We start from the raw sequence: 288,358 nt of genomic DNA, 5'->3' as shown, positions 1-288,358 counted from the left end.
AGCCACATTTTTTCACCCCAAATTATAAACTATATATGTTTTCCTTGTGAGTCAAATCTACATCCTTTAGAAAATATCTCTTGCTCTTTTGTCTGTCCTAAATAGTGTGAATGCTTATGTACAATTGAAGAATGTTTGGAGTATAGCCTCCAAATTTAGAAATAAGGGATTTTGTTGATTTTCATTGTAAATATTTGTCACACTCTAGAATTAATAGGAATTGTCTGGCACAAAGAAGAAGGAATGTTGAAAGATATAAAGCAGAGTATAACTTTGGAATATTAAAAGAAATTGTTACTAGGGGAGAATCTCAATTGATAGTAGGCACTAATAATGAAATATAATCCTGGAAATAAATCTAACATAAAAAAGCCTGCAAGAAGAAAAGGATTGAAGAAACTTGTTCTACGTCACCACCAGCTAGTGGGTAGCAATGGAAGAAGCAGAAAAACAGAGAGCTGAAATCTGAAAACTCACTTGGCACATGTCCAATAGAAATCAGAGGATGGCTTTCTCCAACAACCCTGAAACTAAGGTATATAAAATTGAGGTCACCTGTGCAACTAGAGAATTGACTGAACTCAACAAGAAGCTGCAGAATCCTAAATGTGAGCAATGCCCAGACCAGTCATTTGGAAAGGACTCTCCCCATCCCACAGTTAAGAGGATAAGAAGAAGTGATGAGATTTTATTTCAAAGATTGATTTTTCCCTTATATTTCTTTAGAGCAGTGGTGGGCAAACTGCAGCCCACGGGGCTGCATGCGGCCCATCAGGGTAATCCACTGGCGGCCCACGAGACTGTTTGTTTACATTGTCTATCCCAGCCAATGGGAGCTGTGGAAAGTGGCAGCCAGCACGTCCCTACCACTTCCTGTAGCTCCCATTGGCCAAGAACGGTGAACCGCGCCCACTGGGAGTTGCGGATGGCCATGCCTGCGGACGGTCAATGTAAACAAATGGTCTTGTGGCCTGCCAGCGGATTACCCTAATGGGCTGCATGCAGCCCATGGTCTGCAGGTTGCCCATCACTGCTATAGATTATTTTACAAAGTCTACACCTTCTAATGAGACCTTAAGTAACTATACTTTAGATTTTAACACCTTTGTAAGTCCAAGCACATTTGTTTAAGAGATTGAAAACAATAACTTTAAGCAATTGCTTTTGGTATGTTAAACTTGTCCCATTGGTACCAGTCCATTCAAACCATAGCAACAGCTATTAAAAGCACCATAAAGAGGAATGCATCATTGGAAGTGCGATTAATGTGTTAAGTACAAAAGAATTGACAATTAAAGATATGTAAATGGAATAAGAACTCTTGGTAATTTGCTTTGTTCCTTGACATAACTGCTGAGCCCAACTCTAGTATGTGATAATTGCTTGCAAAAGCATATAATGTGTGCAATACAGAACTAGAATGCTGGTTGTATCTACACTTGAATTGTGAACTGTGGATTGTACACTAATGTGGTTCTTGGTGAATTAATGAAATTTTGGTTGGTTAAGAATAATTAATTAAGTGTTCTGATTTGAGAAATGCTGTTCAAGTTAAAAGCTGACCTGAAAGAACCTAGCATTATCAGGCTAATACTCCCTGAACTCAATAAAAAGATTATCCTGTTAGAGTGCATTCTGTATTGTCTATAATACTTTTCCTATAGGCAAATCTAGTTTCTTAGATTTTAAGATGAACTCTAACTGGGACCTTAGCAAATTCATGAAATTGACCTCCTTTTACGTTTGCATTACAAGCCCTGAGACTTCTGTCGTCTGCAGTAGGCGTTGGGGCCAGAATTGGGAATCTGCAAAGGAAAGGAAGAATGCACAATCTGAATCATTAATGATCTGGATGTTGGGATGGATTGCACCCTCAGCAAGTTCATAGGTGACACTAACCTGGGGGGAGAGGTAGATACGCTGGAGGGTAGGGATAGGGTCCAGAGTGACCTAGACAAATTGGAGGATTGGGTCAAAAGAAATCTGATGAGGTTCAACAAGGACAAGGGCAGAGTCCTGCACTTAGGATGGGAGAATCCCATGCACTGCTACAGTCTGGGGACCGACTGGTTAAATGGCAGTTCTGCAGAAAAGGACCTAGGGATTACAGTGGACGAGAAGCTGGATATGAGACAATAGTGTGCCCTGGTTGCCAAGAAGGCTAACGGCATATTGGGCTGCATTAGTAGGAGCATTGCTAGCAGAATGAGGGAAGTGATTATTTCCCTCTATTTGGCACTGGTGAAGTCACATCTGGAGTATTACATCCAGTGTTGGGCCCCCCACTACAGAAAGGATGTGGACAAATTGGAGAGAGTCCAACGGAGGGCAATGGAAATGATTAGGAGGCTGGGGCACATGACTTATGAGGAGAGGCTGAGAGAAATGGGCTTATTTAGTCTGCAGAAGAGAAGAATGAGGGGGGATTTCATAGTAGCCTTAAACTACCTGAAGGGGGTTCCAAAGAGGATGGATCTAGGCTGTTCTAAGTGGTGGCAGATGACAGAATAAGGAGAAATGGTCTCAAGTTGCAGTGTGGGAGGTCTAGGTTGGATATTAGGAAAAACTATTTCATTAGGAGGGTGGTGAAGCACTGGAATGGGTTACCTAGGGAGGTGGTGGAATCTCCATCCTTAGCGTTTTTTAACGCCCGGATTGATAAAGCCCTGGCTGGGATGATTTAGTTGCAGTTGGTCCTGCTTTGAGCAGGGGGTTGGACTAGGTGACCTCCTGAGGTCTCTTCCAACCCTAATCTTCTATGATTCTATGAGTCTATGATCCCATATATCCCATGCCTCCTGCCCATATACATACACTCCTATACATATGGAAGTTATCTTGGGATAAAACTTTATTAGTACCAGTTAGTAACAATTAACCCTTTTAGTCCTTTTCTTTTTTGTATATTTGATTCATTTATATATAAAATATTTTTTAGAATCTTTATGATGTTAACAAGGAATATGTTTGAATACTAAGGCCTAGAATTCTTAACCCTATTCAGGAATTCTGTGCATTAGGATATAATCTTTGGCACCTCCATTCTATGGAACTCCAGATATTCATGGTAACCATCCCCTTAACACATATATATTGAGACAAAGTACTGTCCTTGACTCCGTGGGTCCTGCGTTTCCTGGAAGATTTTGCTAGCCTCAGAGGCTCACTGTGACCCTCCACGTAGCCCTTCTCTCTCCAGAGGCAAGTGTCACAGCTTACTGAGCCATTTTCATCATAAGCCAACAAGGGAGGTGAGGAGAAGCAACCCTCCCTCGCACAGTCTCTGTTGTCTCCCAGTCTCAGTGATTAATCAGGGAGGGGAGGGGGGGAGCCCGGGCCCACCCTCTACTCCAGGCTCCAGCCCTGGGACCCTAAAGATAGCAGCTATGGAAGCTGACTTTGGAAATAGGACGTGTACAATTTCCTGGTCCACTTCCCCACAGCAGCCCCCACTCAATATCTCCTTCACCGTTACCTCAGGGCCTCCTTCCTTGCACCTGATATAGATTTGTACTGCTTCGTTCCTCCAGCAGCACAGCTCCCTCCTATAGCTCCTGGCACCTGCCCCTCCACTGACTAACTGGAAGGCTTTTAACTAGTTCAAGCCAGCCCTTGATTGGCTTCATGTGTCCCAATCAATCTAGCTGTCTCCACTGCCTTCTAGAAGGATCTTAATTGGCCCCAGGTGTCTTGATTAACCTGGAGCAACTGCCATTTGGTTACCATGGTACCAGGGATTTGTTTAGCCTGGGGCTAACATACCTGTTCCTCACTACTTTACTGTAGCCATCTGGCCTTGCCCCATCATAATATATAATTATTACATTCAGAGGAACCAGCTTCCAATTTTCACAGGGGGTGCTCAACATCTGTTCAGCACCAGACCCCACCTCCATTCCATCCCTTCCCTCAAGCCTCCACTCCCGCCCTGCCTCCTGCCCCAAGCACACCCTGTCCCCGCTCTTCCCCCTCCCTCCCCACGAGGAGGGACTGGGAGGCACTGGGAGGGAGGAGGAGGAGTTGATGGGTGGGGCTTCTGGCAGGAAGGAGGTGCCAGGGGGGCGGTAGCTTGTTGCCAGTGGGTGCTAAGTACCCACTAATATTTTTTCTGGGTGCTCCAGCCCTAGAACAACCATGGAGACAGCGCCTATACTTACATGAACACATAAAAAACTGAGAGATTGATGAGAGATGATTATTATGGCAGATGTTTCCTGTTGGGAAATCAACATGGAAGAATTATTATGGGGTAATAAGGATCCACTGAAAGATACTATCTTGAAGAACAATGGTCCTTTCAGCAGTAAACAATTGTGCCTTCACACATCAATCAGGTAAACTAAGAATGTATGTATAGTAGAAAAAAAATTACATTAGAACATATGGTTCTGGGAAAGTATTTTTGGCCAAGAGGGGTCTGTTTGTCTAAAAACCCTATATAATGACAGAAATTTTGGAACTTAGTTGGGAAATGAAACTGCTGCATCCCACCAGTTACAGTGAAGATGAGCAACAGCAACAGTTCTTTACTTTACCTCAAGGTTGATAATGTCTCTATTCTTTCTGTATAGTTCTGAACTAATCTCTGATTGATAATCTTTGATTAAATAATTCCAATTAAGACTGTTATTCAGTAATCTCAAATTGTCATTAACTTCAGACATGCAACAGCTTGCACACCTCATTTATTTATATATATAAAATTAATAAAAAAAATTATGCTACAGAGTATCCAGAAGACCTCAGGATCCTTTTAATTTCCCCTTGGAACCACATAGGCCCACACTAATTTCAACATGGTCCTTATCTAGCTAGCAGCTAGTTGTCCACGAGAATTTCTGGGGATGGAGATACTACAATTCCCATTTGCTGTTGGGGCAGACATCAACCACGACTGATCTGAAGAGTAGATTCTCACAGGAGTTGTTCAGGGCTATAGCTCTGATTCAGTAAGTCACCTAATCAGTCTCTGCAGCTTCATATAGCAGTATATAAACAATATTTATTTGAGAGCCGGGAGGGAAAAGGGGGAACAGAAGGAACAATTTCAGACATTGCAGTAATTTCCAGTTCAGTTTCTTCTCTTTACACTGTTTACTAAAACAGGTACTCTTTGAAGTCAGTCCAGACCTGTGTCTTTTCTCTGCTGGTGTACCAATGATAGATTTGTCTCTATGCCCTCACACAAGCTGCATCCAGCTGGATCTCTTTCCAAATGACCTCTTAGCTGTGCCTATTTGCCATGTAGTACTGGTCCCTTGATGTTCCATTTATTCAGTCCTGTCATCTTCTCACAATGTAAGGCTTGAACTCTCTTGGCAGGGGATGTCAATATCAAGAATCTCTTTCTCTGAACTACAAGCATGCAAATTTGGATTACTAGTGCCCTTGCAGGTATGATAAACCCTCTCCTTTCATTATTTTTAATATTTTTATTCAGTTTTGAAGGTGTTAATTGAAAACACTTTCAGATTATTGATGACCAGATTTCTATTGTAGTCTATATAAATCTGACCACACAGAATGAAGGGGCTATCCCTGTTAGCTTTTGATAGAAATCCATGTAATTAATGATGACAACTGAGAGTCTGCACTGAAGCCCTTATTTTGCAAATCAAAGGAAAGGACGACCTTTCAGACAGCGCATCTGGTCTCAGTTTTGTGTGAACGTCTCAGTTCTTAAAGATTAGTCTTCGTAGGAGTGGGAAAAAGGGGCATTCCCTTAAATGTTTCTAAGTTCTCGTTAAAATATGTAACACTGTAGGTGAACTGCACTCTACAGATCTGATAGAAAATCATGCAATATAAGAGTTAACCATAAAGTCAGGTGAAATCAAGTTGATTGGGAAAAAAGAATGATGAAAATATGAAGAAACTCAGTATAGCATAGGCAAATAGGGCCTGATTCAAAGCTAACAGAAGTATTTCCATTACCTTTAGTGGGCTTTGGTTGAATGGAGGAGTTAAGTGTAATCTCTGAAGAAATAAAACAATAACAAGAGTTGAATGATACTATAGATATAGGGGAAGCAAGAGGAAGTGGTATATGCAGTGAATGCATGAAGCTAAGGAAAATACTGACTGAAAAATCATGCTAATAAAAAACGAGTAGACAAATTCAACAGCAATTGAATTAACATAGCAAAAATGTTATGCAGACAGAGTTTATCTCACTATTTAGAATAAAAATACAGAAATATGTATACATACAATTTAGTTTATTTCTACAGGTAATATGGCACAACCAAAAGTATTTTTAAAAATTGACCTTTGTTCTTTGTTTTTCAAAAAGCAAAGGAGATGACAGAAATACCGGGAGAAGTAAATTTTGCCTATCATTGAAAGGATTTATTATAACAATTATCATAATAGTTATAATATAATAACAAAGTTATACCCTCATTAAAAATGTATAAATGGCAGCAGAATTAGGCTGTTTTAATTTAATTTCTTTTTTAAGGAAGAACTAAAATTCTGTTAAAGAAAAATAAAACTGTTTTTGGATTCTAAAACCCATAACTGGATATGGCACCAGTCCTGTAGTTCTCTTTGAACTCAAAGGCAGTTTTGCCTAAGGGTTGGATTGGAACCTTGCAACATACCTTGCAGCACATAGTGAGCTTCTACAGAAACAGGACAGGAATCAGAGTGTGACTTTAAGAGTCAGCCTTATCTGTGGTACCTCCTCCTGCTTGCCTTCCAGACACATCTAATCATATTGATTTCAATCCTATCCACATGAGTAAGATGATCATATTATGGGCTATAAATAATATGGTCCATGTTAAATGTGTGTATTTTCCATGTAAAAGTTGCTTCCTTTGGCTTAGTTTCTAGTGAAAATAAACTGCAATGCTGACTGTCTCAGTAGTAAAGGGAAAAAATTCTGTCTTATGTAGGCAGCAACAGATTGTTCTTTTTTAATCAACTGAATCACTTTGCAGCAGATGAATTTCCCTCACCCTTTAGTATTTTCATTTATGTTTTGGAAGTGAATAGGTTTTGCCTCCCTAGTCAATTATCTTTGTGGACAGAAACCGCAGAGGCAAAAATGCCTACTCTTCATGGGGGTCAGCGAATGGAAGAAATTGCATTGTTTTGTTTGATGCTATCTTTACTCTGTTGCTTGTGCCACTTTCAAGATTGCATTGGGCTTAAATATTGAAACATGGGATGCAGCATCATTCAAAGAATCAGCTTTTATCATTGCTGCCCTCTTTTCCTCCTCATATAGTTATGTTAATAATTTGGTTTGAAGCACTTTAAAGTATGATTTTTCATATTTAATTTCCCATCCAATTTTGTCCTAAACCACTTATAATTCATCAAATAGTTTATCACTATTTTCCCATCACATCACATTAATGTTGTGCCAATTTCAGGTGCAGAAAATAACCAGCTTCTTCTGATAATCTGTGATCTTTTCTTTAGTACATAACAGAAAAAATAATGATGTCTGAGTCTCATAGGTTACTGTTGCATTGATTTTCCCCGGGGTAGGCATTGTGTTTCTCCTGTGCAAAGATTTACACTGCAGTTGTTTCCTATTTCTCTGAAATATTTGTTAAAACAGGTTGAGCATGAGTTTAATTCTGTTATGTATCTGCTATTGTTTTTTCCCTTAAATAATGTTCTGCTTGCTATGTAAAAACTGGTTTAATATATTAATTATGGTAAATCTTTTCCCTGTAGTTTTGGTACCCAGAGGAAAGTACACCGCTACCTCGATATAACGCGACCCGATATAACACGAATTTGGATATAACACGGTAAAGCAGTGCTCCGTGGGGGCGGGGCTACGCACTCCGGTGGATCAAAGCAAGTTCAATATAACACCAAGTTCAATATAGGTGGATCACCTATAACGCGGTAAGATTTTTTGGCTCCCGAGGACAGCGTTATATCGAGGTAGAGGTGTATGGTAAAAGTAGTTCAAATTGTTGGGCAAATTCTGCTGTCAGATTGACCCAGCAGCTCTTTACTCCATTGTTCAGCATTCTTCCTGTGCGTGTCTGGAGAGAGGGATCCTGCTATGCAAATCTAATTAACATTGGTGACTCACATACTATGACAATGTGTGAAAATGCAAGACCCTAAGAAAGATAAATCAGTCGGTAGAAGGATGGGTGATGAAATCTTTTGTAGGGATCTGAAGGTACTCTTTTGCCATAGTGTTTGGTCTGCACTACTTTCATGAATTTTCCACTTTCATCGATTCATGGATTTTAAGGCAAGAAGGTATTGAGGATTGCTAAAATAGCCATGTTTGATGCATATGTTTGGATAGCAAAGGACACTTTGGTCTGGTTTGCTTGACAATAAAATACTGGATTAAGGGAACTTGTTATTAAATAAATTTGTTTATAACATCTGTGTAGGACAGGGTGTGGGGAAATGTTTTAAAACAGGATGTACTTAAATTGAAGAATAATATACCTAAATGTTCTGCAAAAAACAATTAGTGAAAAAGGACTGGAAAGTCCCCACCAAAAAGACAAACACAAAAACCAAACCAAACCAAACTAACCCTATGCAGAGAAACAGGTCAAAGTGACCTGGCGAGAATATGCACAATAACATGCAATCAGTGGTAATAAACCAAACAGAAAAGAGAAGAACAACATGAAGTTAGCAAAGACAGCAGAATGTTATTCCAAATTAAAAAGTTCACACATGTGTATTGTATAAGTTATATAAGATACTTAATATTCATAATATTTAATGGTGATTGGAAGAGAACTAATGAATATGCAATTTGGAGGCATATCCTAGATCAGAGATTTTAAGGGCTAGGTGGACTTTGTAGGAGAAATTCATCATGACTCACCTATGCGCCAATAGAAGGTAATTGATAACTATCTTTTTCTTTCTGTCATGTCTTACTTTAATAGTAAATGTAACCACAAGGTATGCATTTGGTTCAAATAAAGGTTTGAATTAATAAACTTAAATATCTTGGATCTTTAGTGTGTCACGTTCACACCCAACAATTGGTATTCCTGGGTGGGTACACTCTGCCAAAAGCACCTTGTAAACAGCCAGAACAGAGTTGTGATTGTTGTAAATGCTAGAGTCTTTGATTGTGGGTTAATAGGATCTCTATTAAGGACAGATTTAAAAGGTCACAGTAATGGATATGTATGCAGTGAAATACATGTCAGCCCATGCTAGTGGTCTTTTGGACCCTGCTACTATCATGAGCAAAGTTCACCCTTGGGGAAGAATCCACTAAGATTTTGAATCATTAGAAATGCATAATAAGAAACTCAAGGTTTCTTGTAAGAAAGGATCTTGTATGCAGGGCTTATATTTAACTGTAATTGCTCTTTAAGAGAGAATAACTAAACTCAATGGAGAGTGTATACAGTGGAAAATTAAGCAAAAAGAAATCAGACACACAATGTTGAGTGTCAAGAAAAGTTCAAAAGTGCCATGGTAAATGTCCAGGTGGAAGTCACAGTGTTATATAAATTTAAAAAGCGGGCAGTGAAAGTTAGCAAATAGTTAACCTCTTCTGTAAGTGAAGATCAGGAACTGTGCCAGAAAAATCAAAAAGTCAAAAAGTCATGGTTAGACAGATCATACAGTTTGTGGAAAGACAGACAGTGTGAAATGGAGCCGAATAATCAGGAATGTAAGCACATTATAGCCAGTCTAAGAAATCAATTCAGGGGGTGTTGAGACGCCATTGCCATACTGTCATCACCTGTCTTTTTTGAAGATGATGATGACGAACCTGATTTATATCTCCTGTATTATGATTATGAAGATGATATATGGAAAAAAGTGTCTGCTAAAATAGCCCCAATCATTCATAAAATTGTAGTTTAAAGAGGACAAGAAGACCAAGAAAGCAAAAGAGAGACTATTATAACTAATCTCACCTCTGAAGTTTTACATAAAACTCAGAATGGCAGGTGTTGTTTGTTTGTTTGTTTTTAAATTGGCAGACATCCAATTCAGCATTTCTTGTTAGAGGAATGGGCTGGAGATTTTGGGCTAACTAGCAGGGATCTTAAAGTGCTACAAGTTACCCTGCCGTTCTCATTAAAAGGAAAGTTCTCTGAGGACATAGAAGCCCATAACAACTCCTATCCATTATCCCAGGAGGCATTTTAGAAAGCAGCTCTGAAAGAGGATTACGATATGCATACTATGCTGGCTAATGCCTAACAACAGGATGGTGAGCATCCTAAATCTTATGCCTCATGGTTATATGCCATTTATTCTGCACAATCCAAATCAGAATGACGTACCTTTTAAGGATTTGCTGCTAACTAATATGTCTCCCTCCCTTAAAATGATTGTGCAAGTGCTAATAATCAAGTGCTCACAATTTGATGAAATCACAGAAAAGATTGAGGCAGCATGGAATGCCTGTGGGAATTATAAAAAAGTAGCCTATAAATGTTGTGACCTCAAACCCCAGGACTGGGGAAAGTCACCTTTAAAAATGAAGGAGGAATACGGTGATAGGAAAACAGTCACCCACCTCTTTATAATTTCCAAGCTAGAGGACAGGGTTGTGGCAGGGAAAAAGTGCAGCAGCAGGGCCTGCCATACAAGGAATTCCTCAGACAATTGGAAGAGGGTAAAGTTAAAGAAAAGAAAAAAAAAGAAAAGTAGACAGACACACCTATTGGGTCCACTAGTCACAATCAGGAATCATGACCTTCCCTCCCATCTAGCTGTGTAGCTACTCTGCAGTATGATAAGTGGGGCTATGCCCTGGTGAAAGCCAGAATGGGAGATATTCATTGTTTAGTATTAATAGATACTTGGGTGTTTGATTCTCTTTTACACCATGAAAATCCAGCAACGTCACCCTTGAAAAGTAATGCTGCCATAGACTTAGAGGGATTTAATGGAAAAACATGAAAGCTTGTTTGTCTAAACCTTTGTACAAATTGGGAGCTAGAGTGCTTTAAAGTCCATAGCTATCATGTCCCTCCCAAGTCAGCTAACAATAATTGCTCCCAATATTTTAAGGGAGGAGGGAATGGTAGTGGATGTAGCTAATCAATAGTTGTGACGTTTTGGCGTGGGCAATATTTCAATAGTAATACCTGATAGACATTCTATTTATCACAGTAAACCAGGAGGCACCCTGTGACTTCCAAAGGTACCTTCAGAGAACCCGCAGGTGTTGATATTACAGGATAAAATGGTGTTTGCAACCCACAAGCATGATTGTGGAAAGATGGATGCACTCACTGTTATTGAAGGGTCTAATCCTCCTCCATCAAAAGAATATCATTATCCCTGTGAAGCAATACAATATACATGTGAAACAATTAAGTTGTTATGAGACTAGGGAATTCTTCAGCCATGCTCTTCTATTAATAATTAACCTATCGGGCCAGTCAGAGAACCACATGGGTCATGGCATTTGACTACTGATTATCAAGCACTGACTCTGTCCATCTGTCCCAGTGATTGCATCCCTACAGTGGTGAAATTGCAAAAAAAATCACAGAAATCTTATTTTACAGTCTTGCACCTCCATAATCAAAACAAATTCACATTCACTTCTGAGGGTAGCAATACACCTGGAGATGTTTGCCCCAGGGATTCCATTACTACCCCACAATCCGTCACCTGCATGAGCAATTCTTTTATGGGAATCTCCCTTTTGGAATGTTTGGTGAAGAATGTGGTTGACCTTATGTTATTCACTGAAACTGGAGATCTCCATTTGAAAGTATTGTCATTGTTGTTTGAAATCCTAAAGTGGGGAGGTTTAAAGGTTAATCCTAGAAAGGACCAGATAGGTAATGATTTGGTTGGCTTTTTACGTTTCACACTTGTGTGTGTGGCAGGATAGAACTTCAGATCCCAACAAGTTGCTTTACCCTCTCCCTACTAGTGAGGCTGCATTGCATTCTCTTCTGGATCTAATAGGGTTTTGCCATGATTTTATACCTGATTATGTCTCTATTGTAGCAGGACCTTTATGTTCTCTTGAGAGAAGGAATAGCTTGACAGTGGACCCTAGACCACACCCACACTCTGTAAACTTTAAAAGATGCTTTAGCTTCTTCTCCAGTATTAGCACAGTCAAATTATTCTATTCCCTTTGGTTTAGAGGTAGCAGCTACAGACACTGCTACAGACATTGGCAGCTGTCTTAATTCAAAAACAGCAGGAAAAATGGTGGCCTATAGCATATGACTTGTTCCTGCTTATCCATGTTAAAAGAAAATACAGCCCTTGTGATGCCCACATATTAGCTATTATTGCGGCAGTAAAACATTTTCATATATCACTGGACTTTATGAACTTGGTATTTATACACCTCATACCCCAGTGCAATGTTTAGCTGGGTTGTCTAGCACTTGTGCATCAAAGGATTCTGGGACCTTGGAAAAAGGTTGCAGATTGACTTTGTGGGACCACTGCCCAAAACTGCTACAAGGAATGGCCATTTGCTAATGATGTAAGCAATACCATTGAATAAATAAACACACACCTGACTACAGCCAAGGCAAGATTGCCGGAAGCTCCCTAGAAAGGGGGGGGTGCACACTGGAGCCCGAATTGTTGCCCCTCCCCACTTTTCCCCTTCCCCAAGGCCCTACCCATGCTCTGCCCCTTCCCTGAGGCTCTGCTCCACTCCATCTCAAGGCCCCGAGGCCCTTCCCCCATTCTGTCTCTTCCCCAAGGCCCCACCCACTGCTCACTTCACTCTGCCCCTTCAACACTGACAGTAGCCGTTAAGGCAGGCAAAAAGTGGGAGAGGATAGGCCTTCTACTTTTAAAAGTGACTGGGCCATGGTCCTCCCGGTTCCAGCACCCTTGAACCAAAGTGCTGGTGGAATAGATTTTTAGTAGATAAAGAATTCCAGAATACTTACATTCAGATAAAGGAACCCACTTTACTGGGAAAATGATGAAAAATATGTTACAGCTGTATGGGATACAACAGAAGTTTCATGTCTATTATCATCCACAGGCTTCTGGCAGGTAGAAAGGAGTAGTTGAACAATAAAACTAATGCTGAGGAAATTGGTGAAGGAATCTGGTAATGATTGGGATAAAATAATTCTTATGCTTCTGATGGCCATATGGACCTCAGAAGCTAAAAGTACTGGAGTTTAAGGCTATTACAGGAAGAACAATGAGAATGACAGTGTACGTATTATATTCAGTGCCCTCTGAACTAATGCAAGAAGTTAAAATGGAGAAAGAGATGCAGGATCTACTTGATAGGGTAATCAAGGTAAATCAAATAATAACAACTATCTTAGTGGAAAGTTAGTGCACAGACCAGGAGATATTTGAACAAAAGGGTAAAAGAATAAAAATGGAAAGGAGACAAAATAATGGTGAAAAGATTGGGAATCAGAAACCACCATCTCCATTCACATTGGGAATGGCCCTACTACACTGAGAACAAAGCCAGTCGTAATGTAGTCCTAATTGATTGAAGCAAGAAGCAGATTCAGAAATAGTATAATACAAAACAGCTGAAATAATACAAAGGAATCAAATTATATATTTATGGGATCTGTTTTGTTCATGAATATTATCTTGAGGGACACATTCTCTCAATTCCCGAGTAGAGTAGAGAAACAGGTGGCGACAGAAGGTGACAGTGTGCAGCGCAGCGGCTGGTGGAGAGGCCAGCAGCGTGGAACGGTGGCTGGAGGAATGGCCAGCCGAGCAGCAAGCAGCTGGGGGAAATTGAGGGCTGGGGGAAAGCCTACAGGTGTGGAGAAGCAGACAGCTAAATGTTGACAAATGATAATAAGTACTTGTATACAAATGCAAGAAGTCTAAATACTAAGATTGGTGAACTTGAGTGCCTGGTATTAAATGAAAATATTGATATAATAGGCATCATAGAAACTTGGTGGAATGATGATAATCTGTGAGACAAGGTACAAAATATATAGGAATAAAAAAGTAGGTCACACTGGTGGGGGAGTGACACTATATGTGAAAAAGCATATAGTCAAATATAGTAAATCTTACATGAATCAAACAGTATCATAGACTCTATGGATAAAAATTCCATGCTTGAATAATGAGTGTACCAGTAGGACTATACTACCGACTACCTGACCAACATGATGACAATGATTGTGAAATGCTCCGGGAGATTCGAGGGACTACAAAACAGAAAACCCAGTAATAATAGGGGATTTCAACTATCCCCATATTGACTGGGAATACATCATCTCAGGATAGGATGCAGAGATAAAATATCTAGACACCATTAATGATAGCTTCTTGAGTAGCTAGTCCTGGAACCCACAAGGGGAGAGGCAATTCTTGATTAAGTCCTAAGTGGTGCACAGGATCTGATCCAAGAGGTGAATATAGCTGAACTGCTTCATAATGGTGACCATAATTGTAATTACATTTAACATCCTTGTGGTGGTCAGGGTGGGAAGGGAAGGGAATATCAAAGAAACTCACCACAGTAGCATTCAACTTCAAAAAGAGGAACTACAAAAAATGAGGAAGCTATTTAAAGGAAATTCAAAGGAATAGGCATAAGGGCGAAGTGCCAACAAGCAGCACAGAATGTTTTTAAAAACACCATAATAGAGGCTCAAATTATATGTGTACCCCAAATAATAATAAAAAAAAACAAAAAATGCCACCATGGGTAAACAACAGAGTAAATGAGGCAGTTAGGGACAAAAAGAAATATTTTAAAAATTGGAAGTCAAATCCTACTGGGAAAAATAGAAAGGAACATAAACTCTGGCAAGCCAAGTGTAAAAATATAATTAGGCAGGCCAAAAAGAATTTGAAGAGAAAATACCAAAAATCACAAAAATTAAAAACACATTTTTTTAAATACATCACAAGCAGGAAGTCTACCACGCAATCAGTGAGGACACTGAACAATTGGGATGCTAAAGGAGTACTCAAGGAACATAAGGCTGTTGCAGAGAACCTAATTGAATTATTTGACTCCATCTTTGCTGCAGAGGATCTGAGGGAGATTCCCACCTCTGAGCCATACTTTTTAGGTGACAAATCTGAGAATTATGCCAGACTGAGATATCAATAGAGTAGGTTTTGGAACAGATTGATAAATTAAACAGTAATAAGTCACCAGGACTGAATGGTATTCACCCCAAAGTTCTGAAGGAACTCAAGTATGAAATTGCAGAACTGCTAACTGTGGTATGTAACCTATATCTTAAATCAGCCTCTCTACCAAATGACTGAAGGATAACTAATGTAACGCCAATTTACAAAAAAAAAAAAAAAAAGGCTTCAGAAGCAATCCTGACAGTTATAAGCCAGTAAACCTAAATTCAGTACCAGGCAAATTGGTTGAAACTATAGTAAAGAACAGAATTATCAGACATATGGATGAACACAATATGTTTTGTAAAGGTAAATCATGCCTCACCAATCTATTAGAATTCTTGAGGCGGTCAAAAAACATTTGGATAAGGGTGATCCAGTTCACATAGTGTCTTTGATCTTTCAGAAATCCTTCAACAAGGTTTCTCACCAAAGGCTTTTAAACAAAGTAAGCAGTCATGGGATAAGAGCAAATTTCTTTTCATGGATCAGTAAATTGATAAAGATAGGAAACAATGGGTAGGAATAAATGCTCCGTTTTCACAGTGGAGAAGGTAAATATAGAGGTTCCCCAAGGATCTGTACTGAGACCAGTGTTGTTCAGCATGATGGATAGGTCCACCAATGGCTTTTAGCCAAAATGGTCAGGGATGCAACCTCATGTTCTGAGTGTCCCTAAACCTCTGACAGACAGAAACTGGGACCTGGTGACAGTGGATGGATTATTTGATAATTGCTCTGTTTTGTTCTTTCCCCCTAAAGTGTCTGGCCCCAGCTACTGTTGGAAGACAGGATACTAGTCTAGATGAACCATTGGACTGTCCCAGTATGGCCATTCTTATGTTCTTAATACATTTATTAATCTTTTCCTGTGTCTTCAGCAATTCTAAAGCAATGTCATGCATGTTTACTACCGTTAGCAATTCTTCCTTGAGCAATCCATCCTGAGCTTCAACAGCCGGATGCAGTATTCTATTTTTTTATCCCTGACACTATAATTTGTTCAATTACTTCTGTAAGTCATGCATATCACCCTGATTTATCAAGGCCATCTCTGATCCACACAGTGCACCAGCTACTCTTACTATCCTGCTAGCACCTCCCTTCTTCCTCTGAGGGCCATTCCAAAGCTGTCTCATACCATAGCTACTGTTACTAGATATAATGCTGCATCTCCTGGTTTCAAACTTGTGATAAGTAAAGAGCAATATATAATTGCTCAATCTTGGTAGTGTCCACACCCCCCCCCCCACACACACACATTTTTTTCCCTTCTCAATTGTTTTATGTTGCCAATTTATATACATAACATCCTTCCCATTTTCATATGTAACTGGTAACAGGACACTGCAACTGACACCTCCCTCCATCTATTCTCGGTGGACATGAAGTTGCAAGATCTCAGCTTCCTGTTCAGGCCATGTATCAACAGGCTCTATTGGCATGTCCTTTATTCATATATTGCCTCATTTCTAATTAATTGTAATATTACCTTTCACATTTTTTACATGCTTAGGATAATCTTACAACATTTAGGAATGATACCTCCTTCATGAAATCCTATAAGATAAAACTCTATTTATGCCACTGCCACATCAGGATTGTGATATTCTTAATTCCAGCTTTCTGGTATCCCTTTCATATTAATGGTGAATCACCACCATACAGCCAGAGGTGAAAGAAAGCCAGTACAGTCCAGTATGGCGTACCGGGAAGAGCCAGTACACCGTGCCGGCCTGCACCGGCTTCCAAGCGGGGATTTAAAGGGCTCTGCCGGGAGCCCAGAGCCCTTTAAATCCCGCCCATGGCTCCGGTGGCCGGGCTGGGGCCAGGATTTAAAGGGCTCAGAGCTCCCCGCCACTGCGGGCAGCCCAGAGCCTTTTAAATCCCGCCCACAGCTCCAGAGGCCAGGTTGGGGCCGGGATTTGAAGGGCTCGGGGCTCCCCGCAGCGGCAGGAGCTCTGGGCCCTTTAAATCCCGCCACCAGCCCGGCAAGGCTCGGGGTTCCCTGCAGCCGCGGGAGCTCCGGGCCCTTTAAATCTCGCCTGCAGCTCCGCGACGGACGGAGCCCCGGGCCCTTTAATTTGCTCTTGAGCCCCGGGGGCTCCCAGCCACCTCTGCAGCTGGGAGCCCCAGGTTGATTTAAAGGCCCTAGGGCTCCCAGCCACATCCGGTGCCCCAGGGCCTTTAAATCTTGAGAGGCCACGCCTCTTCCGGATGAGGCCATGCCCCCCTCAGGATTCCGGCAGTACCGGTAAGTCCTGTAAGTTACTTTCACCCCTGCATACAGCCCTTTATCCATATCCAGTCTCTGATTACCTAATCCAAATGTCATAGTCGATGAATCCTTTGGATCACTCTCTTGAGGTTTCACCCAGCTCTCAGGCCTTGTCTACACTGGCGCTTTACAGTGCTGAAACTTTCTCGCTCAGGGGTGTGAAAAAAACCACACCCCTGAGTGATGCAAGTTTCAGTGCTCTAAAGTGGCAGTGTAGACAGTGCACCAGCACTGGGAGCCGTGCTCCCAGCACTGGTAGCTCCTCCTCGTGTGGGTGGTTTTTTTACAGCGCTGGGAGAGCTTTAACTTTGGTAGTGAAGACATATCCTTAGTGATTGCCAGTTCTTAGTGGGGAAACTTCATTGCTGAATCAGGCTGGGCAGAAATGCTGTCCCTCAACAAGTGATTTCAGCTCTAGTGATCACTTAACAAAAATAGGCTCCTAATAGAGCCTTTATTAGCTCTATCTTTGAACAGTGGGGATCAGGGCCGGCTCTAGGCACCAGCCAACCAAGCACGTGCTTGGGGCGGCACCTTAGACGGGGCGGCCAATATTGGAGTTGTGGGGGGCGCTCGCAGTGTCTTTGTTGGCTTTTTTTGTTCGGCGGGGCAGCGCTCGAGGGGTTTTTTTGTTTTTGTTTTTGTTTCGGCCAGGCAGCGTGGGGAGTGTTTCGGTGGCCTGGCCCGGTGCTCTGGGGGTTTGGGTGGTGCGGCCCGGCGCAGCACTCAAGGGGGTGGGGGGTTGGGGCGGCCCAGCCTGGTGCTTGGGGCGGGGGTTTGGGCGGCGCAGCGCTTCAGGGGGGCGGGGGTTTTGGCGGCCCGGCATGGTGCTGGGGGTGGGGAGTCAGCAGTGCTGGATGGGGGGGGGGGGGGTTTACGTTGGCGCGGCACTCTTCTTTTTTGCCTGGAGCGGCAAAAAAGTTAGAGCCGGCCCTGGTGGGGATGGGCAGGTTAAAACACGCCTAGGACTCCCAGGTAGCACCCACACCTCCCTGCAGGGACACCTGTCCCCATCCCGTCTTCCCTTCAGAGGTGTTTGGCACCTGAGCCCACAACTTAGGGAATTTATTTCCATTGAGAGTGATCCCCTTGATCAGGACAGGCTAAGTACAGTTCCTCTGCCTTTTACTTGTACAATAAGGATAACAACATTTCATTATCCCTGCATTCAGTACTAAGGTGATTTGTAACCCAACACCAGCCAAAGTTGATCACTTTGGTAACGCAGCTCTGTCTGCTGGATACCTATGCAAAGTGGGTGTGTTCATGTAAATACAGTCTAGTCCTGCAGCCTTTTCCCCTCCCTAGCTGTCAGGGGAGAGCTCATTCAGACCCTGCTTACACTAATTAAGTTGTTCCAATGATTAATTATCCTCAGTGTTAAAAATTTGCACCTTAGTTCTAGTCTGAATGTCTAGCTTCAGCTTCTAACTATTGGATCTCATTATGGCTTTTGCTATTAGACTGAGGATCCATTCTACTTTGCCCTTCCTGCTCCCGCTGAAGTCAGGAGTTTTACCATTGTCTTCATTCCAGCATTATGCATTCATCCATATTTTACTGAATGAAATAAAAGCTCCTGTAAATAATTGCATGCGTGAATAACTTTGCTTGTGCGAATAGTTCCATTGAGTCAGCATTTAAAAATGTGTGCAGGACTGGGCCCTGAATAATAAATGTGTGAGCTGCATCATTTTTAGTGCATTTCCAAATATATACATTATCTTGACCATGGACCATGACATACATATGTGCAGCAGGTATAAAAGAAGAGTTCAAAAAGTTCCCTGCACATAAACACAGCATGTACATACTAGAAACAGTCCATAATTGCAGTTCTTGTTTTCCTTCAAATGACAGGCCTCTGTTCTTGGCCAGCAATTATAGCCATTGTAAAAGGGCAGAGTCAGAAAAGGGGAAGGGCTCTGGCTTGCTCCCTTGCACTTACCCAAACACAAGCCTGTGCCTTAATTAACCTTTGTCTAGTGAACTTCTGAAGTATCTCTCCGTTTCCTCTCAGCTGGGGAGATTCTAGTTCAGGGTACACCAGCTTCTGATTGTAATGGAGCTGCCTGAAGTTCTAAAACCAAAGTTTAATAAAACCAATTTTTACTTCAGGCAGATAAATACCTATAACGTGTTAACCTGAGGCACACTGTGTTTGCTAACTTCTTGATGTGCTTTCTTAAAAATTTGGAAAGGTAGAGCATCAAAGACACACACACACTGCTTTTCTTTAAGTGAATGAGACTTTTATAGGTTTTACTCCAAGCTGAAATTAGAGTATCAGTAGAAAATTATTTTTTTAAGGCCTGGATCCACAAAGGGACTTAGGTATTGCAGCACCTAACTTTGAGGTGCCTTGAATATCAGAGGAATTCACAAACCCTGAGCTAAGTGCCTAGGCTCCGTATACCATGAATAGTATTGGGGGGCGAGTGGGAGATAGGTGCCTAATAATGAGATCCAGAATAGCCAGCACTCTAGATGGGAGCTGCCTAAGCTACTCAATGGGAGATGCTGATGAGACGGGTATGTCCTAAACTCCTATCCTCTCTGGAGTTAACCACCTAGCTCTGTGCTGCAAGGTGGCAACTGGGAACCACGCTCATAGAGTCAGGCAGTGTAGGCACCTAAGCACTTCGTGCAAGAAATGGTGGAAGAGGTGGTGTGGTAGTGACAATCTCCCCACCCCCCTTATAACTTTAAATTCACTGATTAGAGCATTCACCTGGGAAGTGGAGATCAAGGTTCAATTCCCCTTCTGTCTAATGGAAAGAAAGCATATGAACAGAGGTCTCCTGCCTCTCAGAATAGTGACCTATGCATGGGGCTATGGAATATTCTGATGTGGGGCTCATTCTCATTGAGTCTCTCCTTTTACAGCTGTTTCACTTGAGAGAGAAAGAGAGAGAGAGAGAGAGAATGGCTTTGTAATCTGATGATTAGGGCACTCACCTGGGAGATGAGAGACCCAGGGTCCAATATTCCTGTTCTAATTTTTATCTATTTATCCGAAGTGGAACAGCTTCAACAGGAGAATTCCATAATGTAAGTGTATGTATGTTAGATCCATGTGTCTGAGTTCTTTCAACAAATCTCCTAGGCAGCTTCGGAAACCTCAGTCATAGGATATATGCCAAAAAGTAAAATAACATGCCAGAGGTATGTTCATCTTGCCAAATTCCCTTTCCTAAATGACTCAAACTCCTTTATACATGTCTCAATAAACAGTATAAGAAGATCACATTTCCTCAGCATAATTCATCTTCTCCTAAAGCTAGGCTCTGATGGTCAGTGAACTGTCCCAGTTTACACAGAGAAAGAGAAATTAAAACTCCCTTAAACATTTTTTGTATGAACACAGTTGCAGAAGGCTGTGCATTCAGGTGCCTTCCTGCTCCAATCTTCAAAACATTTTAATCTTTCCCAATTCTTTTCTATAATTGGTTTCTTAATAGTTGCATTTTAAACTGCCCTTTCTACCCCCTTTCCAATTTCTGAAGTTCTGCTTATATTGTTGTTACTTCAGTGTGAGTTAAAAAACAGAGTTATCTGCCTACCCCCTATTGACACATCTAGATTTGATAGCTCTGCTATCTTTGAGGGTTGTTTTTTTCCTGGGCTGAATTCAGTGACCTCTGCTGAAACTTCTGTTTTTCTTTGTGGACACCTGTCCACTGAGAAGTGGATTTAGAAATCAATTTATGTCATGGTACTGCGCACCACTTAATAGTCCATCATATGGTGACAACTTTTGATTGCTACCAGCCAAAACCAGAGTTGAAACAATGACTTAGAGATCAGAGGGAATATATCCTATTGCTAGTCACTTCTAGCTTCTCGCCAGTAAATTTATAAAATCATAACTTGTATCAGCTCTGTAAAGCATATTAAAACCGGGCTTTGTCTTAATTTAAATACATTTAATTTAATACCGATCCACAAGAGAAAATATAAATTAAACTGATCTACTGAAAAAGATAACAAAATGCTTCAATACGCTACAATTCAACTATTGGCATTTGTCAGTGCTAAAGTTCTGCCAACAAATGACAGCCTCCAAGACATTGTGTGTCTACCCCACTAGTAGCTACATAAAAGAGTAGAAGATAAAGGTTTGATTCAAGTTTCTTTGTTAGCAGAAAGGTTTGTTTTTTTAAAAAAAATCAGTTTAAATTATCCATTTCTTCTTGGCTGACATATTTTGCTGTACAACCTAGCTTTCTGTCAAACATAGTGCATCATGGGTAAAAAAATCTTCCTGAAAAATACAAATCTGTCAGTCTCTAGAAAATTTCACATTGCTTTCTTTTTTGGGGATCATTACTAATGTATTTTAATTCCTTGCTTCTGTTTTCTAGAAGATGTAGAAGAAAGAAGTTGTTGCTTTTCCTATTTAAAAAAAATCCTGAGAGATGTGAATATTTAAAGAACTTAGAATATATCTTTGTTTTATATATGAAGAATTGACTTTTGGCAAATAGTGCAATCAATGGAATAGGCCCGTAAGTTCATTCATCTTTTTTATACAGAATATCACTTATTCTTCAAAGAACTTGCATTTTCATTCATATTTTTGGTTCATGGAAAGCAGGTTGGTGTTTCCTAATGAAAATATTTATACTAAACAAAAAGTTTTTGATTTATCATTTTCATCCTTTCAGAGTAGCAGCCGTGTTAGTCTGTGTCCGCAAAAAGAAGAACAGGAGTACTTGTGGCACCTTAGAGACTAACAAATTTATTAGAGCATAAGCTTTCGTGGACTACAGCCCACTTCTTCGGATGCATATAGAGTGGAATAAATATTGAGGAGATATATATACACACATACAGAGAGCATAAACAGGTGGGAGTTGTCTTACCAATTCTGAGAGGCCAATTAAATAAGAGAAAAAAAACTTTTGAAGTGATAATCAAGATAGCCCAGTACGGACAGTTTGATAAGAAGTGTGCGCATACTTACAAGGGGAGATAGATTCAATGTTTGTAATGGCTCAGCCATTCCCAGTCCTTATTCAAACCGGAGTTGATTGTGTCTAGTTTGCATATCAATTCTAGCTCAGCAGTCTCTCGTTGGAGTCTGTTTTTGAAGTTTTTCTGTTGTAATATAGCCACCCGCAGGTCTGTCACTGAATGACCAGACAGGTTAAAGTGTTCTCCCACTGGTTTTTGAGTATTTTGATTCCTGATGTCAGATTTGTGTCCATTAATTCTTTTGCGTAGAGACTGTCCGGTTTGGCCAATGTACATGGCAGAGGGGCATTGCTGGCACATGATGGCATATATCACATTGGTAGATGTGCAGGTGAACGAGCCCCTGATGGTATGGCTGATGTGATTAGGTCCTATGATGATGTCACTTGAATAGATATGTGGACAGAGTTGGCATCGGGGTTTGTTACAAGGATAGGTTCCTGGGTTAGTGGTTTTGTTCAGTGATGTGTGGTTGCTGGTGAGTATTTGCTTTAGGTTGGGGGGTTGTCTGTAAGCGAGGACAGGTCTGTCTCCCAAGATCTGTGAGAGTAAAGGATCATCTTTCAGGATAGGTTGTAGATCTCTGATGATGCGCTGGAGAGGTTTTAGTTGGGGGCTGAAGGTGACAGCTAGTGGTGTTCTGTTATTTTCTTTGTTGGGCCTGTCTTGTAGGAGGTGACTTCTGGGTACTCATCTGGCTCTGTCAATCTGTTTTTTCACTTCAGCAGGTGGGTATTGTAGTTTTAAAAATGCTTGATAGAGATCTTGTAGGTGCTTGTCTCTATCCGAGGGATTGGAGCAAATGCGGTTATATCTTAGAGCTTGGCTGTAGACAATGGATCGTGTGGTGTGTCCTGGATGGAAGCTGGAGGCATGTAGGTAAGTGTAGCAGTCAGTAGGTTTCCGGTATAGGGTGGTATTTATGTGACCATCGCTTATTAGCACAGTAGTGTCCAGGAAATGGACCGCTTGTGTGGATTGATCTAGGCTGAGGTTGATGGTGGGATGGAAATTATTGAAATCATGGTGAAATTCCTCAAGGGCTTCTTTTCCATGGGTCCAGATGATGAAGATGTCATCAATGTAGCGCAAGTAGAGTAGGGGCGTTAGGGGACGAGAGCTAAGGAAGCGTTGTTCTAAGTCAGCCATAAAAATGTTGGCATATTGTGGGGCCATGCGGGTACCCATAGCAGTGCCGCTGACTTGAAGGTATATATTGTCCCCAAATGTGAAATAGTTGTGGGTGAGGACAAAATCACAAAGTTCAGCCACCAGGTTAGCTGTGACATTATCAGGGATACTGTTCCTGATAGCTTGTAGTCCATCTTTGTGTGGAATATTGGTGTAGAGGGCTTCTACGTCCATAGTGGCCAGGATGGTGTTTTCTGGAAGATCACCGATGGATTGTAGTTTCCTCAGGAAGTCAGTGGTGTCTCGAAGATAGCTGGGAGTGCTGGTAGCGTAGGGTCTGAGGAGAGAGTCTACATAACCAGACAAGCCTGATGTTAGGGTGCCAATGCCTGAGATGATGGGGCGTCCAGGATATCCAGGTTTATGGATCTTGGGTAGCAAATAGAATACCCCTGGTCGGGGTTCTAGGCATGTGTCTGTACAGATTTGTTCCTGTGCTTTGTCAGGGAGTTTTTTTTAGCAGATGGTGTAGTTTCTTTAGGTAATCCTCAGTGGGATCAGAGGATAATGGCCTGTAGAATGTGGTGTTAGAGAGCTGTCTAGCAGCCTCTTGGTCATATTCCAATTTATTCATGATGACGACAGCACCTCCTTTGTCAGCCTTTTTGATTATGATGTCAGGGTTGTTTCTGAGGCTGTAGATGGCGTTGTGTTCAGCATTGCTGAGGTTATGTGGCAAGTGATGTTGCTTTTCCACAATTTCAGCCTTTGCACGGTGACGGAAGCAATCTATGTAGAAATCTAGTCTGTTGTTTCGACCGTCCGGAGGAGTCCACGCAGAATCCTTTTTTTTGTAGTGCTGGTAGGGAGGATTCTGTGGGTTAGTATGCTGTTCAGAGGTATGTTGGAAATATTCTTTGAGTCGGAGACGTCGAAAGTAGGATTCTAGGTCACCGCAGAACTGTATCATATTCATGGGTCTGGAGGGACAAAAGGAGAGGCCCTGAGATAGGACAGACTCTTCTGCTGGGCTAAGAGTATAGCTGGAAAGATTAACAATATTGCTGGGTGGGTTAAGGGAACTACTGTTGTGGCTGCTTGTGGCATGTAGCAGTTTAGATAGTTTAGTGTCCTTTTTCCTTTGTAGAGAGGCAAAGTTTGTCTTGTAAATGGCTTGTCTAGTTTTTGTAAAGTCTATCCATGAGGAAGTTTGTGTGGAAGGTTGGTTTCTTATGAGAGTATCCAGTTCTGAGAGCTCATTCTTAATCTTTCCCTGTTTGCTGTATAGGATGCTGATCAGGTGGTTTCGCAGTTTCTTTGAGAGTGTGTGACGCAGTCTCTCAGCATAGTCTGTGTGATATGTAGATTGTAATGGATTTTTTACCTTTAGTCCTTTTGGTATGATGTCCATCTGCTTGCATTTGGAAAGGAAGATGATGTCTGTCTGTATCTGTACGAGTTTTTTCATGAGGTTGATGGATTTCCACTCCATACGGCTAAATGCAGTGGCTTGCATAATGACAGGTTTCAGAGTAGCAGCCGTGTTAGTCTGTATCCGCAAAAAGAAGAACAGGAGTACTTAGTATTTTCATCCTATTTCACTGCAATACTAAAAAGTTACTCACAAAACATGTGTTTTGAAATTAACTGTGTAGTACAGCAGTCCCACAAGCTCTGGGGCAGCCTCATGTGGTGGGGGTCTAGCGTCAGGGCAGCTAGCCATCCCCGGGGGGTCCAGAGCTCCCAGCCAGGCCCGTGAGCTCCTGGGCTCCTGGCTGGCCCTGTGAGTTCTGGGGCTCCTGGCTGGCTCCACGAGTGCCGGGGTTCAGGGCAGGCAGCCAGCCACATGCAGTGGGGGTCCAGGGTTGGGTCTGGACTGCTGCCTTGCCACCTAGCCCCCATGGCCTACGTAACACATTGTGGGCTGCATATGTGTAGTAGAATGGTCATTCTTACAAACTTGCCAACATTGGCTTAGATTGGTAGGTAGATTTAATATTTGCAAGATGAGATATTAGTAAACTTTCTATGGTTACTTCCTCATCCAGCAGAATTCTCAGGGTTGGGGTTGGGGTTGGGGTAGCAGTACTGCTAGAAACTCTGGAGGCAACTTCACAGATTTTTGGAGCAGTGCTGAGGCAGATAGAGGAGAGCAGCTAGTCCCAGACCTACCTCCAGAGTTCTCAGATAGCTCCCAGCCCAGCGTTAGCCACAATCTGCAATTCCATACCCAACATCCCGCCTGGCATAGGCACCTACTTTGACATTTTCTGGGGGGGGGTGCTTGACCCCCGCTCCGGTCCAGGCCCCACCCCAACTCCATCCCTTCCCCCGAGGCCCCACTCCAGCCCTGGAGCACCCATGGAGTTGGTGCCTATGCCTCCTGGAATGCTCTTTGGGGTGCCCAGAACTGAGAGTGAGAGTTACCCCCCTGCATCCAGCAAGGGGGAGATTTGCTTGTGTTTAACTGGGTATCAGCTACCCAAACAATTTCTTTTAGGCATTGATTTAAATCAGTGTCTACACTGTGCAATGTTGACAGGAGATAGCCTCCGCCTCTCATTGAGGTGAAGTACTGAAGTTCACAGGAGAGTGTCAACTTAGCGTATCTTCACCAGACCCACTAAATCGTTGCCACTTAATTGGTGGCAGTGGCACTGATTTAGTGCAGTAGTGAAGACGAGTGCTTAGTTACATCAGCAACAATTATTTTCTGAACATTGTGGAGCAATCCAGAACTAAGGGTTTCTTTTTTTCCCCTAAAGCATTTTTGGTTCCCAAAACTTAGACCAATAGTTCTCAGACTTTTGTATTGGTGACCCCTTTCACATACCAAGCCTCTGAATGCGACCCACTTATAGATTAAAACACTTTTTTATATATTTAACACCATTATAAATGCTGGATGCAAAGCAGGGTTTGGGGTGGCGGCTGACAGCTCGCAACTCCCAATGTAATAACCTCACGACCCCCTGAGGGGTCCCGACCCCCAGTTTTAGAACCCCTGACTTAGACCATGTGTACTCACTACTGTTATTTCACTTACTATACGAAGAAACAACCCTTATGGTGATGTCAGTAGGAGTTTTGCTTCCTTTTGTCAGTGGTATAAGATATTTCTGGCATGGAATAGTTTAAAATTACCAGTTTTAGAAATCATAAATTATGAACTTACTAATGTGGAAAAAGTTTGATTCCATATCACATTTAAGTAAACTAGAATTAATGGATTTGTTGAAAATGTGTTTGGTATGAGCAATATCATCATTAAAAGAATTGCAGCAGTGCTTTTCTATTAAATGTGGTTGTCCTGAATTCTGTGAACCATGTTTCTAAGATGACTTTCTCCCTTTGGCTCTGAGATCTGATATTGGGTGTGAGCAGAGCTGAGCAAATCAGTGATTTTTTTGGTTGTGTGTCCAAACTGAAAAATCAGAATAAAACAAATAGTTTCAAGTCAGCCTGAAATGGAATCTTTTCTCTTTTGTTTAATTTTTGAGTGCTTTTTGCCCCTCTCCCCTTTTTAAATAGAGCCAGCTAAAATGTGTAGTAAAACATTATTTCCAAACAAAAAGTCAAAACTAGAGTTGGTTTAAAATTTTTCATTGGAATGACGTTCTCGTGAAAAATGCCCTTTATTCAAAATTGAAATTTTCCACAAGAAAACTCTTGTAACTCTTCTGCCAGGGGGAATCGGCAGCAACAAGGGCTGAGTTCAATAGCTAGGGATTCCTCTTAACAATACAAAACAGAACGGGCTTAAAACCCACCCTGTAATCTGGGGAAACTTAACACCATCCCTGAGTAGCTCGAAGAGGCAATACTTCCCCACTCGCAAGCACTGAGGCTGTGCATAACAAGAGAACTTTTAATACAAGGGAAAGAGAACCCAGCATTACATTTGGGGAAATACCACAACCACATTCAAAAAGCAGGTGACCAAAAACCCAACCCCACAATGTGTTGGACAGTCTCTTTTGCCTTAGTTTCCCTTCTTGCTATAGGAAAGTCTGACAAATGAATATCCCTTTAACATATCACTCCCCTCTCCCTCCACTGCACATCACTCATAGTTGGCACCCTTGGTTAGTAAAGACCCAGAGTTCAGGGGTGCGTTCACAGGGGTTCAGCTCCCGCTCTTGAGGGGGAGAACATCAAGCAATGCCTCTTCTGCTGCTGCACTTTGCTGTCACTGGCCACTGTCTCTATATCTCTGCTGTCAGTCTCTGCTATCGCTGGCCACCCTGCCACTACTCTCTGCTTTGCTGTCACTGCTTGGTGTTCCCACTACACCACATTCTGAGGTTCCACTCCTTAACCCAGCTCTCAGTGATTTTAATGAGTAGTGGGAAACCTCACTGCAAGTTCAGTCTCTGGATTCACTGTCCCCACACAAGTCCAAGGCTTAGTTCCCAGACCAGCTCAGCAGTGATGTCAGCCTTAGGAATCATCAACCAGAAACAAGGACCCTAATTGAGTCTAATCAGTTCTGGCACTAAACACTGGAGAGAGACAGGTGAAATAGTATCTAGGACTCTTTCAGCACCAGCACATAGAAATAATTTTCTGTTCACTGGGGTTTGGCATCCCTACCACCTGCAAGTGAGGCTCAGGTTAGGGTGACCCCCTCAATCAGGCATCATGCTGCCCTTTACTCATACAATAAAGATCACAAAATTTCTTTACCTCTGCATTCAAATACTGGAGTGATTTGTAACCCAGAACCAGCCAACATTGATAATTTTGGCAAAGCAGGTCCATCTACTCCATCCAGAAGTTATCAGTGGTTCACAGTCAAGCTGTAAGGGCATATTGAGTGGGTTCCCACAGGGATCAGTTCAGGTTCTATTCTGTTCAATATCTTCATCAATGATTTAGATAATGGCATAGAGAGTACACTTATAAAATTTGTGGAGGATACCAAGCTGGGAGGGATTGGAAGTGCTTTGGAGGATAGGACTAAAATTCAAAATGATGTAGACAAACTGGAGAAATGGTCTGACGTAAATAGGATTTAATTCAGTAAGGACAAATGCAAAGTACTCCACTTAGGAAGGAACAATCAGTTGCACATATACAAAATGGGCAATGACTGCCTAGGAAGGAATACTGCAGAAAGGGATCTGTGGGTCATAGTGGATCACAAGCTAAATATGAGTCAACAGTGTAACACTGTTCCAAAAAGCAAACATCATTTTGGGATGTATTAGCAGGAGTGTTCTAAGCAAGACATGAGAAGTAATTCTTCCACTCTACTCCATGCTGATTAGGCCTCAACTGGAATATTGTGTCCAATTCTGGGCACCACATTTCAGGAAAGATGTGGGAAAATTGGAATAAGTCCAGAGAAGAGCAACAAAAATGATTAAAGGTCTAGAAAACATGACGTATGAGGGAAGGTTGAAAAAATTGGGTTTGTTTAGTTGGGAGACAGAGAGGGGACATGATAACAGTTTTCAAGTACATAAAAGGTTGTTACAATGAGGAGGGAGAAAAATTGTTTTCCTTAACCTCTGACAATAGGACAGGAAACAATGGGCTTAAATTGCAGCAAAGGCAGTTTAGATTTGACATTAGGAAAAACTTCCTGTCAGGGTGGTTAAGCCCTGGAATAAATTGTCTATGGAGGTTGTGGAATCTCCATCATTACAGATTTTTAAGAGCAGGTTGGACAAACACCTGTCAAGGATGGTCTAGATAATACTTAGTCCTGCTATGGGTGCAGGGGACAGGACTAGATGACCTCTCGAGGTCCCTTCCAGTTCTACGATTGTATGATCTGTTGCGCTCCTAGGCAGAATAGGTATGTTTATGCAAACATGGCCTGCTCATGAATTAATTTCCCCCAGTGTGTCACTAGATGTCAGGGGAGAACATATTCAGACCCTGCTTCCACATATTATTCCTCCTGGCTTGTAGGAAGGGTATGTCTTTTTCCATTCTATTTGACAGGAACACTATTGTTTCAGAGAAATTCACTCAGGAGGGCAGGTGCAATTTTAAGGCTCCTGTTTAATATAAACTACACAAAAAGCTTGTTTCTAAGCTAGTCAGGATGCCAGTTTTCAACAGTGTAGTGGTCACATCCTATTTGTGATCTGACCACAGTACACTCTCCCTCCCACCCACACATACCCACAACAAATTCAATTTGGCACAATTCAGCATAATTTGCAGCTGAGAGACCTATGAAAGGAACAGGAAGGCTGCTGTAGATCAATATTAAGGTGCATCGGCAGAGCTTGGTGGAAGGGCTCATACAATGCTTGCATGGCCTGTGCTAACACTGACTCACTTTCATGAACACTAACCTTACTCAGTGATTTTTTCCCCCCTGTCTTTGGAGAAATGAAAAAAAATGGTGCTGCAAATAACTGTCAGTAGTACATCGCTACCTATCAAAGTGTTAGACTGCATCATTAATCATTAGGTATAGCTGGAATAAAGTTAGTGGAACAGAATATTGTCAAAGGATGAACGTATCCCATTTTGAAAATAAATGTCTTGGCTATCTATGGTACTTACTATTATCCCCATTGCCATAGTATCTGATGCCTCATAGTGTAATATATTTGTCTTCACAATGCCCCATGAGATAGGGAAATACTATTATCCCATTTTATAGATGGGGAACTAAAGCACAGACAGCTGGAAGTTCAAAGTATTTATGCAGCTGAAGACGGATTTTTAAAAATCCCATTAGGTGCCTAAGCAGGTTAAGCAACTAACTCTCATTGATGTCAATACATGATTTCAATGGGAGTTAGGTGCCTAATCTGCTTAGGCACTTTTAAAACTCCCACTAGACATCGAGCTACTTCTTTAGTCACCCAAATACCTTTAAAAAAAATCTCACCCAGAAAGACCAAGGGACAGATGTTTAAGTATTTAGGTGCCTAAAGAGGCAGATAAGCCTCTAACGTGGATTTTAAGCACCTAATTCCCATTCATTTCAATTGGAATTAGGCTTTTAGGCACTTTTGGAAATTGCTGTAGGTGTCTATAGATATCATTAGGCATCTAAATACCTTTGAAAATCTGGCCTCAAGCAACTTGCCCAAGGTATTTTTAGTAATAGACTTGGCTATTACAGCCAGCCTTTTTCAGAAGCGACAATAATGCTACCTGAGACATAATATACCAACTAATAAAATGCAATCTGATGTAATTGTTGGGCTTTCAATGACCTCACTATACCAAACCATAATTGGCCAGAAGATTACATTTCAGTCACAGCATCTGCTATTACAGTCTGTAAACCATTGCTATTGTATAACTGATAGCAGTGGATACTGAATTTTAATTACTTTTCTTGTACCTTACGCTTGCAAAATCACAATAATATATTAAAAGCACATAAGGGCTTTTTGCCATTTTGAGATTTGTATATCTACTTCATAGATTTTATATTGTTTGTGTCAAAATGTCAATTATTTTGAGAGTCAGTTGCAAACTTTCTTCTTACAAAGAGCATTCAGAACATTAGAAACATAGCAGTTAAGAATGTGCTGATATGGGCTCTATGAACTTTAAGCTTGTAAGTGACTGGAATATATTATTTTGTTAACCATCCACTTAGTTGTAAACTACTCAATTTACTTCAAAAGTAAGGTCCAGCTTTTACTTACAAATATGCAATAGTTCTGTTTTGCATTGGCTTCACAGTTCTAATTGACACTAATGCAAATGAAGAAAGTGCAGTTTTCCTCATGCTCTTGCTATGACCCTTTTGAGACATCAATAATACTTTCTTTTCATGATACCAAACAGTATTGATGAGAAGTTAAACATACACCCGTGTTATGTATTTACCAGTACTTCATTTGAAGATCAGTAACTCGCAAGTAAACCTTATTCAGTGTCTTGTCATCTCTGAGCTATGTATATCCTTGTAGCAAAGAAACCTTTGCTGATAGTGTGACACCCTTTATGACAGCCATATAAAAAGACTTTTCTTTTATTACAAACCTTGTTAGAAGCATAAGTCTTCACTGATTGTTTTTAAGGTACTGATAAATACAACAATTTGCTACTCAAAATAAATACAAAATATGGAAAATCTATTTCTCTGACTCAAATTCTTACTAATTACGTCATGTCTATGCAGAGATCATCATTAAAAAGTCAGCGTTTCCTCAGGAGCCACTACAAAAGCAGTTCCTGAATTACAGTAACACCTTTATTTCCTTTTACCTAGAATATGAACTTAGAGATGTATCTGAAGAGCTCCATATGGTGATTCGTGGGAAATGTTGGTTTTTTTCATTATTATTATTAAAGACATTCCCCACTACTGTACCCATTAATTATAACTGTTGAAAGACATAGGCAAGAAGGTTTGGATATGTGATTCAGTCAAAAAAAGAATTCACCATCTCCAATACTTCACAAAACTACTTGCACCACTTGGGTCTACAAAACTGGGATGGAAATCTCACACACAGAAGCTTATGTAATGAGAACTGTCTAGTGATTTTTGGGTGTCTCACCTGAGAAACCTCAAAAAGGGCTTGATTTTCAGAGATCTTTTACAGTGGAATCAGTGGAAAAGGTGGGGCTGGAGTATCAAGTGAAACAATGGAGTAGGTGTCAGATAGTTTTTTTTCTCTTCCATCCCTGTCTGATGTTGCTTTGATTTATCCATTCTTCCCCCACCCAAATCCCTAAAGGCACAATTGAGATGGGGAAAAAGAAGGGAGGAAGACTGGGAAGAATTGCAGAAAATACAGTGTAAGAATATAAAGAGGAATGAGAAAAAGAGTGAGTAAGTTAAAGCAGCTTATCATCACTGTGATGGGGCATAGAGGGGTTAATAGAGCCCTAGGGATGCTGCGCAGAAGGCAGCCAATTAGACAGGGGGTGCAAGGAGCAGCCAATCATAGCCCAGCTGACTCATATAAGAAGGGCTGCAGGCCAGAGCAGAGGGCAGCAGCTGACTGGAGCTTGAGGGGAGAAGACCAGCACCTGGGACAATTCAGTGCTTCAAGCAGGGACCAAGGGGGCTAGAAAGAGCTCCTGGTGGGCTGCTAGAGCCTGCAGGCTGAGGCCCTGAGGTAAGGGCAGAAAAGAGTGCTGGATCCATATGGGAAGTGGCCCAGGACAAAGAACTGTAATTGCCACTGAAGTAGTGGCTGGACTGAGATTGCAGGTCTCCCAGAGGGGGAGAACACAGAGTGTGGGACAGCTGGAAGGCAGTGTCACTGACAAGGACGCCGCAGTCTTGGGAGTGGTGTGGGTCTTGGAATGAAAGTGATGGCGGTTAGGCACCACCAGAGGAGGGTGCCCAGGCGAGCAGAGATAATTCCCATGACAGCCAGTAGGAGGTGCATAAAAAGATGTTTTATTTTGTTTTCATACTAAGGAGCATGGAATTTTCTACTATAGTCCTCCTGCTGCTGATTCCCCAACAGAAGCTGAGGCAACAGCTATAAAGTTTCAAAACTATCCAGTTGATGTAAGCCAACTGAAGGGAACAGTCAAACTAAGAGGGAAAGGGGTCTGCAAAATGTTGGTGGCAGTATCACCAATAAGACCACATATTCAATTGTTTACTAAAAGATTCAGAAACCCTACAGTACAGAGCCCGTTTTAGGGATGGGCAAGCAGGGAAGCCATCCTGGGCATCAGCTTCCAGGAGGCACCACATTCCTGTGCTGCTCAGCTGTTCTGTTTTGCTCCTCTGATCTGATTGGCTGACTTTGTATTTTATTATTATTTTTATTATTATTTTATTGTGCTTGGCAGCTCCAAGGGTGAGGGCACAGAAAACTGTTTCCTCCACAGCCGACAAAAGGCTTAGGGCGAGCCCTGCATGGTACTGTATGAGTTTATTTTCTGAGAAGCCAGACTATTGTGCAGGACCCAGTTGTGGGAAGGGTTGGAAATTATAAGTAGGCTGGGGGAATTGAACTGGAGAATATATCTTTATGGTGAAGCTATCATGGACAAATTATCATGAGAGAGGATTATAGTTCTTCAGTCCCAAGGAATCTGGTTTAAAATGTCTTGCAGAAAAGGAGTGACTCAATGTAAGATCAAAGAATTCAGCACAACAATAGATTCCCTTTTGTCCAGTGAATGTCTTGCTATAAGCTTTAGACAGTCTTAGTGGTATTGGCGCCACACTAAAAAAAAGAAAAAAAAGGACACAGCAAGTGATGTTTAAGTTTGCACAGCACTCTCTACAGTAGTTGTGAGTCAACTCAAAGAACAAAAATGAGTGAGCTGTATAACTTGTTAATGCCATCCCAGTATTGTGTGTTTATATTTACAATCAATACTTTCTTTTCCATCATACTGTAGGTGACATTTTCTTGGCAGTTAAATCTGTCACTTTGGTAGATGCCCTTGTAAATGAACACTGAACATGTTATTCTTTGGGAAGCTTTTGGTTCACTAAAAATGCAGGCATATCCTTTCTGACTATATAAGGTAGGCTTACATCTCCCAAACAAGGACATCCTGGTTTGTGTTCTATTATAATAAATTGCAGAATAAAAGGAAAGTCAGCCATATTTGCTTTTATCCTTCTCAGAATAAACACATTAAAAAAGAATACTAGAGAATTTTAGATTTGCAAACACCAGTTTCACTCTCTTCAAGTGACATCTCTGATGGTTGTCGACCACTATCTTCAATCTTTCACAGTCACAATGGAGTAGTAAAACTTCTACTCTCCTTTGGATACCAGTTTATCTGTTGATGTTTCTGACATAACTGGCTCCCTTTCTTCCTCTTTGCGGTTTGGTGGTGATCTGGCCTGGTAGTATGAGTGCTGGAATCAAGTTGTTCTGCCATTGACTAGCCATGTGGCCACCAAAAAATATGATATTCTTTTACCTAGGGTCTCAAATAGGTGTGCTCTTTTAAAATTCATCCTTTCCATTGCCTCATTATTTGTAGTTTTAATTGTCAGCTAATTCTAACATTGTTCTACAGCACCAAAACTTGAACACTCTCAGGCCTGGTCTACACCGGCAGTGTGTGGGGGGAATCGATCTAAGATACGCAACTTCAGCTACGAGAATAGCATAGCTGAAGTCGACGTATCTTAGATCGACTTAGAATCACATACTTCGAGTCCTCGCGGCACCGGATCGATTTATTATGTCTACACTACACGCGATAAATTGATCCCCGATAGATTGATCGCTACCCGCCGATCCGGCGGGTAGTGTAGACGTACCCTCAGTCATTTCCCAGTGTCTCATATCTGTACAGGAGGGTTGACCATAGGTAGCACTTCAGCAACCTATGCAAAACATTCCACATATACATATCAACCCCCTATCTACACAACTGCTACCAGTGCTGCATGGCTGCTTACCCCAAGAGAGCTGCTTACCCGAAGAGAATTACCCTTGCTTTGAGCAAGCACAGCTTCCATCCCACTCTGCACCATGGCAGAACAGTGACAGCAAGCATAGCTGAAGCTGCAACCTCAGTGAAATTAGTTCTCCTGTGCAATCCCACAATGATCCTGTCCTGCTTTCCATGTCAGCTATAAAAGCTCAAACCACTAGCTCTATCATCTGTCAAGCTAGCCCCTTCATGACAGCAGTAACCAGGATATGGGCCTTAAATAGAATATATGAATTGTGCTTCCAGTTCACTAAATGTCATCATGTCAACATTTTCTTCAGTTTCAATGTATATATTTACTCCTGGGGGAATTCTGCACCACTGTGTATGTGCAGAATTTATATCCCCCACATATTTTTCCCCCCGCAGAAAAAAATGACTTTCTGATGGGGAAGTAAAAGAAAGTCACAAAAGCAGTCATGTAACCCTCCCCAACAGTATGTTTAAGGTGCCCAGGGCTGCTGGCAGAGAGGTAAATCACTGTGGGATAGGGGTGGGACTGGGGAAGAATGGCTGGTGGATCTTACCCTGCTCCAGTCTCAGCTGCTAGTCTTGGCTGGGCTGGGGAGGACAGGACTTCCTCTTCCCCTGCACAGCATCTGGCTGGGTCAGACCCAACCCCAGATTTCTTCTCCAGCTGCAGGAAGTTCTGAAAACTCCCCCACCCCATGCCACTTCCTGCACCCATCGCCCCTTAACTGCAGGGAGAAGGATCACTGCACAGGGAGATTCTTTCCCATCCATCCAACCCCTGGCATCTAGATGCCCTCATACCCAGACCCTCCCACTGAGCCTCAACCCTGACCCCGCACCCAGAACCCCCTCAATAAGCCCCACTCCCCCTGTACCTGAACCACCCTGACGAACCTCCCACACTCATATCCCATCCTACTGAGCCCCAACCAGCTTGGATCCCAAATTAATTGACCCCCACTTGCCCAGCATCTGGACCCCCCACTGAGCCCCCCAAACCCAGACCCCCTGCTGAGCTCTATCACCTCCACACACTCAGACCCCCCTGCTAACCCCCAAACACCTTCTCCTGGACCCCTCTGCAGAGTCCCATTAGCGTTGCACCCAGAACCCCCCAACAAGCCCCGGTGCATCCAGATCCCTCCAACACCTGGATCCCCCAGTGAGCCACACGCACCCACACCTCTCAACCCACACCTGAATTCCACCCACACTAAGCCCCTCCACACTTGGATCCTGCCTTGCTGAATCTGCCTGCCCACACCTGGTGCACCTGTCATGGATTGCCAGGACTCTGGGGTGTTTCTGGGGCAGGCCTGTTACTTGCACTGTGTCAGGGTTGGGTGCAGCCTCACCACTGAGTCTGTGGCCCAGGAGGGGGGGCAGATGCAGTGATCTCCACCTTAGTGCAGCCAGTGGCCTGTGCCATGCTGGAGCCTCCACATTTATTTGACAAGTAAAAGTTTCAGAATTTTGCAGAATTTTAAAATATTGTAAACATTTTTAAATTTGGGGCAGATATTTTTTAATTTTTTTGGCACAGAATGCCCTCAGGAGTAATATATTGTAGATTCTCATTTGCTGGGAATGTACTTTAGGGCAGAACATGGCCTTTTTTTTATTTGGGTTTTAGATTTAAAGAACAAAACCAAATTTCAAGCAGAACTCAGTGGAAATTGTCAAATTTCATCTGTTTTCTCAGTGAAATTGCATGTCTTTGATATAAAATAGACTCAGACGAGATAGGATCCATATGTTTGGACGCTATTCAACAAACATGGGCACAGTTGATAGATGCCCAACATTTTGGTATATACTTATATACAGCATTGCACAATATTTTCTATTGCTAATTATTTGTTTAAATATACATAGTGCTATAGGTATGTGTGGTGCTTTACCAATTACATAATTTGTTTAATTATCTTGCAATTATTTCAAATTAAGTTCATAGGATCGATTTATGCTTAGGTCAGCGGTGGCTGAAAATTTTCAAATGATGCATTTTAATTTGAGTTAAGACATTTTCTCTTACAAATGTGTGCAAGCTACATGACAAAGACAAGACTGTATGCAGTAATAGGCTAACTTAGTATCTTTCCTGAGGGGTTGGGAGTCACACACTTCTGGTAAGGTAAGTAATGCCTTAACACTGAATATGTGCATCATCAATATTGGTTTAATGAAGCAAACATACATAGATGCATGATAATGAGTATTTTGAAGGGTTGTTGGTCATTTAATTAATTTCAGTTCAGTCAGTGCTGACCTTCTCCTATCACCTCATGCCTTAGTGACTTCCTCTGAGACTTGAATGAAATACCTGAGGCCAAGTCTATCAAGTAGGGCTAAGTCTCTTTGAAAGAACAACATGCTATTAGTGGACTCAAAGAGGTGACAGAAAAATCAATTTTTGCTGAGGTTGTCCAGTCAGTTGTACACAGCTGCATTAGCATTGCTCCATTGTGTTCTTGTCATTACAGTCACTCTGGTCACACAAGTGTTTTTGCAGTGATTATGAATGTGGGAAAGAACCTGTCCCAGCTGCAAGAGGCAATCAGGAATAGTACGGTAGTTCATATGGAAGGAAAAGAGGCAGCGGCAGATGTTTATTCTGATGCAGAGACATGTAGTTCATATTGATTAAGCAAGGCAAGCTAAGACAAGGATGTGTGACCTTCTAAAACTGAGCATCAGACATCTTACCCAGAGCAAATACCAGTGGGTATATTGCAAACATATTCTTTCTGTTCTGAATTAAATGACAAAAAAGTTCAACTTAAAATGAGAAATTGGAAAAGAAAAAACATGTTTTACATAAGCATAAAGGGTGCAATCCATAAAGGGTGCAATCCATAAAGGTACTTAGACACCTAAATCATATTTTTAGGCACCATTATAATTCCCAAAACTCACACTCAGCTGCTGTCTAGCCCAGTAGAAGCCCAAGCACAGAGCAGCCTCACTCTAGGCACCCGGGTATCTATCTCCCACCTAAGCCCCAGAGTGATTCACAGGCTGGGAAAGATAGGTGTTTGGCCACCTAAAGGTGTGTCTACACTTATGGTGGCGATTAGAGTAGGCACCAGCTAGCACGGGTATAAAAAGCAGCATAGAGGGTGATGCACAGCTTAGACCAGCAGAGTACATACACACCAGAACCTTATGGTATACAGCCAGCTTGACCAAGTTTTTAGCAGTGTAGTGTCCCACTGCTAGAGCCTTTCCTTGCCACAGTGAAAGGCTCCAGGAGCCTTTCCCCACTGCCTCCTCTTTCCAGAGCCTCTCACTGTCAGGTGTTGCTATACAGTGCAGTGTGTATGCAGCCTGCTTTTCATTGCAGCTTGTAGGCACCCATACTGTACACACCACCACCAGTATAGACAAGGCCTAAGTCATGTGTGGGAGCTGATCCTATGCTGCCTACGGATCAGGCCCCACAGAGAGTTCACACTTAACAGCCCTGCAGCTGGCGGTCACCTCCCTTATAACCTCTATCCTGGAAGTTGGGGTATGAACTCAGCCTGTAGAAGACTGTTAGTTCAAGCCTCCCCTCCTCCTAAAGGGGAAGAAGGGATTTGAAGAGGAATCAGCCACCTTTCACTAAGTGTCCTAACCACTATGCCATGGAACATTCTGATATGGCTTGCCCCAACCTCTCCCATAACTTAATGAAATAACCGAATTAGCCCAGTCAAAGAGTTAGCATGATTATATCTTTGTACTAAAGTCACTCACCTGAGAGATGGCAGATCCCTGTTCAAATCCTTTCTCATCAGGCAGAGAGGGGGACTTGAACCAAGATGTCCCACATCCTGGGTGAGTACCCTAACCACTAGTCTAAAGGTTATGAGAGAGGTCCGCCTCCATCTGCCCCAGCCATTTGGTTTCAGGCTCTGCACGCAATTTAGGTGACCAAATGCCTATCTTAGAATCTCAGAATATCAGGGTTGGAAGGGACCTCAGGAGGTCATCTAGTCCAACCCCCCTAGTCAAAGCAGGACCAATTCCCAACTAAATCATCCCAGATAGGGCTTTGTCAAGCTTGACCTTAAAAACCTCTAACGAAGGAGATTCCACCACCTCCCTAGGTAACCCATTCCAGTGTTTCACCACTCTCCTACTGAAATAGTGTTTCCTAATATCCAACCTAAACCTCCCCCATTGCAACTTGAGACCATTGCTCCCTGTTCTGTCATCTGCTACCACTGAGAACAGTCTAGATCCATTCTCTTTGGAACCCCCTTTCAGTTGAAAGCAGTTATCAAATACCCCCCCTCATTCTTCTCTTCTGCAGACTAAATAATCCCAGTTCCCTCAACCTCTCCTCATAAGTCATGTGCTCCAGCCCCTTAATCATTTTTGTTTCCCTCCACTGGACTCTTTCCAATTTTTCCACATCCTTCTTGTAGTGTGAGACCCAAAACTGGACACAGTACTCCAGATGAGGCCTCACCAATGCCGAATAGAGGAGAATGATCACGTCCCTCGATCTGCTGGCAATGCTCCTACTTATACAGCCCAAAATGCCATTAGCCTTCTTGGCAACAAAGGCACACTGTTGACTCGTATCCAACTTCTCGTCCACTGTAACCCCTAAGTCCGTTTCGGCAGAACTGCTGCCTAGCCACTCAGTCCCTGGTCTGTAGCAGTGCATGGGATTCTTTCGTCCTAAGTGCAGGACTCTGCACTTGTCCTTGTTGAACCTCATCAGATTTCTTTTGGCCCAATCCTCTAATTTGTCTAGGTCCCTCTGTATTCTATCCCTACCCTCCAGTGTATCTACCACTCCTCCCAGTTTAGTGTCATCTGCAAACTTGCTGAGGGTGCAATCCACGCCATCCTCCAGATCATTAATGAAGATATTGAGCAAAACTGGCCCCAGGATAGACCCCTGGAGCACTCCGCTTGATACTGGCTGCCAACTAGACATGGAGCCATTGATCACTACCCATTGAGTCTGATGATCTAGCCAGCTTTCTATCCACCTTATAGTCCATTCATCCAATCCATACTTCTTTAACTTGCTGGCAAGAGTACTGTGGGAGACTGTATCAAAAGCTTTGCTAAAGTCTTCCCCTGGTGTGTTGATCACAAGCAGTGTTAGGCACTTAAGTCTAGGGTGACCAGATAGCAAGTGTGAAAAATCGGGACAGTAGGTGGGGGGCAATAGGTGCCTATATAAGAAAAAGCCCCAAATATCAGGACTGTCCCTATAAAATTGGGACATCTGGTTACCCTACTTAAGTCCGGGCTACACGGAAGCACCTATCTCTGTGAGAGGAGCAGGGCATAGCACACTCCCCTCTGGTTGGCATCTCCTATTGGCTAATTTAGGCGGTTTGCGGCGTAGCATGCTGGCTTTGTGGATTGCAATCTAATGTGCCTATTTCTCCCCATTTAGTATTCAGGGAGTCTAGGGGCTTAACTCAGACTTTGTAGATCCCATTGTTGTTCCTGTGATTTTCTAGGCACCTAAAAGCTAGGCACTGCAATGCTCAGCGTACCAATGCCTGGGACCCTTCATGAATCTGGGCTAAAGTGTCAGAACAATTGAAGACTATTTAGCTAATGGGCAGTATTTTCTCAAACCTCCATATTTAGTGATGAAAGCAAAAACATATATTGTTATGTTTCAGCTTTTCATTCACATCTTATATCATGCAACTCCCAACAGTTCAAACTGAACTCACACCAGGATAATTGTCTCCTATCAAAACTTAGAAACTTTGGGCCAAATTCTCACCTGGTGTAAGAGGGTGCTTGAAATCAATGGAGTTGTTCCTGCTTACACCAAGTGGCAATCTGGCCCCTGCTGTGTATATATATTTTAAGGAATGAAAACAGGAGAAGTTGGCATGAGGACACAAAACAAGCTGGGCACATTTTGGAAGCAGAAAAAGGAATACCATACTATAGGAAAATAACAAATCAAAGAGGATTTTTTGGGGTCTTCTATATATTTTTCCTTTTAGCAGTTATTCAGTCTCAACTGGAATGATGTAAGTCATATGATTTGAAGAAGTTCTCTAAGCAGTCTCCATGGTGACACAGAGAGGGAAAAGGAAAACTGCAAAATATTGTTCATCTACAAAGTGTTACATTAAAATCCACAGTGTCTTTCTAGGACATTATTAAGGCTATACAAGCTCTTTGCAAGTTCTTATTGTTTTGACTCAAATAGAAAGCTGCAATTATTTTGCAAGTCTAAAGTCACTACTGTACTAACCTTGAGTTTTCTTCTTTGTTAACACTGCAGGTTATTAATTGCAGTTTGACTGCCAAAATAAATGATCAGGTTAGCAACTGCCTTTTTAAAGGGTACTTGGAGAACAGCCTTTCTTGGAGTAAAAAAAGACTCAAATGTTTCTCAGTAGCAGGCTCCCAGCTGCTGTGGTAAATGTTTTATAAAATTGTATAAATTCCAACCATGTAGTATGAGTATTTAAAATTAAAGTGGTGCTCAACTGAGAAGCCATCATTTAAATGGGAACTACTGTAGGATATGAGAGAGTTGATTCTTGTTTTCTTGGAAATGATTAAACACTGAATCGGAAGTAATAAGGAAGTAAAATGTGTGAAAATTAAAGGGTTGCTCATCTGATTTTACAGTACACAATAGCCTCAGTTACTGTTCTTTTTTTAAGAAGCTGGTTCTGTTAAAACACATCAGACTAAAATTTACAGACATACAACACCTATCTATATAGTACCTAGATAATGAGGATTGCCAATTTAAAAATGTCTGGGATAGATAGATACATTCCTTTTAAAAAGAGGAAGGATGATAGAATTTAAAGTATTTTATTCGTTGCAGATATGTCTTTATTTAATAGTTACACTTTAAGTAAGATTTATTGGTAGATACTAACCAGGTTCTCCCCTTTTGAAAAATAAGATCTCATATCATGCTCTCAAGTCCCTCAGCTGTGCCACTTCCATTGGAGGGTTGTGTGAACAGATCAAGTCCATAAAATGGCCTTATCATAATGACACCATAAATTTGGATTGGTGTTTGCTCTCTATAAAATCTGCGGAATTTATATCTTAAGGGTGTTTACTTAATTATGATAATTCAGTACATACATACAATGTACCTGGCAGCATCAATCTACATATATTTTTGCAGATGTGCATGTTCAGATGAGGCTCTGGATATGTTTTTTCTGATCCTTAGTGCCTGCTTCTTTCTTTTAAGTCAACAGAACTCCTCTTCAATTCATGTTGGTTTTGGCCTGATTTTCAAAGGTGGTGAGGACTCTTTGACACTTCAGAAAATAAGGCCAATTATCTAGATATAGTTACGTAATTTAGATACTCACTTTTGAAAATGTGGGTGTGGTGGGTTGCCCCCCTTAGGATGTCACCTGATGTGCTGAGATACCACTGAGCCTGCCTGTTATGCCAGCCTGGGCACCCTTTTTATCAGTCTTGCGGAGCCAAGCTATTAAGCCTCCTCCAGCACACACATAGGCAGGGCCACACCCAAGTGCAGAACTAAAGAGGACTGAGATCAGTTCTGGGAAGGCTCAGATTAAGGGACTTGCCCCCAGCACTCAGATGTCCACCTCCCTTGGAGTGCAGACCCAGAGGTATATTATGAAATCCGCCTCCTCCCTCAATGTGGAGGAAAGTATACACAGCCTCTTCCCCTTGCCCCCAATTATTAATTTTATACATGGGGTTATGTTCCAAACAAGAAATAAGTTTATTAACTAAAAAATGTGAATTTTAAGTGAATATAAGAGATAACAGACAGAACAAAGCAGATTACTGAGCAAATAAAAGAAAAAAATACGCAAGCTAAGCTCAATATACTTAAGAAACAGGTTATAAAATGTAATTTCTTCCCCCTAAATTATTAGGGTTATTTTAGGCAGGTTGCAAAGTTTCTGTGGTTTAGGTTTCCAGTTACATTTCTTTTCAGACTGGACTCCTGTCTCAGAATGGACTCCCCCCTTGCATTCCCTTCAGGTATCTTTTGCAGTCTTTCTTCTTGGGCAGATTGGCCATGGAGAGAAGGAGTCTCGTTTGCCTTCCTTCCCACCATTAGATAGGATTTACATAAGGCGGGAATCCTTTGTTTCCCAAACTTGACCCCCCCCCCCCTTCCCTTTTAGTGGAAAGTTACAAGAAGTCCCAGATAATGTTTAGTATCAGGTGACAAGACCACCTGACCTAGTAGTGGCCCGCACTGTGGAGGGCTGTGCCTGCTGACGGTCAATATAAACAAACTGTCTTGCAGCCTGCCAGTGGATTACCCTGGCCCGTGGGATGCAGATTGCCCACCACTGGTCTAGATGGTAGTACTGCTGAAAAGGATCTGGGGGTTATAGTGGACCACAAACTGAATATTAGTCATCAATGTGCTGCAGCTGCAAAAAAAGGCTAATAAGATTCTGGGGTGTATTAACAGGAGTGTTGTATGTAAAACACAGATGGTCCTGCTCTACGTGAGCGGGAGACCCCAGCTGGAGCACTGTGTCCAATTCTGGGTACCACAATTTAGGAAAGATGTGGACAAATTGGAAAAAGAGTCCAGAGGAGAGCAACAAAACTGATAAAAGGTTTAGGCCTATGAGGAAAGGCTAAAAATCTGGACATGTTTAGTCTTGAGAAAATAAGATTGAAAGAGTACCTGAAAACAGTCTTCCAATATGTTAAGGACGGTTATAAAGAGGACAGTGATGAATTGTTCTCCATGTCCAATGAATGTAGGACAAGAAGTAATGGGCTTAATATGCAGCCAGGGACATTTAGGTTAGATATTAAGAAACAGGCTTCAAAGGGAGGGTATGGACTCCCCAGTATTTAAAACTTTTAAAAACAAGTTGGACAAACACCTGTCAGGGATGGTCTAGGTTTACTTGGTCCTGCCACAGAGAAGGAGGCTAGCTTGATGACTTCTCAAGGTCAACTTCCAGCCCTACATTTCTATGATTCAATGAACTCCATGGTTGCTTCTTCTAGTGGGGAAGAATCACGAAGTGCTGAGGCAGAAGAGAGAGCTAAAAATGGCCGTCAGCAGCCATGCTGCTTCTACATGGATCCTCAGGCTTATCTGAACTCCAAAGATGTCAAAGGGGACAAATAAGTAGTCATCTCCCAATATAGCTGGCCACAATTAACTAGTTCACATGCATATATCATGCCTGAAAGCAGCTGCAGACCAGAGCTTCAGTGAGTGTAAATCAGTGTATCTCCATTGGTTTGGATGGAGCTTTGTCAATTTACACCAGCTGAGGAGCTGTCTCTATGCATCTAAGGAATCCAATAAATAGTTAATTTCAGTCCACTTACCTGTTTGCTGGGTATCAAAGTATACATCAGTTTAACACATGATGATGTAGATACTATGTATCTAATATAAGTACATGTCACCAGTGAATGAAGTAGTGTGTGTGTGTACACAATTAATAAACAAAAATGCACAGTCCAGGATTTGTCCATGACTTGTAATATATACCCCTAAATCTTGGGTGCTCAAGCAAGGGGGGTGGGGGTGGCCCAGGGGTGCCGCAAATGTTCTGGTGGGAGGTAGCCTATGACCCCCAGTGGTGCTGGGGGTGGGGAGATGGCGGGGATGGCAGGTTCCCTACCTGGCTCTGTGTGGCTCCCTAGAAGTGGCAACATGTCCCCTCCCTCAGCTCCTAGGCAGAGGTGCAGCCTCCACCCCAAGCACTGGCTCCACAGATCCCATTGTCCCCCAAACCATGGTCTAGGTCACCCTGAGCCCTTCTGGTTCTAGAATCCTGCAAAGGTCCCTCAAAGCAGGGCCAAGGTTGCCCCAAGCCCTTTGTCTCACAGTATCTTTAGATGTTAATTGGGGAACTAACTTAACTAATTTACTTTGCTTAGCATTTATACCTTGTTGTTCTCAAAGGAGTTACATGTACCAGAAATATGCCCTGAGGGTATTTATTACTGGTTTTCTTTAATATTTTAGAAGGGACTGCAAAGCAGACACAGACCAAAGCTTAATTAATGTTTACCCTTTCATCAATTATTCACTTAAGCTTTTAGCGTGATGCCATCAAGAGTGGCCATTTTGACCAATGTCAGCCTGTTCCAAGCCCACTGATTTCATGATTTTATGTCTTCTTTACCTTGCGAGCTGGTCCCCCGCCTGATATTCCAAAGTTCAATGTTGAAACATACATGTAAATCGAGCTGTTATTAACCATTGCAGTGCAATTTCAGCACCTGGAGTAATTTATCTAATGCTAAGAGAATCCTGCTCCCAGAATCCTCTAGCAAATTCAGACATGCCAAGTTACCAAATTCATGCTCAGGGCCAATCAGGGGGAGGTGGGGCACGAGGGCCATTTGGCCTGGGCCTCAAGCTCAAAGGGGGCCTCAAATGTAGACACTTGTTAATTTTTTGGCATTGATAAGTTTCACAACTTGTTTTTATGCGCATCCATATCAGACCAAATTGTGACACACTCTCTCAGCTTATACCTGCAAATTTAAGCAGATAAGAGTAAAAGACATTTTTTTGTTAATTGTTATAGATTTTGTCATATTAAAGAGTTTTAAATGTTCATAAATATTAATAAAAATATATCAGTTCTGAAGCACAAGATTAGACCATGATGAATGTGTCCGCTCAGATCAGCCGATTATATAAACAAATCACTACTAGTGACTGGTGCTGGATCAAATGCGTGTTGAAAGGTAGAGAATTGTTACATTTTAGTGTCTTTATAGTTTTACGTCTAGTTGACTAAGGAATTATTTATGTGTGAGAATTCCTCATTATTATCTTCATATGGTACCTAAAAGAGGTGATTGGTTGGTTGAGCCCTAGCTTGGTAGCTTGGCCATCATCATAGGCTTTCATAGTCTTTAGGCCCAGATTCAAGGTGAAAATTTGTGAGGACAATCTTGTACAGTGAGTTTTGTGAGGAGACACATTCAAAATTTTTGGACATTCTGTCTGTATCAGTGTCTGTATTTACTATATATATGTCATCCCTTTTTCTTCAGCTCAGCCTGTTATATTATACCTTGCGTGCTTGAGTTTTGATTCAGTGATAAGGATAATAACCTGTTTCATTTTATGTTCTTAATTAGCATTCCTTCATTTTAAGTCTTTTCAGCATTTGTGTGCCATTCAGAATTTGTGTACATGTTTACAGTGGCAGATTTCAAGTGTAGATAAGCTACTTATTTGCAGCAGAATATTTCAAGTGTGGATAGGCGACATATTTACTTTAGAACATTTCAAGTGTAAATAGGCTACTTATTTACAGTAGAGCACGGGTCAGCAATCTTTGGCACTCGGCCTGCACCGCTTCCCGTAGCTTCCATTGTCTGCGAACGGCGAACTGCGGCTAGTGGGAGTGTGGGGCTCCGTGTCTGTGGACACTCCAGATAAACAAGCTGGCCTGGCCCGCCAGCAGCTTTACCCTGATGGGCCATGTCCCAAAGATTTCAGACCCCTGCAGTAGAACATTTCAAGTGTGGATAAGCTCCTTAATTACAGCAGAACATTTCAAATATGGTTGGCTGGATGTTGCATATTTTTGTCATTTTGCCTGCATCAGTGGCTTCAGGTGAACGCACCTTCAACATGTTGAAACAGGTAAAGAACTATCACCGTTCAACCATGGGACAAGAGCGTTTGAATAGGCTCGCCATGCTTAATATCAACTGTGACATTGCACAAAACCTAGATTTTCCCTCAATAATTAGTGCATTTGCACAGAAAAAGGCTAGAAAAGCATTTGTTAAATAAAAACTATTCAAATTATGTCTCACTCTTTTTTTGGTGCCTTATTTTGTTTTCACATGTAGTCATTTTTTATTTTTATCATGGCTAGGGGCCTCAAAAGCTGGAAGTGGCCCAGGCCTCTCTGGACCTCTGAGATGGCCTGCTTATGCTTGCCACATTTATTCATATCAGTCATAGCAATTCATAATAATTTGGCATGGTCTCAACAGCCCAGGCTCTAGGACCATGCAAGGTGGAAGGGTCCCAGAGCTCAGGCTGCAGCCCAAGCCTGAACATCCAAAATGCAATTAAACATCCCCTTAACCTAAGCCCCACGAGCATGAGGCAGCTGGCATGCGCCATCCACAGGTGTCTAATTGCAGTGTAGACATACCCTAAGAGGTGAACCACCCTGTTACAACACAAACTAGTGATACTTGTTCATGAAAAGCATAGGTAAATGCCAGGGCTCAATTATTCTATCTACAGTGTACACACAGCTGTCATTGACTTTGATCGGAGCTACACATTTGCAACTGATGGTGGGTTAATCAGGTCCTTGACATTTTAATGAAACATCAAGGAACTGGTTACTGATCATGCTAAAGTCTAGAGATGAGCTGTGTGTATATATTCAAGCTGAACCCTGGAAGAGCAGCACTTTATGTAATTTGACTGCTATATTTTGCAAACAAACACAACTTCACTGTACAAAAAAAGAGTAGCAGGAAATGTTACTTAAAACATCATCCACCCTAGTGTATTAAAACAAGAAAATGGGAGCTGATGCTACATCTGGTGGTGCTGATTTCATATCACATTATTGCTTGGAAGTTGCTCTCTATTCATGTGTCTACGTTCCCCTTAAAGGATATGGCACACTACACTTTATAAATTACAACTTCTTTTAGAAATCTATTTTTTTCCAGAAAAATAAATAAATAAAGCAAACTACCATTTAGGACCAAGGATCTTATTTATTAATCATATCAGCACTGTACTTTTATTTAGGTTACAGCTTGTTCTATATATGGATATTTTGGCACTAATTATAGAACAGATTGCGTGGGGATTTCTACAGGACTGCACTATGGCAATACAGATTAAGCAATTAACCTTGATGTCACTGTAATTATTAAGATACTTTAGCAAAATGAACTAATTTTCCCACAGGATGGTCACTGAAATCAGTTCCCACTCTCTTTAAGAAGCCAAAATAAGGAATGTTAATGGAAAATTAATTTTGCAATTTTTAATAAATCCACTGAGTATATGGATCTTTTTCAATATTGTGTTCTTTGGCTGTTTTACACACTATTGCAACTGACAACGGACCAAAATATGTTTCTTGGATTTACTAAAATGCTTTCATTGCATACAACAATCAAGAAAACATGTATTGATATTGTACGGAAGTGAATAAAGATTGAAACAAGCAATGTAAACTTAAACAAATGTCATTCTAACATATGTATCCTAAAGGAATAAGATCATATTGCATTATTTATGTAATAAATGTTATACTAATAATGTAATAATGTTAAGTCCATTAATGGCTATTAGTCAGGATGGGTAAGGAATGGTGTCCCTAGCCTCTGTTTGTCAGAGGGTGGATATGGATGGCAGTAGAGACATTACTTAATCATTACCTGTTAGGTTCACTCCTTCTGGGGCACCTGCCATTGGCCACTGTCGCTAGACAGGATACTGGGCTGGATGGACCCATTCTTATGTTCTTATTTATAACAGACATTTAAAATATCCTAGGTTACAAAGCTATTCTATCTATCTACAATAATACATACTTATATTGCTCAACACTGGGTAGCATTCTATTTCTAACTTTTTTTTATTGTGCAAATCTTACATTTACTAATTGAGCCACAATATGTCTCATATACATACACAGAATGTTGTATATAAAAAATGATAAATGAGACATATTGTGGATATATATATACACCATTTAAAAAGTTGTAAATGCAATTCATTCATTTATCTAGTTAGAAATAAATAATATGATGAACTTTAGAAATTTCTCTAAGAAGGACAAGTCATCCCCTTAATAAAGTTTAAGTTTAAAGATAATTTCATTTGACAACGTGGAGAATTATTTGAAAAAGAGAATATAATATGTACAAGATTAAAAAAGCTGATTAAACCAAAAGCAATGATTATATAATATTCTTCATTATAGTAAACAAACTTTACTGTAGCATTTTTATTTGCTTTATATGAAATTAAGTATCAGGGGCTAGCCGTGTTAGTGTGTATCTACAAAAACAACAAGGAGTCTGGTGGCACCTTAAAGACTAACAGATGCATCTGAAGAAGTGAGGTTTTTACCCATGAAAGCTTATGCCCAGATAAATCTCTTAGTCTTTAAGGTGCCACCAGACTCCTTGTTGTATATGAAATGAAGTTTGTGATCATGAGTTTATTTCTGTTACTATTTAAAATATAGAACGGTAATTTGAATAAACTGATGAACTTGTGCATGCAAAATAATTAATACTTTATATTTAAATCTAGCAATTAAAATAAGTATTATTTGATTAAAAGGTATAGCAATTTATTAGCTAGACTGCTATTGGCAAAGGTTTTGTTTAATTTTCTGTAGATAAATTGTTTTATGTTGAAATACTAAATTCCAGACCAGAAGGAAAATGGCAAGGAAACCAAGGAGAAAACCATCTTCTTTCTTTTAGATGTAGCAATGTTGGCAAGATTTTGCTTTTTCTTCATTAGTAATTTCTGTCTCTCTCTCTCTCTCTCTTTCTCTCTCTCTCTCTAGCAATGCAGCAGTTTGCATAGCAAATTATAGTGTGGCAGTGGTGCTCCATGCATTCATAAGTAGAGTTGAAGCCATTATAAGTCTGATTGTCAACAACCAAAAATGAATCCCCCCTTATTCCATTTTATTTCCAAAAGAAACAGCTTTTCCTGAAATTTTGCATGGTGCATCTCAACCAATATTTTGGGAAATTTGGTAAAAATCAGAAAAAGGGTTTTAAAGTTTTTCTGGGAAATATTTCTACCTTGTTTTGCCTTGACATAGAAGCTCTCTATTTGTATTTTTCCGTTTGATCTTTCTGAGGAGATGAGGGTTTTTTAGAAAAGGTGTGGTAATTACAAGATGTAATGGGAACTGTTTGCGATTACCCACACTAAGGTAGACAGCGAAGTGGCTAACTCAGGGATCATTAAAGTGGGGAGGTATAAAGTAGCCAATGGAGTGCACAGGGAAGGGTCCCGAGGGGAAAAGGAAAAGGAAGAACTTGCCCTGCCTGGCCCAGAGAGGAAATTTAAGGCCTTTATACTGGTTTAGAAAGATTTTGAAATGTAAGCAAACTGGGTTGAGTGTTCAGCTGTGCTAAGTGTATCCACCTTTCTGTCTCCTCTGATCGTAAGGCTGACTGGGGCCCATAGGGCTGCTCTAACTTAACCTGGCTTGAGAAGTCAGCTGACCCACATACACTGAACACAGTGCACTCTAGCCTCACCTTCTCATGTTCCATCCAGCAGTGAGAGTGGGGAGCATAGAGATGCGGATGCCAGTTTTATACCACCAGGCAATTCCTATGCAACAGGGGTGTGATGCTGCACTCCATAATGTTTTATGGAAATATGCTTATGATTGTGAATATAACGTCACTGGAATATGCTTTATGCAAAAGGTCTCTTGTAAGGTATCATTACAAAGCTTATAATCTACTGAGTGTGTTCATCCTATTTGTATGTATGTATCATACTTGTATCTGAAGCTAGAAATATGAAGTATAACTCTGAGGTCCTATTGTAATATGCATAATGTGGACCATTGGTGGTGGTTTAGAATCTTGATGGCTCCCATTGACTAAGACAATTGGTTGTAAATGGTCTGTTTACTTGCAAACCTTCTTGGGTGCCTGCTGGCCAGCCCTGGAAGAATGAAGGCTGGGGTCTCATAGGACATGTGACCATGTCACCTGATACTGGAATCCATCTTCAGCCTGGTGCTTTTCCATTTAGAAGGAGGGATGGGGACCCAGAGAGGCAAAAGATTTCCACTTTGTGCCAAAGCTATAAAAAGGGGTGGAACAGAACAAAGGGGGCTGTCAGTCATGAGAAAACCCCTAGTTACCACTTGAGCTGGAACTAACAAGAACTGTACCAGAGGAAAGGATTGGGTCCAGACTAGGAAGGAGTCTAGTCTGTGAAGTATCAGAGGGGTAGCTGTGTTAGTCTGGATCTGTAAAAAGCAACAAAGAGTCCTGTGGCACCCCATAAACTAACTGACGTATTGGAGCATAAGCTTTCGTGGGTGAATGCCCACTTCATCAGATGCATGTAATGGAAATTTCCAGAGGCAGGTATAAATATGCAGGTAAGAATCAGTCTGGAGATAAAAAGTTTAGTTCAATCAGGGAGGGTGAGGCCCTCTTCTAGCAATTGAGGTGTGAACACCAAAGGAGGAGAAACTGCTTTTGTAGTTGGCTAGCCATTCACAGTCTTTGTTTAATCCTGAGCTGATGGTGTCAAATTTGCAAATGAACGGAAGTTCAGCAGTTTCTCTTTGGAGTCTGGTCCTGAAGTTTTTTGCTGCAGGATGGCTACCTTTAAATCTGCTATTGTGTGTCCAGGAAGGTTGAAGTGTTCTCCTACAGGTTTTTGTATATTGCCATTCCTAATATCTGACTTATGTCCATTTATCCTTTTACATAGGGACTGTCCAGTTTGGCCGATGTGCATAGCAGAGGAGCATTGCTGGCACATGATGGTGTATAACATTGGTGTTCAAGGTGAATGAACCGGTGATGTTGTAGTTGATCTGGTTAGGTCCTGTGATGGTGTCGCTGGTGTAGATATGTGGGCAGAGTTGGCATCGAGGTTTGATGCCACAGGACTCTTTGTTGCTTTTTAGTCTGTGAAATAAGCTTATTGGAACATCTCTGATCACCTGTATCAGTTTCATAATGCATTAGGCTTAGATTTGCATGTTTTTGCTTTATTTTGCTTGGTAACTTACTTTGTTCTCTCTGTTATTACTTGAAACCACTTAAAACCTACTTTTTATACTTAATAAAATCACTTTTGTTTATTAATGAAGAGTAAGTGATTAATACCTGTGGGAGCAAACAGCTGTGCATCTCTCTCTATCAGTGTTATAGAGGGTGGACAATTTATGGGTTTACCCTGTATAAGCATTATACAGAGTAAAATGAATTTATTTGGGGTTGGGATTGCATTGGGAACTGTGTGTCTAGGTAACATGCTGAGCAGTTTTTGGTTAAAGTCTGCAGCTTTGGGGGCGTGGAGCAGACTTGGATCTGTGTTGCAGCAGGCTAGTGTGTCTGGCTCGACAAGACAGGGTTCTGGAGTCCCAAGCTGTCAGGGAAAGCAGGCTCAGAGGTAATTCCAGCATGTCAGGTGACAGTCCGAAGGGGGTCTGTGTGACCGAACCTGTCACAAGGGGAATATTCGCTGTCTCTTTAGGGCTGCTTAAATTAACCCTTTGCCCCACCATCTTTCCCCTGCATCTGGCACTCCAAACTCTGTTATTCTCCTCTTAGGGTATGTCTAGACTTACCTCTGGGTTTGGCAGTAAGCAATCAATCTTCTGGGATCGATTTATCGTGTCTTGTCTAGATGCGATAAATCGATCCCGGAAGTGCTCGCCGGCGACACCGGTACTCCTGCTCTGCGAGAGGAGTACGCGGAGTCGACGGGGGAGCCTGCCTGCTGCGTGTAGACCCGCGGTAAGTACTTTGTAGTTCGAACTAAGGTACTTCGACTTCAGCTACGTTATTCACGTAGCTGAAGTTGCGTATCTTAGTTCGAACTGGGGGGTTAGTGTGGACCAGCCCTTAGAAGACATTTATGCTTAAGAAAAAAAAATCAACCATTTTTACAGTGTTAAATGGTTTAATATATTTCTTTAATTTTATGTGTGTTTGCAATAATTTGAACTACATATTCTTCATAACTCCAAGTTTCATTGTAATTCATGTATTGATGTGTGGGAAAGTCATACTTGTAAATCCTTTATTGTTTAATAGGACTCTGAACTGATTAAAAATTGCATTTCTATAGAATCTGCATTCAGTGTGCCAAATTCACTGCTGTTGTAAGACAATGTAAGTGATCTTATCGCCATATTTATTTATTTTTGAGGTCACGGTTTCTTTACCGAAATATAACATTAATATGAAAGTTTCATACAGCAATATAAAGGTTGTAGAAGAACAGAATTATTCACTGGAATCCACTATTCTCTGTAAAAGGATGATGAGGAAAAAGCACCATTTGAAAGGAAAATTATTGTCATAATTGGAGTAAAGAAATGTTAAAAAGTGAGCTATCATAGACTGAATACCAATAGTTCTTTATCACCCTCTCATTTGAATGTTGTCTTTTCTTTCTTTTATTAAAAATGCAACCCAAAGATATACATTTGCACATAATGGCATATTTTTCCCATTGACTCTGCCATGCAGATGGTCTTGTAAAGGTGATAGCAAAAGAAATTGTTTCTAATGTAGATGCAGATGTTTCTAAAACCTAGATTGCAATGCCAGCTCTGTCATAAACCTCTTGGGTGACCTTGGGCAAGACAAAATTTTCAAAATGGAGTGCCTAATTTTAATAATTTAAAATTTTGGGGCACCTCATGGGCACCTGGAACTTTCACATGAGAGCTGCAGGTACTCAGCAGTCTGAAAACTGGAAAATCTTAGTTTGTAAGGGCTCAATCATGCAAACATGCCCATGAGTCATTTTGCTCATGCGAGTACTCCCACTGAAGTCAGTGGAACTACTCACCTGAGTAAAGTTACTCATGGTCATAAACATTCCCAAGATAAAGTCTTTTGGGGATGTAATTAGATTGTGGTGTGTGGATAAATTTAATAATATTTGTAAAGCTCTCAGATACTATGGCAATAGGGGATAGATAGATAGATAGATATCCCCAGAGTGGGATCAGAAGGAAAATAGCTGCAAGATCCATGTCTCTTCTGAAAACATATCATGAAATAATAAATACACAAGCAAACTGTGAATGCAAAAAGTAACACAGCATAATTCCAGCAGGCTTTTTTTGAGCACCTCTTCAGTTGACTTCAGCGGGAGATTTAGTTGATTACAGACTGAGGGGCACAAGATTTGGCCAATATATAATAAATAAATAAATAGCCTTTTAATTATGGATGATCCTGTCCCAAGGGAACCTCATGAATGCCTTCCCAAAGACAAATTAAAAACAAACCTTACAGTAAACAGGCAACATACTTGATTAATTTCAGGACTAGAAAAAATGTCTGCAAACCCTGCACCTGGTAATGTGAATATCTTCAGTCTTGTCCTGAAAGAGGGCCAACAATCTGTTTTGCTTTCTTGTATAACAAGGGGGAAAGAACTCCACCTTTGGGGCCTTGTCAAAGTATATTCTATTCCTAAGCTTGGCAAAATTCATTTTTTCATATAATTTTGGTAAATAATATCTGTTTATTTTTAAACATTTTTTTCCCATTTGTATCAATTTAAATGTTCAGAGCTGTGGAAAATTATGGAAGGGCTGTCAAACAATGTGCGGGATGGGTCAGACAATAATTACTTAATGACAGTAGACAATGAGATTCAAAAGTTAAAATTTATAACCATTACAACACAAATTGTAGCTTCACCTGTCAACATATACAAAGTTAATAACCTTAAAGCAATCTCTAATGGGTTCTCAAGAAGAACTTTTCTTACTTTGCCTACCTGTAAATTTGATTATTATTGTATATGGAAATATTTTTGTCTTGGTTTATGTAAGTCAAAATAAATATTTCCCATCATTTTCCCAATAAAAATCAAATGTTTCCAAGTCTATCTGTTCCCCATCCTCACCAATAATACATTACACTTGTTTTGTAACTTTCAGTTCATAGAACTTACTTCTCATTTCTGTCCTATCAGCAAGTTTCTCAAGGTTTTGTTTATCTCTCTATCTAAGGTCCACTATCCCATTTCTGTAGTAGCTGTACAACCTGCATATTTCTAAATACGCTAGGCCAGAACCCTAGCTGATGCAAACTGGCATGAGAGCATTGAAACCAGTGCAGCTACTCCAATTTAACAAGGATCCGTCTTTCTCTCCACTTAGTAAGATTTTTGTTTGTTTTTTCTGTGTTGTAGGAAAGCGAAGTCAAAAAAGAACATTTTATAATTTGTTCTGCAGGAGATGAGACTCACGGTCATCCCCATCTGTCGTGTAAGTGAATTCAGCGACTGTGGGCTGGGTGTCAATTAAATGATGTCCGCCATTTTCACAAGTCTCTATCTCATGGTTAACAATCCCACTGATCCTGAAATGGGTCCCAGTTGTGGATACCCAGACTCTTTTGTAGCTGGGATCATTCCATGAGGGGTTATAAACATTAGGATCTAGTCCTTGAATTTGATTTGGTGTTACAGGGAATCTAAGTTTCTGTAATGATCACCAACTATATTTTGAACAAGATGACATTTTTTTAATAGCTGGCTGTTTAATTCTTTGAAACTATCTATCTGATGTAGGCAAGCCTGGAGCTCACAAATGCTTGGGTCACTCTTGGTGGAAGTGGGTGTGATTAAGAACTACAACAATTTAGATTTTCAGATGCAGAAGGACCATGAGGCTGTGACTTATCTTGATGATAGACACCCTGTATTGGAAGTGATGTTACATTCCTGGCAAGATCTTTGAAGGGGTTCCTTCTCCCCTTTTACACCCATCTGATCTCTCCCAGGTTACAGTGTGATAGCTGGAAGATGAGGGTGTTCAGATTTAGAGGTGAGTATTGTTTAAATAATATATTGTCTAAGGCAGGACATCAGCATTCCATGTCAATAATATCAAATCATACAGTTTCATTGTCTTCCATGGGACTTAAGCATGTGTCTCAGTGCTCTGCTGAATTGGGGCAAAGGCATCTACAGTGTTTATTACAAAATATCAAAGGACTAATATCGATCAATGTGGGACTGAACTTCGTATTTTCTCACAGTTTTACACAGTTTTCCTCTCTACTTGCTCATATTCTGTGGTTTTACTCAGGAAACTCCAATTGACTACAATGGGTCAAGACTTTATGATTTGACACATATATCATTTCTTATTTTATATAAATTAATGATACATCTTTCTGCATATACTATATTTAAACACTGACACAGCTGATTTTGCATTTAGAGACTTTTCACTTAACAGATTTTGTCACTGCACCTAGAACTATATCAAATGCACAGTCTACACAGAGGGCCAGATTTTTAAAGGTATTTAAGCACCTAGTTCTCATTGATTTTAGGGGCTAAAGCAGGTGAACACAGAAATTCTGTTCATAATATTGCAAGTGAATTACCAAAGAGATATAGGGTTTCCTTTGCCTGACATCATTGTATAGACCAAGCAAACAGTTTGCAACTCAAGTGAAGCAGATTGTGGAGTTCTGTTTCTTTTCTTTTTTCTTTTCGCCATCGCATACCCATTACATGTTATAGACTCTGTCTCTATAAGATTCTTTTCTCTAGCCTTGATTTACTTCGGAGAGCTGTTATGTTTTGTTCCTTTTTGTGTTAGGATTATGATATGTCCTTTTTCAAATAACCATTTACATATTTCACAAATGTCTGCTGAATAATGGATGGATGTTTTTTCCCCCTGTGCCTGTTCAGGGTTGAAATAATTTCTCCTTGCTTTCTTTATCATCCAATTCCAATGTCTATTGAATTTCAGTAAAGTCATAATAGCCTTGTGGTTCCTTCAAAAGTACAACATGTTCAACACAATTTTTTCTTCTATAAATCTTTCCGCCAGCATTGTGGTTCTGCTATTTGGGTACTGTACATGGAAAATCTTGCCAACAGATTATAAATGGTCAATGGGCAGGAGTAAAATGTTGAATAATAGAGGCCTCACTATAGGGCCTGTAAATAACTTGGTAAAAGGAACAAAAGGATTGATTTCAGTGGGAGTTAGTTGCGTAGGCAGTTTTGAAAATCCCAATAGGTACCTATCTGAATCTTTAGGCACTTAAATAGCTTTAAAAATCTGACCTTAAGGCTCATGTTGCATAGAGCACACAATGTATCCTTCTTTCTTGGCCCAACCAAGCTGACATCAAAGGTTCCCACTCTCCCACCTCAGACAACAAGGGTAACTGATAACAATGGTGCACTCCTAGAGGCTCATGACTCCAATGAGCTTTCAGCATTCCTTAGGGGAGAAGGCATGTAGTGTTTGGACAGCTTGGTGAACCAGTACCATAATCTAACATCCTCAGCTACTGATGCTTCAGTACCAAAAAGCCCCCTCTTTTCTCATTATCACCACTGATTAACACAGTTCACAGACAAACTTTGCCAGGCATAGCATAAAGGCAGAAGACTAGTGTGCTCTGAATGAGAGCAACAGCAACAAAAGGACTTTTTACAAACCTCTAACATAGCCATGAAGGAAGCTAACTTCTTCTAATCCACTGCATCATCATCAAAATCACATCTATTTTAATTGTTCCAAAGAGCAAATTGGCTACTCTCAACCCAAACTATCTTCATAAAAACTCAGATCTAGTAATCTCTGACTGCAAAAGTTGTCATCTCATTCAGTTAACTGAAAAGACAGATCAAATAAAAACCAGCCTTTTAAAGTCCAAAGGAACCAACTTAAAGTAACTGTGATAAGCATCCGAAGAAGTGGGCTGTAGTCCATGAAAGCTTATGCTCTAATAAATTTGTTAGTCTCTAAGGTGCCACAAGTATTCCTGTTCTTTTTGTGATAAGCTTTTTACTTTACTTGCTGAATTGTGGCCTCTTCGCACAAAAAAGAAGGCATGGAAGCTTTGAGGGATGTGCAAACCACCTGCTCTTCTTTGCAGATGAAAGCAAGCCAAGAGCAGCTAGGTCCTCCTCACCATGATAATTAATGTTTGCTTTAGCAAAGGCAATCAACCAGTCTTTTGAAGTAGGCAATAATCACACTCGTTCTCAAGCATAATAAGACACCAATGACCTTGTCAACTACTAACCTATATCCAAACACCTTTCCTATAAAAGTGAGACTGGCAACCAAACTCAATAGCAGCTGTCATCTGACAACATCCTAGACCCTTCAATATCAGCCTTCAGGCTGGTAGATAGCATGAGAATAGTTTTAGTGGCTCCCAATGACTAGTGACAAAGAAACAAACTTCCATGCATATACTGTTGGATCTTTGCTGTATTAATACCATGACTTTGCATTTAGCAGCGTTGTGGAAATCAGGCCTTCTGGAGCTGAAAAAAGTAATGCACAAAAGAGTTTGGGTTTACTATACAATAGGCTGGACTCTTGACCATGTATCTCATCATCATGTCTAGTGCACTACTGTCTGTGTGGTATCTATGCACATGCAAGAATTTTTAAGTATAATAATAAAATAAGTTGACAACATTTATCTCAGAGTGTTAAATGGTCAGGATGAGACAAATGTAGAAAACTTGTTCAGTAAATATTCTCATCTTTCATCACGTCCATCTTCAGTGTATTTTCTTCCAAATGAAACACACTTAATGATTTGATCCTTTCTTCATATGACGGCCATCCCACAACATGGGTTGCCCTCATTGTTTTCCTCTGTGCTTTGACACCCAGATATATCATTCAAATCTAGATGACCAAAACTGTACACAATATTCCAAGAGCAGCCTTCCCAAAGCCTTAATGACAGAAGAGTTGTGCCATTATTCGTCTCTTTACTGAAGTCATACATCAAGGCCCTTCTTGTAAAACGTTTGCCACCATCATTATAGTCTTTCTTTCTTCTGTCTTGTCAAAGTCAAATCTGTGACATGAGAATGTCATGTTTTTGCTAAATATGGTTAAAACAGTCCTTATACATGAAGTGTTAGTAAAAGATTGGTGAAATGATGAACTTTAGTTAATCTTAGTGCATTACAACACTTCATGGCATACCTGTTTTAGGAAACCAAAGCCAAGCTATAAAATACATTATTTCAGTGGCATCAATTCTGCTTTGGGTAAACCAGTTGCTTTGGTGGCTTTGGAGTTGTCTAGACTTGTTAGGATACAGATGGGCTATCTGGATTTAGAACCTTTTAATCTTTTGTGCCATTTTCCTTATTCTGTGTAGAACTCACTAGCTTGAATTTTTGTTCCTTGGAATGTTTACAAACAAGACATTCAGACATATATATGTGATAAAACAATTGTGTTATGGCTTCATATGTAAATTAGATTTAAATGAACAGACTAATGTACGTAAAATCAAGATATAGGATTTTCCCCCTGTGAAATGGGAAGGGGAATTACATTAAAATTCCAAATCCTGAAAATATGAAACAAGTAAACTTGATTGTCTAGGAAAGATTATGCACAGGTCCTGAAGGAATGGAAAAAACTGTGAGGAGCCTGGACCTCTGTCTTGCCTGAGTTTCCAGTATTAAAATAATAATAAATAATAATAATGATATACTAATAGAGTCATATTTAGCTAGATCTTCAGACAAAACTCCACTCAGCTGCAAAGTCCAAGTACACAATTTGGCCCATAGAATTTACCTAACTGTTCTATCATTGTAAACTACTGTACAAAGTCCTTTATAAAAAATTCAATGCCTACTCAATATTAGACCTCGAGATGACAAAAACCAAGGATGATTGAAACTATTTTCTATCTAAAATATAAAATATCTGACCCAAGAACATATATGTCTTATGTAAGATTAAGAGAAAATATTTAACCGCCTGTAATTTTGCACCTGTAGTGTTATACTGTGACAGGGTGAACTGTCCCATGGGTCCGTGTGGGGGCAGGAGGAAGAAAAAGAAATTAAAAAGTAGGTAACTCTCTCCAATTAGCCAAGCTGCACAGTGGATTCTTGGAGTCAGAGGGATCTAGGGCCTATATATGCTAAACCCCATTACAGAAACGAGGAGACTTTTAGTCCTAGGGAAATTAGTTATGGATGGAAAGTTGCATGTCCAAATGTAGATTTAGATTGACTTTATAAATTTAAGAGTGAAAAAGAGACAGTGGGTATTAAAAATAAAGTGTATTAGTATATAGATGAAAAATAGAGTCGGTTTTGTCAAATATATACAGATCGGTCCAAAAAAGAAAAAAATCAGGAAGAGTAAAGACAGCATCTTGTATACCAACATTGGGAATTGGTATATCTAAAAGAACATCCAGTTATGTAGCTATCATGAGCGCTGAACTAGTAGCAATAGTGCTAGCATTAAATTGGATCTGGGATGTAAACCCAGCAGCGACTCTCATTTTTTTGGATTCAATCTCAGACTTTATGGCGATAAAAATGGGTGTCTCCGTATGTAGAAGCGATCTAATCAATGAAATTATATTTCTAACAATATAGTACAGATGGGAATACATGTCGCATTTGTTTTGATCGTAGTGCATATTGGAAAAACCTGGAATTAAATGGTGGACAAAGCAGATAAAAACAGCTATAAGAAATGGAAGGACTGAAATACTTCTGAGTAAACAGGAATTCAAAAGCCTTGTACAGAAAAATTTAAATGAGGAGTGGCAAAAAAAATTGAATTTATGAAAAAAAGAGGAAGAAGAATTTTTGAATTGTGCTTTAGATAAAGATGACTACATACTTCAGGGCCTGGATAGGACTAATAAAGTGCTTTTGTTTAGAGGACTATTGACCATTGTGTCTTAAACAAAAATCTTTTTTGAATAAGGAGACACAAGAGATGGACTATGCACACTCGGTAAGGTGGAAGAAACAATTCATCACCTTTTATGGGTGTGTAAATGCTTTGATAAAGAAAGGGGAGTTCGATCATCTGAGGAATTCAAATGTCTTAAGGTAACAAAAAGTACATGATGTTATTTAGTAAAAATATCAGGGAAACAGGGCATTATTTAAAAGGTGCTGTTATTTTTCCTGAAAGACAGAGGGGAAAGTGTGAGAATATAAACTGCTAAGTGCTGAGGAAATATAGTTGTTGGTGGCTATAGACTTTTCAGTCAAGCCTGCTTCACCATAAAAAAGAGAAAAAAGAAAGAATAGAAAGGGGGAGGAGCAGAGGCAGCATCCCAGAAGACTGGGGTGGTGACAGAGTGCCAAGGGAGAAAATAGGTCCAGAAAAGAGCAAGAGGAGAGGGAAAAAAGTACTGAGTTTTGGGCACTAAGTGGGACCTGCCTTCATAGGAAAATTTGGAATTGTGTGAGAGATAAGGGAACTTATGGGGAAATGAGACAAACAACTTTGGTGTATCAATTCTGATATATGTCTTTATAAATACTCCTACATTCTCTTTGGCTTCCTTCCCTTCCTGCCTCCACCTCCCCCTTGGTGGTCAGGTCACCCTGTCCCACCAGGCAATAACTCTGATCTACAATTTTTGAGAAGTAGTCTGCTTCAGAGATAAAATGTGCTATTTATTATGTATTTTGATGTGCTGAATTCAAATATGACAATTAAAACAACTGATTGGCTACTGTTTCTAAGATATTTAAGTTTTTACATGTTATGTCTATGTATATTGTGTAGATAGTAGAGTTTTAATCATAAATTGTAAACCTAGGTCTTTTCATGTGTTTATGGTTGCTTTACATGATAATATTTCACCTGTCCTGTTTATGTAACACTTTAAAAATCAGCAAAAGGGTTATATAAATAAAATTTATTATGAAACAAAAGGCAAAAAACTATTATGTACATAGTTTAGTCCTATTCAGTGTCTACTCGGCGCTTCTTGGCTTGTCTCTTGTATTCATTAAATGGAGCATCTCTTGTCACTCTCCAGCAATAGTCTGCAAGCATTGATGGGCTCCATTTGCCCTCAGAGCATTTCTCCATTATTGCAATGTCCTGGTGAAATCGCTTGCTGTGCTCATCGCTCACTGCTTCGCAGTTCGGTGGAAAAAAATCTAGATGAGAGTGCAAAAAATGTATCTTTAGTGACATGTTGCAACCAAGGCTTTTGTATGCCTTGAGGAGGTTTTCCACCAACAACCTGTAGTTGTCTGCCTTGTTGTTTCCGAGAAAATTTATTGCCACTAACTGGAAGGCTTTCCATGCCGTCTTTTCCTTGCCACGCAGCGCATGGTCAAATGCATCATCTTGAAGAAGTTCACGAATCTCAGGACCAACAAAGACACCTTCCTTTATCTTAGCTTCACTTAACCTTGGAAATTTTCCACGGAGATACTTGAAAGTTGCTTGTGTTTTGTCAATGGCCTTGACAAAGTTCTTCATCAGACCCAGCTGTACTCAGATGTGTAAGGGTGGTAACAAAATCTTCTTTGATTCAACAAGTGGTGGATGCTGAACACTTTTTCTCCCAGGCTCCAATGACTGTCGGAGTGGCCAATCTTTCTTGATGTAGTGGGAATCTCTTGCACGACTATCCCATTCACAGAGAAAACAGCAGTACTTTGTGCATCCAGTCTGCAGACCAAGCAAGAGAGCAACTACCTTCAAATCACCACAAAGCTGCCACTGATGTTGGTCATAGTTTATGCACCTCAAAAGTTGTTTCCTGTTGTCATAGGTTTCCTTCATATGGACTGCATGACCAACTGGAATTGATGGCAAAAGATTGCTATTATGCAGTAAAACAGCTTTAAGACTCGTCTTCGATGAATCAATGAACAGTCTCCACTCATCTGGATCGTGAACAATGTTGAGGGCTGCCATTACACCATCGATGTTGTTGCAGGCTACAAGATCACCTTCCATGAAGAAGAATGGGACAAGATCCTTTTGACGGTCACGGAACATGGAAACCCTAACATCACCTGCCAGGAGATTCCACTGCTGTAGTCTGGAGCCCAACAGCTCTGCCTTACTCTTGGGTAGTTCCAAATCCCTGACATGGTCATTCAGTTCACCTTGTGTTATCAGGTGTGGTTCAGAGGAGGAGGATGGGAGAAAATGTGGATCCTGTGACATTGATGGTTCAGGACCAGAAGTTTCATCCTCTTCCTCTTCCTTGTCTGACTCAAATGAGAATGATTCTGGTGCATCAGGAAAAGACGGTTACTCACCGTTGTAACTGTTGTTCTTCGAGATGTGTTGCTCATATCCATTCCATTAGGTGTGTGCGCGCCGCGTGCACGATCGTCGGAAGATTTTTACCCTAGCAACACCGGCGGGTCGGCTGTGGAGCCCCCTAGAGTGGCGCCTTCATGGCGCTGAATATATACCCCAGCCGACCCGGCGCCCCCTCAGTTCCTTCTTGCCGGCTACTCCGACAGTGGGGACGGAGGGCGGGTTTGGAATGGATATGAGCAACACATCTCGAAGAACAACAGTTACAACGGTGAGTAACCGTCTTTTCTTCTTCGAGTGCTTGCTCATATCCATTCCATTAGGTGACTCCCAAGCCCGACTTAGGTGGTGGGGTCGGAGTGAGACATTGCTGTGTGCAAAACCGCTGAACCAAAGGCAGCATCGTCCCTGGACTGCTGCACTAGTGCATAGTGTTCTGTGAACGTGTGGACTGACGACCAAACCGCAGCTCTACAAATGTCCTGGATCGGAACTTGCGCCAGGAAAGCCGCCGAGGAAGCGTGGGCCCTCGTGGAGTGAGCGGTGAGGTGGGGTGCTGAGACACCTGCCAGGTCGTAGCAAGTCCGGATGCAAGACGTAATCCAGGAGGATAGGCGTTGTGATGAGACCGGTGAGCCTTTCATTCGGTCGGCCACTGCAACGAAGAGTTGCGTCGTCTTTCTAAAGGGCCTTGTGCGGTCAATATAGAAGGCCAGGGCCCTGCGTACGTCCAGAGAATGCAAACGTTGATCCTGGCGAGAAGCATGTGTTTTAGGGTGAAAGACCGGGAGAAATATATCCTGGTTGATATGAAATGGAGAAACCACCTTAGGGAGAAAGGCAGGATGTGGACGAAGCTGCACTTTATCCTTATGGAAAACTGTGTAAGGGGGCTCGGATGTAAGCGCCCTGAGTTCAGAAACGCGCCTTGCTGAGGTGATGGCTACGAGGAAGGCTGTCTTCCAGGATAGGTACAGAAGTGAACAGGTGGCCAGTGGCTCGAATGGAGGACCTGTAAGCTTGGAGAGAACCAGGTTGAGGTCCCACGTCGGAACGGGCTGACGTTGTTGTGGGTACATCCGGTCTAAGCCCTTGAGGAATCTAACGACCATCGGGTTAGAGAATACCGAGGACGCGAGTTCCCCTGGATGGAAGGCCGATATAGCGGCCAGGTGAACTCTAATTGAAGATATCGCCAACCCCTGCTGTTTTAGGGAGAGGAGATATTCCAAAATAAGAGGAATAGGTGCGTGCAATGGGGACGTGGCTCGTTGTTCGCACCAACAGGAGAACCGCTTCCACTTGGCCAAGTATGTGGTCCGTGTTGAGGGCTTCCTACTGCTCAGCAGAATCTGTTGGACAGAGTGTGAACACTGTTGCTCTGCCTGGGTGAACCATGGAGCAGCCACGCCGTGAGGTGGAGTGATTGCAGGTCGGGGTGACGCAGCCGGCCGTGGTTCTGCGTGATGAGATCCGGATACAACGGAAGCGGGATCGGTGTCTGAACCGAGAGTTCCAACAGCGTGGTGTACCAATGTTGTCTCGGCCACGCTGGAGCGACCAGAATTACCTGTGCCTGGTCTCTGCGCAATTTGAGCAGTACCTTGTGGACCAGAGGAAACGGAGGGAAGGCATAAAACAGGTGGTCCTTCCAGGGAAGGAGAAACGCGTCCGAGAGGGAGCCCGGGGCTCGACCTTGCAGGGAGCAGAACACGTGGCACTTCCTGTTGTCTCGAGATGCAAACAGGTCTATCTGGGGAAACCCCCACTTCTGGAAGACGGAATGTATGATGTCCGGACGGATAGACCACTCGTGCGTTTGAAAGGACCTGCTGAGTCGGTCCGCTAAAGTGTTCTGGACTCCAGGGAGGAACGATGCCGTGAGATGGATTGAGTGGGCGATGCAGAAGTCCCACAGGCGAATGGCCTCTTGGCATAGAATTGACGAACGTGCTCCTCCTTGCTTGTTGATGTAAAACATGGCCGTGGTGTTGTCGGTGAGAACTAACACACAGCGGCCTCGTAGGAGATTGAGAAATGCCTGGCACGCCAGGCGCACCGCCATCAGTTCCCGAACATTGATGTGTAGGGCTAGCTGAGGTGCAGTCCACAGGCCCTGGGTATGGTGCTCGTTGAGATGGGCGCCCCAACCCAGAGATGAAGCGTCTGTGACCAGGTGCAGAGAGGGTTGTGGGGCGTGAAACGGCATCCCCTCGCAAACTACACTGTGATCTAGCCACCATGTGAGGGAGGTCAGGACCGAGTTCGGGATTGTGACCACCATATTCAGGCTGTCCCGATGTGGGCGGTATATTGATGACACCCAGGTCTGGAGTGGGCGAAGCCGAAGTCTGGCATGCCTGGTTACGTACGTGCAGGAAGCCATGTGACCCAGCAGGGTAAGGCACGACCTCACCGTGGTAGTTGGGAAGGCCTTGAGTCCTTGGATGAGGCTCGTGATGGTGCAAAAGCGATTGTCTGGCAGGATGGCTTGTGCGCGTCTGGAGTCTAGAACCGCACCGATGAATTCTATTCTCTGGGTAGGTTCTAGAGTGGAATTGTCCTTGTTGAGTAGGATACCCAACTTGTTGAATGTGCGCACTATTATGTGGACGTGATCGCGAACTTGTTCCTTGGTGCGACCGCGTACCAGCCAGTCGTCTAGGTACGGGAACACCTGTATCCCTTGCCGACGAAGGTACGCTGCCACGACAGCCATACATTTCGTGAACACCCGTGGGGCCGAGGATAGGCCGAAGGGAAGGACTGCAAATTGGTAGTGCACCCTGTTTACCACGAATCGGAGGAAGCGTCTGTGAGGCGGGTAAATAGCAATGTGAAAGTATGCGTCTTTCATGTCGAGGGCGGCAAACCAGTCTCCAGGATCGAGGGAAGGGATAATGGCCCCCAGAGAGACCATGCGGAACTTCAACTTTACTACGAATTTGTTGAGTCCGCGCAAGTCCAAGATGGGTCGCAGACCTCCTTTGGACTTGGGGATGAGGAAGTAACGGGAATAGAATCCCCTGCCCCTTAAATCCACCGGAACCTCCTCTATGGCCCCCATGGTGAGGAGCGTAGAAACTTCCTGTATAAGAAGTTGCTCGTGAGAAGGGTCCCTGAAGAGGGACGGGGAAGGGGGGGAGGAGGGGGGAAATGAAGAAAACTGGATAGCGTATCCCCTCTCCACCGTGCGGAGGACCCAACGGTCCGAAGTTATAAGGGACCAAGCACGGTGGAAGTGGGAGAGGCGATCCCGAAAGGAGGGGGCTGGATCCTGGGGGATGACTGGGGCGCCGTCCTCGACCGCACCTTCAAAAGTTCTGCCTGGGGCCTGAAGGTGGTCTAGGTGGCCCCTGGTTCTGGCCGGGTTGAGGGCCGGTCCACCTTCTTCTACCACCTCGCCCTCGCCTCCGGGCCGAGTCCTGTCTCTGACGAGGCGGGGGGGGGGGGGTAGAAGCGCTGAGGCTGCGGCCTAAATGGCCTGCGCTGGGGGCCCACAACATGCATCCCCAGGGAGCGCATGATTGTTCTCGAGTCCTTGAGGCTCTGCAGGCGAGAGTCCGTCTTATCTGAGAACAATCCATGACCCTCAAAAGGCAGATCTTGTAGGGTTTGCTGCAGCTCCGGAGGCAAACCCGAAACCTGAAGCCAGGAGATCCTGCGCATAGCGATACCCGAAGCCAGGGTCCTCGCCGCTGAGTCTGCAATGTCCAAGGAGGCCTGCAAGGAGGTCCGAGCCACCTTCTTGCCCTCCTCTACCATGGCTCCAAACTCTTCCCTGGACTCTTGGGGAATCAACTCCTTAAACTTCCCCATAGAGTTCCAGGAGTTGAAATTGTAGCGGCTCAGTAGCGCCTGTTGGTTCGCCGCTCTAAGTTGTAGCCCTCCGGCTGAGTAAACCTTACGGCCAAACAGATCGAGCCGCTTAGCCTCTTTTGATTTAGGCGCTGCAGCCTGCTGGCCGTGGCGCTCTCATGCATTCACTGATTCCACCACCAGTGAACACGGTTGGGGGTGGGTATACAAGTACCCATAGTCCTTAGAGGGGACAAAGTATTTTCTTTCCACCCCTCTCGCTGTGGGTGGAATAGAGGCAGGAGTTTGCCATATCGTATCCGCATTCGACTGTATCGTGCGGATCAGAGGTAACGCCACCCTCGATGGGGCATCTGCTCCAAGGATGTTCACGATCGGGTCGTGCACCTCCACTATCTCCTCCGCCTGCAGGTCCATATTACGGGCCATCCTACGCAGGAGATCCTGGTGAGCCCGAAGATCTATCGGAGGGGGACCCGTACATGAAGTGCCCGCCACTGCCTCGTCCGGAGAGGAGGAAGAGGATGCCTCCGGTGGTACCGGATCCAAGGGGGGGTCCTGATCCCCTTGCTCTTGGGCCGGGGCATCACCTGCACTTGGGTCCCTGGTGTCGGGTGGCGTGGACACCGAAGCCTCCATGCCTCCTGGCGGAGGCCGAGAGATGGTGGATTCTGGGGCCCTTCTGACCGAGTGACCCGAGCGAGAGGTCGATGGTATTGGAGCCCCTTGCTCTTGGTGGTACGCCCACGGGGTCCAAAACGACCAGTGAGATGGTCCATGAGAGTGGTCCTCTGCCATCTCTTGCCAGTGGCCGAAATTTTGTTCCTCGGCGTGCCCTTGAGGGGGGTATGCCGATCTCGACAGGTCCTCCGAGGAACGAGACACCGATCTTGACGGCCATGGCGGTGCCGAGAGAGATGAAACCATCCCGGTGGGCTGCGGTGCCGCACGGTGCCGGTCCGGAGATGATCTATCTCTGCGCGGTGCCGGCGATCGGTGCCGGGACCGCGACCGGTGCCGATGACCTCGTCGGTGCCGGGAGTCGGATCTGGACCTCGACGAGGACCTGGAGTATGCCCGGTGCCGGGAGCGACCCCTCGACGTCGAGCGTCGACCGTAGCGGTGCCGAGAGCTACGTCTCGACGTTGATCGGTGCCGACGATCATATCGGTGCCGAGACGAAGAGCGGTGCCGCGAAGAAGATCTTGGCCGCGAGTACGACCGGTGCCGAGACGGTATTCGGTGCCGGGACTGCGAGCGGCGTGGGGACCTGCTTCGGGACCTGGATCGGTGCCGAGGTTCCAGCCCTTGTGATGGCGGGCGCATCAAGGCAGGTTTCCCCCTCGACTGGACCGTGCGAGTCAACGGTGCAGTCGGTGCCGGTGGTTGAGGCGGTGCCGGCTCCGTGAGAGCTATTAAGTCTCTCGCCGCCGCGAAGGTCTCTGGAGTCGACGGGAGGCACTGTATCACCGCCGGCCTGGGGGGAGACGCTATTTGCACCGGACTCAACGGCCTCGGCGCCGGAGTCGACGGTGCCGGAGGCACCTGTTTTCGTTGCTCCACTGGCGGACGCGGCTCTACCCCCGGCACTGGGGGAGCTGGCGTCTTCGGCACGGATGTCCCCGTCTTATGGGCTTTTTTATGCCCTGGGGATAAGGACCGGCGCCGAGGCACTTGCTGTGTCTGCGGTGCCGACGAGGTCCGGTGCCGGGGAGGCTTGTCTGACGCCACTCGCGTGGTCGTCGCAGCCGGTGCCGCCGGGGCACTGCGCACCGAGGTGCTAGGTGCCGGGGCCTTGCTCGTGGAAGGAGTGTCCGGGCTAAGAGCCGCCTCCATCAGAAGTTGCCTGAGCCGAAAGTCCCGCTCCTTCTTGGTCCTCGGACGGAAGGCCTTACAGATTTTACACTTGTCTGTCTGGTGTGACTCTCCCAGGCACTTCAGACAGGAGTCGTGCGGGTCGCTCGTGGGCATAGGTTTAGCGCAGGAGGCGCACAGCTTGAAGCCGGGAGCGTTGGGCATGAGCCCGGCCCCGCGGCCGGGGGAGAAAGGAGGGAGACGACCCCCTTAATCCCCTGGACTACTTAGAACAACTTTAAACTATTTAACTAATTTACAACAAACTCTAGGACTATAACTATAACTACAACTATGATATAACAAGATAAGCTAGGGAAAGTGGAGAACAGCTAAGCAGCGCTCCACAGTTCCAACGACCGTCAGGGGCGGTAAGAAGGAACTGAGGGGGCGCCGGGTCGGCTGGGGTATATATTCAGCGCCATGAAGGCGCCACTCTAGGGGGCTCCACAGCCGACCCGCCGGTGTTGCTAGGGTAAAAATCTTCCGACGATCGTGCACGCGGCGCGCACACACCTAATGGAATGGATATGAGCAAGCACTCGAAGAAGAACTGGCAGTCCTTCTCCGTGGGGTACTGTGTGTATAGCTGATGGAATGTTTGGATAATGCACAGTCCACTTTTTCTTCTTTGACACACCTTTCCCAACTGGAGGCACCATGCAGAAGTAACAATTGCTGGTATGATCTGTTGGCTCTCTCCAAATCATTGGTACTGCAAAAGCCATAGATTTTCTTTTCCTGTTCAACCACTGGCGAAGATTTGTTGCACAAGTGTTACAACATATGTGTGGGGCCCACCTCTTGTCCTGATCTCCAATTTTGCAGCCAGAATAAAGGTGATAGGCTTTCTTTTGTGATGCAAAAGTCACTTCACCACAAACATAGCAGAAGTTATCTGCACTGTTCACACAAGTACGAGGCATCTCTGCTCACTTTGGCTAAACAGAAATGTGTCCTTTTGCAAAATCAAACACTGACAAATAAGAGAGCACGACACTGTATGATTTCTAAAGCTGATATAGGGCAATTTGTTCAGCAGAGTGATGTAAGCTTCATTATGATTGCATCATCCATGACTTCTAGGAATAACATGATGCAATTCATATCATGTATGACGCAATACCAGCTTCAGATTGCATCATTCATTGTTTTGCCTAAAAAGCAAGTACTGTCCAAACCCAGTCATAGATTTATTCATAGATCCAGTCAAAGATGTATTTTAGTCATTTCTGGTTTAAATTGAGATCCCTTCTCTTTATAACTCACTTATCCTCCGCCATTCCCAAGTCAAGGGTCGTATATACTGACCCAATAGCATATCATGAAAACTAGAGCCAATCAATGTTAAGCATCATTTTCGTTCTCAGTGACCCAGAATTAGTAATGTTTGACTACATTTATTTCAGAAGCATTTTGGCTGTAGAGCAGTGTAATTTGTGACATATGCCGATTCCAACTTGGGGACAATTGACTTTCTAAATTTAATGGTTTAAATGGTCTAATTTGGGTTGATTTCAGGAAAAAAACTAGCTCATGCACTCCTCTATAGACTCAGATGAGAACACTGAAATGTCTACCTGGCAAGACAAATCCTCTTTAAAAATTATCTAGTTTGTGGAATTGTGATTCCCATGACCATTTCTATGAATGCCATCCTTACAATTTCATCAGAATCAGTACAACCAAACTAAAATGGGAAAATTGAGAGTGTTCTTCTCCAAGAAAACATTCAATACCTAGTGCAATGTGTGTACTCATTTTATTTTATTATGTTATTGCTTTAAATAATCATTCTGTGTTCCCTGTGGATTTGGGAATGTATTAGAAAGATGCTGGCATCTTTTGCATTTTCAACAGTACAAAAGGGAGGTTTCTGGTGTTGCCTGATCCTTTTTAATGATTAATAATACTTATATTGATTGTCAACTCATCCTGATCTATGAGCTGAGGTTAATGGGGTTCTTGTCTCAGAATCAGGCTACACAGAATTAAAAGCAACAAGTTCAATATAATGTAGGGAACCTCAAGGTGTGTGGCAAGAGCACTCACACTGAGGGCAAAGCAAAGCGTTAGTGGTTTTCATTAGGATCAATAATAAAGGCTGAAAAGCTTCAAGCAACATAAACAAATAGGAATAATACAGTCTTGGGGATACCTGTGGTATCATTTTTTGAATATGCTCTGAGACTTGATATTTACACCCTTCCTCTGAGGACCTGGTGGTGAGAGACAAAGGAACAGCCTTGCTTCTGGCATGCTGCATGTGTCTGCGGTTCCTCAATGCCCAAGATGGATGGTAGATAACAATAGAGCTGAAGGGTCAAACCTCCAGATGGTGGTTTGCCCTATGATAGGGCCTGAGCACTACCATGAATATTCATTCTAATCCCCAGCCTTCCGTGTCTAAATCTAAGTATTTTATAATAATATTGGGGTGTACTTTTCCTATAGGTTAACATTTTAATACATATTAAGGCTGTTTAACTCATTATTATATATTTCACCTAATGCTCAAGCAAGTTTGTGGTTCGACATCTGCCAACTATTCTGTCGTAAAATATCCAAGCCCAGTATCACTTCAGTGTTGCTGTGGTTGCCTGATTTTGTTAGATTCCAACTCCTGCTATTGAGCAAGATATCCCTAGCTCCCCAAAATCAAAGGGTAACTGTCAGACCATTTATCAGTGCCAAGGGTCACAGGCCTACTATGCTTGACTATACTTATGTTAACTCGTTTAAGCTAATGTCTTACAGGATACAGGCCAATATGTTCCTTGCATTATTGCTGAATATAATAAAAGGCTTAGCTAGCTCTTTGAGCTACATATCTAAAACATTTATATTTATTTGTCTTTCCCACTGGAAGAGTGGGGAATTTGGCAGAGGGATAGAACTACCTTTACAAGAGACAGATGTGGGATGCTGAGTTGGGACACCTCTTCATGTCCCATCATGTGATGCTACTTTTCCACGTAGTGGTGGTCCAGGTGGGAACCCCAGAAACATCTCCTCATGCTGCACTTTTGTGGGCTGGAGGAGGGGGATCTATGGGACAACTGAGCTTTCCAAAAGCCAAAAGGGGTGCTCTCTTGCTGCTTTCAGCAGAACGCACACTTTCCCCCTCTTCACTTTAATTCCTGCCGTGGCCCTTTACTGGGTGAACTAACTCAGATTTGCTTACATCTATGAGTTCTCTGAACTGGCTGAAATAAAGGGCTGTTCCTTTAGCAGAGGGAATAGGGATCTGTGCATTTTGAACCATAGATTCTCATTTTAGTGCCACATGTATATGATTGACAGATAACAGTGATACCTATATGGACTAAGAACATTAATTGTTTCGTCTTCCTGTCCCTCTTCTCCAATCAGTCATGCTTGGCCCTCTTCCAGTGAAATGTTCATCTCATTTAGAAGGACATTCCCTTGAGGTTAGAAGTTAAAATCAGAGGCCATGTTGGAGTTATCAAGTCAGACAAAACTAGATCAGAAAAGATGGAAAGAAGAAATTCAGATACATTCATCCTTGCATCCATTTTACTTTAATACATTATAGCTTTGAAAGTTTTAAATCTTCATTCTGTATTCCTTGGGGATTTGGGAATGCATAAGAAAGATGCAGTAGGGTAATTTAAAAATTGCCTTGAATTATTATAGAATGCATTTCTTTAAAAGCATGATGAAAAGTTAAAGCTATATCTCAATCCTTTTCACACCACCTTCCAAATATGATGAACAGCTCACAATATCATTTTGGGTAACTGTTATGTATCCATGCACTGTCAATTGCATACATGGAAAAGGTTTTCATCTATGTTTGCCATTTTTAATTTTTGATCACTTACATTCATGAGGTAAAAAATGTTTGTTTACAATGTGATTTTTAAGAGGAGTGTCCTCTTAACTTCTTTCCATAGTTCTCCCTCTGGCTAGGATCAAACTAAATATCAAAATAGTCCAATACTTTTCTTTAGATATTTAAACATCTTCAGGTATATGAAAGTATGAAGCTGTTGAAAAATAAGGCATTATTCAGAATAAGATCACTTACTCCTGCTCTTATTCTGTAACTTATAGGAATAGTGTAGTATTCCTTTAAATTGTTTGAACCCTTTAATGGCCCTCATTATATTCTGTTAGAAGCAGGAAACCAATCATAGCAATAGCATATATGTAGCTACCTGGAATGTTTGGTGTATTGACTAAATATATTTATTTGGTTCTCCATTGTGTCCATGTGGTTTCTCCATATTGTTATTCTGCAAGGTGTTAATGGCTGCCATCAAGTGTGTCTTTGATCTACAGGCAATCACAGATCTTGTTAAAGCTGATGGGCATGCTAGCCACCATCTAAAAGCATTAAGGTGACCAGATGTCCCAATTTTATAGGGACAGTCCTGATTTTTGGGTCTTTTTCTTATACAGGCTCCTATTACCCCCCATTCCCCGTCCCGATTTTTCACACTTGTTGTCTAGTCAGCCTAAAAAGCATGGACCAGTATGTCAAGGCCTGAGTAGAAGCTAAACTAGTGGTGTGAAGGGTTTCCTTGGGTCTGATTGCAAAGGGGTTGGAGCTACTTCTGTGGGTCAGAGATAGAAAGCAGGTAGGAAGCCAAGAGAATACAACCAGGAAACAGCCAACCGAAAGCCAGAGAAGCAGCGGTGAGCATGGTCCTGAGGGAGCAGAGAATAGGCGACTCATGGGAGGGACACAAAGGGAGTGCCAGCTAAAGGAGAGGACACGTGACCTCCTCCCCGCCCCCAGCCTGGGGACTCTGCACTCTCCCCATCCCACATTACCTGGGGAGGGGGACTCTGTCCTCCCACTGCGCTGGATCCTTCTGGTATATTCGGCTGCTCTTCCTGGCAGACAAGTCCCAGAGCCACTCCTGGATGACGCCCGGTGCAGCACAGCACCTGCCTGGGAGAGTGCCTGGCTGCGGCGGCAGCGGGATGCCTCCCACCTGGGCTTGGCTTCCGGGATAGCAGCTGAATGAGTTGGAGCTCCCCTGCCCTCCTTGGCATGCTTAGAGTTGGCTCCTGTCCCCAGAAGCACCGCTCCCTGGCCAGGCTCAGCTTCTGGGGACAAGAGCCGATTCTGAGCATGCCAGACAGGACGGGGGGAGAGGGGGGAGAGGAGGGCTCCTGCTCGCTCTGCCGCTGTCCCCAGAAGCTGAGCCAGGGTGGGGGGCAGCCTGCTGCTTCGACAGCCAGGTACTCCCCCAGTCAAAGTCAGCTGCTGTGCTGCTGCTGGCAGCATCCCAGGCAGCGCGGTGGAAGAAGGAGAGGATCTGGCCCCGCCCCTTCCTCTCCCCACCTGGACTGGCTGCTGTGGGCACTTGACCCTGCTGGAGGGTCACTTGATCCTTTGTGTCTCTCCCATGAGTAGCTGGAAAGGCAGGGAAGGAAACGGTGAGCAAGGAAACTGTCTGCTACTGTTTGTTTCTACTGTGTTCAGGGAAACAGGACTTCGTAAAGAATTTTTGTAAATAAATACGGTTGCAGCAAAGAAATACGTCACTTGTATAATCAATTTCTACTCCTAACAGAAACAACCCAGCAAGGCCCTGAATATTGACTAGCTGCTAAAGCCAAGGGGCATTAATATTGTTTCTGTGTAAAGATCAAAAGACCCAACTCATTTATTGGGAAATATTATTATTTCCTTTGCTTATGTTTAAGATTAGCTTGAACCCCAACTGTAAGATAAGCTATGGTCAAACATTATTGGGCTCATTACAAGAGTAACTAAATGAAATTTTATGGCCTGTGTTAAACAGAAGGTCAAACTAGATGATTTAATGATTCCCTCTGGCCTTAAAATCTATTAATCTATCACTACATTAAAGGGGCAGAGTATAAAGGAGGATTAGGAAAAAGAACTGAGCACAAACACAGCACTTCTTAAGTTTCCACCCTAAGAATCTGAATTAGTCTCCTAGCATCTGAGATTGTTTGAATTTTAAAAAGTTGTCTTGAACTTGAGCTTTTGGCTGCCTCATTTTAGACAGCTAGGTCAGAGATTCTGAGCACTTACAGCTCCAACCTGAACTCACTGAGAAGCAGCACAGAAAACTCAGAGGCCACTTTGGTAAATGTGGCCCTTAATCTCACTTTCATATACATCAACGCTTCCAAGTGACTGAGGAAGGAATAAAAGGGAAGCCTACAGATTGGCAAGTACAGTGGTACTAGACGGGTAGCTGATCTGATTTTTACTGAGAAGCCCATGCTGTTTATAAAATTTTGAAAGAGAAACTAAAAATGTAATTATAGACAATAAATAACCAAATTATGACTTCAGAATACATTATATTTCTCATAGAGCATAATTATAGTCATGCTGTTTGTTCACCTAAGTTCAAGGTTGTAGCAGCACTTATATTATAAACCACATTTTAAAGAGTTTATATCTTGGCAGTAAGAAATCTGCTCTGGGTTGAAAATTGAGACACCCAAGAGCATGTTATTTTACATACTTTCTCCATTCTTAAGCCACAGGAATATGCAACTAAAAAGAGAACAGAAGTTTAATGGGGATGGAGATATTTTGGCAGTAAATGTAAAACCAGTTTACTCCTGATCCTTTGCTCATCTTCAAATGATACAAGTGTAACCCTTCTGCCCATCTAAGTTGGCAGCAACAAGGGCCGGGTTCTGTATCTAGGGGTTCCGTTTCAATAACGCAATGCAAAACCGGCTCAAGCCCCCACCCAGTGACCTGGGACAATTACATACCACCCCCTGGGCGCCTCTAAGAGGCAATACTTCCCCTCTCGCAAGCACAGAGTCTGAGTGTAACAGAAAATATTTAATAACATGAGGTAACCGACATCAGCGTTAAATTGGAAAAACACCACAAACAGGCTTCATGAGCAAAAACTCACCCCAGCAAATTGGGCTGTGTCCTTTCCCTTTGGTTCTTGAAACCAGCAACCCAAGGATCACCAAAGTCCCAAAAGTCCAACAACCCCCCAAAGTCTCTTGGGTCCAGCAACCCAAGGATCCCCAAAGTCCAACAACCCCCCAAAGTCTCTGTCCCTGGTCAGTGCAGCCCCAGAGTTCAAGCAGGGGGGGGGAAGGCACGCAGGGTGTTAAGGGGCACCTTACGTGATCCAAGGCCGACCGGCTGCCTCTCCGTGGGGTTCCGCCGCAGCCTTCTCCACGAGCCGCTCCACTCCACCAGCTGTCCCATGAGCCGCTCCCGCCGTCCACGAACTGCTCTGGCACCTGCTCCGCTCTGCTCACCGACCTGTGAGCCACTCAGCTCTGCTCCACTTTAGCCGTTCCTTGGGCCGCTCCCACAAGGCTCCGCTCTGCTCGCTGCTTCTCCAGCCGCTCCGCCCTGCTCACCGACCTGTGAGTCGCTCAGCTCCGCTCCGCTCCAACCGTCCCCATGAGGCTCCACTCTGCTATCTGCTTTGCCAGCCGCTTAGCAATATAGCTTCAGGCTCCCCCACTAGTTAACACAGCCTCAGTGATCTCAGCTTTTTTGTGATCTCAGCTCATAGTAGGGGAGCCCCAGTGCTAGTGCACCATTGGCCCAAAGTGAATTCAGCTCAGCAGTCTGTAATTAGACTTCGAATGGAATCAAAGTTAGCTCTGACATTCAACAGTGGAGAGAGGAGGTAGTGCAATTGGTGTTTCAACCCCTCGGGGAGGGGGCCATACCATCAGGTACAAATACCTGTCCCCATCCTCTCTCCATTCACTGGGTTTTGTAACCCATGCCCCTTGTCAAGCAAGTGCTACTTAGGTAATGGTGATGGACTCACTCAGTCCTTCTGTCATACAACAGGTTCACTGCCCTTGATTCACAGAATCAGGGTAACAAAACTTTATTCTTCCTGCCCCAATAACAAAGAAACTGGGGATCCCACACCAGCCAAAGTAACCACTTTGAGTTGCTGTTGTTTCATGCCAGGCGAGTGGGTGTGCCTATGCAAACAAGATCAGCCCCTGGAGTTCTTTTCCACACTCGCCATAATTCACCACCAGATGTCAGGGTAGAGCTCATCCTGACTGTGCTTACACAAGTACTGATTAGAAAGTACGTTGCAACGGTTGGGGAGGGGGGCATGCTCTGTTCCTGCTTTCTCTGCATGTGAATGTACTGATGCAAATAGACTCTCTCCCTCTCCCTTTGCCTCCTCAAAAAATCAATATAACTTTTTTTTTTTTTTAGAAATAGCAAATGTTTAAGGTTGAAAAATGACTCTGTGCATTTAGGTAAAGACTCTCATGAACTTTGATGGGCTTTGGATCAGGCCTTTACGCCTTCTTACTCCTGTTTACTCCCCAAGCTGATGGTAAAGTAAATTGAGCTCATCTTTGACATCTATACTTCCCTTTTCTCTTATTTCCCATTGAATTTTTATCAGCTCCTGTTCCAGTGCTTTGCTTTAGTTTACTTCTTAGTATTTGTCCTTGGACATCATTTGTCCCTAAGCAGCTTCCAAACCCGCTCTAGACATAGACTCCTATTTATATTTGAATAGGTGGACAAAGGCCTTCTTTTCAGTATTAATACATCACTAGTTAGAAATATACAACTCAAATATGATTTATTGATACACCCATTTAACTGAAAGACTAGAGACTTTGGGAGTCGGCCCCTATGCAGGGCTCACTTTCTTTATCTGAAGACTTCTGTCCTGTCCTGACCCATCAAAAGGATTGTTTGCCTTGATTTTCAATTCTTTATTTCTATTTCACTCTCAGCCATAATTTAAACTTCATATTGTAGGCCCCAAACCTGAAAACACTTAAGAACATGCTTAACTCTATGCGTATGAATAGTCTCATTGTGCATATAGTTAAGCACATGCCAAAGTCTTTGCAACATTAGGCTTTGTTGCTGAACACTGGGATTTTCTATATGGTCCTAATAATACTGAGGCCTTTGTCATGTATGCAATCTATTAGGTTTGTGAATGCTTCTTATGCTGGTGATCTACAGGAGGATACAACACGGATTGGCTGTGAGAGATAGAAGGGAACAGATACTGTAACTGACAACAAGGTCTGAACATCTAATGAGGTTTTATTAGGATTTCTTTTCTAAGAGACCACCATCTGTTTTGTTTTTTATATTTAAGCCATCTTTCAGCTGTCAGATTTATATTTAAATGTTTTTCCTCTTTTAAATATGAGAATTTATCTAAGAATACCAGGTGGTTTGCATAATTTCAACAATACTCAAAGGAGCTGGAAAAAAGCCCCCAAGGATCTATTTTTGTTTTTGCTCTATATGTGGTTGTAAGCAATACTCATAACCAAAGAAGAGAGAAGGAAAAAAATGAGTATTGCAGATAGTGCAAAATCAGGTTTCTCTGAGCAGCATTTTTTTTCTTTTTCTACAAATGAGGAAATCTGGACTATGCCAGGTGCACACATATTCATTTCTTCCTTCCTGCAAACTTCTGCAGAGAGCTCTACTAAAGTCAGTGGGGTGCCACGTGGGGGGAGTAGTTAGCCCATGTACAGATGTTTCCAGCAGTAGGGGCCTTAAAGCCACTCTCTAGTTAAGGCTTCAATTAACTTTCCAGTACAAACCCACTTTTGAAACACAACTCACTCCCTGCTCTCCCCAAAAGAAGCCAATCTTCTCAAAACTTCATATGCCCCAACTCCCCCAGGGAAGAATTTTTTTTTTCTAGGACATTTGGAAGAAATCTAAAAAAAGTTTCAAAATTAGCGCGTAGTGATGTTTTTTCCTTTTATCGATTCTCTGAAAATGACCTTTTTTTGTTGCCTTTGGCTCACCATTCCTCTAAAACAAGTTGGCCTAAGAACTCCAAAATGTGCTTTATTTGGTTGCCATTGCTGAGGAGAAGTGTTTTTTGGTGTTTTGTATTTTGTTGTTGGGGACAGAGTAATAATAATGATATGACAAAGATAAGCAATATAAACCTTACATTACAATAGGCAGCCAAGTGGTTAATTGGGGACTCATTAAAGCAAGGATACAAACAGAACACACAGGTAGGCTGTGGGGAAGGGGCCTTGAGGAGAAGTGCTTGTGCCTGCTAAACCCAGACCAGGAAGCAAGGAGGAAATGAGAAGCAGATCATCTTGCTGTACTTGATACGTTTATGGATTGTTTCTTTGCCAGACTGGTAGGCATTTTTCTTTCCTGGCTTCCTAAACAAAGTAAAAAAACTTCATAGCTACAGCTCTTCAAACTGCCTTTTGAGCTCTCAAGCAGTCATGTATCCACACATTTGGAATGCTTCATTTGCTTCTGGTAGGGGAGACCACATCATAATTTTCTCCTTTATAGAGCTTGCCTGCAAGGAGTTAAAAGTTTAATAAGACAACATACAAAAGAATTTAGAGATTCCCTTAGGAGACTATAAAGAGATGGGACTTGATCTTGTCCCTATAGGGTATGTCTCCACAACAAAGAAAAACTCAGACCAGCTGACTTGAGCTCTCGGGGCTCAGGCTGCGGGGCTGTTCACTGCTTGTAGACTTCTGGTCTCAGGCTGCAGTCCATGCTCTGGGACCCTCTTGCCTCAGAGTGTCCTAGAGCTCAGCTCCAGCCTGAGCCCAGATGTCAACACAGCAATGAAACAGCCCCACAGGCTGAACTCTGCAAGCCCTAGTTGGCACAGCAGCCTTTTGAAGAGGATGATACACTTAACAGATTCTAAAATAGTGGGGACACAAGAACAGAATTTGAACCCGACTTGGAAAGAACAGGCGCACCTGAGGCATTTGTGCTCACAAAAGCTGGGCAAAAAAAAATTGGATGAATAGTATATTTGCTGGGAAATGCAATTTCGAGTTGAGCAAACTGGGCAGAGGTGTTAGAGACTAAAGAGGACTTAGATGACATTCACAGAACAGGAGGAAGAGGTTGGGATCTCCCCTTCCTCCCCCTTATTATTATACCTCTTAGTGCCATGGTAGAGTACTTCACCTGGGCTAGGAGGGATTTGGATTCACATCCCCAGATTCAGAGCAGGGATTTGAATATGGATCTTCCCTAACCCTAGCCACAGGGCTATTGGGTATTCAAGTGGGGGGATCTCTCAATCTTTCCCATTGAAGCTGTTCCACTCTGCATAAATAATTAGTCAGTGGGCCAGAGAATGTGAGAATGATCCTACAGCCTGGTGTTCAGGGTATTCAGGTTCCAGACCCTATTTCAATGAATATTAACTATTTTATATGGAGTAAAACAGTTTTGAAAGGAGAGATTCCCTATAGCCAAGGCACTACCCTGCAATGTGGAAGAGTCAAATTCAAGTCCCTCCTCTGAATCAAGGAAAGCAGGGACTTGAACCTGGATATCACACAGCCAGGTGAGAGCTGTAATTATGGGGCCTTAAGGGAGCATCACATCTTCTAGAAGTTTTGTGAATGGCATTACCGAACATTCTTTGACTTTCATTAAAAAAAGTGGTTGAAATGCCCCAAACTGGAATGTAATATTTTGTTTTGGGTCAAACAGAACATTTAGTTCATCACAAAACAACATTTCTGTGCATTTTTGGTTTGCCCGAGAACATTAAAAATCATTTTGGGTCTATCCAAAATGGAATTTTGTTTGGAGTTTTTGGTTCAATCAGCAAACTGAAAAAATAATTATTCACACAGCTCTGCTTACAAACCCCTACTTTAAGTGGGGAAATTTGTTGCAGGACATAGATTGTTTAAAAAATGCGCACAGTACACCTCAGCATTCCTCTAAGAGAACTGATTTGAAGAGTCACATTTTATGAGGAGTCAAAATATGGCTTAGTTATGCTCCCACAGAGAGAAAATATAGTCTATTTTACTAACTTGTGAGAAGGTGTAACCCATGGGGCAGTTGTCCATTTAATATGGCTCCCTCTGTTGTAGCTTTGCTGGAATAAATGAACATAATATTACGGCAGACCTGGTGCTTTTAAACCTTTCTGATGTTCAGTATCCAATAACAAAAGCTATTGGTCATGCTTATATGTTTCTTTAATGGCAAAGTTACTCTAGTCAAACCTAGTTTACCCATACATAACCTATTATTTCTACTTGTAGAGCTAAAACTGTTCCAAATTATTCTTCCCACGCAACATTATCCTACCCAAAATACAATTCACTACTGAAATATTCAGAGTAAAGGTCTCGGGACCCCTTGTGCTAATTCACATACACATTTCTTACTCTCTAGGCCAGGGTTAAGTTTTCAGTATACATTGGCCATTCGTAACAAGGCTGCAGACATGCTAGTGCAAGTTATTCAGGCATTCCATAAGGAAAGGTGCCTAGGATAGGTGGAATACAGATCTAACAGAGTCCCAAAGCTGCTACTACTTCTGGTCTCCTACCAGGACTACAGAGTATGATTGCTCAGAAACTACTATAGGACAGGGATCGGCAACCTTTGGCATGTTGCCCACCAGGGTAAGCACCCTGGTGGCCCGGGCCGGTTTGTTTACCTGCCACATCCGCAGGGCCGGCCCGATCGCGGGTCCCACTGGCCACGGTTCGCTGTCCCAGACCAATGGGGGCTGCGGGAACTGTTGCGGGCCGAGGGATGGGCTGGCCGCCACTTCCCTGGCAGACCATGTGCCAAAGGTTGCTGATCCCTGCTATAGGTCATAGTGAGAGCCTAACCAGGGCAGCTAGAGGGACAGATCAACCACCGTGATATTCCACCTCCAAAGTCAACTGTGACAAAGACAGCAGGAAACTAGACAAAATTAATATGATAGATTTGCTGGTAAAGTAGCATTATGCTCACTGCAGGAAAGCTGGGTGAGAATGAAATATGTGCATACATGTCGACTCCAATTTGGTGTCAGGGAGCTATGGTCTCAGTTTGTTTGCCCTGAGTGTGCCAAGATATGGCCTTCAGAATGCCCTATGGCTGGGGTTTTCAAAAAGGTGTAAGGGAGTTAGGCAGCAAATTCCCTTAGGCTTTTTTGAAAATCACAGCCTACAGTCCTACTGGCAAAGGCAATCGTTTGTGTGAGGGTGCTTTGGTTACCTGCCAGCACCCAAATTTAAACTGTTTTCCTGTGCCTCATATATGGAAAATATTGGTCAACTCTACCAGAGGCAACTCTCAACCCCAACCAGCACTAATCCTCCCTTCTGATATTATTTATTATTACAATTTGTATTTTAGCATCTGCGACCTTCAGTCATGGGCCAAGACCCCATCGCACTGGACACTGTACAAACTCAGAACAAAAATACAGTCTCTTCCTCCCTCCCCCCCGCCCCCCGAGAGAATTCATGATCTTATATCTGACTCCAACTTTTTTCTAAAAGCAGAATAAGACACACTTCTAGTTCCCTGAATAACTGGTGTAGTATGCAGTGGCACAGTGCAGTGTTCTGAGTAAACATACCCCACTAGGTCCTAGAGGATTTTGATAACTTAAGTCTGAAGGCATCAGCAAACAAAGAAGCTTCTAAATTAAAGTCAGCATTACTAATCTTGGAGACAATCATATTGAATTAGAAAGACTCTGAGCATGGTATCTGCTCAAAAATATTTTTTTTAAAAGGAAGAACTACCTGGAAAATGGGAAGTTGCACAAAAATGTGAACTTCAGACTAACAATAATGTGCAAATACTTCGATAGAATAGTTAAAGCTGTCACAAGAAAGCTCTAATTTAAGTCATATGTAATATGCAATAATATAGTGCATATATTCAGTGCATATAAATACGAACGGTGAATTATAGAATGTCAAGAGACAAAACTTACTGGGTCATCTAGTCTATTCGCCTGCCTGTCATTGTTCATTTCACTATACTGCAGCATATAATGCTTTATCTCATCTAGCTTTATTTTTTACATCAAAGTCAAAATTCATTGTTCATCATGTATTAAATACTTATAATTTAGGAGTTGTACTGACAGTTATGGGACACATTTTCTCCTTTATCTCCAAGAGGCAGGATATGAGTATATAACACTGAATTTAATGGGAATTATTTGTAACCTGTTATGGAATACAGGGTTCAAATATTGATATTTAGAATTAAATCCAAAGTAGATTTCTTACCACATCACAAATTCCCCATATATACTTCTTAGCATAAATGTCTCACTTGACTCGGGGTAGAAAAAGAACTAGGATAACAAAGATACAGCAAGACATACATTGTCAAAACTGTATAGGAAAATTTGATCGGTGCTTGTCCCTGCTCTGTTTTATTCTAGTCAAAGCTTTTGGTCCTTTATTCTTTCTGAAAACATCATGAGGTAGATTCTCAACTGGGGTAAGCTATCACTGTTTCATTGGAGTCAATAGAGCTGCCACAGTTTCAGAGCAGCTGCATCTGTACTCCCCGGCTGAGGTCCCTCAAGGGCACCCACCCTGGGCTTTTGGCTCCGAGACATTACCTCTGTTGGGTGGGAATCTGCAACTCAATCCCTCCTGCCTGGGCAGAGCTTTAAGGCTGCCCTGCCCTACACTGTGATACTCCTAAAGACAGACTGCCTAAAAGGTGAGCATCTGTGCTTTACTCTCTGACCAGAGACTATGATCAGTGTATTGCCTGCTGTTATAAGTTATCACACAGTTCTTTATAAGCTAGCACATTTATTCTTAAGGTGAAACCTTACAGAGAAAATGTATTAAAAACAATTAAATAACCTGCATACATGCTAAAAAGCTTACCCCTGGTCACCCACTACTTTAACCTTGGGCTCTGATAGGTATCAGTCATTCAAAACTCATAACCAGATTTTCCCCCAGGGTTACAAGTTCATAACTATCTCCCCAGCGGGGCCATTCAGCCATTTCTTTACATAGCTTGAGCCTTTGCTCTCCAGTCTCTAGGAAAAGTTGATCACCAGACAATGACCCATTCTTCAGAGGGTAGCTCCAAAAGACAGGGATTTTGCTTAAACAGAGGTGGGGTGGGGGTTGCATTAACCTCTCCTTAAGTATTCCCCAGAGTGTTTTTAAGACACAGGAATGAATTGGGGGTAGAGCAACAGGGCCATTCAACCAATTGCCTGTGGAGAATTTTTGGGATTTTCCCCGAGTCTTGGCCCCGAGAAGGCTCCAGGGAATATACATTACTTCATAACTTCTCTGGGGTTGATAATGGCATAGCAGACACCTTAACTCATTTTCAGATCCACAGACTTCTGGAGCTGGCACCAGGAGCCAGCCGGGAACCCAGGAAGATGCCTGGTGCTATGGAACCCTGGCCTAGGATGGTTGTCAGTGTGGTTCAGAGATCAGTTGCTCCACACACGTGACAGAGCTATGAGAGAAGTTTTAATGATTTCATACAATTTCAGGATCAGGAAGGCTGGTCAGCAATATGGTCCATTACAGAAGAATAGGTGCTGTGGTACATGCTGTCACTGGCAACCCATCAACTGACATCTGCCACAATCTCGTATTGCCTTTCTGCCATTACATTCACCAGTAGGCTAAATGCTTATCCAGATCCTTACAGTGTTTTTTTAGTTCAAAGGTTTTTGGCAGGGTGGTCACGTACTGGTGACCCCAGGGAGGATTCCTGTCATTCCATCACAGTTTGCATGCTCAGGGATCTTGTGCAGATCTTTGGTGCCGTATGTCATAGTGAACAGGAGGTGGCCTTGTTCTGGGAGGCATTCTTGATAACATTTTTTGGTGCTTTCAGGATCAGCAAGCTAGTATCTGGGTCCATTAGGAACTCTACGGGAAGGGCTTTGGAACTGCATGATATACAATGGCATGAGCATTCAGTGATATTACACTTGCAAATGTCAAAGACGGATCAAATTGGCTGGGGTGAATTTGTTATCCTCTGGGAGGGTGGTGAGCCTGGGGTCTGCCCTGTTCAAGCTTTGAAGGCCTACATGGTGATACAGCAAAAGGAGGAAGGCCCCCTTTTTATGCCCAGTGACAGAAGTCCCCTCACAATATGGCAATTTGTTACCGTGTTGACATGAGGGCTGATGAGGTTGAGGCTCCTAGCCCATGAATTTGATTTCCACTCATTCAGAATCGGGGCAGCAATGGCAGCAGCACAGCTAGGTATGGGAACAGGGGCTATTCAGGCAATCGGACATTGGCATTTGGACACGTACCGAACGTATGTAAGACCTCAGGCGGTAAGTCAACATTAATTTGTTGTAATCTCATTACAGATGTTGGATGACCGGCCATGCAAATGCTGATGTGCATCTGCGGGCACAGTATTGTCTTTTGGGTGCGTAGGCACGTGTCCAAGTTGCTCAAGGGTTCGCAGCTGGGCTTCAGTGGTGAAGCAATACTGAGTTGGCATGTAAAGTGGGGCATGTTATGGGATCGACTGATACTGCGGCTATATGCTGTACGGGCCCATCAGCGGCCACCAGATATAACTGTGGTGCACCTTGGGGAAAATGATTTGGGAATGCTTAAATGGGTGAAGCTAATTCTCAGATCAAGGAAGGACTTGAGGCTGATCCTTGACATTTTTCCAGGAATTACCATTGTATGGTCAGAAATGCTTCAGCGCAGTCTCTGGTGGGGAGCCATGAACACCTCCCCACCCAGGTGGACAAGGCAAGGAGGTATGTGAATAGGGAGGTGGCCAAATTCCTCGGGATCATAGGAGAGGCAGTAATTTCACATTTTGGCATAGTATATGGGGTACCAGAGTTGTTTCGGGAGGATGGGGTCTCCTGTCAGATTTAAGTGCTATCACGTTTTTGACTTATATAAAAGATGTCATTAGGAGATGTCTGTGAACCTCATTGGATTTGGGGAGGAGGCAGTCAACCTAATGGCTGGCACCTCCTGATGGTGGATGTCCAGTGCAGGTATTCCATAGGAAAGATATACAGTAGGGATCGGCAACCTTTGGCACGTGGCCCATCAGGGAAATCCACTGGCGGGCTGGAACAGTTTGTTTACCTGCAGTGTCTGCAGGTTTGGCCAATCGCAGCTCCCACTGGCCGTGGTTCACTGTTCCAGGCCAATGGGAGCTGTAGGAAGCAGCATGGGCCAAGGGATGTGCTGGCTGCCACTTCTCACAGCCCCGATTGGCCTGGAACGGTGAACCGCGACCAGTGGGAGCTGTGATCGAGTGAACCTGTGGACGCTGCAAGTAAACAAACCATCCTGGCCTGCCAGTGGATTTCCCTGATGGGCCATGTGCCAAAGGTTGCTGATCCCTGGTATACAGTGACCGGTAAATGGCTTGGAAAAGGACTTAAAAAGAGGTTTTCTGTAAAGGAGTGAATGTGGGGTGGTTGGGGACTCCTATGATTGGTATGACAGGGAGCCAACCCCCATTATTATAACCCACTTTAACCCTTCTATGCCGGGGAGTTGGATGGCAAGGTCCAGGCAATGGATTTGCTTGAGGGACCTGGAATGGAAAAAGAGGGGGAGCTGGTAAAAGCCCCCCTGGTAATTATGAATAAACATGGATTTACCTGCACTGCACACTTTTATCTGCTGGGTAGTCCCAGACATCTAATAATAAAGTTGCAACCTGATTAAATGCCAAAATCTCCTGTCCTTCTTTTGGTATAGCCAGACAATGCCTGATTTTTTTGTAAACCCTTCTTATCCAGTGGTAGGTAGTTGTACTTCAGATTCCAAATTGGTGAGTGGTTTTCAGTAGAGCTATGCAGAAAACAAAATGTCCATTTCATGGGAAATTCTGAGACTTTTTTCAAATATGGTTTGTTTTGAATCAGAATGAAAATAGAGTTTTGATTTTTCCTATGAATTAAATTTTGCGACAATCAAAATGTCTTGTTTTGATTTTGCCTTTTATTTTATTTTACTTTTATAATATATTTTGAAATGAAAAGTTATTTCAAAATGAAAAATCTAAACATTCCATTACAAAAATGTTCAAACATTCCATTTTCACCTTATCAAAAAACACATTTTTTCATTTTTTTCAAAATGAAATTTCTTCAAAATTGATGTTTTCACAAAAAGTTTCTGCTTCAAGTAAAACGTATGTTCCATCAGAAAACTTTTGATTTTACGTAATGCACTAGCTCCTATCATGCAGATCTGACAGAAAATATATTTGCTATGTTTGAGAAAAGACATGAAAACCAGAATTGTAAAAGTCTGCTCTGAAAGGAATATGCTCTCTTTTTCATGAACAGTTGTAAAGCAAAGTTGTACGGCATGTTTGAAAAACAATGGCTACTGAATTCCAGGGAACACAGTAGGGTGAAATTCTGAAGTCCTTACTATGCCCATACTCAAGCACATCCCACAATAGGAGTTTTGCCTAAGTAAAGACTTTAGGATTTGTTCCATAGATTGAAAGAAGGAGATATTTAGTTGTAAGAAGAGAACATTAGCACACAACACAACCTCTGCTAAAGGCAATACAAACATTTGTTACCTGTTGTTTTATTTGCCTATTATTGAACCGTAATGTTACAATGATATGATTTCATAAACTAATTACTTTATGACTTTCACTGCGGAGCAAGTCAGTTGCATCATTTCTCAGCTGGATTCCAGGTAGGTGTACAACTATAGCAATTTGTAGCAGCAAACAAGTGTAACAAGTGTGAAGAATGTTACTTTAATGTTATCTTATGCAGAAAAGGTTATCTGTCTTAGCAGAAGCCTAGAATTCTTACTCTGAATGAGAAAAAGTACAGATTTCCCCCCCCCCCTCTAATTAGGTGGAAAGAAGACTTTATATTTTAAACATAAGCTAAATGATGTGAAACAGAATGAATAACAAACGTTAAGAAAATGCTTTATTCCTCAAAATTCAATGTCCTTATAAAATACTAGTTCTTTGAGCCTCATGCTACTTATTGTTTGTTTCTTTGTTTTAATATTAATAATTTAGTTGTGACACAGTACAAAGTATTATGATTAATACTATTCTGTTCAGAATTCTTCTAATTTTAGTTTGTTCTACTGTTGCGAGGAAAATCTTTACATTTTTATATAGGGCCTAACCTTTTCCACTGAAATCAATGATAAAACTCTGAACGTGTATTGTTTGTTTTATACTAGCTCTTTGTGTCCCTAATCAGGGCTACATTGTTCTAGCTGCTAGGCAAACATAAAATGAAATTGAAAGCACCCAAAGAGCTTACAGGCTTAAGTTTTAAAAAGTGAGTAATGATTCTGGGTACTTAAGTGTTTGGGTGCCCAACCTGAGACACTTTACAGGGACACTTGTAAAGGTGGATGCTCAGCATTTTCTGAAAAGCAAGCCCCTTTAAGATGACCTCTAAGAACTGAATTACCCAGATGCACTAGTCAGTTTTTGAAGACTTAAGCCACAATGTTTGACTTCTGCAGAAAACACATATGACTAGGTACTTCACCATTTGGCAGAGTTTTGTTTGTTTTGTTGGTTTTTTGACTGTATATTCTTTGAGAATTTTAATAAGCAATAGTATAGTTTCTACTTTCCTTTTCAATTGCTGCCATTATACTTCTGCATATTTCTAAATGCAGTTAGAATGCTCATTAAGATACACACTATTCCTTTCGTTGCAACCTTCAAAATTGCAAATAAATAAAAGAAGCATGGCCTAGTGATTGTGGCCAAAAACTTGGAGTAGGGACTAAAACGTACATCACCTATCTCTTCTGCACTCATCCAAGTCAATCATTCTGTGCCTCCATTTCTCCAGCTGTAAAATGGGCATAAGAGCCTACCTCACATACTCTTATGAGGCTTTATTCATGTTTGTAAAGAGAGTTTTTTTAAGATCCTCAGGTAGAAGGTGTTGTGGAAATGAACATATATCTTTTACTGATGTATAACTATAAAATACTCAAAAAATGTTAGTCAGAATTGTTCTTCAGCATTCTCATGTCATGTTATAACTGTAACTATCTTTTCACAAGCTCCCATTCTGTTCCATAGTTTGGATCATTCCTTCTACTTTTTAAAAAATAATTATAATTTATGTTACATTTACTATATCTAGCAAGTACAAACTTAAGAAGGAAGACTTGGGTGAAATCTTGGCCCCATTGCAGTCGATGGGAGTTTTGTTTTTGCTGCTGGTCGTGCTTGATCCTCTTAAACAAAAACAAAACTGACCTTTTTTTTTTTTTTAAGGACCAAATCTCCCATTGACCTGCAACTTTTGTAGTCACTTCCACCAATGCCAACAAAGTACAAAGTGCATGCAACCATTAGGACTTAGTGACCTGTCACACCCAGTGTATACTCACTTTGCACCAGTATAAATGACAAGACAAGGTGCAGGGCAATGGGAAATCTGGTCCCAATTCTCAGGAAGGCAAAAATGATGAATGTCAATCAGCACAATCTCTTAATGTTTATACCATTCCATGTGGAATTACCAGGATACTATTCTCTCCTTGAGCCAATAGAAAAACTTAGATAGATACTTATCAATGTATTTGATCATTTGAGTGTGAATACATTAAGGACTCTGTTTCTAAAGGCAAAATACATCCCTCAAGACAGGATTCTAGGAGAATCCTTCCAAGTCAGAGGTTTTTAGAAGTTAGAAACTTCACTTTTGGCAAGTATAATTTAGTAGGACAGCAGGGTTTTTGTATTCTTCATTAAAGTCTGTGTTTTATTCTATAGGGAAGATAGATCATTTTCTGACAGCTGGTGTCAACAGCCTGTCTGAACTCATCTAAGTGATATTTTTACCCTGAATAGTAATGCATAATTGTTAAGTCCAAAAATGTTGTTTACTTGGTGTCTTCCTGATTTGTGTGCTTTCCTATCAGCCAAATGTAGGCAAAAAAGTTATCATGCAAGTGATCTTTCTTCTTAGTGAATCAAACTACCTTCACTTCCTCCAATGGATAATAGTGTTTTCTCATTGGAAATGCTGAGAGCATCTAGCAATTTAACTCCTCTCCCTTTGTGTTTTGCATAGACACATACTGTATTGTACCATATTGTGCTAATGGTTATTTTGTGCAATATATTAATTATACTGGTAAAAATCCAACAATTTAGAAATTACTGTTTTGGCAAATAGTAGATTTGTTGTAATGAAAATCTATTTGGATTTAATGTAGGGGTTATATGAGATTCAGAGACACAGAGTTCATTAAAGTAATGTTAAGGATATAACTTAAGCTCACAAAATCAAGGAGATTTAGAGTTAATAGTGAAGCAATATCATTACTTTACGTTAACATTACAAAACTTTATTCTGTGAGTAAGCATTTCAACACATTTTTCGCAGGGGAGGTGAATATTGATAATGGAAAGCACTTTGAGTTACCCACTGTGTTAGCTACTTGATTTAGAAAACCCTTAGCAATGATTGATCTTAATAATATATTTCTAACCTTTCATAAGACAGGTATCAGGACATCACTGCTCTTTCTTAGAAGGCAGATAATTATTTTGTTCTCTGTTTTTTATTTAAGTTGAATAGCTGATACATGCAGTGAGGGCTTAGTTTTCAACCCATTAAAGTTAAAAAGGAGACTGCAAATAAAGCGTTGAATACTCTTGAAAAAAAATAACTTGAAGAAATCACAGTGTAGATAAAAGAGCTAATTCTGTTGGATTTAATTGTTGTTTGTGATTTATTCACTCAGTTATAATGTGTCAGTCTGTGTGCCAGAAGTGTTTCAAAATATCACTTATTTCAGAGCTATGAAGTTTGAGCCTGCCCATGTTGTATAGTAAAGTACTTTGACACATTCAAGTGTTACAAGGAGACAAAGAATGAGGCACAAATGGCCTAATTCACTGGGGGTGGAGATTGGAGAACTTTACCTATGAGTGGAAGAACAGGTTTGGAAATGTGCAACTTATGGGGAGGAGGAGAAGGAATCAAATAAAAGAGAGGGGCCTGTTGCAGAGGAAAAGAGATGGGATGACCATAGGGCCTCCAAGATGTGCTCCTTTGCATGTTGGAGTAAGTTTGTCAGAAATGAAAAGGTAGCAAAGAGAAGTTTACAAAAAATCCTGTACAAAGAAACTGAGAGGGTGAGAGAATACAAATTAAACACTAAAGTAAATATACAGAAAAGGGCAAAAGACTTTTTACGACAAAGCAAATGAGAAGCATGAAACACAGAGTCACAGGAGAAAAGGATAGAAAATCATGACAGATGGAGATAGAAGAAAATAAAATATTGAGGGGAAAAGTATATGGGGGGAGGGGTAAGGGATGGAGGGGAAGAATAAAAGACAATAAAGCACTCTAAATTAGCATTGCTAACTCTTATGATGCTTTTTTGTAATAAAAGCCCAAGCTCCTGCAGTCCTGTGATTATGCTAGAATCTCAGATTACTTTTTTTTAACTGCAGGTTTATAGCCTTCACAGTCAGAGAAACTATAAATCCTGACCCAAGTCCCCCCTAAAAGCTCCAAAACAAAAAGGAAAATAAAAAGAACCCAATATTTGGTTTAAATATTGTGAAACTTTTAAAAATCTCATGATTTTGAGGCCTGACTCATAATTTTTGAATATCTTAGGTTGTCAATACTGACATTATCTTACTGAAAATAGTTAGTGCTTAATTAGATTAACAAAGTTCATAAAAGAGGTGCCATTTTAGGCATCTTGAAAGCATATTGCAAATGTGTGTGTGTTTACACATTTTATTATATATTGATTTACTAAAATGTTGAGTTATATGATTTATGCTAGAAGGCAAGGTAAAATGATGTTGAGGAAGGAGGCTTAGTAAAATAGGAGGAGAGAAGTGACATAAGCAAAGGGAGAGAGAGAGAGATTATAAATTTCTTAAGTCTTGTACAAACTTCCTTGCTCACCTCCAAGTAAGCTTCCATATGATGCTTCACTCCAACCCTGTCAACCAAACTGCAGGGGCCAAACAACTGAAATTTGTATGTTTTGCACAGCCCTGCTTTCCACTCTTCTCCTCTTTCCCAGTCTATTGCAAAACAAACTATTGGAAGATAGATTGTCCCCTCTTAATTTATGAAACGAACAAATTATTCATGTTACAGCTCAAACTTCAAAGCACACAGTGATTACCATTAAGACAATTAAATATTGTGACTTTATTGTGGCTAGACAAATAATAAACAGGAAATACATCATGAAAGAACACATCAGCCTACATTGGTCAATCAACAGGAAACAAACAATTATGTGAATATTCTCTGAAAAGTTACTGATGGTTCAGTAATTTCTAACTACATTATAGAAAGGTATGTAACAAAAAATGCCTAGAGTTTTACACATAGAACTGTCTTTAACTTGCCTTTTGTATATTTTTTCCTCTGCTGTATCCTTTTCCCTCTATGTGTCTTACAGCACAGGGTCCAAGAAAGTAAAATCAGTTCTGAGAGTCACAGAGGCCAAGAAAGTAACTTCACCCTGCAGGGTTGTAGAAGTTCTTAATTTAAACTATGAATCGCATTGCCATAACCTAAAGAGAGAATCTTAAAGCTCCATCGTTTGGGGAAAATTCTGCCTTTTCTGCACTCTATATTTCAGACACTTAGAACAAGTTAAGCATTGAGTAGCTGATAGTAGCCTCCACACTTAGCTACTGTTGATCTACCAATTATTCAGTCACACTGCAGAAAGTGTACATCTTTACCCTTATGTCTTCTCCAGTTTTGATGGCTGATCCCCCAAAAGTGATGGCATTTGACCAAAACGATTTAGCACAATACATCAGTTTTAAGGAGGGGGGGGGGTTGTACTCTACTAGCTGAAAAAAGTAGATGAGGTAGTAATCTCAGCACACATTCAAACTAACTTCAGAAAAAAATAATTTACAATCTTGAACCTCTTCAGAGGAGTAGCCAATAAGGAGCTGTCTAACCAACAGGTTTTCACTGTCTTCTCGGCTATATCCGAGATAAAAATTAAGTTCTCAGGGATATGACATCTGTTCTTGATAATCCCTGGAGGATGATTTCTGTGAAGTAAAACGACTGCAGAAGTTGCTGAGGGCATGGCTTTGCCTCCTGCCCCCCTCCCTTGAGGTGACTTGTGCCCTTTTAGATACATAGAAGAACCAGCCCCTTGCTGCTCAAGTACAAAGACTGCAATTGTCCCAGGCCTTTGTGGAAGGTAAGCAAGCAGAAGGAAGGCTGTCTGCAAATAAACTCTGTGGATTCCAAATCCTTGGCATGGCTGCGGAGTACTGATTGTCAAGAAGGATTTGGCCCAGTGGAAATGCATGGTTTAATCCAAGAGACACGTATATCTGCTAGATTTGAAGTTAAAATAGAACTCAAAACAAATTCTGCCCTCCATTATGCCCATTAACGCATTCGCTTATCAAGGTTGCATATGTTATACCAGATGAGAGAATTTGAATCCAAAATCTTACTTGTTTGACTGTGATTTGCATCTGCCATCCCTAATTATACACATACATTTCAATAAAGAGGTTGTAAAATACCCCAAATCAAATCCCCCACCACTCACCCAGCCTGGAAGTAATTGAAATCTATTGGTTAGTTTAACCAGACTCAGTTTGTACATGCAAGAAAATGACATGTATGGGTTTTTATCTTCCTGATATATGGTACCTGTGATGGGGTGTATAAGCCCCACACTGGAACTGAAGAGTTAAGGAGCAACTCTGGGCCCAGGTGACCTTGCCCATCCCCACCTGTAGAGCATGCTCTAGTTGAAGGTGGAGCTTAAAAGAGAGCCAGACAGCTCAGAAGCAGCCTGAGAGGACAGGGAGAAAGACCTACTCTAAGAGCTTCTAAAGAAGGGAGAAAGAGCCTGCCTGCTGAGCCCCAAGGGGGTGAAGTTTCAGTTAATGAAGGCTTGGGAACCAATATCTTCCTTGGGACTGTTACTCTGGAGAGGGCTAGAGCTAATTGGTAAACTGACCAGAGGGTTGAGTCCACACCTACAAAAAGGCAGACCACCATGGAGTATGATGGTGGTCAGTGAGAGACACTGGAGGCAAATACTTAGTTCCTTAACCACTAGATGATGCTACCAGTGAGCACCACACATCAAAGTACCTAACGTACATATGCACCTTCTGTCACATTCTTACTCAGCTCTGACACAAACAAGTATCAGATCTCAGACCCTGATTCTGATATCCTTTAGACTCATTTTACAGTAGTGTAGCTCCATAGATGGTTCACCGAAGTCATTCTTTACATTGCAATACATGAGATCAGGCTCATTTCATAACAGTCAGGACTGGATATTGGATTCTTGTCTGAACAGAAGCCTTTTGATTTTCATCTGAATGAGGCTGTTGATGGTGTGAAGAGTTGATATCCAGTTCTGTGTTTCTAGCCTCCTTTAGATGGTGAAATTAATCATCATGAAATTAATTTTTAATTTTAATTTTGATAAATCCATAACTAAGCATAGTTCATTTTAACATTTTGTTCTGTGAATCTACACCCACATGGCAGTGTGTGCTCATCAGAACTTCAAAAACATGTAAAATCCCTTGACTGAGATCATAAACTCAATTCCTTTCTTCCCTTCAGGATAAGGATGAAAAGACAGTGGGAAAACTGAAAATCTAGACATAAGTGGAAGGACTCTGATCCTCCATGAAATCAGTTAGAGAGAGACTTTGTTAGCACTGCACAAAATGCAAACTCTCTAATATTTATTTCACATGACTTGTTTGGTTTTAATTATACATTTCCTTAATTCATAAACCTGAAGGAATTTGTTCTATTTTGAAACACATTTATTCAGCACTCACATAAAATGCACATCTTGAATTTAACAGCATGTCTGAATTTCCAGATTCAAATGTTACACCCCCTTTGAAATCCCACTGAAATCAACCCAATTTAAATCCATAGGATTACACAAGGAGGAGGCTAGAATGTGATTTAAAGTGCTCAGATTATGTTGTATAAATATACTATTCTGTTGTGTGCCTGTCCCCCCCCCCCCCCGGTTCCTTTGTGTGTTCTATGAGTATTTGTTATGTGCATCAGTCATGAATAAGAAGGTTTTTGATTTTCAGAGAAGTGCAGGAGGCTTGCCAATACATCAAAAAGAGCAGAAATATTTTAAAATGAAAGTTGTGCATCAGCAGTAACCTGAAACATAATGGGTGGGCAGAAGGGCAGAATGATGAGCCTAACTCAAGTACAAATAGCTCTCAGTTTAGATGACTGGAAGGGGAAATAAAATGTAACCTAATCAAAATATTACTGAGAAGCTATGACCAGAATATGAGTGAAGTGGGCTTATGCAAAAATGATCATTATAAAATAATAAACAATGACTGAATCTGTATTGCCTTATTTGACAGTTCAGACAAGTTAAGCACAATCAACTCTAACCTCTCTAGACACCAGAAACAAAAAGAACAATCCAGGACTGGCCTTAGCATGACGCGAACTGAGGGGGCCGCCTCAGATGCCAGACTGTGGGGGTACACCACTATTACCCAGAGTGTAGAAAATTGTGTCTGCTGCTGCTGTCTATGTATTCTCTCTGCTCTAGATGCACAGAGATGGTGGAGTGCTGTGCTGGAGGAAGGAGGGCACAAGAGACATAACAGGCAGGCAGGAGAAAAGGTGAGAGGGAATAACAGAAAGCAGCAGGAGCTGCAGGGAGAGAGGAGAGAGGAGACAGGAGGAGGAGCCTCTTATGCTAGGGAGTCCTCTAGCATCCCCAGGAGCCTGGACTGATTAACACCAGCTTCTCAGGGAGCTTTCTGTTTCCTGCTGCTTCACTGAACCCACTTGAAGAGAACAGGAAGTCAATTGAAGTAGTAGGAGCCAGTTAGGCCCTTAAGACTCTGATATCTTTCCTCACTCAGGCCCTGCTACCAGCCTGCTTATTTGTCCCCTTCAATTGAGTGTTGAGAGCCACTATAGCTGGCACAGAACAGCAGTCATGAGTGAAAGAAGAAAACACGCCTCTGGGGCAGCATTCAGAAAAAGAAAGAAAGCAGAGGAAGCTTTTCTATCTAAGCGGAAAGGAGCTCTCCTGAGATACATAGACACAAATGTTCATGGTGAACCTTCCAGCCCCAGTGAGGATGTGAGTGGTGAGGAGATGCCTGATCTTCAAGTTAGTCACAGTTCAGGTGACCTGGCAGCTACTGCAGCATCCATATCTCCATCTCAAATGGATGTAACCAAGCACATTCCTGAGGAAAAATGTAGATCAGAGAAGAGTGTGCTGGTGGCGCAAGAAACAGCTGCTGCTGAGTTTAGTTCCTTAAGTCTAGATGATCCAGGCCTGTGGCCCCACTTGAGCAGTAGACTGAGGGACTTCCTAGTACTGCATGGACCACAGCAAGTTAAAAACTTCATGTTCCCCAAAGAAAATGAAAATAGAAGTTTCCATGCAACACATTACTGGCGTGAAATCCCCAATGGTGACAAAGTGGAGAGGCCATGGCTTATGTACTCAACAACGCAGCATGCAGCATACTGTTTTTGTTGTAACCTCGTCCAGTCTAATGGTCCAGCCACATTGGGTTCTACAGGAACAAAGGACTGGAAAAATCTGGCTATAAATCTGGCATGCCATGAGAAGGCAGGAAATCACCAGAGAGCATTACATAGGTGGGAAGAGCTTGAGATGAGACTAAGGCCACCATAGATGATCAGCATCAAGAGAAGATTGCATCAGAGTCTGGCAAAATGTTTTGAAAAGGCTCATTTGAAAAGGCCATTGTGAGAATGTTTGCTACCCCAAAACCTAGCACTGCGTGGCACTTCAGATCAGCTGTATGTGCCAAACAATGGAAGCTTCCTTAAAATTGTGGAGCTGATGGCTGAGTTTGTTGCTGTACTCCAGGAGCATCTAAGAAGAGTCACCACCCAAGAAATGTACACACACTACTATAGAAGATTGTGGCAGATCTGAGGTCAGAAAGATATTGCTCCGTTATTCTGGACTGAACACCTTTTTATCAGCCATACAGAACAAATTATGTTAATGGTGTGTTTTGTAACAACAAGAGAACAAAGTGAAAATGTCCCTGCAATGGTGACTGTCAGAGAGCATTTTCTAGAATTTATTGACATTGATGATACTACAGGAGCTGGTATGACAAATGTGCTTCTTAAAAAGCCAGAAGATACAGGAATTGTGATAGCTGACATGAGAGGTCAGGACTACGATAATGGTCCCAACATGAGAGGAAAGAACAGAGGAGTGCAGACACGGATCTGAGAGTTAAACCCTCAAGATTTTTTTGTCCCATGCAGTTCTCATTTATTGAACTTGGTCATCAGTGATGCAGCATCAGCTTCTAGTGAGGCTGCTGAATTTTTTAATGTAATTCAAAGCATCTGTGTATTTTTCTGTTCATCAACTCATCAATGGCAAATTTTGAAGCAACATCTGGGAACATCCTCTCTGACACTGAAACCACTGAGTGCCACATGATGGGAAAGTCAAGTGGAGGCGATAAAGCCTATCAAACACCAACTTGGGAAGATAGATGATGCCATAGTTACCATTATGGAGGATAATGCTATGAGAGGAACCTGAAGAAGACCTACACCAGCAATGCAGGGCACTAGAGACAGTGTTGACACACGATGACATGCGCGATATTCATGCGAGTGATTTAGGTGATTAACTGAAAGCCCTTTCAAGGTACATTTCAGCAGGATCAACTCCAAAGGCTGTTCTGGAACATATGTGCACAAATAAGATGACCACCCTCTTTCCAAATGCTTTTGTTGCTCTGTGCATACTTCTAACACTTCCTGTAACAGTTGCCAGTGGAGAATGCAGCTTCTCCAAGCTGAAGTTAATAAAAACACATCTACGCTCCACAATGACACAGGAGAGGCTGGTCGGCCTTGCAACCATCTCAATAGAGCATGAGCTGTCCCAGACTGTGGATCTTCAGGAAGCAGTTCAAATCTTTGCAACCAAGAAGGCACGGATAGCACCACTTTGATTATTCCAACAGATAAAAATGCCAGTGTTTTCTATGCAGACAAGAAAAGTTATATTTACTGTTCAGGCGTTTGAAAGTTAAGTCTTACTTAAAATTTTTGAACAAGGCATTTTAAGTTGTTAGTTCTCCTGTATTGGGGTAGGTAGCAGAGCAGTACCATGAGAGGAGTAGAACAGGAATAAGGCAGAATTGAGACCTTTCAAAGTTTTGGTCCAAGCGAGGGGACATGCGGGCGTCATTTGAGCTCCCCACCTCAGGTGCCAAAACGTTGAGGGTCGGCTCTGGAACAATCTAAGGGTATGTCTACACAGCAAAGAAAAACCTGCGGCTGGCCCCAATTCAGGCTCACATGGTTCGGGCTGCGGGACTGTTTTATTGCTCAGGCTGGAGCTCTAAATGTTGCTTACCATGGAGAAGCACAGATGTGTCTTTCACTTCTCCCTCCTTGCCAAGAATCCTATTGTCTCTCCCAGTGAGACTGGTGCTATTTGATCTGGATCAGGGTTCCACTTAAAACACTCTCTCTTATTTTACGTCCTAATATCATTGGAGAACCACATCATACTTTTACTTTAAATCCCATTTCATATCCAATTAACACTGAACCAAGGAGTGGAGAAAGAAATACATTATTTTCCCCTTTGTGGAGACAATGCTTAAAGGCCTTCAATATTCTGATTCTCAATGGATCAGATCAAAGATATCTCAAGCAAGCAAAGCACCAACAAGGCCTCCTCTTGGAGGATTTAATGTACATTCTACATGGGGCTTCTAAAGTCTTTGGTTGACAAGTATAGAGCTTTGAACAATGACAGCTGTAATTCCCTCATCAGGCACTAAACTTTCCTACCTTGGCTGATGCAGCCTTTAGTCCTTCCAGTTAACCATCATTCTAAAATAAATCAGTAATTTAAATCCAAACAGAAACAGCTACAATTGTGGGGGAATACATGGGTGTGAGTAATGCCCACAACAGTGAAGACATTCCATTATGTGAAATAAAAATTACAGGTAAAGAAATTAATTCTTTCTTTTGTACAAGTCATTTATGTTACAACTGATATTGCTTAAATGGTGCATGCCAGTGACTACCATCCAAGCTGGGCCTCCATACATAGAGACCATGTTTAGAAAATATAGCCCAGTTGCCCAAGACCCTGGTTCATGTCTGACCTTAGGAATGACTCACTTGGTTAGGCATGTGCTTAAGTATCGGGTTGAACTGGTCCCCAAAATGCTGAACAGAGTGTAGTTCTGTATCTGCTGTGGGACAGCTTCTGATGTCCTTATTCAGACTTTACACAATCCATTTTCATGGAAGATTCCTACAGAGATCAACAGTTTTCTTTGAAAAAGGACTTCAGAATTTTCCCTCTTGTAATTGTTTAAACATGTATGTTGTAGGAAAGTGTTCTAAATCACAGTGAAGCCTTCTCCCTCCTTTTTCCCCTTCCTCCCCACTTCCAAAAGTATTTTACTAAAAACATTCTGTGCTTGCTAGTCTAATACAATTTAAGCAGTACATTTAGCAGGATCCTATGTCCTTTCCAGAATGCAGAAGGACATTTTGTAGAAGGCCTGTCTAAAGATATATGGTATATTTTTTCCTTTCATTGTGGGCACATTAACAGTTATCATTGTCACATTGTATATGAACTTGTCATCACATATAATACCTACTGCTCTGTCAAAGTCTTTATGATGGAATGACTTATATAAATGTTGTTATCTTCCTTACTTAAAAAAATGCTCCCAGTAAATTCACTGGAGACTTTGTAGCAGGTTTATGAGAATACATTTAATATAGTATTCCTTGTCTTAAAGATACTGTAATTTGATAAAAATGAATAACCTGTCACACTGTGCTGAATGCTTTCATCAAGATAGGGCTTCATAAAAAAGAAAATAACAAAATAGTCAAGGAAGAAATCCAGGTGATAACTAAGATTCATTTATCTGTTATGAATGTAAGACACTTTTTTGGAGAAGCCATTTCATTTATTCAAGTTTATTAAAATAGACTATCTGTTGCTAAAATTAATATGGATGTTCCAGCAAAAAGGAAGTACTTTTTATTGCACATTCTCTATACTGTAGCTTATATTTAAATAAGCATATTTCACACAGCAGTCACTTAATATTACTTTATATTACTGGTATGAACAAAGATATGTGGCATAAGATGCTAGTAGTACAGGATTCGTAGCATAATATGTCACTGCACTGTTTCACCTGGATTGTTCATCTTGTATTTCAGTAGCTTCATTTGGAGGCCCTGTTTGAGATTATGTACCCACTTTACATATCCACCTCACAATTTTCCCATTGTCTGCTTTTTTCTTGTATTGAACAGAGTCCAAATTTGGTGATAAGTGTAGCTTGATTCAAATATTTATATTTTAATAAAATAGTTCCTCTCGTTATGGGCTCTAATAATTGATGTCCAGAGTTAATTGTCCCAAATTTAATGCGAGATTGCCCTAACAGACATCAGGGTAACTTACCATGTGCTAGAATCTAATGCCAAAATGAGCTATTGCTGTTAGAAAATGATGATATAGAGCCAAACTAATGTTTTACAAGTTCCATTATCTATTTTTTCATACATGTAATGGAACAAAAAGTAATTCGAAAATAATAAATATTATTATTCGTAATGATGCAATAATGCAAGTCAATTTCTAACATTAACTGAGCGCCTATTGTGAAAAGATGTCTGTGAGATATGCAATATCACTTACATATCCTTTAAGTGAAATGGATGAGATTCAGACCCAAACCTGCTGATCCCTTTTTCTATTGATGGACTATTTCTTTCACAACTATGATGACTCTTTGAAAGATCTGCATTTTCTATTACATATTTTTATGTTTTGTTTTATATTCTATGCCTCAGATTAGTCTGATGTTTATATCAGTGAGCATGCATTGTAATAGTCCAAAACTTTCAAATGCTGCTGCCTAAGAGTCTAAACTTGTGTTTAGGCATGTAAATGAGTAGCCTGATTTCTACAGGTGCTGAAAACTAACTCCAGTTTATTTCAGTGACATTTGCAAGGGCTTGGCACTTCTAAAAACCCTGAATTGCATATTTAAAGATCTAACTATGATCTAGGTACTTGCTTTGAAGCCCTTGTGCTTGGAAAATATTTGACAAGATCTTCAAAAGTGACTAGTATCCAAATTAAGACACCTTAGTGGGACCTGATTATGAAAGATTGGGGCCCAGAACCTTACAGATATTTAGGCACTTAACTACCATAGGTTGCTCAGCACTTTCTGAAAATTAGGCCCATTATAGCTGGCTCAAATTGGGCACTCAGAAACAGCGGCACTGGAAATAGTCACTTCTGACATTCGTCACCTATGATCTTAAGTGCTATATGATTCTATAGGCAATGAACCCTCATCAATCCTCCATGGAATTCTTTGTGGGAAAGGAACTACTTATAAACAAACAAAAAATAATAAAGGACTAAAATAGTTAGCTGTCTTCACACTGAAGAGAGCTCAGATCTTAATCCGAGTATTGGATTTTGGATCCAACACCCATTAATGTCACCATCGAGGGTGGTGATAGCTTGAAACAAATATATTACCTTGTTATGGAGAGGCAATCAATACTAAATGAACAAACAGTGGCACTTGGTAAGCAGGGAGAGGTGCTAACTGTTTTAAAAAGCTTTTAAAGGATGTGGATATGCTTCTTAACAACATCATTTAGCCTAATGAAGAAGAATTATCTTCCCATATAGACGTGCAAAATGTTTTTATTTTATTTTATAATGTGTGCATCATAGATACAAGGATAGCAACAAAAATAAAACAATAGTAATAAGGCACTGTGCAGTTACCAGGAGCAGTCTAGCAGTCTCAAGACAGACTGGAAAACTACATAAAGTGGTCAGTAAAAATTTGTCTTAATATATCATCTTGTATGGAACAGGATAAAGAACCAAAACATATCTAAGATACAGGATGCAATATATTAAATTTAAAGAAATCACAAAATCCTAAAAATATATACAGAATTTAGTGCCAAATTCTCTGCAGACATAACTTTGTCACCTGCAAGTAGAGTTTTGTCAGCAGAGAATTTGGCACTAAATTCTGTATATAAATTCTAAATTCCGGTAGCACCATGAAAGCTTATGCCCAAATAAATCTGTTAGTCTTTAAGGTGCCAATGGACTCCTTGTTGTTTTTGTGGATACAGACTAACACGGCTACCCCCTGATCCCTGAGCTTAGACACAGCTGGCTGCTTGGGCATCAGACGCATCAGTTCATGGCCAGCAGCAGAAATGTAGGTGCCATGGGGACTTTATCAGCAGAAATTTAGGATCCGAGGGAATTTAGGCACCTACAGGGTTAGGAGGTGGTTTTGAGAATCCACATTTTGTGTTTAGGTGCCTAAAGTAGCAGTTAGGTACCTAGATCCACAAAGGCATTTAATCTAGAAGGTTAAATGACTTGCTCAAAGACACATAGAAAGTCTGTGTGACAGAGAAGGGGATTTGAATCCTGTGTAGAGAACCCATATCTGGAAATAGCTAAATTTGCTGGATATTAAAGTTAAGGTTTTTCCTTCTAACAATAAAAACTTTTGAATACTTTTTATTATTTTATATTCCAACTAATATAAAATGACTTCTCCTGGTCACACATTTGGATTAGAATTCCTGATTGCTTTACAATGTGATCTTTCTACAAACAAGATGATCTTCATGTTTTTCCCCTTAACATTTCCACAAAAATATCCTGGCATGTCTTTGCCCTCTGCTCAATCTGACAACCACACAGAAGACTATTGTGTTCTTTCTCTTAATTTTGCAGGAATTCCACCCTATTGTTGAAGGTTTAATTGTTCATCATGAGCACAGCTTGTTATTCAGCATCACAAAGCTTAACATCAGTTCACTATTCACTTTGTATTCTTTGATCCTGGAGTAGGTGTACACTGTTCCAGTTGATCAGTTTATCTTAACATCAAGAGAAGAGGAAGCACTTTTCAGATCTATTAGATTCTGGATGGCCTGCTGCAAAATTCTCTCTGAAGCCCATCCCTCTCTTCTTTTAGTGATTAAAAATAATTCCTTTTCACCTTTCTGTTCAAGTCTGGGGTCTAAGCACACCTCCAACCATGAGAAAATCCTTTTGGTTATGAAAGAGGCCATAACATGTGTCATCACTGACACTACCCCACAATGCCCGAGACCAGTTCATGAGAATTTGACACGATCACATCTGAACTTGCTCCAGAATCTGAAGAATTAGTCTGGCATCAAATGCAAACTCCAGCACTGTCTCACACTTCCACTAGAGCGAATGCAAATAACCTCTCTTTGCTACATCTTTAATTATTAATCTATTTGTCTTGGTGTATTCTTTCCCCTACTGTATCTGACAGCTCCTACTGTACTGGCAGTGATGGAAAGCAGTGAGACCCAGCAAAGCCTCAGTTGCTCTTTAGGAGACTTTGTAAAATACTCCAGGACCAGATTGTTTCTTCCTAAGCAGAGATATACAGGAGGGGTCCTAGAGGGGAGGGAAACTCAGTGTGTCTCATCTTGTATAGATCTCCACAGTTCGTTCTGTTTGGGGAAGAGGTTTACTCTATGTGAAAAAAGCCAGAGAATTCGTCTCCAAATGCTACAGATCTGAGTCTGTGGGAGGCCACATTGTTGACATGGAAGCCCTGTGCCTCAATGCTGTCCTCTGTAGCTCTCCCTGGATTTCCAGGGTGTGGTTTTGTGGTGGGCCTGAGAACATTCAAATACCAATAGATGTTGTCAAGGCTGTATCCCCACTTTGAACTTTAGGGTACAAATGTAGGGGCCTGCATGAAAACTTCTAAGCTTAACTACCAGCTCAGCTCTGGTCCGCTGCCACCATTCCCAATGGATTCCCTCCCTGGGAAGCCTTGAGAAACCTTTCACCAATTCCCTGGTGAATACAGATCCAAACCCCTTGGATCTTAAAACAAGGAGAAATTAATCATTCCCCTCCTTCCTCCCACCAACTCCTGGTGAATACAGATCCAACCCCCTTGGATCTAAAACAAGGAAAAATCAATCAGGTTTTTAAAAAGAAGGCTTTTAATTAAAGAAAAAGGTAAAAATCATCTTTGTAAAATCAGTATGGAAATTAACCTTACAGGGTAATCAAACTTAAAGAGCTCAGAGGACTCCCCTCTAGTCTTAGGTTCAAAGTACAGCAAACAAATATAAACACTCTAGTAAAAGGTACATTTACAAGTTGAGAAAACAAAGGAAAACTAACACGCCTTGCCTGGCTATTTACTTACAAGTTTGAAATAGGAGAGACTTGTTTAGAAAGATGTGGAGAACCTGGATTGATGTCTGGTCCCTCTCAGTCCCGAGAGCGAACGCAAAACCCAAAACAAAGAGCACAAACAAAAGCCTTCCCCCCCCCCCCCAGATTTGAAAGTATCTTGTCCCCTTATTGGTCCTTTAGGTCAGATGCCAGCCAGGTTACCTGAGCTTCTCAACCCTTTACAGGGAAAAGGATTTTGGAGTCTCTGGCCAGGAGGGATTTTATAGTACTGTACACAGGACAGCTGTTACCCTTCCCTTTATAGTTATGACAGATGTGTATATGCAAATGACTCATACATCTCTGAAAACCTGGCTCTCATCTTCATTGTATTCTATAGTTTCCAATTATTTTCACAGGGCCTAATCCAATGACCAATGAAGTCAATGGAAGTCATTCAACTGAGTCTCGTTGATTTGGGGTCAAGAGCATACCACATAAGCTACAAATAATGCTGAGTCAGACTTAATTTTCTGTGGATCTTACTTCTGGCCTATCTTTCTGTCTACTTGGCAACTAAACTGAAGACCATCTGGGAATAGATGTAAGCTTCCCCACGATGTTAGTTTCTTATACAATGCAAATGTATTATTGTTCTACCCTTGAATAAAGATGAATTCCCCAAGCCAATCTGTGGCTTTTTATGTCTTTTCCTTTGTTTGTTAAATGAAGTGTATTATAACCAAAGTCTTAGAAAAACAAACCCTATCTGATGAGGGAATGGTAGAAGAGGAGGAAAGAAATGAAATCCAGGAGACCAGAAAATAATACTCCAGTTTGATTCAAGGGTGTCATCGTACTGTACTTTCATGAGCATTAGATGAAGTAAAATACCTTTTTGTAATAAATGTCTGTTCTAACCAACTGTTGTATTTAGGTAAACTCTGGAAATGCCTATGGATAGTACAGATTTACAATTTAAAATAAATAGAAAGGGTAAGTTCACATAATTGCAAAATGAGTGTTAATTTGCATTTTACTGTATTACTGAACCAAAAAGAGACTAATTTTACATCTAATTTAGCAGAGAATAGTTGTTGTTATTTTAACAGTATAATGGGATTCTGCCTGTGGAATAACATTAACATGAAAAACAAGTACATTTAATATGAAAAATCCAATTCATTCAGACTTCAGCTGCTATCAATAAATTGATGGAATGGCCAGAAAGAAAATCTATACAGACTCTGTTCAAAATGTAAGAAAGTATTGAAAAAAATGTAATAAAGTACGGGAGGGGGAAAATCTTATACCATGAGGAGAACCTTTATTAAATTTGAGCATATATATTATACAGCATGTACTTTACACTCTTTGACAATGTGAATCACATGGATATTCTGATTTATAAAACAGAGTTTGACAATGGTTACTGTGAATCAAAAAAAGGGCATATCACTTTACATCCCAGTTTCTGTTCTTCTGAACTAACTAAGGGCATCTCTGAACCTTCGCTTCCTAATTTAGTTAGTTCACTCTGAACTTGGTGGAAGGCTGGAGGGTAAAGGAGGAAAGATATATTTTAAATATTCTCGCTACTCTTTACCTTCCTCCTATTGTCCGCCCACATGCCCCCCCTCACCCTCCCCCCCCCAAAAACAGAAGGAAGATGCAGATGCTAGGAAAGCATCTTATAATTATATTCTGGTTCTTCTGTAAATAGATGCAGTCCTATAGACATCAGATTCAGAAGAGGAGCAAAAGTCCAGCTGCTGAGAAGACTTCTCTGACTTTGGGGTTCAGACACTATGCCTGCCACAACATTTAAAAGATGGGGTGTATTGAATGCTGATTGAATAAAGCAGGAGTGAGTAAATGCATTGCTTAGCTGATGAAACTATAGGAAACTTATATGAGACAGTCAGGTGGAAAAATGTGATAAAACAAGATTACAATGGTTGTTAGTTTTGTGATTTTGTCTGGATAATGAATTCAGTTCAACCCTATTGACTGTTCATGTAATTGAGACAAAATACACCACAAATCATCTGTTTCTGAAGAAGAAATTCTATCAAAGACCTATTCAAATTTTAATATTTATCAGTGATTCCCTTCTCATTCATGAGTTTATAACTTCAGTAGACTATAAAAAGGAATTGAAGCTGTTAAAGCACATATTGATGGAATGGAAGGTTCAACGGTATCTCATAGAAGGCTGATCTGATCTGATTTTAGAAGTGTTTATGCTACATTTAAGCCACAGAAAAACAAAGCAGTATTCCTGTCATGTCTGAGTACTCCCATAGAATTCTATTCTGGTAAAACTAATTGGTACAAATGTTGTCTGCCTAGAAAAACTGGGGCAACATATATTTAATCACTAAGGATGAATTATACACCCATCATAAGATAAATTATCTTAAACTCTGATTGAAATATATTTTGTCCCTGCCATGACATACTACAAGGCATGTACTCATTCGACCATATGACCACTATCATCAATCTGTTATGTATTTTTCCACACAACACCCCTGAGAGGTAGGGAAGTACAATGAGTACCATTTTACAGATGGGAAAATGAGGCACAGAGCAACTGTGACTTGCACAAAGCTATATAAGAAACCTGTGGTGGAGTAGGGACTTGAACCCAGGTCCAAGTATAATGCTCTAGTCACTGGAACCTCTTGTTATTAGGTATGATGTGATAAGTCTTTTCCACTTCTACTATCTGAATGACTGATATTAGAGGTGAAAAAGGCATGTCACATCCATTTTGTTCCCCAAAAGTAAAAGGGCTAGGTAATCTGTTGCTCTGCCCCTTAAGAAGTCACTATCACCATGTCAGGTGGTCGGTAATATATCCCTACTGCTATATTCTTATTATTAGAGCACTGAATTTCTATCCACAGAGATTCTATGGTACAGTTTGATTCATTTACGATTTTTACTTCATTTGATTTTACTCTTTTACTCATAAGAACAGCCGTTCTTATGTTCTTATGTTCTTATGTTATGCTTTCAGTGTGTCTTTGTAGCGTTTCCTCTGATCATCACAGGATCTCTGACCATGGGTGAGCTAAGAGTAAAGGACTTGTTTTGGGAGACAAGAATCTGGCATCCACACACAATGGCCAGCCCAGGGAAGTTGGTGCAGGAGGATCATTGCTTCAGTGCTGGTGACATTGGCTTCAGCAAGGATGCTGGCATTAGTGCTGCGATCTTGCCACTTGATGCAAAGGACCTTCCGGAGGCATTGTTGGTGGTACCTCTCCAAACTCTTGAGGTGCTGTCGATAGGTCATCCAGGTTTTGCATCCATAGAAGAGTGTAGGAACAACAATTGTCTTATAGACCTGGATCTCGGTGTCATGCCGTAGGTCACGGTCCGTGAAAATGCATTGAAGCAATTTCCCAAAGGAAGCACTAGCGCACTGGATCCTGTGCTAGATCTCTCTCTTGATTTTTGGATTTTGAGAAAGTTGGCTACTGAGATAGAAAAAGTGCACAACTGTCTCCAAAGTCTGACCCTCGGTGGTGTTTTGTGTTAGGTCATGAGCAATGCCTGAAGCAGGTTGATAGAGCACTTTAGTCTTCTCAATATTGAGTGAGAGTCCTAGGATTCGGTAAGCTTGTGCAAGTAAATTCAGCATGGACTGAAGGTCATTCTCAGTGTGTGCAAGGATGACACATTCATCAAGATATTGAAGATCTGTAATGGACACCTAAGAGCGTCAATGGGCCAAGAGACATTACAGTAGAGGAGTGGATCAAGTTTGTGAAGGTGGCTATGCATGTGCTAAGAGTATCTGAAGAAGATTATGTGGACTTCATAGAGGAACACCAAGGGCCAGGCCAAGGCCACAGTAAAGTTCATGGCAATGGCATACAAAAAAGATATGGAAAAGGTATTTGAACTCCTAGAATTGTATGGAAACAAGGTACCTATTGGAACCTGACTAACGAGGTTCTTTGAGAGAAAGCAGAGCCCGGTGAAACTGTCCTGGCATATGCATATGACCTCCAGAAGAGAATGAATAAAGTGGAGTGGCGAGACCCTCAACAAGGTCCGGATCCAGATAGGGTCCTGAAGGATCAGTTAGTGCTGGGGCTCTGGGCTGATTCCCTCTGATGCGAAATGAAAAGGAAGTTTAAGGAAAAGCCTGGTAAAAAGTTCCATGAACTCATGCAGGCTGCCATTATGTGGTCAGAAGAAGAGGAAGTTCCTGTGGAAGAGACAGCCAAGTCTAACACCTGTACACGAAGTGGGGTCCTAGGAAATGCAACTGCTGGGGAAAAGGTCCTGTCCCAAACAGTTAACATTGGAAAGTTTAAGTGCAGCTGCCCAAAAAATGGCGGTCCAACAGGAGGAGATGCTGAAAGTGATGACCGAGCTGATGAAAGAAAAAATCCCCATTAGTATGCCAAAGTATCCAAGGGTACCAGGATCCCGAAGATCTCCACTGAAGGATGATCTAGGAAGGTATATTTGTTACACTTCTGAAAGGCTAGGGCATACTAGCTGAGAATGTCCATTGAAAAGGAGAACAGAGTCCCAGGCACTCAAAACCAAAGGGACACCAGGAGTGAGCGGTCCATCTATAGTTGAAGGCCAAGCAGTGGCAGAAGGATTCTTAGGCCTGTTCTTGGTGGAAAATCACCCTGCATAGAGTGTTGAAAGGAATGTGAGCTGTGCCAGCCAGGGCCGGCCCACAACATTTTGGCACCTGAGGTGGGGAGCTCAAATGATGCCCACATACCCCCTCGCTTGGGCCAAAATACTGAAAGGTCTCAATTGTGCCTTATTCCTGTTCTACACCTCTCATGGTACTGCTCTGCTACCTGTCCCAAAAAAGGAGAACTAACAACTTAAAATGTCTTGTTCAAAAATTTTAAGTAAGATTTAACTTTCAAACACCTGAACAGCAAATGTAACTTTTCTTGTCTGCATAGTAAACACTGGCATTTTTATTTGTTTGAGTAATCAAAGTGGTGCTATCCATGCCTTCTTGGTTGCAAAGATTTGAACTGCTTCCTGCTGAAGGTCCACAGTCTGGGACAGCTCATGCTCTAGTGAGATAGTTGCAAGGTCGACCAGCCTCTCCTGTGTCATTGTGGAGCGTTGATGTGTTTTTATTAATGTCAGCTTGGAGAAGCTGCGTTCTCCACTGGCAACTGTTACAGGAAGTGTTAGAAGTATGCACAGAGCAACAAAAGCATTTGGAAAGAGGATGGTCATCTTATTTGTGCACATATATTCCAGAACAGCCTTTGGAGTTGATCCTGCTGAAATGTACCTTGAAAGGGCTTTCAGTTCATCACCTAAATCACTCGCATGAATATCGTGCATGTCACCATGTGTCAACACTGTCTCTAGTGCCCTGCATTGCTGGTGTAGGTCTTCTTCAGATATTGTGAGGAGTTTTGGAATATCATACAACATCCCAAATATACTGCTGTGTTCCTTGAGCTTCATGAAAGGTTCTTCAACTGACTGTATTGCACAATCTAGCACCTGGTTAAAGAATTCAACTTTGAATTGTTGTTGGGGTCTCTTATGGGATTATCCCGTGCCTTGTAATCAAAATGTCTTCTTCAGTGACTCTTGTATTCTTGAATGGGTGGGAAAATAGATTCAGTGTGAAGTTCCTCTGCCAACTTCTGTGCACTCTTCAGAACATTTTGAAATCCTACATCTGACTGGTAAGACTGTAGGAATGACTTCGTTTTGTCCAGTTGTTCCATTGCTCCAGCTATATCAAGGTTAACACCTTGGACTCTCTTGCTTACAACATTATTTCAAACAGTATGTCATGCTACAACACTAAGCCACACAGAAATTTGAAGTTATGTGTTTCTGGTGATTTCATTTCCCTCTGCCACTGTTCTCCCACAAACAGTTCCTGTCATAGCATTATCCTCCATAATGGCAACTATGGCATCATCTATCTGCCCAATTTGGTGTTTCATAGGCTTTATCGCCTCCACTCGACTTTACCATCATGTGGCACTCAGTGGTTTCAGTGTCAGAGAGGATGTTCCCAGATGTTGCTTCAAAATTTGCCATCGATGAGTTGATGAACAGAAAAATACATAGATGCTTTGAATTACATTAAAAAATTCAGCAGCCTCACTAGATGCTGATGCTGCATCACTGACCACCAAGTTCAATGAATGAGAACTGCATGGGACAAAAACAGCTCGAGGGTTTAACTCTTGGATCCGTGTCTGCACTCCTCTGTTCTTTCCTCTCATGTTGGGACCATTATCGTAGTCCTGACCTCTCATGTCAGCTATCACAATTCCTGTATCTTCTGGCTTTTTAAGAAGCACATTTGTCATACCAGCTCCTGTAGTATAATCAATGTCAATAAATTTTAGAAAATGCTCTCTGACAGTCACCATTGCAGGGACATTTTCACTAGGTTCTCTTGTTGTTACAAAACGCACCATTAAATCATTTGTTCCGTATGGCTGATGTCAGGTGTTCAGTCCAGAATAACAGAGTAATATCTTGCTGACTTCAAATCTGCCACAATCTTCTGTTTGACTTTTATTGCCAGTAACTGTATGATTTCATTTTTAATTGTTTTTCCAAGATAGTGTGTACATTTCTTGGGTGGTGACTCTTCTTAGATGCTCCTGGGGTACAGCATCAAACTCAGCCATCAGCTCCACAATTTTAAGGAAGTTTCCATTGTTTGGCACATACAGCTGATCTGAAGTGCCATGCATACAGCTGATCTGAAGTGCCATGCAGTGCTAGGTTTTAGATAGCAATCATTCTCACAATGGCAATGAGTCTTTTCAGAACATAAATTCACTGTTTTGTCCCCAGTCTCAAAATAACTTCATGCTGTTCTTCCCTTCCTGTCAGTTTATAATCTCCAACAGACCTGCCTGGTTTAAACACCTTATTGTCACAGACCTTAAAGTATAATAATTATGAATATTCATAATTACTCATCATGGTACTACATATATTTTACAAAGACATTAACCTCTACTATGTCATTAGCTTTCATAAGACCTTACTGGATATACCTTTAAACTACAGTAATATGGTGTACAATCAGTTGATTCAATTGCTTATCATTTGAGGTTCAGATCCTGGGTCTTTATAACTCAGATAAAGTTTCTCTCTTCTGCTGGGATGTAGCTGCCATGCTGTCTTCTACCCCACTTGTTAGTGTGATAGCTTTGTTTACTTTATATGTAAATTGTCCTTCATTGCCTCTGCCTGACAAACAGGCTTGAAAGACAAACAAATATACATTCCTTTTTCTAGGACAGACTGTGCTTATTCATTGCTTGACAAATACAGTTTAAGAACATAATTCTAGCACCTATCCATGACTTTTTGTACATATGCCGTACGTACATCACACAAGAATATTAATGGTTAGTGAATTATTAGGTTTCAGAGTTGTAGCCGTGTTAGTCTGTATCAGCAAAAAGAACGAGGAGTCCTTGTGGCACCTTAGAGACTAACACATTTAGTGGGTTTTAGCCCACGAAAGCTTATGTCCAAATAAATGTGTTAGTCTCTAAGGTGCCACAAGGACTCCTCGTTCTTTTAGTGAATTATTAGTTTTCCAATGAAATTGTTTTGACACTTTTTAGATACATTAGGTACTGAAGATAAAACCTTAAGTATTTCAGATAAAAAAGGACTGTGGGACAGTGAAGGGTCACCTAATCCTAGAATAGATAAGGGCTCTGCAGAATTTCTTGTGAGACACCATTCTGCAAAATGAATACAGGTAACATCAACATAATACTGAACCTTCCTTTGTGAAACTTCTATTGACTCAGTTAAAAAAAATAAACACTTATGTTTCTCTGTAAGACTGAATGTCACTAAGATACCAGCAGTCCTGCGAGCTTGCCTAAAGGCCAGCTAATGACAAATTCTGTATGACAGCATGGTGACAACATTAACTCTTTTAAAAATTATGGAAGAAAAATATCTAGTATTGTTCTAAATAATGAAAGGTACCGTTTTCAAAATATGTAATGCCTCTAAGTATGCTTTGTTTCAAAAAAAGAAGAATTTCCAAATTTTACTAATGATTTTAATACTTTAGCATCCAATCTTTTTAAAGGGATAAATCTTCATTTGGTGTAAATTGACATAGGTCCATTTTCAACAGTTAAACAAACAACCCTTCCCTTTTCGTTTAGGGTCTGATCCAACTTCCATTAAATACAGAGATTTTTGACTTCCACTGACTTCAATAGGAGATGGATTGAGGCCCCAGTCAAGTTTCATTTTCATAGTGTTTCTGAGGTCATTCTGTTCATTCTTCATTTGTTGGTCTTTATAACTTACACAGTCTTTCGGGAAAAGAAAGTGAGATCTTGCATGAAATTTCTAATGTGCTTAAAAATAAAATTATTTGAAAACACTAAAAATAACCTTTCAAGAGTAAATATTACATTATCAAACTGGGGTACACCCTTTTTTCAATTCCAAGATACATGCTAACTGAATCTAAATAACTAGACAAGAAATGTTGAATATTTTTTCCTCAAGAGTTACACCAGCTGAAATGCCTCTGTCTTGAAGGCATCTTTCACCTTGGTATCCAAGTGCTGAAGTACAAATTATTAATGTTTTGTAAAGAATCATCAATATTCCTTGTTAACTCAGCCTTTCTGTGACAACCCATTACAGATTATGAGGAAGAATATTCCTCTTATGCTATACATGTGCAAGACATGAGGAAATTCCAGTTCATTATTTTTATTTATATCAGTCCATTATATCAAAATTAGACATTTTTAATGGCTTTTTAAAATGTAATTGCCTAGGTATGCAGTGTATTAATGGTTTTATTAGTAACAAATGCACACATTATCCATTTATACATCTCTCCTAGGTATGACTAGAAGGTGGAATCTGAGATTGGTAATAAAATATTAATAGATTTACATTATTGAAATGTGTATACTGAATTTCTAAATGGCAGAACAAAACTGTGCACTCTGATTATGAGGACAGGAAGTCTTTGCCTTAGACATCAATAAATATAGGTAAATGATAAACACCTTTGAATTCTATAAAAGCAGAATATTTAACAACTAACTTTTACATTTACAGTCCAGCTTTCTTTGGTTTCCTTACCCTCTTATTCAACAAATACAGTTTTTCTCGATGTTTAGTTAGCATTCATAATATATTTATTCACATTCATAGTTAGTACACAATATGGTATTGTACAATGTAATGCCATGATTCTAAAAAAAATTGTGTTTGTGGGAAATTAATCAACCTCATCCTATGTGAGTAATGGGAAACATTGATTTGTTGATAGAAAATGTATAGTTTCCTGTGATTATTTTATTAATTAATTTTTCTTTAAAAAATGACCATTTTTTTGTTTTATTTTATCAGAATGTTTGGAGCTTTGCAGCCAAAATATATAGTTATGAAAATGAATAGCTACAAGAAAGGCAGCATTATCTCAGCACTGAAGTATAAGCCTCTCCCATCTCCTTGACTTTAGTGATTTAAATCCAAAATGAACTCACCCTTGAAATGTCTTAGATTCCATTTTCTTTCAGAAATGAGAACAGTCATGGTGCTCTGAATACTGAAAGAGAAAAGGCATAGTTCTGTGCTAAAACTCTTCTGGATAGTATTGGACATAAATCCCTCTCTCAAAACACTGCAAATGTATTCAGAGCAGTCTTAAAGTTTCTGGTGCCTCTAATGATTCTTGCACAAAGGATGCTCCTCAGTGGGACCATAGCTCTCCAACCCCTTCTCCTTTGTAGCCAATCTGCTGAAGGGTCAGAATCTAAGTGGATTTAGATGTCTTGCTCAGTTGTTAGAAGAATGCCTGCATATAGAGGAATGTTTTGTAACATACAAGGAAGGCGATAAGACTCTGGCTCAGCCTAAAATCTGATGACAATTGGTTCTACCTTTGTGAGCCCTTCATGGAGAAAGAATGAGCCCCGTCCCATAGCTAGAAGTGCTCCTGAACAGAGATATGAACTTCACTAAAAGCGGATCACTTTCAAGTAAGAGCTAGACTAGATGCGATAAATCGACCCCCGTTGGATCGATCGCTGCCCGTCGATCCAGTGGGTAATGTAGACAAGCCCTAAGAGTCTCACAATACTACTTTTTAAAAAGTGACTCTGGAGAAAATTATTACTATTTATTATTTGTATTACACTAGTAACTAAAGGCCCCAACCAAGACAAAGATGCATAGTGTTTGCACAGGGCCAACACAGTAGGTACACTCCCAGCCCTGAAGAGCTCATGTTCCAATAGAAAAGACAAGGGTGGGAAGGGAAACAAAGGCATAGGGAGGTCAAATGACCTACTCAAGATCGCACAGCAGATCAGTTTCAGAGCCAGTAATAGAACCCCTCAGAATATGAAACAATGGAAGATAAAATTGATTGCCAGGATTTTAGGCTTTTCTTGTTTAGCAGTAGTCTAATGTAAATGGCAAAAGGATTTAATTTAAACATAATCTTAACCACCACTAATGTATTTACTGGTAGTCAGAACCAATGAGACTATTAATTAATAAGTGCTATCCTACATGAATAGATAGCAGAATTGACCCCATTTTATGATGAAACTTGTTTTCTTGTTGTTGTTTTTTAAGCCATCTAGTCTCAGAATCATCCAGCTCTCTCACCTGGGTGTTAATTGTTGTCACCATATCTTTTTGAAGGTGTAGGTGGTTCTGAGGCTCAGCAGTCCTGTGTACTCTGAGCAGTGTGACATGAATCACATTAACAATCGACTTCATTGATGACATTTGATACGGCTGTCAATAGGCCTGTCTAACTGTTCTATTAACAAAGTGCGGGGGAAAGAGATTTTTGGAAAAATAGAAAATGTGTTGATATTTTACACATACAATAGTTCATCCATCTGGAAGCTTATTACTGACTAATATTCGTATAATCACATTACATTGGTATAGATGAGCAACAGAGAATCTGGTCCAAAGTCTTCAGTTCTAGAAAAGGGGAGAATTCTTTGGGTTTGACTCTGCAATCCCTTACACTGGTCAGTCATTGCTTTTACTTCATTGGACTTATTTCTTATTTATTCTGGTAGAAGAGAGAGGAGCATCAGAACCTGTAACTTGGCTGAGTCTTCCAAGGTAGCAGAGTAATTTATAATGCACCTTAGTGAGCAGCAGATGGTTGAACAAGCTTTTTCTTGTCTAAGTGATCAATAATGAGCTGGACGGACCCTTTGGGAAGTGGAGAAAAGTACACCTACTGAGCAATGCCAGGCTATTTTTGTTGATGTGATTCAGGCCATTGGAGTCACCCGGATAGTAGCTGGGTTGTCCGGGGTTTTGATAGTCTAAAACTTGTTGGGAGAAAATGACCCACGCATTGCTAATTCACTTGCATTCACTTGCTAATTGAACAAAATCCTTTTGTTAGCAAAAGCAGTGGATGGTTCAGCTGATAAGTGAATTGGTTTTAAATGAAATATTTTAAAAATCTCCTTATCATTTACTGTATACACTTAGCAAAGCCTTAAGATGGCCAGGGATGTAGTACAGCTTACAGATCCACTGCAATGTGCCTCAGGTGGCACATGACCAGGATTCATCACCGAATTTGGTCTGCTGGTTGGATCATTAGTTTCCCCGGCCCGGGTATTGACGGAGAACACAACATGAATGTTGATCCATTCCCCCCAAATTACATTGATGAGATTTATCAGACAGCAAATATTGTTAGGCAAAATAGATTTTTTTCTGTAATAGAGACAATTGTGTTTAATTATTCCTTTAATTCTCATCATTGCAACTTTGTATAATACAAAGTAGCTCAATGTTGGGAAAACAGAGAAAAAAAAGATATTGGCTGCTTTTTAAAATTCGTAGCCCGAGAAACTCCTTATCAGCTATGCTTTAAGAACAATGGATCTTTCTGCAGAGATGTGGAGATACCATATCTAAATAATCTACCTTTGCCTTGATCTCTGTTTGACATCACAATGGGCTACTACAATACAAATAATGAATAACAAATATTATACACTGAAACAGGATGTATGCTTGAAAACCATGATTTTCAGGTGTACCTGAATGTCTTTGTCTTGTTTGTGCTAAAACAGGGAGGTTAATTCTTTAGAAATATCACCTCCGTAAGACAGTACAATTGTTTTCAGGTGTGAGAACAACAACAACAAAAACACAACAGTAACCTATTGGGAAGTGAGTGGATTTCATAATAAAAATAAAATTAACTCTACCATTCAGAAGGCAGGAACACCGATAGATGGAAATTTTATTCATTGTTGGCATATTCAACCTAGCTCTACATCCAACCAAGTGCATTCTACAGTAAATAGGGGGAAATTGCTACAAACAAGACTATTTGGAAATCCATGTAGTCTAGCTACAACAAGGCTATATAATGGGACCAGAAATACTAACTGAGGCTAAACATTAAAGGGTTCAGATTGTTAAGATCAAAAACAGGGGAAGATGAGTAATTATATATTAGAAGGCACACAGACAGAAAAAATGTGCTTTCAAAAATATTGATCATTCCTCTGGTATTTCTCACGTCTAATTCTGGCTCTACAGTCACATAGCCTATGTACTCTCTTTTGATTTTTGTCATGTTTTCTACTGCTGTTTGCTTTCTCTGTCATGCTTAACCTCAGTGTAGATGCTTTTGGTGAAGGCAAGCAAGATGAATAATGAGAAGTTCAGACTTCATTCATCCTAGTTAATTTATGTCCTTAATTAACATGCTAATCTAGGGGTTAAAGTAGGGAGAAGTATAGAGGGGGATTTACGTCAGTGGAGGTTATATGCAAATAGAAAGCAGCTTAAGCAGGGGAAAATATTCTAGCATTCTATGAAAGATTAGCTAGATATCATATACACACTGTTTCCAGTGTTGGGACTTATAATAGAATCATAAAATCGTAGGACTAGAAGGGATGTCAAGTGGTCTTCTAGTCCAGTCCCCTGCACTCAAGCCAGGACTAAGTATTATCTAGACCAGGGATTCTCAAACTTCATTGCACCGTGATCCCTTCTGACAACAAAAGTTACTATAGGATTCCAGGAGGGGGACTGAAGCCCGAGCCCGCCCAAGGCCTGCCACCCTGAGGGGTTGGGGGGGGGAGCGCAAAGCCAAAGCCCCACTTCCCCAGGCTGGGGGGCCAAAGCCGAAGGCCAAGAGCTTCAGCCACAGGCAGGGGGCCTGTAAACTGAGCCCTGCTGCCCAGGGCTGAAGCCCTCAGGCTTGGGCTCCTGCCCTGGGCCCCAGCAAGTCTAAACCAGCCCTGGCAACCCCATTAAAATGGGATCACAACCCACTTTGGAATCCTGATGCACAGTTTGAGAACTGCTGATCTAGACCATCCCTGACAGGTGTTTGTCTAACATGCTCTTAAAAATCTTCAATTAAGGAGCTTCCACAACCTCCTGGGGCAATTTATTCCAGTGCTTAACCAGCCTGACAATTAGGAAGTTTTTCCTAATGTCCAATTTAAACTGCCATTGCTGCAATTTAAGCTCATTGCTTCTTGTCCTATCCTCAGAGGTTAAAGAGAACATTTTTTCTCCCTCTTACTTGTAACAATCTTCCATGTACTTGAAAACTTATCATGTCCACCTTCAGTATTCTCTTCTCCAGACTAAACAACCCCAGTTTTTTCAATCTTCCCTCATTGGTCATATTTTCTAGACTTTTAAGCATTTTTGTTGCTCATCTCTGGACTTTCCTAATTTGTCCACATCTTTCCTGAAGTGTGGTGCCCAGTTAAGGCCTAATCAGTGTGGAGTAGAGCAGAATTACTTCTTCCATCTTGCTAACACACTCCTGCTAATACATCCAAGAATGATTGCTTTTTTGCAACAGTGTTAGACCATACCAGAGACTGGGAATGATGAAGAGGTCTAAAGAAAAGCTGATAATCAGAAATCCGAACCATTCTGTTGTTGCAAAATAATCAAAGCACTTATCAGTGTGATCCTGTAGTTTTAACTGACAAAAAAATGTACAAAGGTAATGTAGCCAGCTCTGTTTCAGCCACCTCTAGGTTATGACTTGCCAATTCCATTCATAAACAGGGGTTTCAACTGGGAACAAAGAATAGACCAGTGAACCAAAAATACCTTCTCAAGGTCAAACACTAGTTTTTGTTTGTTTGTTTGTTTCAGATTCACACTTAAAAATGTAAAGCATAATGTAACATTTGAAAATTAATTTATCATTATGTTTTCTATGCATTGTTTGTGTGTGTGAGAGAGAGATAAGCCCATAACTGTGCAACATTATTTCTCTTCTGAATTTGTACTGGCTGCAAACTGCTGTTTGTGCTATGAAAAGGTGCCCTGATAAAGGAGATACTACTGTACATCTCAGTGGATTATTTTGCATGAATATATTGAGACAGATATGAATATGCATAACATATTATAATTAAATTTCAAGGAAACAGGATTTCATTTGAAAGTCTACATAAACTGAAATTCTAGGTCAAATATTATTTTAAACATTGTAAACATTCTTAGATTGCTTTAAGTTTAATTACAAATGTAGCCTGAAACAATGTAATTAACACAATTACTTTGTATGCTTTGCATATCTTGACCCTAAGTAATAATGGAAAGTTATCACTAGAATTTAACAGTACTAATTACTATTAATTAGTTTACACTGTATAGCTTAAGGAAAAAACAACAAATCCCCAAAGACAAGGAAATCCCACATCAGAACAGTCCTCTAGGAAGGTTCAGATATAAACTTCAGTGCTTTTGGCATTTATAAATTATTTGGTTCATTATAACAAAGACAGTTTGACATTTACAAACAATGCAAGGTCTCTGCCTATATATACTAAGAACATGAGATAGTTGTTTCTACACTTGTTAGCACATTCATTTACTTTAAATATTGCAGATTCTGATCCTACGATACAATACAGTGAATTCACTGTATAGGCACAGTATTCTTCAGCAAAGCACCAAAAGTACAAGTTTGGAGTCTATCTGCCTGTTGTCATCTTGAGTCACACAAAAGCCACATCCATTTCTGGCGTGATGCATCACATCTAAGGAATTTGACAAAATCTGTTGCACGCAAACACTAGCTAAAAGGTTAAATTCAGCAAGGTACATCTGTGGGGCTAGACAAGAATACAAGACCGAAAATGCCTCTTAGGCACACTTGGACAAGGTGTAAACAAAATATATGTTTCACTCCAAATGAACTAAGCATTCATATATAATTGCTTTCTGCATTTACTTTCCTGCCATTGCTAATCATCAATCCTGATCCTGCACATGCCCCTCCTCCCCATCCATACAACTGGAAAACAACCCCTGGAGGAGGTAAGGAAAGATCAAGCTTGGCTGCTCTGGGGCCTTCCTGCTGCCCAGAATACACAAGGATACTGTGGGCTGGGAGGAGATCTGGGGATGAGGTGAGATTTCTCTGCCTCTCTCTGCTCCCATTGTCCAGGCTGGGGCGTGGGGGAGGAGAGGGATCCTTTTCTCTCATGCATCCACCCCCACTTCCTGCATATGAATCCCTCTGTCATAACTATAAAGGGAAGGGTAATAGCTGTCCTGTGTACAGTACTATAAATCCCTCCTGGCCAGAGACTCCAAAATCCTTTTCCCTGTAAAGGGTTAAGAAGCTCAGGTAACCTGGCTGGCATCTGACCTAAAGGACCAATAAGGGGACAAGATACTTTCAAATCTTGGGGGGGGGAAGGCTTTTGTTTGTGTTCTTTGTTTGGGAAAGTGTTCGTTCTCCGGGAATGAGAGGGACCAGACATCAATCCAGGTTCTCCACATCTTTCTAAGCAAGTCTCTCCTATTTCAAACTTGTAAGTAAATAGCCAGGCAAGGCGTGTTAGTTTTCCTTTGTTTTCTCAACTTGTAAATGTACCTTTTACTAGAGTGTTTCTCTTTGTTTGCTGTACTTTGAACCTGAGACTAGAGGGGAGTCCTCTGAGCTCTTTAAGTTTGATTACCCTGTAAGGTTGATTTCCATACTGATTTTACAGAGATGATTTTTACCTTTTTCTTTAATTAAAAACCTTCTTTTTAAGAACCTGATTGATTTTTTCCTTGTTTTAGATCCAAAGGGGTTTTGGATCTTGATTCACCAGGAGTTGGTGGGAGGAAGGAGGGGAATGGTTAATTTCCCCTTGTTTTAAATCCAAGGGGTTGGATTTGTTTTCACCAGGGATTTGGTGAAGGTTTTTCAAGGTTTCCCAGGGAGGGAATCCATTGAAAATGGTGGCAGCCGAACCAGAGCTAAGCTGGTAATTAAGCTTAGAAGTTTTTATGCAGGCCCCTACATTTGTACCCTAAAGTTCAAAGTGGGGATCTCAGTCCTGACATGGTGAATAGCGGTGGGATCATTTTAAACCCAAAAGCCAGTGAGATTTTTTTTTCCTTCTAGCTGCTTGGAAAGCGGAGCTGGAAGTAGATAGATGCATATCTTATCTCTCCTTGCCTGAAATCAGAGGTGTTAAGTTTTTTTTACAGGTCCTTTGTTAAGAGAAGGGTTCAATTAGCAAATGACTGGTAAAAGGTATTTACAAGCTGAATTGTTTTTTTTTTCTTTTTACATCCTCGGGAGTAGCTAGTTAGAAAGTTACTGTTAACTCTGCAGCAGCCAGAGCTGAGAGCTTCCCAGTTTGTCATCTGCAAAGGGGGTGACCCAGCATAAGAAAACAGGAAAATGACTATCAAAGAAGAAAAAGCCAAAGAGGAGGCCCACAAGAGAGAGAGATAGAGCTGAGAGACAGAGAGGAGAAAGCCAAAGAGGGGGCCCACAAGAGAGAGATGGAGCTAAAAGAAAGAGAAGAAAAAGCCAAAAAGGAGGCCCATGAAAGAGAGATGGAGCTGAAAAAAGCCAAAGAGAGGGCCCACAAGAGAGAGATGGAGCTGAAAGAAAAAGAGATGGAGGAGAGAGAAAAAGAAAGGAAACATGAACTGGAACTAGCAAAGGCTAAGCAAGCTTTCACCCCCATCCCTGTTCCTGAGCCGTCCACCAGGGCCCCGTCTGTGTTACCGGAGACCCAGACAAAGGTGGTGGAACTGGATCCCCTGCCAACGACTGCAACAGCCGTAGTGGATCCAATCCCAGAGACCCAGCCAAAGCCAGTCCCAGAACCGGAACTGGCAACGCAACCAGCACCAGAACCATTGCCAGCCCTGAGTCCAGCGCTTGCAAACCCGTCTACAACTCCAATGCCAGAGGGCACCAGCGAGCCTGAACTGGCAGAAGCAGCAGATAACCCTACCCAAGAGGCTCAGCCAGAGCCTGAGTTACCACATAGTGCACCAGCGGACAGCGGTTCACAGTCAATGGAAACAGCCCCAGCACCTGCATCACTTCCAGAGGGACTAAGCCCCAGTCCACAGTCCAAGGAGGAACTGATGTCTCCAGCATCAAGGGAACAGTTCCAGGCCGAGCAGGAAGCAGATGACAGCCTTCAAAAAGCTTGGGCGGCGGCGCGGAGCACCCCACCGCCTCTCAGCTCTTCTAACCGATCCCGGTTTGTTGTAGAACAAGGACTTTTATACAAGGAGACTCTTTCTGGTGGGCACCAGGAAGACTGGCATCCTCAAAGGCAGTTGGTAGTTCCCACTAAGTATCGGGTAAAGCTCTTGAGCTTAGCCCATGATCATCCCAGTGGCCATTCTGGGGTGAACAGAACCAAAGACCGGTTGGGGAAGTCCTTCCACTGGGAGGGAATGGGCAAGGACGTTGCTAATTATGTCCGGTCTTGTGAGGTGTGCCAACGAGTGGGAAAACCCCAAGACCAGGTTAAAGCCCCTCTCCAGCCACTACCCATAATTGAGGTCCCATTTCAGCGCGTAGCTGTGGATATTCTGGGTCCTTTCCCAAAGAAGACACCCAGAGGAAAGCAGTACGTACTGACTTTCATGGATTTTGCTACCCGATGGCCGGAAGCAGTACCCTTAAGCAACACCAGGGCTAAAAGTGTGTGCCAGGCATTAACAGACATTTTTGCCAGGGAGGTTGGCCCTCCGACATCCTTACAGATTCGGGAACTAACTTCCTGGCAGGAACCATGGAAAGCCTGTGGGAAGCTCATGGGGTGAATCACTTGGTTGCCACCCCTTACCACCATGAAACCAATGGCCTGGTGGAGAGGTTTAATGGAACTTTGGGGGCCATGATACGTAAATTTGTAAATGAACACTCCAATGATTGGGACCTCGTGTTGCAGCAGTTGCTTTTTGCCTACAGGGCTGTACCACATCCCAGTTTAGGGTTTTCACCATTTGAACTTGTGTATGGCCGTGAGGTTAAGGGGCCATTACAGTTGGTGAAGCAGCAATGGGAGGGGTTTACGCCTTCTCCAGGAACAAACATTCTAGACTTTGTAAGCAACCTACAAAACACCCTCCGACATTCTTTGGCCCTTGCTAAAGAAAACCTAAAGGATGCTCAGGAAGAGCAAAAGGCCTGGTATGATAACCATTCCAGAGAACGGTCCTTCAAAGTAGGAGACCAAGTCATGGTCTTAAAGGCAATCCAGGCCCATAAAATGGAAGCGTCGTGGGAAGGACCATTCACGGTCCAGGAGCGCCTAGGAGCTGTTAACTATCTCATAGCCTCCCCCACCTCCAACATAAAGCCTAAGGTATACCATGTTAATTCTCTTAAGCCCTTTTATTCCAGAGAATTAAACGTTTGCCAGTTTACAGCCCAGGAAACAGATGATGCGGAGTGGCCTGAAGGTGTCTACTATGAAGGAAAAAAGGATGGTGGCGTGGAAGAGGTGAACCTCTCCACGACCCTTGGACGTCTGCAGCGACAGCAGATCAAGGAGCTGTGCACAAGCTTTGCACCAATTTTCTCAGCCACTCCAGGATGGACCGAACGGGCATACCACTCCATTGACACAGGTAATGCTCACCCTATTAGAACCCCACCCTACCGGGAGTCACCTCATGCCCAAACTGCTGTACAAAGGGAGATCCAGGACATGCTACAGATGGGTATAATCCGCCCCTCTAAGAGTGCATGGGCATCTCCAGTGGTTCTAGTTCCCAAACCAGATGGGGAAATACGCTTTTGCGTGGACTACCGTAAGCTAAATGCTGTAACTCGTCCTGACAACTATCCAATGCCACGCACAGATGAGCTATTGGAGAAATTGGGACATGCCCAATTCATCTCTACTTTGGACTTAACCAAGGGGTACTGGCAAGTACCACTAGATGAACCCGCTAAGGAAAGGTCAGCCTTCGTCACCCAGGCAGGGGTGTATGAATTCAATGTACTCCCTTTCGGGTTGCGAAATGCACCCGCCACCTTCCAAAGACTTGTAGATGGTCTCCTAGCGGGATTGGGAGAATCTGCAGTTGCCTACCTCGATGATGTGGCCATTTTTTCTGATTCATGGGCAGAGCACATGGAGCACCTGGAAAAAGTTTTCGAGCGCATCCAGCAGGCAGGACTAACTGTTAAGGCTAAAAAGTGTCAAATAGGCCAAAACAGAGTGACTTACCTGGGGCACCAGGTGGGTCAAGGAACTATAAATCCCATACAGGCCAAAGTGGATGCTATCCAAAAGTGGCCGGTTCCAAAGTCTAAGAAACAGGTCCAATCCTTCTTAGGCTTGGCTGGATATTATAGGCGATTTGTACCCCACTACAGCCAAATCGCCGCCCCGCTGACAGACCTAACCAGAAAGAAACAGCCAAATGCAGTTCAGTGGACTGATAAGTGTCAAAAGGCCTTTAACCAGCTTAAGGCAACACTCATGTCTGACCCTGTGCTAAGGGCCCCAGACTTTGACAAACCGTTCCTAGTAACCACAGATGCGTCCGAGCGAGGCGTGGGAGCAGTTTTAATGCAGGAAGGACCGGATCAAGAATTCCATCCTGTCGTGTTTCTCAGTAAGAAACTGTCTGAGAGGGAAAGCCATTGGTCAATCAGCGAAAAGGAATGCTACGCCATTGTGTTCGCGCTGGAAAAGCTACGCCCATATGTTTGGGGACGGCGTTTCCAACTACAAACAGACCATGCTGCGCTACAGTGGCTTCATACCGCCAAAGGAAATAACAAAAAACTTCTTCGGTGCAGTTTAGCTCTCCAAGATTTTGATTTTGAAATACAACACATTTCGGGAGCTTCTAACAAAGTGGCTGATGCACTTTCCCGGGAAAGTTTCCCAGAGTTAACTGGTTAACAATTGTTCTTGGAATGAAACATATTGTTAGTTTTTATATAATCAGTAGTATGTCTAAAGGTACATGTGTCTTATTAACTCTGTTTTCTCCTAGAACTCCAGGAAGAAATCACAGCCAGTGTGGAACCGAACATCCAACACTATCTGTGATTTGGGGGGCGTGTCATAACTATAAAGGGAAGGGTAATAGCTGTCCTGTGTACAGTACTATAAATCCCTCCTGGCCAGAGACTCCAAAATCCTTTTCCCTGTAAAGGGTTAAGAAGCTCAGGTAACCTGGCTGGCATCTGACCTAAAGGACCAATAAGGGGACAAGATACTTTCAAATCTTGGGGGGGGGAAGGCTTTTGTTTGTGTTCTTTGTTTGGGAAAGTGTTCGTTCTCCGGGAATGAGAGGGACCAGACATCAATCCAGGTTCTCCACATCTTTCTAAGCAAGTCTCTCCTATTTCAAACTTGTAAGTAAATAGCCAGGCAAGGCGTGTTAGTTTTCCTTTGTTTTCTCAACTTGTAAATGTACCTTTTACTAGAGTGTTTCTCTTTGTTTGCTGTACTTTGAACCTGAGACTAGAGGGGAGTCCTCTGAGCTCTTTAAGTTTGATTACCCTGTAAGGTTGATTTCCATACTGATTTTACAGAGATGATTTTTACCTTTTTCTTTAATTAAAAACCTTCTTTTTAAGAACCTGATTGATTTTTTCCTTGTTTTAGATCCAAAGGGGTTTTGGATCTTGATTCACCAGGAGTTGGTGGGAGGAAGGAGGGGAATGGTTAATTTCCCCTTGTTTTAAATCCAAGGGGTTGGATTTGTTTTCACCAGGGATTTGGTGAAGGTTTTTCAAGGTTTCCCAGGGAGGGAATCCATTGAAAATGGTGGCAGCCGAACCAGAGCTAAGCTGGTAATTAAGCTTAGAAGTTTTTATGCAGGCCCCTACATTTGTACCCTAAAGTTCAAAGTGGGGATCTCAGTCCTGACACCTCCATGCATTGTGCGCTGTGGCTGCTGCGCTTCCTCTCCCCCCCACCCCTGCCCTTACCTACATGTCCCACACTGGAGGCATTGTTTGAACTGTGTCTCCAAGATGCTGTGGGTCTGACCCATCACAGATTTTGGAATCAGAAAGGATTTTTTCCCTCAGGTCAAGACTGAGGCAGTGTCTGATGTGGCTTGCTTTGTGCCAGCCTGGTAGTATCCTGGAGGTCAGGTTTTAGGTTCAGAAGGAGTAAGGACAGCATTTAAAAGTTGTAAATTTATAAATAGAATTCATAACTCTGTCACCCCTTGCAGTGGGTGTCTGGTATAGATGATTGTCTCAAACGGGCCAGCTCCCAGAGTTAAATATGGACCAGAGACTGGGAGATAACTGATGGATCCTATTAGCCTGGAGGAAGAAGGGGAAACCTTAAGTCTTCGCACACTTAGGTACCCTCATTTCCCACCACTACTCCACCTTGCAGGAGGAAGTGAGATGGGCTGAATTGGGGTGGGGTGGGGTGGGGTGGTGAAGGGGAGTTAGGCTAAAGGAGGGCAACTTTGAATACTGGTTATTTGTTATGGAGACCATTTTGCACCACGCTGGCCCCAAATAAATGCCTGGTATTTGCATGGTTAGCCATACCCCATACCCAGACATTACAGTTCATTAATTTAGGGCATGATCTTCTGCTTTAAAATATAGCCCTCAGTCTGTGTTTCATTCTCCAGCATGTTCTGATCAACTCTTATTAGTAGGTGTAGTGCTTATTACTAAAACTAGGCGGAGAAACTTTGATGGAGCCATATTCCATCAGCATATGCAGTTCTGTCAAAATCAAAATGCTTTACAAATTTGGGTCTTAATTTAGAAAAACATGAAAGCAGGAAAAAAATTCTAAAAGTGTGGAAGTGACATTTCCACACTTTCCAAAAGAAATGTTTCCATTTTTGATTTTCAAATTACTTTTCATTTTGATTTTTGATAGTTTGTGTTATGTTATATATTATAAATAAGTACAAAATAAAGTCTTTTTTTGATTTTGTAGAAGAAAAATGTGTTCATGACACAAATTGATTTTTTTTCCTTCAGGAAAAACTTCTAAATTTGGGGGTTTTGCTGTGATTTAGGGGAAAAAGCCAAATTTCATAATCCTTCACAAAACAAAGCTCTACTTACTACCCTGGGTAGTCCCATTGAAGAAGTATTAACCCAGAGGGCTGCTCTAACTCAGTGGTTTTCAAACTGTGGGTCACGACCCAGTATTGGGCCGCGGAATGTAAGGCCCTGGATTGCATCGGCTCTGGTCAGCACCGCCAACCAGGCCATTAAAAGTCCCATCAGCGGTGCTGTCCGGATAAGACAGGCTAGTTCCTACCTATTCTCACACCCTGCTGCACCCTGGAAGTGGCCAGCAGCAGGTCCGCCTTCTAGGCAGGGGGGCCACAGGGCTTGGCACGCTGCCCCCGCCCCGAGCACCGGCTCCACACTTCCATTGGCTGTGGGGGCGGTGCCTACGGGTGAGAACCATGCGGAGCTGCTTGCATGTCTCCACCTAGGCGCTGGACCCGCTGCTGGCCGCTCCCGGGGTGCAGCGTGGTCCACAGTGCCAGGACAGGCAGGAAGCCTGCCTTAGCACCCGCACTGCGCCGCTGACCGGGAGCCACCTGAGGTAAGCCTGTGCCCCAACCCTGCACCCCAATCCCCTGCCTCAACCCTGAGCCCCCCCAACCCAGAACCCTTTCCTGCACCCCAAACCAATCATCTTCAGCCCCACTCAGAGCCTGCACCCCCAGTCCAGAGTCCTGACCCCTTCCCGCACCCCAACTCCCTGCTCCAGCCCAGAGCCCCCTCCTACACCCAGAACCCCTCATTCCCAGCCCCACCCTGCAGCCCTCACTCCCACACCCCAACCCTCTCCCCAGCCCTGAGCCACTCCCACACCCCAAAACCTTCATCCCCAGTTCCGTTGGGTTGTGGGCATCAACAATTTTCTTCAACTGGGTCACCAGAAAAAAAGTTTGAAAACCACTGCTCTAACTTATGCCAAGCTGCAACAGTCACAGCTAACCAAACTCACAACCAGGAAATGACATCGCACATGGGCATCCTGACCATACCCCCCTCTCCACTGGCCACAGTCCATAAAAGTGAAATGAAGATGGTTTGTGGCATAGAGTTACATTATCTCTTGGTTATTGAAGATCACCATTACACTGGGGTGATATCCATGGGCTGTTAAAGTTTCCGATTAACTTCAATGATCTTTGGATCAGGTCCTAACCAGTTTCATGGTCAGGTGATAATAATGTAGTATAAAGCAGCCACACTGCACCAGGTAATTTGGACTAATGTGTTTCAGAAAACCATTGTCGTTACTTTATTATATAACATGCTTTAGTCAGTTTGCCAAATAGGCTAATAATTTTACATATTAAATGTACATTGATTACAATACTTTAGTAAATATAATGAATTAGATAATATTTGACAAAATATATTCTGCTTTCCTCATCCAGAATATATATGTGCTCCATATTACATTTGCAAAATACCACCCTCTTGATTACTCCATAACAAAATTCATTCTGTTTACATACATATTTATGTAGGGACTGTTTAACACATTTATAAGATTATCAATAATTTATTTTGTCAAGTTATACATTTTTCAGTTTTCTATTAAAAACAGCTGATGCATCTTTCCTATTTGGATTTATTCTCTGCAATCCTTAAACGGATGGAAATATTTTATGTAACACTGAAATATATTTCAATTGTATAAATCATACTGAATACAATATAACCCATTAAATATTACATTTTGCCAGTACATATATCTTTTTCTATAAATGTTTTATATGGTCTGAGATTTTGAATAAAACTTGAGGCTACAGTCTTAAAAAACAAGCCACTCTTAAGCAACCTTAACAATGGGAAAATACCCATAACATAAAAAAAAAAAAAAAACAACAACAACACTGATGGTGATAAAAACCCAGAACCTCAGAAAGCTGGGAGTTCAGGTTCAAAAAGCGTCTTAAAATGTGTGACGATTATTTGAACCTCAGTCCGCATCAAAACCTCTAACAGTCCACATTCTCCCAACCTATGATATTGTCTTCTTAGGGATTGGCCATTTAACCCTTTCTATCATCTCCAGCGGCAAAAAATGTTCATGTCATCTGCCTAAGAACTTCAAACCCGTTTTGAAAATTTTGGCCATATATCAATTTAGGGAATGGGAGACCAAACTCTGAAGTCAGCCCTATACATCCTAAAGAACACAGACTTTTTGAACTGTGTTCTTTAAATTTTCCTTGTAATTTAAAGTTGCACTTACTAAATCAATGTGGCCAAGCCATCACTGAAGTCAGAACCTTGATTTTTATGTACAGTGATGATGAGAGATCTAGCTTAAATTTCTTTATAGTCATTCTGGCTAAGGTCCTTAGAATACACATATTTTTTTAGATCCGTGCAATGATGACACAGATTAGTGTTACAGACAATCTGTTACCTTGTGATGGACCAAGAAATTGCAAACCACTGTAATGAATAACTATAGCTATCTAGAGTTATCACTTCTGCAAAGTATATACCACTAATTTGTATATATAACTGCAATTTGTTATGATGTTTTGGAAACTGAACACTTGGAAAATATCATGATGGATTATCAACTACTCTGATTTAGCAACATATAGACAATTGGCCCGGAATGCCTGGCTGTAATGAGATAATTGTGCAAATGATTGTGAGAAGTTTATTTAAAAATGTTTAATATACAATGAGGGAGACAAAATGGGAGAAATAATATCTTTTATTGGACAAACTTCTCTTGATGGAAGAGACAAGCTTTCAAGATTCACAGGGCTTTTGTTCAGGTCTCTCTGTGAAGCTCAAAGCTCTGTGAAACTCAAACACTTGTCTCTTTCCACCACCAGAAGTTGGTCCAATAAAAGATATTACCTTTCCCATCTTATTTCTCCCATATCCTGTGATAAACACAACTAAAACAACACTTTAATATACAATGTCAGAATGTTCTGACAACTTGTTTATTTTTTTCTTAATATAATGCCATTTTAAAATAGTGTTTCTGCATTCGGTTAATATATTCAGTACTAAATTTTTTTCTTTAATATATTATTTATTTAATATATGCACCTATATTAGAAAAATCTCTCTTTTTTATTTTAAAACATTAAGCTACCTAAAGAGGCTTACTGGAACTTCATGGAACTTCATGTATTATAAAGCAATACCTCACAGGCCGTGACAGCTTTCCATAACAACAACAAAGCAATATTCTTAAATGAACAACCTTAACATTTTTGTCTCCAATTGTTTGTGCATCACAAAAAATATATATTATAAGCAAAATTTGGGTGGTTTACTGATATTGTGAGGAAAATAATATTCATATCAGCTGGGTACAGAGCCCACAATATGAAACCCTATGTTTTCACTTTCAAATTACGTTATTGTAATGTAAAAATACAATATTTCACAAATGTTTCCCTTTAAAGTATTTTTGATAAAACTAATAACATGGTTTGTGAATAACTAAACATACATTTGCATTTTTTTCCAAGGAAAAAACCTTCAGATCATGAATTTTGCTAGCCAATTTTGATTAATGTTATTTATTATCATTAATTTTTTGTAGTTGAAAATATCACATTTGACTCTTGGATTTGGTTCACAGGAAATGGGAGTATAAAGCACATCTGATGAAAAACATTCAACATTTAATTAATTAAAGACTCCTTAGAAAAAGTCACTCTGCACATATTTATTTTCAAGCATGATGGAAAAGAAAGCTAGAAGAATATAAGACTGTTAAAGGGAAATATTTAAAATGAAGCTTTTATAGAATAAAGTGGAGAAACAGGACTATCTATTTATATGACATTTTCAGGTTTATCCTAAGGAAGGATCAGAGGAACTGTGATCCAGGATTTAGGTGCCTAAGTACCTTTGATATACCTCAGAGGTGGTAAGACAACTCCCACCTGTTTATGCTCTCTGTCTGTGTGTGTATATATATCTCCTCAATATATGTTCCATTCTATATGCATCCGAAGAAGTGGGCTGTAGTCCACGAAAGCTTATGCTCTAATAAATTTGTTAGTCTCTAAGGTGCCACAAGTCCTCCTGTTCTTCTTTTTGCGGATACAGACTAACACGGCTGCTACTCTGAAGTACCTTTGAGGATCTGGGCCTTACTTTCTCTGTGCCTCAGTGTCCTATCTGTAAATAAATGGGGATAATAGCACTTCCCTATCTCATAAGTGTATTGTGAAGCTACATTACATTAGCTCAGATGTTATAGCAATGGAGGCCATATAAGTACCTTAGCTAGATGGTGCAAACTGCAGTGAATCGGTTAGTGTATATGAATACCACTGCCTTCTGCTAGATAGACTCCTTTGCTGCTTACATTTACCTGTTCATTAGGCTTGAGCGGGAGAGACTTGTGCTTTTGGAGGAGGATGTTCTCTGTTCTGTCACCATGAAATGTTTAAGTGGCCATGACATGCAGCATACTGATCACAATCAGGTTCCTGCATCACCATGGATTGTGACTATCTAATAATATTTCTGCTTCATGTGGCAACCAGACCTTTCATATCAAAAGAGGAGAACAGTGACTAACACTGAGAAAACAGCATTTAAAGACAACCAGCTCTAGGACTGTGATTGTCAGGTAATATGGTGAAACGACATGAGTGAAGTAATATCTTTTATTGGACCAACTACTGCTGGTGAAAGAGACAAGCTTTCGAGCTACATAGAGCTCTTGTTCAGGTTGAAACAGTCATAATCCCATTCCCTGTAGGGGTTTTTTTTGTGATAAAATGATGCCCCATTAGTTATTATTTATATTTATTTATTGAAAGCATGATTACAAATGAAAAGGAACTAGACTGGAAAAACACAAAGACAAATCAAATTGCTTCTCAAACAAAACTACTGATACTTCTGGAAATGTTAGCCCCTTATGATCACAACATTCAGTATAAATCTCACATCACATTGCTTTCATCCTCTTTGCAAGATTCCTGTCACTTTTATCAACAAAATAATTACAGCACATATGTGATAGAATTACTATTAACAATTATATAATGTAGTCTGAGGCAGCCCATTTTTGATAATCACTTATCTGAGTTGTTTTCCCCTTCTGTTTTCATGTCACCATTTGGGCTGAAATGGCTCTTTCTGAATTCTAGCCCAGGCACTCTTCATTTGCCTATCTTTCATTTTTATGAAAGTTTCCTAAAAATCCATTTTTGTCTCTTCTTAATACCAAACCTGACCAGTTAAGTTTGTTCCCTCACCCTTCTGCCAAATTTGGTTAAAATGTGTTTGTGATGTTTGGATAACTCAGCACTGGTTTTGGTAACAAATCTAACTTGATAGGCACAGTAAATACCACAGTGAACAAGACCAGAATGGCAGCAACAAGTGGCCTGCACAATACATTTTGAGTGACCCTGTTCAATCACATCTCTGGTGCCTCCTGCTGGCCATCTTGGGAATTAGCTCAGCGTGTTAGTGCACCTTCTTCGGGTGGTGCCTCACGGCCATTACTCCTGCTCTAGGACCCATGTCTCTCCAAGGACCACGGTGTCCTCTGCAGCAACACAGTCCTCTGGCCATGCCACATACTGTTCTCCTTACTTCCGGGAGACATGCAGTCCACTGTTTAGCCACTTCCCTTAGTAGCTACTGCAGCAAATTGTCTGATCACTTCCTCGTGGCCCCAGCATCTTCTTTGCCCTTGCCTCCGGGCCTCAGCCTGCAAATCCCAGCAGCCAGCCAGGAGCTGTCTCCCATTCCCCTGGTTCCTGCTAGCAGCACTGCTCTGCCCAGGATGCTGGCAGTGCTCTCAGCCCTCCAGAGTCACAGTTCTTCCTCCCTGGGCTCCCAGCAGCTCCCTTTTTATATGAACCTTCTTGGCCCTAATTGGCTGCTCCCTTCAGCCCTTCTCTGATTGGATGCCTCCAGTGCAGCCTCCCTAGGGCTGCTTTTAACCCCTTTTCAGCCAGTGAGGAGTAGCCACCCCATTACAGGCCCTAATTATGAGCATTCCAAGTACAGGGGGGCATCCAGCTGAGTCTTCTGCTTCATTTACTTCTAAAAGGAAAACATATGTGCATGTTTTGCCTGATTCTGCTCTACACAAATACAGCCCTGTTGACAGTTACTGGAGCTGCATCATGGAAGTATGGTCTTGTCAGTCAGGCACATGACTTAAATTCAGATCTGGGTTGACTTTCCAGCCCTGGACATGTCATTATGGGCCTGATCCTGCACCATTGAGTTAATGGAAGCTTTGCCATTGACCTCAATTGAGGGCAGGATCTAGTACTCAGGGTCTTACTTCGGTGGGCTGTGGATCAACCCATATCTAAAGGTAGGGTTTACAATCCTTATCTGAACTCCCTTGTCAGCTGGGCATGGCAACTCAGTACAGCTAATGTTCAACCTACTCCTAGGAATATGTGCTACGGATTCTCTTAGACCTGTTTTTTTTAATCCATCAGCTTCATTTATTTATTAAAAAAAAATACTGATCTAGCCCTTTCTGATCCAGCAATGGTGTGTTTCAACAGAATAGTTCCACTATCCTGCAACAGGTGAAATAATAAAAGTCCAGTAACCAATGTCTTTTCATACTATTCCCTGACATGAAGAATTAAATATAATTTACAATCCATGACACATACATTTAACAGCTGGAAATATTTTCTTCCTGTTACATTTTTTAAAATAAAAGATTAGCATGACCAAAATATCACGAAGTGTTTTATTCTTCTAAAGTGGAACATAGTTTTGAAGCCCTTCAGCTTTTCTCTCTTAACTATTTGCTGCTGCCTTCCACTTGTAGTTTCCCCGCCCCCCCTCAAAAAAAGATGTATCCTACATTGTTATCAATTATACTGACTTGATTGCCATTCTTGGAATTTATGGGGTTCATCTTGATTTTTGCAAAGTACTATTTTCTTGAAAGAATTGCCAAGAACATATAAGAGATAGCACAGAAATCTGTGATTTCCAGTTTGAGACAATTTACATTTTACTCAGGTTCTACATTTTTGTAATAAGGTAAGAGTAAAAAAATCCAATCTGAACATATAAAGGCAGAAAGAACTTTCAAACCATGCTCACCACTCTCCCAAAAATCTAATTTTAGCCTATGTAAGCTTCACACGTTCTTAAGGTTGATCATTTCAATAACCTTACAAATGAAACCACACAGAATTCACCATGTGATACCATAATACAAAATATCTTCTGTTAAATTTTCAAAGGTGAAGGCAATATTTTCATACACAAATTGCTCAGGACTATACTCCATCCCCAATATTATCATTTGCATGCAAACAATGAATAATTGTACATAGAAGTGAAAATGTAAGTGCAATAAACTGATTGGCATGTGCACATAACTAATTTGTGAGCAAAGGTATTGCACTCAGCTATAAAAAAAAATGTCTCCTAACTGTGACTCTGTGCTAGATGTATACATGCATCTTGGATAGGGTATCTGAAACATTAAAGTAGTAGTCTTTTTCATAAAATGCATGCACTGTTGCTAAAGACTGAATAAAAATGTAGGTTAAAACTGACTTGAATTTTAACCAAGTTTAATCAGACATCAGGGAACGCTTAGCAAGAAGATTCTTTTTGACACATACATGATGAATAGCAATGTAAACAGCAGACAATGACACTTAAATCTTAGCACCTCCAAATATTACTGCAGCAGATGATGCAATTTTGATTGAATTTTGTTGATAGAGAAGAAAGACTTGTTCTTGTAGTGGACGTGGACTAGGTATTAGTAAAGAATACTATCTGTGGTCAGTTTAGGAAGTAGTTATTATATCAGTATTCTTAATAGATACACAGCCAAATATGTTAATAGAAAGAATGACTGTATGTTACTGCCTGCAGTTCTTTTGTATATAAAAATGTTTTATTCTTTGTATATAATGATGCCTCCACTTTTGTTGTCAGAGCTCCTGGCTGAGAAACTAAAATATTTTCCCAGCTTTAAACATGAACCTGATCTCATTAAAATTCCTCTTCCTATCAAATTAACAAAATGATTTTTTTGCTTTATTTACATTAAAATCAACAGCTGTTAGCAAGTTAATTCCATGTATTATATAAGATACAATGACAATACAATTAGGATTTTTTTTCAAAACTGTAATTGTAACATTGACCTTATTAAAATTCCACTTCCTCCATAATTAAAAAAAGACAAAAACTAATTACTTGTAGTAATTGGGCCAGAAATGACATTTTCAGTTCATTAATATTCAACAAATTGTTTTTGAAGATGTTCTTGAATGGTTAGTAGTCAATCTTTAGCATTTCTGTTCATTTCTTATTTAAAAGTCATCTGGAATAATAGTTTGCATTTTAATAAGACGTCTTTATGAACTGACTTTATAAATAAAGTTTTTAATTGCTAATTAATTTGTGAAAATATCTCTCTCCTGTAATATTTGTACCACATTAAATGAAAGGTGAATGTAGTAAAACAACTAGTGATTCATGCTGTGGCACCCTAAATAAGCATAGAGGATGCAATATTGCCTAGTTATGAGTTTTCATTACTCTTTTTAGAAATGTCAAAAACAGGTTTAATATGTCACAGTATCATGCACTTGAATTCTGAAGTCACCACAATTTATTTAATATCACAAAGTGGAGGCAAATCAAAATAATGAAGTGTGAAGTATTTTATTAAACAGCAGAAAGTTGTTGAGATCATGTTAAAGGAGTAGACTGTTTATATTATTGGAGGAACTCCTACTTTAAATGTTATATATAGAGATATTAGAAGTAATACAGATTGAGCTAAGCATCCATATACTTAAATCATGCCTTGCAAAACAACCTGAAGTGTTAGTTATCTTCCTCATCTTCCCCCTCACCATCATCACCATCACCAATGGTTATCATCCTGGCATCTCACAAGGGCTACATCTCTCCCTCCCAAAGTGCACAGGCTGGGATTCAATTTTTATAATGTGTTATACTGATGCCACTATACTTAATACATATTCGGTAGGGATTCAGCCCCTTTTCCTTTTTTATAATTCCTTCCCTTACTTATATTGGAGTGCCCTTACTTATATTGGGGTGCCCTTATCCTATATTCTCCTTTTACCGTAAAGTTATTAGCATATATGCAAATTAGTTACCATGGCATTCTTATTATCAAACATCAGTTGATTTCCCTAACTAAATATATCTTAAACTGGTATAAACTAGCATCTTATGATTATCTGTCAGAAATGTTTAACTTTTCTGATTATTACAAAACAACAAAGCCTTGCGCCATCTTGTGACATAAGGTCACTGTTAGTTTACTTACTTATGCTAACTTATTGAACAACTACTCCTACTCAGGCTATAAGGCATTATGCTTATGCTAAATGCTTAAGATATCATTATACATCTAGGCTTATAGGTCTCTTGCATTTCTGCTATCAGTTCCTTCCCCCTTAATCCTTTACTTACCATATAACTGTTATTACTGCATAGCGATATACTCATTGCATGAGCTACACAATAAAATTAGTGATGGATTTGGCTAATATGATGCTTTGGGGGAACGAGGAAGGAGGTTTTTTGCCAATGGCTACAGCTGTGGGATTAATTATGATAAGAAGAGTCACACCTTCATGGGTACCCTAAATAGTGGAGACCTTATCAGAGGTAGGGGGCAAGTCCAAACTGGAACTAACATCTAATCTAACCAACATCTAATCTAAACAAACACCCTAACTTCTAATCTTTAAAGAACTGCATGTTGGCAAGGTTAAAGAACGTAGTGGTACCCACTATGTACAAAGACAGAGGAAAGGAGATCTGACAGTAGTAAAACTAAGGGATGGATGATTATAAATAAGAACATAAGAACATAAGAAAGGCCATACCGGGTCAGACCAAAGGTCCATCTAGCCCAGTATCCTGTCTACCGACAGTGGCCAATGCCAGGTGCCCCAGAGGGAGTGAACCTAACAGGCAATGATCAAGTGATCTCTCTCCTGCCATCCATCTCCACCCTCTGACAGACAGAGGCTAGGGACACCATTCCTTACCCATCCTGGCTAATAGCCATTAATGGACTTAACCACCATGAATTTATCCAGTTCTCTTTTAAACTCTGTTATAGTCCTAGCCTTCACTATCTCCTCAGGTAAGGAGTTCCACAAGTTGACTGTGCGCTGCGTGAAGAAGAACTTCCTTTTATTTGTTTTAAACCAGCTGCCTATTAATTTCATTTGATGACCCCTAGTTCTTGTATTATGGGAATAAGTAAATAACTTTTCCTTATCCACTTTCTCCACATCACTCATGATTTTATATACCTCTATCATATCCCCCCTTAGTCTCCTCTTTTCCAAGCTGAAGAGTCCTAGCCTCTTTAATCTCTCCTCCTATGGGACCCGTTCCAAACCCTTAATCATATGCTCTAATAAATTTGTTAGTCTCTAAGGTGCCACAAGTACTCCTGTTCTTTAATCATTTTAGTTGCTCTTTTCTGAACCTTTTCTAGTGCCAGTATATCTTTTTTGAGATGAGGAGACCACATCTGTACGCAGTATTCGAGATGAGGGCGTACCATCGATTTATATAAGGGCAATAATATATTCTCAGTCTTATTCTCTATCCCCTTTTTAATGATTCCTAACATCCTGTTTGCTTTTTTATACGTAAATAATTTACATATAACTGTGCCAGTAAATTGACTCAGTATGCAGAATTGGCAGCAGTTATCAAGGTGCTGATGGACAAAATGGGATCTCATTCTAAATGTACCATCCTTCTATACTCAGATTTGGTGTTCAGGGGAGCTGTGTTAATGTTGGCCTGGTGGGCTCAGAACGAATACTGGGCTACTGTTGGAGGAGAGATCAAATTCAGTAACACGTGGCAAATGCTGGATGATATTGCCAAGCAGTTTGACAAAGTGGACATGGCTAAAATTTGGGTACACAGGAGAAAAGGGCCACTGTTGAAAGGGAACCAGGCAGCTGACCTAGCAGACAAGCGGTCACTGAACCACTATGGTCATGGGTAGCAGTTTTCACTCAAGGTCAGCAACAATCACAACAAGCTGAAGCAGAACAGCTGCAGAACATTGGAGCTAGGACCTCTTTGGGAGCTAGGAAGTGAAAGTAGCAAGTCAGGATTTAGTAATAGAACAGGGGCTTTTATGTGTAAAACCAGAAAAAAGGTTTGGTGTGGGTGAGTACCACAGCATATGTGAAAAGATCTGCTACTACGGGTGCATGGGTCCATTGTGGATGGCCACACCAAACAGGCAGGTGCCAAAGACAAGTTAGCAAAAATGGAGTGATGGTCCAGATAGGAAAGAGACCAGAAGGAGTATCTTGATGCTTGCCTAATCTGTGTCATATATGACCCAACTAACAGAAAATGTAGGAGAGTGCTTATGAGACAGGCACCTAGAGGGCCATGAGAAAGAATTCAAATAGACTATCCTGGGGAGTTACCCTTAATCCTAAGGGGTAATGAATATGTGCTTGTGGTTGTGGATGCTTTTTCACATTGGGTGGAGGCCTTCCCCTCCCCAAAAATATGACTGTCCTAACTACAGTAAAACAATTGGGGTACAATTAGTTCTGAAGATAGCTGCAGCCTAAGGTGATTGACTCAGACAATGGGAGTGGATTCATGGGGTCCATTTTCAAAGAAATGTGTATTCTTCTGGACAGAAGTTCTATGTTCCCTATCATCCAGCAGCAGCAGAACCGGTTGAATGAATGAACAGAACCATTAAATCCAAACTCAGAAAAGGGGTTAATGCTATAGCAGTGATTGGGATGAAGTATTACTGCTGGTACTAATGTGCGTCAGGGCTAGGGAGTGCAGACTCAGAGGTACCAAGTTCCAGCCTATCTGGCTGCAGTAGCGCTGTTAGAAACCTAGGTATAGAACTTGTAGATGTAAATGTTTCAGGTCCAAAAGAGCATGGTGGCAACTGACGAAGCAGAAGAACAGAAGACCCAAGTCCAGTTTTATGCCAAAGGAGATCTAATTGAGCACCACGAGGGATCTAAAGTCACGATCCAGGATAACGTTCACTATCACTCTATCCGAAAAGCAAAGTGGTATGGTCCATGCATGGTATTGAATTGACTTGGCCCTTCTATCTACTTGGTAGACCTGGAGAATAAAGGAAATAAATAAAGTTGGGTTCACACATGCCAGCTCAAAGCTCACAAAAGTAAGCAAAAGAGAGAAGCGAGAAATGATTTTTTCCCCTTTTATCTTGCAGATCTGCACCCACACTGTGCTGGTGGTTTCCAACATTGCGGGCACTTTTGTGGTTTGGAGCAGTACTAGACCACTGGCAAATTTTTACAGCCATTTGGGTCATTCCTATCCATTTAGAAGGCTAGAGATGTTGGCATGCTGCCAATGATTAATGTTCACCCGGTCTTGTGAAAAAAAAACCCTGGCACCATGCTTCAGGTCATAGAAGCATGAGGTGTTTTACCATGCAATGAGTGGATGTCCTCTCTGGCTACCTACAAGACCTACGAATGTGGTCTGAACTGTTCTGTGACAGACGATCAGCTGCAGCTTCAGGAGTCCAGTTACTGTGAGTCTGGAATGTCAAGGTGGCTACTGAGGTCCAGGTTGATGTGAACTTAAGGAACTATGGCATGCACTGGTATTTCAGTGCTATGGGTATGCCATATATACAATGACGGTACTGACACTGGATTCAGAAGGAGAGTTGGTATTATCATCAAATCTTATTTGCTGGTTTGGCGGAGGGTGGTTCAGCACTGTGAGCCCACATGTCCCCACTGTCCTCGCAACACAGTCAACATCTCCCCTCTATTTTGTCAAATAACCACACATAAAGCAATGGTAGAAGATGTAGTATGGATACACCTCCCACTCATTTTAAACATTACAAAATATAGGTCACCTGGAACCTGCCCGGCCCCGTATAAGAAATGTTTTACCAATAATATCAGAGAAGACATTTGATTATGGCTGGCTCCAGAAAGGACACAAAAACCACAGAGCCAAAAGGTAATGCTGTGTGGCATTGGAGTTGGGGGCTCCTTATGGAATTCTGCAGACATTGAGGGATTAAACTTTAAGATTAACTCACTAGTAGATGGATTTTGGTTTGATTTGGTCAAACCATTAAAAAAGGAGAGGTTCTACCAAACTTGTTATACATCTAATGCAAGAAATAGAAGAAATAAAGCCGGGGGAGTGGACAAGGTTATTAAACAGTGCCTTTATCTGGACCACACTAGTAGAAAATGGAATTAAGAATGTTGGGGGGTGTGATGGGATATACCTGCCACACGGTGGGCGGAAGAGGTTAATCCCATACTATGGACTGAGGAAGCCATTTCCCCTCTCCCCAGATGGGCATGCTCCAACTGGAACCACAGTATAAGAGGGAGAAGCCCAGTTCAGCTTGTGCTGACCCAGATGGAGAAAAGATGTGTGTTGCAGGCTCCTACCAGGAAGCTGCCAGAGTTCCAGATCGCAGAGACTAGGCACGCTGAGACCTATGTGAATACCCGGCTGTCCCGGAAGCTGACAAGAGAAAGGAGTTGCTGGGGACCACTCCTGCCGAGTACCCCGGAGAACGAAAGGACCTGCGGACTATGGACTAGGAAGACAGGGTAGGAAGTAGCCCAGGGGAACCAGACATTAATCTGGTTGTGATTCTGGGAACAGAAGCCTCGTCTACACTTACGGGGGGGTTCGATGCATGGTGATCGGTGGTCGATTTAGTGGGTCTAGTGAAGACTGCTAAATCAACCACAGATTGCTTTCCTGTACTCCACCTGAATGAGAAGTGCAAGGGGAGTCGACAGGAGAGCATCTCCAGTTGACATCGTGTAGTGTGGACCCCATGGTAAGTAGGTCTAAGTACGTTGACTTCAGCTATGTTATTCATGTAGCTGAAGTTGCGTAACTTAGATCGATCTCCCCCTGTAGTGTAGACAAGACCAGAGTCAGCGTGTTTCAGTGGGATCACTGCTGACCCACTGGTGGGTATGCTCACCACTGATAGGGCCTGGGGCTAGGACATGGTGAAGTAAGGAGGGCTGGGTCCCCCTAGCCCAGCTGCCAACCCATCCCTGGATGGTGGCCCATTCCCCTTTGGCCGCTAGGCCAAACTGCCTGGTATAGAAGGGCAGTAATTGACTCTGACAGCTAGGCCATACTTCCCTGTGCAAAGAGTGGTCCTATTGACCCTGGTCAGTAGGCCATACTGCCCTGAAGCTAAGGACAGCCCCACTAACTCAGGTCATTGGGCAATACTACCCTGAGTTACAGAGCCACATCATAGACATGGGCCAATAGGCCAAGTTGCCCTGAAACTAAGGAAACCCCTCTGACTGGCCATTGGACCATACTGCAGGGCCACCACAGAGACTTGGGCCACTAGTTCATTCTGCCCTGAATCTAAGGACAACCCCACTGGCTGTGACCATTAGATCATACCACCCTGGGAAGAAGGGTGGCAGCTTATACTTTGACCCATTAGCCTTATTGCCCTGAACTCCAGGACAATCAGATTGACTCTGGCTATTGGGCTAACCTGCCCTGAGAAGAACAGTTACTTGGACTTGGCCGCAGGACTTGGCCCTAAGAGGTGTCGGGGTATACCTGCCCTGTGACAGAGAGGAAAATTTGCAAGGCTAGAAGGTCCTGGACCTTGGGCACCACATGCAATTAATAATTTGACAATGCCAATTATGATTCCTGTTCCTAGATGGATAGGGAATTCTAAAGAATTGGTATATGTTAACAGTATGGGTACAATAGAGAATGGGACCTATAAGCAGCATTATCCCAGTGGGAAGTGGGAACACAAGGAGGAGATGAAATATACAAAGCCTGCTGTAAACAAATCAAGCAGAGATGATTCTGTGAGTACTCAGCACAAATTAACCTGACCACAAATGAGGGAAGATGGGTCCAATTAGTCATCAAAGAGACAGAGACAGAGATGTATGGCTTGGGGACACAGTTTGTCCTCTGGGATACCACAACTTTTCAGGGGGGACAACACTTGCCAGGGAAGCCTGGATGCATTTTGTCTGAACCTCACCTCTCAAACTCAGATTGGGACTCATGCCCTATGGGTCAAATGTGCAGATAAAGGACAATGTGCCAGAAGCCATGACAGACAACACCAAATGGGAGACACTGGTTACTAATCTCTTGTCACCATTAACACCAATGATTTGGTACAAAAGAAAATAGAGCAATTGGTTCCCATTGCCCAGCTAATAGCAGCACAACAAGCAATTGGGGCAATACTGTTCAGGCAGTGGAAACACCATTGTGGCCTCTACCAGAGACGGTGACCTTGCATCCCCTGGTTTGTACTTTAAGCCTAATATTGATGGTGGTTCAAATAATTACTATTGTGGTCTTTGGCATGTGTTGCTGGGTAAAAAAACTTAAAAAGACAGAAAGACAGGCATATGATGCAGATGAAACAAATACTAATATAAAATAGAAGGACTGAAGCAGGGGAATCTTACTGAGGCCTGGGCTGACTTGAGTGATTAACACATGGAGGGAGGCCTCTTGTTTCTTGAAAGACAGAGTTAGGGAGGTAAACGGATCATTAGGCTAAAAAGACCAAATGTTTGAACCAGCTAAGATAAGAGGGAGAATACCCAGGGAACCATTTACTACAAACAAGATAACAATGAACAAGGTAAGTTAGGAATGTTGAGATGAGGTAAAGAGTAGGTCAAGTATGGACAATGCATAGACACAGCATGCTGCACACAGATTGGTTGCTGCAAAGTAACCAAACCAATCCAAAAAGGTGTGATGCAATGTATACTAAATGTACGTATATAAAGGGACAGAATTTCTGGGTAACTGTGGAGCTGTGATGTACCCTGAATCCACCCCCAATGGCTACATTTGAGTCTGATCAGCAGAGCGTAGCATTGCTATATGCTAAATAAAGATACCTGAGTGACAAAGTATGGAGTCAAACGGAGTTCTTGGGAAACCAAGTGGAAAGAGGTCTCAGAGGGAATCCTGCCAGTATTATCCCTAAAGCTATTCCGTCTCCCTCTGTTTCACTGTAAAGCTTCTGCCAAGATATTTCCTTGCCTAGCCTAGTTTCACGCTACATATTTAAAAGAAATAGGACACACAGCCACATACCAGCCCTTTCTTACACCCTGGTAGTGGCATTTGAAGAGCCCTCCACTGATTATCAGTCCAGTTTCATTGTCCCTGCATGTTCTAGCTGCTCTGGGGCTTTATGGGCTTGCTCTTTGGACTCTGTTGTAAGCTAATGCCACCATCTTTTGCTGCTTCTCTGGCTGCAGGAGGAGGTGTGCTCAATAGCAGGTGCAGCAGGGGCCAAAGGGGGCAATTATTGCCCAGCTGCCAGGGTCCTGGGGAGCAGATTTCATTTTGGAAACACAATGTGCTGGCATTCCCAAAACATTTTTTTTAAAGAATTTCTGGTTTGGGGGAAAGTTTTTGCTTTATTTAATACTTTTTTTCTAATTCAGAACAAAACCGAATTTTGATAAAGCAAAGTTTCTCATGAACCAGAAATCCCATGTTTCAGCCAGTCCCAAGTAGAGCTTGGTCGGGATTTTTTTTTTTATTTATGTTTTTTAATCAGAAAATGTCAGTTTGTTTTCAAAAATGAAACTCTTTGCAGGATCATATACATTTCAGTAAACCTTTTGTCAGGTCCAGAATCGAATTTCTGGTCAAAACCAGAGACATCTCACTTGTTATAGTCAATAGCCTGGTGATTAGGGTACTTACTCACCAACTCAGAGAGCCAAGTCCATACAGAGCAGTCTTGAACACAGGTCTTGCATAGGTAAGTACCCTAACTGCTGGGCTATTGGTGATAGTCAAGTCTCTCTCTTATTTTCATGAAACATTTCAAATGGTCTCAGTTTTGTTCCAAGGCAGAACATTTTTGAAATCTCTAAAATTTTCACAGGTCAGGAAAACTGTTTCCAGGTCTAGTTTCATGGTTTTTTTCCTGGTTAATTGTACATATTTCCCAATTATGTATATTTAACCTTGGTGCTTTTTAATTTACTTCTTGGAAAAACAAATGTCATTATAGTCTTTCAGCCTGTTTCCTGCCTGTATGATGCAGGATAATTCCTGCACCCCCCACTTCCACCCCCCCAGTTTTCCAAATGTTGATATGATCTGTTATAACTTTGAAAATCTCCTTCCTTTTTAAACACATTAATGTAATCAGCTCACTGTCTGCTTTGCTAAGAGGAATATCCTGAGGGTATTTATTAAAATATTCATAATGATTTGTGCACAGGTGTAGTAATTCTGAAGGGGAAAAAAACAGGATAACTTTCTTAGCTCTATAGACTCCTAATGCACCACTTAAATGCAAATCCTGGCATGTAACAAGGGAATTACTTCTATTACAGTTTTGGAATAATAATGAGTCTTCTTACACAGCTCACTTCTACAACTATCAATTAGACTAATGATGCAGTAGTTTATGTATAAGATATGTGCTTAAAATGTAGAATTGGGTAATATTGGAATATCACACAAAATAAAGCAATATTTCCCCCCTATATACTATGTTTGATGGTCAGAGAATTCATATCTTTGAACCTGTATCATCATATGGCGTGATCTGGAGGGAAAGTATAAGTCAATATCCCACTGCTTATGCAAGAAATTTTGGCCTGGATTCACAAAAGGAATATAGGTTGGAATTTTGGAATACATGTGTCACAATTATTATATACTGAATTCGGAACACAAAACAAAGGAAGAAAATTGTGTGTTTTTCAAATATAGTTCTCATGTTTGTTATAAGTGTGGAAGTAAGTATGGTAAGGTGATGTGATGTTAGCCCCGATGTAGACGTGCTAAAAGAAGAAGGCTAGTCTTTTGATTAAAGCACTGAGACGGTCTTTGGAGGCCTGGGTTCCATTCCTGCCTCTGCCGCATAATTCCTGTGTAACCTTAGGCAAGTTGTTTAATCTCTCTGTGCTTCAGATCCCTGTTTGTGCTCTAAACATTAGAGGGAGATGAATACTACTTTCCTCCTTCACACAGTGAGGATGAATCTATTAATGTTTATGAGGCGCTATGGTACTGAGGGTCGTAAACATACAGAGAGACAGGCTACTCCTCTGCAATGCAGCTGGGAACTAAGATGTCACAGTGATGATACAATAACCTGAATAAATCACCATGTCTCTGAGTGTGGCTCATGTGAACACGATGTTTCCAGAAATCAGGAAACCAAAACTACCCTGTGAAAAAAACAGGCAAAGATCTGTGGACATAGCTGACTTACTGATGCTGATAGCATCCCCAGTGGTTCTACATTCTCTTGCTCAGTGTTGTTTCTTCTGGTGCCACCCTACTCTCTCCCAAACCAGGAACTGACATTTTGACCCCATTACTAAGCTTTTACTCTTCCACTCCCTTGCACCCAAAGTTATTTCATGTTCCAAATGCTGGACAATCATGAGAGGATCCCACTCTAATTAAACTAAACTTGCTCTTTATTAAATTCTACAGAACTGCTGCAGCTTAATATTCCTAGCTACCTGTACACAGCCCTGACTTTCTGCTGCCTTCACCTAAGTCTTCCACTCTGCAACCATTGATTTTCCCTCCCAGGGCCATGTAAGTAGTTACACCAGTGATAACCGACTCAGAGGCTGCTTATTTTGAACCGTAGATGCTGACCCCAGCAGCCAATGAATGGCAGATTGGAAACCCAACTCCACTCACACTTTTACTGGCCAATATCACACCTACTTTGCATAGGCCTAAACTGACCTCCATGCAGGTCTGAAAGCAGGTGGTACACATTTATCACTGTGGCTAAGCATCCTATTCTGCCAATCTTTATGCATCTCTCCTGTGCACATCCTCTCAGTAGATAACCAGTTTGGAGAGCTCACCTGGAACACCAGTGACATCCAGTCTGTCAACTTGTGTTGCAAAAATTTTTTTTTCACTTACTGGTACATGCAGAGAGTTGGTCTGCTTCTGAAGCAGAAGGCTCCACAGGGAATTTACTTAGCTAACAAAGTAGACTCCTACTTTGAGCAGTAATAGTATATACTATTTTTCACTGCTACCTAATTCCAAGATGTTTCATTACTTTATCCTGTTAGGGCCTGACTCATCCAAGTGATTTCTCATTTCTGTTATATATTACAATAAATGTATTTATTGGATTGCACAAACATACCCACTTTAATAACTTTCTCCAATAAAGAGGGATATAGGAATAGCCCACACCACTCCATAATTGAATCTGAGTGATTTGCTTAAATTGCTTAAGCTTTCAAAACAACTAGGCACCCACATTTCAACCAGGGTTTAAGTGAATATCTCCCCTAATTCGCAGATTTAGTTCTTTACATCCCAGCATACAGAATGTGTTCTTGGTAGCACCACCTGCAAGTGTGTAGCTGCATAATACTGAATGAGAAAACACTTTGTTCTAGTGATGGAAAAAGCAGGTGGAGTTCTGGGTTTTGTCAATCACTCAGATTATTTGGGGGCTGATAATACTTGCTCAAGTTTGCAATCTTTTTCTTTCTCATAATTTAAAACAGTATTTTTCCCTGTCCATAATATGTACTTGATAACAAATTAGTTAAATTCCAGATTTTGAACCTCCTTTGTTAAAGTGGGTTTGAAATTCGGAAAAACAAATCCACTTCCACTTAACTTGCAAATATCAAGTGCTTTTCTTCTAAGCATCTAAAGATGCCGTAAAACAATTTGTTAAATAAGACTCAAAATACCCATTTGAGGTTGATAAGTATTATTAAACCTATTTTACAGATGAGTACACTTAGACACAGAGAGGGAGATTAGCTTTTTCAATCTAGCAAAGCAAGCCTGGGACAGAGTCAGGATTGAAATCCTGTAGTTATACATTACATCCCTTTGTTCCAACTACTACACAATGTTCCTTCCTTTGCATTCACTAAACCCAGATTCTGCCACCCCTATAGCGAGTAGCACCTTATTCTTTGGTTAGGCCCATTCATTTCAATGGGCCTACACGTGGAGTAAGGTACTATTCACTGTGATTAACAAAGAAGGGATCTGGCTCTATCTCAGCACTCAGCCATTAGTCTGCACTAGCTCCCACCTTCAATTTTAAGGAAAGCTTTTTTATGTGATTGACCACTTTATAATTTCTTCATCTTGAAACAGAGATAAAAGGAGAGACATCATGTCATCAGGAGCAATAATAAAAGCATGTGCGACCATAAAATTGATTCCCATTATCTGTACAGCAGGGATCTTTAAGAAGCTCTAAGGAGAGTGTATCTTTATTTGTGTGATGTATGTCATGATGTAGCATAGAGGAGACATACAAATCCATTTGCTCAGACAACTTATTATTATTTTCTTAAGAGCTCCCAGTTCATATTATTCAAAAGCTCAGATGGGTTTAAGGAAAGACAAAGAAGAGTTTTTAAGTGAGAAAATAAGGGCAGAAAAATAACATGAACATAGTGGATACACTGAACGTGTAGGAGAAGACCTATGGGTCTAAACATTAATTAGAGATGTGAAGGATGAGATGGCAGAAGGGTAGGACATATCCCAAGTGTCCATTTTCTGTATTTTGTTAGCACTCACTTTCAAAGATTGAAGCAAATAATGGCTCACATGCTTGGGGAAACTAGACACTTTCTATGGAGGGAGAAACACAATTTAGGTCAGCAAACAGAAAACAAACACAAAATAGCCAAGGGAAAGATAGCAACAGAAGCATTCAAAACAATGATTCCAGCTACCTTATCCCATGATACAAATATGCAATGCTTAACCTCTTAGCTGAGGACACTGATCTTTGATAGATCCCCTCTAATAGTTATTATGTGCTCTAATTGCATGAAGAGACTGCAGTATAAACACAGAAGGAAAAATTCCCGTCTCAGTTACACAGGTACAACTCCCATGTGGATAGCTAACAGCTACAATTAGATTGGAGATAGTTTGGGAATAATTACTGGTAAATCCATTTTTCCATAATTCAGTTGTTTGGATTAGGTGACACCACTAATAGATCGTACTAATAGAGGATAGACAGGGGGAAAAGGGAGGAGGTGTTGCCTTATATATTAAAAATGTACACACTTGGACTGAGGTGGAGATGGACATAGGAGACGGAAGTGTTGAGAGTCTCTGGGTTAGGCTAAAAGGGATAAAAAACAAGGGTGATGTCATGCTAGGAGTCTACTACAGGCCACCTAACCAGGTGGAAGAGGTGAATGAGGCTTTTTTTAAACAACTAACAAAATAATCCAAAGCCCAAGATTTGGTGGTGATGGGGGACTTCAACTATCCAGATATATGTTGGGAAAATAACACAGTGGGGCACAGACTATGCTTTGCAGACAACTTTTTATTTCAGAAAGTTGAAAAAGCTACTGGGGGGAAGCTGTTCTAGATTTGATTTTAACAAACTCTTGAAAATTTGAAAGTGTAAGGCAGCTTGGATGAAAGTGATCATGAAATCACATTGTTCACAATTCTAAGGAAGGGTAGAAGGGAGTACAGAAAAATAGAGACAATGGATTTCAGGAAGGCAGATTTTGGTAAGCTCAGAGAGCTGATAGGTAAGATCCTGTGGGAATCAAGACTGAGGGGAAAAACAACTGAGGAGAGTTGGCAGTATTTCAAAGGGACACTATTAAGGGGCCAAAAGCAAGCTATTCCGCTGGATAGGAAAGATAGAAAATGTGGCAAAAGACCACCTTGGATTAACCATGAGATCTTACATGATCTAAAAGATAAAAAGGAGTCATATAAAAAATGGAAACTAGGACAAATTACAAAGGATGAATATAGGCAAACAACACAGGAATGCAAGGGCAAGATTAGAAAGGCAAAGGCACAAAATGAACTCAAACTAGCTACAGGAGTAAAGGGAAACAAGAAGACTTTTTATCAATATATTAGAAGCAAGAGGAAGACCACGGACAGGGTAGGCCCACTGCTCAGTGAGGAGGGAGAAACAGTAACAGGAAACTTGGAAATGGCAAAGATGCTTAATGACTCCTTTGTTTCGGTCTTCACTGAGAAGTCTGAAGGAACGCCTAACATAGTGAATGCTAATGGGAAGGGAGTAGGTTTAGAAGATAAAATAAAAAAAGAACAAGTTAAAATCACTTAGAAAAGTTAGATGCCTGCAAGTCACCAGGGCTTGATGAAATGCATCCTAGAATACTCAAGGAGCTAATAGAGGAGGTATCTGAGCCTCTAGCTATTATCTTCAGAAAATCATGGAAGACAGGAGAGATTCCAGAAGACTGGAACAGGGTAAATATAGTGCCCATCTATAAAAAGGGAAATAAAAACAACCCAGGGAACTACAGACCAGTTAGTTTAACTTCTGTGCCAGGGAAGATAATGGAGCAAGTAATTAAGGAAATTATCTGCAAACACTTGGAAGGTAGTAAGGTGATAGGGAATAGCCAGCATGGATTTTTAAAGAACAAATCATTTCAAACCAATCTGATAGCTTTCTTTGATAGGATAATGAGTCTTGTGGATAAGGGAGAAGCGGTGGATGTGGTATACTTTAGTAAGGCATTTGATACCATCTTGCATGATATTTTTATCAATAAACTAGGCAAATACAATTTAGATGGGGCTACTATAAGGTGGTGCATAACTGGCTGGATAACCATACTCAGAGAGTAGTTATTAATGGTTCCCAATCCTGCTGGAAAGGTATAACAAGTGGGGTTCCACAGTGGTCTGTTTTGGGACCGGCTCTGTTCAATATCTTCATCAACGACTTAGATATTGGCATAGAAAGTACGTTTGTTAAGTTTGCAGATGATACCAAACTGGGGGGATTGCAACTGCTTTGGAGGATAGGGTCATAATTCAAAATGATCTGGACAAATTGGAGAAATGGTCTGAGGTAAACAGGATGAAGTTTAATAAAGACAAATGCAAAGTGCTCCACTTAGGAAGGAACAATCAGTTTCACACATACAGAATGGGAAGAGACTGTCTAGGAAGGAGTACGGCAGAAAGGGATCTAGGGGTTGTAGTGTACCACAAGCTAAATATGAGTCAACAGTGTAATGCTGTTGCAAAAGAAGCAAACATGATTCTGGGATGCATTAACAGTGTGTTGTGAGCAAGACACGAGAAGTCATTCTTATGCTCTACTCTGTGCTGGTTAGGCCTCAACTGGAATATTGTGCCCAGTTCTGGGCACCGCATTTCAAGAAAAATGTGGTGAAATTGGAGAGGGTCTAGAGAAGAGCAACAAGAATGATTAAAGGTCTAGAGAACATGACCTATGAAGGAAGGCTGAAAGAATTGGATTTGTTTAGTTTGGAAAAGAGAATACTGAGAGGGGACATGATAGCAGTTTTCAGGTATCTAAAAGGGTGTCATACGGAGGAGGGAGAAAATTTGTTCATCTTAGCCTCTAAGGGCATAGAACAAGAAGCAATGGGCTTAAACTGCAGCAAGGGAGGTTTAGGTTGGACATTAGGAAAAAGTTCTTAACTGTCAGGGTGGTTAAACACTAGAATAAATTGCCTAGGGAGGTTGTGGAATCTCCATCTCTGGAGATATTTAAGAGTAGGTTAGATAAATGTCTATCAGTGATGGTCTAGATAGTATTTGATCCTGCCATGAGGGCAGGGTACTGGATTTGATGACCTCTTGAGGTCCCTTCCAGCCCTAGAATCTATGAATCAATAACAGTCTGTTCCAGTCCCAAAGATTTTATGATTTGTCAGTCATTATCCCTCAGGGAGGAGGCTGGCTTTTTTTTTTGTTTTGTTTTGTTTTGTTTTGTTTTTTGTTCCTATTTAAAATGGAAAATGGGAATATAGGACTGGAAGGGGGCTGCTGGATCATTGACTCCAGTTCTGTGCTATTGCAGGCAACCCCACATTTTAATCCTTTTCATAAAATTATCAAACTCCTTCTTAAAACAAGTTAACAATGTTAACAAAAAAGTCCTCTCTCACCAGCCCATGTCTAAACTAAGGGACTCAATGGAAACAGGCAGTTAACACTCAAAATACATTATTTTGATTTACAAAAATTAAGTGAAGTGATCTTCCTATCATCAATTAGTCTGAAGTGTAACATCTCCTTATTCCATATCTTCATAGAGCCTAAACTCCTGCACAAATTATGAGTGTATGGACCCAGTTATAGGGATTTGCCATGAGGTCCGAGGAAGTACCAAGTTTTTCCCAGATATTTGAGTTTCAGTGTAGTAGCAGCATCTGTGATCCTTTCTCTCCCCTCTCCTGGTAGCTGCAGACCTAGCTGCCTCTTTCAATTTTATCAGGAGTCTTGTGGTATTTGATGGTTTCCTTAAAACCCCAGCTCCTGGAGCCAGACTTTTACAACAGAAAATCAACTTTCACTTTTTAAAAAAAAGTAAGCTTCTAGACCTCATGGTTGTGGAGAAAAGATTGAAAATGTGACCCCTAGACTCCAAAACCAGAAGACAAATAAAAAGATCCCAAAGTTTATCGGGTCAGATGCTGTACCGCTAAGAGGTGCAGCATAGAGCTCACAACCTGGGGAGGGGGGGATAAAGCAACTTTAAGTCCCCTTTGCATCATTGGGATCCTGAGTTGCTCCAGGGGCAGCACTGCAGAATGCCTCATGGAAAACTTGAAAAAAAAAATCCCAATTAGAAACAGTTCTGTGTTTGGCACAGTGACTGATTTTTTCCCTCCTTCCTTCCGTGTTTTTTATCAGTCAGAACATTTGCAGAAAAGAGCATCTCCATGTTCCTTATGAATGTATCGACTCCTTATTCCCCATCTGGTTAGAATACCTCTCTTTGTAATATCAACAAACTCCCTCGGCCCGCACCGCTTCCCGCAACCCCCATTGGCCTGGAACGGCGAACTGTGGCCAGTGGGAGTGGCGGTCGGCTGAATCTGTGGACGCGGCAGATAAACAAACTGGCCCAGCCCGCCAGGGTACTTACCCTGGTGGGCCGCATGCCAAAGGTTGCCGATCCCTGATCTAAAGCTTGTTTCTTTCATAAACAGAAATTAGTCCAATAAAAGATATTACCCCACTCACCTTGTCTTTCAAAGATCCTCTTGTTATAAAAATGCCCATAGGAACAAAAAAAGAGGAAATAGGTATGTGTGTGTGTGTGTGTGGGGGGGGGGGTGATGTGCAGAAAACACATAGGTCAGCAGATGTGATGAGTTTTCCACAAGGCATCAGCATATTTTTATTAAAGAGTGTGTTTTGAATATCTTTAAATACTGCAAACTGGCCTGAGCCCTTAGAGCACAGCTCTTCAAGATCAATCCAGAGAACGTGAAAACACCTCTGGATGACTCAGCCAATAATCCTCATGGGGATGTGGGCGAGCACAGATAGTCACTTCAACACTCTATAAAGAATGTGTCTCCCTGTAGCAATAGGCCATGTTCATTTGCCAGGATGGTGTGGAGTATTTGTTGTTATTATTTATTATGTTTATTATGGGAGTTCTGAGGGGCTGGCTGAGAAAAGGGCTTCATTATGGCAGGCAGTGTACAAACATAGAATGAGAGACTGCCTCTGTCCCAGAGAGATTCTATTCTAAATCGATGACACAGACGAAAGGTAAGGGAAAGAGTTAGAACATAAAAGTGGAGTGAACAATGTGATGGTTTGAAAACTTCATGTTAGTGTCATGTGGTTTTTATTTGATTGTTTTGTTTTGTTACTGAAATCCTTTGGCTGGGGGTTAGCTGGGAGGTGATTACCTTAAAATAGGGTTACCATATTTCAACACTGAAAAAAGAGGACACTCCACGGGGGCCCTGGCCCTGGCCCTGCCCCAACCCCACCCCTTCCCCACCCTCATTCCAACCCCTTCCCCAAAGTCCCTGCCCTAACTCTGCCCCCTCCTCTGAGCACCCTGCATTCCCCCTCCTCCCTCCCACGCTGATCTTGGTTGGGGGTTGCTAAGTGCTTCCCTGCTCACCACTCGCCCTGCAGCCTCTGCACCCCCCTTGCCCTGCAGCCTCTGTGACCCCTGCTCCCCACTCGCCCTGCAGCCCCTGCAACCCCCGCCCCTGCAGCCTCTGTGACCCCTGCTCCCCACTTGCCCTGCAGCCCCTGCACCCCCCCGCCTGCTCTGCCCCTGCGCCCCCCTGCCTCTGCAGCCTCTATGCCCCTGCCTGCCCTGCTCATCCTCGCCCTGCAGCCTCTGCACCCCCCGCCTGCCCTGCTCCCCCGCTCCCCCGGCAGCCTCTGCCTGGCTGGGTCCCTGCAGCCCCGGCACACGCCGCACTCCCCGCCCCGCAGCCTCCTTCCTGCCACCCCCAAGCACGTTCCCCGCTGGAAACAGCTCCCGCGGCGCCGGGTTCCGAGGCACACAGGGCGACGGGGCCGCAGGAAGGGTCCCCCAGTGGCCGGGGAGTCCCCACCCGTGAAGGAAGCCCGAGCCGCTGGCTGGGCCCGGCCTCCCCGTGGTCCTGCAGGCTCGGCTGGGGCACGCGGTCCACCCGGCCTGCGGGGGCAGCAGCGGCCCCTCCGCCGCCTTCTGTGGCTGCGCCCCCCCTCCCCCTGCCCGAGCTTGCTACAATGTAGCCAGGGCAGCTGGGCTGCGCTGTGGACCCAGCGGGTCGTGCTGGGGCCAGGCGGACCCTGGCTTATGCCTCCCTATTTCCCCGGACTTGTCCGGCTTTTTGAAAATTCCCCTCGGATGGGGATTTGAGTACCAAAAAGCCGGACATGTCCGGGGAAATCCGGACGTATGGTAACCCTACTTAAAACAAGGAGGACAGGAGAGACAGTCAGCTGGGAGGGGATTAGTTTAAGACAAAGAGGACAGGAGAGAGAGGGTTGCTCGGAGACTGTGAGGGATGAGGGGGTAAGAGAAAAGAGCCAATCAGCATAGGAGAGGGAAAATTCAAGAGTGAAAACTGCAAAGGCAGTCTGAGAATAGCAGTGTCTGCTGGTCCCTGCTTAAACTGCTTCTGAAGCTGCTCTCTGCTGACTGCCTCCTCCTCCCTGTAGTTTCTTTCCTAATGTCTTCAGATAGGAGTTTACCTGCTCCAGTCTCAGTTCAGAGTTTCTGGCTGGGCCCATCTTTCCTGCTCCCCTCCCAGTGTAGCAATGTCTGGTCAAACTGCTTCTGCAGCTGTTTTGCCAGTTTCAGCCACCAGAGTCAGCCCAGCAGTAGGAGCAGAATCATGGTCTAGCCCTCACCCTGCCCCTCAGGGAAGGTAGTGCTAGCCCCTGTGCAGAAGTGCAAGAGGTGAAGGCTGCTTGTGTTCTCTCTCCAAACGCTCACCCACCTGGGGTCAGACCTGATCTGGGCCAGAACATAACGCAATGTGATAGGAATTTAATTTTACTAATTTTTAGTATGTTTATAGTAATTTTTTAAAATTTGTTTTGAAGGGGCAATACACCACAGCTGACACCACCATGCCCATGTGGTGCTGATAGCTAACTTTCTTATTACAGAGAAATATCACTTTACCTTCCTTTCCAGTCAAATAAGATGCGTTATATCAGATCACAGCATGACACATAGCCGTTAATTCTTATTGAAAATGATTAATTATTAGTGTATTGGTTCCACTATAGACAGAAGAATAACAAGGTTAGAGGGTGGGGGGAAGAGAAATTTGAAGTAGATTATATTTTAGGGCGCTTCTGCATCTGATCAAATACACCCATCAGGTTAGCTGTGAAGTTCATGTTAAGGTGAAGAAAGCAGCTCTTTAGACATGGAACAGAAATTTGCTCCTACATTTTAAGAGAGACATAGAAAGACTGATTGTGGAAATCCTACTCACTATAGCAAGGACTTACTCACTCAGTTAATTGTACTGATTTCAGTAGGGCTACTTGCCTGAGAAAGGACTCACTGGTTTAAATAAGGTCTCCAGAATCTGGCATAAGTGATTTCCTTGATAGTCACAGGGATTTCTATGGCTAAACTCCAGACAACTCTGAAAACTCAGAGGTTTACTACACAATGAATGAGTAAACGTAGACACCCAGCTGAAAGGGAGAGAAAGGAACCCGTGTGTAAGTAAGTCTGTTCCCCGACACTTGTGTCTTATATCTTTTCTTCTTCTAAGGCTTAATTCAAAGCCTATTCAAATCAGTGGGAAAACTCCTTTTGACACCAGTGAACATTGGATCAGGCTGCTAAAATACTCAAATAGGGGATGAGTAGAGGCCTTGAGGCTCAAAAAAAGCCTGTGTCTGCCAATCCCCAGATCTTGTGGTACTTTTAATTGTTTATGGTAGTCTTAGTTGTCATATTCTTTAAAAAAAATTCCAGTCTCTTTTATAATAAAGATAGCTTTCAAATCATCAGCCAGTAGCTCGGGGGTAAAAGCTTGTCACAGGATTTTCCATAAACTCATTTTTTGTTCATGATCCTCCACACAGCCAGCCACATCTGCCCATTGGGTCCTACAAAGCCAATGTCCAAGGGCACCCAGATTTCTGTCTGAGGTCCCATCACTGATTCATTAAGCCAGATGGGAAGGTGGGGGGAAACATTCAGGCTACCTCAGAGGGCTGGTGGACTGGGGCAAAATCTGAAACTGAGGAATCCCCATGCTTTCAAAATAATTACCATGGATATGGAAGAGTTTAAGAAGAGGGATGGGTACCCAGGCCTGTAGAGTCGCTGCCCTCCCCAGGAGATGGGGGTGTCTCTGCCTTGTGTGTGGCCAGGGGGCCACTCCCGGTTTCACCTATTCCTGAGTTCTGGCCCCACTGCTGGTGAGAGCGGTATCCCCAACTCGCAACCCCCACTCCTGTGTCTGGACTTTCAGCCTGGAAGGTTGACTGAGGCCCTGAGCAATGATGCCACAGTGGTGGTGACAGTGCGATCAGGGCCTAGTTGGGGCAGGCAAGTCAGTCCCCATACTATTGACTGTGGATGCCAAACCTGAGAGGTGCTGTGACCCTCTGCGCCTCGTCACAATGCCTCTCATTCAGGTTTGGCCCAGTTGCTCGTCCATCCTTTATGCTAGTTAATTTTATATAATTTGTTTATTCTGCTGTATTTTGTTGTGTTTCCATGGTTATCACTATCAGTGTAGAGGAGTGGGATGGAAAGCCTGTTTTGAGCATATATGTTATATTAATATTTCTGGCTACTCTGTCTGTAGTTAAATTATTGGAAAAAAGAGAACTTAAAATGCAACAGTTTGCATAAAAAAAAAAAACATTCTAGGGAACGTGGGCCTAATGGCTTATTTGGAGAACTGTCCCTTGGTGGGGGGCGGGCAATGTTTCTACGTGTCCATCACTTGCACCTAAAGCATCTTGCTTGCATTTCTGTAGCCTCAGAGGAAGCTGGTGTCAATCCACACATCTCTTTCCAATCCCTTCTTACTTAAAATGAGTTTCAGTTTGGGGACTCCAAACATTTTGAGGAGAGGCCCAATAAATCTCTTTGCCCTTCCCAAAAATCCTATATCTGGCTTTTGCACCTAAGATTTGGATTTGAAAGCTGCAATTAATTATTTTTTAGATTTTTTACATATATTCATATTTGGAAATACCATGCACCAAGTTTTCCAGTGAAATAAATGGACTTAAAATTTATCCCCGTGTTCCTGAGAGCAGAATTAGCCAATATGATTCTTAAAATAGCTTGCAATGTATGAAAATAACAAGAAAAGATCATCATGATAAGAAGTTGGAAGTGTCAATTTCCAGTGGAGAGGGTGATTTTTAGATCAGATATTTGCACTGCAGATTACAACTGGACAGTATGTTAGCACAACACTGCACCGCCTAGTCTATTAGCACAGCAGTGTCATTTAATGTTCTATATCTGGTACTTCCGTGTCCAATATCTGGTGACTCAATCTTCATTTTAATTTCTTCCCGGCCTTAGAAGCACCCTTTTACATATAAAGAATTTCTAGAACTATGGTATTTGTGCTGTTCAGTTTTTGTTCTTTTTATTTCCATATATTCCTCCCCCCGAGCATCTTTAGTGATGACACATAAATAACCTTAAAGCAAATATTTCTCTAGTCTCTATTTCATTGTCTAATCAACCCAAGTATTATAAGTATCCATCTGTTTTTTTCTATAGTATCCATCTTTCATGAAGTATTCTGCTTTCCATCTTTCTTAAGTTCTAGGAGCCTCTGCTTATGGTGTATGTGGTTATTATTTTTTAAATATAAAATACCTTACTGTTAGGATGGAAATGCTTTATCAAAAAGGTGGGTCTTTCAGCTTGTTCTAAAAATGGTCAGACATTACCATATGCTAATGTACAGCTGTGATTAAGGATTTAGAAGAAGGATATTTTTGTTCCTTACAGTGAAGTCCTGCTGCTATTGGCTGGGGCCTCCTGTGGCTGTGGAGTAGAAGTCAGAGAAAAGATCCACAGATAGTTAATACATCTCTGAGCGCTATTAATTCCTGGCCAGATTCTTGCATTAAATATAAGTCTGTTTGCAGAGGAAGGTGCTGCAAAACATAGTTCCCTGAACCACCATATTGAGGTTACAGTCCCACATGCAATCCCTAAAATTTTCTAACGAACATTTTTAAAGTATAAAGGGGCCAGAAATAAAACTCTGGCCCAGACCACTTCAGACTATAAGTGTTTGTCCACATCTGAATCCAGATCCAAATTTTGCCAACACCCTCCCTATCACTATAATAAAATTCCAGATCTAAATAATCCCAAATGTTGGTGTGTCGGGAAACCAGGCCTGAACTTTGTGGCTTAAGTCCATTTACATTTCAAAGGAAAAAAGGAGACTGACCTGGATTGTAGAGAAACTGGAATTTAAGAGACAAATTCTGTTCTCAGCTACACTGATGTAAATGCTGAGTAACTTTACCTAGGTTGATGGAGTTGCATGGCTTTACTGATGCAGTTGAGTGCAGAATTTTACCCATGGTGTAATGGGTCAACAAAATCATATTTAAAAAAAATATTTTATTGTTAAATTTATAATTGTTACCTTATTAAGTTGATAGTGTGTCTTAGTATTTCAGACTGGTTTCACCTTGTATTAAATTAATTTTGGAGGATTCTTAGTTCAGGTAGACATTCAGACTAAATTGCAAGGGTTTTTGCCTGTGATAAAAGGTCAGAGCTGTCATCTTTTCATATACCTAATGATACTTTCTATTTATATTTTCTTCTGAAGAAAAACAATATAAAAACCTTTTCAATTACCACACAAGAAACCTGTATACATATTTTTAAATGTACTTTTCAAGGCTGCTATGGCACTAGTGCAATCGTTATTTACTGAAACGACTGATTCTAAATCCTAATTTTAGATTATTTAGTGCACTACTAATTTGTATTTTTGAAAGTAATTGTAAACTCCTTTTTGTCCATATGTGCAAGTTTGATGCAGTGCCAATAAGACTGCTATGAAATCAGCCCATAATGGCACAAAGTAGACTCTTGGGCGCTTCCTGGGGCATCTAATAGTCAGAGTTACAATAATTAGTGTGGTTTATCTTAACCTAACCTATTATCATTACTAATTAGGGGGAATGATGCAGAACTTTAGAAAATCAGTAATGGTGAAATTAAAAGAAAGATGTTCAGTGTTGAATCAGCATCATAAAGAACCTCACATAAACTGACCAGATGTCCCAGCTAAGCCAAGATATTGCAATGCCCCTTTATGGCCACATGAGGCAAGTTATCTGCATGTTTTTTGTGGTGGCAATTTGATCTAATGTGTCCCATTTCTTTCATTGTGATGTGTTCTGCATTTCTCCATTGTGTCATTTGAGTTTCAACAACCTTTTAGACGTTTGGTCGCCCATGTACTGTACTTTATCCAGACATTAGTGCATTTCACACATTGCCATTAACTCTGTCTTGAAAAGCATGAGGTGATTTATTTTGGTTCTTTACAACCAGACACAGGGGAGGAGAGAGGAGGAAAATATTTTCAAAAAGTGAAAAATTAGTAAGTAATGTTGGCCACAAGTGGCATGTGCTGGCTATAATCCTGAAAGGTAGAAGCTAAAATATATTACTGTGGAAAAAAAATGAGTTCATTATCCATGATGATTGCCATATACTATCTACTGCCATTATTTAAGTCTAAGAATCTCAACAAGGCCAAGACTTTCATTTTGGGTGTCTCAGTTTTGAGGGCCCCAATGTGAGGCACCTTAAAGGAGCCAGATTTTCAGAGTGTGGCAACGTCTTCTAAAAATCAACCCCCTTTAAAGTATATCAGCTTGGGCACCCACTACATCACTGGTCACTTTTGAAAAATCTTGCTGTTGTTGAGATGGCCTCATCATGGATAAGGGGAAATCAATAGCTGAATACTTTTTTAACATCTGTCCCTAAATTTATGCACAGATATCCCAAACAAAGAATGCTATATTGCAGGGATCGGCAACCTTTGGCACTTGGCTCGCCAGGGTAAGCACCCTGGCGGGCTGGGCCAGTTTGTTTACCCAATGGGGGCTGTGGGAAGTGGCGTGGGCCGAGGGATGTGCTGGTCGCCACTTCCCACCACACCCATTGGCCTGGAATGGTGAACCGCGGCCAGCGGGAGCCGTGATCGGCTGAACCTGAGGAAGCTGCAGGTAGACAAACCGGCCCGGCCTGCCAGGGTGCTTACCCTCGCGAGCCGCGTGCCAAAGGTTGCCAATCCCTGGTATATTGTATACATGCCACACCTACTGTAGCTCACTGCTGACCAAGTAATAATTCATGATGATTTTTAATATTTAACATATGTAAAAGCTCAGCATAAGCATAAAACCTTAATTTGCTTTGATCGCATATTTGAGATACATTGTAAGACTGTCAACTGCAAAACCATAGCTGACTGCAGTAAGCTATAATTATTTCTTTTACAATGACCTCACCAAACATTTTCATTATGACTATTTTAAGGAAACGTATATCTTCAAACTAATGTGCAAAACAGATTCTGAAAGAAAGGAATGACCAATAATCTGCTTGTATCAGATTCAGGAAAGTTGGCAAATTAAAAATGGAAAGAGCTCTAATACATCATAAGTCCATCTTCACTGATCTTTTTTAAGCTACATTTTAATAAATAATAATAACAACACAGAATCTTAAAAAATCATATAATAAATATGGTGGTGATGGTGCACACTTTCCCCACTATGGGGTGAAATCCCAGTTGGTGAGAAGAGGTTGGGCAACTTTCTCTATTGTTGCTTGTAATCTATTTTACTTATGGCATGAAAGAGGTTTCAGGTCTCCAAGACTGTTAATACAGTAGCTCTCATGACCACTTAAAATGAACTGTAAAAAAAAGGTTGCTATTATTCATATTAATTACACAGGTCTGGAGGTCAAATTCTGTTGTCAATTCCATTTACGCAATCCCACTGATTTGAATGGAGTTTCACCAATAGGAATGAAGGCAGAATTTGGTCTGCTAGGATTAGAATTAGTTTTCCACCCACATAGTGTAGCTTGCCATTTACCATTAAGAATGGTATCTTTATCTATCTTCTGCTTCTGTTACTGTGCTCTCACTCTTCTGACTCGCAGACGGGTTCTAGCCAATTTGTCTCTTTCTTGGAATGAAAGGTCTTTTAAAAACAAAAATATCTACCCTATAATTTGCCTTTCTGTAGTGAAGCGGGGTAGCCTCCCTCCCAGGCAGAACTGGCAGAGGGGCTGGACAGTAAGTATAAGAGGCAGGGCCTCCAGCTCAGGTGGGTCAGAACCAGCAAAGGAGGCATATGCCTCTGCCTTGCTGCCATCTGCCAAATACCCAGAGGAGCTGCTGGGTCTTCAGTCTGCTGAATACCCTGAGAAACTGCTGAGACTGCCGTCTGCAAAGTACCCTGAGGAGATAGAGGACTGCAAACAATGGAGCCCTACAAACAGACTGCGGTAGGAAGTAGCCCTGGGAAACCAGACATTAGTTCAGTTATGGTATCAGGAGTTGAGTCAGCATATTGCAGTGGGATCCCTGCTCACCCAGTGGTGGGATCACTAGTCACTGGTAGGGTCCTGGGAAGGGACCCGGTGAAGTAGGTTTGGCCCAGATCTTCCTACCCCCTTCTGCCAACCCAGCCCTGGGGACAGCCTATCCACCTGAGGCCTGAAAGCCTGTATTTGTCTAACCCATAAGCCTCATAGAGAGATATCTCTTTAACAGACCCGTTGGGGGAGGTAGGAGTGAGTTGTGCCTGAATCATTGTTAGGCAGATGTAACACTCTACATCCAGAAGCTTCTGGAATTGGATGTGGTAGTTTTGGGTCTGCTCCAATAGGTTCCCTGTTGCTCGGGTCAGCCTCCATGAGGGCAAACAGTCAGGGTGGCTGCTTTACAAAAGGCCATGTGCCCTGTGTAAATTGGGAAAAGCTGAGCCCAGGAGCAGAAAGCAGGCTGTTTTCCCTAAATCTGAAGTATCTTGCAGTAGATTAGTGATATTGTTAACCCTCCAACAGGGAAGCATGGGAAATGTTAATTATAGAAAGGTGAAATTGAAACGGAAAAATAATTTATATTATTTTACTTGAATACTTTGAATGTCGTTTGATTTTAGCCAAACTGTTTCAGTTAAATTGTCTCAATTGGTATGATTCACCAACTTTTCTTTAAATGTGATAATGGGGAAAGAGTAATTTATATTTTGCTATTCTCAGTTTTGTATTTTCTTGTAAAAGTTTTTTTTTTAAACTCTATATGCTTGACTGAGTGTTGGTTAATCAGTTAGCTGACTGGCTAACAGTGATTTCAGCAGAGGAAGAGGACGAATCTGCATGGATTCCAGCTGAAGAGTCCTACAAACAAATGGAGGGAAGATATTGTTTTTGACTCAGCAGACTGAGTGGTGATCAAAGATTTGGTCATCCAGGACTGTAACTGAGACTCAGGTGAACTCAACCTAAGCTTTTGGGAACTCTGAGTTTCTTCCCACTGTTTCTGTGGGGACTGAACTGTTCAGATTTTAATTTATTTAGGTTTATGTATAACTGGATTATAAAATAGCCAAGTTAAGTTGTAAATATTAAATTACTGTTATTTGTTTCTTTATCATAAGATTTAATAGAGTTTCTTAATTAAATTCATTTCTTTTGTTCCTTTTGGGACGAGAGGTTGACCCTGTGCAATCCTTGTTGAAAATCCTTAGAGACTGAATTCTGGGTCTCCAGCTACTTTTCTATAGGAGGGATTTTTGTTTCTTGCACTGGAAAAGGTCAATGAAGTGAACGCTAGTCCAGCCAAAGGGTATGTTTGCTTTTGCTCTGTCCGAGCCAGGAAGCTGGGATAAAGACTACTAGCTGCTCTGCCCCGCCCAGAGGGCTAGAGTCTGATGGTGGTTGCCATCTGTCCAAGCGAGGGAGTCTGGGTGACAGAGTGCTGGTTACCTGATCCTGCCTCAAGGGGCTAGGGCCCTAGACCCTTAACTGATGCTATACCTTGCTAAGCCCCTGCCAATTGACTCTTGATAGCTAGATGGCGTAATGGCCTCCCTCTGAAGTGGACGGGGAGGAACCTCTCAAAGCCATTACACTTTCAAAACCAAGAAGTAAGCTATAATTGTAGCATTTTTGAACATCTTAGTATAGCACAACGAGATGCACAAGGAAATAATGGAATAATCTTGATAATCTGTTTGACAGCAACACTGGTTTAAAGGCTGGGATAGTTTCTCAGTGGAAAAAAGTTTAATGCCTATTGTTTATGACACTAATACCTAAACTGAAGAAACCAAGTAAATATACAATAGAGAACGTACCTATATTGGGACTAGAATAGATGACCTAAAAGCTCATCTTTAACATCTATGTAATATCTTAGTTTGACAATATCTAGATTATTTTCAGTTTGGGGCATCCAGAAGCAAAAAGATGAACACAGAGGCCCAGATAGTCAAATATATTTGGGTTCCGAATTCCATTGGAATTAGGTGCCTAAATACCTTTGAGGATCTGCACTAAATGAACCAATTGTTGGGATGCTAAGTGTAGAACTCAAGGTGGGCACAAAGATGGATGTATAACATCTTAACCCCCACCCCCTATACCCTGGAACCAGCTGGCATGCTTTAATTTGCAATAAGTGGTAATGGTCCACAAAGAGTCAATATGGCCAGAATGCAGCAGCACTCTGGCTGTGCATCATCCCCCAGTATGCTCCCTATGGTGAGAGCTCTGAGTGGGGCAGTGTAGACACTCAACCTATTCATTTTATCAAAAAAAAAAAGACTGAGGTGATTTGCGATCACTGTGTGTAGTTACTTACACATGGAAAAGAGATCTGACAGCAGGGCAGCTTTTCAACCTTGTTGGCAAAGGCATAACAAGATGCAGTGTCTGGAAGATGAAGTTAGACAAATTCATCCTTAAGATAAGATGCAGGTTCCTAGCTGTGAGAGTAATTAAACATCAGGACAGTTTATCAGGGCAGGTGATGGACTCACTACCACTTGGAGTCTTTAAAATGAAATTAGAGGTCTTTTAATCCAGTTTCTGGGAGAAATTCTAGGGCCTGTGTATGCTGGGTGTTAGGCTGAATGGTCATAGTGGTCCCTTCTGGGCTTGGAGTCTCTGAATCTGTGAATTGTCCTGTTCATAACCTCTGTTCATGGGCCCTGGAGTGAACAGTGAGCTGTGCATTGCCCTCAGAATGCTTGTAACTGTTGTAGCTCTGCATTAAGACAATGACAATAATCAGATCTCATGCTTCAGGGTTTCAGCCAGTTGGTTGCAGAGCTAAGGAAAGAAATATTTTTCATTGATGCACATTTGGCCCAGGGTATTCTGGTGGTGGTGGGGAGGAGGGCTGCCTTCCTCTGAAGCATGAGTAATTGGCCACTGCTGGAGATGGGAGATCAAACTGAGTGTCCCAAAACTCTGATGTGGTACAGATAATCCTGTCTATCTGCTTGGCTAGTGGATCTTGCTCACATGCTAGGGTTGAAATGATCACCAAATTTAGGGTCAGGAAGGAATTTCTCCCCAGGTCAGATTGCAAGGCACCTTGAGAGTTTGATACCTTCCTCTGAAGCATGGAGTAGGGGTCACCTGCTAGGATCATCTGGGCATAAACATCTGGGCACTCAACTTAAACTCAGTGAAATTACAATTAGAGTAAAAAGTTGAGAAACTGAGTCACAAATTGAGTCAGAAGTATTGTCACATACTTTCTGAATATATATTTATGCCAGACAAATAACAACACACAAGACAGAATTGGTAAATGTGCCCAAATTTACCACATTCTGGGGCCTCAGGAAGTTCTTCCACAATCTATTATAGTGATCACCTTCTCGGAGCCTTCAGTCCCATTCTTCAGTTTCTGGCCTGGAGTTTCTTCTGTTTGGGTTAATGTTCTCTTAGGTCTGTTATACATTTCTACCTTACAAATTACTTAATCTTTATCCAATCAGCTTTTAGCACATCAACCCTTTAGATTTCAGGTAACCCATACGTTATGCACGTGCAAGCTTCAATTACCCAACTTCTGTATTTTTCCTGCTGGGTTTTCAGTTTCTGGGTCATGTTGTTTTTGTGTCACCCTCCCCCCCCGGTCTTCCCAGAAAAAGGGGGCTGGTGTTACATATTTGTATATATTTTACTTACATCTGCCAACACCACATCACCTGTGTTCTGTCAGCACTACCACTTTAAGCAGATTGGAAAAATCTATGTTAAAGAAGAATGGCAAAACTGCACTTATGCCACCTAAGCCTTGACCTAAGTGTTACCTCATCTATGTATCACAATACATAATTACAAATAATGTATTACATGTATTAATGTATTACAAAGGGGAGGAGAAGTTATGGAAAACATGATGATTCTTTAATGTCAACATTTCTTATCTTTAAACATATCTTTTTTGGTGCCCTTTTAATTCAAAGTCCAGTTTTGTTTGGGACTCACTACAAAGAAATTTCATTAGAAATGTTCCTGTGAATGCATTTTGAGGGGTATCTCAGTTTTAGCGCCTTGATACTTAGATGTTTTTAACGGTACCCCAACACTTCAAAACTAGTGATAGCAATGCCAGTCAAGGATTCCTGGCAAGAGGAATGGCTTTGATCCAGCTCGAACCACAACAGAGATTTCCATTTGGAAAATCTGCAGTTGATCAGTTAAAGGTACTTTTTCCAGGCCCTTTGCACAGCTTGAAAGGAAAGGGACCAAAGAGCTGATTCAAACAGTGTAGAGGGGGATATTAATATCCAAACATTTCTAGGCTCATATTAAATGTGGCTGTCCTGTCCTCTTTTTCACAGCCCCCTTTCCCCTTTTCTGAGGCAGTTTGAGAGGTTCTTGTCCTCATCTGCCATGCTCTAGGGTGGGCATCGGTGAATACTCTAAACATTCTACCTTCCCCTTCCTGCTGAGTATTTTATGTGTCAGATACTTGGCCTACATCAAAATTAATGCAGCGCTTTGGCGGTGGAGTGCTTTATTCTGCTCACCATGTGCTGCTAGGCAAGGAGCTCCTCCTAGATAACAACATAAGAACAGACATATTGTATAATACCAATAGTTCATCTAGCTCAGTATCCTGTCTTCTGACAGTGGCCAATGCCAGATGCTTCAGAGGGAATGAACGGAACAGGTAATCATCAAGTGATCCATCCCCTTTTGTCCATTCCCAGCTTCTGGCAAACAGAGGCTAGGGACACCATCCCTGCCCATCCTCGCTAATATCCTCCATGAATTTATCTAGTTCTTTTTTGAACTCTGCTATAGTCTTGGCCTTCACAACATCCTCTGTCAAAGAGTTCCATGGGTTGACTGTGTGAAGAGATACTTCCTTTTGTTTTAAACCTGATGCCTATTAATTTCATTTGGTGACCCCCTAGTTCTTGTGTTATGAGGAGTAAATAATAAGTCCTTATTTACTTTCTCCATCCAGTCATGATTTTATAGACCTTTATCATATCTCCCCTTAGTCATCTCTTTTCCAAGCTGAAAAGTCCCAGTCTTATTAATCTCTCCTCATATGAAATCTGTCCCATACCCCTAATCATTTTTGTTGTCCTTTTCTCTACCTTTTCCAATTCCAATATATCTTTTTTGAGATGGAGTAACCAGATCTGCATGCAGTATTCAAGATGTGGGTGTACCATGGATTTATATAGAAGTAATATGATATTTTCTGTCTCATTATCTATCTCTTTCCTAATGATTCCCAACATTGTTAGCTTTTTTGACTGTTGCTGCACATTGAATGAATGTTTGCAGAGAACTGTCTACAGTAATTCCAAGATCTCTTTCTTGAGTGGTAACAGCTAATTTAGATCCCATCATTGTATATGTAAAGTTGGGATTATCTTTTCCAATGTGCATTATTTTGTATTTATCAATATTGAATTTCATCTGCCATTTTATTGCCCAGTCACCCAGTTTTGTGAGATCCCTTTGTAACTCTTCACAGCCTGCTTAGGACTTAACTATCCTGAGTCATTTTGTATCATCTGCAAATTTTCCCACCTCACTGTTTAACCGTTTTTCCAGATCATTTATGAATATGTTGAACAGTATTGGTCCTACAACTATTTAATTCAGCTGCTATCCTGGCCTGCTTTGAGGGAGTTGTGTAAGACTAATTAGTAGGAGTCAGTTAGGAGAAAGAAATCCTAGGAATATCCAACTCCCCTAAATAGGTTTTTAAAATATGAACCTCTACTGGGATTTTACAAAGAGAAGAGGGGGAAAGTGAAGACAAGCACCCTTATAAGTGACATGTTATTTCATTAATTATTACCCGATGGACCTGACATTCCCTGTATACTCCAAACTCTGCAATTGTGAAGCCACTGGGAGATTTGTGTGGGGAAGAAAAGCAAGATAATGCTATATCTGCCTGAATGTTTTAAAAATAGAGCCATCACCCCTCTGTTACTACTATTGACAATTGTAACTCATTTAGGACAAAAATAAACCAGCTAACTATTGTCAATTAATAATGTGCCCTACCAAACAGATGGAGGAGAGGAAAAGCTAATCAGCGTCGAGTTCAAACAAGTGGAAAATGAAGATTTAGCTTCTGAATGTTGCACTGACATCTCCATGTCTTCATCCATTCTCAAGTTCTAAATTGCCCTTTGTACAATTTGTGTTATGCCTCCTTAGCTAGCGAAATTCTTTTAAATGCCTCCATTTAATTCACACAGACTATAGTCACAGTTAGTGGCGAGGCAAAGCTGATTAGCTCATAGGCTCCCCACTGCTAGACTCTGGAAGAAAATTCTGATTCCGACATGTGCATCTTCCGAATGTAGCAACAACAACACAAAGCGAAACAGAGAGAAAACTGATCTATAAATGGACTTGTGTTTAATCTGGTGTCTACACCTTGCCTTGGGATTGAACTGATTTCTAATTTTCAAAGTTAATGACTTTGAAAAAAGTTTTGTTGAGATCTGAATGTACGCTCACCTGAGTTTTATAATGGAAAATGAGGTACGCTATCTGTGGGGATTTTACATTACTGTTATTTTTTGTGTCAGATTCAGCCTTATCAGCATGAATTTGGTATGTGATCTGCCTAATTACTAATCAGTACTTTCATGATAAAAAGTGTATGTTTGTAATGGTTGTGGATGATTTAAATCAATTTCACTGTAAGTCTACAAGTAGTACTTACTATTTAAGAAATCATTGACTCAAATCTCAGGACTTTTTTAAGCAGACACTTTTGCTAAGAGCTTATACCATTTTATAAAATATTTCCTCTCTACAGATTGCCTCTTTAGTATTCTGTGATCTCCTTAACAGTTTGTTATTTAAGTCAGGACATTATTATTTGTATACAGCAGAGCATGTGTGCCATTTTCAATATTGCATAGTACTAGACTAAGAGCAAAACTTCATATTTGTCATACCTATCTTACTGTATACCCAGGGAAGTACAAGTGGTTAAAATGTAAGTTACTCATATTAACTCCTGGGTAACTACTAGTGAAGTCAGAGCTGATTAACTGTGGTCTTCCCTGCTGCTGAACTCAGTTAACAATCTACTCATCAAGGCTTAAGCAAATGTTCCTACCATTTAGGTTAATGGGAACTTTATGGACCATTTTTGCCTTACCTCAGAATGGATGAGAGTCCATTTTAGATTTGTCTTTATGCTTTGTTTTTCTAATTTTAAAACCCAAATGAATTAAAAGAAGAGGTGAAATATTATTTGCAATTGAGTTAAGTATAAATTCTGGGTAGGTTATAATGATGTGAAGGGGAGAAGGAAGACAGAATTTTTAGTAGTGCCATTGTACCAAGGCAAGCTCAATAAAATATCCATGTCACTTCTCCCTTTTGATTCCTAAAGTTCATTAAAATAGTAACATTCTAACATTGTTCCCTTATTCTGTGCAAGAGTTGAGACACAAGCTTTGACGAGTAACAATTCACAGGGAATCTGGAGGTTTGTTATTTTTGTAATTAGTTAAATTATGTCAACTAATTTTACACACTATCCAACACTTCAGGATGCTATTAACAGGTGATAGAAAGGGCTATTTCAAGTTATTGAGTGCCAAGTAATTATATTCCAAAAAATTGTTAGCACTTATGGTCTAGAAAAGCAAGGAATGGGAGGGGCCTAATCTTAGTAATTGTCTTTCATAATGCCCAGTCAGAGACATGACTCCCATTATTTTAATCACCTGGGGTTTTTACTGTGTATTAGGGGACTCCATGAGTCAAAAACTAAGCAAAACAAGCACAGATAGAAAATTAATTCTCCAATTAATAACAATATTTTACACTCAATAGCTTCTTTTATTAAGTAAGCAGTTATAGTATTAGTTATTACTATATTTAGTGAATTACTATAGAACAGCTTACTATTGATATAGGAATAGTTATATAATCATGCAGTTATTATGAGGTGTGCATTTAAAGATAAATCAGTTGCAAATAAACACCTCAAAGAAGCATATGCCATTTCTATGCATTTAAGGATTGAACAAAGATTTTCTACAAAACAATTTCTATCTATAAATGCTTTCCTTAAAGTAACTTGAAAACTTTAGACTATTTATAAAAGGAATCAGTTTTTAAGAATGTTTCAAGAATTCTTTGTGTGGGTTTAAAATAAAGATTTTTCTTTATGAAGAGAAAAGGTGGAGAGATGGGGGAGTGAGAAGGGTCCAGGCTCAGCATCTATGATTTAGTCAAACCAAGTGCAATATGTTTCTTCTTTCCGAGGTCCCTTTAAACAGAATATATTCACATTCCTTAACAATGGGGAATCTGGATTGTTGAGAAAACACTCCTGCTTTTTAACCAAACAGTTCCCAAGATAACGATCATAAGTAGCTTCACCCATAATTGAGAATTAAAACTCTTATTAAACACTCTATAACAATCAGAATACTTAATAGTCAAATATCTCTTTTGAACATTGCCTGAAATAAACTATATTGAATATTGCAACAAAATAGAAGTTATAAAACTTAATTCCAGACTCTGCAATATGACCTGGAGGTGTCAAGTATAGATCTATGGGCAAGGGGAGGCATTATCCTTGAATCGTCTCATCTCCTTCAACCATCTCATTTATAGAGAGAAAGCAGAGATTGCCTAGGAGTTTCTTTAATTAGCTTCAACATTTCTTTTAATAAAACAAGAAGTTTAAAAATAAATATAAAAACCATTATTCTCCAAGCACCATGGATATAAAAGTACTTATCAGTATTTCTTGAAATTTAACACATACATACAAATGTATAACAACCTAGCATTGTAAAAATAAACTATAATAATTTTATTAATAATCACTTTTGCATCAATATTTCCCCTCTATATAGGAAAAGTTTTACAGGTAGCAGCTAGCCTCCCTGGTCCTCAACCAAAAAGATTTAAAAGAAGTTTTCCATAGTAGAGTATCTCCTCAATAAAGAAATATATATATGCAATGGCCTTTTCGTTATGTCTTTATGCTATAGTATTTGTCTGTAATCTATATCCCGCCAGTGCCAGAGATCTAGAGTTCTGTCATCCAGTCAGCCAGTGGGAACCCTTCTAAGCATTTTGCTTGAAATTACTTCCTAAATAATGGATATCTAATCAACAGTGATAGCCCAAACCCCAAATACAATTTTTTTTTGTCAGTCTCATTACAAAAATGTGCTAACTAACACAATGTAAAACAATTTTATCTTTACCCAGATTTTTTATTTTGATAGCTTTGCCTATATCTAAGTCACACCAAAGTCTCAACCTACTTTTCTATTAATGCAATTTGTGACTAACTCTGCCCACATAATGGTGCATTTGTACCCATAGGCGTGCACAGCCCATTTCATTAGGGTGTGCACCCAGGGAGCCCCGCCCCCGCCATGCCCTAGCCCTGCCCCAACCCTGCCCCCATCCACTCCCTCCTACTTCCTGCCCCCTGACTTCCCCCCTCAGAACCCCCAACCCCCCCTGCTCCTTGTCCCCTGACTACCCTCTCCTGGGACCCCTGCTCCTAACTGCCCCCCAGGACCCCACCCCCTACCTAAGCCTCCCTGCTCCTTGTCCCCTGACTGCCCCCCTAGGACTCTACTTGTCCCCTGACTGCCCCGACCCTTATCCACACCGCCGCCCCCAGACAGACCCCCGGAACTCCCACACCTATCCAACTGCTCCCCACCCCCTGACAGGACCCCCAGAACTCCTGACCCATACAACCCCCCCTGCTCCCTGCCTCCCCCAACCCCTCTCCACACCCCTGCCTCCTGACAGCCCCTCCAGAACTCCCGACTCATCCAACTCCCCCCAGCTCCTTCTCCCCTGATCAACGCCTCCAAAGACACCCACCCCCACGACCCTCCTTGCTCCCTGTCCCCTGACCCCTATCCACCCCCCGCCTCCTGACAGACCCCGGGACTCCCATGCCCCATCCAACCCCCCCCCCCTGCTCTCTGACCACCCACTCCAGAGACCCCCGTCCCTAACCACCACCCCATAATCCCACCCCCTATCCAATCAGGGGCGGCAGGTTTGTATGATTTTTGGTGGTGCCCAAGCAGAGCTGGCCCAACCATAGGAGAGATTGGGGCAACCGCCATGGACCCCGTGCTTTGGGGGGCCTTGTGCTTCAGGGGGACACAGGGTCCAGGGCAGCCTGGGGGCTTAGTGGGGAGCCTGGCACCAGCGAGCAACCCGGCCCCAGCATGCCCCACCCCTTCCCCCAAACCCCCACCACTGAGAAATGCTGGGAGCCGGTGGGGTGGAGCAGAGTGGGCTGGGGCCAGGTCATTTGCTGCTGCCAGTGCCAGACCCCCCGCTAACCCCCCAGGCTGCCCTGGACTCCTTGTCCCCCTGAAGAATATCCTGAGGCTCTCTCTGCCTGCAGCTCCCTCCCGCTCCCTGCAGGGGAGGCGCGGTCAGGCAGCTCTGGCACCACCCCCCACAGCTCCCATTGGCTGGGGTTCCTGGCCAATGGGTTGGGAACCAGGTCAGCGCTGGGTGGGGGAGGGAGGCAGCATACAGAGTTGCCCTGCCTCTGCCGAGACTCTCCCCTGCATGCAGGGACACTGGGGAGGGGGGAGCTGCCCCTGAGGTGAGAGCACCCCACCTCCTGGCCCAACCCACCCTGCTCCCTGTCCCCTGACTGCCCCCCACCACTTCCAACCCCCCGCCCAACCATGAGGGAGGCTCCTAGCAGCGTCTGGCTCAGCGAAGCACCATACACGCTGCCCTGCAGGAGCACGTAGCCCCGCCCGCCCCACAGCTCTGCCTGCCCTGCATTAGGGTGTGCCCAGGCACACCCGGCACACCCCCTGCGCACACCTATGTTTGTACCCACAATTCAAGGACAGATGCAAAAATGGCAGGTCCTAACTGTCTGCAAACTGTCTGCAAAACAGATGCAGACAGATGCAAACTGTCTGCAAAAAGGAGGCCAACCTTTTGACAATTTGCCTAAGGCTGGACTTTGGTCACAGCTGCCATGGGAGCCATAGATTACATGATTTCATGTTTTTAAACTCTTGGCTTCATATAAGTCTAATACAGTAAAAAAAGGAGTAGCTCAACAGTGTAGGAAATTAATGAATGAGGCTGATAAAAACAGATTTTGGAAACTGATATCAGGTCAAACCTGTGGATTTCTTGTAGCATCCCATTAACTTCCACTGACCCTCAGCTTTGTTCTAAATCAGTGGTTTTCAACCTTTTTTTCATTTGCAGAACCCTAAACATTTTTGATTGGAGGTGCAGACCCCTCTGGTTGAGGACCACAGGTTGAAAACCACTGCTCTAAATTATTATCAATGTATCTAACACCCTATGGCGATAATAGTAAACCATAAATAGGACATTTTAAGGCTAAGAACCTGGACCAGATTCTCAGCTGGTGTAGCATCAGAGTAGTTCCACTGACTTCAAAGAGACTGTATTGATGCAAACTAGCTGAGGATCTGGCCCCATTATCTCATAAGGTCAATGGTGTAAAATAATATTGCTAAGGATACATGGTACTATTTTGTGTTCCTCAAAGGAACTCAACCCTTACTTTGAATGTAAGCTACCAATTTCTCCAGCATTCCATCACCAACTGAACCCAGGTTTGCTCAAAACTCCCAGTAAAGTCAGTATAGTCTTGCTCAGAAGTCAGTGAACCTTTTGCTGAACTTACCCTAGGTTATTTTGTGTTTGCTTGTTCGTTTATTTTAATAACTGTTTTATTAGTGTTTGTTTGCATTACTGTAGTGCCTACAGGCCCTACTCATGGACCAGGACCCCCTTATACAAACACAGAACAGAAAGACTGTCCCTGCACGAGAGAGATTACAGTCTAAGACAAGAGACCACAGATGACACTGTAGACAGATGGGGCATACAAGGAAACACTGACACAGTATTGGTCAGTATAAAAGGCAGTGGTTTCAGGACACCTATGGCCTAACCAATGAGTTATTTTATAGGCATCACGACAAAAGAGAGTTTTGAGGAGGGTTTTGAAGCATAATAATGAAGTAGCTTTACAGATGTTTACGGAGAACTTTTCTCAAGTGTGAGGGGCAAAATGTATGAAGTTGCTTGCTTAAAATTTAACAAGTGGGCAATGGAAGCTAGCTTCATGATTGATTAGAGGCAGGAGTCAACATCCTGATAGTGAAAGAGAGATGGTAGGTTGGGTGGGGATTGACCATTAAGGGACTTTAAAGTGAACACAGATCCACATATCTATTGCATCAAAAAGAAGGTGAGCCGGTGGAGGGATGCAAAGTGGGGGTGACCTGGTCAACTTGACAGGGTAGGAAAATTATCTTTGCAGCAGCCATCTGAATGGACATGAACAGGATACAGTTGCATTTTTCAAGGCCAGAGAAAAGGATGTTGCAGTAATTGAGAAGTGGAATGGTGATAGTAGCTTGGATGGGAGCTTTAGCTGTGAGGATGGTCAGAAAAGGCAGTATATCAGAAATGCAATGCAGAAAGAATCTGCAAGATTTAGACATAGCCTAGAGGTGAGGATCAAGAGAGAAAGGTTTGAGTCAAAGACATCCAGATTACAAGCCTAAGTGACAGGCAGGATGGTGGTGTTGTATACAGCAATCAAAAGAGGAGGTAGCAGAGAGGGGTGATTATGAGCTCTGTTTTAGCCATATTGAGCTTGAGCTGATGGCTAAACATCCATGAAAAGATGTCAGAACAACCGCCTGAGATTTTAGTTTGGACAGAAGGAGACCTGTCTGGAGTAGAGACATAGATCTAAGGCTCATAAGCATAGAGATGGCAGCTGAATTTGTGTTTGAGGATGTGATTACCCAAGACAAAGTGCAGATGGAGAGGAAAAGGGGACTAAAGACAGAGCCCTGTGAGATCTCCCCCCACCCCAAACTTAGAACAGGGATGAGGAAGTTCCTCTGAAGGAAACACTGGAGGAGCAATTAGAGAGGAAAGAGGACAACCAGGAGAGGAAGAATTGTTGAATATCCTATAGGAACTCTCACTACATTGAACAAGACTATATGAAGCTATTTCTAAACAATCCAAAAAGAGCTGAATGATTAAATGTGTTATCAAGAAATGGTTTGTGATTGTCAATTACTTAAAAGACAGAATCAAAGTACAAATTGCCTGTTTCAGTCAATTACTGCTAAAATGGAATAAAAGCAGTTTAATTGTAATCAGAACTTACACTATTCAGCATGGATATTAAAGGAAATAATGAGCAGTCATAAATACAGTGACCCATTTATCTCTTTATCTATCTGCTTACCAAACATAAGCATTAAATTCAAGCAAACTGATTCAAAAAGCAGAACCAAGTTAATTAGCTTTACTGAATTAGCAGAACATCTAAATTGGATTCTACTTCAAGGTTTAGTTGAAATTTATCTTAGCTTGGAGCTGATTCTGAAGTGAATAATGAATATATAGGAAAGAGATAAAAAGAATATTTTGTCACCACAAACCACCATAAAAGATATAGTTAAAAGGCTTGATTCCTACCCTCTTGTAATCTACACCATTGTGCACCAGCAATGAAGTCTGTGCCCCATGATTCCTCCTGTGGGAGGGCAGGCAGGGCCGGTGCAACCATTTAGGCAAACTAGGCAGCCGCCTAGGGCACCTAGTGGTTGGGGGCGCCTAAAAGCCCACTCAGGGAAGAGGCATAGGCAGCGAGTTCCATATCCACGTGGTGCTCGGGCACCAGCAATATTCAGAGCCATGGGCCCAGCTCCAGCAATACTTGGGGCCGTGTTTCCCCCCCGGCACCACCTGCAGCCCCCCACACCTTCCCCGAGTGTCCCCTGGCCCCGACTTGCTGCACCTACCCCCCCACTCGCCTTTCATGGGCCCCCGCAGCAGAGGAGCAGAGCATCTCTGTCTTTGTCTGCAGTAACTGCTGCCGCAGGGTCCTAGTGCCCCCCCTTCTCAACTGCCAGGGAAGATTGACTCTGAGCCTGCCCTTCCCCCTCAGACCCTTCCCTTTTCCAACGGGACCCTCCAGCAGCACAGGGGACCCCCCTGCCCAGTCACCACTCCTGCCTCATGCTGGGCAAGGAGGTACCCCCATCCCTCACCCCCAGTGAGGCTACAGTCAGGGGCAACAGCAGGGGAGGAGGCACATGCAGCGCCCCACCATGGGGGAGGCAAGGGAGATTCCAGGACCTGAGAGGGACCCGAGGAGCACATGCAGTGACAGTGGTGGGGGTGAGTGTGCTGCTGGAGGAGGGGGGCTCATACCCCAGAGCTTGCTGCTGCCGGCAAGGAAAGAACCGGGAGGATTCCTCCTCTCTGGCCCCTGTCCCAGAGCAGGCTGCCTGTACCCCAAACTCATCCCCAGCTCTGCCCCACCCCACAGCCCACACCCCCAGTGAGAGCTTTCATCCCCCCACACCCTGATCCTCTGCCTGAGCCCTGAGCCCCTCCAGCACCCCAAACACCTTATCCCCAGTCCCAGCCAGAGCCCTCACCCCCCCCACACTCCTACTCTTGCCCTGAGCCCCTCCCACACTCCAAACCTCATCTGCAGCCACACCCCACAGCCCTCACACCTGCACCCCATCCCTCTGCACCCCTCCCAGAGCCTGCACCCCAATCTCTTGCCCCAGCCTAGGGCCTGCATCCCAGACCTCCTCCCTCCCCCAAACTCCCTCCTAGAGCCTTGGGCAGGTGGGAGGCGGAGTTTGGGCAGGGGCGGGTTCTGGGCACCACCAAAATTTCTACAAACATGCCACCCCTGTGAGGAGGTGGAGTGAAGGTGAGCTGGGGCGGGGGGGTGCGGGGAGGGCCGCCCAGAGTAATGGGGGAGACGCACAGGGGAACCGCTCCCCGCCCCAGATCACCTCCACTCTGCCTCCTCCGCTGAGCACACAGCCCCCACTCTAAGTCTCCTCCAATCGGCGCCGCAAGCCTGGGAGGGGAGGAGACTTAGAGTGGTGCCGGCGTGCTCAGCAGAGGAGGCGGAGCCGAGGTGAGCTGGGGCGGCTCCCTAGGCAGGGTTAGCTGCCCCGGGGGGGTTTCCCGGGTGGGGGGCTGGGTTAGCTGCCATGGAGGGGGGGGGCAGGGTTAGCTGGGGGGGCGCAAGGTGGAAGTTTCGCCTAGGGCGCAAAACTTCCTTGCACCGTCCCTGAGGGCAGGCAGTATTTGCACTATCTTTGGGGATTCCATGATGGAAGCAGAGCTTTAATTTGTAGCCCTGGCTCCACAGAAGCCCAGCTGACAGTGTATTCCCCAGAAGATTTGGCCATGCCCCTTCTCTGGTCAACATCACCATCTCACTCATTGGCTCTACCAATCAACTGCAACCTTCCTCTAGATGAACTTTCTGACACCACAGACTCTGGTGAATCAAGTCCTATGTATTAGTTAGCTGGTTTCCATGATATTTGTATCCTTATGCGTTAAAAGAGCTGTGGGTGTTACTCACCCTTGTGCAAAGTGTCATTGCGGTGCTTACCGCTTAGGTCCTCAAAATAGAGCTGTAGTGTGACTTAAGTGATGCACTGCATAGGCCTGGGATAGCCTTTTGCACATTATATGAATGTAGGTTATTATGACAATATTATACTTCATAGTAGGCATTTGCAGTAGGAGCTATACCATTCATTATTTTCTTTCAGTCTCATTTTAATTCTTCTCTCTTACCTTGAATCTTTCCTGTCTTTTCATGCTAGCTCTCAACAAGCTAGATCAAGTATATGTATGTAACCTTCGGGTGGGCTAGAGTTCACTTCATTTCCCATCTCCAGTGCGTTTAAAAAAACAACAACAACAATTCCAATAGAAAGCAGCTGGAGATCCAGAGTTCAGTCTCCAAGGATTTTCAGCAAGAATTGCACAGAGTCTACCTCCCCACATTCAAGTCCCAAAAGGAACTAAAGAAATGAATATAATTAAATAACTTTATAAAATCTTACGATAAAGAAAGAAATGATAATCTAATTTTTACAGAATGACCTGGCTATTTTATAATCCACAGACATTACCTTCACAGTTATACATAAACATATATAAAGAAAATATTAAAATCTGAACAGTTCAGTCCCCCCAGAAATACTGTGAGAAGAAACTGAGGGCATGGCTACACTTGCAGATGTAGAGTGCTGTGAGTTAAACCTGCCTTCGTAGCGCACAGTAGGGAAAGCGCTGCAGTCTGCCCACACTGACAGCTTCAAGCGCATTGGCATGGCCAGATTTGCGGCACTTGCAGCGGCATTGGGAGCAGTGCATTATGGGCAGCTATCCCAGCATACAAGTGACTGCAACATGCTTTTCAAATGGGGTGTGTGTGGAGTGTGACAGGGAGTGTCTTGTGTGTATGTGGGGGGAGTGAGTGGGTTTTTGGGGTGCTGAGAGTGTGTCAGCATGCTGTCTTGTAAGTTCAGACCCCTTTCTTTCCCCCCGCCTCTCTCTCACTCACTGAAAGCAAACAGTAAATGTTTGCTTTTTCCTGGAGCTGATAAGCAGCCAGCTTCTCCAAAATGGAGCTTTGAAAGGGCACTTCTGCATTCCTGCAGCCGATTTCACAACAATGACAAGAGTGGCCACTTGACTTAAGGGGACTATGGAAAGTTTCCAGAGGCTGATCACAGCGCAATAACGCAACACCTCGTGCACACTGGTGCCACGGCGCTCCAGCGGGGGCACAGCAAATGTTTTTCCACTCGCCGAGGTGGAGTACCAGCAGCGATCTAGCTTCGGAGTCAGAATGCTCTATATGCCTTGCCAGTGTGGACGGGGAGTGAGCTGGGGCACTGCTTTATTGTAGGGTTACCATATCTAATAAATAAAAAAAGAGGACCCTCCACAGGCCATGGCCCCGCCCATTTCCCCACCCCCAGCCCCACCCCAACTCCGCCCCTTCCCCGCCCTAACTCTGCCCCCTCCTCCCTCCCACTCCCAGCCACGCGGAAAGGGCTGCCCGAGTGTTACCGGCTTCATGGTTTGCCGGGCAGCCCCCAGACCCTGCGCCCCCGGCCGGTGCTTCCCCAGCGCAGCTGGAGCCCGGGAGGGGAAGCGCCCAGCCGGGGGCGCAAGGTCTGGAGGCTGCCCGGCAAACCGTGAAGCCGGTAGCGCTTGGGCTTCGGGCAGCCCCCTTGCCTCCGGACCCTGCGCCCCCAGCCAGGTACTTCCCCTCCCGGGCTCCGGCGGTGTAGGGTCCGGAGGCATGGGGTCTGCCCGAAGCCGGTAGCGCTCGGGCAGCCCGGCTCTTAAACAGAGCCGAAGAGTCAGAGGAGGAGCAGAGCCTCCAGCTGCGGCGGCTCTGCTCCTCCCCAACTCTTCAGCTCTGTTTAATAGCAGGGTTGCCCGCTCGCTACCGGCTTCGGGCAGCCCCCATGCCCAGCTCTTAAACGGAGCCGAAGAGTCAGAGGAGGAGCAGAGCCACGGAGGCTCTGCTCCTCCGCTGACTCCTCGGCTCTGTTTAAGAGCCGGGCTGCCCGAGCGCTACCGGCTTTGGGCAGCCCCCGTGCCTCCGGACCCTGCACCGCCGGAGCCCGGGAGGGGAAGTGCCCGGCCGGCAGCTGGGGTCCGGAGGCAAGGGGGCTGCCTGAAGCCCATAGCGCTCGGGCAGCTCGGCTCTTAAACAGAGCCGAAGAGTCGGGAGGAGCAGAGCCGCCATTTTCCTGGACATGTTCGGCTTTTTGGCAATTCCCCCCAGACGGGGGTTTGAGTGCCGAACGGACATGTCCGGGAAAAGGAGGACATATGGTAACCCTACTTTATTGTGCTGTAACTCACAAGTGTAGCCAAGGCCTGAGTGTTCCCAAAAGCTTAGGTTTTGTTCACCTAAGTCTCAGTTAGAGTCTTTGATAAAATCTATACAGTTTCCTGACTCTAAAACAACATCTTCCCTCCACTTGCTTGGAATCTTCAGTTGGAATCCATACAGACTCTTCCCATGCTGAAATCACTCCTAGCCAGTCAGCTAACTGATTAATCAATCACTCAGTTAAGTGTGTAGAGTTAAAGAAAACCCTGTTACAAGAAACTACAAAACTGAGAATAGCAAAATATAAATGACTCTTAAAGAAAAGCTGTTGAATCGCACTAGTTGAGACAATTTAACTAGAACAACTTGGCTAAAATCAAAACAAAATTCAAAGTGTACAATTAAAATAGAAATTATTTTTCCTTCCCAATTTTCCTTTGCTATAATTAGCATTGCCTATGCTTCCTTGTGAGAGGGTTAACAATATCTCTAACCTGCTGCAAAATGCTTGAGTTAGGGACAACAGCCTGCTTTCTGCTCCTGGGCTCAGCTTCTCCCAAATCACACAGGAAACATGGCCTTCTGCAAAGCAGCTGCCCTGACTGCTTGCCCTTATGGACTCTGACCCTAGCAACAGGGAACCTATTGGAGCATACCCAAAACTACCATACCCAATTCCAGAAACTTCTGGATGTGGAGTGCTTAATCTGCCTAGCAACAATGACCCAGACACAGCTCACTCCTCCCTTCCCCCAAATGGGTCTCCTAAAGAGATATCTCCCTGTTAAGCACATGGGTTACATATACACAAGCTGGGGATAATACTTCTAGCTCGTAGTGTAGACGTAACCACAGGCCAGAAGAGACCATTAAATCAGTGGTTCTGAACCTTTTTATACCCTAACACCCCTAAACTTAGATAGACAAACCTGCAGGCCCCCAACCAGAGGCGATGTGTGTGTGTGTGTGTGGGGGGGGGTCACGTGGGGTCACATTCTCCCTGAAATGGTCCTGCTCCCTAAAATGCTGATATAGCAGGGCAGAGCAGTGGTGTGTCTCCTTAGCTAGCTGCTGCCTGCTCGTGGAGTCAATGGCTGTGAGGCACCCCTTCGGATGGCAGGGGGAGATCTCTGTTCAGAAATGACACTGCAATTGTTGGTTGTTCCCCTCCCATGCCGACAGGCTGGGTGGCCCACTGAGGTGACTCAGAGAGTGGAGGTGGTGCTCCCTCCCTGAGCCCTGCTGCCTGGTGCCAGAACCTGGTTTATTTTGGCGGATCCCCTGAAACCTGCTCCTGTTGAGAAGCGGTGCATTAGATCATCTCCAGTCTGTCCTGTATAACACACACTACAGAACTTCCATCCAGTTATTCTGTATCAAGGCCAATAACTTGTGTTTAACTAAAGCATGTCTTCCAGAAAGGCCTCCAGTCTTGAGCTGATATATTAACATATTGCTGGTTTGAGCAGGCTTGGAAGCCCCTAATGACAAATCTCCATCAGTAGAGTGAGAGAAGGTAGGATGCCATGGATGCACAGGGGAGGTGAGAACAGATGAATTGGAGATCTGGAAAAATATTTTACTGGGAGCTGGAATTAGCCAGTAATGGAGGATTGAAATATAAGTGGGACAGATATGGCGGTCTGGGGAGAGAAGTGGGACTGGGGGGCAAGGGTATGGGGAGGGAACATGAGGAATATATGCAATGGAAAAAGAGGTTAATGGAGAAGCAAAAGTAATAACTCCTTTCTGCAGACAACTTTTCCTGTGTGTAAACATCCTCTGGCTAAGCATTCCATGCTAACCAGATGCTCATATACATAGAGAGTGGATTATGTTACATATATTTTTAATTATTGTATGTATTTCCTTCATGTTATTTTGGATATTCAGAGTGGCTGGGACCTGTATGTTTGTTTGTTTTTCAAGGAGTTTGTATTGATTGGATAAATAAGAATAATCTTAATATCGAAAATATTTAAAGTTTATAAAGCAAGTTGGTTTCTATTTGGACAACAAAGAGTTGCATAAATGCAAGTCAATTGCCATTGTCATAATTTATTATAGTGTTGGTTTTGCAAATATCTGTCCTCCCACACACCTCCCAAATGTAAAATGTATCACTCTCTTTTTTTGTTTCTGCTTTCAGAAAAAAATCTAGCACAGTGTAGGAGCACTAGCACAAATTCTTGATTAATAGCCCCAATATATTTTGGAAAGACATTACCTTGATGATGTATTAGTGCAATATATCAACTCTGCGGTATGACTTTATTGATTTGTTATTAGTGACTAGTGACTTTATTAGTGATACTTCAGGCAACCATCTTTCAGAAACTGAATAAAGGTTTTATCCTTGTATAGAGAGTTCAGAACAGAAGGAGAGGTTTATAAGAAATTGCAGCAAATACACACATAAATACTCATGCACATACAGACACGTGTGTTTGTGTAAATGAGACAGATTTTCAACTGGGTAAATTAGTGTAGTTCCATGGATTTCAAAGGAGCTATGCTGCTTGACACTAGTGGAGGATTTGGGCCATTTATACTCCGTAGTCAAGTTTAAAGCTAATTTCCCATTCTAAGGCCAATAATCACCTTCCCACCCCTAGGTAAGAAAACCAGACATCATCGTTTGTGAAGTTTGTTGAGCTACATCCAAGTATCACATAGAATTTCCCCCTTCACACACACCTAACATACAATCCTGCAGAAATAAGTGAGGACCTGGCCCCAACCACTACAAATGTTTGGGTCAGAAGTAGAAATTGGTTGAGATGATACACTATTTATTATAGGGCAGCGAGGAATTGTCTATATACCTTAAGTGTGCATCATAGATTTTCTCTGTGTCTGATAAAATGAATGACTATGTGTACTCCCTCTTTCCTGGATCTCATTGTGTCTTGTCATGCAGGGGGAGGGATAGCTCAGTGGTTTGAGCATTGGCCTACTAAACCCAGGGTTGTGAGTTCAATCCTTGAGGGGGCCACTTAGGGATCTGGGGCAAAATCAGTACTTGGTCCTGCTAGTGAAGGCAGGGGGCTGGACTTGATGACCTTTCAAGGTCCCTTCCAGTTCTAGGAGATAGATATGTCTCCAAAAATAAAAAATCTGTGCAGTGTCTCTATTCTAGCACTAAGCTCTGCAGAGCAAGGAACATTTTGTGGCAATTCTTCAACAAAAAAACTTCAAAAAAGACTCCAACGTGAAACTGCAGAACTGGAATTAATTTGCAAACTGGACACCATCAGATTAGGTCTGAATAAAGAGTGGGAGTGGTTGGGTCATTACAAAATTTAAACCTAATTCCGCCAATACTAATTTCCCCCTATTGTTACTCACACCTTCTTGTCAACTGTCTGAAATGGGCCACTCTCATTACCACTTCAAAAGTTATTTTTCCTCCCTTGGTATCCTGCTATTAATTCAATTGTCTCATTAGACTGACCTCACACTTGGTAAGGCAACTCACATCTTTTCATGTAATTATACCTGCTCCTGTATTTTCCACTCCATGCATCTGAGGAAGTTGGTTCTAGCCCACGAAAGCTTATGCCCAAATACATTTGTTAGTCTCTAAAGCGCCACAAGGATTCCTCATTGATTTTGTACTCTGTATTCCTGATGTGGAGAGCACATGATAAGGTGGAAACTCCCCTCTCCTTCAGACTCTTTAGAAACCCTTCTGCAGTTTGATTTATACAGAAGGAAATCCATACATTTTTTCAAATTTATTTTCGCAAGGGTGGAAGGGCAGTAAAGGGGTTGGAGAGACAAAGAGGTGTAAGCATCCTAAAAAAATTCCCCTTCTTAGAATGGGAATAGTTGAGCAGAAAGCTACATAAGGCTCTAATGCTGCTTAAGGTAGCAGCAACTTCTCCAAAGACCCTGCTGCATCTGAAAAAGAAATCTAGCCTGACTTCATCCTTCTACATTGGTAGTTGATTTTTTCTTATTTCTTTGTTTGTTCTGATTTTGGGGTCAGATTCACTGCTGATATAATTTTTTCTAAAGAGGCTATAAGAGAAGAGGCTTGCTAAAATTGATACAGATTAATCTTTAACACTAATTGTTATTTCTAACAAGAGAGGCCACGATCACAAAATTATTAAACTAGATGTAAGCTCTGCTTAGGTCTCTATCTATTTCAAAGCAAACCTTTAACGTTACTAAGAAAAATAAAATAATACATGCACACAACATTTTGGCAGAATCTCAGCTGGCTTAAAATGGCATACCTAGCTAGTCATTTTTTGTCTTGTTGAAGAGACTCTTGTAAACATCAGGAGAGCAGAAAAACCTGGATGTCGGTGTTCTTTTAATGCAAATTGGAATAATCGTGTGAATACATTTGGGAAGCATGGGTAGCAAAGAGTCTGAATTAATTCAAAAAAGACAGAGATCTTTCCCACTGCAGAGTGCAAGACAGGCTAGTCTCAAGTAGGACTGAAAATGTTGTCAAACGTGATTGGGGGAAGCTGTTGTCAGACATAGTTACAGCTAATATAGTCTGATGCTCTGCTCGTGATAGGGATTTATTTAAAACAACTCTGTTGCAGACTAATCCCAAACACTAGTGCACTTCCTAAATACCTTTTTTTTTAATTTAGGCCATAAGCTTACCATGAGCTCTGTATGGCCAGACCTCTATATACATATAGAGTTTGTGATGGGGCAGCTCGTCCTCAAGCGCCTTCCTGTGGCAGTCCATGAAATAAGTGTTCCTGCCTCGGTTTCCCCTTTATATGGACCATGCAAAGGAACTCTTTTTATTCATATAGAGTGACACAATTCTCAGACTGCTCTTGGTAAAAACAGTTCCTCTTAAAATCACAAAGTAAAAGAAGGTTACAAGGCAGCAGCCCTTCAATCCCATTCAATGGTCACTATTCCCAGGTTGCCCACCCAAGAGTCATTAACTACCCTGTCCCAGTTCCTTTATCCCTGTTCCAGGGCCCCCCTCTACACGTTTCCTCCCTGAGAGTTCCAAGACCCACTTCTTTCCCCCAAAATCCTCTCCTGTAGCTTCAAGTCAGGTCTCCAGTCAGAGAGTTCTCTGCAGTGTTTTACTCCCCCAGGCCTTCTCACCTGTGAGTCCTACTCCTGCTCTTGGGAACCTCCCTCAAAGTCAACCCCTTGCTTCTGGGCCCACTGACCATACTGCTTCTTTCCCATATGCCTAGGGGCCTCTGCACAAAACTTCCCACAACTTGTCAGGGTTCCCCAGCTGTAGCCAGTCCTCCTATGATCTTTCCTCAGAAACTATCACCAGCAGCAACTAGTTACTGCATTCCTGCAGCTCTTTCCTCCTTTATTGTATGCTTTTTTTCTCCTCTGTTCTCAGGCAGCTTTTCACCAGCCTCTTGCTGTCTTCCAGCTTCCCTGGCCTTCATTTAAACCCAAATGGGGCAGCTGATGACTCATGGGTGCACTGGACCCTATTGCCTGTTAAAGGGTCCAGTCCCACTGTGACAATTGTATTTAAAGGCATTCAGAAGGATCTGCCTGCATGGGGTCATTGTAGGAACAGAGTCTTGGCTCATACATGGTTTAAAACATTGTTATGCCTAATGTTTGAGTAGGACATTGGCTTCTGAATAACAAGGAAGTGTATGACAAAAGGAAAGGTGGCCAGGTTGAAATTCATTTTTGACCTTTAAATTCATTTACATTAATTCCATTTACCTGAAACCTAATGGAATTCCATCCTCATTTCATTTATGTTGTAGATGTACAAAAATTTAGGCTATAAATTCAGAGATAACTGACTCTGTGGATGAGGGGAAAGCAGTGCATGTGTTATTCCTTGACTTTAGTAAAGCTTTTGATACGGTCTCCCACAGTATTCTTGCCGCCAAGTTAAAGAAGTATGGGCTGGATGAATGGACTGTAAGGTGGATAGAAAGCTGGCTAAATCGTCGGGCTCAATGGGTAGTGATCAATGGCTCCATGTCTAGTTGGCAGCCGGTTTCAAACGGAGTGCCCCAAGGGTCGGTCCTGGGGCCGGTTTTGTTTAATATCTTTATTAATGATCTGGAGGATGGTGTGGACTGCACTCTCAGCAAGTTTGCAGATGACACTAAACTAGGAGGTGTGGTAGATACACTAGAGGGTAGGGATCGGATACAGAGGGACCTAGACAAATTAGAGGATTGGGCCAAAAAATCCTGATGAGGTTCAACAAGGACAAGTGCAGAGTCCTGCACTTAGGACGGAAGAATCCCGTGCACTGCTACAGACTAGGGACCGAATGGCTAGGTAGCAGTTCTGCAGAAAAAGACCTAGGGGTCACAGTGGACGAGAAGCTGGATATGAGTCAACAGTGTGCTCTTGTTGCCAAGAAGGCTAACGACATTTTGGGCTGTATAAGTAGGGGCATTGCCAGCAGATCGAGGAACGTGATCGTTCCCCTTTATTCGACATTGATGAGGCCTCATCTGGAATACTGTGTCCAGTTTTGGGCCCCACACTACAAGAAGGATGTGGAAAAATTGGAAAGAGTCCAGCGGAGGGCAACAAAAATGATTAGGGGTCTGGAGCACATGACTTATGAGGAGAGGCTGAGGGAACTGGGATTGTTTAGTCTCCAGAAGAGAAGAATGAGGGGGGATTTGATAGTAGCCTTCAACTACCTAAAGGGGGGTTCCAAAGAGGATGGAGCTCGGCTGTTCTCAGTGGTGGCAGATGACAGAACAAGGAGCAATGGTATCAAGTTGCAGTGGGGGAGGTCCAGGTTGGATATTAGGAAACACTATTTCACTAGGAGGGTGGTGAAGCACTGGAATGCGTTACCTAGGGAGGTGGTGGAGTCTCCTTCCTTGGAAGTTTTTAAGGCCCGGCTTGACAAAGCCCTGGCTGGGATGATTTAGTTGGGAATTGGTCCTGCTTTGAGCAGGGGGTTGGACTAGATGACCTCTTGAGGTCCCTTCCAACCCTGATATTCTATGATTCTATGATTCCTCAGGAACCTGCATAAACCCAAATACCTCTGGTTTTATGTGTGCATGTTTTTTTTCTTTTTAAGTAATGTTGGTTTTGATGCTCAAATTCACAGTGATTGCTATAGTATAATAACCAGAAAAGAATAGATTAACATGCATGTGGTCTAAATAAGGTGATTTCTGGTCTGTTCATAGTATTTCAATCATCCAGGATTGAAATATTATGAGAACCAGATCTTGCAATATTTCAGCCCCATAAATGACTTACTGTGGCATTAATTTCTCCATAGAAAATATAATTAAAATGCATATAAACACAAATAGTGATCACTATTGAAATGTCAGCATTTGACCCTAGTTACCCCACAGTGGTATCTGATACACCACAGTTTTCCCTCTTCTCAGGGTGGGAAGTTAATCCGGTAACTGTGGTTTCTATTGATCAATGCAGAACACTGTATTTAAAGTACAACTAGACCCTATACACAACACTACAAAACGCAAATAAATCCTATCAGTCCTGCAAAATATATTCTTTTAAGATAACCATTTGTTTCCATCTTATGACTGTATCAGGTTCAAACTCAGGGGTGTTTGATTGCAACTTTCAATACAATGTAATCAAAAACTACTTCAGCTGTAACCAGAAACAGTTAGACTAGTTTTTTCTCATATTATTATTATTAGTTTATTATCATTTTTATTTTTAAATTTGTATTGCAGTAGCACTAAAGAGCCTGAGTCATGTAACCAGGACCCAGTTGTGGTAGGTGCTGTACAAACACAGAAAAAAAAAGACACTCGCTGCCTCCGAAGATCTTGCAATGTAAGTATAGGACAAGAGAAAATTAATTTTAACAGCAGGCTGAGAAACTTGGCAAGGGTGGTCAGAATGTTGTGATAGTGAGTAATAATAAACTCAATTTTGTTTTAACACCTAAATGTAGAAAATTCTTCTTATCCCAGTGCAGAAAGATTAATTGTGATTCACCTAGTCATTCCTTCACTGCAGCTTCTTTATTCACTGTTTTGTCCTTAAAATGCATAAGAATATCTTCATCTAAGAAGTGTCAGGGCAGATGCCACACAAGTCGATAATGCATATATGGACTCAGTGATTCAGTACTGTAGTACCAAATTCATCTCTTTAATCATAAAGCTCGGGATTCAAAGCAAAATTAGGAACTGCAGAGTATTAGATGGCTGGTTCTAGTTGAGCTATTTTTAAGCAGCAGGGACTGACTTTGAAGCTGAAGATCGGTTTTCAGATCATATCAAAGATAGCATTTCCCTTTTTGGCTAACTGATTATTGTATATGAGTGCAGTTCTTGAGGGTGCTCTGCAGTGACCTCTACTATGTTTGTCTGCGTAAAAACTGATATGCAAGTCTCTTCTTTTTCATTTTCTTTTCAGAGTTAATTAGGAAATATTAAGTATGGAGGAGGGCAGAGGGCAGAGAATTTTATGAGACATATGCCAAACAGTTTCACAGCAATTCTAATTAGAATTAACTTCCACAGGCATGTACAAGGGAGCCATCAGAGGGAGGTTATTAGATGAACTGTGCTAAACAATTTAACAGTCATTTGGATCCTGAAAAGCCAAAGTGGGGACAGCACTGTTTTCCACTTTCAAAACATAAAAGGAATGCTGATGCTGATCCTTATTTGATTATCTAAATATAAGTTGATTAAATGTTTATGGAGAGTAGATGCAATTTGTAACTGTTTTTTTTTTTTTTTAACAACCCGTTCACGAAGTACTGATAGAATTGAACTACTGTCTAGGGCTAGGTGCACGTGTTTTAACTCATTCTGAACTCAGTTGAATACTGTGGATTTGAAATGAGGACTTCAATGGAGTTTGTGAAAGGAGCAGAAAAGGAGAGGGATCAAGTTGAATTCTTTGAAGTCCATGGGAGCTGCAGATACTGTACTGAGCTCAAGATGTGGCCCAATACACTTGACCTGTTTTTCAGAGTCGCTGAGCCATGCACCTGCCAATCCTGGCCTATGTTAATGCAACATTTCAACTGGCAGGGACCTAATGAAGATGGGCAGAAGTAGTAGATTTTTTGCCAGATTTAGCCAAGTGGCTGCAAATTTATTATATATTTATTAACAAGTGATATAATTCCTAAAGACCACCTGGCAGCAGGGAAAGCGGGAAGAGAACAGCTGCCCTGAACAATCACCAGCTGTCTCCCTGCTTTGATGCTCAAATCCAGAGTAAAATGACTGTTGAGTGCCCTTATAAGACTACAGAATGTCAAGACTTGCAGCCCAGACCTCCTCATAGGAACTCAGTTGTCCTTATGAATCACTCCACTTGCTCTGACAACAGAACAACTGGAGCCACACCTGGTTGTGATCACACCGTATTTAATCGGAGGGAGGGAGAGCATTGTTTGGCTTGCCCGAGAAAGGGGTATACGGATTTAAAGGCTGTGAGGTTGAGCAGCAATCACATTGCTGCTCAGGCAGAGCAGGCCAGCATGGTGATGCTGACTCATCCTCCAGGGACCGGAAGAGAAGGGGGTTGATAAAGGGCAAGCCCAGTGGGAAAACCTCCCTTTCCTCCAGACCAAGTCCAGTTATCAAAGGGAGTACACTGGGCTGGGGTTGAGGTGGATCCGTGGGAAGCAAACAACCTTGTGGGGGAGCTGGCTACACTTGTGGGTGGGACAGTCAGCAAAGAATTGATTCAAGTGGTCAGGGTGGTTGCTTCTGAGGTAGTTCCCACATAACTGCAAGGTGTAATGGGCTCCCCAGAGCCAAGACATTTGATTCAACAGATTGCAGGAAAGGAGGGCAACACTGATGGCCAGGGTGAATTTGATCAGCACCAGATGGAGGTTACGGGAGCAGGGTGTTCAGGTTAGCCCTGCCACTAATGTGGCAATGGGTGTCTGTAGGGGGGACCTTGGTATGGTTCAGGGATCTGGACCACTTTTTCCCTCTGGGGATTTATGTGGGGGGGAGGGGAGGGTAGACCTAGCAGGGTAATAAATAGGCCAGAGAAAGGACTGGAAGTCCTAGGAGCTGCATCAGAGATGTCTCGGGTAGACACGCCATGTATAATTGCTAATGGTATTACACATCTGCTACAAACTGACTTGCATTATCTCTTTTTCAGATGAACAGATTTTGGGAGCTGCCACCAGAAGCCAGCAAGGAACCCGAATGGATGCTGCTAGGTTTATGGAACCTTGGTGTATGATGGTCGTCAGTATAGTGCAGAGGTCGGTGGCTCCATGCAAATGGCAGAAGTATGAGAAGTTTTAATGATTTTGTGCAATTTCAGGATTTGGAAGGCCAGTCATCAATATGGCCCTTTACAGGGGAACGGGTGCTGCAGTACATGGTGTCATTAGCAGTCTGACTGGAGTCCTCAACTATCTCCAGCCCTTATGTTTGTCAGTAGGTTGAAGAGTTACTCACATCCTTAGGTTGAAGGTTTCTAGTAGGGTGGTTGCGAAGCCCTGGCCCCAGGTAAGCTACATGTCCCATCACAGCTAATATGCTTGTGGATCTGGTGCAGATCTGGTGTGGATCCTTGGGAACATACATTGTAGTGGACAGGAGATGGCCTTGTTCAGGGCAGCATTTTTGGTAGTATTTCTTGGAGCTTTTAGGATCAGTGAGCTAGTACCTGGGTCCTGTAGAGATACTTCTGGAAGGGCTTTGGAACTGCAGGGACTGCACTAGGGGGGACAAGCAGCTTTATTAAACTTGTGAAAGTCAAAGATAGATCAAGGAGCCTGTGGTGAATCCATTACTTATAGGAGGGTGGTGAGCCCTGGGTGTGCACTGTGGAGGCTTTGATGACATACATGGCTATAAGATCAGGGAAGGATGGGCCCCTCTATAGGCACAGTGATGGGAGTCCCCTCACAACATACCAGTTTGTCACAGTGCTGAGATGGGGACTAACAAGATTGGGGTTCCCAGCTCAGGAATTTGGCTTTCACTCATTCAGGATTGAGGTGGCAACAGCAGGTATTTGAAAGCATACAGTATGTACGCGAGACCCCAGTTGGAGAGTCAGTGTTAATTTTGTTATGTTTTCATTCCAGATACTGGCAAATGGGCCAGGCAGACAGTAGTGTGGATCTGCAGGCACAGTACTGTTTACTTGGAGCATAGGTGGGTGTCCAGGTTGCTTAAGGATTCACAGCTTGGCCTCAGTGATGAAGTAGACCTAAGGTGAAACAGAAGGAGGGGCATGTTTTGGGACCAGTGGATGATACTTATGTACATTGTGGGAACCTGTGAGCAGGCACCAGATATAACTTTGGTGCACGTTGTGGAAAATTATTTGGGAACATTAGAGCTACAGGGGACTTGGGGCAGGGTCAGCTCTAGGCACCAGTGTCCCAAGCATGTGCTTGGGGCGACACTTTTTTTTTTGCTTCGGCTTTTTTTTTTTTTTTTTGCTTGGGGTGGCAAAAAACCTGGAGCCAGCCCTGACTTTTGGGGTAGATCCTGGAACTTTTTTCTGAAGTAAAAATTGTGTGGTTGGACATGCCGCAGTGTGAAGGGGAGCTTTGAAGCCCCCCAGTTTCACAAGTCTAGTAGGTATGTGAATAAGGAGGTGTCCAAATTCATCGGGGTTACAGGGGGATTGGTAATTTTGCATCCTGACATAACATATGGAGCACCAGAATTATTCAGGGAGGATGGGGTTTACCTGTAAGACTTGGGCACTGTTTTTTGGCCAATATAAAAGGGGGCCTTAAGAGATGTCTGAGAACCCACTGTGTATGAGGGTGATTGCTGGCACCTCTTTGTGGCAGATTTCCAGTACTGGTCCTCCATAGGGAAGGGATACAGTCATCAGATAAATGGTTTGGTAAAGGATTTAAAGGAGGTGTTTGTTAAAGGAAACAGGGGGGAGGAGTGTTCGGGTCTCCTATGACTGGCATGGCAGGGAGCCAACCCCCCTCCTTTATAGCCCACCGTAATCCTCACTCAAGGGAGGGGGGAGATGGTAACATCCCAGCAGTGGGTTGGCTGGGGACCAGAATGGAAAAGCAGGGTGAGAGGCTGATGTAAGCCCCCCTGTGTAAATATTGAAATGATGTTGGAGCTACCTGCACTGTACACTTTTATCTTCCAGATACTCCCAAACAGCTATTAATAAAATTGTGGCCCAATTAAATTATATCCAGCATCTCCTGTCCTTCTAGCCGGACAATGAGTTGCTGTTCACCTGTGAGACCAATGCATGAAGAGAGAGAGAGAGAGAGAGATACTTGCCTTTATGTCTTATCCTGGCATGACCATATGAAGGGCCATCAAAATAAATTAAATGATATGATAACTAAACAAGAGCCACATCAAAAAAAATGGGGAGGTGAAAGGTAAAGTCTTAATATATGGTAGTAGTATTTTTTTCCTCTCTATAGGACAGATACTCATCTGTTGAAAACTGACATAGTTCCATTGATCTCTCTCTAAGAAAGATCTTTTTTCTTAAATATGTACACTATAACAGGTTCTCAAGAAGATTTCTTCCTTGTTTTCCAAAAGGAGAGGCTCAGATATGAACACAAGCACAAAGATATGAGTGTGCCCCAGTCTAGACCTCCTCTGTTTTAGAGTTGAGAACAGCACTGATGTTATGTAGCCATGCTTTCCATTAAAACCACTACCTCCCAGACTCAAAGTCGTAGGTTCCAGGATCTGTAGGCATTCCAATATGTATTATATACATTTTGGATTCATATCAGAAATTGATTTATTTATCATGCAAACATAGGGTCAAACTCTGCAGCCATTTCTGCGGACTGCAGAAATCCATTGGGCATTCACCTGAGTGAGGACTGAGAAGGGACTGCAGTACCAGTCACATGGTATTTATGAAATAACATTCTGCAAGGCAAAAGAATACAGTCTCACTTGTGCTTGTCTTTGGTAGGCCATCACTAGACCCAGATGCCAAAGAATGGAACATTATTTTCCATCAGCAGCATCTGTCTCCTTGGCAGATTCCTCAGACAATTATGTTGGCAGCTTTAGAGTAGCCTCTGGGTCTGTCATATAGCTACCCTTGTCCTTGCTACATCATTTTATAGTGATTCAATTTGTTTCTGAATAATGTCTGCAATTTTTATGCGATTAAGCTCCAACCCAAATCACTTATGAGATCTCTAAGCCAATCCGTTTATGGCAATATTCAGGACTTATTAACTATTGACATTCCCCCTACAAAACATTTATTATAATAAATAAGAATTACAATGTGAACAGTTTCAGTATCCGACTGGAAATGGGCCAGCCTTTACACTGGTGGAGTCCCTTGTGAATGCTGCTTGTTTCTGTTTAGAGAGTTACAGGGACATTTTTGAAATGTTTCAGTCAGGTTTTAGCCATGAAATGCTCATCAACTATAAAGCAAAATGTGAGATTAAAATCCCATGCAACATGTTCAATACAGCATCTAACCAGATGATGCTGTGTAACTGTTTATGTATCAGTTTGATTTTTATGCAAAGCACAAACCTATTCTTGGGCATTAGCCATTGAAAGCTGCTTTCAAAAGTTTTAAAACAAATATTTAGAACCAGGTCCCCATCCTAGCATCTGGCCCTTAAATGTTAAAATCAGTGGTAAAATTAGTTCCTTGTTCTCAGACACAGCAATTTATTTGATATATAACAGCAAGATTCCATGAAGTGCTGAGTTTTTGATTCAAGGGATTCGTGGACACCCAGGCCTAGATTTTTAAAGGTATGTACACGTGCCTAGGGACCTTTACAAATCTGTCTCCAATCCCTTGAATAAAGTAATCAGCCCCTTGTAAGATGAGGCCTCATTTGATGCCTTTTTTCCTAAGGGCCCATCCAATGGAAGTCTCCCAGAGCCCAATTTTTAAAGGTATTTTGGCACCTAAAGGTGCAGATAAGAACTTTTGAAAATCCCTCTAGGTGCCTAAGTGCCTAGGCTCCTAAGTCATTGATTTTAAGGGGATCTAAGCACCTGGGTGCTTTTAAATTCTCATTACATTCCTATCTGCATCTTTAGACAACAAAACAGCTCGGGGGTCGTCAACCTTTGGCACACAGCCTATGAAAGTAATCCGCTGGCGGGTCGCGAGACATTTGTTTACATTGACCATCCTCAGGCATGGCCCCCCTCGCAGCTCACAGTGGCCGCGGTTCGCCATTCCCCTCCAATGGGAACTGTGGGAAGCTGTGGCCAGCATGTCCCTATGGCCCACGCCACTTCCCACAGCTCCCATTGGCCAGGAACAGTGAACTGTGGCCACTGGGAGACAATCAACATAAACAAAATGTCTCGTGGCCTGCTAGCGGATTACCCTCATGGGCCATGTGCCGAAGGTTGCCAGCCCCTGAAATAGCTTAAAAAATCTGGCCTGCAGTGACTTCAGTGGGCTTTGAATTAGGGCCTAAATGAAATACTGAAAGGAAAAACAAACTTAAACTTCTGCAAACCAGGAAATATAGAGTTAATGTACATACAAACACAACCTGAACTGTGCTGCCTGGCACTGAAAATAACCACTGGAAACTATCTGTATGCACTCTAGTTGTGTTTACTGCGTTAGGTGTAAAGGTATCAAATGTTGAAGAGATTAGTTGGAGAAGATTGTGATGTGAAGTGGTCTGAGATGTCCTGGTTCTCTGTCGAGTGGAGAGGAGCTGAGCCCCTCTCCCTGCCCCTTCCCCCATGTGTGACCAGAGGAAAGAGGTGCACGTGTACCTTGAGAGATCCAGTATGCCTCATTTCAGCACTGAGTTGTGTGGTCTGTGTCAGTAGTAGAGCACAGGGGTCTTCTTGCCAAAGGGCTTTTCAGTAGTGAGGTGGAATGTGAGAATGGTCTAGACATTAAGGCCAGAAGGGACCATCATGATCACCTAGTCTGACCTCCTGCACATCACAGGCCACAGATCTCCCACCCACTTCTGTAATGGGCCTTTGGCTGAGTTATTGAAGTCCTTGAATTATGATTTAGTGACTTCAAGTTACAGAGAATCCACCATTTACACTAGTTTAAACCTGCAAGTGACCCATGCCCCATTCTGCAGAGGAAGGTGAAACCCCCCAAGGTCTCTGCCAATATGAACCAGGGGGGAATGTTTTCTGACTCCAAATATGGCAATCAGTTAGACCCTGAACATGTGGGCAAGACCCACAAGCCAGATACATGGGAAAGAATTCTCTGTGGTAACTCAGAGCCCACCATGTCTAGAGTCCCATCACAGGCAGTTGGGTTTTTTGCTGATAGCAGTCAAAGATCAGCAGTCACAGGTTAGGGAGAAGGGATAGCTCGGTGGTTTAAGCATTGCCCTCCTAAACCTGGGGTTGTTAGTTTAATCCTTGAGGGGGCCACTTAGGGATCTGGGGCAAAATCAGTACTTGGTTGTGCTAGTGAAGGCAGGGGGCTGGACTCAATGACTATTCTGGATCCCATCCAGTTCTATGAGGTTGGTATATCTCCATATATGTAGCTACATGTCATTGTAGGCAGTGTCATCAAACTAGCACCTCCATAAACTTATCAAGCGAAGTCTTGGAAGCCTGTTCCAGAACCTCAGTCCTCTGATGGTTAGAAACCTTTGTCTAATTTCAAGCCTAAACTTGTTGATGGCCAGTTTATAGCCATTTGTTCCTGTGTCCACAGTGGTGCTTGACTTAAACTCCTCTCCCTCCCTGGTATTTATCCCTCTGATGTATTTATAGAGAGCAATCATATCTCCCCTCATATTTCTTTTGGTTAGGCGAAACAAGCCAAGCTCTTTGAGTCTCCTGTCATAAGGTAAGTTTTCCATTCCTCAGATCATCCTAGTAGCCCTTCTCTGCACCTGTTCCAGTTCTGAATTGATCTTTATTAAAAAAACATGGGAGACCAGAACTGCACACAGTATTCAAGATGAGGTCTGGGAGTTTAATGAAAGTGAAAGTATCCGTTAATTGGCATCCTGTGCATTACACTGAAAAGGTTGTAAAAGGAGGTAAAGAGGTTGTAAAATTTAACAGGTTTCATGGTGTTTCTGTGAAGTAGGATAAATGTGTGAGTGTAGGGCAGTTGTAGGTAGCTCCTGTTCAGTATACTCCACCTAAAGAAAAGTTTTGCCTTTGCAAAGAAAAGGTATTAGATTCCGATCTACTGTAGCCATATGCTCTGTTCCCTGAGCATTCTACAATATCTGCAAAGGCAGAATGTGAGTATGCACATTACGGGCATATTGGGGCATACTGGGGCATTGATCAAAGAGGGCAGATTTAAGGTTGGTTTAAGCCCTAGGTGCACACTAAAAGTTGGTAGAATCTGTGGACTTTATGAAATTCTGTTTTTTTCAGGGAGCTGTATTTCAGGAACAATTTGGTCAAATGACCCCAAATTTGGATCACAAACCCTAACCCACACCATAGACACTGGCTTCCTCTGGGTTCGGAGGTGCTCAACCCCCCACTCCGCCGCAGATCCCGCCCCCACCTGCCCCCAAACCCCCATCGTGCCTCTTCCCGCCGTCACTGCCCCAGGCCCCATTCCCTCCCATCCCTTCTCCCAAGTCCCCACCCCTGCCCCGCCTCTTCCTGCCCCACCCTGCCTCTTCTCCTCCTCTTCCCACCCAGTTCCGCCCCCTCCCTTCAGTATGCCCCATCTCCACTCCTCCCCCTTCCTCCCAGAGTCTTCTGCATGCCCTGAATTTGCATGCCGTTTATTGCGTTGGGTGAGAGGCATTGGGAGGCACGGGAGGAGCTGACTGGCAGAGGCCACCAGCAGGCAGGAGGTGCTGGGTGGTAGGGGAGAGCTGGCTGCCAATGGGTGCTAAGCACTTGCTAAGTTTTTTTCTGTGGGTGCTCCAGGGCTGGAGCATCCATGGAGTCGGCACCTATGCCCACACCTCTATGAAGTATAGCAAACATCAAGACAATCCAACTAAGCATGCAGATTTTAGTATACTTAGAAGTGTCATCCTTTAAACAGAAACGGGTTCTCAACCTTAACTAAAGCAGAGCTCGCATACCATTATTATAGAAATCACAGAATCATAGAACTGGAAGGGACCTCGAGAAGTCATCTAGTCTAGTCCCTTGCACTCAAGGCAGAACTAAGTATTATCTAGACCATCCCTGACAGGTGTTTGTCCAACCTGCTCTTAAAAATCACCAAGGATGGAGATTCCACCACCTCCCTAGGAAATTTATTCCAGTGCTTAACCACTCTGACAGTTCGGAAGTTTTTCCTAATGTTCAGCCTAAACCGCCCTTGCTGCAATTTAAGCCTATTGCTTCTTGTCCTATCCTCAGAAGTTAAAAAGAACAAGTTTTCTCTCTCCTCCTTGTGACAACCTTTTATGTACTTGAAAACTGTTATCATGTCCCCTCTTAGTCTTCTTTTCTCCAGATTAAACAAAACCCATTTTTTCAATCTTCCCTCATAGGTCATGTTTTCTAGACCTTTAATCATTTTTGTTGCTCTTCTCTGGACTTTCTCCAATTTAGCCACGTCTTTCCTGAAATGCGGTGTCCAGAACTGGACACAATACTCCAGTTGAGGCCTAATCAGCATGGAGTAGAGCGGAATAATTACTTCTTGTGTCTTGTTTACAATACTCCTGCTAATACAGTATATTCCAGAATGTTGTTTGCTTTTTTTTGCAACAGTGTTACACTGTTGACTCATATTTAGCTTGTGATCCACTATGACCCCCCATATCCCTTTCCACAGTACTCCTTCCTAGGCAGTCTTTTCCCATTTTGTATGTGTGCAACTGATTGTTCCTTCCTAAGTGGACTACTTTGCATTTGTCCTTATTGAATTTCATCCTATTTACTTCAGACCATTTCTCCAGTTTGTCCAGATCATTTTGAATTTTAATCCTATCCTCCAAAGCACTTGCAACCCCTCCCGCAAACTTTATAAGTGTACTCTCTATGCTATTATCTAAATCATCGATGAAGATATTGAACAGAATCAGTCCCAGAACCGATCCCTGCAGTACCCCACTCATTATGCCCTTCGAGCATGACTGTGAACCACTGATAACTACTCTCTGGGAATGATTTTCCAACCAGTTATGTACCCACCTTATAGTAGCTCCATCTAGGTTGTATTTCCCTAGTTTGGAAAGCTTCTGTTAATTGGCTGAGCCTTAGTCAGTGGGCAGGGCTATCAAGCAGGCCAGGGCTTTATAAAGCAGTGTGCAAGCGACCAAGGAGCTTTGTGACCAGGGGCTGCTAACAGGGAGTTTCGCAAGGGAGTTTGGAAGGGGGGCAAGGGCCCCTTGCTGTTTTTTTGTTTGTTTGTTTGTTTGTTTGTTTTAAACTCTAAATTAACTACATTCAAAACTTCTTGATTTAAACAAAACCCTTTCATTAACTATGACCATGCAGGCAGAAGCCCAGCAGCAGAGTGGGGACTATCCAGTTTATTGCGCTGAGTGCAGTATGTATGATTACCTGCCCTGTGGGAGAGTGGCATATGTGTGCATTCAGTGCAAGGAGCTCCTGGCTCTCAGAGACCGCGTACGGGCTTTGGAGGCCAGGGTGGCAGAACTGGAGGAGCTAAGGGAGGCAGAGAGGTATGTTGATGAGGCTTTCCGGGACACTGTAGAATTGTCCCCCCTCCGGTCAGCCCCTGCGCTGTTGAGGAGGATGAAAGGCCCAGGGAAGCAGAGCAGTCAACAGGAGCAAAGGGAAACTTTCCCATAGTTGGGACTCTCTTTCCAGATGATGTTAGGGTATCCTCTCGCACAGAGGTTACCTTTCCGGGGGAGGGACCTCCAGTCACTAGGAAAAGGCAGGTGTTAGTAATGGGAGATTCGATCATTAGAAACATAGATAGCTGGGTTTGTGATGACTGGGAGAACCATATGGTGACTCGCCTGCCTGGTGCGAAGGTTGCGGATCTCAAGGCATCTGGATAGACTTATGTGTAGTGCTGGGGAGGAGCCAGTGGTCGTGGTACATGTAGGTACCAATGACATAGGGAAGGGTAGGAGAGACATCCTGGAGGCCAAATTTAGGATGCTAGGGAAGAGACTGAAATCCAGGACCTCTATGGTGGCATTCTCAGAAATGCTCCCAGTTCCACGCACAGGGCCATGTAGGCAGGCAGAGCTTCAGAGTCTCAATGCATGGATGAGACGATGCTGTAGAGAGGAGGGGTTTAGATTCATTAGGAATTGGGGAAACTTTTGGGATAGGGGGAGCCTATACAGGAAGGATGGGCTCCACCTAAACCAAAGTGGAACCAGACTGCTGGCACTTAACATTAAAAAGGTTGCAGAGCAGTTTTTAAACTAGGAGATGGGGAAAATCCGACTGCTACAGAGGAGCATGTGGATCGGACAGAGACTTCTCTTAGAGGAGGGTCTATTGATAGAGATTATCTAGGTTCTAGTCAGGAGCAGAGGATGGAAGAGGATAATGTAAGTGCCAGATCAGATGAGAAACATTCACATAAAAAATCGGACACATCAGAAAAGGGCAGACAAATAAACAGTGATACGTTTTTAAAGTGCTTGTACACAAATGCTAGAAGTCTAAATAATAAGATGGGTGAACTAGAGTGCCTCGTGATAAAAGAGGATATTGATATAATAGGTATCACAGAAACCTGGTGGACTGAGGACAATCAATGGGACACAATCATTCCGGGGTACAAAATATATCAGAAGGACAGAACAGGTTGTGCGGGGGGAGGGGAGTGGGAGTGGCACTATTTATGAAAGAAAATGTAGAATCATTAAGTGAATCCACATGTTCCATAGAATCTCTATGGATAGTAATTTCATGCTCTAAGAATATAACATTAGGGATCTATTATAAAAAAAACATATAAAATTATAACACAGTACACTTAACTTACAGCAACATAACAATGCAATGTTACTTACAACAGCCAAAGACTCATCTCTCCTATAAGAAATGTGTTTATATTGTGGTGGCTAGAGAAAAAGGGCAAGATCCTCAGTTGGTGTAAATCAGCACTCCATTAGAGTCAATTGAGCTACACTGATCTACATCAGATGAGGATCAGGCCTAAAGTATTTGAGGGGATACTACTCTTTGGCTCTTTTGACAATGAAAGACTTCTTAATGTAAAACAATCAAATAACTTACAGTGTGGATTGCTTTATATTTGAAAGAACTGTATACACTTTAACCAATAACAATGTCCCCTTGACCCCCACTTCTCCCTATTTTCTTTACTTTGAGTAAGGAAAATCTAGGATAACTTGTCTGGGATCACATGCTAGCACGTGGGAATCTTTCATATGACTAGGTTATTATTTGATTAAGGTACTTTCTGGACATCTTGGTTAATTTTGCAAAGAACATGAAAAGATGGAAAAGCAGGTGCATAGCTGTCAAAACCTACAGAGGAAAAATGGTGAGTATCCCTTTAACTGGTTAAAAAAAGATAAACACTTACTTTTTACTTTGATCTATGCTAGGCATTCATGTGCCTGACCCATTTTGCCAATTTCAGTATGAATGCAGAAGATTTCTGTCACAAGCCAGAAAAGTTTCAAGTACTGAGAGATCTGATTATTATTATTTATGAAGCTGCACTTTGAATTGTGTGGAGCAAATGCTTAGCAGCTTTTAGACTGTTTGAAAATAACATTGCTTATAGACACCAACTCTAGCTGATAGCACTGGTGCCAGTATATAATGCCCCACAATAAATGCTCTGCTTTATAATTTAAAAAAAAAGTGATCAGTTTTGCAGTGGCTATTCAAAGCCATCAAATAAAAATAAAGTTATAAAGAGATTTGGGATCCTGATCAGGAAGTAATTCAACTAGAAGCTGAGCAATATGATAGCACAGAAATTCTTTTGAGGAACCAGACATCAAGATGGGCTTCACATAGTATGAGAAAACATTATATTGTATCACAGAAATACACTGGCATCACAGATCAACCAACAGTTTTACTTTCCAGTGACTAGGAAAATACCCTTCCTCTTTGTTTGTTGAAGTGCAGAAAGAGATCATGCAACACACTACAACTGTACAAATTTTTCTTTTCAATTGGTACGATGCTTGTATTATTCTAGGAGAAAAAAAAGGAAATGTGCTCTTTCCTTTCTGTTCCTTAATCATCATTGATGCTTCTGCCTTCAGATTTGACTCACTAAAGAGGTTTTATATAAGTTGCATATGATTTTTTTCTGTAGATCTTTCATGTGCCTGATAAAAGAACTGAAGAATTACAAAGACATTTACCAGCATGTAAATGAAATGGAGGAAATGGTATACAGAATTTAAATGTGGGGATAAGAAACCACTCATTGTGTACCCATACATGTAGTAATCGCATTAGCAACAGCTTGAATTTATAAAGTGCTTTATGTAAGGAGACATAAAGGACTACCTTTGTCATATACTCACTAAGAAGAAACGAAGTGAAAGGACTGTAGAGAATTGCCATGGCATGCATGAGGTCAGCCTGCTCTCCCAAGCAGGGATTAGATACCTCTGTTTCCTCCTTCATCCTGAGGCAACAAACACATTTCACTGTTTGGTCAGACACCCTTATATCTATTTAAATATTTTTATCTGCCTTTTCCTACTAGCATTTTTGGTCTGTGCACTGCGTGTCAGGTACCAAGTACTTGCCTTGACATTTGTTAGGTAATTATCTAATCAGTTTACTTGGAAATAACCCTCACTGCATTTAATAAAATGTTCTGGAAGGTGATCATCTTAAGCACAAAAGAGCAGGTTTTCTTAACCAGTCCAATTCCCATTTCTGCATTTCACCCAGGGTAATTTCCAAAGCCCTCACCCAGCAGTGCACTTAAGCACATGCGTAAATGCTTTGCCAGATGGTGGTCTACAAGCAATATCTCTGTTTGAAAATGTTGTGCTCCTTGCCCATATGTGATTGAGAAATTCTTTCAAACACTGGGTTGATTTTTTTAAAGCACCTAAGTGACTTAGGCATTTACGACCCTAAGTGTAAGGGTCTGTGAGACTCAAAACTGGGCCCATGGGTTCCCAGACAGCCCTCACACTCTGGCCACCCACTCAGAACTCCCGGAGGTAAGGGGGTAGCAGAACTGTGACCCCTCCAAGAGGCATTGGCCAAAAGATCCTGACTTGGGATGATGATCAGCCCCGCCATTTGGCCCGACTGGACTACTTAAGCCAGATGGAGGCATATAAAGTTGTCTGAGCAACTAAGAGACTTCCTGACTGGCTGCTGCATAGGACCTGACTTTTGCTTGATCCCTGTTTCCTGATTCTGCCTCTGACCTCTGGCTTGGACTCTCTCAGACCATTAGGCCTAACCCTGTTCCACTGACTAGATAAGATCACCCAGGTCCCAGTCCTGACAGCATGCCCAGATCCTTAACCCTTTGCAGGGATTGGTTCTGCCAAGCACAGATCCAGCAGAGCTCCTACTATCCCAAGGGGCGCTGGCATCTCATGAGCAGGTAGCCCACCTTCAGGCAGACAACCAAGTGATACAGGCAGCTTTGCAGTTGGCTGATGGAAACCAGACATTGCAGAAGCAAATGCTCAAACTTTGCACCAGGAACGCCGTGCTTCAAAACCTGACCTCTTGCACAATACCCTTCACCCTCCTCCCCCCAAGCCAGCGCCCCTCATGCCCCTGCTGGAGTTCTTTAACGGTGATCCCCCAAGATTTAAAAATTTCATGAATCAGTGTAGCCTTCAGTTCCTGCTTCACCCGCAGATGTAATCCTCCGAAATGGCCAAGGTAGGCCTGATAGTCAGCCTCCTGACTGGAGATGCATTACTGATACTGACAGTCCAATTTTGTGTAACTGGGGTGCTGTCCAGTGAGCAACATCAACCAACTGTGCTCACTTCATGGAAACAGCCCTGCATAAGCTCCAGCAGGGGCAAGGTATAGCCACCTCCTATGCAGCGCATAGCCATTAGCTCACATCAGATATAGCCTGGAATGAGGCAGCCCAACAACAGGAGTTCTGATTGGACCCTGTGAGAGGAATTCAAGGATGAGTGGCCTGGATCGAGACCCCAGGAGACCTAGATGCTTTTACTGATCTCACTATCCAGATCGATAATCAACTGCAGAAACGGAAAGAGGCGAGAATCAAAATGAGACAACCGTGCCCCCAGTTTTCAAGACCAGCCATACAGGTTAAGCCTACGCAGGTAGACCTGGCTTGCTGGCAATTCACTCCTGAGGAAAAAGAGCAACATCAACATTCAACTGTGTTTTTACTATGGGGAGCCAGGCCATGCCATCTCTGGTTGCCCCATGCAAAGCACAGCCCAAAGGGAACTGTGAAATGAGCCAACCCAGGCAGGTTAAGGGGGACCAGCCTGGGTGTCCCCACAAAGTGAACCTCTGAGTCCCAGACCATGGTCCAGACTGGAATGCACGCCAACTTCTGGCAAGCGATACTGCACCAAGAAGTTCTAGTCAAGTTTTGTGTACCTGGGTTCCTCCAACAAATTCTCCTGCAGTGACCACTCATTGACTCAGGTGCTGCAGATAACTTCATCAACACTGAAGTAGCCCTAAACCTGCAGATTCCCCTAGAGGCAAAATCCGCCCAGATATTGTACTTAATTGACGGATCCCTCTTGTCCTTTGAACCTGTGGTCATGGAAACTGTGCCCTTGCATGTTACATCCAAAGGCATAGGGAGATACTGCAATTCAATCTCATCTTCTCCCCATGCTTTCCTCTGAGTCTGGCTGTCTCATGGTTGGTCTGGTCTGCCATAATCCGCACATCCAGTGGGGGGTCCTGAAGGTCAGTTTCCCCTGACAGTTCTGCCAACAGCACTGCTGGACCCCAGTGGGCAGAGAGCATGCAACCGTTTCCCAGGGATCAAGCACTATGATACTTGGCCTGGCCAGATTGCCAGCGGATCCCAAACCCCAGCCCCCCTCCCAATACAATGATTATGCTGATGTATTTGAAAAAAAGAACGCAGACTCCCGGCCACCATACCTGAAGTACTACTGCCCCATAGAATTTCAAGAGGGGCAAAGATTCCATTTGAGTACATTTATGCCATGTCAGAATCCACACTAGCCTCCCTGAGGGCTTACCTTCAAGAAAACCTGACCAAGGGATTTATTCACAATTCACCTCATCCACCAGAACTCTAGTACTTATTGCTTACTATTATTAAAAGAAAGATGAAAGCCTCTGACTCTGTGTGGATTACAGGGCTCTGAACCAAATCACAATGAGGGATCTCTATCCACTTCTACTCATCCCCAAGCTGTTGGGCCATGAGGGTGCTGCCCAGGTGCACACCAAGCTGGACATCTGAGGGGTTTAGAACCTGGTACACAGTCCAGCAGCGGATGAGTGGAAAACTGCTTTTCAAACCAGGTATGGTCACTTTGAATATCACGGACTGCCATTTGGTTGACACAAACACCTGCCACATTCCACCACTTCATCAATGATGTGGTTCTGGGATGTCCTGAACCTGTACTTAGTGGTATATCTGGATAACATCTTAATTTTCTTTGATGCAGAGCAGCACACGATGCATGTTTGTACCATCCTTGAAGGCTATGCCAACATGACCTCTATGCCAAGCTGGAAAAGTGCCTTAGTTGAGTTTTATGCAATGGAGAATTGTTTGTGACTAACACTATTCCAGGTAAACTGGTCTTGTGTGTATCTTGTAAATAAATACATTACACTAAACAAGTACCCTGACTCTGTATCACTGTTTATCTGACAGGAAACTGATTGGCTTCAAGGCCCCCAAATCTACTACCACTTGGCAAGGGTACACACCTTCTATGGGCCAGATTCTGAGACCCCCTTCTCTCTTCTAACTAAGAGAAGCACCTTGTGCAACAAGTGGTTCCACTGATTTCAGTCACCATTTGTATAGTATGGTAGTATTTAATGTGAGTAAGGTTATAGGAATCTGCCTATCTCAGTACTACAGTGTCCTTCAATATTCATTTTGGAGTCAAGGCACTTTTGCCAGCTCAGAATTCTGTTCCATAACTTTAGGCACGTTTTTCATGTCAAAAAGAATTTCAGATTTTTTTGTCTATTTCTGTTAGGGTTTTCTACAACACCCATCACTACAGTATCTGAACACTCTTCATATGGGTATATTTTAGTGCTCTCTATATGGACGCTGCAAATTAGTGTGGCAACTTATGATCCTGCCCTAAGGGCAGTTCAAGGGCTTAGTGAGACACACCTCCTATGAGGGACTGAATGTTTCAACCCTCAGAGGGTGGTAAGTTCAGGGGTGGCATTTTCGTTGATGTGCATTGCTTTAGCATGTATGGGTTTTGTGGAAGATAGTGTACAGGAATTGGGTAGTATCCTTTTAAATTGTTTGTGAGCCCTCTTATGGCCTTCACTGTTTTTCATACTGCAGAAGCCACAGAACCCTTCCAGAGTAGAAGTGTGTATACATAGATAGCACTGCAAATATCTATATGGGTATAGTTGGGTATAGTTAGTAAATACAATTATTTGGACCTTCTCTGCGTCCACATGGTTCCTACTTATTGCATTTGCTGTGTAAAGAGTAAAAGACACAGTATGAAGGTGTGTGTTTTGAAGAAGGATTTGAAAAAAGCAAAGGAGTTTGCTGTTCACCAAGCATTTGGTATTGTGTTCCAATAGTGGGGCAACATGAAAGTATAAAAGGGCAAAAGGACTGTGAGGAAAATAGGAGGGAAGTACTGAGCTGAGCTTCATTCATGCAATGTAGTGGGAGTGGGAAGAAAATATGGCTAGGGAAAGAATTGTGTAGGATATTGAAGGAGAGGATGAGAGAGTTTCTGTTGTTGTGTTCTGAAAGGTTTAGAAAGAAGCAAGATAGGAAGGAGGAAGGCCAGAGAGAAGTGGTAGTAGTTGTTGTGAAAGATAAACCAAGTCATGAGCAAGCATTTTTGGCTGTAGGAATGTGTAAGGTTCAGAATTTTGAGATGTTATAAAGATCAGATGCAATTTGTGTGGCAGTTTCAATGTGCAGATAGAAGAGTCATCAAAAATCACTGGGGGTTTGGGAGAAGGGATAGTTGATAGGCTTGCCAACAGCTTTGGAGAAGGGAGGCAGAACAAAGGGGTTAAATAAGATGTCACAGATTATTGGGCTTTTTCATAATTGTTGTGGACATTAAAAAAGGTTTGGCTAACTTTTTAAAACGATCATATTCAGTTTTCTTTCTTTGATTTCCTGCTTCCATCAGGAAACCAAGTGGAAGTGCCCAAATTCCGGGGGCCTGTTCTTGCAGAATCTCTCGCCTGACAAAAAGAAAGAAGTACCAGATATATTCTTATAAAGCCCCATCTCATGAGATTTCTACCCCAATTTTGCCATAGATTTAAGAAATTCAAATAATTCATGTCAATATCCAGATGGTCTGAGTGTTTATCCATATTGACCCTGCACCCATCACTAACAATTTTGTGTGCACTTAGTGGCTACTTTGATCATTTTTGTATACTAAAATATTACATTTTTATCTTTACCGTAAAGTTTGTGTATATACAACCATATTACTCACTTGGCCACCAAGCTTACAGGAACTTTTATTATCATTATTTCAAATAAATAAACATTTTACCTCTGTTCTTGTTCCTATCTGAGTTTTTTATTCATGTTATGGCTAAAAGAAAGTGAGTGAGAAGGATCCCTCTAGAGTATATTAAGGAAAAAAACGGGGTTTAGGGCTAGATTCTGCAAGATGCTGAGCCTTCTGACCCCGATCCAGCAAAGCACTTAAGCATGTACTGAACTTTTTACATGAGTAGTCCCATTAAAGTAAATCCCTTTGCTGGATAAGGGCCAGAGTTCTCAGCACTTTGTACGACCAAGTCCATAATATCACATGAAAATGTACCTTATACAAAAAATACACCCTAAACAATGTATTTGTTCCTAAGACATTCATTCAGCAAACAGGGATGGAAATGGGCTAAATCTATTTTTTATGAATAGGGCTCTTACTCTTTCAGCATATTTTATATAATGGTGTATTTTAGCACCTACAGTTTAGCGACAAATTCAGCATATTTTAGTATTTCAAATCCAAAGATGTATTAAAGAAGAAGAAAAATGGATAAGGGATTCTTTCTTATCATAAAAATACAAGCCACTGTGTTAAAAGTACCATAACCACGAAACTCATGCAATATAGATCTGATCAAAACACTGCAAATTCAAAAAAAAAAAAAATCAAAGTTAGGAAGAGATCAATTCATCCATACATAAATATTACATCTATAAAAACAGCCACAGGTTAAAATCTCCTTTTAAATATCAATTTAAACAAGACATATTAGGGTTAATTAATCCTATAAAAGAAATCTCTGGAATTGGAAAGGAATCCAAATTTGTGCTAACTGTTCATTGTTTTTAAGTTTGATGATTTTTGATTAATGTTCAAAAAGGCACAATCAGATTGAGATCCAATAGTTCCAAAAAGCAAACTCATAACTATATATTAAAGAAAGAATAGCTACAAAAGACAAACATGAAATTAGTTCTATTTTCTGCTTTATAAAAGTGATAACAAATGTATAATTATGCTTATATAAAAAACAAAGCAAAATAACAATGGAAAAGGCCACCAGCTAAAATTATAGGAAATTATAAATAGAGATGAAAGTAAAGCAAAACCCTGGAGTCAAATTCTCTGGATATTAGAGAGATTAAGATTCGGACCAAAACCTGCACCTCCAATTATAAGGCTCTTTACTCTATGATTTTGTCAGTGAAATATTTTTCTTCTTCATTTTCAGTTAAATATGTGTATTGATTCCAGGATCATTGCATCATTCACATTTTGCTGCATTCTTCTCTATTCCAAAGATTGTTTGCAATCTATAGGAATGAGAGATATCCGTGGTTGTGTTTTACCTCCTTGGAACTCCTTAATGTCTGTTGTGCAGACACTTCAGCCTAATTTAGCTTTCAAATCCAGGTTGAAAGCACAGCCTTTTGATAAGCAGTAGCTTTTACTGCTTATTGAATTTTATGTCAGATGTTAGCTTCAGTTGTATTTCATTGCTTTGATTAGTTTTATTATATAAAGCACCTTGTGATGCTTTGCCTGATAGGCTCAATAAAAAAAGACTGGTATGAAATGGAGCATCCTGCTCTCTCTCCCCCCGAAGCACAGAAAAAAAACATACCAAGTGACATCCCATTTGCTGCATAGTTGACACCGCAAAAAATACACAAAGTCTATCACTATCAGACCAAAGATTAAATGCAACTTTTTTAAAGATTCTTCCTCCACTTCCTATTTCTTTCCCAATTAGTTAGAATCCCAGAGCAGCCAATTAATTACATTCTTTGCAAATGACCTTTTCCCCCTCTAACTCCTTTCAAACACTGCCTCTCCCCAATCCATTTAAATAGTTTTAAACATTCAACTTTAAATTCTAAATAGTCTGCAAACAGGTTTTTTTAATATTTAGAGAAAGAATCCCTTTATATTTTTTATAAATCTCTTCAAGTTCATACAAACTGCTATACTGGGTCAGACCAAAGGTCCATCTAGCCCAGTATCCTGTTTTCCAAGAGTGGCCAATGCTAAATGCTTCAGAGGGAATGAACAGAACAGGTAATCATAAAATGATCCATCCCCTGTCACCCCTTCCCAGCTTCTGGCAAACAGAGGCTAGGGACACCATCCCTGCTCTCCTGGCTAATAGCCTTTTATGGACCTATCCTCCATGAATTTATCCAATTTTTTTGAACCCTAATATAGTCTTCGCCTTCACATTTTGATTCCACCGAAAATGTAGATTTTTAAAAGTAGTGTTTCCACCCATAAGAAAAGAACCAGTTTCATGAGAAAGGCAAACAACAATGAAGTTTAAAGGTGACCTGCGAAGGAAAAGAGTAGCATTTTATTCTAATAATTTCTTATGTGTTGCATTTGATACATGTTAACAAAGATAGGCTAAATAAAAATCATTTACCTGCTTAGTTAACCAGATTATAATTCTTTGGTACCTGTCATAATCCTGCTGATTTTGTAGTCATCCATGGTTTTCAGGGGAAACAGGCAACTTTAATTCAGGCCCCTTGTGTGTGTGCTTAATGATACAGTTTTTAAATACATGATCACATATTTTTTTCCACAGAACCCCTGAATGGAAGTCATGGGTGGGTAAAAAGCTGCCACTTGTGCTGGTCCCAATGTTGCTTTCTGAATGTGTGCCATTAGGCACTGCACAACAGTAGCATCAGAGCTGCTATATGTTATATCTGCCTGTAATGGCCATAAGCCCAGGATCAGCATAGTAGACTTCTGCTTAAAAATTGATGGTGTGAGATACGTTTATGATAAGCACATTTTATAAATAGCAAAAAATAAAAAAATGAACGTTTATGTTATTGCAAATAATACTATTTTCTACACTGAATAATCCTAATATTTAGGAGGATTTACTGATGCTTTTCAGGATAAAAAAGCTCCATTGCATAAACCATAAGCAATTAGGCAGGGGTTGTTTTGTAATATAGTACAAATGAAATGGTCAGTAGATATATTTCAAAAGATTTGAAATTTCAGTTAAGAACATCACCTAGAAGTTATTGAAAACATATCTAGATCTCTTAGTCTAGACATAGAAATCTCATGATCTCTTGTGTGTGATTTCCAGCAGTTCCCAGTTTGACGAGTTTAAAAATATCAAAAATACAGAATCATGGATATTTTAATTCTCCAGGTTCTGACCATTTCTCAGACCAAGAAAAGAATGGCAATTGAGATGATTATTAAAAATAAAAAAAAAGAAAGAAAACTCAGTTTCTGGTGAGTTTGTTAAAAAGGTTCAAGTTGGATCTTCTTTTATGCAAATCATTTTGACCATCCCTAATATATACTACAAATGAAGTATGTCACAGGGTAGAAATCTTATTAATCATGTATTCATTTACTTATTTGTATTATAATAGTACCTATCGGTCCCAAGTTGTTTGGGTACCATTTTGTTAGGCGCTGCACAGACATATGGTAAAATAGTCCCCAGTTCACTAACATTACAATATTAATGGAATTGTATAATATTATTTGAACAGCAGTATGAAACAAACAAATAGGAGAGGGTATAGAATGGGGTAACAATACTGAAAGCTTGACCACACGTGAGTACAGTATTTCAGTACTGAGCATTGCTTTACTAGTGCAGACAAATTAGCAGGTTAGCTGTAATAGTCTTAACTTGCTACCTGCCAGCTACATTATATCATCTTCTTACTAACAATGTCTGTGCTCAAACTGATGACAAAGAAAACTTAGACCATGGTTGGTATTCAATATTTCGGTACTAGTTTATAAATTGTGAGGGTAACAAGAATATGCATATAAGAATTAAGGGAAGCTTGAAACAGTTCTGTACATCGTACTTCATGGAGAATGTGTTTTACTCACAACATTATCTGAACTTAGATGGGAAATAATATCTGTTATTCCTGTGTGTGGCTGCATATCTTTAGGTGTCAGCTATGAAGGAGGCATAAGTATGCAGTTTTAAAGTTTCTCTCTCATTCACACAAACTGGAATGTTGGTTTACAATTCCATGTAAAAATTCAAACTCTTTCAAACTTTAACAAGGTATCAAAGTATTTTATTAGCAAAACAGCTGCTATTGTTTTGGGCCCTCTCCTGCCATTTTGAGAAGGGGTTTGGACTAGATGACCTCCTGAAGTCCCTTCCAACCCTGATATTCTATGATTCAAAGCCCTCTGTATGCTTTGCCATTGAGTTCAAAGGGAGCAGGTCCATCATCACTGTAAGGCTAAGGACCCACTGATTTTAAAGTGAAGCTTCATTGAAGTCAATGAGCATACACCAGTGTAACTAAGATGAGGATAAGGCAAAACAAGAGTGTTGCTTGGGTAACCAATAAATGTCGGATCTTGCTGCCATTTAAGTCAAAGGTGCCGTTCTCATTGATTTCAATGTGGGCAGGATGGGGCTCTGAATAAGGATTGTAGGATTTGGCTCAGTAAGGCTGTATCCTGCAAAGTGCTAAGCAATATAGCCTGATCCAGCAAAACACTTCAGCCTTTACATAAAGTTAAGTAAATGAGTAGTCCCATTGAACAAAACAGGGATATTCACATGCTTAAAATTGAGCACACACTTAAGTGTTTTTGTGGAACAGGATAGTTTACTCAGCAGTCATCACCCTGCAGGATCAAGCCCTAAATAAGTGGGGGGTGTAAAATATTTCTTGCAAATAGCTTTTAAGAATTTGAATTTTCCTGCAACATTTCCACCAATGTTATTAGCTGTTACATTAATAATATGCAAGTTTGTATAGCACATATTAAAACAAGACACTTTTCCAGGGAATGTGACATGGAGCAGAATTAGATGAGATAAGGAAAAGCTATTATTAGGTGCAAATATTATATCCTTGTTGAGTGGAACATAGGAAAAAAATACCCCATTACATCATTTTTTTTGCAATAAATGTTTAAAACACAATCTGAGTTGAAGAGTGAATGAAATTTGCAAATAGTTACTGTACCTAACACTTTATTTCTTAAAGATTTTAAATTCCTTCTCCTTTCATATTAAATATAGTGTCTGGACCTAATGTTACATTTAGAATATATTGTGGGAGGAGACTTGGTTCAGAAACTATAAGATCATTGTAACAGTAACATCTTACACAGAATCCTGAATAATTGTCATAGGGAAGTTACCTACATAGCTCTTTCGGTCAGTATATTTACATCTATTTAAAAAAATCAAATGCTATTTCATTTGGGTTTCTGATGTTTTTTTTTCCAGACATCTAGGCCCTACTGTATACAAGTACAGTAATCAAATATATTTAAATAACCCCCTTTAAAAATCTTTGGAAACAAATCAATAATTTAATTATTACTAGTGATAAATTGCACTCAGAATGTTCCGAGGATTTGTTCAGCCCTTCTACCACTCCACCAAAGTTTGGATTCATCTTGAAGCTTCTATGATTTTTAAACATCCCTCAATCTGCTCCTGTACATACCTGAATGTTTGTCAAAGTGTTCTCAGATGCTTTAATTTACATTTCTCTTTGTTAGAATTAACTCTATGTGCAAAAATCCTTATTAAGAATGTTTTATAAGAAACATAAAACATCTAATCCAGTATGGAAATCCTTGACTGAAGCCAAAGTAGTAGATTTGAACATAACAGATAGTCTTGGCACCTGAAATTTTACTGTTATAAGATCACAATGGCATTGTCTGAACAAGACATCAGATGAATTGAGACCTTTTTGAGTTCATGAACAGTTTATAAACTATTCCTGATTTCTGTGAATGTATTTGTTATTTGTAAGTGTTCACCAAATTCCTGGACAAATAGGGCAAGATTCTCTCCCCCACTCCTATCCACTTTGCATTGCCTGAGCAGAACGAATTAGTGGGAACTAGGGCTGGGGATCGGGCCCTGTTTATCCAAGTGATTGGCAAGTACTTTCTTCACTCCAGTGGAGTCCTGCTGCTGAAAGCTCGGCCCATTATTTTCAGACAATGGGTGGTTTGTTCACTGCAATTATTGGTTATTCATTGTTCACAATTCATAGATTATGATTGGTCAAATGGTATTAGTTTTGCTCCCTGACTGAGTGACAGAAATTTTTGGACAGGAGAATGATGAATAATAGCAAATACTGCATTTCTGGCATACATTAATTAACCCTTCAGAATCTGCAAAAGTTTTCAGGAATACCAATGGTTGTTTTGGAGATTATGAATAACATATAGAAACGCCTCCTTCTCTGACGTGCATCCAATCAAATTCAAGCAGTTTATTCACAAGTATTCTAGCAAATCTGTTTTTCAGTTTCAACCAGCTCTAACCAGTATCTTCAGGGGAAGAAACTGATATGATCCTTAGTAACCAAACCAAATAGGATTAGTTCAAGAGATTGTACTAAAAGAGGAATAGAGTTTCATAGGACACAGTGCTAGCTAAATTATAAAGCCATAATTGTTCCCTGATTGCAGAAAACCCATCAAGGGGATGGGAAACTGCATGGTTCCTTTTTTCTTTTCAGGGATGTGTGTGTTTCATTCTCAAGAGGTTCCCCCTCCATGGAAGAAGTGGGCCCAAGTTCCACAAAGATACTTAGGCACTTAAATCCAATAGGCACCTTAGGGCTTAGTCCCAGTTTTGGCTTCACTGCCAAAACTCCCTCCAAACCCTGTGGTGCCTAAACTCACTTAGTACCTACGTTTTCAGGGTAAATGTACCCTGGCATACTGCCTCTGGGCATGTGCAGTGCTGCCTCCTACTGGGTGTCCAGAAACTTATCTCCCATCTAAACCCCAGCTTCACAAAGTTTTGATATTGGGGGGACTTAATGACTTTTCAACTTGAGATCAGAAACTGTAGTTCTTCAATATTTAAACATGGCTTTAATTTTCCTTTAGCCTTGGTTGTTAAAGAAAGCAAATGAAATTAATCTGAAAATGCAATACATGCTTGAAATATCTTCCAGATTTATGACAGAAGCTAGCAGTGAGTTTGGAAGTACACTGATTGCATACACAGAAGAGTGTTATATTCTGCCAGATAATCCCGAACCTATAAAGTTGATGTTTTAATGTAAAAAGAATATTTTTCCCCTTGAGATAAAATGTCATCAAATACCATCTGTGCTGCCTGTAAATTTAGCCATAAATCTTAGTTGTATTTATCAGAGATTTGCTTTTCAAAATAGCTAATTTTAGTCTCAGATTCAGCCACACACTAATTTCCTTGTTTCTTTCTCACTGAGAAGTCTAATATAACAGATCCTCACATAAAGGCTTTGGCAATTGCCCAAAACAAAAGAGGCTCATCTCCTTGCATGGAATTAGCTTCCTTGATGGGGCTGGGACTCAGAATCATTAAGTACAGTGAAAAAAGATTTTATCTCCATGTAGCAGAGTAAGGAGATAAATAGATGGGGGAACAGAGACAGATGGGAGGGCAGCATGGTCAAAGTGCAGAGTGCACAACTAATGGATATGGTATATGAGAGATCTGGAAGCCAAAGGGAAGGTCAAATGATCTCTTCTGGAAGTAACAGAGGGTCCTGTGGCACCTTTGAGACTAACAGAAGTATTGGGAGCATAAGCTTTCGTGGGTAAGAACCTCACTTCTTCAGATGCAAGAAGTGGACCCTCTGTTGCTTTTTACAGATTCAGACTAACACGGCTACCCCTCTGATACTCTTCTGGAAGTGGAAGGATCTGTAAACATTGGATTGGGGTGAGGTGGAGAGGACATGGAAGGAGTGCTATGTTTGTGGCATCTGCTGCACTTCTTCTAAGGTGATATTAAAGTCCTGTGTGAGACTAAGCTTTGCAGCTGAGGGAAGAGTTGAGCCTGTGGGATGGCTGCTGTTCATGGTGGTGTTCCTTTATGCAACATTATTACCATTAACTGCAATAATTTGTATGACAGACCCTATATTGATGTTGCAATCCCATTGTATTAGGTACTATAAATATGTACAGTAAGAGATTTTCCCTGCCCTAAAGACAAGACAAAGTGTGAGAGATGATACACGTGAAGTAACTTGGGTGAGCAGCAAAGTCAAGGAACAGAACTCAGGTCTCCTGACTCCTAGGCTAGCACCCCAGTCCCGGGAACAGACTGGCTTCTAGAAGCTGGGTTTTCCAATAAGTTCATGCAGACCCAGCACTAACTGACACCCTGACCCTGTCAGATGCTCTGCACTCTCAGTTCCTGTTGACTTAAATCGTAGTGGAATGCACTCAGCATCTCCCCGGTGTACATCCTTATATGGCCCCCACTACTACAGCATCTGAGCACCTTCCAGGGCTTGTCTTCACATCCAGTGCTACCGTGCCATAGCTGCATCAGTGCAGGTGTGCTTCTGTAGCGCTCTAGTGAAGACACTACTAAGTCGAGGGGAGAGTTTCTCCTATTGGTGTAGTTAATCCACCTCCACGAGAGGCAATAGCTATGTTGACAGGAGAGCTTCTCCTGCTCTCTACATGGTGGGGTTAGGTCAATATAACTATGTCGCTCAGGGGTGTGGATTTTTCACACCCCTGAGCAACATAGTTATATCAATGTAGGTCTGTAGTGTAGACCTGGCCTCAGTCTTTATATATATATATATATATATATATATATATATATATATATATATATATATATATATATATACAGTCTTTATATAATATACATTCTCACAATATCCCTGTGAGGTAGGGACGTGTGATCATCCCCCATTTTATGGGCAGGGAACTGTGGCACAGACAGACTGAACAACTTGTTCAGGGTCACACTGGAAGCCTGTTGGTGGAGCAGAGAATTGATTCTTGATCTCCTGTTCCCAGCCTATTATCCTAATTACTGGCCGATCTTCCTGTCTGGCACTAGAGCTGACCCTAGAAGTGTGAAGGTCCTCTGAATGTGTTGACATATGATTGTATTTAATTGGGTAAAATACTATTTTTGTTTCAAAAGCTCAGTTATATGTGGGGCTGAACATATTTTGAAAGTCTGGTACTGTATGTGCTGTCACAAACAGATTTGTTAGGCCAAATATCCATTGCAATTGTAATTATAAAAAGGAGTTGGATATGTGGCACAGAAATATGTTATGTTATATGAAAGTTGGAAGGACATGCTAATTCCATCAGCAGTGTTCGTGTTTTTTTTAAATGTATGTACAAAATGTTGGACAACCACTTCAGGACATTAACGTGAAGAAAAGAAAAACTTGTACATACACATCCTGAGAGGCACTGGGTACCTGTTAACCTGTGGAAGAGCAAACCAGTCCAAGCAGCATGGTAGTCATGGGCTAAGTGTATGAAAGGGTAACATATATTATTTGTACAGAAGTTCTTTATTGAGTTCTAAGGGGAGGTAGGAAGGCAGAATCCAACTGCATGGTATATGCTATAGGTTTGGTTTCTCCTTTTAACTATCTTGAAGGACCAAGAGATGTAGGTTATTTTTACTTTGTATTACTATTTAATGGATATTTCTTTGGAGATGGGAGAAGCTGCAGAGTTTGCAGCTGACTGTGAGACTCCATTTTGGGTCAGCTGGAGGGAGCTGATTGGCCGCAACCTAGAGGTGGGGATAACAGATTTCTAAGCTGGTCTCTAACCCTGAAATGCTCAATCCAGTTTGGAGTTCTGTCTGGTCAGAAGCTTGCTGTAGCCCTGAGATACTCATTTCAGTTTGCCGGGACCGACATAGTTTAGAAGTTTATTCCAGGCCAGGAGTTTAGTTAAGCTCAAAAATGTGTATTAGCTTTAAGAACTCACTTCAGTCCCGACGTCCAGTTCTAGAAGCTTAGTATGGATTAGGAGTTCTCCCACCTGTAGATCATTTCAGTAAAGCAGGGGTCATCAACCTTTCACATGCGACCCATCAGGGTAATCCGCTGGCGGGCTGTGAGACACTGGGAGTTGTGGGGGGCTGTGCCTGCGGACGGTCAATGTAAACAAAATGTTTCACAGCCTGCCAGCGGATTACCCTGATGAGCTATGTGCTGAAGGTTGCCAACCCCTGCAGTAAAGGGTTTTAGTTAGAAGCCTCCCTGTGCTTAAAGGGGATTTGTTTTGGGGTGTTTATTCATTATGATGCTGCTAGTGGAAATTCAGTAAGTTAAATTAACACTTCCAAGGGGATCATAAACTAAAAAGTCTTCATTCTATATTTTAATAGACTCCTGACTTTGTGCCCCTTTGTCCTTCACTGCACTTATGACTGTGATGCTAGTCTACAGGCAGTTTGCCCGAGTCAGCAATTTTACACCTCAATAAAACCCCAGAAGCCAAACAGAAACAACAACCCCTATTTGGGGGAAACGTTCAGATCAGTTCTTGTTTATTCAAATTCGTTTTCTTACCCCTAAAGCCAACTGTATAAAATTTGCCTCCGCTGGGCTCAATCCAAGTCTCATTGAAATTTGAATCTTCTACTGTTGTGAATGGCAGGCACCGAATGCATTAGCAAAACCAACTCAGTCTTATGAAACACGATAATTCAGTAAACAACATCTGAGTCCTAAAAATATTTCCACGCTGAGACTGGTGAAAATGAATGGAGATGATTTCTGATTAGGTAGTTTAAGGAAAAGAAAAACAAACAAAACCCCACACACCATTACTGAATCTGTTTTTGTAGAAAACGAAGTGTGATGATAAGAGCATGGTGAAGTAGGATTTCCTCAACCTACAGAAGGAAATAGAAAAGAGCGAGGGATCAAGAGCAGAGTCAAGTGAAGTGATCCTATAACGAAGTGTGTGAAGAGGACAAAAACTTTTGCTGTACTATCGTCGATCACTGCAAAATCGGCTTGAGAAAGTGAAAAGAGAATGAAGAATAGTGGGCTTGATTTTGCTCTCAGGTATGCTGGTGTAAATAAGGATTAATTCTGTTGAGATTAATGTGAACCATTGTAAGCGAGATCAGGACCACATACAATATGAAAGAGCAGGAACAAATGGAGAAAAAAAATTGCCCAAAAAGTAAAGAAGTGTCAGAAATGTCCATAAATTATTCATTAAAAAGATCACACAGCATAACAGAAGTTGGTATTTCCCCCCTTTCTTTCCTCACCTTGTTAGTGTACCTGGTTTGAACTGTTTGAAAGCCAGACTTCAATTAGGCAGCTGTTTTGAACATGTGGAGAGAGAACAGGTGGTTCCAGTGGGAATCACATGAAAGCTCTCAGAGCTCCTTCTGTCTCCCCATTGAAGAGTTTTCATTATAGAAGAAAATATGTTAACACTTTGCATGAGCACCAGAAAGACAGGTACACATAAAGGTCTAATTCACTGGATTTTTCCCCCAGACAAACTGTAGAGGCATGAACAGATTAAAAAAAAAAAACCCAAACCCCTTATATACCGCAAGAATGATTCAGATGCCTAAAATGCACATCAGAGTATACAGGACATCTCCCATTGGACTTCTTCCAAAGTAGTGTGATCTCTGCCTTCCTTGCCTGGGATTCATAGATCTAAATATCCTCACACAGAATTCAGAAAAAAATAAGCAGAGGTAATTCATAAAAGTGAGTGCAATCACATCAGCTGACTCCAAATCAAGGAAAGCAACAGTTTGAGGGACAACTGATTCATGATCTATTTTTAAGAATGTGTGGGAAGAACCCTAAGATGGGGAAAGTTTCAGGGGTAGATAGGCCCTGGTAATAAATCACAACAGAGGTACCTTTTTGCTCAGTCTACAGGACGGTTCCCCCTCTATGTTAAAAATATTTTGAAACTGGAATAATTCCATCCAAAACAATTAAATTAAACATTAGGAATGAAGTCCTGATGCCACTGACTTCAATGGAGTCCAGATTTCACTTTAGGATTAAGCTTTAAATCCACAGATATCGAAGAAATGCACACAAAGGTCAATTATATGCTCGCTCTCGTTCTCTCTCCTCTCTCTCATTCCTTATTTTCTGTCCCCTTCCTTCATCGTACCATCCTTATTTTGCCCCCTCATGTAGCTTTGTTAGTTTCCCTTTCAGCTCATCCTATCATTTGTCAATGTACATATCAATCTGATGAGCAGTGCTTTTGAGTAGAGTTGTATTTTAACTTCAACTTCAGTTTTATAGCAGGTGAAGATTTTTAGTATGAAGAGGAGAAAGAATAAAATACATAGGTATGACATCTGCACTAAACTTACTGTTGCCTTTAGAATCAAGACGGAAGGGGTGGATTTCTTTGTTTTTTGTTTTGTTTTGAAAGAGATATAATTGCTTCTATTTAGGGGGAATGGTACTCATTAAAAATAAAGATTAAATAAGAAAGTAGTTCTTTTCTCAAAGAGAAATTAAAATTTCTTTGTAAAATGATAGCTTTCACTATCAGCAAAAACTAAATTTAACCTTGCCATATTATAGAACCTTTTTTATTTTCCCTGCTTGGCACATTGTAAAACATAGTATCTTTTTTGGTTTGAAACTTTTCATGCTTAGTATCTTTCCTAAAATGAATATTTTTGGAACATTTGAGGGAAATCCCTTCAGCCATTTTGAAGTTATGAGACCATGAAAAAAATATAATATATATATATATATATATCTCTGCTGACCACTATGTTTCTTTTGGGCATGGATCAGTCCAAAACAGCTGAACTTTGAAACTTCAAACTTGGCACGTGCATAGTCTTTCACTAGGGGTACATGCTTCGCTAAGTCTGGGGGAAAAAACAACAACAACCCTGCTTAGAACGTAGTAAAGCAGGGATCATTCCCTTAAGACCTCTGTGTTCTGAAACATTATTCCTATCTCCAAATCACATTCTGAGGAGAAAACTCTATGCTGGAGAAATCCATGTATAAGGAAAAGAGTGAAGGGAGAATTGTATCAGGGACAGGGAAAGCCGCATGGTATGTTTTCATGCTGAGAGAACTTTTGATGTAGGAAGATTCTGGAGGCATTCATCGACTGTATTAATGCTAGCCAGGCTGCTAGCAAGAGAAAGAGAAAAGAAGCGGCCAATATGGAAGCACAAGACTTCTGTAAAAACAGCCCATGCTTCCAGCAGATTCCCAACATCAATGGGCTCTGGAGCCAGAACACTGTATCATTAAAGAAGAGTTTTTCTGGGAGAGGGTTGATCCTCCCCAAAGGTATGAACACTTGAAAACCTAAACCTGAATATTCTCAATAAAAAAATTCCTTAAGCTCCAGACTACATGCAGAGAGAAGCACCGTGCCAAGATTGAGGTTTCCCAGCATTATGGATTTGAGATCAGTTGTGCAATATTCAATTTTCAGTTGTTTATAACTTTTGCACAAATTTGGTCTTGTGCTTCAACTGCTAAGTTACAAACTGAAGCTGAATACTAACTGGGAGGAGAGGGGGGGATTCAACCAACTCCACAGCACCTTCCACTTCTGCCCCAAGCACCCCTCTATGGTACTGATGGTTCTAAGATGGGAAGGGGATGTCAGGAGGAAGGAGCTAGGTAGCTGTTGTTGGGATCAAAGGGGTGGGCATGATCCTATCCTGAAAAGTCCTGCAAAACAAAACAAAACAATGGAGAATTAATGCAGCACAGAACCCTGGATCATGCAAATCTTCTCCTGGTGAAGAGAGAACCATATCTGACGAAGTCCCCTGGTAGGAAGGTTTGTATAGGGTCCCTAGCCTCTGAGAATCCATAAGTATAGGAGTGAACCACTGCTCTGTCCCAAAGAATCCCAGGGACATTCCATGAGTTGAACCTTCTGGGATTTCCACTCCCCTACATGTAATCCTTCCTTACTTGAATTACTATAACATTAATGGATTCAACCCTTTCATGATTATTACAATCAAAGTGGATTTTTTTCTTCAGGAAAGGTTATTTGTACATAGTCTGAAAAACCTAAGTTTGTGAAAAATAATTGGTGACACCAGGTTGCTTAACATCACGATGCAAAAACAATTGGTGAAGACTGGAAAGCCCCAAAACACAGCAAAGCCGACCATCCCTGCATGGGACCCATCCTGAAATCAAAGCTTCTAAATCAAGCAATTCAGTCTGTGATATCTTTCCAAATGCATGTGCTGCCTTCGAAACAATTCTACCCAAGAGAGATACAATAGCTGTTTTAATTACAAATCACAAAAGAGAAAGCAGCAGATGCATAAACATATTTTAGGTATTTATTAAATATCTGCTGAATTGTTATACTCCTGTTGGCTCATTAATGAAATCTCCATGGATTAGCCTCTGATTCCCAACACCTTCATCTACAAAGACACGTGGAAGATTTGCATTTTCACCTTATGCACACTCATTATCATTTCTTTTATATGTTACTAATTATCTCCCTTTCTTTTTCTTTTCTGTTTTCTTCTTGGTGAGGGCTGATTGAATTGCTGAATGTATTAAAAAACAAAAGGAGAAATAAAGCAGTAATCCACCATACAAATATATTTTACTACAAAGTTCTTCTTCATGCTGATCAAGGTTAAGTGGTATCAACTGGCAAATAAAGCACAGAAGTTCCTCTGCACTTGGAGACAAAAAGACTCAAAGGATTTTGCTCATATAATGTCAAGATTAATTTTGACCCCACATTCTGTGTGGTTTATAGATCACTGGAAGATTTGGATTCTTCTCATAATACATCTCTAAATTAACTAGTGACTGGCAACACACTAAGCTCCAAATTGTGACCGGCCTTTATGTGAGTGCATGGAGTAGAAGTAAATAAAGGAGTGTGTCAGCAACTTGCACAGCCCACACAACGGTCTGTTGCAACTGAATTCTTTGTGCTCATAGGAGCACAAAGAATGTATGGTGCTCCAGGGCAGGGAAGTTGGAAGGTCTACTTTTAGTCAATGCCCCATATACGAGGGGGGAAGCAGGCTGCTTTTTCCTTGAGGTTCAAGTCTTTGTTGAGGTCCCCATGTTGTGTGGTGGTTTAGTACTGTCCTCTACTGTTAGTGGTTTAGTACTGTCCTCTATTGTCAGGGCCTAGGACACAGGTCTGCAGAGCCTGGAACAGCTGATTTCCCACAGTGCCAACAGAAGGCCATGTAGAAGCCCAGCCAGGGAGCAGTATGGAGAGAAGGTGCCATAAGATGTGCCACCTGATAGACCTATAGTAACGGCACCCTGCTGCCCTCTGATTGGCCAATTTAACCCCAGGGGTTGCCCCAGGAAGTTGCCTGGGCAACCACGCAAATTTTGTCCTGCTGCAATGCCAGACCCTGCATGATCACCTGATCACTGGACTCTGACCCTAGCTTGACTCTGACCCTTATTCCTGCCTCCCAGTTCTAACCTAGTACTGCCTCTGGTTGCCAGTCTTGGATCCTTGACTGACTTTGACCGTGACTCATGGTTATGGCTCTTGTGATTCCTCCAGCTCCGGCCTGCTGATTACCAGTCCTTAGTGGGCAAACCTCAGCCCAGCTGTGACTGGTAGGACAGGCCACCTGTGCCCTGGTCTATACACCTACTCAAGACAGCACCTACATTTCACAGTTAGACCTCTAGCTACTGGTTCCTGAGGATACTGCTCATTGAAATGAACAGAGACCAGCAGAAACTAATAGAGATCAAGAGAAGAATTCTAATTAAGTCTGCTGAGATTTCTATTAGGGTAGTGAGAATAGTGGGCTTGATGCTTCTTTCACTTACACCAATTTTAAACTGGCTTTAACTTCACTGTTTCTAGTTCTTTGCCTCCTGATTTACACCAGAGTACTTTAAGGGGAGACTCAGGCCTACTGTGTTAGAGGAAAGAATCCTTCTGAGAGCTAGGTTAGTGATGTGGAAGAGGAGGTGGTGGTTTAATGCCATAAACTCAAATTTCAAATGCCTAGATTAAGAGTTCTAAAATCCTGATAGGGATAGTTTTCTTGCTAATCGGTGGCCTTGTAGTCAGTCAGATGGTCTGTGCTGTTGCCCCACAAATGGACTCTCAAAGCTATTCCCCTTCCCTGACTCCAGCACAGGTCAGTGACAACAGCAATACACAGAAGCCAAGCACATTTGATCCCTCCAATGAACCTAGCAATTTTCATCCTTACACTCAACATCAGAATGCAGAATCAGTAGCAGCAGAAGCAAGGACCTAAACACCCTTTGAAGCAGAGAGTGTGCTGTGTAAATGGTGGATTCTCTGTAACCTGAAGTCTTTAAACCATGATTTTAGGACTTCAGTAACTAAGGCAGACGTTAGGGGTCTATTACAGGAGTGGGTGGATGAGGTGAGATGGCCTGAAATTTTCAGAAGGTCAGGCTAGATGATCGTGATGGTCCTTTCTGACCTTAAAGTCCATGAGTCGACTGCCTCCTACACTGCACTGCATATAAGTGTTTCACCATGTAACTTTAAAGCAGTTTCATGTATTTTTAATCACTTTGAGCAAGTTTGTAATATTCTAAAATATTTAATTTGGTTGTTGCTGGCATAATTTTTGCAACAAAAACCATTGAAAAAGTCTCATAGAACATCTGCATGCATGATACGCACAAACACCAATTTTCAACTTAACAGCAGCATCATAGATTTTTACAACAGCATGTGTAACCCACACACCTTCTGGACGTGGTGTTCTGTCCCATCTAGTGGCACCAAGACCACTTAGAGAGAGAGAGAGAAAGTTAAATGAGTCTGCTCTACAACCTTAACTAATAGCCAGTTGGCTTTTAGCTCATGCTGCAGAGGCTCATTCACAACGCTCCAGAGGCCCGCCGACAGCTGGGATCTTTCAATGCTACACATGCACACAACATACAGTAAAGAATACCCCTACATGCCACTTCTGGAAAAATCATGATTCCTATAAAATCACTCATGCAACAGAGGGAGACCTGAGCCCAAGGGTTCCTGGGTGTTTATCTCCATCTCTCCATGGCCAAATCTGGGCAGGGATGAAGGTGCCTCTACTGCAGAATACTCCTAACTCACTTGTTATCCTTTTAACGTGTAATCACTACAATTCCCTTAAACATATATTATTTATTTACACCAAGCCCATTTCTTTTGGGAATGAAGACTGCTTTATAGCATAAGCACAGTGAGGAAATGCTTAGCAACGGTTCAATGCACCAGTCTCTAAAGTGCAATAAACTTTACAGTAACAACACATTTACAAGTCCGGTGTCTTCTTCCTGGGCCTGCTGTGATGCTGTTGGTGTGGCATGGCCCCAGGGTGGGTTTGGACTCTACGTGACAGACCCCATTCTCCACCTGCAGTTCTGGCCTCCTTCCAGGCCATGTCCCCCTCTTTGGCTGGCACTTAATGCCCCCTTGATAGACTGTGGGAAAGGGCCTGTTGCTCCCTCGACCAGCACACACAACCCTGCTGTGAGAGCGGGAGATTCACCCCATCACTCTGGCGCTAATGCTTTTCTGGCTCTGGGCTGCTGCTCTGGGTGCTCAGGCTGTTGCCCCCTCCCTGGTTCTGCTCTGGCCTGCTGCACTCTCCCCAGCTCAGCTCTGGGCTGCTGCTTTCTCCCTGGCTCTGCCTGGCAGTCCCAGCTCTCACAGACTTGGCTTGACAACCCTGTCGATCTGGCTGACTTCTAGTGCTGACCTCAGGATCTTGACTCCTCTTCAGCCCTTTCTCCTGGTGTGGGGAGAGCCAACCAAAAACCCTCACTAAGTTTCAGTAAGGGGGCAACAGCCCCCTTACCGTAGTTTCTAAGGCCAGCAGGGACCATTAGATCATGTAGTTTGATCTCCTGTGTAACGCAGGCCAGAGAATTTCACCCAGCTCCTGCCATACTGAGCCAAATAACTTGTTTTTGACTACAGCATATCTTCCAGTATTGACATGAAAACATCAAGACATGGAGAAACCAGCCCTTCCCTTGATAGTTTGTTCTGATTATGGTTACATCTGAGGTCCATATAGCTGACTATGCATTAATCATCAAGATAACACCATAAATACCACACTCCCCTCTACTGTGCATGGATGCTCTTTTCCTGAGATCATAAATTTCACCCAATATCTTTACCCAAAATGTCTCCTCTTACCAGTATTGTGTAGTTTGTTGTGTGGCATATGGTGGTTGAATTCCAGTGGTAAAGTTATATTAGAATGGGACTCCAGATTTTGACATGATTGTTGCTGAAATATCTGCGAATTTCAGGAGAAATGCTTTGAGACACAGCTTTAGGAACTATAACATCAGCTCTCTGGGTGTGGTGTCCCTCCTCAGAAATGTCCCTTGCCTTCACTTCCAGCACAATAACTTGGAGATTTGAGGTCCTATATCCACAAAATACTCAAACAGTTTCACTTTATATTCCTGCTGCCAAAGGATAAAAAATAATCACTGTTCACCTAACTTTGTTGTATGGTTTTCAGTTAGTTTACCACTCCATTTGTTATTTAGAGGGCACTGTCAAGGTTGGTAGGCACAGAAATTAATCAGCCTTTCTCTTACATCCTTGTACAAGTAACTTTTATTGTAACTGAGGATTTAAAAAACAAGCAAAAGCTCTCCGTGATTAAAAATAATAACAATATCCATAGTATGGAGGAGGGTTAGATGTAATATATCAAGCTTAGTTGGTTGCATCGCTGGGTTTGGATCAAAATATTACCTTCAAAATCAGCCATTGCTCACAGTCAAAACATGGTCCATTGGAAAGCAACTCTGTGGAAAAAGTCTTTGGGGAAAATAATCACAATCAACTTTGAATAGAGTTGGGGAAATAAAACGGTCTCTTTCTCCTATTTACTAGTTCACAGTTGTAGATTTTTTTATTTGCTTTTGCTTATACTGCAGAATAACCAAGTAGCTGCATGAAAGCAGTTTTAAGACTGGTGGCAGGGGAGAAGATGGCTGAGGGGCTATTAAAAGGAATAGTTTGTAACATACAAATAGCTGGCAGATAAAAAAGGACCTAAGTCTGCCCCCATTGAAGTCACTAGCAAAGATCCTATTAACCACAACTGAGCAAAACCTGACCCCAAAGGAGGAGCAGATTCTCAGTTTGGTGGGAAGTGTGGCATAGTTATTGGACTCTGATCAAGACACACAGATGAATGAAAGACACAGGAATGGATATAAGTTGCAGACCACATCTTTATTAACAATGAAGAGTACTATCTCCCTACACTCTGCCACATATCAGACATTTAATTGCATCCAGTGGGGAAGGGGACAGGGCTTCCACAATATCACCAATAACTCGGGGTACCCTCTTCAGTGTATTTCTAGGACCCAGCTAATATCTGAATCCTCTCACCATTCCCACTGCAAAGAAAGAGTACTCCAGAAAGGGATCTGCGGGTCATAGTGGATCACAAGCTAAATATGAGCCAACAGTGTAACACTGTTGCAAAAAAAGCAAGCATCATTCTGGGATGTATTAGCAGGAGGATTATAAGCAAGACAAGAGAAGTAATTCTTCCACTCTACTCCACACTGATTAGGCTTCAACTGGAGTATTGTGTTCAGTTCTGGGCTCCACATTTCAGGAAAGATGTGGACAAATTGGAGGAAGTCCAGAGAAGAGCAACAAAAATGATTAAAGGTCTAGAAAACATGACCTGTGAGGGAAGATTGAAAAAAATGGGTTTGTTTAGTCTGGAGAAGAGAAGACCGAGAGGGAACATAACAGTTTTCAAGTATGTAAAAGGTTGTTACAAGGAGGAGGGAGAAAAATTGTTATTCTTAATCTCTGAGGATAGGACAAGAAGCAATGGGCTTAATTTGAAGCAAGGGCGGTTTAGGTTGAACATTAGGAAAAACTTCCTAAATGTCAGAGTAGTTAAGCACTGGAATAAATTGCCTAGGGCAGTGGTGGAATTGCCATCACTGGGGATTTTTAAGAGCAGGTTGGACAAACACCTGTCAGGGATGGTCTAGATAATACTTAGTTCTGCCTTGAGTGCATGGAACTGGACTAGATGACCTCTCGAGGTCCCTTCCAGTTCTATGATTCTATGACCTGTACCAATTTGGCCCAATGGAAAAAAAATCTTACCTGTTCCCCAAAACAGGCAACCTATAGCATCCCAGAAAAACAGCTCAATATATTTCAACTATTGATGGGGAAGATTGAGCAGCAATCACAGGAAGATGGTCCTCAGATGCCCAGAGAGACTTTAAATTGAGAAGTGGGGGTTGTGGGAATCAATTGGCTCCCCAATCTCCTTGGCTAGCCAATGAGAGCCAGAGAAGCCCTTCTTCTGTGCACCTTCCCATATGCACTGAGGCACATGGCAGGGCTAGGCTCCATCATGTCTGTGCATGAGCTCTCCCCTCTCCCTCTCAGAAGTTGCCCATCTCACTGCTAGTCCAATCAAATCTCCTACCCTGCTGATAGCAAGAGAGGCATTTTTGCAAAAAAAAAAAAATGTCACTTCTTCTTTTAGAAAGTAGAGGATACTTTCTCTGCTGTGTAAACCTGGGCTCAAACTCAGTCTCAGGCCTAACCCCCCTTCTTTCCACAGACAAATAGTGCTAACCGATAATGCAGACAGCAGTTACTTCAGGAATATATTGTATGTCTGCCATACTGGGGTAAACCACATGCCTGATTGTCTCAGCAAACCTCCACCACCACTTTACCCACTGTCGACTTCCAAACACCAAACTGATTTGCAATGGACCTGTAGTAGTCTGGAGTAGCCAACTTCATGATGACAATAGCAATCTGTTTCTAGACTGGCGGGGTGGCCTCATGTGTGTGTCTTTCTGCTGCTGACAGAGCTCTAGAAAGGTAGCTTTCTTCATGCTAAAGTTTGGACTCACTCCTGGTCATCCCAGGTATGTATAACAATGTGATCCCACCAGTCTATGCTTGTGGCCCTTTTCCAGAAGCACCAGTCTACATAGGGGGCATCAGAGGCTGTACTGAATGCACTGAGACGCATCTGTCTGTTTGAGTCTGCCATGCCTGGATGATACTCCTCCACTACTTCCTCTTCCTCCTTCTCCATCATAAGCTGTGCCAGATACCTTTTGGGGGTGGGGGAAAGGTCAGAAAATGCCACCAAAATGTTCACCAGTACCTCATGGAAGTTCCTAACAAAGGAATGAAAGCACAAGCAAGAGAAGTTCTTCAAAAGTGCCTACTCCCTGTTGCTGGCTCTGGTAGCTGGGCGCACACTGACTAAAATGACTTCTTGGCAGGCTGTATTGGCAGACTGTTCAAACTTCCTGTAATGTGCAGAGTGAACAATCAGGTTTTCCCACAGTTGACCACGGTAAAAGGGCTAAGGTGCCACATTTCAGGTGGGCGCTAGGGAGTCTGGGATATGGTTGGTTTGATTCAGGCCTGCATGCTGCAGTTTGGACTCAGGGAAACCATTTTGTCCTATTATCTTGGTTTGTTTTGAGGTTTAAAAGAGTCAATTCTGGAAAACAGGATCATCTAAAGGAAACAGAGGATGCTATATCATTTTGATACATTTAAAATAAAAGTGGAAATCAGGAGAATATGTGCTTTGTGGATCAATTCTGTACTGGCAGGGGGTGGATTAGGTGGCCTAGAAGATCTTTTGCAACTCCAACTTCTATGGGCCCAGGTGCTAAATAGCCTCAACTTTTGTTGAATTTACTGAAGGCTGAGGGAGCCTCAGCATTCCACATGAACTCTGCAATATGATGCAGGACTGAACAAGACTTCCCTGTGAGCTGCAGACACTGCCCTTAGGAATGAGAGGTTAGATCAACTGCTGAGACTCCTAGTGCATCAGTTGACATGTGGACACCTATCCACAGCTAACTGGATTGAAATCAGTCAGTGTTCATTTGCCAAACATAAAATTACTTTCAGGTACTAAGAGTTTGGACTGGAACTGGAATTTTTAATTGTGCATTTCTATAGTTGCCTAAGCATGTGCACTGTTACAAATTGAATTAAACCCCCTTAAACTGACAGCAACTGCCCCTCATACAGGTTAAATGTAAGAAACAACAAAGATCTCCAAGATAAAGACACACCCAAAGCCACTCTGGAATTCATATGGTTTGAGCAAAGGGTTTTGTCTGGGCAAGAGTGTGTGTGTGTGTGTGTGTGTGAGAGAGAGAGAGAGAGAGTTTTGGGGAGAGAGACACAGAAGTAGCAGAAAGGGAGAAACAGCCTGAACAAGCAATCCTGAGAAAAATTGAGAGACAATTATTTTTTTGGAGGGGTGGAGGATGGGGGGAAGGAAGATGCTGGCTGAAAGTTTCCTTGCTCACAGCACAAAATTCTATCCCCTGTTATTCTGGACCTTGCTATATTCAGGGAAGCAGGACTCTGTACATTCTTTAAAAATAAACAAGATTGCATCAAAGGTATAAGACTCTATCATCAATTTCTCCTCCCAGCTTGAAAAACCAGTGAGACTCTGAATTTTGGCTAGCTGCTTGGGTCAAAAGGGGTGACATGCACACGGTTCAAATGGGATCATTTGAAGGGAAATTTTAGGATAGATGTGAAATTCTGTTGTCATCCACAAAAGTTTAATCAGGGTTGCAGATGCTGAATATTAAACTTAGTTTCTTTGAGGCCAGTAGTCTGGTTGCACCTAATTTTTTACATTTGGATTTACACTTTGTATGAAAATCTCTCCTGGCTATACCTTATGGGAACATCATGGAGAAGCAGGGATGTTTGAGTTACTTCTCATACCAAAGTTTGGAGTTGCTTCCAATGCCAGTGTTCCTTTTGCCACATCTAACAAAAACACTAATCTTTTGAAAATTATGTACACTACATATAGCAGTGTACATAAAACAGAGTACCAGATATTCAGTTGGTGTAAATTAGCCAGTGACTTCAATAGAGCTGTGCCAGTTATCACTGACTGAGGATCAGAATCTATTAACTGGAAGCTCCACATTGTGTAGTAACTTACATCTGTAAAAAAAAACGGCCATTCTGATTTTTTGGAGCAATTAACACTCACTTTACATCCATGTGTAAATGACATGTGGTGCAATATAGTAGTGAAGCAAGTCCAACATGATGTAGCTGTAGCCATCCCAGGCACATTTTGAAAGGGACCACCTTAAAAGACAAAAGAGAGGTAAGATGATACTCAAGGGGCTAATGCAGTTAATCCAGAATTGAAATTCTCTATTTATTGATCTGTTCCCTCTAGTGAAATTCCTGAATGTTGTTTTTCTGTACTTGGATGGAGAGTAGATTGCAACCAATTTATATTGGAAACCTGCTGACAGAAACACTTTACTTCTAGCTTCTGGCTATGAGGCTTATAATTTTAACAAGAATTTACCCATCACTCAGTTTCTAAGAGTAAGGAGGGTCTATTTGAGTTTATCTGGATTCAAGTGGAAGGTTTTCAGTTGTCATAGTAAATGCTGCTTTAAAAAGGATAAAAATATATGAGAAATGATGGAGGGAGGTGCAAGAGCCACAAATGACTTTATTTTATTCCATTAATTGCATTCACTTTTCAAGATAATATTAGGTAATATCAATACCCATTTTATATTTTATAGCATGATTTCATTCTTAACATAAGTTTCCAGAAATATTTCTGAATTAAAGGGATACACATTTAGGGCCCAATCCTACAGTTAAATCTCCCATTTATTCATATAAAATTTCCTTTGACTTCAACAGAAACTTTGCCTAAATGAAAACATCAGGATTGTGCCCTACGGGACATAATTGTACATTGATGTGTACAGTATGTGCATGCATTGGTTACCGTAGCTATGCCAAAATAATAGAATCATAGACTTTAAGGTCAGAAGAGACCATTATGATCATCTAGTCTGACTTCATGCATAACGCAAACCACAGAATCTCACCCACCCTTTCCCGCAACAAACCCCTAACCTACGTCTGAGCTATTGAAGTCCTCAAATCGTGGTTTAAAGACTTCAAGGTGCAGAGAATCCTTCAGCAAGAAAGGAAGGCAAAAAAACCCCAGGGCCTCTGCTAATCTGCCCTGGAGGAGAATTCCTTTCCGACCCCAAATATGGCACTCAGCTAAACCCTGAGCATGTGGGCAAGACTCACCAGCCAGATACCTAGGAAAGAATTCTCTGTAGTAACTCAGATCCCACCCCATCCAACATCCCATCACAGGCCAATGGGCATATTTACTGCTAATAATCAAAGATCAATTAATTGCCAAAATTAGGCTATCCCATCATACCATCCCCTCCATAAACTTATCAAACTTAGTCTTGAAGGCAGATATGTCTTTTGCCCTCACTGCTCCCCTTGGAAGGCTGTTCCAGAACTTCACTCCTCTGATGGTTAGAAACCTTTGTCTAATTTCAAGTCTAAACTTCCTGATAGCCAGTTTATATCCATTTGTTCTTGTGTCCACATTGGTACTGAGCTTAAATAATTCCTCTCCCTCCCTGGTATTTATCCCTTTGATATATTTATAGAGAGCAATCATATCTCCCCTCAGCCTTCTTTTGGTTAGGCTACACAAGCTGAGCTCTTTGAGTCTCCTTTCATAAGACAGGTTTTCCATTCCTCAGATCATCCTAGTAGCCCTTCTCTGTACCTGTTCCAGTTTGAATTCATCCTTCTTAAACATGGGAGACCTGAACTGCACACAGTATTCCAGATGAGGTCCCACCAGTGCCTTGTATAACGGTACTAACACCTCCTTATCTCTACTGGAAATACCTCACCTGATGCATCCCAAGACCACATTAGCTTTTTTCATGGCCATATCACATTGGCGGTTCATAGTCATCCTGTGATCAACCAATACTCCGAGGTCCTTCTCCTCCTCTGTTACTTCCAACTGATGCGTCCCCAGCTTATAACAAAAAATCTTGTTATTAATCCCTAAATGCATGACCTTGCACTTTTCACTATTAAATTTCATCCTATTACTATTACTCCAGTTTACAAGTTCATCCAGACCTTCCTGTATGTTATCCCGGTCCTTCTCTGTATTGGCAATACCTCCCAGCTTTGTGTCATCCACAAACTTCATTAGCACATGCCCACTTTTTGTGCCAAGGTAAGTAATAAAAAGATTAAATAAGATTGGTCCCAAAACCGATCCCTGAGGAACTCCACTAGTAACCTCCCTCCAGCCTGACAGTTCACCTTTCAGTATGACCCATTGTAGTCTCCCATTTAACCAGTTCCTTATCCACCTTTCAATTTTCAGATTGATCCCCATCTTTTCCAATTTAGCTAATAATTCCCCAAGTGGAACTGTATCAAATGCCTTACTGAAATTGAGGCAAATTAAATCCACTGTGTTTCCTTTGTCTAAAAAATCTGTTACCTTCTCAAAGAAGGAGATCAGGTTGGTTTGGCATGATCTATCTTTTGTAAAACATGTTGTATTTTGTCCCAATTACCATTGACCTCAATGTCCTTAACTACTTTCTCCTTCAAACATTTTTCCAAGACCTAGCATACTACAAATGTCAAACAAACAGGCCTGTAGTTACCCAGATCACCTTTTTTCCCTTTCTTAAAAATAGGAACTATTTTAGCATTTCTCCAGTCATACGGTACAACCCCTAATGGGCTTGCAATTTCATGTGCCAGTTCCTTTAATATTCTTGGATGAAGATTATCTGGGCCCCTCAATTTAGTCCCATTAAACTGTTCAAGTTTGGCTTCTACCTCGGATGTGGTAATATCCACCTCCATTTCCTCATTCCCATTTGTCATCCTACCATTATTCCTAAGATCCCCATTAGCCTCATTAAAGACTGAGCAAAGTATTTGTTTAGATATTGGGCCATGCCTAGATTATCCTTAACCTCCACTCCATCCTCAGTGTTTAGCGGTCCCACTTCTTCTTTCTTTGTTTTCTTCTTATTTATATGGCTTTAGAACCTTTTACTATTGGTTTTAATTCCCTTTGCAAGGTCCAACTCTACATGGCTTTTAGCCTTTCTCACTTTATCCCTACATGTTCTGACCCCAATAAGGTAGCTTTCCTTGCTGATCCCTCCCTTCTTCCACTCCTTGTAGGCATTCTGCTTTTTCTTAATCACCTCTCTAAGATGCTTGCTCATCCAGTTTGGTCTACAACTCCTGCCTATGATCTTTTTCCCCTTTCTTGGGATGCAGGTTTCTGATAGTTTCTGCATCTTGGACTTCAAGTAATTCCAGGCCTCCTCTGCCTTTAGATCCACAAGTTCTTCAGTCCAATCCACTTCCCTAACTAATTTCCTTAATTTTTTAAAGTTAGCTCTTTTGAAATCAAAAACCCAGTCACAGATCTAGTGTTTGTTCGTCCTTCCATTTAGTTTGAACTAAAGTAGCTCGTGATCACTCGAACCAAGGTTGTCCCCTACAACCATTTCTTCTATGAGGTCCTCACCAAAACCAAATCTAAAATGGCATCCTCTCTTGTTGGTTCAGCAACTATTTGGTGAAAGAATCCATCAGCTATCGCATCCAGGAAAATCTGAGCCCTATTATTTTTACTAGCACTTGTCCTCCAGTCTATATCTCCAGTCTCCCATGATCACACAATTCCCATTAGTATTTACTTCATAAGAAACATTAAAGAGGTCTCTATCCATATCCAAATCAGATCCTGGTGGTCTATAGCACACCCCAAGCACTATCCCAGGAGAGGATCTAGTAGCTTTCTTCCCCAATGTGATTTTTGCCCAGACAGACTCTGTCTTATCCATTCCATCACTTCTTATTGCTTTACAGTCTACCTCATCATTGATATACAATGCTACTCCACCACCTTTGCCTTTATTTCTGTCTTTCCTAAACAGCACATACCCTTCAATACCTGTACTCCAGTCATGACTACTATTCCACCATGTTTCCGTTATCCCTATAATATCTGGTTTCACTTCCTGCACCAGTAGCTCTAGTTCCTCCATTTTGTTACTTAGCCTCCTCGCATTAGTGTACAAACATCTTAATTTTTGCTATTTGGCTTCGCTCACATTCTTTACCCAATTAGGCCCAGACATTCTACTGCCAGTATCACCTATTAGATTGGTATCTACTCTACCCTTCTTCCTTATGTTCATTCTCCTATCCATGGCTGTATCCTTTCTTACTTCGTTTTCTTCCCTCTCAATGTTAAAATCCGGCGTAGAGATTACCTGGATATCTCCCAACCATCTCCTCCAAATTCCTAGTTTAAAGTTCTCTTAATTAGTTGTGCCAGTCTCCATCCTAGAAGTCTATTTCCTTCCCTACTCAGGTGAAGTCCATCCCGAGAGAACAGTCCTCTGTCCATGAATGACTCCCAGTGGCCATACATCCCAAAGCCCTCCTTATAGCACCACAGCCTGAGCCATCTGTTGATCATCATAATCTTGTCACACCTTTGTTGCCCTTCTCTAGGAACAGGCAGAATCCCACTAGGGATCACCTGAGCCTCAATTTCCTTAAGTGTCTTCCCCAGCCTGGAATAGTCTCCCTTGATACGTTCCAGCGAGAATCTAGCCATATCACTTGTTCCCACATGAAGGACAATCAGTGGATTCTTTCCCACTCCCATTAGGATCCTCTTCAGCCTCAGGTTCACATCTCGTATCTTAGCACCCGGCAGACAGCACACCCTTCTGTTCTCTGGATCAGCTCTAGTTACAGGCCTGTCTATTCTTCTCAGTAAGGAATCCCCAATCATGTAGACCTGCCTTTTCCTGGTGATGGTGCGATTCTCCAGTCTATCCCCTGTTCCCTCTGGCTGCAAGTCCTCTCAATTCCTATTCTCCCTTGCAATCCTCTGCAACCCATTCCATATCCTCCTGGGGCTCATATTTGATGTTGTTATCTCCATTGATTCTTCCCCTCTTCCTATAGGACTAGCTGCTCTTCTCTTCTTCTTTGCCCTCTCACCTTCAGTGACCACCTGCTGTGCCCCTTCTTCATTTTCCAACTCCGCAAGCCTGTTCCTGAGCTCTATTTCTCCTTCACTAGCCCGTCTTTTCCTCTGCCTGATTCTCTTAGTCACATGCTTCCACCATCCACTTTCCTCACCCAGCAGTCTGAGGGGCTGGAGCAAATGTGCTTGTATTTTAGAGCTTGGCTGTAGAGAATGGATCACGTGGTGTAGTCTGGATGAAAGCTGGAGGCATGTAAGTAAGTATAGCCGTCAGTAGGTTTCCGGTATAGGGTGGTGTTTATGTGACCATCGCTTGTAATAATTATTATTATAATAAGCGATGGTCACATAAACACCACCCTATACCGATAAGCGATAAGCTCTAATACTAACACATTTGCTCCAACTCCTCAGACAGAGACAAACACCTGCAAGATCTCTATCAAGCGTTCTTACAACTACAGTTGCTGAAGTGAAGAAACAGACTGACGGAGCCAGAAGAGTACCCAGAAGTCACCTACTACAGGACAGGCCCAACGAAGAAAGTAACAGAACGCCTCTAGCCGTCACCTTCAGCCCCCAACTAAAACCTCTCCAGCACATCATCAAAGATCTACAACCTATCCTGAAGGACGATCCCTCACTCTCACAGATCATGGGAGACAGGCCAGTCCTCGCTTACAGACAGCTCCCCAACCTGAAGCAAATACTCACCAGCAACCACACACCACACAACAAAAATACTAACCCAGGAACCTATCCTTGCAACAAAGCCCATTGCCAACTCTTTCCACATATCTATTCAGGGGACACTATCACATATCATATCACATATCACATAGCCACATCACTATCACTATCACTAATCACATCAGCCACACTATCAGACGCTCATTAATCTGCACATCTACCAATGTGATATATGCCATCATGTGCCAGCAATACCCCTCTGCCATGTACATTGGCCAAACCGGACAGTCTCTACATAAAAGAATAAATGGACACAAATCAGATGTTAATAATTATAACATTCAAAAACCAGTCGGAGAACACTTCAACCTCCCCGGTCACTCAATTACAGTCACAATTATTCAACAAAAAAACTTCAAAAACAGACTCCAACGAGAAACTGCAGAACTAGAATTAATTTGCAAACTGGATACCATTACATTAGGCATGAATAAAGACTGGGAGTGGATGAGTCATTACACAAACTAAAAACTATTTCCCCATGTTAATTTCCCCCCTACTGTTACTCACACCTTCTTGTCAACTGTTTGAAATGGGCCATCCTGATTATCATTACAAAAGTTTTTTTTTCTCCTGCTGATAATAGCCCATCTTAATCAATTAGTCTCATTAGAGTTGGTATGGCAACACCCATTTTTTCATGTTCTCTGTATATGAAGCCTACTTCATGAGATGCATGCAGTGGAAAATACTTCATGAGATGCATGCAGTGGAAAATACAGTGGGAATATATATATATAGCTTATGCTGATATATATATATATATCTTCCTACTGTATTTTCCACTGCATGCATCTGATGAAGTATTTTCCACTGCATGCATCTCATGAAGTAGGCTTTAGCCCACAAAAGCTTATGCTGAAATATATATATATATCTTTCCTACTCTATTTTCCATATATATCTTCCTACTGTATTTTCCACTGCATGCATCTGATGAAGTATTTTCCACTGCATGCATCTGATGAAGTAGGCTTTAGCCCACAAAAGCTTATGCTGAAATAAATGTATTAGTCTCTAAGGTGTCACAAGTACTCCTCGTTCTTCCAGCATAAGGGAATCCCTAGCTGCTGGCCTGAAACTCACTCCCAACTCTTTCACTTCAGGACACATGTCAGGAGTCTTGCTGGTGAGGATAGCTGGTGCTCTTCACACATCTTTGGCTGGTGTAGCAGCCCCCTAGGCGTTATTCACAGCTAGCATAATTTAGAGCAGTCATTGACACTGCAGGATGCACTGGCTTCCAGCTGCTCCAATGGGTGAAAAGCAATGAGTGCGGCTCAAATGGACCCAATAATCAAGGTCAAAGTAATTAAAAATATTATCTCTCCTCTGGCCTGGTGAAAAAACAATTAGAAAAATGTGAAGAAATTAGCAGCTGGATGTGCATTTACGTTACTGGGCTCGTCTCTGCTGCCCACTGCATTGACCGGCACCACACTCCTTCAATAGTCAGTAAAACTGGCAGAAGATTCAATGCCATCTGAGTGCCAGAAACACTGATTCACTCTCTGTAAAAGAGCATTCCCTACGGTAGCATTCTCTAGAGGAATTACTTTGGGGAATAATTTTAATGGTGATGGAATAATACACTTGATAGGCTGGAATAATTTTATACCCAGACATCTCTGAAATAACCAAGACTAATTCATGAGAAATGTAAGTAACCAGCATAGGTCTCATTCTCCACTGCCCTTCACCTTGTGTAGTCATTTACATTTACGCAAAGGGAGCACAAGGTGAGTGCAAATGCTTTCCAGGTCAGAAAAGCATTCACTTTGCATACACAATGCAAAAGAGGGATGCAGAATCTAGGCTAATTCTGACAATCCAGTGAAATACATAAACTATACTGGAAGACAGTTGAATGTGAAGTGGTTTGGATGTTTAACATTTCTGCCAACATAGATGTTTACTGAAATAATGAAGTTCTGCATGCAGAAATTTCCTTTTTATTTTAATGGCATGTTTAAAGGGAGAAGAACCTTTTTTTTTTTTTTGCAAACTCCCTGAACATTGGGATTTCTGATACAGCTGCTGCCATTCTTGTGAAGCTCTTGTCAGCAGCTTCACCAAGAGCCTGCTAGTACAAATTTACCAATATCGTATGACAAAAGAACAGTAGATCTTAAATTTGCATAAAAGCACACACATTTGCACAAAGTGACCCCTGACTTCACAGGAGCTGCTAGTGCCTTCCAAAAGACACAACCCTCCCTACCCTCCAAGTAATTAATGATTTGCCCCCCAGCCTCACATCAATTAATTATGCATTGGGCCCGACCAAAATCATGGTCCATTTTGATCAATTTCATGGACATAGGATTTTAAAAATTAAAAATGTCATGATTTCAGATATTTAAATCTGAAATTTCCAAAAAGGAGTTATGGGGCGCCGGGAGGGTTGCAAGGTTATTGTAGGGGAGTCTGCGGTACTGCTACCCTTACTTCTGCGCTGCTGCTGGCGGCGGCACTGCCTTCAGAGCTGGGCAGCTGGAGAGCGGTGGTTGCTGGCCGGGAGACCAGCTCTGAAGGCAGAGCTGCTGCCATCAGCAGTGCAGAAGTAAGGATGGCATGGTATGGTATTGCCACCCTTACTTCTGTGCTGCTGCCTTCAGAGTTGGGCCACCGTCAGCAGCCGCCACTCTCCAGCCACCCAGCTCTGAAGGAGGCAATGCAGAAATAATGGTGGCATGGGATTGTATTGCAACCCTTATTTCTGCACTGCTGCTGGCGGGGTGCTGCCCTCAGACCTGGACACCCGGCCAACAGACACTGCTCTCCAGCCACCCAGCTCTGAAGGTAACACAGAAGTAAGGGTGACAATGCCATGGCCCCCCTAAAATAACCTTGTGATCCCCCTGCAACTCCCTTTTAGGTCAGGACTCCCAATTTGAGAAACGCTGGTCTCCCCCATTAAATCTGTATAGTTTAGGGTAAAAGCACACAAAACACTGGATTTCATGAGGCAGGGGGAGACCAGATTTCATGGTCCATGACTCATTTTTCATGGTCGTGAATTTGATGGGGCCCTAATTATGCATCTATCATCTCCACATCCCCATTAATTTTGTATATCACAGCCCTACATCTGCCCATACTCCTCCAGACCCACAGCTGTGTTTTACTCCTCAAGCTTACCTCTGATCCTCCTGCAGTTCTGGAAGGTTTTTACACATACACACACACCGTTGGTGGGAGGGGTTATCCATGGGGTGAGTACTTCACCCACCTTCTTAGTACTGGGGAAAGAAGGGGGCAGTTCCAGTGGTTCTTCACCTCCTTCCCATTAAGTCCTAGGGGTACTCCCTCCTTACCAAGCCTGGAATGGGAGATGGCAGCTTAAGAAGGGACTTCTTCACACCTCCTGCCCATTCCCAGGCTTAGAAAGGAACAGGGAGGAGGAAGCGGAGACACTTTGAGCTGTGGGACCCTTTCTACTGGCCCCTCCTCCCCTGTTGTGAAAAGGATATCAGCTCCTACCTCTCCTACCCAAATGCTTCTATTGATTCCTGAGGAGAAGGGGAAAGCATTGCCTGCCATGTCCAGTAACTCTGATTGGCTCCCTTTCCCAGGAGTCGGAGGAACAGTAAAGGGCAACCAATCAGAAGGTACTTTCCTCACAAACCACAGTGGAATTTGAAAACCCACAGAGTGGGCAGGTCTGCACTCTCTCCTGATCCCACAAATATAACCCAAACGGTTAACCTTATCCAAATGGCCCACCTGTTTACTGTTACTAATGCATTGCCAAATGAATAGGATGTTTTATCAAGCAAAGGCCCAATCGTTTTCCCACTGAACTTAATGAGACTGATTAGAACCCAAGAATCCTTCAGTCTTTTGCAATTTTAGTGAAGAAGCCAGATTAATAAATTCATGCTTGTAAAGTGCTTTGGAGATGAATAAGTGCTAAGTATTATTATTAAATTATTATCATGATCAAAACATACTCCTTTGTAGATGCACCATCTTTCATTATTATCTCATCATTCCCATTTTTTTCTTTTTCCTCTTGCATACCTTTTCCAGAAGAGACACAATGAAGACAGAATGGATAATGCACAATAGCCATTTCTGAAACTGAAACCACTTGTGTAGGTACCTAACTTTAGACACCAATGTTTGAAAGTTCTAACCTAAATTTATCTGAAAATGTGAAGTCTTACAGGTTTATAAAGTATTTAGAATTGTTATCTGCTTTCAAATATCCAATACACATAACACCCAATATCCAACATATTTTTCGGATAGCTAACCATCAACACACAATCATAGAAAAGACAGGTGAGTTTGCTGGTTTTTCCTTCCTTTTTTAAAAGCCTGAAATATTTCCACTGACAAAAACTCTGAGACAAATGCTTTGTTTTTTTTCTTCTGAACTCCTCATGTACAGTCAGTGGTTAAACTCACTTCATACGATGAACTTGCTGATAAAATACATACTATAAATGGAATGGCTCAGTTTTTGACAGTGTGAATGTCAGTTTGGCAAAAGTCTACTACAGCACCAGTGATGATTGTGGTAGCATCCTGAAGAGGTCTAAGGGCATACTCCAATGCAAAAATGAACAAAAAGTAAACCTGTAAAGTTTCGATATGCCTGAAAAGATATTAATGTTATCTTCCTACAGGACTACATCAATGCACCTTACAGCTGCATCCTGAACAGCTCATCTATAAAACTTTCAGTTGTACTAACTGTTTAACTCTGTTAGTGTCACGGTCTGATTACATTGGATGATCATTTCAAAGACAGACTTTGATCATTTCAAAGGTATCCTGAATGATTAGGTCAAAATATGCCTTTTAACATTCCAGACTTCCTAATATCAAATGAGTGTACATTAATCTTATTCTTCATATTAGAGAAAGCAATTAGTTTTAATTAATAGGTAAAGAAAAAATACCAAAGAGAAGCAAGCAGAGCAGATTTGATCAGCCTCTAGGGCTGCCAAAACCAGCAGAGACATCTTCCTTGGCTGTGAAAAACAATTTGAATTCCTATGTCTCTGCTGGAAATATAACTAAGGAATCCCACTCCATTATTGGCAAACAATTAGAGACCGAGTGCTATAACACAAGACTTGAGTCCCCCTTTGAACATATGAATATTAGGTTAGTAAGAAGATGAACACTGTTTTAGTATCCCATCTATCATTTATTTAATTGGTTCAATAAAACAAAATCGATTTTTGATATAATGGCATAAATATCTCATAAAATTTTAACTTTTCCTATAATTTTTACCATGGATTAGACCAGACGTTTTGGCAGCATAGAGATTCTAGAAGCAGAGCAGAAAAGCAAGGTGTCTAAAGAACCTGGGATTTACTTGCACTGCCCAGATCCTCCCTCTAGCCCCAGTGTAGGTAAGCACTTAAGTAGACCTGACTAGAAGATGACAATTCAATTTTGTGGCAACTTTTGAGGTTTCAAAATGTGTCTTTGTTCTGCATTGGAACAAAAAGAAATGTATCAGTGTTTCTCATGGTTTAGAGCTGGGTGGTTAGGGGAATGGCTTGGAAGGTAGAGAACCCAGATCCAAGTTCTTGTTTTGAATCAGGCAGAGCAAGGACTTGAAATGGATCCCCCATGCCCCAAGGCAGAGCAGGGACTAGGTCGCTCACATCCCATCCCAGTTTCCTACTCACTGCTATGGATTCCGGACTCTGCCCCAGAGCCAGAAAACCCCTTTCAGATGAAAGTTTCATGGAAACTAAGATGTCTCTATGAAACATTTCTATTTAGAGGAAATGACAAAATCCCACTGAAAATGTTCTGACTAGCTCCACAGTTAAGCATGTGCCTAACATTAAGCAATGAGTAGTCCCATTGGAATCAAGTTTAAAGTTAAGCATGTATTTAGTACTGTGCTGGGTCAGGCTTCTATTGGAAGCAGAAGTGGAAACCAATCCCACCTATAAATAAAAATATATTTATGCTATATAATAGCTATTGGTTTACTGTCTACAATAGCAGAAATACCAATGTACTCATAAAAGCACGTGAACAACTTGCTTAAAGTTATACTCATGCTCAAGTGCCTTGCTGGAGAGGGGCCTCTGCCTCTAAACAATTGAAACTAAAAGCAAAATAACTAAATAACTCCCAGACCACATATGTATAGAATAGATATTTATTGAGAAGCCAAAATTCTAAGGATTTTTTCAATATTATATATACATAACAAGAATAATCTGCTTATCGGAGTGTCTTAAATCTACACTGATATGAGATTTATTGGTGAAGGTCCCATTTCTGCAACCAAATCCACATGGGCAGAACCATACACTTATCCAGAGATTAACCTAAATAAATGAACTCTTCATGGGTAAAATTGAAGGATGGGGGCCCTAGTTCAGAAAAATGGTGAGCCTCATGCTATCCATTTTACTACTACCCAGTACGGGCTACAAATGTTTTCTGTCATTTTATTAAGCACCGACTCTAATTAATTTCACACCCATCAAGATCTCACATGATTTTGAGATTTCACAAAGGAAAATGAAGCATAGTGTAGTGACAGCTGATCAGTCAATAAACTCCCACTCACTTCTATCTCTTGAGAGAGAAAGCAACAACCTCAGACAGCACCAGCTGCAGCCTAGTTTAACTCAACAGTTTCTAACAGTTCACAAGAGAAAAATAATTCACCAAAACAAACCTACTTTCTCCAACTCTTGGAACTTTACACAGAAACCAACTTTACTTTGGTTTCTTTAGCATGTTTCAGAGCTTTTAGAATAGCATGTTAATGCTATCAAAGTTCTTGCTCACTCCATGGCAGCAATAAATTGATAGGACACCAGATTCAGTTATTATATTATTAATTATTATTATTATTATTCAATTATATCATTGTAGATGCAGATTAGCTGCCCTGGATTTACACCAATGTATCTGAGATCAAAATCTGCCTCAAAAGATTCATTCTTCCTGAAAAAAAAAAAGATAACTAAACAAACAATAGAAGGTACCTTTCTTTTTCAGCTCTTCTCTCACTGAAGTCCGTTTTAGTATCTTCTAGCTCCACCAACATATTATAGGGTATGTCTACACTGCAATTAAAAACCCACAGCTGGCCTGTGCCAGCTGACTCGAGATAGTGGATATAGGTCTAAGGGGCTGTTTAATTGCTGTATGGACATTGTGGCTTGGACTAAAGCCTGGGCGCTAAGACCCTGAAAGTTGGTATGGTCTCAGAGCTTGGGGTGAAGCCAGAGCCCAAATGTCTACACCACAATTAAACAGACCACTAGCCTGAGTTCCTGCGCGCCTGAGCCTGCTGGCATGGGACAAGCACAGGTTTTTAGTTTCAGTATAGACATACCCTAGCCAGTGTTGCCAACTCTTATGATTTTGTCTTGACTTTCATGATGATTATTGTTTTTCTTAAAGACCCAACTCCTGGAGTCAAGTGGATATGTGATGATTTCAGCCTTCTTTTTTAAAGGAAAACTAAGTTTCTAGCCCTCTGGGTTGTGAAGAAAGCTTCAAAATGTGACCCAAGGGCACCCTAAAGGCTCAAAAGGCAGAAGTCAAATAAAAAGAACACCAAATCTATTATTTGTACATAATCTCATGATTTTAAAGCCAATCTCATGATTTTTGGTGAGCCTGACTCATGATTTTTGAACATTTGGGGTTGGCAATACTGAGTCATTTTTCCATTATTTGTCTCAGACATAATCACATCCAGAAGGTCCACACTCATGCTCCAGCAGTGATTTTTTTTTTTTACTCTGCAGGAAGTAATGTTAGCCTATTTTAATATTGGGGGGTTTCTGTTACTTTCATTGAAAAGCTGGTGTCCATGGGGAACCCTTTAGGTGATGATGTAATTTGCAGTGACTGAAGAAGTATCAATGGAGTTAAGTGTCAGCAGAGCCAGCAGGACTACATTCCCTCACAAATGGAGTCTGAGCCATGCCGAAGGGAATCCACCTGTGTGACGCTCAGGCATCGTTGATAGTTTTACACGCTTTAATTAAAGCACTAAATTCTCTAGTTAACACTTCTTCCGAAGAGATTTTTTTTTCTTTTAATTTGGAGGTTCAGCTGATGTTTGATACCTCTGGATCATAGAAGCCAGAGATGAAAGTGACCGATTTAGACCATCAGTTTGTTTCCTGTAAGTGTAGGATGTAATCTTTATCTGTATCAAACATTTAGCTGATATTACACTTGCACTTAGAGTTTAATGTTAGTTATATATTTCCCTACTCTCACTGCCTATTCTTCCCAGGGAGTTATGTTTTACCATCTAACTTCTTTTACAGTGAGTATCAATGCCACCACCACAACCCATTTACAGTTAATTCTTTCTCTTTCCAGAAAGTTGCCCTTCAGTTTTAAAATGTGGCAGTGGCCCCAATGAAAAGAAAGGATCTAGGGTTGGCTGATGGTCCATGAGTGAATGGAATAATTTAGATTTTGCTGGATGCAGGGCCGGCTCCAGGGTTTTTGCCGCCCCAAGCAGCCACTCCTCCCCCCTCGCAAAACAAAAAACAAACAAAAAAGCTGCGATCAGGATCTGCGGCACTTCGGCAGGAGATCCTTCGCTCCAAGCTGGAGTGAGGGACCCACTGCCGAATTGCTGCCGAAGAGCTGGACGTGCCGCCCCTCTCTGGTGTGGCCGCCCCAAGCACCTGCTTGGTAAGCTGGTGCCTGGAGCCAGCCCTGGCTGGGTGAGTACTGCCCTGCCGAAGAAGAATATATTGAACCTTGCCAATAAATCTAGATAGCGTAAGGCAACCTGAGGACATCACCATCTGTCAGTGAAAAGAATTCAAGAACTCTCATGTTAGAAGAATTTCATACATATGGATGCTTGGCAACCTCAAGGTTGTTGAGTGGATTAGTATTTGGGTGTCAGACACAGTGTAAATGTGGTGTTAAGCAGTCTGTCAGTAAGTAAGCTTTTTCTATTTGAATGACTTACATGCCTGATGACATACACAAAGGGAATGACATTTTCCAAATAGGTACAGTATGGACGCATCAGCACTCACTGTCCCTTTCAGTTCATTGTAACATTATTACTGGGTCTGTAGTAGAACAATTCAGTTAGGCTTGAAAGGGCTATTGGTTTTATAGTTTAACTTTAAAGTAAAGTGTTTAGAAAGAAACAGCAAAGCATCTAAAGTTCCACTAATGGAGAGAATGAGGTAGATGGAATTTCCCCTCCCACTCATCAGCAGAAGCAAGAGCTTTTCATCAGTCACGTTTTTTTCTTGCTGTAGAACCCCAACGACCAGAGAGCAGTTTTTCACACAGAATCATGTGTGCTGGGTTCCATGTCCAATACTGGACTAGGATAACTCAGAGGCTTTTATTGCACCAGGTAATGCTACTGGAGTAGGCATCTTTATGCTAATTCTGGCTAAATTTACAAGCAAGACGTGCAGTTATGATAATAGGCCCAAAGGAAGGGTGTTCCAAGATTTTGTTGTGTATATACTGTTTATATGAACAAGTTCTTTTCTGGTTTTATCATGTTGGAAATGTTTGTAAATTCATTAGTTAGTGTTTATATTAGAAAGAAAGAAAGAAAGAAAGAAAGAAAGAAAGAAAGAAAGAAAGAAAGAAAGAAAGAAAGAAAGAAAGTTTGTAAACTGAATTTCAGCATTCTTTCTCTCACCCAAATTCTTTCATTCTATTAAGAACATTAAAATGCTCATTTCTGGTCTGAAGACGACCACATTCATGACTTCTACAAATACTCATTACAAATATTTATAATAATGTAAACAGTATTTTATTTGGTAGTTTATTTTAACATTATATTTTACACTTAAATTGTTCACTAAATTAACTAATTTAATTAAAATTGTTATAATTAATTATCAGCTGTTCAAGCAATTAATAATTATAAAGTCACTAGAAAAAAATTCCCTTGTGATCACCACTGAAAAAAGGATATTTATTTTCATCAGGGTTCTGTGCATCATTAAGAGATAGTTTGTCTTATTACAGCCTGTTATTAATGTTCAGAATCCATTTAATTTCACTTTTAACTGACTGTAGCAATTAGATAATTGATTTAATCTGGCAGGGTTTGGTGGATTACATTGCTCTGATCTGGTGGTAATAGGGAATGAAGGTATAATAAACATGCAAACTACATTTATGCATACTCCTGGCAGACATTTCTTATTTAGAACCTCCCAGGTATGTGTATTAGATGAACAACACACAGTACAGTGCATATCTGAATTTCCCCTATAGTACCTTTCTTGGATTGTGTTTTCTCATTTTGCAGTTCATTGAATCAGTAATAAGGCAGAGTGATAGAAACAAGAAGAACAAAATTCGGCAAATGCTCTGATTTTCTTTTGTAAAGAGAAATAAAGCTTAACATCAGAACAGATATCAATAAAATCTTATTTCACTTGCTCAAAGGGGGGATTTGGATTTTATGAAGCTAATTTCGTGATAGCTGTGTTCACCTTCATCACCTGCACTTCCATAACAGAGTTAATAATAAAACTTTAACCATTGACAGAGGGTGAAACTTCCCTTTGAGCAGGCTAGCCACCTGCCCTGCCTCTTCTGGGTGAGTCCTGCCTTTTCTAGCCCAGGCCATGCTACTGCTCACTGCTCTCAGCCCTCCCCCCCGCACCCTCGTGGCCCCAGCCGGGGTCGGGGACAGGGAGCTGAGAGCTCGGTTGGGGGACAAGGGATTTCGGCCCTGGCTGGAGCTCTGAGCCCAGAGCCCCTCCCCCATTCAGCCTATTTCCATGTGTTGCCCCACCCATGACTCCACCCCATTGTGCCCCTTCTGCCTACAGCCCTGTCCCTATTCTTCCCTCACTCTGCCTCTTCCCATGATGTCCCGCCCCCTACTTACTCCTTCTGCCCCCCTCTCCCACTGTGGCTCTGAGACCGGAAAAGATCTGACCCCCCACCCTGACCCCTGGGCTGTGGTGGAGAGCGAGAGCTCCTCCAGCCCTGGTGCAGTGGGGGGGGGGGGATTTTTTCTGGGGGCCCCAAATCTGCCACTGCCCCTCCCCTGGCAGCACAAGGTTTGAGGAGGCCTAGTCTTCCCCAGCCTCCATTACACAGCACCCCTGACTTTAACAATTGTTAAAGTAGGACTCGGTGTCTTCAGTAACCTACCAAAATCTAAAAATCACTTAACACAAACACTTTTCTACAAACTGAAAGATGGAAAGAGAGATACAAAGAATTTTTTAGGTTTCAGTTAAATAAATTTGTGAGGTGCCTAGAGACCACAGTGATGGGTACAGAAGAAGACTCATAGAATTACTTCAAATTTTCTTTTAATAAATATTTATTTCAAAATGGGGAAGTTCTGAGAAGTGAGAAATGTTTGGAAAACAATACTAGCACTTTGGCAAAGATTATCATTTTGTTAAATGAGACAAATGTTCAAAAATTATTAGAAATTATTTTAATAAATTTAACATATGGCTTTCAAGGACGAAATTCAGAGCCCATTGAAGTCAATGGAAGATTTATCATTGTCATTTCAGTAAAATCAGGATGTTCCCCCATGTATTGTTCTGCAAACCATGGACCCATGGAATTTCCTTGGCATAACAGTATTACAATTTAGAACTTTCTTATCCAAAAAATACAGGCTCCTCCCTACATTTAGAAGTAAATGAAAATATCCATTAGTAGTTCTGATTCTATATAACAGAGAGCAGTTGAATACATTCACACTAGCCAGTTCATTGCACTTTCGAGAGTCTTTATTTTTTGTTAAATTTAATTCATGTATTAGTTAACAGTAGGGGGGAAATGGTAGAGTATGAAAAGCTGAGAAATATAGCTTGCATAAGAAATACAGCATGCAACAAAGCCTGAGGATGAAATTCACATCATGCATCAATCAGAATTCACATACTGACCTTTCTCTCCTCTAATATATTATAAAAGTTTGAGTTGCAATAAGGGGAAAAACAGGGAGTGTGTGTTTAAAAAATACCCTGTTTTTTGTTAAGAATGGGACTTCCTCTTTGTAACTGTTATTCTTCATGTTGTGGTGGTATTTCCTAGAGGAACCAATCAAGGCCCAAATTTCCTCTGTGCTAGGCACTAGTAACCAAAAGAACAGCCTCTGTCTCAAAGAGTTCTCAGTCTGAGGCCTGGTCCATACTACAGAGTTAGGTTGATATAAGGCAGTTTACGTCGCCCTATGTAAGTGTTTATGCTAGAATGGTGCTCCCGCCGATGCAAGTCACGCACTACATCAACCTAAGAACTCCATCTCTGAAGAGCTATAGTGCTTAAGTCAGTATAGTTAGGGTAACACAGTGTCTCTGTAGACACTGCGTAACTTACATTGCCTGTTGGGTGTCAGCTCTGCATCGGGCTCACAGCTGGAGCCCCGCCACTGGGACTTACATCCTGGAGCCAAGCTAGGCTGACAACCTGGAGCTCTGCTGCTGGAGCTTACAGCCCAGAGCACCATCAGGGTTGACAGCTGGAGCCCTGCCTCCAGGTATGACAGCCCAGAGCCCTGCCACCAGGACAGACAGATGGAAATCCCGCTGGCAGGGTTGACAGCATGGAGCCTCACCACTCGGACTGAGAGCCTGGAGTCCTGCTGCCATCCTGGTGAGGGATTGCGGGGGTTGGGGGGAGGCAGGAGGAGAGCCTGAACCTGGCCAGTGTCCAGGCACTCTGGGCTGTCAGCCCTGGCAGTGGGATTTCCATCTGTCAGATTGGGCAGTGGGGCTCACAGCTGAAGCCAGAGGTGCTGGAACTAAGGCTGCTGGGGCTTGGAGTGGTTTCCATAATAGTTTTGTTACAGTTTTGTTACAGTGACTTTCAGCACCCCCACTATACAAATTGTTCCAATGCCACTGGCAGGACCTCCCTCCCCCCATTTCTCCTGGGGATGACAGCCTGAGCTGTGAGCCTGCACTGGGCTCAATTTCACAGCAGGGAGCCTACCAGCAGCAAAATTGACATTCTTGTCAGTTTCACAGCAGTTATTAGGACATATTTGGTCTCCAGCTCCAGCTGTGAGCCCTGCCTGGGGCTGATAGCCTGAGCTGGAGAAGAAATATGAAATAATAACAGGTGTGAAACTGACAAGAAGGTCAATTTCACTGCTGGTAGGCTCCCTCCTTTGAAATTGAGCCTGGCATCTGGCTCACAGCTGGGGCTGTCAGCCCGGGGGAGGGTTGGGGGTCTCCAGCTGTGAGCCAAGCACAGACATCAGTGCCCCACAATGCCCCACTTCAGTCGATGCAAATACTCCTGGTAGGGACGCACACCATCGGCAGGAGGGTTTTGTTGACACCAATGTCTGATTTAACTACTACAGTGGCAATAGGTCGACCTAACATAAGTTGACCTAATTTTGTAATGTAGACAAGCCCTCAGATTGTATCCAGGCATCTTCTCGGACTGTTGAGCTGAGCCGAGCTGCATGCTGCAGAAATGGAGCAGGCCACATGGAATGAAGAGTTAAATGTGACTGTGTGTTTATAAATTGGAAGGTAGCCTCCAGTGTAAAAGCAGCAAACGGAATAGGCAGAAGGGCTGGAAAATACAGGCCTGGGGAACTGTGGGATAGCATTGGAGGACTCTCAAAACACAAGCTCTGCTATCTGGGCTTACGCTATAGCAGGGGTCAGCAATGTTCGGCACGCGGCTCGCCAGGGTAAGCACCCTAGCGGGCTGGGCCAGTTTATTTACTTGCTGACGCGGCAGGATTGGCCAATCGCGGCCCCCACTTGCCGCGGTTCGCCGTCCCGGGCCAATGGGGGCGGCGGGAAGCGGCGCGGGCCGAGGGATGCGCTGGCCACCGCTTCCCGCCGCCCCCATTGGCCCGGGACGGCGAACCGCGGCAAGTGGGGGCCGCGATTGGCCAAACCTGCAGCGTAAGCATGTAAATAAACTGGCCCGTCCCGCTAGGGTGCTTACCCTGGCGAGCTGCGTGCCGAACGTTGCCTACCCCTGCGCTACAGCCTCACTGCAAAGTGTATGGGCTAGATCTTCCCTTAAAGAGAAACCTATGCTCTAATCTATACCCTCAATGAGCCAGTCAGTATGTGTTCAAAGCACATAAAAGCAAGGGTCTAAGCGTTCTATGTGAGGAGAGTCAGCTAGTGGGGGAATTGGGCTAAAAATTGGGTATGACCACAGGGTAAGCCTAAAATATAGATATGCACAAATGATGGATAAACTGACAAATGTGAGTTGAGTGGGAGACAAGGTCATAATGAAGACTGGCATGTTTGATTAAGTAAGTAGTCTAGTGGTCTAAGTAGTTACAGTTGGCCTCCAGGCTAGCCAATTGCCAGGACAGTAGTGATTTGTAGGGGATAATATAATAGGGAAAGAAGAATAGCTCAGTTTTGACCATGGTTGGTTTAAGGTGGTGGCTGGGCATCCATGAGAAAACATGATAAAGACAAGAACTGTATGAAACTCATGAACGCACATTTTGCTGATTTAACATAAAAGCAAATTATACTGGACAAACCGATTAAAAATAATTTATAATAAAAATCTTAACTAACTTGCTGATGGAAATATAATCAAGCCAATTTTTGTTTGGTTGGTTTTTAATTTGTAAAATGAAGCTCTCCAGGCCTGTTACAGGGCCTGATTCTGTAGCCACTCTAAGTGCAGAAATCCAATCAACTTCAGTACAAAATAACTGGAAATTCTGTGCACGCAGTGGCTCCAAGATTGCATACAGACTGTGCAGTCACAATAGTAAATTTTGCCTGGTTGTATCAAAAAGTATATGTATTTTTAAAAACATTCTCATTAGTGTTTGGTGATCATAACAAGACACCTGAGTGTCTGATGCAATTAACATTGCCCCATGAGGCCCACATTTGACAGATGATTCAGTTTAATAAAATTATACAAGATAAATCTATATATTATGTTATTCTTGGTGTGCCATCATTTCTATTACTCAGGATTTGCAAAAGAATTTATTACAAATGTGTAGTATTTGGCAGGGATAGCCTATATTACTCAGTAGTTACAAGGTGGGATGTTTCCTATGACTGCCTGGAGGGCTGCTACATATACTCACCAAGAGCCCAGTCCTTTGGAAATCACTGAATGCCCTTGATTCCCATTAACTTCATCACTTAGCACCTGACAGAACTGGGCTCCTTGTTTGTTTGCTTTTGCTACTCACAGGATGTACTTGAGTGGTAACTGTGAAACAGCACATCCTAGTGTCTGCTGCTGCAATTCCACTCTAGTCTCCTTTAGCACTTAAGTTACAATAATTTGTACTCATGCAAATTTACTGACATAACTTATACTATCATTTATTCCACCTCTGAAATTGGCCTTTGATATCTGTATGTGAGTGAGAAAAAACCCACTGTCTAGGTGGGAGACAGATATAGTATCAGGATGGAGAAGGGCCAGACTCAGGATCTGGGTGAGAAGCAGTAGCCAAGTATGTATAGGATGCAGGTGGAAGTGGAAGACATCTGGGATAAAATTTTTATCTTAATTCCACTGTTGTAAACATGAAATAGTTCTGTTGGCTTTTGTAGAGTTACTCTGAATTTACATTATAGAATCATAGAAACATAGAATTATAGGACTGTAAGGGACCTTGAGAGGTCATCTAGTCCAGTCCCCTGCACTCATGGCAGTACTAAGTATTATCTAGACCATCCCTGACAGGTGTTTGTTTAACCTGCAATTAAAAGTCTCCAATGATGGAGATTTCACAATCTCCCTGGGCAATTTATTCCAGTGCTTAACCATTGACAGTTAAGAAGTTTTTCCTAATGTCCAACCTAAACCTCCCGGGCTGCAATGTAAGCCCGTTGCTTCTTGTCCTATCCTCAGAGGTTAAGAAGAACAATTTTTCTCACTCTTCCTTGTAACAACCTTTTATGTACTTGAAAACTGTTATCATGTCCCCTCTCAGTCTTCTCTTTTCCAGACTAAGCAAACCCAATTTTTTCAATATTCCCTCACAGGTCATGTTTTCTAGACCTTTAATCATTTTTGTTGCTCTTCTCTGGACTTTCTCCAATTTGTTCATATCTTTCCTGAAATGTGGCACCCAGAACTGAACTCAATACTCCAGTTGAGGCCTAATCAGCGCAGAGTAGAGCGCAAGAATTAATCCTTGTGTCTTGCTTATAATACTCCTTCAAATACATCCCAGAATGATGTTTGCTTTCTTTGCAACAATGTTACACTGTTGACTCATATATAGCTTGTGGTCCACTATGACCCCCAGGCCCTTTCCGCAGTACTCTTTCCTAGACCGTCATTTCCCATTTTGTATGTGTGCAACTGATTGTTCCTTCCTAAGTGGAGTACTTTGCATTTGTCCTTATTGAAATTCATCCTATTTACTTCAGATCATTTCTCCGGTTTGTCCAGATCATTTTTTATTTTAATCCTATCCTCCAAATCACTTACAACCCCTCCCAGCTTGGTATCATCCACAAACTTTATAAGTGTACTCTATGCCATTATCTAAATTATTGATGAAGATATTGATCAGAACTGGATCCAGAACTGATCCCTGCAGGACCCCACTCGTTATGCCTGTCCAGCATGAGTGTGAACCACTGATAACTACTCTCTGAGAACAGTTTTTTCAACCAGTTTTGCACCCACCTTATAGTAGCTCCATCTAAGTTGCATTTCCCTAGTTTGTATATCAGAAGGTCAGATGAGACAGTATCACAGACTTTACTAAAGTCAAGATATACCACGTCTATCACTTTCCCCCATCCACAAGGCTTGTTACCCTATCAAAGGAAGCTATTAGGTTGGTTTGGCATGATTTGTTCTTGACAATTCCATGCTGACTGTTACTTATCACCTTATTATCGTCTAGATGTTTGCAAATTGATTGCTTAATTATTTTCTCCATTATCTTTCCGGGTACAGACATTATTGATCATTGATCTAACTGAGGTCAGAATTATTCCCTGGAGATCAGGCAAGTCTGAAAACTAGGGCCAAATCCTTGGTCCTGACACAAGCACAAAGAGGTTGTAAAGTTCTCCTAGACTGTCAGTGGAAGATCCCCTTATGCGGGAATTCCTGCATGGCATAGACTGATTAGCCAGTTGAACACCATCCTCAGTCCCTACCGCACTGCCTGGTCCAGGGGTACTGGGGAAAAGAGCATGGCCTGAGTGCTGTTGAGCTCTTATGCTCCCCAGCTGTTGCAATGGCCCCACGGGAGCCATTATTACCTGGAACAAGTTACGGGCGTCCTTGAGGTTCATCTAACTTGTACTGGAGGCTGAGCGAGCCTCTGGCCTAATCAAAGGACTGCTAGGGAACATAAATGGCTGCATCAAGTCACTTGTGTCCTCTTTTCCCTCATGGACCCTGAGCTGAGCACGGCTTGGCCAGAAAGGTCTTCATCTTTCAGCTTATGGTTGGGTAGGATTGGGGAAAGATTATCTGTGGATGAATATGATTGAAATGGTCTTGGGGTGCTGTGATACTGGGTAAGTGAGTAGGTAGACTTGGGAGTCATCTGTGGGTAGGGGTAAATTCACAAGATGAGTATGCAGGGACTAAGGGCTTGTCTACACTACCGCTTAAGTTGATGTAAGTTATGTCACTCGGGTGTGAAAAAGCCATCCACCTCCCTCCCCTCCCCCCCGAGTGACATAAGTTACGTTGACTTAAAGCAATGTCTACGCCGTGCTATGTTGGCAGGAGACAGTCTCCTGCTGACATGGTTTCCACCTTTCGTTGAGGTGGAGTAATTATGTACTTCCAGTTTCAAATGAGATGTGAGGTTGACCGGTCAGTTCGTAACTCTGGTGTTTATAGCTCCGAGATTCTACTGTAGATCAATGTTGGGGCAGTTTTCTAGATGGATTCTAGAGGTGCTGTTTTGGCAAGGAAGCTACTTTGGGGAGTACATGCTCTATAAGGAAAAAAGGAAAGTGGTGGTGTCAATGGTGATATCCCAATGAGGCCTTATCCTATAGGTACTGGATAAAAGAAGAGAAAAACAGAACAATGGGAATAAAGGAAAGGAAAAGGAAAAAAGGAGACTCTGCTGCCAGTTGTCACCCTGTAGAAGACAGCTGCTCTTGCAAGCCACCAAGAATACTGTGGATTTATACTAACAGCCAGCAGTCAGCCATTTTTCAAACTATGAAAAAAGCAAGAGCAGAGCATCATGTTCTTGCTGGCATTTTGACTTTGGGGATACTTGACTGTGGATAGTTTTGTTAAATTGTTGCTGACTGTGAACTCCAGGGGCCAGATTTTTCAGCCAAGCCTCAGCCTGGCTTATTTTTGGGGGGCACAATATTTCTGCTGTCTTATTTATTCTCATCACAAATTCTGAGGACAAATATCACTGTGATGACATCTGAGTACCTCCTAACATTTTGCCCACAATGCAATATTGGAGCAACAATCCAAGACCAAAATTGTCCCAACAGAAAGAAGCCACATTTGAAAATGTAGGTGTGAATAAACGTGTTGTATGATTTGTGTTTTTTTGTTTTGGGTTTTTTTTTTTTTTACTTTTAATAGTGTGGTTATGTTTTTGTGTCTCGGATAGCTTTTATTTCCATGTTCTCTGGGTACTATGTCTGTGTATTGAGTCTGGGTTTTTTAGTCTGTTTTTAGATTATGGATACTATGAAATGCTATCTAAGTGTAACCGACTACTTGGAGTGTGCTATGAGTCTCCTTTACAATGGCTGGTCTGCATACAATAAGAGTCTACTACAGAAATTACTTTTTAACTCAAGTGGTACAGGTCCTCTATTTAATCTTCGCTGATGACCCATGATGGTTGTCATTATGTTGTGCTCCATAAGACCACATTGTTCTGAGAGGTCATACAGTTCAGAAAATGTGTGTGTGTACTGAATTATTTTGTTTTCCTTTCTTGTAGTTTACAGGCTTCTTGTAAAGTTTTGAAGTGCATAAGTACACTTTAATATGGGTATGCTTATATGACGGTTTACATCTCATTGCTTTCAGTTATGCAACAGTAATTTTATTGAACAATGAAGTTACTGCCAGTGGTGATGACTAATCTCTGTTCCTGACAACATTCTCTGATCATTGACTGGGATGAGGGTTGAAAGGCAGAAATGATCTTCATGACATGTGGATTCCAACAAATTTCCCTTTAAAATAAGGCTAGTTTATAAACTAAGACGAATCCCTTTACATCCTACACATCTAAGAGCAAATTTCAGTTCAGGGAAGGTTCATATACATAGCAGATTAGACAGGAAAATAATGCTGCAGGTATTTCTGCAGGGGATATATGCACTACAAATAGATTTCATTGCCTAATTTGTTCTTTCAAAATGATGCTCACTGATTTTTTTTTTAACTTTGGAGCCTCACTCAGGCCACTGGTGTTGAGAAAGGTTAATTAATACAATCTGTAGTGCATGGGTGATTTTTATATAGATATTACTCTGAACTGTTTTATAAAGTAACTCAAGAAAGCAGTTTCCCTTTTTATAGTGTCTACTAAAACACATGCCAGGCTAGTTTATCAATATACTTAGTCTTTCTCAATGTCTACATTAGGCCCTGATTTCACTAAGGTACATAACACAAATTGAAACAACAAGCTTTTCTGCTTTATTTTATATATACTTATATGTTTGTTTATTACAAAAATGTTCAATCAGTTTCCAATATTTATGTGACATATCTAATCTGTGTGTTAACTTGCATGCAATCAGCTCTTTTATGGTGATTTACAATTGACTATGTCTTTTGAAACTCATTGCTTTCTGCCTTACCATAACAATAATTTAAACCTGGGGCCAGAAAGATGCTGGACACCAATTCCTTTTGTGTTGCTGAGGTGCTTAGCAGGAGGTATAGGCAAGACATCATGTATTCTATATCACTATAGTTCACATCTTAGTCTTTCATTTCTCATATTATTTGTGAAAAGTGGAAAAATAAAATGAGACTTTACAGTTAAAACCATAATATATAAAAAAGAAACCAGTAGTAGTTCTAAAAAAATTTAACACTTGAAAAATTTCTGAGTAACATTCCCAAATGAAAATATATTACATCAAATTTCAGCATGGTATATATTGGTTGTTAATGTTTTACCATCCCATTCAGAGTGTTCATTGCAGGGTACCATTCTGCAGTACATTAACAACTCTGAAGTGTAAGCTCTTTCACTTTTAGAATATCATATTGGTTCCCAGGAAGCCAGGTGGACAAATTATCCACAATTTTCTTTATACACTCAAAAGTGTCTGAAGCAACATAATCACATATTACAAAATGAATAGGTGTTAGAAATATGGCTTAATACATATCACTGGGAGCACTCAAACTATGCTGAATATGATCAACCATAGATAGGGTGACCAGACAGCAAGTGTGAAAAATCGGGACAGGGGTGGGGGGTAATAGGAGCCTATATAAGAAAAAACCCCAAATATCAGGACAGTCCCTATAAAATCGGGACATCTGGTCACCCTAACCATAGAAAGCAACCATCATGGTATCCCATCAGGTTTAAAACACTGAGGCATTCTGAGGATGATTTCATTCAAAACATCAAGAATTGGTTACTTTTACATAAGAATTTTATATGTATCTCCTCCCCTTAAAGCATTCACACAGGAATACTAGCTCGATCCCAATTATTCACGGCCTCCAGAAGCTGTGCTGGAAGAATATTCAGAGTATGTGACTTCATTAAAGGCAAGCAAACATCACATTTTTACTACTTTGTTTATGTTTACAGGTTGGTGCAAAGTTTTCTTTGGAGTTTCTTAGGGCATTTCCTGCTTCAATGCTAGGGTCACTTTATAATAACACCAGTTTTCCCAGTACATCCTGAGAGCAGAGCTCAGTGCTTTGCTGCAACAGTACCAGCCTTTACTGCTATGAAGAGTAGAGATTTGATCCCATCTTCATTATGGCACCATTAATTCATATATGATACCATTAAGCCAATCTTGACAAAGGTTTTAAGATTTTTACAGAAAAAACTTACAAACTACCTGTAAAGAGAAAAGAGTGAAGTTAAAATGTGTTTATCCTACCGTATGTAAGTGGAATTATCTTTTTAGAAGGATACTCATTAGGGCTATGTGCAGACTGACATTCACAGTCCTATATTCATATACAAATAGTGTACAAACATACCCAAGAGTGAACCTGAACCCACTCTGGTTCAGGAAGCTATACCGTGGGAGTTAACCTCCGTTAAGAGTTTATGGCTCTTGGCAAAACAGCTCTTGGCTCTGAGGAAGGCTGAGCAAGCAGCTGTTGTGCTTCTCCTCCAATTGGATTTAACAGTGCCATGGGTCCCCAATGCACGGTGTGAATCCAGCCAATTCTGTGTATTATGTGGGCTCCAAAACACATAATATTGATCATTTTACTTCCTCTTAATAGACACAGTTTATAAAATATACTATGTTCTACTCCTTTCGTCCTTTCCAACTTTAGTGTATGTAATACGGCAGTTGTTTTCTGTTGTGTCATGATGCTGCTGCTCTAGGACTCAGAAACAAAATGGTGGTCCCTCATTCGAATAAACCCCCCATGGACTTTTCAACTGCTTACCATGCCCTAAACCCATGTTTAAGCCAAAAAGGAATCATGCTCATGCCTTTGTCTGACTGACACAACTATCTCACTCACCTTCAGCCACTACAGAGTATGTAGCCATATCAATACCTCTGCGGAATTAATTTGATGTGACTCAGTTAAGAATTGTTTTTCATGAGCAGAGTATGCTGAGAGACAGTGTCAAATGCTGAATAACATAATTCCATTAACTTGCTTTAGGCAGATGGAGTGATAAGGCAGGTCAGGGTCCTGATGCATGTTAGGTAATTTTCCTCTCAATTCTCTTACACTGTGTCTCTGGATCTCCCCACACAGTTCTGCCCTTTTGTATCAGTGTGCAATATATTATGATATCCTATCTTCTGGAATCAAGGATCAAACCCAAAACATCAAGATACTCATTCTCCCGGTCTTAAGCAACTCTTATTGTGGACAAATATTCCTCCCTGTTTCAAGCCCCAGTAACTCAGCTGGATCTAATATGTATGGGTTCAATCTCCCTTCCCTTGAACTCTGAGTGGCCTCAGAGCTGCTGCACAGCTGCTACCTCAGCCTCAGGGAATGGTTAGTGTGATGGAGTGGTCTGACATACAATGGAGGCCCATAGGGTTGGTTTGTAAACCAGTTAAAGTGGTTATTTGTGTTAAAATTCCATTGTGAGTCAGGAGGAGAGGATTGGATGGCCAGAACTATAAGAGATGGGGCTAGGAAACAATAAACTCACCTCCATCCTTCAGAGTCCACTCAAGTCTGGGTGTTTGGCCTAAGTAAAAGCCTGATTCACCCCTCAAGGGGCTTATTCCATTGGGGTGCTCAGTCTAGGAAGAGGCCTGCTTCATCCTGAGTGTTTTACTCTGGATGGAAGTCTTAATTTAGCTCAGGAGTTTGCCTGCCTTTAACAAGCTTATTCTGGTTTGCAGAACTGATAGACTTTAGCAAGGGTTGCATCTAGAATTGTTTCTATTTTTCATTGGGCAATTTATAAAAGAGTATTTCTTACATAAATTTGTTGGGAGTGGGTAATTTAAATTCTTACTTTCAGTCTGCAATGAATAATCATGTATTTTCCTACATTTTTAAAAGAATCATTTTCCCTGCTTTGTTCCTTTTTTATTGATTCTATGACCCATTGCTCAGATGCTATGGTGGAAATAGTTAAACTACAAAACTCTGGTGTCTGTAGTCTCTGCCCATCTCAGACACTTGGCAAACAGCATGTAGGCAGCTCCCATGGAGAAAGGTTCTACAACACAGAAGAGGAGCATACTGTCCATACAGACTCCTGAAAACCTGTTCTGCCCCGTACAGCAGAACTGCAAAGTTCCTCTGCCGTGGAAAAGGGCTGTGATTTATCACATTGTTCAACCTGCAATGGAGCATTATATCAAAACGTTACCAGCTCTTGGGCAAATATGTTCATAGGAACATAAGAACAGCCGTACTGGGTCAATCCAATGGTCCATCTAGCCCAGTATCCTGTCCTCCGACAGTGGCCAATGCCAGGTGCTCCAGAGAGAATGAACAAAACAGGCAATTATCGAGTTCCTAGTTAGTACGGTTCCTGGTGGGGTTACATATGGAGCCAGAAATTGAACTATATAATTTATAATTACCTTCAACTACCAAGAGCCAGTGTGTACTAAATAAGAACATCCCATCTTCCTTGGAAGCCAGTTTCATAGATTCATAGAAATGTAGGGCTGGAAGGGTCCTTGAGAGGTCATCAAGTCTACCCCATCTGCGCTGAGGCAGAATGAAGCAAACATAGACCGTTCCTTACAGGTGTTTGTCCAACTTAAAAATCACCAGTGATGGGGATTCCACAACATCCCTTGGAAGCCTATTCCAGTGCCTAACTACCTTTATGGTTAGAAAGCTTTCCCTAATGTCTAACCTAAATCTCTCTTGCTGCAGATTAAACCCATTACTTCTTGTCCTACTTTCAGTGGACATGGAGAACAATTGATCATCGTCCTCTTTATAACAGCTCTTAACATATATGAAGACTTATCAGGTCCCCTCTCAGTATACTTTTCTGAAGACTAAACATGCCCAGTTTTTTTAATCATTCCTCATAGGTCAGGTTTTCTAAACCTTTTATCATTTTTGTTGCTGTCCTCTGTGGATCAAAACAGGAGGAGGAGCTCTCACTACTCCAAATAGTGCGCTGCAGAGGACCTTTTCTCTACATTAGCAGGACCTCCCAAAAAGAAGAGGGAACACTCTCTCTCTCTCTCTCTGTTCTAACACAAGAAAAGGAGCTGTGCCCAGGACCCCACTCCCTCTTATTTTAAAACCTTAATTGTAATAGTTGTGAAAGCATAACTTCCAAGAATGATCTATGAATGCCAAACATTAATTCAGTGGCTGTGCAATGACATCTCCAAAATGCCACCTTGTGGAAACTTAACTTCCACGAACAATCTTGGTGGTTAGGTTTACAGGTGAATATAGAGTATGTTCAAGGATATCCACAAATGCTAGGAAGTGGTGAGTATTACATTCAGTTGTATTATTTCTGTTTCTGCTAGTTCATTATTGATGCATCGAGAATAATATTCCAAAGTAAAACAACACAAAAGCTGCAAAATGACACAAAAGCTATTCCCTCCAAAGAAAATCCTTCTTAATTTCATCCAGTTCTTCTGTGTGTGTTATGCTTATGCCAGTTTTCATGATGGCCTCAGGGAACTCTCAGTGTTTACTTCTGCCAACTGAGCTGCATTTTGCTTTAATATTAATATTATTATTATTTTACAATACTATATTATGTGCCTTCCTTCAAAGATGCCAACATAGGAAAAAAGCCCCTAAGATGAAAGTCTAGATTCAAACAGTTGAAAATCACCCCTGCAGTAAATACATATAAATATTATTTCCAGTATCTTGTAGACTATTTTTAATGCTGCTTTTCCTTTTTTTTTTAAAACACCCTTCAGCTTTATTTTTCTATTGTGATTTAACTCTTACGACAGATAGTCTCCTAATGGTGGAGCTGTTCTGAGCAAGTATAGAGAAAGTGGTTTCCCTGGAAACAAACTACAGTGCAGTGTGTAAAAGATTTGACGAGTTCTATTCCCACTTACCTCCAGCCAAGCATCATTTCACAAAATAAAGAACCAGACCCTTTCCTGATTAATGAAAGCACTGTGAATAATGATAGAATACATCTCCTCCCTCCCTCCAAAATTAAAAATAAAAACAACCTATCAAACAATGCAGAAATTATGCAGCACAATATAATTTAAACTAATTGACTTAAAGAATACAAAATGTGGGGGCAACATGATTTGTGTAGTGTTAACCATTTAAAATATATACATTTCCCAATTTGCAATATAATTGTCAATACACCGACCAGTGTGCTACTTGGTAGATCTGGTTTAAAGGGCCTGTTTTTAGATTTTCTTTTATTATGTTTTTATGATCAGCCATCTCAATCTCTCTGTAATTTAATTTAATTACAAAAGCATCTGTTGTAAAGTCTGACAAAGAAAATTCAGAAATAAAGCTGTTGCTTCTCACCCCCTTGTGCCTAGGCAGTATAATTGCATGGATAGTGGGGGTCACTTTAAGTTGTGACAGTCCAACAGTAAGGGAGAGCAGAGTCCCTCTGTGAAACCCACCAGGTATATAATACAGAGCTACGGTACGTTTCTTAAAGAAGGCAACGAAATTACACCGAATTACACCCGCTGCAAATCTGGCCCTCTGATTCTAGTTAAGTAGCTGTTTGATCTGGAACAGATGCAATATTTGATCTGGAACAGATGTGGAGGTGGCAATGTTATTAATAAACCATTAACTCAGCCTGAGCTAACAGCACCCCAGCTGCTACCTGACAGGACTGTTCCTGTGTGATTTTCAAGATGGCAACAATGACTATAGGTATAACAGGAATCATATAGAAGTCTCACCCACCTCTTCCCTTCAATCACCAGCTAAGACACATGGCTTGGGTAATCAGAGTCCCCTCCCTTCCTCATATGAGGTAAGGCGGGATGGCCAACCTGAGCCTGAGAAGGAGCCAGAATTTACTCATGTACATTGCCAAAGAGCCACAGTAATACGTCAGCAGCCCCCCATTAGCTCTCCCCTGCTCCCAGCTCCTCCTGCCCTCCGGGAGCCCCACCAATCAGCTCCTCCCCTTCCTTCCCCTTCCCTCCCAATCAGCTGTTTCGGGGCATTCAGGAGGCTTGGGGTGGGGGAGCGAGAGCACAGGATGCTCAGGGGAGAGGGTGGGAAGGGGTGGAGTGGGGGCAGGGCCTGTGGGAGAGCCAGGGGTTGAGCAGTGAGCACCCCCCAGCACATTGGAAAGTTGGCACCTGTAGCTCCAGCCCTAGAGTTGGTGCCTATACAAGGAGCCGCATATTAACTTCTGAAGAGCCGCATGTGGCTCCGGAGCCACTGGTTGGCCACCCCTGAGGTAAGGTAACATTCTTCTTCCTTCATATGGCAACTTGAAAAACAACATTAATGACGGACATCCAAGTTTGTTACTCTATGGCTTCTGGTGATATGGAATGTATCAGAGCAGTCACTCCAGAGTAGGATCTTAAAAGGCAGCAGCAATTCACTAGATGTTCAATGGTTGGAGGTCTTCTCCACGTTCACATACTGGGCTATCCTTACTTTTCAATGTGTGTGCAGTAGGTAATTGCAATACCAGTGTGATGTTTTAATGCAGTTCACTGTGATCCATATCTTACATGGTATGGTGAAGCCAGGTGGTTGGTCTGTAGGATCCATAATCAGGTCTTGATTCTTGACCCCACTATTTTCCCCAAGCCTGCCACTTATGTTTTGGTGACAGTCCCAAGGTTTGGAGAGCTTTGGCCACTAACTGGGAGGGTTTCCTGGGCTTAAAGTCATCACTGGGTGGGGAGGAGTGCTGAAGGTCTTCATAGATGGAAAACTCAGGGGTCATTTTCACACAATTATATTCTCATATTATTGCTGCTTCTCTTCAGACGGATAGTGGTCAGACATGAATGAGGATGGCGATTCAAACTGTCACTGTTGACTTCAGCACTTCTGTGGCAATTCCCATAGTGTTCAATTGCACATGAACAAGTTTGTATGTTTGCTAACTTCCCATACTGGTGAGCAATATTCATCTTCTGAGATGACAAGAGCAAGGTGGCTAGCCACAAGGTGTGAGCATCTGTTCCCCAACTGCTCCTGGATAGTTTGTGGATTATATTATTCCTAGTCTTTATCTTGGAAGTGTGGGGAGGGATAGCTTGGTGGTTTGAGCGTTGGTCTGCTAAACTCAGGTTTGGGAGCTCAGTCCTTGAGGGGGGCATTTAGGGATCTGAGGCGAATTCAGTACTTGCCCCTTCTAGTAAAGGCAGGGGGCTAGACTCAATGACCTTTCAGGGTCCCTTCCAGCTCTATGAGATAGGTATATCTCTATTTTTTATTATTATTATTAAGTGGTCTTTGTCACATTTTGGTATATGAGGCTGCTATCCAGAACCATTCCAAGATATTTTGGGAAATCCTTGTGCCTGAGTTTGACATCACAGAAGGTGGCATTCGGGTGCTTCTTTTCATGGTGGTTGTTCAAGTGGAATGCAGAGATAGTTTCTTGATGATTTGGTTGAAGTTGCCACAACCAGTAGTACTCTTTTTTTCCCCCAGCTTTCCTGCGAGGATGCATTCTGCTTGGGTGAAAGTGCTTATTCATTGTATAGTGTAAGATCATCTGCGTAACCAAATTTCCACTACTGGGTCAATGGCATGTCATTGATATAAATGTTAAAGAGTGATGGTGATGAGACAGATCTGTGGGAGCCTGTTTGGTAAAGCTGGTCTCTTCCATTAGATGTATGCAAAACTTGAAGTTGTTGAGCATAACTGTCAAGTGGCAATGTGTTTTGCATTGCATTATTTTCAATGCGTTCATAAGCAGACTGTCTTGCCAAATCATGTCATATGCTGAGGATAAGTCCACAAATGCTACTGCTGTTTTGAATCCCCATTGCTAGCTGGCTTTGATGTAAATCATCAATGTGATTACCTGAGCAGAGGTGCTTTGTCCTGGTCTAAACCAAGATTGCTTGCTTAGAGATGTAGTCCTGAAAGATATGTGTAAGTCTGTGGAGTAGCGTACTTTCCTAGAGTTTGTACATTATGGATAATAATGATATTGGCCAGTAGTTTTCTAGGTCATCAGCTGTTTCCACAGTTTCAGGAAGCAGTAAACTTTGCTTGTTGCCATACCTTGTGTGTTTGACCTGAGGCATGAATGTTGGTAAAAAAGAATGTCAGCCAGTTGTGGCCTTGCTTACCTAGCTTTTTCAGAAAATCTGGGAAGATGCTGTATGGGACTGCAGTCTTGCCAAATTTGGTGAGACATATGGCTTTGTCCTCTACTTCTCTAGTGAGTAGCTTTGATAGATTCAACGTTGCTGGGCAATCTGATAGGGAATGATAATGTTCTTTCTTCGCTTTCTTTTTGTTCTGAAAAGCTAGTTGAGCTTGGAATTCTGGAGCATTTGGGTGACAATGACGTCAGCTGTGGCACATAGCATTATGCGTATGGGAGGGTTAGCATCACCAAGATTAGAGAGGAATTTCCAAGCTTTCCTGCATCTTGCCTCACTGTCCATCAGCCAGCAGGAAGCATAGGCTTTCCCGAAGCCAAAGGGGATGTTCCTTTTCATGGCCACATTAAGGAGTTTGATGACCCTGTCATAGTTGGCTACATTTGCTGGTATTTGGCAAACTATTTTTCTTTGGTTTCTATGTAGCCATTGCAAATAGCCTTTCTGAAGTTCCAGTGCAGCTTTGGTAGTGATGTAATAAGAGAGAGTTGGAGGCCAATGGCTTTGATAACAAGGTGATGTTGGCTATGCAAAATATCTCTGACAGTTTGTTCTGCCACTAGAAGCCATGGGTTCTGGTCACAGGACATGAAGCACAAGTCTGGCATTTAGTCTTTTCTTCATCTTGAGGAATGGAAGGCTCTTTGCTGTTTAGGATCAAACAGTAGGTGCTTGTCTTGATTTGAGGCCCATTCAAGAAGTTGGTGCCCCATGCGGGGAGGGATATCTCAGTGGTTTGAGCATTGGTCTGCTAAACCCAAAATTGTGAGTTCATTCCTTGAGGGGGCCATTTAGGGAACTAGGGTAAAAATCTGTCTGGGGATTGGTCCTGCTTTAAGCAGGGGGTTGGACTAGATGACCTCCTGAGGTCCCTTCCAATCCTGATATTCTATAGTATTGTTGTTATCATAACACCAGGATGTATGATGGCTATTGAAGTCTTCAACCCATATTGAAGGGTGGCTATGATTTAATCAAATCCCTCGGAGCCTGGCAAAATTTGGTGACTTGTGGATGTTGGTAAACAACTCATTGATTCTCATTGTGATAGTGTATAGTATTGAAAAGTTTGTGTCCATGGTGCCGCTATTCCAGAGCTGTTGTCTCACAAACATTGCCAGTGTATATTTTGAGTGATGTTGACTTGCTTTTTTATGCTTTTTCATTATCTGATAAGTTAGTCTCATGTAATGTAAGCACATCGATCTTCTGTTCACATAGCAGCTTGGTATTAATAATAATATGAGGGAGCTTCAAGCTGTCCAACACATTCAGACTGACACCCCACAATATCCACAACCAATGACTGACTACACCTTAAGTAGGGTTAATATCCCACAGCGGACCCACATTCATCTATAATCTGCTTTGGAAACCTGTCACAATTTGCAATAATAAAAAACATGGCCCCAGCCGGACCTTGTGGATGCTCAGAGGAAGATACTCCTCTCTCCACCACAAAACTATCAGTTCTGCCATATGCCAAAAACTTCTCCCAGATACTGAGATTGGTGAGCCCTGGCATTTCAGGAGATTTTTCAGATCCACCTAAAGGGGAAAGGTTGTGATCACAAAATGGACACCAGACTGGAACTGCTCATGCCTAGGGAGGCTCTTTATATCTTCCCTTCCAGAAGGGAAAGCATTTAGGCTTCCCTTACATCACAAATCATTTACAGGTGCCATGGTGGGACAGGGAGGGGTAGAGGCCTGACTCCTTCACCACAGAACCTCCATGCATTACTTGAGAGGGTGAAGGAGGAGAGTATAAGGTGCGGGGAGGGGAGAGAGCACTGTGTCCATGGCCCTAGAAGTAGACATTTGCCACTGAGCTCCAACAAAGCCTTACCTTGTCTAGCTAGATGAGCATTTTAATTACCTGGTTAAAAAACCCCACAATTATAATTCTGCAAATACAGTTTGCTTCTTTACCTTTTTTATGAATTGATTTGTTTTCTTTAATAGTTTTCAGTCACATTTTCAAACATGGTCTCTTTATGTACATGCAAATGATAAAATTTACATGAGTAAACTCCACTTGCATGTGCAAATGAGTTTTGCAAATGTATATTCTATCATTTACATGCATCAATGAGTGTGCAAAAAAAATGTGTACAAACAATTGTATGCTCAAAACTACTCATATATATATGCAGAGGCCAGGCTTTGAAAACTTGAGTTTTAATGTCTAGGTTAAATCCTTATTTTTTTCTCTTTTAAACCAACATTTCACTGCTGTTTATTTTTTAACATTCTTTTTATTCCTTTCCAGGTTGTGTTTCTTCCTTCTTATCTCTTTTAGCTAATCTATTTCTTTTTCTGTGAGTGGCCGTTACTTGATTGGAAGGAGGCAAAGTCTAAGTGATCTTCCTGGCATAGCCCCATAGACATTTTTCTCTGCTTATCTTTATCCTACTCTTGAACTAATCAAAGATAAAGGAGAAACTGCCCTTTTAATACCACAGTCAGCCTGCTGAAAAATTGACATTCTGGGAGCCAGCCATTAAAATAATTGTACTACTGTGCATTTATTGTTTGTAGGATCTTCTTCATGTGACGATCCCGAAGTACTTTCTGAACATTCATTCATTGCCATAACTCCTATGTGAGGTAGGTAAGTAGTGTTGTCTCCATACACAAATGAAGAAACTGAGCATAGAGATGTTAAGTGGCTTGCCAAAAGTCACAGAGACAGCCAGTGGCAGAGTTGGGAATCGACCTCAAGAGACCTGACTGCCCTATAGTTCCCCTCCTTTTCCATACCAAGACTTCCTCCTTTCCCAGCATGTGTTTGTTTTGTTACTCCCCTAAGGGTTTCAAACCCCAGGTTAAGAACATCTGTTTTATTAACATAATCATTAAACAGCATTGCTTCCCAGTCTTCCCAGTTTCTTTAGCCCTCTTCTTCCAGAGACCCAGCTCACCGTCCATTCTGCCCATTTTTTTGCAAAGTGTTGCAGACACAGAGGAAATTTTGGGATGGTCCAATGTCATGTCAATATCTTTGTCACAAACTTGACATCATCGAGGTAGCTGCTTGCCAACCTACTTCAATGCATCCAGTTAACCAAGAATATTTTTTTCCTCCTAGCATTGGTGTGATGGCTTTCCAAAGGTCACCCACCTTCCTTTAATATTCTAACAGCCTTGGCAATTTGCTTGGATCACTTGGGAAGCCACTCTAGAGATGGCTTGTCTCTTTCTAAAAGAGCAGAACACACTTCCTACCATTTTTGGGAAGTAAATTTACCTGCATATAAAAATTTGAAAACCTTCTGCTACATACTGCAATATTCCCTTTGTAACTGCACTTTCCTCCCTGGGTTACCCGGGAGCAGGCAACACTCACCTGTGTGCCTGGGTGCCTGAGGTTGTTGACATTAAAGAAGATCCTGAGTATTCCAATGGTGATGTTTGATAGGTGGGAATCCTCTATCCACCCCTCTGTTGCTGTCCCTTTACTCTTAAAGGAAGTTAAAATTGGTGGTGCCTCCACCTGGCTGGCTCCTATACTACTCAATGATATGCCTTGGGAACCTCCAGGAATAAACCTATTCTAATAATAAATAATAATATAATCTGTGGCATAGGTGTAACTCAGAAATACCAATTATAAATAATATACATCCAATATACTTAAATTAGAGTTAACGCACCTTTACTTAACAACTTAAAACAAATCAAGGTATAACAGACTAAGATTATATGTCACTACTAATTCAAATCATGGGGCAGTTGAATAAAATCACTCCTCTGGATATCAGAGACCTAGACACTTGCTTGTGTGGGAGCACTTGAAGATCTGAAGCTGGAGACAGCACTCTGTTGTTTCTGTGTATCAGTCTAGCTAACAAGCTGCACAACCCCTCTGACGATTGGAGCTGGCCCCACTAAATGTCAGCAGCTCTGGGTCCTGGTTCAGTGGGAAGATCACTCTGCCTCTCCTCAGACTCAGACTCAGTCAGGGCCGGCTCAACCCATTAGGTGACCTAGGCAGTCGCCTAGGGCGCTAACATTTGGGGGGCGGTGACCGCGGCGGCCGGATCTTCGTCCGCCCAGGTTGTCGGCGGTATTTTGGGGCCAGGACCTTCAGCCGCCTCTGTCGGGGGTGGCATTTCGGGAGTATGACCTTCGGCCACCTCTGTTGGGGGCGGCATTTTGAGGGGCGGGACCTTCCGCCACCTAGGGCCGCAAAAAAGCTGGCGGCACTCCTGGACTCAGTCTTTCTGCTGTGCCCCTTCCCTTGCAAGTACTTTCTCAAACAAGAGTGGGGGTTACTCACAGTTCCTTCACTGCAGGCCCACCTCAGTCAGCTCTAGGCACAGCAACAGTCTCTGCCCTGGCTCCAGTGAAGCCACCAACAGCCTCTGAGGCTCCCTGCTCAAAGCCCCTGCAGGCTCTCAGCAGCAACTCCTGTCTTCCTAGCAGCAGCTCCTGGTATGGACAGAGGTCCACAGCAGCAATCTCATTCCTTTTCCCAAAATTGAGTCCACTGACTGCTGTCCCTGCAGGAGGAAGTTGCTTCCTCTTTCCCCAAGGCATCATGGGAGTTATAGTCTCTAAGCCTAGATTGCAGCACACAGGCTTTTCCCTTGAAACACTCCCAATAAAGTTCAGAGGCCCCTCTAGAAAAGGGTGCCTATACATGAACTGAGTTTTGCTGCAGAATTGTAATGAACACCATCTACTTTCACTCATAGAGGGGGAAAAAGCCTTTCAATAAGCACACGGACTTCCTTATCCATTTAGACTTACTATCAGAACCACAGTAAAATTCCCATTCCCCAGAATCCTAATGTTAAATTGACTAAGGCCCTAAATCCACAAAGCCCAACCTTATATAGCAAAGAGCTTAAGTGTGTGCTTCACTTTAAGCACATGCTTAAATCCCATTGATGTTACTGATTAAATAAATGGGACTTAATCACAGGCTTAAAGATAAGCTCTGGCTTAACTGCTTTGCTGTTCAATAGTCAAATACTAATTAAAGCCATTGATAATAAAAGCCCAAAGGCAGCACTGTCGTGCAATTTCAGATTGGAAGTACCATACAAAAATAGCATTGAATTGTGTTTCTCTCTGTCACTGAGTTTTTGGTGCCAATAAGAGACAATAAAATTGATGAAGTATCTTGTACATCTATACATTATCTTTTCTCCAGTGAAGTAATCAGAGAACCTTGGAAGTGTATCTAACAGATAGCCATGCATGACTGCAAAAGTAATCCATGGATAAGGTCAAAGAGAACATTTTCAGTCTACATCACCAAAATCCCTGGGCATCCTCTGAAACATTCTTAAATCATATTTTAAAAGACAATCAGTGACTCAAGTGTAGACTGCTAGTTCCAGCCATCCAAAGAGATAGCCCATAATCTGTTTAGAGATATATAAGTAAAACAGTGTTGAACTGCAAGATGATTCTGTTTGCTGCTGTCTATACTGATTATGAAAAAAATTGCATTTGATAGTATGAACATTGTTAGCTTGTGTGTATTGCACAATTTTCAGGACCCTTGATTCAATTGTTCTTTGTTGATCAGATTTGGCGCTGACAACTTGAAAAAATAATGAGTCTACCACCTCATATCAAAGACAAATTGCAAGAAAGGAAAGGGTCGCTTTCCAGATTTGAGCAAGGAGACTAACTGACTGCTCTTGTGTGACCCACTCTATTGAAGTGAACTGATGTTTTAACTGACTTTAAAGGGAGCAGGACTGGAGCCATTGCCAAGACTGAAACCTCCCACAATATCCGGTATTAAGGGAGCAGATCCTCACCTGGTGTAAATGTTCATAGCTCCATTAAAGTAAATAGATCTATGGCAATTCAAGAGGAGGGTAAAGCTGGTCATGCTTAAGGTTGGTGGGGAGAGAAAGAGAAGGGTGGGGAGACTCAGTAGGCCTGCACAAAATAAAATGAACAAGAGGGCTCTAGCCTACATTCTACTAAAGCAAGACTGGTGCAATTCTGCTCAAAGGGAATAAGAGGATGGCATTGGGGTGGGGTATATATTACTAGACCAGCAACTAGTATATACTTATCTTACCCTGCTGCCACCAACAAAATAACACTGAGTACCATCTCCTCCCTCCAAAACGGAAGCATGTGTGTTTCAGTTTCTTTGACAAGTGGCAATAACTAAAATATTTCATTAAAATGGGCTTTGGCTACAAAGTCAAAATATAAATTTCAAAGACCAATCTCCAATTGTACTATGTGCTTTCGAAGATGGGAGCATATACTTCTGATATGACAAAAAAAGACAGTACAATAGCTGGGTTAATACAGAGTGATTAGTATTTCAGCTACTCTCTCTGCATATTATCAGAATATATATTCAGTGTTGCTAAACCAGTTTTCAGCACTCTAAATTCTCACATATGCAGACTTTCTACCATTGCCATTCAAGTTCTGTAATTCTCAAGCATTCTCTGCCATGATTTTCAATCCCAGTGAATCTTCTTAAAAGGAAATATCTCAGTGTAATGGGGCTGGAGGAGGAACCCTCCAAGTTAGAACCTTCAAAATCAGTTATATGTTGGCTAATGCAGGATATTGTTACTATCAGGAGTTCTGTATTAATCTTTGATAGTGGCAAGATGGACAAACCTCAAGACATCGGCATTCAGATCTGATTTGCATAAACATGCAGTGAGTTTCTAAACATGGTCTGGAAATCTCATGAGTTTGGGGGATGGTATGGAACTCATATCTTATCAGATTTCTAGAACTGCTTTTGATTCCAATCAAAAATATTGCAAACACATCTTTATTAACAATGGGTAAATTCAAACACATGCAAAGGTCCAGCACAGGGTCCATAAACTACGTATGGGAATGAAGTAGTGCATGGATCTTGAGTTGGCTTTCTACACAAGGATGAATTTTACCCAGTGAGGGCTGATCAAACTATTTATTATATATGATAGCCAGTTCACATACAGTTCTTTCCTTGGTTGGTAAATCATTTGCCAGCCAATCCTTATTTTTTTAACATATTTTTTTATTTTTCAGTATTCACCAAATAGCTTGGATAAATACATTTCAGATTAATTGAATGCCCCTCGCTATTCACTTAAATTATTTGTTCTTCATGTTGAGTGGCTGGTCATCTAGGTCACATGGTATTATGTCTGCTCTCTGGTTGGATGACTGAAGCATGTTAAGAAATGTATTAGCAAGTAGCATATAATGACTTTTCAGTGGAATAGTTGTTTATGATAAAAATTACTGAAACTTTCAGAACTTGCAGACATGTTCCTCAAATACTTAGCAGTTGTCCAAATAATCATGAACAATAACATGACCCCAGAAATCATAAGAAACTGAACTCAGCATTTTGTATTGGGGAAAATATTCACATTAATCTTTTCCTTTAATACTCCATTCACAATATTTTGGCATTTCCAGTTCTACCTGGAATCTAGAAGTGTAAAATTGGTTGTGTAACCCACACACCTCCTGGCTATGGTGTTCTGTCCCATCTAGTAGCACCGAGATCACCTAGAGAGATATTAATGAGTCTACTCTACAGTCGTAGCTAAGGGTTATATGGCTTTTAGCTCATGGAGTAGAGGCTCATGCATTTAGCTCCTGAGGTCCCAGCTTCAATCCCACCTGCTGATGACTGGGGTCTGTTGGTGTTACAGTTGCAAAAAAGTTAATTTAACATTCTGTCATGGGGTTAGCCTATAGAGTCCCCCATCGGATGGGCATGGGCACTTGCTCTGTCCCTGGCAGTAGGAGTTGCTGTAGACTCATTCTGAAGAAAGGCTTTGTTTCTCCAGCTACAAGTAACAGAGAGGTAGTTCTCCCCCTTTGGGGGTTAACAATATGAAAAAGGCAAGGTTGAGTAGTCTTATAGTCCACAAACAGTGCAGGTTCACCCATTCTCCTTGCAACAAGGCAACTCTCTACAATATTGGGCTAGGTTTTTAATCCCTTGTCAGTCTAAGGGTGAAGGCTGAGCTTTCTGGGTTCTGAAGAAAAGAAATTTTAATGTAAAGAAGATCCCTCTGTTTATCCAAAGGGACAGGTGGCATGGGATCTTCAGCAGCTGTGCTAGCCAGCACACCCTGCTCTGTGGGTCTGGGAGCTCTGTGATCTGGTTTTGTTTTCCTATGAGTGCCACTCCTTACTCAGGTGAGATCCTTTCTTTTAAGGACCCACCCTTCTTCAGGTGCGGTAGGTCTCAAGGGTGCACCAGGCTGGAGCTGATTGTGAAAAGAGATGCTCATAAACCCTTTCCTGGCTGGGGTGGGAGGCCATCCCACCACAGTTTCATAATCTTGAAAAAAAAGTACTATGCAAGTTTTGGTTTCTAACACTGCCACACATTAGGGGAGGGGAGAGAACTCTTATATCTCATGGAGAATATCATCCATCTGCAGTCATAAGATGAATGAAATGCTGAGGGATGAGTCAAGCAATCTGGCTCCTGTACAAGACTTTAATTCTCTAGAAATTCTCTGTATGCACCAAATGAAACTTCATCGCTCATTGTATGTATATATATATATATATATATATAATATACATATATATATAATTTTTCACTTCATTTTCCCTTAGTTATGTTTGTTGTCCCATTTGCTCCAAGTTTGCTCACGTGAGTAAAGCAAATAGGATTTAGTCTCAGAGACTTATTGGTGTATGACATTCCTTTGGGAGTAATGACAGGTTGGGGTTATAGTAACTTTGTGGCACATATTTCTGATTACATCCCTAATAATTGTATTTATATTGCTAATATTCTAATGTTTAGTAAATCACAAATTACAGACACTGCAGTGTGCTGTTTACATATACAGCAATGTTTACATATCTAGTACTGGGACATGCCAAACTATGTATAGGATTCTTGCCTTTTTTTCATTTAGCAGATATAATCAATGGTACTGGTTTGTGTGGAAGTTTACCATTCATCAAGATAAGATAGATACCCCAACTGTGAAGTATCAGGAAGGGCAGAGGCCACTCACTGATTTGGTATATTACCAATGCTATGAGCATCCTGACCACTCATGTAGATGATTCTTCTATTGTATTTGTATTGTGTTTGTGCCATGCCTAGCACAATGGGGGCACTATGGTAATACAAATAATAGATAAAAGGGACCTTAAAATGGGTATAAATTGCATTTATGTTCACATTAAGCACAATTTATAACACCATAGGCTCATACTATGGGAACCTAACTAAGTGCTGTAAAAACCTTGGTCATCTGAACAGTGCCACTGAAGTCAATGGGACTACTCACCTGAAGAAGGATTCCTCATGTGAGTAAGGACTACATAATTGGGTTCTTCTTTTGTGCGCTTGAAAGAAAATCTCCCTTTCTGCCTTCTCTAACCCATTCTCTTCCGTAGCAGATGAGGTAGAACACTGTTATAATGTAAATAATGTGTCTTTGTACAATTTTTTATGATTGTCTTGTAAGACGATGTGAAAGTAAAATAGATGTAGCATTTCACTTTCATTATGCTTTACTGTTTGCATTATATTTCAATCATTTTTTGATGAGAGGCTTAGTCATATTGTTATTTTCTCTCTCAAGTACCGCAGCATGATGCAAAGATACTTTAATATTGACAGTACAATAAAACAAAACCTCCACTAGCAAGGAGACTAAGATGCACACAAGCCTTGCTTTTCTAATGCTTTATGCTTGTCATCATCTAGCAAATTCTTGTTTACAACATCTCTCTTTTATTTTCTCTGTGGAAGCACCCCATGGAATGCAGTGAAGTGAACCCTAAAGATTTAGTTAGAGACTGGCAAAAAAATCTGGCATACACTTCTTTCCCCCTCTTTGGTTAAGCATGCCATCAGGGACATCATTTATGAGGTATGTATGTGTGTGCCTTGCTCTCTTTCTCCATTGCTCTAGCATGGTAAGATTTCAAAATACAAAATGCAGAAACTGAAAGCAGCCACTCTAGAGACTGGTTCTCAGGCTCTCTATTTATTCTACTAAAAGAAAGCAGATCCTCCAGGAAAAATAAACAAACAAACAATAAATTCCCTTACAAGATGAATCTACACAATTAGCACTGGTAAATGGCAAAGAGCCAACTCCTTTACCACTATAATTCTCCATGCAATGCAACAATATAAAGGCTCAAGACTTACTGAATATATATTATAAGATTACGAAAGAGAACCAAATCATTTGCTACTGTTTTTGGTATTGAGATCAAGATTCATTAGTCAGTAATTTATATATGATCGAGGAACATAGGAGTTGCCATACTGGAGCACACACAAGATCCATCTAGGCCCGTAACGCATCATTGACAGTGACCAGTACAAGTGACTGCAGAGGAAAGTGTAACAACCCCACAGTAGGCAGATATGGGTTAGTCAGTCTTAGATAACAGTTAGAGCTTGACTTAAGCCCTGAGACTTGAGAGCTAATATCCCTTTCAAACTTTTTGTTCTCTTTAATTGTGATAATGGTTTTATAGTTCCTGCCTTTTCATTTAATTGACATTCATTGTGACATTTAATTAAATTAAGGGGTTGAAAACTCAAAAAGCAGTAACACACAACATTGATTAAACTGTGAAACTCCTTGCCACAGGAAGTTGTTGAGGTCAAGAACTTAGCAAGATTTTAAAGGGGATTGACTTTCTATAAGGATATCAATAATATCCTATTATATAGAGGAGAATTAATGTTAAAAAGGGATTATATTGTGTGTTTAAATATATGGAAGGGAAGAAAGAAGAAATTCCTGTAGGTAATACTTTAAACCAAATTAAAAGAGTTACAGATGATAAGAGAATTGGATCCCAGAGAGGAAAAGGAAGGGGAGGCTGTAGATAGAAAGAAATTGAGAAAGAGAGGAATTTTGTCAGATAAATATCCACATTGATGAAGAACTTGGATCATTCTGAACTCACGTTTAATCAGGATCATACTTTTTTTCTGTATTCTATTCTGAAATGTCAAGAGATTCACCTCCTCAACGTGGGTCATGGGAATCTTAGGTCTAAGAACACATGTCATATTGTTAATTCAGATTTAAATTATCTGTTCTTAGTAAATATAGGACCTGAATTACTGTAATCACAATCATAAACTTAAGCATGTTCCTAAATCCTTTGCTGGATTGTGGCGTTAATAAACAAAAATATTGAATAAAGAACCAAACCTTGGCTAAATTGGAGTTCTGAGATAAAGAAAAAAGTTTTGGAAATCATAACTTATATTGTTGAAAATAAAAAGGTTTCTAAATAGAACAGTTGTATTGATGTGAATTTAGAATCACCATTCTCAGTCATCATGTAATCAGAGTTGCTTGGTTGGGATACCTGCGCCCTGTCCAATGTTTTTTTTTCCCCCTTTTACAATATTAAACATGCATGAGTTAAGAACCTTTAACTCCAAAACATCTGCTTTCTCACTTGCTACTAACAAATAAAAAATGACCCTGTTTTCACCAAAGATTTATTGAGGCATTAACCCCAAAATCAAGCCAGCGGTGGAAAGAATTAATATATAGTGGGGGTAAAAATCCTCAGTACTGTTGCTGCAAGAATACATTTTCTAGTCTGACGTTTGGAAACACGCTGTCCCTATAAGGCTCGGGTACAAGTACAATATAGGTACTAAACAATTTAATTTTATAACATGTTGTTCACATAAGAACTATCTCACACAACACTGAGTTTACAGCAATAGAAATGTTTCAGAATAGGTATTGGAATAGTTGAGGAAAGAAGAGAGTGAGTGGAGAGGGTAAAGGGGATGATAACAGCAAATGCCTTTTTTTGAGTAACTGATCATTAGCTCAGTGGCTGTAGGCAGCATAGAAAAGTTGAGTATTAAGCTGAATCTTGAGCCAAAGGTGGAAAAAAAGTGGCTGTGAGTATAGGTGAAAGATTCAATTAAATTAGAGAATTATAATTGTTTAGCTAGGCAGATGGCAAAACTGATGGGAGAGAGGAGGAATTTGTAGTGGAGGAAGTCCTCCTGATTACAGGATTTGCATCAGAGATTCTCCACAGTGTGAGAGCAGGAAAGGAGGAAGCTGATGTTGGGCTTAAGCCAGGGTTAGGGTTTCAAGATGTACTTGCAACAGGAGTGAAGGGCAAAAGAGTCAAGGATGAAGGAGAGTGAAGTATGGAGAAAATCAACAACCATGTCAGTGGAAGAAAGGGAAGAGAGAGCAAGGAGGAGAGAGCTGAGAACAGATAAGAAGTCACCAACGCTGATGGACTGGAAGTCATGGAAAGACTGAGTGATAGGGCATAAGTGGGCTGGGGGGGCTGATGGGTAATGTTGAAAGAGAACATGTGATGGTTGGAGAGGGGAACTCAGCAACAGAGAGATCAGAAAGAATAGTGCTTGGGGAAGCCCAAGTCAAGTGAATAATACTTTTGCTATGTGGGAGGATTGAAACATGGCTAGAGGTCACATAGAGGTGAGGACAAGGAAACATGAAGCTAAGGGATAGGATCAGTCATCAACATGGAAGAGGAAGTCACCAAGGATGAGTGTGGGAGATGCGAGCAGAGGAAGAAAAAGAGAGCGAGCCGGGAATCAAAATCAGAGCAGAAGGCTGGTGGTGAGGAGTTGGGTGGACAGTAGATGACAATTTCTTTGAGGGGGAGAAGAGCATAGGCGCTGACTCCATGAGTGCTCCAGGGCTGGAGCACCCACAGGGAAAAAATGGTGGGTGATGAGCATCCACTGGCAGCCCCCCTATCAGCACCACCCCTCCCCCAGCGCCTCCTGGCAACCAGCGGGCCCCGAAGAGCAGCACCTCCCCCTCCCTCCCAGCACCTCCTGCCTCCCGCGATCAGCTGTTTCATGGCATAGAGGAGGCTCTGGTGGGGGGGGGGGGAGGAGCAAGGATACAGCAAGCTAGGGGGAGGGGAGGGGGTGGAACTGGATGGGAAGAGGGATTGAAGAAGCCCAGATTGGAAGATTTCATTCTCTCCAAATTCTCACAGAACATCCCCCATAAATCCAGTTGTCTTCGACTTTGAACAAGAAAGAGGATTTGGGTCCTAATAATAAAAGAAAGCACAGAGAATTTAAGTACAATTATGCTATTAAATATAATTATAGTACAAAATGCGGATAACTATAAACATTCTATGAGACAGAAAATAACCGCAAATCCCCATGTTATGTTTGCTAGAACACAAAGAGGTGCTAGTGCCTCCTCTGCCTTCAGTCTGGGTTGAGTAACAAAAAATTGGATGTTCAGAGTCCTGAAGTGTTGCTGTCTTGTTTTTATCTGGATCTTCTAATCCATCACCTTCAAATCTGTTGTATGTGTGTGTGTGTGTGTGTTTATATGATATAAACAATGGTATATTTACTTAATTTTTCTTCCTGTTGTTGTGCCTTCCTGCCTTCTTCATCTGCCACAGTTGAATTCTGAAAATGAAAGTGAAAGAGACTATTTCAAGTATTTTACCAGAAGGAATTCGATGAGGTGAATGTTTGTAATAAATAGCATTCAATTTATCTGATTTACACATCAGTTTTTAAGTATGTAAATGATAATTACAGTGATTATTTTTCACTTGGGGTTTTTCCATGCCTAGCAGATGGACAGGAGATTTAATGACAAACACATCAAGTGTCTGACCTTTGACTCAAATGTTAAATTTTCTATTTTATTTTCCCTCTATTTGAATTGTTTTTCTGTTTTATCTGGAACAATAAAGATCAGAACTAATTTAAGATTGTGCATTGCCAAGTGTCTTATTGAAAGACTTATATATGTATACTTATATATTTATGATATATTGGTGCAATGAACGTTTTGGTATGGTATGTGCAACGAACGCTTTTTCAAACTTAGTATTCCAGCCATTGGAACCCAGGTGCTTTGAATACCAGTCACTGGCAGGAGGACATAGTAATTAGTCTGGAGGTCAAATTCCTTAAATCTACTGATTAATCAGATTTCCATTTAAATCAAAGAGAACTGTGCCCAACACAACAATAGTACTATTGTGCAGTTTACAAAACTCATACACCTTGGTCACTCTTTATGTAAAGTTCTTTATGCTTTAATGAAAGAAAGCCAATTAGGAGTAAACTGATTACTAAGAACATAATCATGGTCATTTCTTGGTAACAAATAAATCAACAAAATGCTAATTACATATGCTGTCGTAGGCTTGGATTAATGTATTAGTAATTAAAGTGAAATGCAAATCAAACATCTAGCCTAATTGTAGCCAAAAGGCACAAATGCCTTTTTGTTGACCGACAAGACAATGCTATTTAGCTCAGTGTGTTAAGAATGCTTATACATTATTTCAGGTGCCAACAGACCTAATAACATTTTTAGAGAGAGCTTTTAGTGAGATAATGGAAAGGGTATTCTAATTTTTTTTTAAATACAAGGTGCTTTTGGTGTTTTTATATACGTATAAATTGCCTATAAAATAAACTATGCTGATATATAATCATTTTTGAATGGCTATGTTTTGTGATGTGAAGTAAAACAACTTTTAAAATTTTCCCTTCAAACTAATCTCACATCCCTGCTCCTTATCAGCCCTGTATACATTTGTTTTCTTTTCCGTTTTTTCCAGTTGGCTGAGATTTGTTTTTGACAAAAAGTTTCTAATACTTTTGTGTAATTGCAGCAATCTGGCACAAAATAAATAAATACATCCAAAATGAAAAGTGTGAGGAGTAGAACTGGCTGTCAAAAAGTAATGTAAAAGTTCAACTGGCAGGAACAGCCACCTTCCCAGAGGCTACATGGTGTAGAAGAATGAGCTCTGACTTTTAAATTCTACTTCCTTCACTTAAACCTTAGAAAGACTTTGCACATATAGCAGTTTACCAACATAGGTTAGGATTCACAGAGTAGGAAAGCAGGAGTTAAAGTCAGAGAAAGGCCTGTTGGGTCAGCCATTCTGTCTCCCTGTCAATCCAGAATCCTTTCTATTTTCCAGAATTTTGTGCAGTCTACTTTTAAAAGTGCCCAGTATAGTATGTGGTTTCTGGCACATCCTATAGGAGATGATTTCACAGCCTAAGAGACCTCGCTGTCAGGAAGTGTTTCCTGATATTCACCCTACAATTTCCTTGTCTGATTCATCCTGTTACTCTTAAATATATATCCTTGTGTATCACACTAAATAATTCCCCTCCCTCCTTGGTGTTAGTACCTTTCAGATATTAGTCTGTTATCTTGTCTACAACCCAGCTTTTTCAAGCTATACATGTTTAGTTGTTTTAATCTGCCCCCTATATCCATTCTTCCAGTACCCTGTTCTTTGTTGTTGTCCTCTCTGAATTCTTTCCAATTCGTCAATATCTTTCTGGAAGAATGATGCTCACAAATGAACACAATATTCCAGATGGATTTATGCCCAGATCTATATACCGAATGTTCAGTGATGAAACAGATACTTTTGCATTTGCTGTACTTTTAAAATCCTGTCACATTACAAACTCACATTTACTTAACTGTCCATCTTCATCCCAGGTGTGGCTCAACATTGCTCTTTCCAGTGCTTATCCTTGTTATTTAGTAAATTTTTTAGATAATATTCCGCTCTCCCCTCCCCTGTGATATATTAGCTGTCATTCTTCTATTTGTGTCATTAATTTTCTGTCCTCACTATTTTTTTCCATTAACGTTCTGTTTATTCTTCCTTCCAGATCTTTAATAAATAGAGCAGGTAAATATGAAGTAGGTCAGTATTGTTATCCATATTTAACAGATTGGGAAACAGAAGTTCAGACACTAGCCCAATGTCACACTGTAAATTAGGGGAAGAATCAGCATTATATACCATGCCTCCTGAGACCACAGTCAGTGTCTAATCCACTCCACCATATGCTTTGTAGGCAAGCCATAACCTTTGTGTGTCAGTATTTCCATATCTGAATAGTGCTTATGAGACTTTTTAACAAATGACTGTGTTGATCTCTTAAATCCCCTGTATTTTCAGATTTCACATCTAGCTAGTGGTGTGAAAGGGGACTATGAGAGCAGGGCAGCCTGACAGCAGTTAGGGGGGAATTTTTCACTCTGCTGTGGCCTCTTTACACCAGTGTAGCGTGTCAATGAGGAAGAATTTATGGTCAGGATGATCCAGTGCACAAACTCCATATCACCTATGGGAGCACAACCTACGGCAGCACTGGGACTTTCCTAGTTTGCTGTAGAGCCCAGATCAGCCCCTGAGTAGGGGAGATACTCATTGACTCCTCTGAGTCCCTGCACTGGTTCAGTGATGCATCTAGGTCTCAGTGCTAACCAAAACCCCTGACTGAGTGTGCTTGGAGATCCCTGCAGGCAGCAGACATGGTTACTAACTTGTTCAGATGGATTGCAGCCATTAACATAAGGATAGACAGTGAATAAAACTCTATGAGTGGGACAAAAGAAAGGAGAAGTAGACTCAGCAATATGAAAAGGGTTATTCACTCTCTGGACAGGCAAATAGATCATCAGGGCTCTGAAATGTTCACAAACATATTTGTGAAATTCTATATATTACACACACCAAATTGCATTAAAAGAACATTATTAAGGTTGCAAAGTTAAGCACTCACAAGCCAGAATAAAGGTTGCCTGTACAACTTTAATTCAGCAGCCTTGTGCATAGGCATTATGACAACATCTTTAATGACATGATTAGATACTATTTTTTCCACAGGACCCCTGAGTCACTCAACCCGTCCCAGCATGCCCCCGCCTCCCAGGCAGTGGGCTTCCAGTCTCAGTCTTCTTGTCTAGACAGTCCCAGTCCCAGTTTCACTCTCTAGTCCTAGTCTCACCAGACTCTCTCCGTCAATCTACTTTTTTCCCACACCCCAGGTCCAGTTTTTTTATCCTTTCTGCAGACATATCATACAGCTTCTTCCTCCATGCTGCCTGGGTGTCTACTGTGGGTCATTGAAAGGACAGGAAAGATAGGCTCTCTGATGTCAGTTTCGGTGCCTATTCCCACTCGGGCCTGGAGCAGGTAGCAGTAGCCATTACTGGGAAAGGCTAACTTCACTGCTGTAGTCTGGGCTGGAGTGTGCTCAGTCACTTAGTGGGGATGGGGTAGATGCAGTCTGGTCCACAAGAGGAGCTATGAAGGACTTGATCATGCGCAGTGAAGATGGAATCTTCAGAGATTTTAGCTGCTCAAATTGAAGTCTCTACTGAGCATGGGAGAATGGAGATTTTTCAAAGATTTATAATTTGGCCAGTTTGGGCTGGATTTTCATGAGGACAGCAAAACAAAACAAACAAACAAACAAGCAAACAAAAAAACACATCCCTTACCAAATTTCAAGCCTTTGCTCTAAAGCATGGGCACTAGAGCTGCCAGAATATTTTAACAAGGGCAAAACAATGCATTTTCTCCCACCCTTGCTCTTGTGAACAGCTGCACTGTTTTGGCTGAAATTTAAAAAACAAAACAAAAGAAAGAAGAAAAAATAGACCCCAAACACCAGCCTGAGGCCCACAACTGTCGTGGAAGTTTCAGCCCAAATGGTTAGCTTGGCAAAGTTATAATAACGGAAAACAGGGTCTTACAGTTGGAAGCGTTAGGCATCCTAACACGCGATACTACCAGATCCATCTATAATATCAGCCTCTTTGCTCACCTCTCTGCATAGTAATTATGTTTCCATAAATTGCCATAACTATTTTTATGTGTAGTATTCATTCTAAATACTCAATTACCTGGTAGATTGAATTGACTCAGGAATGAGCCATTTCAGTTTATTGTGTAAATAATGCCTCCGTTAAAAAGAAGAATGAATATGTATTCAACTTGTAGAGCGGAACGGCTCTAGAGGAGCTGTCTTGGTCTATCAGCTGCATAATACAGTGCGCATTGTAAAATGCCACATGATTACATATTAATATATGGCTTTTGTCAGTTTATACCAGACACTTAACATTATTTAATCACAGCTGGTATCATTTTTATTTTGTCTGGTTTGTTTTTTTTCTTTTCTGTAAGTCATGGACTTAGTCATATAAAGCAAAAGAAACAGCCATTCCTAGGACCTGAGTCTCTCCTTTCTCTTTTTCTGTCATAAATAAGGATCTACTACACTGAAATCAATGGAGTGACACAGAGGATAATCTGACTCACTACTAATGTTTCACATTTACTAGGATCAAAGGTTACATCTATTTGACTCCAAGACATTTTTCTTGACATTTCGTAAGGGTTTTATAATATATCCACATAGAGAATTATATTTCAGAAACATTACTAACAAAATAATGAAATCATATTGACAAGGATTAATGTACACAAATGCAAACTGCTGCCAATAAATACCATTAAAATAGGCTGTCTCTTTTTTTCCAGCTCATTGTATCCAGAAAGTTTGGTGACGAGTAGGTTTCTTACCACAAATAAACTTTAAACTGTGTGTGGAATTAAAGAGTCACTTCCACTTTAGTCAGAAAAAGGAGGAAAGTCATTAAAAACTCTTTGAAGAGGCCAAAGAGAAAGAACAGAGGAGTCAATTTGGGTGCCTCCAGTGCGCCATCCTACCACACAGAAGCTGCTTTGTGTTTAAAACCTGTGCTGTTTTGCTACTGTGTTTCCACAGGTATAGAGGAAATTGCCTGAGAGAGGGAGCATGGCCAGGGGGTAGCTACATTACATGGCATAATTATGTGGCATCATCTTCAATTAAAACCACAGGAAAATACAGAATTTAATAATGACCAGGTCAGCATTAATACCTGTGGATTTATTTTTTGCAATGTCAAAACCCCTCAGGATGGGAAGTGTGAGGAGGAAGGGGCCAATTGCATTATTTGCATCGTAGATATAGGGGGAATTGTGCTTCTCTGGGAAATGGGAATGAGGCAAATGAGTACTATATATGGGTGTTCTTCAGAAGATACTGCTATACCTGTGAGATTTCCTCATGCAGCATGTGAGATCTGCAAGGAGGCAAATCTTGTCTCACCTATATGATGATACCTTGGTAACTCTGTGAACTAAAATTCCAAGAGTTTTCAGAGTAACTGTAACCTTCAAGATTTTGCTGTAGAAGCACATGACCTAATACTAATATTTTTAAAACAAATTAACCATGTTAGTGGTCAACAACTTTTTAAAATTAAAATCAGTTGATCAAAGTTCCATGTATAGATAATTGGCCTGCTCAGATTTTTTTCAAAAGAAAATATTGTCATAAAAATAGGATAGAACAAAAACTGTTTGCGAAAATTGGTTTTTTCAGCATGTTCTGTTAACATTTCATCATTTTTATCATTTTTCCTTTTGTCCCCCTTTGTCTACTCCTCCCCTTCTCCCGTTCAGCCAATTGTAACAGATAGAGTAAATATACCTGCTTTTTAAATCAGTAATAAAGCATGTTACAAGTAGTGTCACTGATAATAAGGGTATGTCTACACTACAAAATTAGGTCAATTTTATAGAAGTCGATTTTTAGAAATTGATTTTATACAGTTGATTGTGTATATGGAGGAGGGATACTATGGGGGAGGGATAGCTCAGTGGTTTGAGCACTGGCTTGTTAAATCTAGGGTTGTGAGTTCAATCCTTGAGGGGGCCATTTAGGGAGCTGGGGCAAAAATCTGGGGACTGGTCCTGCTTTGAGCAGCGGATTGGACTAGATGACCTCCTGAGGTCCCTTCCAGCCCTGATATTCTATGATGATGTCCGCATTAAGTCGGCAGAGTGCATCCTCACTACCGTGGCTAGCATCGACTCATGGAGCGGTGCACTGTGGGAAGCTATCCCACAGTTCCCGCAGTCTCCACTGCCTATTGGAATTCTGGGTTAAGCTCCCAATGCCTGATGGGGCAAAAACATTGCGGTTGGTTTTGGGTACATGTCGTCAGTCTCCTCTCCCTCCCTCCGTGAAAGCAACTGCAGACAATCATTTCGTGCATTTTTTGCCTGGGTTACCTATGCAGACGCCATAGCATGGAAGCATGGAGCCCGCTCAGCTCACCGCTGCTGTTGCGAGCATTGTAAACACCTCGCACATTATCCTGCAGTATGTGCAGAACCTGGCTAAGAGACAGCAGCACGAGAATGAGCGTGAGGAGGACATGGACACAGACGTTCCTGAAAGCACAGGATGTGGCAATTGGGACATCATGGAAGCAGTGGGGCTGGTTGATACAGTGGAACACCAATTCTGGGCCCAGCAGACAAGCACAGACTGGTGGGACCGCATAGTGTTGCAGGTATGGGATGATTCCCAGTGGCTGCGAAACTTTCGCATGTGTAAGGCCACTTTCCTGGAACTCTGTGAGTTGCTTTCCCCCACCGTGAAGCGCAGCAATACCAAGATGAGAGCTCCCCTGACAATTGAGAAGCGAGTGGCGATAGCCCTGTGGAAGCTTGCAACACCTGACTGCTACCGTCAGTCGGGAATCAATTTGGAGTGGGCAAATCTACTGTGGGGAGAAAAAAGTGCTTTATTACAAACTTAAAATATTTTAAAAAATAACAATTTTAGATAAAATAAACATTTTTCTGCTTTTTTATAAAAAAATATATATCTTGAGGTTTTCTGTTTTAAAGTTTATATATAAAATGTGACCATTTCTAAGGGGCTCCCTATCCTGAGAGTTGGCACAGCTAATCCTGGGAGCAGCATTCAGATATAAGATAACTAACAATGTTTTATAATTTTAAACCTTTAACCTATTCTTAGGCTAAATCCTGCTTAGCCAGTGGTCTCCTTACCTTCCATCAGCTTCTTAGGATGGTGCCTTTTATTAGGTTTCCTTCCATTGCAATTCACAACCCTTTCAATTTAAAGAGAGAACAATTATTTTTGCTTAAATTAGAAATGTTTCTTTAGGCAAAAAGTGAATCCCCTTCCCCCATGTTTTATTAAAGGGACAAGCAGGAATGTTAGCAAATGCAATGTTGCAAAGATTTGTGCAGTTTTTCACATACTTCAGGTGTAACCAACTATACATGAATTTAACTCTGTTGCAAGCCAGCCTACAGTTCTTTTTTGTATATGTTAATTTATTGTGTCTGATTTGAAAAAAATGCAGTTTCCTTAAACATTTGCAGTTCTTGGAAGAAAACGATGCCACCTGGCAAGTTCTACATCTGGTTAGCTGCAGATAACAATAGGCACCATATGTCATTGGTTCAGGCTCAGAATCCAAGTATAGTAATGGACCCAATAAAAAAAATGAAATGACAGACCATATTGACAAAGGGCAGACACAATCCCAATAGAAGAAATGGTCAGAGTGCCTACCCATTCATCTGGATGATACCCTCTGCCTGCCAGCATGACTTCCATCTTGTAAGTATTGATTTTTAACCATTGTTTTCTGGGAAACAAAGAAACTGCAGAATCTGGGTTTGAAGGAGACATAGAAGTTAGTAGCCACATATTATACCTATCTTATAGAACTGGAAGGGACCTTGAAAGGTCATTGAGTCCAGCCCCCTGCCTTCACTAGCAGGAACAAGTACTGATTTTTGCCCCAGATCCCTAAGTGGCCCCCTCAAGGATTAAACTCACAACCCTGGGTTTAGCAGGCCAATGCTCAAACTACTGAGCTATCCCTCCCCCGCAATTGATAACATTGTATCCCTTGCACAGCAACTGATGGGTGCTGTGGAAAACACAACGTACTGGGGATTTGACCGGAAGTTTTGTAAATTTTCAGTCTTTCTTTCTTGCCCCTTCTGATTAAGGTGAAGAAGAAAGCTTTGTTCCTCAGCAATCATTTCTAGCAGGCAGCTGATGTTCTTGCCCTTTAGAATCTGCCTGAAACATCCCAGGTTTGATTCTTACTTCACCATAAGAGAAAAGCAGATATGATAAATGTTAAAAAGCTCTTAGGTCTATACATAGGCATATGTTTTTGCTACAATAGAGTTAACTATCTATATCCCTATGTAGATGTAGATATTTTATTTATTTATTTATTTGAATTGTGGTAGTGCCTATTACACCCAGTCAAGGACCAGGGACTGAACAGTGCTAGGCAGTGTACAAACTCATAACAAAAACATTGTCCCCATCCCAAAGAGTTTACAACCTGAATATAAGAGAAGAGACAACAGGTGGATACAGATAGCCAGACAGGGGATGTATAAGCAAACAATGGGGCAATACTGATCTGCAAGATAGTGGTCTCAGCAAAAATGTAGAAAAGCAGCAATGGAAAAATCTTGAGCTCTCCACAATTCACTTAGTCCAAAAATTGCACAAGGGAAGGGCCTTGTAGATTTAGGTCTGAAGAAATTAAAACAATTAATTATCTGGAAAATCTTTGCATCCTGAGTTCTTGTTCTACTTTTCCACTTGTATATGTCCTAATGGGCTAGTGGTGTTTCCCGTTTTGTCCTTCCAAGGTGATCTTGTTTTCCTGAGAGAGAGCAAAAAAAACATAAAGCAGCCAGCAGCCACTAGTGCTGGGGACTCAGTACTCCAGATGTGTTAAATGTTTCCAATGAAACTTCTCACAAAACTTAGTTAGTCTGGAGGGTTGTTACAAAGTTAAAACTCAGATCAAGTTCATCAAAAAGTTTGTCATGAATGCAGAGCTTGAACTGGGCTGGCTCGTGCTGTCTCAGCAAGGCTGTACCTTTGCATTATTATTGTATTGTATTGTATCGTATTGTATTGTATTGTATTGTATTGGCCAAGCTACCAGTTTTATTTTGCTGATGTTCCTGGGCCCAGTCAGCAGCCATCTTGTGTTGTCATCAGTATCACTGATCAAACAGAGTGCACCAAATACAAACACACAGCTGGGCTTTTTCGTTTAGCTGAAGACCCCAGGGAGTGGAGACGGAGAGTTGCTGCTGGCTGCCATTAACCCTGAGCTGCTTTCACTGATAGGAGCTGTTGATGACAGCCAATGCCACCTGCAGCCTCCCATCACTGTCCCTGCTGCTTCTGAATCCTGTATGTAGAGAGATCCACTTGCCACTACTGCCTGTTGATCAGCACAGTACTAACGAGTCTTTCTGCCTGCCTGCTTAGGAAGGAGAGCAGGCAATTAGCAGTAACAGGGTTCCCAGAAGTACAGGAGGGGCAACTACATAGGCAACAATCTGGAACCCTGCCAAGGAGAAGATAATCCCAGGGGACATCCAAGTCTCACATATTGTAACTCAAGACTAATCTAGGGCAGGTATTTCAATCACACCAAGGCTGAGCCAAGCCCAACAAAGCATCTGAGCTCAGGAGGTCTGTCTCAAATGGAAGGAGCCCAGTTTATAGATGAAGGGAGAGAACCATTATATTTGCCTCCCACTTCTAATTTTGGTGCTGCATGGATATATGGAGCAAACACAGGCTTAGTTTGAAATGACTTTTTGACTGAATCTGATACAATTTCTGGTTCAAGGTTGAAACCAAACAATAATTGGAGTTTTGCCTGTTTTCCAAACAAACCAAGGTGAGAATCGGCTTTGACTGGGTTTCACTTTACATCACTGATCTTCCTTAAACTTGAAACTTGAATTAAAACTTGAGGAACTGTGATCTCCAGGCATATAGACATGAAAGAAAATGTTCCTCGGAACCCCTGTGAAGCAAAACCACCAACTTTCATGAAGATCTAGTTTAAACAGTTTAAAAATTGTTTTGTATGCAGGAACCCTACCAAGTGACTGATGTTGCAGTTCATTTGATAAGCAGCATATTAGTCACAATGAAAGAATAGTGTCACAAACAGTATATAATCAAATCAGAAAACTACATCCGCACTGGAGCTATGTAAAAATGTTCAAGTGCATCCAATGAAAAAGCCACACTTTTTTGTTTTTTTCCTAGTTCCGTTACTAAATCGGACTTTTTTCTTTTTGAGCAACTTATGTGAGAGTATTAGCAAATATTCCCAACCTTGGCCTTTATTCAAAAGTTCAAACCAGTTTGGGATCCAAGAGAGACGTCTGATAAAAGTGAAGACCTCAGAAATAAAGAGGATATTTTCTACAAGCCCTCGAATTGTCTCCACCACAGCCAAACATTACACATTTTATTAGGATTTAAAGATGCTTTGAGAGGTTTCAAATACTTGTATGCTTGAAAAGTTTGGTATGCAGCTACCAAAAGAGAAGAATCAAGCCCTTACCCCATATAATAGCAAGTTCAATTTTTTCAAGGTGTACTACTTGAAGGAGAAGCTTCTGTGAAAACTGTTTTCACATGAAGAGAAAGAAAGAAAGAAAGAAAGAAAGAAAGAAAGAAAGAAAGAAAGAAAGAAAGAAAGAAAGAAAGAAAAGCATTTAATTAAGTAGCAGAAAACTTGGATTTTAAGAAGACCATGGAGATTAGGTTCCAAGCACATGCTATTAACTGCAGAATGAGCTGTTAAGCTCACTATAAGGACACTTGAGAACAGTATTAAGATTGCTGGCCTTCTGTTTGTATTTTTTGTATTAGTGGAATTCTACAATAAAGCCAGATTTTATTATCAAGTTTATACATTGCTGAAATGGCATACAGGGGTCAAAGTACATCTTGAAAAACCATTACTTTTGGTATCACTGCTCTGATACTAGCTGCACACTATGTTCCTGTTAGCTAGGGTTATGTGTGAACAGGAATTTCTGTGCCACAGAAAGTTTTGTATTTGCAAAAAGTTTTTCCATTCCAAATTGCAACCAAAAGTGTCAAAATAATTTTTTTTTTCACAGAATGAATTTTAAAAAAAGAATCTGTTTCAAAAGACCTGAAGTGGAATTTATCAGAAATTTCTGGGCTAGCTCCCTGCTGAATCTTCTGCGAGAATTTCTTACCGGCTCTACTGTTATCTTTCTTTTATTGTTCTCTATTCATCTAGTTACATTTCAGTTTAATGCATGTCATAATCCCTGTGACATAGGGCTCGAGTCTGACTTTAGGCACAGCCCTGATAAGGGGTAATATATAAGATGTACTGCCCCAAGAGTAACTCTGGGGTAGGCATAGGACACACCCCCCAGCCTCTTTTCTTATGGCCTAGACCAGCAGTGAATTACTTCCTCTTCCTCTCCTTTGCACTGGCTCTGTTACTCAAGCCAGTGAGTTGGGGGTGCAGACAAAGCACCTTCCATTTCCTGGCCTTCTGTGACAAGTGGGATAAACCCCACATTGGAGAGAGAGGAGTGCAGGAACAACTCTGGGCCTAGGAAGCCCCACTCTGGCATGCCTGCTGGACATACTCCAGTTAGAGGAGGGGCTTAAAAGGGAGTCTCTTCAGCCCAATAGTGGAGTGGTCAGAGAGAAACAGACCTGCACTCTCTGCTACAGGGGAAGAGGGGACTACGCCAGGAGGATATTGTAATGATCTTGGGGTGCATTAAATAACAAACCAGTGAATGAGAAAGGAATAAAACTGCACTAAAACAAACTGGAGAGCATCTCTAGTGAACTGCTGCACACAGCCTTGCCTTGTGCCTAACCCCTGCCTCCAGGGTAGCTCTCCAAATTCCCACACTCACAACACAGTCCCTTATGAGGGAATGTCTCCAAATCCCAATCTTTCATAAACATATCTCTACAGGTATCCCAAGGAGGTGGACTGCTGCATGACACCAGGAATTCAAGCCTGCAGAAGCCCAGGAGCTGGGTTGCAAGAGACAACCACAAGCCTCAACACATGCTGAGGAAAACAGAGCAGTAGGAAGAGAGTCTTAGCTGGACTTCAGAGGACCCCTGGTTGGAAGCTGGTGGAGTGGGAAGTCCCAGATTCCCCTACCCTACTGCTGGGTCTGGGATGGGAATAACTGAGTAAGTAACCTTGCTTATGCCTACATGGTAGCATGAACAGGAGTGGATTCTTTTATCTTGCTCCCCACCATGGGCATCTAGTCAAGTCAAAATCTTGACTGCTAGCTGTAGCCTAGGAAAGAGCAAATACATGCTATTCAAATGTACACCTACCCGTATCAACTTAGTGGCATTTACATCTGCCCCCTCATGGTTTTGTTTTCCCTTTTAGCTCTGTTAAATATTTTGGAGGGAAACCTTGCACCATTCACAAATTTAGCAAAAAAATGACAAAGAAAGTTCAATTTTAAAAAGAAACAGAAAAAGAAAAAGAAAGTCCTTGCCTTGAATTTATTTGAAAAATAAAAGAAATAATTTGTGAACAAAACTCCTCCTGCCATTGTGCTATAAAATTGCAAATTTCCAGTTGGGACAAATTAATATTAGTCACACGATTTTGACTGAGGGCAGTATTGCACTATTTGTGGCATAAAAAATCTTGTCAACAAGTCCAGTTTTAGCCCTGTCTCAAATCTGTTCATTCTCACAACTGTTGCTCTGTGTCCAACCGATTACTGAGTGCTGCACAGATATCCCCCAATGGTTCTTTACTGTTCAGTGTCCATATCATGCCGTTGATTTTTATGCAGAACTCCCTGCTGATGGCAGAAGTTCTGCTTTAAAGCAGTGGCATGATACGGCCTCTATTGATATCTTGGAGCAAATGTTTCAAAAAGAGTAACTCCCTTCTACTGAAAACTTCTTCATAAAGCGGTCTCTTCTTTAGTCCTGGCACCTTTTTGTGATTTCATTTCTTGTTAACTTACAATAAAAAAATCCACTGACATTCTGCCATCCCTGATTACTCTGGATCACATCTTCTAGCTAGGATCTTAATGATCCTCATTTCCACAGTTTCTGAGTACCCTTTCATCCTTTTTTTTTAGCCCTTCCTATTATTAGTAAATAACACTACTTTATTATTATTATGGATCATACTTCAAAAGAACAAAAACTCAGAGGGGAAAATCCTGGCTTCATTGAAGTCAATGGTAAAACTCCCGCTGACTCCAGTGGAGACAGGATTTCATCCGTAGTTGGCCTCCTTAGAAATATTTTGGGAGATATACATTGACTTTTGCTTTCTTCTCTTCCTATATAAAACTTTCAGAGATACCATATTCTCATTTTTATTTCTTTAGCATCTACTGTTTCTTTGTATGTGTGTGTGGGGTGGTGGGGGGTGAGTAGCAAAGCTTTTTTTCTTTCTTCATCCCTATGTAAAAAAAAAACAAAAAAACCTCTCTAACAATCCCAGCCCATCCTGTTCTCATAACAACAACTGACTGACAGAGCAATCTGACCTGCTCTTTGCCCTTCCCCACTGTATCACTTTGACTTTTGTTAAGCTTAAAATTATTTTCAACGGTGAAACTTGTTCTTATAATTGAAAGAAGCTAGTTTAAATATGGTTATTTCCCCCATTCTAATGAAAATCACCAAATATAGTCATAGCATACTAATTTCATTATCAGCGTATTTTTTAATGTGTAACTTGAAGTCTCATTTTTAGCTCTATTTTTAGTGACAAGAAACCTTGCTGAGCATAATATGTTAAATGGCACTTTCAGTTCTACTTCAGATGAAAAGATCTTGGGGTGGGAGAAGATCATTACCATTATAATAGCTCATTTCAAGAGAGCAGAATGAGGAAAATGTACAATTTGTAAAGAACATATTTATGTAATGCATGTCTCTTCTATGTAAAATTGGCAAACTATCATTAATTTTGAATATTAAAATAATAATTGATTCAAACTGCACTGCTTGGACTCCCCTTGGGACAATGCTGTAGATTTAGGCAAAAATAATCAGATGGGATTTATAATTATTAATAAATAGTGTGAATTACATTAGCATCTCAGGGCCGCTATCAGGGACAAGGGTCCCTTTGTGCTGGGCACTGTACTAACACACACACAAAAAGATGGTCTCTCCCCCCAGAAAACTTACAATCCCAATTAGAAGTGACAGCCAGTGGATACAACAGACAGATGCGGGAGCACAAGGTGACAATGAGACAAAACTGGTCAGCATGAAAAGCAGTAGTCACAACACAACAGCTGCCTAACTCAGTGTTTTATTTTTCTGATCCCCATCAAGAAGGAGGGAGAAAGTGGGACAGGTGGTGTGGGGAATGGGCCCTAGATTCAAGACACTGGTACTTTCAGGAGAGTGTAAAAGTCTGAAGAGTGAATCTTACTTTCCTTAGGGCAGTGGTTCCCAAACTTGTTCCGCCGCTTGTGTAGGGAAAGCCCCTGGCAGGCCGGGACGGTTTGTTTACTTGCCGCGTCCGCAGGTTTGGCCGATCGCGGCTCCCAGTGGCCGTGGTTCACTGCTCCAGGCCAATGCGAGCTGCTGAATTCTGAGGTTGTTTGAGAAGATTTTTGATATTTGAGATATAACAGTAAGAATAGCAATCATCAATATAAGACTCATACATACTTTTAAGGGACTGCCCAGAGCTGGGGCAATGCAGAGGTGCTGTGCTGTAGTAGACATTGAGGAGAGTCTCCTGGACCACACAAGAGGAACAAGCCTGCTGCTACATCCTGCCATGACCAGGCAGCTCTGGAACAGAGCAGTTTATTTATTTATTAAAACCCCTTTTCAGCCATTTGGAACCATCAAGTTGTGCAATAACTAACATGTGCAACCACATGACTTTATTACCTTTCACTTCTATTGTTTGATTGTCATGCTCACTTGTTACATCTTGTTTCAAGGTGGATTGTAAACTCTTTTGGAACAGGGCTTGTATCTTTTTATGTGTTTTTATAGTGCCTAGCATGGTAGGTATCTGAACTTCACTGGGG

The 288,358-nt window shown here is 41.7% G+C and overlaps 2 long non-coding RNA genes across 2 annotated transcripts; both read right to left on the bottom strand.

The window, feature by feature from the left end:
- Positions 1–52,871: 52,871 nt before the first annotated feature.
- LOC135973155 (uncharacterized) lies at positions 52,872–74,799 on the bottom strand. Its single transcript, XR_010589857.1, has 2 exons — positions 71,510–74,799; positions 52,872–58,309 (listed from the first exon to the last, which is right to left on the bottom strand). It is a non-coding gene; the product is annotated as an uncharacterized LOC135973155 (long non-coding RNA).
- A 986-nt stretch (positions 74,800–75,785) lies between these two features.
- Positions 75,786–177,678, bottom strand: LOC112061286 (uncharacterized). The gene is made up of 4 exons (XR_010589855.1): positions 177,567–177,678; positions 112,752–112,813; positions 79,984–80,048; positions 75,786–78,482 (listed from the first exon to the last, which is right to left on the bottom strand). It is a non-coding gene; the product is annotated as an uncharacterized LOC112061286 (long non-coding RNA).
- Positions 177,679–288,358: the final 110,680 nt, after the last annotated feature.

The sequence above is a fragment of the Chrysemys picta genome, chromosome 1 (genome assembly GCF_011386835.1).
Source record: "Chrysemys picta bellii isolate R12L10 chromosome 1, ASM1138683v2, whole genome shotgun sequence".
In the NCBI taxonomy this organism is placed as follows: Eukaryota; Metazoa; Chordata; order Testudines; family Emydidae; genus Chrysemys; species Chrysemys picta.
Note: the sequence above shows the minus strand (reverse complement) of the source record. Positions and strands in the feature narration are given on the sequence as shown.